This window comes from Pongo pygmaeus, chromosome X (genome assembly GCF_028885625.2).
Source record: "Pongo pygmaeus isolate AG05252 chromosome X, NHGRI_mPonPyg2-v2.0_pri, whole genome shotgun sequence".
NCBI lineage: Eukaryota > Metazoa > Chordata > Mammalia > Primates > Hominidae > Pongo > Pongo pygmaeus.
In genome coordinates this window covers 54071255-54359612 of record NC_072396.2, presented here as the reverse complement: position 1 = coordinate 54359612, position 288358 = coordinate 54071255, and the positions used below count along the sequence as shown (strand labels likewise).

General features: G+C 41.9%; 1 protein-coding gene across 26 annotated transcripts; it reads left to right on the top strand.

The window, feature by feature from the left end:
* Positions 1–112345: 112345 nt before the first annotated feature.
* Positions 112346–263167, top strand: HUWE1 (HECT, UBA and WWE domain containing E3 ubiquitin protein ligase 1). 26 transcript variants are annotated; one of them, XM_063660052.1, is made up of 86 exons: positions 112346–112500; positions 112722–112820; positions 114772–114911; positions 118883–119020; positions 144451–144519; positions 150265–150363; positions 151001–151207; positions 153102–153254; positions 164236–164298; positions 165971–166048; positions 166923–166970; positions 167055–167123; positions 167504–167603; positions 168918–169018; positions 169628–169778; positions 169910–170037; positions 170639–170779; positions 171002–171107; positions 172497–172739; positions 173266–173367; positions 173852–173932; positions 181126–181232; positions 181425–181602; positions 182740–182831; positions 183831–184042; positions 189655–189712; positions 190864–191040; positions 193718–193963; positions 195057–195190; positions 195888–195982; positions 198221–198412; positions 203094–203310; positions 203877–203999; positions 204880–205117; positions 205853–206083; positions 207418–207540; positions 208042–208137; positions 208726–208995; positions 210009–210161; positions 211642–211769; positions 211980–212061; positions 213361–213537; positions 214202–214361; positions 214631–214989; positions 217506–217701; positions 218955–219122; positions 220257–220402; positions 220825–220891; positions 222078–222292; positions 226154–226365; positions 227124–227306; positions 230783–230955; positions 231308–231456; positions 232208–232283; positions 233100–233198; positions 233785–233918; positions 234105–234273; positions 235604–235832; positions 236487–236665; positions 236959–237048; positions 237210–237364; positions 238597–238642; positions 241084–241371; positions 243140–243395; positions 243592–243722; positions 244554–244768; positions 244845–245133; positions 245266–245368; positions 246527–247073; positions 247763–248363; positions 249205–249326; positions 249435–249591; positions 250865–250997; positions 251264–251466; positions 252052–252179; positions 253476–253572; positions 256163–256318; positions 256903–257148; positions 257527–257644; positions 258285–258425; positions 259311–259598; positions 259726–259831; positions 260462–260579; positions 261263–261444; positions 261764–261954; positions 262550–263167. In XM_063660052.1, the coding sequence occupies exons 5-86, from the start codon at positions 144475–144477 to the stop codon at positions 262650–262652; spliced, it is 13368 nt and encodes a 4455-aa protein (XP_063516122.1). In that variant the 5' UTR covers positions 112346–112500; positions 112722–112820; positions 114772–114911; positions 118883–119020; positions 144451–144474; the 3' UTR covers positions 262653–263167. The 26 variants fall into 26 exon arrangements, with proteins under 26 accessions (XP_063516122.1, XP_063516116.1, XP_054328360.1 ...); XM_063660046.1 differs by having other exon boundaries at positions 168897–169018; XM_054472385.2 differs by lacking the exon at positions 114772–114911.
* The last annotated feature ends 25191 nt before the right edge of the window (positions 263168–288358 follow it).

Below are 288358 nucleotides of genomic sequence, written 5' to 3'. Positions count from 1 at the left end.
AATATAGTCGTGCTGTCTAGAGCTGTAACAACCATCTTGTGACCATGTAGGGATTAGCATGAGGATGAAGACAACATGTTAAGGAAGAAAGTCAGAAAGAGCCTGATTTCTTGATAACGTCATTGAGCAGCTGAACCCATGCCGCACTTCCTGTTAACTGAAAAATAAATAAAGCCATATGTGTTTAAGACACTGTCAGTTGGGTGTTTTTTGTTTGTTTGTTTGTTTGTTTTTACTTATGGTTGAAAGGAGTTTTAAGTGATGGACCACCATGAGTCTTCATAATATTCTTCATAATATACTTATATTAGTATTTTTCTAACTTAGCAATTAGAGACATTATCTTTTGACATCTCCTTATGGTAGAAGAGGATTTATCTCTTTTCCATCCGCTATTTTCCCTCCATTTACTCTTTTCATAGGTTTATATCCCAATTCCTAGTAAATCAGTAGTCACTACAAAGTCAAGACATGTACTATAATTACCTTAAAATTTTTTTAATGTTTCTGGTTTTAATAATTGCTTGATTTTTTTCCACTTGAATGTGCCTAGCCTTTGTTTTTCACATTTGCTTCATCAGTTCATTTATAAACCTATTAGCATATTTTTTCATAAATGTGCAAGCATATCAGCCCATTGATTTAAGAACACAATAAAATGCTGACTCGGAGCTCTGTGTAAGGGGAAGGGGCTTGTCAAGTCTACTATTGGACTTTCCTTTAAGGTGACTGGATAGAGACTTGCACAATCTGCCAGAGGACCTCTAATTACAGAAGGTGGAGACCATTGCTCTGGGACTGTTTGATTTCTTTGGTGAACTCTCTGATATTTTGCTGCAGTGTAGATACTTGGCTCTTGTGATTTCTACCCACGAAGTAAGGGGAAGGTGGAGGGAGATCAACTGTTCCAATACACACTTTCAATTATCCCCTGTTTGAGGCTTTATGTCTTGTTCCCACCATCAGGATACCTTTACTGCACCTCTCCAGGATTTGGCAGGGTAGATGAGCTCTCTCCCGGTGGATCCCTTCCCACATGTGGACTCTGCTCATTCCTTCCCCTGCCCTGCTTTCTCAGTTACCACCCCTCCCGCCCCTTTCTGCTTGCCAGAAAGTTATTGAAATCTCTTCACCACTGATGGGAACTCCTCCAGCTTTCTTTGGAGTTGTGAGTTTATACGTTTGATTCCTTTACTCTTATTTTTTAGGATCTCAAGAGTTAGAGGAGACAAATGCATTCAGTCTTCTTGAATGGAAACCCAAATCTGCCACAGACTCTTTGGATATGTCAGGTCTGTAGAGCAACATCTGTGAACCATTGACAATGGAAACAGCGTGTGTTTGGGAATCTTATGGATTTGAGTTTGGATTCTTACTCTCTGACCTCTTTACTCAACTCACTTGTATCCATGGACCTTAATTTTCTCCTTTGTAAAGTGAGAATAATAATGTCTAATAATAATGTCTACTTGTTGGAGTTCTGGGAAGATTTCTGCAGATATTGTACGTATATAAAGCATTCAACAAAGGACATGGTAGGTGTAGGTTTCAAAAAAACAGGAGTGATCATTTTTTAATGGAAGCAAGTGATTGGAAAGATTTAAATCAAGTTTGGTGAGGGGTGGGGGGCTTGGATGCTAGGATTTACTATTCTTGACATTGAGGAGCCTTGGCAGGCTTCTGAGCAAGAGAATGACTTGATCCCAAATAATTTTTTGGATTTTCCCTCATCTGGTCTAAGGAGGAAGCAAGAAGCCCTTGGCCCAGCAGCTCTTGGGTTAAAATCTTCATCTGCATCTGAGTTATTTGTAACTGTTGTCATAGCAACGAGTTTGGCAATTGAGCCAGTGCTGCAAGCTCCTGACAGTCTGGAGCGGAGGGCAGTGAAAAAAGATGGAAGATTCAGAACTGGAGTTATCTGTAACTAGCATCTCACTTTCCTGACTTACCTGAAGCTTCCAGGTTAAGATGAGGGTGAGAGTCTTTCAGGGAATGTCATTGGGTGTTAGAGACTCTCCTGTCCAATCAGGAGATTAGAGATATTTCTGATGTGAAAATAAGCTCTGAGAGGTCCAGCAGCTGACTCAAGGACACAACAAAGTAGGAATGGAGACAGGACTAGACTTTTAAAAAAAGGACTTAGGGCCATGGAACTGAAGCATAACAAACCAGGAGGGGACCTTTGGAAATGTTTCGTCCACCTCCCCACCAACACACACATGCCTTTTTGTGTTGTTCATATGAGGAACCTGGACCCAGAGTGGTTCAGAACAGACTCAGCTTCACACAGCAATTCTGGAGGTGACTTGGGATCAAAACCCAGAGGACTCGGGCCTTGCAGACCTGGGTACTTCCTGGGGAAGTGGCAGTCTAGGAGTCACAGTCCAGAGAAGCCCCTATCTGCTGACTGCCAAGACAGGGCCTCCCAGAGTAGCATTGATTTGACTGCCTTGGCTTCTGACTGCCTTGGCCTTTGAGCTCATCAAATCCAACACGCATGTGCCCAGGTCACATTTCCCCTCCACCATGCCCTCCTTTGTCTGCATGTATGTGTATCCTCCTGCCTGTGGCATCGCTGTTGCCCAAATGGCAGCCCAGCCCCACCCCACCCTGGACCAAGCACACCTGCCACATGCTTCCCATCCATATTGCCTACAGGGCTAGGCATTTCTTGAACATTCTCTTATGTAATTTATTCCTCCCAATTATCATTCTCCATTTCCCAGTTTAGCAGGTGGAAACCTAAAGGACCAGAGAAGGATAGTGACTGGTCCAAAGTCACACAGTGACTTAGCCCGAATCCCTCCTCCTCATAATGATCCTCCTCATTTTACATGTTTCTGCCCATTCTATCCCACACTGATTGCTCAGCCCTCAGAGTTCCTCTGGCATTTATCTTTGTCTTAATCACCCCCTTAAACTTGTGCAATTTCCTCTGTGCCCTCTGCCTTATGTGCAGCCTAAAATCCTCCTGTTTCCTCATAGCTGATCCACCAAGTCTAGTTGACTTTCTCCTTTCTGCCTTTCATATCCACCTTCTTTCCTCATCCTCTGCCACTGTCCTGTTTCAGTCTCAAAACCCCTCAAATGAACAACCTCAAGTCTACTCCCTAGCCCCCTGCTTCCAGAGTGGCCATTCACTGCATGAATTCAGGTGCATAAATGGTTGGATGATGAATGAAATTTGGATTCAGCTCTGTGATTGTGCATTGTTGCTTAAGAGAGCCTGCGTGACATCACTTGTTGCCTGCCAATTTTCCCTCTGCTCTAGGATGTGAATTCTCTAGGAGGGGGTTTGGGTCAGTTAATTCAGGGTAATGTGACCCAACAGTCCAAATTAGATCTAGTTAGATCTTGAGCAATGAGGTGTGGTAGAAGAAAAGGCATGCAGGATGGAAATTGAGAGGGCTTATGAAGTAGGTGCTATTATTTCCCCTCGCCCTTATAGGTAAGGAAACTGAGGCCCAGGGAGACAGTTCTAAGAGGAAAGTTTGTAACAGTGAACACATACATGAAGAAAAAAGAAGCATCTCAAATAAATAACCTAACCTTACACCACAAGGAACTAGAAGAACAAACTAATTCCAAGGTTAGCATAAGGAAGGAAATAACAAAGATCAGAGGATAAAGGAAATAGAGCCTAGAAAAGCAATAGAAAAAAATCAATACAACTAAGAGTTAGTTTTTTGAAAATACAAATAAAATCAAATATTTAGCTAGATGAAGAAAAAACAAAGGAGACTGGGCGTGGTGGATCACGCCTGTAATCCCAGCAATTTGGAAGGCAGAGGCGGGCAGATCACCTGAGGTCAGGAGTTCGAGACCAGCCTAACCAACATGGTGAAACCCCATCTCTACTAAAAATACAAAATTCGCTGGGCATGGTGGTGCATGCTTGTAATCCCAGCTACTCGGGAGGCTGAGGCAGAATCATTTGAACCGGGGAGGCGGAGGTTGTGGTGAGCCGAGGTCTCGCCATTGCACTCCATCCTGAGAAGTAAGAGGGAAACTCTGTCTCAAAAAAAAAAAAAAAAAAAGAAAAAGAAAAAGAAAAAAGAAAGGATATACATATAAAATCAGAAATGAAAGAGGAGATGTTACAACTGATACCAAAGAAATATAATGGATCATAAGAGACTTCTGTGCACAATTATATGCCAACAATTTGGATAACCTAGAAGAAACTGATAAATTTCTACAAACATACAACCTATTAAAACTGGATTGTGAAAAAGTAGAAAATCTGAACAGACCAATAACAAGTAAGGCAATTGAATCAGTAATCAAAAATCTCCCAGTGAAGAAAAACCCAGGATCTGATTGCTTCACTGGTGAATTCAACCAAACATTTAAAGAATAATTAATACCAACTCTTCTCAAACTTTTCCAAAAAATGGAGGAGAAGGAAACACTTCCTAACCCTTTAACAAGACCAGCATTGTCCTGGTACCAAAACCAGACAAAGACACCTTAAGAAAAGAAAACTGACCGGGCCCGGTGGCTCACACCTGTAATCTCAGCACTTTGGGAGGCTGAGGCAGGTGGATCACCAGAAGTCAGGAATTCGAGACCAGCCTGGCCAACATGGTGAAACCCCGTCTCTACTAAAAATACAAAAATTAGCCGGGGGTGGTGGCTACTAGGGAGACTGAGGCAGAAGAATCACTTGAACCCAGGAGGCGGAGGTTGCGGTGAGCCGAGATCGCACAATTGCTCTCCAGCCTGGGCAACAAGAACAAAACTCCATCTCAAAAAAAAAAAAAAAAGAAAGAAAGAAAGAAAAAAAAAAAAAGAAAAGAAAACTGCAGGCCAATATCCCTGATGCACATAGAGACAAAATTCCTCAACAAAATCCTAGCAAACTAAATTTAACAGTATATTAAAAGGATCATTCACCACAATCCACTGGTATTTATCCATGCAATCTTTATCATGCATCACACACAAAAATCAGCTCAAAATGGATTAAAAACTGAGATGTAAGATCTGAAACCATAAAACTCCTAGAAAAAAACATAGGTGAAAAGCCCCATGACATTGTTTTTCTCAATGATTTTTTAATGTGACACCGAGAGCACAGGTAACAAAAGCAAAAATAAATGAGACTACATCAAACTAAAAAGTTTCTGCACAGCAAAGGGAATAATCAACAGAATGAAAAGGTAACCTAAAGAATAGGAGGAAGTATTTGTAAACCATATATCTGATAAAAGGTTAATATGGATGAACCTTGAAAACTTCATGCTAAGTGAAATGAACCTGACACAGAAAGACAAATACTGGCCGGGTGCGGTGGCTCACGCCTGTAATCCCAACACTTTGGGAAGCTGAGGTGGGCAGATCACGAAGTCAAGAGATCGAGACCATCCTGGCCAACATGGTGAAATCCCGTCTCTACTTTTTAGTAGACGGGATTAGCTGAGCATGGTGGTGGGCACCTGTAGTCCCAGCTACTCTGGAGGCTGAGGCAGGAGAATCACTTGAACCCAGGAGGCAGAGGTTGCAGTGAGCCGAGATCGCACCACTGCCCTCCAGCCTGGCTACAGAGCAAGACTCCTTCAAAAGAAAAAAAAAAAAAAAAAGACAAATACTTCATGATCTCATTTATATGTGTAATCTAAAAAAGATGAACTTGTAGAAAAAGAGTGTAGAAGTACAGTACCAGGGACCAGGAGCTAAGGGAACCAGGGAGATGTTGGTGAAAGGATGTAAACTTTCAGTTAAAGATGATTAAGTTCTGGGGACCTAATGCACACAGCCTGATGACTACAGTTAATAATGATGTATCATATACTTGAAATTTTCTAAGAGAGTAAATATTAAGTATTTTTACCACAAAAAATAACTATGTGAGGTCATAGATATATTATTAGCTTGATCACGATAATCATTTCACTTTGTACATGTTAATCAAAACATCACATTGTGCATCTTTATATATATAATAAAAATTAATAAATGGATGAATGAATGAATTGACTTAAAATTTTAAGAAAAAGAAAATTTGGGGCCAGGTGCAGTGGCTCACTCCTGTAATCCCAGCAATTTGGGAGGCCAAGGCGGGCAGGTCACTTGAGGTCAGGAGTTCAAGACCAGCCTGACCAACATGGAGAAACCCCATCTCTACTAAAAATACAAAATTAGCCGGGCATGATGGTGCATGCCTGTAATCCCAGCTACTTGGGAGGCTGAGGCAGGAGAATTGCTTGAACCCAGGAGGTAGAGGATGCAGTGAGCTGCGATTGCGCCACTGCACTCCAGCCTGGGCAATAGAATGAGACTCTGTCTTGAAAAAGAAAAAAAGAAAAAGAAAAAGAAAATTTGGGGAAAACCACATACTATCTACCACCCAAACACAACCAGTGTTAGCACCTTGGTGTATTTAGTCTGTATTCTAGACCTTAACAAATAAACAGAACATAGTTGGAATCAGGCTGTACAGTCAATTTTATGCTGCAATTTGCATGTAAACATTTTCCCATTAGAATTCTTTATAAACATTATTTAAATGGCTCCAAAAATATGTCACTGAATAGATATACTTAAGGAATTCCTTCCTGTGTGGGTTTCAGCATTTCTTTCTTTTCTTTTTTTTTTTTTTTAATTTGTTTGACCATGTTTTAGGTTTGATTTTCTGTGTCTTATTTTGGGAGGTAATGTAAAGAAGGATTGTTGTTTGAAAGAGGTTAGGAAAAATAAGTAGGCTTTTTGGAAATGGTAGTATTTGAGGGGAACTTTGGAGTGTGTAATACATGCACAGGATAAATCCTTCAAACAACACAGGAAAGTATACAGTGAAAATTAAGTTTCTTTTTCACTGCTCATCCTCAGGTCCCCGGTTCTCCACGGGGGATCACCACCGTTATCACTTTGTACGTCCTTTGTGTGGCTACTCTAAGCCCATGCAAGTATGTGTGTGTGTTTTCTTTTATATATGTATTTTGAAAATTTCAGGCTTACTCAAAATTTCTAAGAAAAGCACAAGGAACTCCTGTGTACTCTTCACTCAGATTCCCCAAATGTTAACATTTTCTCACATTTGCTTTATCCTACTCCATTTATCCCTCTCTCTCATATATGTGTCTGTGTTTGTATCTTTACTTCTTTTTTCCCCTCAACAAGTTGAGAATCAGTTGCAGACATAGTACCCTATTACCCTTAAATATTTCTGGGTGTATTTTCTAAATCAAGGGATTATCTTATGTAAACAGAGTAATTATCAAAATCAGAAAACTAAAAAATATATAATACTATTAAACACATAATCTACAGACCTTATTCAGAACTAGCCAATTTCCTCAACAACATTCTTTATAGCAAAAGGAAAAAACAAATCATGCGCATTTAGTTGTCATATCTCTTTAGTCTCCTACAATCTGGAAGAGATCCTTGGTCTTTTTTTTTTTTTTTTTTAGATGGAGTTTTGCTCTTGTTGCCCAGTCTGGAGTGTTAATGGCAAGATCTCGGCTCACTGCAACCTCCGCCTCCCTGGTTCAAGCTATTCTCCTGCTTCAGCCTCCCAAGTAGCTGGGATTTCACAGCCATGCACCAGCACGCCCAGCTAATTTTGTATTTTTAGTGAAGACAGGGTTTCACCACGTGGGTCAGGCTGGTCTTGAACCCCTGACTTCACGTGATACACTCATCTTGGCCTCCCAAAGCACTGGGATTACAGATGTGAGCCACCGCACCCAGCCTCGGTCTTTCTTTATGGTTCATAACATTGTCATTTTTTGAGTTCAGGCCAGTTATTTGTAGGCTGTCCCTTAATGTAAGTTTGTCTGATGTTTCCTCAAGATTACACTCAGGTTATGGATTTTTTTTTTTTTTTTTTTGAGACAGAGTCTCGCTCTGTTGCCCAGGCTGGAGTGCAGTGGGGTGATATTGGCTCACTGCAACCTCCACCTCCCAGGTTCAAGCGATTCTCCGGCCTCAGCCTCCTGAGTAGCTGGGATTACAGGCACCCACGACCACGCCAGGCTAATTTTTGTATTTTTAGTAAAGGCGGGATTTCACCATGTTTGTCAGGCTGATCTCAAACGCCTGACCCTGTGATCTGCCCGCCTCAGCCTCCCAAAGTGCTGGGATTACAGGAGTGAGCCACTGCACCCAGCCAGAGATTTTCAAATGCATTCTTTTTTTTTTTCAGTTATACTTTAAGTTTTGGGGTACATATGCACAACGTGCAGGTTAGTTACATATGAATACATGTGCCATGTTGGTGTGCTACACCCAGTAACTCATCATTTAACATTAGGTACATCTCCAAATGCTATCCCTCCCCTCTCCCCCCACCCCACAACAGGCTCTGATGTGTGATGTTCCCCTTCCTGTGTCCATGTGTTCTCATTGTTCAATTCCCACCTATCAGAGAGAACATGCGGTGTTTGGTTTTTTGTCCTTGCGATAGTTTGCTGAGAATGATGGTTTCCAGCTTCATCCACGTCCCTACAAAGGACACGAACTCATCCTTTTTTATGGCTGCATAGTATTCCGTGGTGTATATGTGCCACATTTTCTTAATCCAGTCTATCATTGTTGGACATTTGGGTTGGTTCCAAGTCTTTGCTATTGTGAATAGTGCCGCAAAAAACATACGTGTGCATGTGTCTTTATAGCAGCATGATTTATAATCCTTTGGGTATATACCCAGTAATGGGATGGCTGGGTCAAATGGTATTTCTAGTTCTAGATCCCTGAGGAATCGCCACACTGACTTCCACAATGGTTGAACTAGTTTACAGTCCCACCAACAGTGTAAAAGTGTTCCTATTTCTCCACATCCTCTCCAGCACCTGTTGTTTCCTGATTTTTTTCATGATCGCCATTCTAACTGGTGTGAGATGGTATCTCATTGTGGTTTTGATTTGCATTTCTCTGATGGCCAGTGATGATGAGCATTTTTTCACGTGTCTTTTGGCTGCATAAATGTCTTCTTTTGAGAAGTGTCTGTTCATATCCTTCGCCCACTTTTTGATGGGGTTGTTTGTTTTTTTCTTGTAAATTTGTTGGAGTTCATTGTAGATTCTGGATATTAGCCCTTTGTCAGATGAGTAGATTGCAAAAATTTTCTCCCATTCTATAGGTTGCCTGTTCACTCTGACGGTAGTTTCTTTTGCTGTGCAGAAGCTCTTGAGTTTAATTAGATCCCATTTGTCAATTTTGGCTTTTGTTGCCATTGCTTTTGCTGTTTTAGACATGAAGTCCTTGCCCATGCCTATGTCCTGAATGGTATTGCCTAGGTTTTCTTCTAGGGTTTTTATGGTTTTAGGTCTAACATGTAAGTCTTTCATCCATATGGAATTAATTTTTGTATAAGGTGTAAGGAAGGGATCCAGTTTCGGCTTTCTACATATGGCTAGCCAGTTTTCCCAGCACCATTTATTAAATAAGGAATCCTTTCCCCATTGCTTGTTTTCATCAGGTTGGTCAAAGATCAGATAGTTGTAGATATGCAGCATTATTTCTGAGGGCTCTGTTCTGTTCCATTGATCTATATCTCTGTTTTGGTACCAGTACCATGCTGTTTTGGTTACTGTAGCCTTGTAGTATAGTTTGAAGTCAGGTAGCATGATGCCTCCAGCTTTGTTCTTTTGGCTTAGGATTGACTTGGCCATGCGGGCTCTTTTTTGGTTCCATATGAACTTTAAAGTAGTTTATTCCAATTCTGTGAAGAAAGTCATTGGTAGCTTGATGGGGATGGCATTGAATCTATAAATTACCTTGGGCAGTATGGCCATTTTCACGATATTGATTCTTCCTACCCATGAGCATGGAATGTTCTTCCATTTGTTTGTATCCTCTTTTATTTCATTGAGCAGTGGTTTGTAGTTGTCCTTGAAGAGGTCTTTCACATCCCTTGTAAGTTGGATTCCTAGGTATTTTATTCTCTTTGAAGCAATTGTGAATGGGAGTTCACTCATGATTTGGCTCTCTGTTTGTCTGTTATTGGTGTATAAGAATGCTTGTGATTTTTGTACGTTGATTTTGTATCCTGAGACTTTGCTGAAGTTGCTTATCAGCTTAAGGAGATTTTGGGCTGAGACAATGGGGTTTTCTAGATATACAATCATGTCGTCTGCAAACAGGGACAATTTGATTTCCTCTTTTCCTAATTGAATACCTTTTATTTCCTTCTCCTGCCTAATTGCCCTGGCCAGAACTTCCAACACTATGTTGAATAGGAGTGGTGAGGGAGGGCATCCCTGTCTTGTGCCAGTTTTCAGAGGGAATGCTTCCAGTTTTTGCCCATTCAGTATGATATTGGCTGTGGGTTTGTCATAGATAGCTCTTATTATTTTGAGATACGTCCCATCAATACCTAATTTATTGACAGTTTTTAGCATAAAGGGTTGTTGAATTTTGTCAAAGGCCTTTTCTGCATCTATTGAGATAATCATGTGGTTTTTGTCGTTGGTTCTGTTTATAAGCTGGATTACGTTTATTGATTTGCATATGTTGAACCAGCCTTGCATCCCAGGGATGAAGCCCACTTGATCATGGTGGATAAGCTTTTTGATGTGCTGCTGGATTCAGTTTGCCAGTATTTTATTGAGGATTTTTGCATCGATGTTCATCAGGGATATTGGTCTAAAATTCTCTTTTTCTGTTGTGTCTCTGCCAGGCTTTGGTATCAGGATGATGCTGGCCTCATAAAATGAGTTAGGGAGGATTCCCTCTTTTTCTATTGATTGCAATAGTTTCAGAAGGAATGGTACCAGCTCCTCCTTGTACCTCTGGTAGAATTCGGCTGTGAATCCATCTGGTCCTGGACTTTTTTGGTTGGTAAGCTATTATTGCCTCAATTTCAGAGCCTGTTATTGGTCTATTCAGAGATTCAACTTCTTCCTGATTTAGTCTTGGGAGGGTGTATGTGTCCAGGAATTTATCCATTTCTTGTAGATTTTCTAGTTTATTTGCCTAGAGGTGTTTGTAGTATTCTCTGATGGTAGTTTGTGTTTCTGTGGGCTTGGTGGTGATATCCCCTTTATCATTTTTTATTGCGTCTATTTGATTCTTCTCTCTTTTCTTCTTTATTATTCTTGCTAGTGATCTATCAATTTTGTTGATCTTTTCAAAAAACCATCTCCTGGATTCATTGATTTTTTGAAGGGTTTTTTGTGTCTCTATTTCCTTCGGTTCTGCTCTGATTTTAGTTATTTCTTGCCTTCTGCTAGCTTTTGAATGTGTTTGCTCTTCCTTCTCTAGTTCTTTTCATTGTGATGTTAGGGTGTCAATTTTAGATCTTTCCTGCTTTCTCTTGTGGGCATTTAGTGCTATAAATTTCCCTCTACACACTGCTTTGAATGTGTCCCAGAGATTCTGGTATGTCGTGTCTTTGTTCTCGTTGGTTTCAAAGAACATCTTTATTTCTGCCTTCATTTCGTTATGTACCCAGTAGTCTTTCAGGAGCCAGTTGTTCTTTTTCCATGTAATTGAGCGGTTTTGAGTGAGTTTCTTAATCCTGAGTTCTAGTTTGATTGCACTGTGGTCTGAGAGACAGTTTGCTATAATTTCTGTTCTTTTACATTTGCTGAGGAGTGCTTTACTTCCAAATATGTGGTCAGTTTTGGAATAGGTGTGATGTGGTGCTGAAAAGAATGTATATTCTGTTGATTTGGGGTGCAGAGTTCTGTAGATGTCTATTAAGTCTACTTGGTGCAGAGCTGAGTTCAGTTACAGGATACCCTTGTTAATGTTCTGTCTCATTGATCTGTCTAATGTTGACAGTGGGGCGTTAAAGTCTCCCATTGTTATTGTGTGGGAGTCTAAGTCTCTTTGTAGGTCTCAAAGGACTTATTTTATGAATCTGGGTGCTCCTGTATTGAGTGCATGTACATTTAGGATAGTTAGCTCTTCTTGTTGAATTGATCCCTTTACCATTATGTAATGGCCTTCTTTGTCTCTTTTGATCTTTGTTGGTTTAAAGTCTGTTTGATCAGAGACTAGGATTGCAACCCCTGCCTTTTTTTGTTTTCCATTTTCTTGGTAGATCTTCCTCCATCCCTTTATTTTGAGCCTATGTGTGTCTCTGCACGTGAGATGGGTTTCCTGAATACAGCACACTGATGGGTCTTGACTCTTTATCCAATTTGCCAGTCTGTGTCTTTTAATTGGAGCATTTAGCCCATTTACATTTAAGTTTAATATTGTTATGTGTGAATTTGATCCTGTCATTATGATGTTAACTAGTTATTTTGCTCATTAATTGATGCAGTTTCTTCCTAGCCTCGATGGTCTTTACACTTTGGCATGATTTTGCAGTGGCTGGTACCGGTTGTTCCTTTCCATGTTTAGTGCTTCCTTCAGGAGCTCTTTTAGGGCAGGCCTGGTGGTGACAAAATCTCTCAGCATTTGCTTGTCTGTAAAGGATTTTATTTCTCCTTCACTTATGAAGTTTAGTTTGGCTGGATATGAAATTCTGGGTTGAAAATTCTTTTCTTTAAGAATGTTGAATATTGGCCCCCACTCTCTTCTGGCTTGTAGAGTTTCTGCGGAGAGATCCGCTGTTAGTCTGATGGGCTTCCCTTTGTGGGTAACCCGACTTTTCTCTCTGGCTGCCCTTAACATTTTTTCCTTCATTTCAACTTTGGTGAATCTCACAATTATGTGTCTTGGAGTTGCTCTTCTCGAGGAGTATCTTTGTGGCATTCTGTGTATTTCCTGAATTTGAATGTTGGCCTGTCTTGCTAGATTGGGGAAGTTCTCCTGGATAATATCCTGCAGAGTGTTTTCCAACTTGTTTCCATTCTCCCCGTCACTTTCAGGTACACCAATCAGACGTAGATTTGGTCTTTTCACATAGTTCCATATTTCTTGGAGGCTTTGTTCAATTGTTTCTATTCTTTTTACTCTAAGCTTCTCTTTTCACTTCATTTCATTCATTTCATCTTCCATCACTGATACCCTTTCTTCCAGTTGATTGAATCGGCTACTGAGGCTTGTGCATTCATCATGTAGTTCTCGTGCCTTGGTTTTCAGCTCCATCAGGTCCTTTAAGGACTTCTCTGCATTGGTTATTCTAGTTAGCCATTCGTCTACTTTTTTTTCAAGGTTTTTAACTTCTTTGCTGTGGGTTCGAGCTTCCTCCTTTAGCTCGGAGTAGTTTGATTGTCTGAAGCCTTCTTCTCTCAACTCATCAAAGTCATTCTCCATCCAGCTTTGTTCCATTGCTGGTGAGGAGCTGCATTCCTTTGGAGGAAGAGTGGCGCTCTGATTTTTAGAGTTTCCAGTTTTTCTGCTCTGTTTTTTCCCCATCTTTGTGGTTTTATCTACCTTTGGTCTTTGATGGTGGTGACATAGAGATGGGGTTTTGGTGTGGATGTCCTTTCTGTTTGTTAGTTTTCCTTCTAACAGTCAGGACCCTCAGCTGCAGGTCTGTTGGAGTTTGCTGGAGGTCCACTCCAGACCCTGTTTGCCTGGGTATCAGCAGCAGAGGCTGCAGAACAGCAGATATTGGTGAACAGCAAATGTTGCTGCCTGATTGTTCCTCTGGAAGTTTTGTCTCAGAGGAATACCTGGCTGTGTGAGGTGTCAGACTGCCCCTGCTGGGGGGTGCCTTCCAGTTAGGCTACTCGGGGGTCAGGGACCCACTTGAGGAGGCAGTCTGTCCATTCTCAGATCTCCAGCTGCGTGCTGGGAGAACCACTACTCTCTTCAAAGCTGTCAGATAAGGACATTTAAGTCTGCAGAGGATTCTGCTGCCTTTTGTTTCGCTATGCCCTGCCCCCAGAGGTGGAGTCTACAAAGGCAGGCAGGCCTCCTTGAGCTGCGGTGGGCTCCACCCAGTTCGAGCTTCCCAGCCACTTTGTATACCTACTCAAGCCTCGGCAATGGCGGGTGCCCCTCCCCCAGCCTCCCTGCCACCTTGCAGTTTGATCTCAGACTGCTGTGCTAGCAATGAGCGAGGCTCCGTGGGTGTGGGACCCTCCGAGCCAGGTGTGGGATATAATCTCCTGGTGTGCCATTTGCTAAGACCATTGGAAAAGCGAAGTATTAGGGTGGGAGTGACCTGATTTTCCAGGTGCCGTCTGTCACCCCTTTCTTTGACTAGGAAAGGGAATTCCCTGACCCCTTGCACTGCCCAGGTGAGGCGATGCCTCACCCTGCTTTGGCTCATGCTTGGTGCGCTGCACCCACTGTCCTGCACCCACTGTCCGACACTCCCCAGTGAAATGAACCTGGTACCTCAGTTGGAAATGCAGAAATCACCCATCTTCTGTGTCACTCACGCTGGGAGCTGTAGACTGGAGCTGTTCCTATTCGGCCATCTTGGCTCCCTCAAATGCATTCTTTTGACATGTATTAGTTAACTTTCCAGTGTACGGGTGCACTTTCCTGTCTACATTTATTTATTTATATCCTCATGAGCTCATGGTTGTTGACTTAGTTCATTTTGTGTTGCTATAACAGAATCCCTGAGCCTGGGTAATTTATAAAGAAAGGAGGTTTACTTAGCTCCTGATTTTGCAGGCTGAATGTTCCGTGGCGTAGCCCTGGCTTCTGATGAGGGCTTTTGTGCTGTGTCATAATGTGGCAGAGAAGATCAAAGAGGAGGTGAACATATGCAAAGAGACACAATCTGAAGGGGTGTCCTGGCTTTATAACAACCCACTGTTGGGGTAATTAATCCATTCCTGTGAGAACTAACCCAGTCTTGCCAGAGTGAGAACTCACTCGCTACCTTCAAAACAGCATGAAGTGATTCATGAGGAATCTGCCCCCATTGGCAAACACCTCCCACTAGGCCTCACCTCCCAACACTGCCACACTGGGGATCAAAATTCAACATGAGTTTTGTTGGGGACAAACAAACCATATCCAAACCACAGCACTTATCTATTTTACACAATGGGTTAAAACACATTAACAAATATCATTCTTTATTCTGATGTTCAGATACCCTGTATTTGACCAGTAGGAAGCCCTCCAAACTCCTGTGTCCTTTGGCATGTCTGCATCTTACTTTGAGCACCTCCTTGATTTCTGGTACCACAAGATGCTCTAGCTCCATCTTGTATTTTAACCACCACATCCCTGGAATCAGCCAGTTTTCCAAAAAGTCCTGATTCTTTTTGGTAGAGAATAGAATTTTTTTAAAAGAGCAGGAGTAGCTATACTTATTTTAGACAAAATAGATTTCAAGGCAAAAACCATAAGAAGAGACAAAAAAGTCACTATATAATGATAAAGGGGTCAATTCATCAAGAGAATATGACAATTTTAAGTATATATGCACCCAGAACTGGAGCACCCAGATATATAAAACAAATATTATTAGACCTAAGAGAGAGATAGGCCCTGATATAACAGCTGGAGACGTCAACACCCCATTTTCAGCATTGGACGGATCTTCCAAACAGAAAATCAACAAAGAAACATCAGACTTAATCTGCACTATAGGCTAAATGAATCTAATAGATATTTACAGAACATTTCATCCAACAGCTACAGAATACGCATTCTTTTCCTCAGCACATGGATCATTCTCAAAGATAGATCATATGTTAGGTCACAAAACAAGTCTTAAAATGTTCAAAATATTGAAATAATATCAAGCATCTTCTGTGACCACAATGGAATAAAACTAGAAATTAATAACAAGAGGAATAACAAGAGAATTGGAACTATAAAAATACATGGAAATTAAACTATGCTCTGAATGACCAGTGGGTCAATGAAGAAATTAAGAAGGAAATGAAAAAAATTATTGAAACAAATGATAATGGAAACACAAAAAACCACCAAAGCCTATGGGATACAGCAAAAGTAGTACTAAGAAGAAAGTTTATAGCTATAAATGCCTACATCAAAAAAAGAGGAAAAACTTCAAATAATCTAATGATGCATCTTAAAGAACTAGAGAAGCAAGAGCAAATCAAACCCCAAATTAGTAGAAGAAAATAAACAATAAAGATCAGAGGAGAAATAAATGAAATTGAAATGAAAAAAACAATGCAAAAGATCAGTGAAACAATGTTGATTTTTTGAAAAGTTAAACACAATTGCCAAACCTTTAGCCAGACTAAGAAAAAAGAGAGAAGATACAATTAATAAAATCAGAAATGAAAAGGAGACATTTCAAGTGACAGTGCAGAAATTCAAAGGATCATCAGTGACTACTATGAGCAGCTCTATGCCAAGAAATTGGAAAATCTAGAAGAAATGGACAAATTCCTAGATACACACCACCTGTCAAGATTGAACCAGGAAAAAACCCCAAATCTGAACAGACCAAAAACAAATAACAAGATTGAAACCATAACAAAAAGTCTCCCAGTAAAGACAAGCCCAGGACCTGATGGCTTCCCTGCTGAGCTCTAGCAAACATTTAAGGAAGAAGTAATACCAGTCCTACTCAAACTATTCCAAAAATTAGAAGAGGAAAGGCTGGGTGCAGTGGCTCACACCTGTAATCCCAGCACTTTGGGAGGCCGAGGTGGGTGGATCACCTGAGGTCGGGAGTTCAAGACCAGCCTGACCAACATGGAGAAACCCCATCTTTACTAAAAATACAAAAATTAGCCGGGCATGGTGGTGCATGCCTATAATCCCAGCTACTCAGGCGGATGAGGCAGGAGAATCACTTGAACCCGGGAGGCGGAGGTTGCAGTGAGCCGAGAGTGCATCATTGCACTCCAGCCTGCACAACAAGAGTGAAACTCTGACTCAAAAAAAAAAAAAAAAAAAAAAGACGAGGAAAGAATACTTTCAAATTCATTCTACAAGGTCAGTATTACCCAGATACCAAAACCAGACAAAGACACATCAAAAAAAGAAAACTACAGGCCAATATCTCTGATGAATATTGATGCAAAAATCCTCAACAAAATACTAGCCAACTGAATTCAACAATACGTTAGAAAGATCATTCATCATGACCAAGTGGGATTTATCCCTGGGATGCAAGGATGGTTCAACATATGCAAATCAATTAATGTGATACATAATGTCAATAGAATGAAGGATCAAAACCATATGATCATTTAAATTGATGCTGAAAAAGTATTTGATAAAATTCAACATCAGTTCATGATTTAAAAAACGCTCAAAGACTGGGTATAGAAGGAATATAACTCAACATAATAAAAGCCATATATGACAGACCCACAGCTAGTATCATACTGAATGGGAAAAAACTGAAAGCTCTTCCTCCAAGATCTGGAAAATGAAAAAGATGCCCACTTTCACCAGTCTTATTTAATAGTACTGGAAGTCCTAGCTAGAGCCATCAGATAAGAGAAAGATATAAAAAAAAAAGACCCAGACCACAGAAGACCCAGACCAGCCAAAGCTATCCTAAGCAAAAATAACAAAACTGGAGGAATCACATTACCTGACTTCAATTTATACTACAGAGTTATAGTAACCAAAACAGCACGACACTGGCATAGCAACAGACACATAAACCAGTGGAACAGAATAGAGAGCCCAGAAACAAATCCACACATCTACAGTGAACTCACTTTTGACAAAGGCGCTGAGAACATATACTGGGGAAAAGACAGTCTCTTCAATAAATGATTCTGGGAAAACTGGATATCCATATGCAAAATAATGAAAGTAGACCCCTATCTCTTGCCATATAAAAAATCAAATCAAAATGGATTAAAGACTTAAAACTAAGACCTCAAACTATGAAACTACTACAAAAAAAATTGGGGGAATATCTCCAGGACATTGAGCTGGGCAAAAAATTCTTGGGCACAACAACCCACAAGCATAGGCAACCAAAGCAAAAATGGGCAAATAGGATCACATCAAGATAAAAGGCTTCTGCACAGCAAAGGATGCAATCAGCAAAGTGAAGAGGCAATCCACAGAATGAGAGAAAATATTTGCAAACTACCCATCTGACAAGGGATTAATAGCCAGAATATAGCCGGGCATGATGGCTCACACTTGTAATCCCAGCACTTTGGGAGGCTGAGGCAGGTGGATCACAAGAGGTCAGGAGTTTGAGACCAGCCTGGCCAACATGGTGAGACCCCCATCTCTACCAAAAATACAAAATTAGCCGGGCGTTGTGGTGCATGCTTGTAATCCCAGCTACTCAGAAGAATCGCTCGAACCTGGGAGGTGGAGGTTGCAGTGAGCTGAGATTGCACCATTGTACTCCAGCCTAGGTGACAAGAGTGAAACTCTGTCTCAAAAAAAAATAAAAACCAGAATACATAAGGAGCTCAAAAAATGGGCAAAAAATTTGCATAGACATTTCTCAAAAGAAGATATACCAATGGCAAACAGGTATATGAAAAGGTGAAGCTCTCCCTCTCCCTCTCCCTCTCCCTCTCCCTCTCCCTCTCCCTCTCCCTCTCCCTCTCCCGCTCCCTCTCCCACTCCCTCTCCCTCTCCCTCTCCCTCTCCCTGCCTCTTTCTTCGGTCTCCCTCTCCTTCTTTCTTCGGTCTCCCTCTGTTGCCGAAGCTGGACTGTACTGCCGTGATCTCAGCTCGCTGCAACCTCCCTGCCTCGGGCTCCTGTGATTCTCCTGCCTCGCCCTGCCGAGTGCCTGGGATTGCAGGTGTGTGCCGCCACGCCTGACTGGTTTTTGTATTTTTGGTGGAGACGGGGTTTCGCCCTGTTGACCGGGCTGGTCTCCAGCTCCTGGCCCGGAGTGATCTGCCCACCTCAGCCTCCCGAGGTGCTGGGATTGCAGAGGGAGTCTCGCTCACTCAATGCTCAATGTTGCTCAGGCTGGAGTGCAGTGGCGTGATCTCGGCTCGCTACAACCTCCACCTCCCAGCCGCCTGCCTTGGCCTCCCAAAGTGCTAAGATTACAGCCTCTGCCCCACCACCACCCCGTCTAGGAAGTGAGGATCGCCTCTGCCCGGTCGCCCCGTCTGGGAAGTGAGGAGTGCCTCTGCCCGGCCGCCACCCCGTCTGGGAGGAAGTGAGGAGCGCCTCTGCCCGGCCACCCCGTCTGGGAAGTGAGGAGTGCCTCTGCCCGGCCGCCACCCCGTCTGGGAGGAAGTGAGGAGCGCCTCTGCCTGGCTGCCCCATCTGGGAATTGAGGAGTGCCTCTACCTGGCTGCCCCGTCTGGGAAGTGAGGAGCGCCTCTGCCTGGCCGCCCTGTCTGGGAGATGAGGAGGGCCTCTGTCTGGCTGCCACCCCGTCTGGGAGCAAGTGAGGAGCGCCTCTGCCCGGCCGCCTGGTCTGGGAAGTGAGGAGTGCCTCTGCCCGGCCGCCCCGTCTGGGAAGTGAGGAGCACCTCTGCCCGGCTGCCCCGTCTGGGAGGTGAGGAGTGCCTCTGCCCGGCCGCCACCCTGTCTGGGAGATGAGGAGGGCCTCTGTCTGGCTGCCACCCCGTCTGGGAGGAAGTGAGGAGCGCCTCTGCCCGGCCGCCCCGTCTGGGAGGTGAGGAGCACCTCTGCCCGGCCGCCCCGTCTGGGAAGTGAGGAGCGCCTCTGCCTGGCTGCCCCGTCTGGGAAGTGAGGAGTGCTCTGCCCGGCCGCCATCCCGTCTGGGAGGAAGTGAGGAGCCCCTCTGTCCAGCCGCCCCATGTGGGAAGTGAGGAGTGCCTCTGCCTGGCCACCCGGTCTGGGAAGTGAGGAGCGCCTCTGCCCGGCCGCCCCGTCTGGGAGGTGAGGAGCGCCTCTGCCCGGCTGCCACCCCGTCTGGGAGGAAGTGAGGAGCCCCTCTGTCCAGCCGCCCCGTGTGGGAAGTGAGGAGTGCCTCTGCCTGGCCGCCCGGTCTGGGAAGTGAGGAGCGCCTCTGCCCGGCCGCCCCGTCTGGGAGGTGAGGAGCACCTCTGCCCGGCTGCCACCCCGTCTGGGAGGAAGTGCGGAGCGCCTGTGCCCGGCCGCCCCCTCTGGGAAGTGAGGAGTGCTTCTGCCCGGCCGCCACCCCGTCTGGGAGGAAGTGAGGAGCGCCTCTGCCCGGCCGCCACCCCGTCTGGGAGGAAGTGAGGAGCGCCTCTGCCCGGCCGCCACCCTGTCTGGGAGGAAGTGAGGAGCACCTCTGCCCGGCCGCCCTGTCTGGGAAGTAAGGAGCGCCTCTACCCGGCTGCCCCGTCTGGGAAGCGAGGAGCGCCTCTCCCCGGCCGCCCCGTCTGGGAAGTGAGGAGTGCCTCCGCCCGACTGCCCCATCTGGGAAGTGAGGAGCGCCTCTGTCTGGCTGCCCCGTCTGGGAGGTGAGGAGCGCCTCTGCCCGGCCGCCACCCCATCTGGGAGGAAGTGAGGAACGCCTCTGCCCGGCCACCCCGTCTGGGAAGTGAGGAGTGCCTCTGCCCAGCCGCCCCGTCTGGGAAGTGAGGAGTGCCTCTGCCCGGCCGCCACCCCCTCTGGGAGGAAGTGAGGAGCGCCTCTGCCTGGCCACCCCATCTGGGAAGTGAGGAGCGCCTCTGCCCCGCCCTGTCTGGGAGATGAGGAGGGCCTCTGTCTGGCTGCCACCCCATCTGGGAGGAAGTGAGGAGAGCCTCTGCCTGGCCACCCGGTCTGGGAAGTTTGGAGCGCCTCTGCCCGGCCGCCCCGTCTGGGAGGAAGTGAGGAGCCCCTCTGTCCGGCCGCCCCATGTGGGAAGTGAGGAGCGCCTCTGCCTGGCCACCCGGTCTGGGAAGTTTGGAGCGCCTCTGCCCGGCCGCCCGGTCTGGGAGGTGAGGAGCGCCTCTGCCCAGCCGCCACCCCATCTGGGAGGAAGTGAGGAGCGCCTCTGCCCGGCCGCCCCCTCTGGGAAGTGAGGAGCGCCTCTGCCCGGCCGCCACCCCGTCTGGGAGGAAGTGAGGAGCGCCTCTGCCCGGCCGCCACCCCGTCTGGGAGGAAGTGAGGAGCGCCTCTGCCCGGCCACCTGGTCTGGGAAGTGAGGAGCGCCTCTGCCCGGCCGCCCCGTCTGGGAAGTGAGGAGCACCTCTGCCTGGCTGCCCCGTCTGGGAGGTGAGGAGTGCCTCTGCCCGGCCGCCACCCTGTCTGGGAGGAAGTGAGGAGCACCTCTGCCCGGCCGCCCTGTCTGGGAAGTGAGGAGCGCCTCTACCCGGCTGCCCCGTCTGGGAAGTGAGGAGCGCCTCTCCCCGGCCGCCCCGTCTGGGAAGTGAGGAGTGCCTCTGCCCGACTGCCCCCTCTGGGAAGTGAGGAGCGCCTCTGCCTGGCTGCCCCGTCTGGGAGGTGAGGAGCGCCTCTGCCCGGCCGCCACCCCGTCTGGGAGGAAGTGAGGAGCGCCTCTGCCCGGCCACCCCGTCTGGGAAGTGAGGAGTGCCTCTGCCCAGCCGCCCCGTCTGGGAAGTGAGGAGTGCCTCTGCCCGGCCGCCACCCCCTCTGGGAGGAAGTGAGGAGCGCCTCTGCCTGGCCACCCCATCTGGGAAGTGAGGAGCGCCTCTGCCCCGCCCTGTCTGGGAGATGAGGAGGGCCTCTGTCTGGCTGCCACCCCATCTGGGAGGAAGTGAGGAGAGCCTCTGCCTGGCCACCCGGTCTGGGAAGTTTGGAGCGCCTCTGCCCGGCCGCCCCATCTGGGAGGAAGTGAGGAGCCCCTCTGTCCGGCCGCCCCATGTGGGAAGTGAGGAGCGCCTCTGCCTGGCCACCCGGTCTGGGAAGTTTGGAGCACCTCTGCCCGGCCGCCCCATCTGGGAGGTGAGGACCGCCTCTGCCCAGCCGCCACCCCGTCTGGGAGGAAGTGAGGAGCGCCTCTGCCCAGCCGCCCCGTGTGGGAAGTGCGGCCGCCCCCGTCTGGGAGGTGAGGAGCGCCTCTGCCCGGCCGCCCTGTCTGGGAGGTGTACCCAACAGCTCCAAAGAGACAGCGACCATCGAGAATGGGCCATGAGGACGATGGCGGTTTTGTTGAAAAGAAAAGGGGGATATGTGGGGAAAAGAAAGAGAGATAAGATTGTTACTGTGTCTGTGTAGAAAGAAGTAGGCATAGGAGACTCCATTTTGTTCTGTACTAGGAGAAATTCTTCTGCCTTGGGATGCTGTTGATCTATGGCCTTTCCCCCAGCCCCCTGCTCTCTGAAACATGTACTGTGTCAACTCAGGGTTAAATGGATTAAGGGTGGTGCAAGATGTGCTTTGTTAAACAGATGCTTGAAGGCAGCATGCTCTTTAAGAGTCATCACCACTCCCTAATCTCAAGTACCCAGGGCCACAAACACTGCAGAAGGCTGCAGGGACCTCTTCCTAGGAAAACCACAGACCTTTGTTCATGTGTTTATCTCCTGACCTTCTCTCCACTATCATCCTATGACCCTCCCATATCCCCCTCTCCGAGAAACACCCAAGAATGATCAATAAATACTTCATAAAAAAAAAAAAAAGAAAAGGTGATCATCAGAGAAATGCAAATCAAAACTACAATGAGATATCATTTCACCCCAGTTAAAAAGGCAGGTGAAAAACAGGCAGCAACAAATGCTAGTGAGGATGTGGAGAAAAGGGAACCCTCATACACAGTTATTAGGAATGTAAATTAGTACAATCACTATGAAGAACAGTTTAGAGTTTCCTTAAAAAAACTAAAAATTGAGCTATAATATGATCCAGCAATCCTACTCTGGGTATATACCCAAAAGAAAAGAAATCATCATATCGAAGAGATATCCGCACTCCTGTGTTTGTTGCAGTACTATTTAAAATAGCTAAGATTTGAAAGTGACCTAAATGTCCATCAACAGATGAGGGGATAAAGACAATGTGGTACATGTACACAATGGAATACTATTCAGCCATAAAACAGAACGAAATTGGCCGGGCGTGGTGGCTCACACCTGTAATCCCAGCACTTTGGGAGGCCGAGGCAGGCGGATCGCAAGGTCAGGAGTGCGAGACCATCCTGGCCAACATGATGAAACCCCGTCTCTACTAAAAATACAAAAATTAGCCAGGTGTGGTGACATGTGCCTATAGTTCCAGCTACTTGGGAGGCTGAGGCCAGAGAATCGCTTGAACCTGGGCAGCAGAGGTTGCAGTGAGCCAAGATGGCGCCACTGAACACCAGCCTGGCGACAGAGCAAGATCCCGTCTTAAAAAAATCTTAAAAAAAAAAAAAAAAGAGATCCTATCATTTGCAACAACATGGATGGAACTAGAGATCATTGTTAGGTGAAATAAGCCAGGCACAGAAAGACAAACAAACATTGCACGTTCTCACTTATTTGTGGGATCTAAAAATCAAAACAATTGAACTCATGACATAGAGAGTAGAAGGATGGTTACCAGAGGCTGGGAAGGGCAGTGACGAGGGAGGAAATGCAGGGAAGATTAATGGGTACAAAAAAAATAGTCAGAAAGCATGAATAAGACCTACTTATTTGATAGCACAACAGGGTGACTATAGTCAATAATAATTGTACATTTTAAAATAACTAAAAGAGTGTAATTGGATTGTTTGTGACTCAAAGGACGAATGCCTGAGGGGATGGATACCCCATTCTCCATAATGTGCTAATTTCTCATTGCATGCCTGTAACAAAACACCATATACGTAAATATACACACCTACTATATACCCACAAAAATTAAAAATAGAAAGAGGAAAGAAAAAGAAAAGCACATAGAAGAAAATGAAGATAAAGTACCAAAAATGTCACCAGAAGAAATCACCATGTGCATCTTTGTATGATTACATCATCTTTGTATATAGTTATAGATATATTTTACAGATATAAATTATGATTTTTGTAACCTGTGTTGTCACTATTAAAACTTTCACAAATGTTAAAAAATAGAGAATTCTGCAAATAAATTAGATTGTATCCATATAATGGAGGAATACTATGCATTCAAATGCATGCTAAAGGCAGACAAAAAAATTTGAATTGGGTTATGGTCTAAAAGAACCTTAGCCTAACCTTAAAGCTTTAAAAAATTTTAAGGAGCCCGGCGCGGTGGCTCACGCCTGTAATCCCAGCACTTTGGGAGGCCGAGGCGGGTGGATCACGAGGTCAGGAGATCAAGACCATCCTGGCTAACACAGTGAAACCCCGTCTGTACTAAAAATACAAAAAATTAGCCAGGTGTGGTGGCGGGCGCCTGTAGTCCCAGCTACTCGGGAGGCTGAGGCAGGAGAATGGTGGGAACCCGGGAGGCAGAGCTTGCAGTGAGCCGAGATCGTGCCACTGCACTCCAGCCTGGGTGACAGAGCAAGACTCCGTCTCAAAAAAAAAAAAAAATTTAAGGCCAGGCGTGGTGACTCATGCCTGTAATCCCAGCACTTTGGGAGGCCAAGGCAGGAGGATCACAAGGTCAAGAGATCTAGGCCATCCTGGCCAATGTAGCAAAATCTCATCTCTACTAAAAATACAAAAAATTAGCTGGGCATGGCATGCGCCTGTAGTTCCAGCTACTTGGGAAGCTGAGGCAGGAGAATAGCTTGAACCTGGGAGGCAGAGGTTGCAGTGAGCTGAGATTGTGCCACTGCACTCCACCCTGGGTGACAGAGCGAGACTCCATCTCAAAAAAAAAAAAAAAAAAAAAAAATTTAAGGAGAGGCTAGTTCTATATTACTTGCATAATTAAAAATTATTTAAAAATAAAAATAAGGATAAAGGAATAAGAAAATTACACATCTACAGGCTGAGTATGGTGGCTCACACCTGTAATCTCAGCACTCTGGGAGGCTGAGGTGGGTGGATCATGAGATCAGGAGTTTGAGACCAGACTGGCGAACATGGTGAAACCCTGTCTCTACTAAAAATGCAAAAATTAGCTGGGCATGGTGGCAGGAGCCTGTAATCCCAGCTACTCGGGAGGCTGAGGCAGGAGAATCATTTGAACCCAGGAGGCAGAGGTTGCAGTGAGCCAAGATCGTGCCATTGCACTCTAGCCTGGGCAACAAGGCGAGACTCTGTCTCAAAAAAAAAAAAAAAAAAAGACAAAGAAAAGAAAATTCCACATCTACATATCTTTGAAAGATATCAAAGTATAGTATTAAGTTAAAAAGGAAATTGCAAAACAATAGCTATAGTGTGATCCTATTTTTGATAAAAATCTATTTCCTATTAGTAGGATATAAAGAAAAAATATACCAAATATATAGTTATATATATAGTATATGTAATGCACATAACTATGTAAGTATATAGTTATATGTAAAAATATATACCAGATATATATCAAATATATAGTTATCTTGTGAGTGTGGGATTATGAGGGATTTTTCACTTTCTACATTGAATATTTATGTAATGTTCAATTTTTTTTTTTTTTTTTTTTTTTTGAGACAGAGTCTCACACTGTTGCCCAGGCTGGAATGCAGTGGTGTGATCTTGGCTCACTGCAAATTTTGCCTTATGGGTTCAAGCGATTTTCCTGCCTCAGCTTCCCGAGTAGCTGGCATTACAGGTGCTCACCACCACGCCTGGCTAATTTTTGTATTTTTAGTAGATACGGGGTTTTGCTATGTTGGCCAGGCTGGTCTCGAACTCCTGACCTCGTGATCCACCCGCCCCGGCCTCCCAAAGTGCTGGGATTACAGGCATGAGCCACTGCACCCGGCCAAGTTCAAATTTTTATAACATGTATGTATCACTTTTGTAAGCAGAAAAAAATTGAAGATATATATCTTTAAATATTCTCACCCCCATATCCTTTACTAGTAAGAGTTCTTGAATGAAAGCAATGCAGTGACTCTGGTTAAATGTAGCAGAAAATACTGTTCTTAAAAGATGTGGTAGAGTCGATTACTGTTTGCTGAATTTCCCAGTCCTCTTAGAGGAAGGCCATGTCACTAGCTCTGACCAACGAGCCAGAGAACTAGTGCTCAACCCTCCTGCACTCTCTTCCTCTGCTATGACATCCATAAAGGCCTTGGGTACTAGAAGAGATAGCCACAAGATGATGGAGCTTCCATCAGCCTGGATACCTTAGTTACCTCTTGGAAGGGAGCTGTTCTGACCCGCAGTACATTTTGCGTAAGCAAGAAATAAACTTGTGTGTGTCAAGTCATTGAGATTGGGGCTTTTAAACTGTTATTGGCCAGGCACAGTGGCTTATGTTTGTAATCCCAGCACTTTGGGAGGCCAAGATGGGCAGATGGCGCAGGAGCTCAAGACCGGCCTGGGCAACATAGCAAAACCCTGTCTCTACAAAAAATACAAAAATTAGCTGGGTGTGTTGTTGTGCACCTGTGGTCCCAGCTACTTACTTGGGAGGCTGAGGTGAAAGGATCACCTGAACCTGGGGAGATCAAGGCTACTGTGAGTTATGATCACACCACTGCACTCCAGCCTGGGAGACAGCATGAAAACCCTGTCTCAAAAAAGTAAAATAAAATAAAATATTATTATTCAAAGCATAAGCCAACCTACGCTGACTAAGAGCAAGCGGTGTCAGGTAATCCAGGGGATCCATGAGAGGCCTGGAGAACCAGACAGGGTCAGAAACCAAGGACGACCTGACATAACACTGCTAAGATTTCCGTCACAGCCCCACCTGCAGATGAAAATACCTTCCATCTTCTCTATGTCAATCCTGGGCCCATAAATTGCTCTGTCGGGAGCCACTAAAAACTCACATTCCCCAACTTTTACCCGGCCCTCTATGCTCTCTGGCAATCTTGTTTCCCGGTCAGTTCTCCAGGTCTTCATGGTCGCTCTGCCAAACTCCCATCCTCCTCAGCATTCCCACAATTCTACTTTACCTTCACCCTCAGCAGATGACCTCATCTCCTACTGAATTGAAAAGAGAAGACTTCAGACAACAATGTCTTCTACTCCTTGACATGGAGTACATACAAACTCCTGAGCATCCCAATCTGACTACTCTTTGCTCTTTCCCTCCTATCCCAGGGGAAGAGGTGCCCCTTTTCTTGTTGACTAATCCTTCCACCTGAATTCTGTGCCCCATTCCCTTCTACTTTCTCAGGAAACTTGATCTCTGAGTTCCCTCTCTCCCTCCCTTCTGTATTTTCAGCCTTTTCCTTTCTCTGACATGGCCTTCAGACATGTTCAAGTCTCTTGAATCTTTTTTTTTTTTTTAGATGGAGTCTCACTCTGTCGCCCAGGCTGGAGTGCAGTGGAGGGATCTCAGCTCACTGCAACCTCCGCCTCCCAGGTTCAAGCAATTCTCTGCCTCAGCCTCCCTAGTAGCTGAGATTACAGGCACCCGCCACCATGCCTGGCTAATTTTTTTGTATTTTTAGTAGAGATGGGGTTTCACCATCTTGGCCAGGTTGGTCTTGAACTCCTGACCTCGTGATCCACCCGCCTCGGCCTCCCAAAGTGCTGGGATTATAGGAGTGAGCCATCACACCCAGCCTAAGTCTCTTGAAACTTAAAAAAAAAATCCTTCGCTATTGTTTCTTAAAAAGTCAAAATTAAATTTACCATGTGACCCGGCAAGAGAAATGGAAATATATGTCCACACAAAGACTTGTACTTGGGTGGTTATAACATTATTTATGATATCCAAAAGGTGGAAACAACCCAAATGTCATTCAACCAGTGAGTACAGTTAAGCAAAATATGGTATATTTATTAAATAAAATACTATTCAGCAATTAAAAATAATAAAGTACTGATATATGATACACCATGACTAAACCTCAACCTCAAAAACATTATGCTTGGTGAAAGAAACAAAGCATAAAAGAACACATATTGTATGATGTCATTTATATGAAACTCTCCTATCTAAAAGGCAAATCCATAGACAGAAAGTAGTTTAATGACTGTCTGGTGTGATAGAGAGGGACTACAAGGGATGTTTGGGAGTGTTAGAGATGTTCCAAAAGTGGATTATAGTGATGATCGTATGACTTTGTAAGCCTGCTAAAATTAATTTAATTGTATACTTAAAGTAGGTGAATTTTATGCATTGCAATTATACCTCAATAGAGATATTTAAAAATAAAAACACTGACTCAATTCCTCATCATTCTTTAGCTTCTGCCCTATTTATCTCCTCCCTGTCATGGGCAAATACAGATGTTCCTTGACTTTGATGGAGTCACGTCTTAATAAACCCATTTGTAAGTTGAAAATATCATAAGTCAAAAATGTATTTAATGCATCAAAACTACCAAACATCATAGTTTAGCCTAGCATACCTTAAATGTGTTCACAACACTTATATTAGCATACAGTCAGGCAAAATCATCCAACACAAAGCCTATTTTATAGTAAAGTGTTGAACATCTCACATAGGAGTATCGTACCACCTATCACTAGCCCAGGAAAAAATAAAATTCAAAGTATAGCTTCTATTGAATGCATATCACTTTTACACATCTTAGTCAAAAAATCATAAGTCAAACCATGGTAAGCCAGGAACTGTCTGTAGCTTAAGAATATTGTTTGCAGCCGGGTGTGGTGGCTCACACCTGTAATCCCAGCACTTTGGGATGCCAAGGTGGGTGGATCACCTGAGGTAAGGAGTTCGAGACCAGCCTGACCAACATAGTGAAACCCCGTCTCTACTAAATGCAAAAAAATTAGCCAGGCATGGTGGTGCATACCTGTAATCCCAGCAACTTGGGAGGCTGAGGCAAGAGAATCACTTGAACCTGGAGGCAGAGGTTGCAGTTAGCCAAGATCACACCATTGCACTCCAGCCTGGGCAATAAAAGTGAAACTCTGTATAAAAAAAAAAAAAAAAAGAATGTTGTTTGCACTATTGTCCATAATTCCTCACCTCTGGTTCGCTTTTTAATCCTTTTTTCGTCTGTCACCTCTTAACCCATTGTATTTTGCCTTCCACTTTTTCCTTCTTAAGCCACTGTCATTTGCCACCCACTCCCACTACTGCATGGAAAGAGCTCGTCACCAGTGGTCTTGTTGCTAAATCTGGTGTATTTAAATCTTGTCTGAGTAATATTTGGCACTGTTGAGCTCTCCCCTCCATTTGGAAGGAGATTTGCCCTTGGTTTCTGTGACACTGCACTCTCCTGGCTTTACACTTTACTTTCTGGCCACTACTTCTCAGTTTTTTTGTGGGCCCCTCTTTCTCGGCCCTTTTGGTAAATGTTTTTGTTTGATAAGGTTATGTCCAGCCCTTTTCTCTTCTCATTCTGTGCGGTCTTGGTAGACGACCTCACCCATTCCTATAGCTTTAATAACCATCTGCATGTTGATGGTTCCCAACTCTATCGCTCCAGCCTACATTTATTTCCTGCACTTCATATCCATATGCCCAACTGTAGCAGGACCAGCCACAGACAAAACCCCTCAGACATCAAGTTAAAGAAGGAAGGGCTTTATTTGGCTGGGAGCATCGACAAGACTCACGTCTCAAAAACCGAGCTCCCCGAGTGAGCAATTCCTGTCCCTCTTAGGAGCTTACAACTCTAAGGGGGTCCGTGTGAGAGGGTCGTGAATGATTGAGCAAGCAGGGGGTATGTGACTGGGGGCTGCATGCACTGGTAATTAGAATGGAACAGAACAGGACAGGGATTTTCACAGTGCTTTTCCATATGGTGTCTGTAATCTATAGATAACATAACTGGTTTAGGTCAGGGGTCAATCTTTAACCATGCCCAGAGTGTGGCATGGGGCTGTCTGCCTGTGGATTTCATTTCTGGCTTTTAGTTTTTACTTCTTCTTTATTTGGAGGCAGAAATTGGGCATAAGACAATATGAGGGGTGGTCTCCTCCCTTACAACTGCCTCCTGGAAATCTCCCCTTGGACATTCCAGACACTTAAAATTTGGCAGGTCCAAAATTGAATTCAGTATCTTCTCCAGAAACCTGTTCCTCTTTGGGTGTTCTCTGTCTCAGTGAATGGTTCCATCACCCACTCAGCTACCTCAGCCATTAAACCCAGGCTTCCTCTCTGACCCACTCTGTCAACCATCACATACAATCCAGCACTAATCATGTTGATTTTTATCTCCTAAATATTCTATAAGTCAGAGATTTGACACACAGGCTTATGGATCCTGGAGGATTCCAAAGCATTCATGAACGTGCTGAATTGTAGACAAAATTTGGTCTACAATATCTAGTGGCATTTTTCTGGGGAGAGTGTGCAGGCCATCGCTTTCATCACATTCTCAGACAGGTCTATGACTGCACAAAATGTTTAGAACCACTTCTCTAAATGCATCCATTCCTCCTCATCCGTCCTCCCACCCTGACCAGATGTAGTCACTACAGAGGACTATGTCTCCCAATAACAGCCTCTTTGCTCTCTTAACAGCTGCAAATAAGGAGGGGGTCTTGCTGTGGCCATGGGCAGAGGCCAACAGTGCTGGATGCTCTGTGCCCCAGGTGTGCCAATGTGGCCTGCTCCCCTCCCCACATGCCCACAGGTCACTTACTCTTTTTTCCTTTTCCTCCCCTCCCCCATCTCTCTTTCTTCATCTTCTTTTCTCTTTCACTCATTCTCTTTCCCTTCCCCAGCTTGTCTCATGCTTCCTTAACACAGATTGTGGGGCATTGGGATCTTTCACACACATAGCTTGAAGCCTCTTAAAACCAAGACTAGAGGCAGCATTCACCCTGCTCATTGGCTCCCACTGGCAGAGCCCTCAACACCCCCTCCATAGAAGATGAAAGAGAAGTGGGAGGGAGGCTGAGCTTGGAGGTGTGGGGCCAGTAATTAGGGAGACCTCAGCCCCAAGAATAGCTGTAGTGTTAGGAGGAAATCGGGGGCAGCTCAAAGAATAATAGACCCAAAAATCCTTGATTAAAACTTAAAGTTGGGAAGACATTTTACATTCTCTAACCTGATCTTTCCCCCATCTCTTACAGATGGTGCTTGATTCCTTGTTTTTCCTCAACTCATATTTCCAACAACAAGTCCTATTGGCTTTACCTCAAAATATATTCCACTCTGTTCTATTGATCTCTGTATGCATTCTTTCTTTAACACCACGGTGATTATTATAAAATGTATATTTGGTCTTCCCCGTTTCCTGACATACAACTCCTAAAATCCTTAAAATCTCCAAAGTGATGTCTTTTTATATGTCAATGAGTTGGCTGATGGCCAACAGCCCCTAGATAGCTTCAGGATTGGGGATTTGTCCCCAAAAAGACCAACGCAGGATTAGAGAGTTGGGACTCTCAGCCCCATTTCCCCACCTCAGGGGAGGGGAGAGGGGCCCGGAAGGTTCAGCTGATCACCAGTGACCAATGATTTAATCAATTATGTCTGCATAATAAAGCCTCCATAACAACCCAAAAGGCCAGAGCTTGGGGAGATTCCAGATAGCAAAACACGTGGAGGCTCCTGGAGGGTGGCACACTCAGAGAAGGCATGAAGCACTGTGCCCCTTCCCACAGGCCTTGCCCCATGCATCTTTTCATCTATATCCCTTGTAATATTCCTTATAATAAGGAATTTCTGCTGCCTGACCGCTGCCATCATGGGTCTCATGCATGCTCCTAGTGGCTGATGTTGACTTCCGATGACGTGAAGGAGCAGATTGACAAACTGGCCAAGGGCCTGACTCCCTCACGAATCAGATAAGGATGCTAAATGTATCTGATTCTGATAGAGAGCCGGATTCATCATTTGGCCCGATATTATAACACCAAGTGAGTCCTCCCTCTTGATTGGAAATATGAGTCATCCACAGCCTCTGCCCTGGTCGCATAAATTGTCTATGTACTCAAGCAATAAAATGATTGTTTAACTAAAAAAAAAAAAACAAAAAATCTAATCAATATAAGTAAGTGTTTCCTTGAATTCTGTGAACTACTCTAACAAATTCATGGAACTCAGTGAGGGGGTTGTGGAAACCCAATATATAGCCAGTTTGTCAAAAACACTGATACAATAACCTGGAACTTCCGAGTCACATCTGAAGGCAGAGGTGGGGATCAGGGAGGGGATGCGACAGTCTTGGAGACAGCTGTCAACCTGTCAGATCTGATGCCATCTCCGGGTAGTTAGTATCAAAATTACATAAAATCCCTCTACCTCTACCTCTCCCTCTACCTCTACCTCTCCCTCTCCCTCTACCTCTCCCTCTACCTCTACCTCTACCTCTCCCTCTCCTTCTCCCTCCTTCGGTCTCCCTCTCCTTCTTTTTTCGGTCTCCCTCTGTTGCCGAAGCTGGATGGTACTGCTGTGATCTCGGCTTGCTGCAACCTCCCTGCCTCGGGCTCCTGTGATTCTCCTGCCTCGGCCTGCCGAGTGCCTGGGATTGCAGGCGCGCGCGGCCACGCCTGACTGGTTTTTGTGTTTTTGGTGGAGACGGGGTTTCGCCCTGTTGACCGGGCTGGTCTCCAGCTCCTGGCCTCGAGTGATCTGCCCGCCTCGGCCTCCCAAGGTGCTGGGATTGCAGACGGAGTCTCCCTCACTCAGTGCTCAATGTTGCTCAGGCTGGAGTGCAGTGGAGTGATCTCGGCTCGCTACAACCACCACCTCCCAACCACCTGCCTTGGCCTCCTAAAGTGCTAAGATTACAGACTCTGCCCCACCGCCACCCCGTCTAGGAAGTGAGGAGTGTCTCTGCCTGGCCGCCCACCGTCTGGGATGTGAGGAGCCCCTCTGCCCGGCCGCCCTGTCTGGGAAGTGAGGAGCGCCTCTGCCCGGCCGCCCCGTCTAGGAAGGGAGGAGCGCCTCTGCCCGGCTGCCCCGTCTGGGAGGTGAGGAGCGCCTCTGCCCAGCCGCCACCCCATCTGGGAGGAAGTGAGGAGCGTCTCTGCCCGACTGCCCCATCTGGGAGATGAGGAGCACCTCTGCCCGGCCGCCCCATCTGGGAAGTGAGGAGCGCCTCTGCCCGGCCGCCACCCCGTCTGGGAGGAAGTGAGGAGCGCCTCTGCCTGGCCGCCCCGTCTGGGAAGTGAGGAGCGCCTCTACCCGGCCGCCCCGTCTGGGAGGTGAGGAGCGCCTCTGCCCGGCCGCCCCCTCTGGGAAGTGAGGAGCGCCTCTGCCCGGCCGCCCTGTCTGGGAGGTGAGGAGCGTCTCTGCCCGGCCGCCCCGTCTGGGAAGTGAGGAGCGCCTCTGCCCGGCCGCCCTGTCTGGGAGGTGAGGAGCGCCTCTGCCCGGCCGCCCCGTCTGGGAGGTGTACCCAACAGCTCCGAAGAGACAGCGACCATCGGGAGTGGGCCATGAGGATGATGGTGGTTTTGTTGAAAAGAAGAGGGGGAAGTGTGGGAAAAAGAAAGGAGAGATCAGATTGTTGCTGTGTCTGTGTAGAAAGAGGTGGGCATAGGAGACTCCATTTTGTTCTGTACTAGGAGAAATTCTTCTGCCTTGGGATGCTGTTGATCTATGGCCTTTCCCCCAGCCCCATGCTCTCTGAAACATGTGCTGTGTCAACTCAGGGTTAAATGGATTAAGGGCGGTGCAAGATGTGCTTTGTTAAACAGATGCTTGAAGGCAGCATGCTCTTTAAGAGTCATCACCACTCCCTAATCTCAAGTACCCAGGGACACAAACACTGCAGAAGGCCGCAGGTACCCCTGCCTAGGAAAACCACAGACCTTTGTTCATGTATTTATCTCCTGACCTTCTCTCCACTATCATCCTATGACCCTCCCCTATCCCCCTCTCCGAGAAACACCCAAGAATCATCAATAAATACTTAATTAAAAAAAAAAAAGAAAGAAAACTAGTAAAGAAGAAAAGGTCCAATATTTGGAAAAACAGCAGGTTTAGAGGAACTACATAGAATCTAAAAACAAATGATGTTTATTTTGTTAGACTCTCATGTAATTATTTTGTACTTCCCTGATTTTGCTTTATCTTTGTTAATGCTATAATTAAAAACACATTTGGGTAAAAAAAAAAAAAAAAAAAGTGAATTTTTTCACTCAGAGATCCATACAAAAAAAAAAAATTACATAAAATTAGAGGACATTCATCTGGTGTCCACTAGAAAACTGATTGCTCATTTAGTGTGTGTACTCCCACACATCTGGTCACAGAAACCTTTGTTGATTGTTCTGTGACAGCAGAGCAAAATCAGTTTGTATTTTTCCACATTCAATCACACTGTCTTCTGTACTGTAGCTTTATAGTACTGTGGGGTCTTGACATTAGATAATGCGAATCCTCCAACTTTGTTTTTCAGTATTGTGTTGGTTTTGCTAGGTCTTTTGCTTTTCCATAAAAACTTGAGAATCATTTTGCCTATGTCTACAATGTAGCTCGCTGAGATTTTGATTGAAATAATATTGAATGTATACATTAAGTTGGAAAGAACTGACATCCTAAAAGCATTGAGTCCTCTTTGTCATGAACATGGAATGACTCTCCCTTTATTTAGATTTCTTTGATTTCTTTAATCTGTGTTTTGTAGTTTTCTAGATTTGGGTCCAGTATATATTTTGTTATATTTATTCCTAAGTATTTCATTGTTTTGTAGCTGTTGAAAATAATATTGCTTTCCTAAAATTTGAAATTCTAATTTTTCATTGCTGGTATATAGGAAATCAATTTTTTTGTGTATCGACTTTGTACCCTGTGACCTTGCTATATATATTCTCATTAGTTCCAGGAGTGGTGCCCACCCCCATAGATTATTTGGGATTTTCTATTATCCCACAAATTTTAATAAATTGCGGTTTTATTTTCATTTAATTTGAAATATTTAAAAATTTATCTTGAGACTTCTTCTTTGACCTACGTGTTATTTAGAAATTTGTTATTTAATTTCCAGATATTTGGGGATTTCCCAGCTGTCTTACTGTTACTGGTTTCTATTTTATTTCTATTGTGGTCTGAGAGCATACTTTGTATGATTTCTATTCTTTTAAATTTGTGGGTTTTTTTTTTTTTTTGAGACAGGGTCTCAATCTGTCCCTCATGCTGGAATGCAGTGAGGCAATCATAGCTCACTACAACCTCGAAATCTTGGGCTCAAGGGATCCTCCTCCCTCAGCCTCCTGAGTAGCTGGGACTACAAGTGTGCACCATCATGCCCACCTAATTTTTTATTTTTTATTTTTTTGTTGAGACAGGGTCTCGCTATATTTCTCAGGCTAGTCTTGAACTCCTGGCCTCAAGTGATCCTCCTACCTCAGCCTCCCCAAAGTGCTGAGATTACCAGTGTGATCACCACACTCGGCCTTTTGAATTTGTTAAGGTGTGTTTTATGGCCCAGAATACGTCTATCTTGGTTCATGTTCCATGTCAGCTTGAGAAGAATGTGTATTCTGCTGTTATTGGATGGAGTCTCTATAAATTTCAATGGGATCAATTTGATTGATAGTGCTGCCCAGGTAAAAATCTATTCCAAAACTGTCCGCATATCTTTCTCCACAATCACTATTCTAGCCCAGGCTATCATGGTCTCTTGCCTGGACTGTCTAACTGGTCTCGTAACTAGCTTCCTAGATGGCCTTCTTGTTTCCAGTTTTGCTCCCACTGAAACCCATTCTCCACACATCAGACAGAGTAAGCTTTAAAAGATTTAAAAGACAAAATTCAGATCTCATCACTCCCAGCTCAAAACCCTCCAATGGCTTTTCATTGTACCTGGAATAAAAGCTAAATCCCTTCCATGGCTGACATGGCCCTAAACTATCTTACTCCAGAACTTCTTTCCTACCTCATCTAGTACCAGTCTTTCCTCTTGCTGCCTCCAGTTGGACTTCTTTCTGGATTCCCTTGAATACACCAAGCTCATCTGTCACCCTGAGATGCCATGCCTCTGGGTCCTCATGAAATGACTGATGACTTCTTGTCATTCAAGCTCACCTCAACTCTCACCTCCATGGAGAATCCTTCCCTAACTAACCTATTTCATCTTGTTCCATCCTCACCCCGTTACACTACCTTTGTCCTTTTTTTTTTGAATTGTTTTCAAAGTATTTTTGACTTTGTGAAATGATTTTTGTTCACGTATTTATTTGGTTGTTTGTGACTGTCATCCTTTCTCTAAAATGTGAGATCTAGGAGAGCAGGGACCTTCTTCACCACTCGGTATCCAGCACCTAGAACAGTGCCTGACACCTCACTCTCCTGATTTAAGGACTGAACATAGGTGAGACAGGGAGAATGAGAGCAAGTCTAGTTCCAGGCAAGTAGAAAGTGGCCAGATCAGGGAAGAAGGAATAGCAGAGAAAATGGGAACACACTCTCATTCATGTTTTTGCCACCATTATCAACCTGTAGGCCATTACTATAATGAATGAACTCCCACAATTTTCAGTCTTTCCTTCAGTATATTATTAATTAAATTCCAAGCAATTCTAGATTGTATCTACCATTTTGCTAGGGCTGGACAGATCCACTAAAGTAGTTCTCCACCTATTTTTCATTATTGCCCCCTAAAATGTTAATATCACAGGTATATTATATATTTAATAACTATTTGCATATTTGCACTTTATACCTAGAAAGAGTAAGTATAAAAGTTACTCTTTTATTCGATACAGGGTTAAAAATAACTAAATAAAAGTTTTACTTAATTTAGAAATATAAAAAACTATTAACATTTAATTTTATAACTGTACCTGCCAAGCAACTTTAAATATAATTTACCTATATAGATTTTAATGTGTCAAATTATATATGTATATGAGCAACTTGTATAACTATATAATAACAATAACTTTGTAAGTTAAATTTTAAAAATTATCCCTAGTTTTATTTTTCCAGAAAATGTGTAATAATTTCAAAATTTATGTCTTAAAAATTATTGTTAGTAAAAGTAACTTTTAACTTTTGCTTGTTAGAAAAAATAACTTTTAAATAAGGCCTACTATTTGATAGTATAGCAGGGTCACTACAGTTGATAATAACCTAATTGTACATTTAAATAACCTAATTGTACATTTTAGTTATTTAAAAATAACTAAAAGAGTGTAATTGGATTGCTTGTAAATCAAAGGATAAATGCTTGAGGGGATGGTTTCCCCATTCTCCCTGATGTGCCTATTTCACATTGCGTGCCTGTATCAAAATATCTCCTGCATCCCATAAATATATACACCTACTATGTACCCACAAAAATTAAAAATTAAAAAAGTTTTTAAAAACAAAATAACTTTTAATATAGCTAGCTGCAGATAGTCATTAACGTATTGTTGACATTCTTTCTGTTCAGTACTTAACACAATTAGTGATGAACTGAATGATTTTTGTACAATTAAATTTACTCTATTTATATTTAATTATCAAAACTTGAGTAACAGATAAAAACACTGAGGATCAAACGTAAATTAGGTAATGGCAGACAATAGGCAGCAGGTCAACTCTTGCAATAGGACTTTAAGAATGAGTACTTGAAAGAAAGTCCTCCCATCAGAATCATTTATTCAACATGGCTCTATATCACTGATCTTCCATACATTTAGCATGTCTTCAGTAAATTCAATGTCAGTGCTGTTCATGTGATACCCAAGAAAACCCAGCAAGACAAACTATATACTAAGGAATAAGATTTTGTCAAGTAAGGCTGAGCTTTAGAGGGCCACAATACATTCCAATAGCAAAGATTTTTTTCTCATGAAGGACAAACTTTCACTTGTTTGGGATGATATCACCTCCATTGAAAATGAATGCCCTAGAGTAGTATTTTGCCTTGACTGAATAAAACAAGATAGAATATGAATAATGGGTAGCCAGAAAACAAAAAGGAAAGAAAACAAGAAGTACTTAGTAGAGACCAGCCCTTTATGAGGGCAAAATAGATAGCAAGCTTTTCCCTAAATTAACACTTCCAAAAGTGCCTTATTCCAACATAATGCTACTAAAGTATATGTAATCACTATTCACTCCTTCTTGAAAAGGATATTATCTCAAATCTTATCCTCTATTATCTCTGGCTCTAAGTCCAAGAATTTAGGTGATATCCTTTCCTCTTCTAGTCACCTTGCAATTTCTTCTAGATATGCTGCAAGCTATAAACTAAATTGTACGTTGAACCACTACTCACACACTATATTCTACAATATATAGTGTGAAGATGAAGAAAGAGAATGGAAGTAAGTGTATGTATATGCATATATACAAACACACACACACACACACACACACACACATACACACAGAGAGAGAGAGACAGAGAGAGCAAAGAAGGAAATAAGGAAACCGCTTGTAGTCCTTATTACATCTTGTCCAGAGACCAGAGCTGGTGTTTCTGACTTCCCTTTCTCTCTATTGAATCCATGGGTTCCGCTTGCTTTAACAAGTACCTTAGCTGGTCATGGTTATTTTCTTGGTAAGGTGAGGCTCTTTGTGGTCCTGTATGTGTAAGGCTACTGTATTCTTTGGCTAACCTTTATCACTGGATGTGGTGGGAATGAAAGCACCCGGGTGATTTCCCGGGACTCATAAAAGGTACATTGAGCCCTTCTCCACAGGCCCAGTAATCTTGAACATGCCTTGTTCAAGTTGTGTATTATGCTTCTAAGGGACCCTAGAAGTTGTCTCCGCAATGATTATGTGGAATCTGAGCTTTCAGAAGTCCCACCTTTATTGAGTCATTAAAATCTGCATGAACTTTTGCCATTGGACATGGCAGAACTAAGGTCACACAGTGAATCTCCTAGGTCCCAGAAAATGCTCTCCCCAATCCCATTGTATAGCAGACTCCCCATTTCCCTTTGATAATTAAGATCACTCATTGCAGCCAACATAGGAACCTCACTCTCCCCATTTTTGCCCATTGATTCCATGGCATGAGGAGCTCCAGATGGCCAGATGGAAGTCTTAACTTCCTATGAATCAAAAGTTTTGCAAGTTTTACTAACCGAATTGGTGTCAGGTGTTACTCCCATTTCTACTCTTTGGTTTCTAGACATACAATATTCTGTTTATGGGAGAAAAAGCAGCATATATGGGTTGTTAATCCGGAGAACATACTGAATTCTATAGAATGGCATTTAGATCTCACAAACTATTTCCTAATTGTCACCATAACCATATAGTCCATAGGCCATTCCACCTTTCTGTAACAGCAATTGTTTATAGGTGATTGTCTATGTCATATGAACAGAGAACCTCATAGTCATGAGACCATTATCTTACGTCTTTCACTGTGAAATGTGTTCCTTGATCAGAAAAAAATATTGCATGGGACATTGCAATGGTATATAAGCTGTATAAAGTAATTAGAAAATTGAAAGATGATGGTGCTGATAGACGCACTGTAGGAATGGAAGGCAAATACATTCCAGAATACGCGATTATTTCAGTGAGGATAAAAATGCCAGTTCCATGATGGAGGGGATCTGATGTAATACTCCTGTCATTCAAAGACTTGTTGGTCTCTCTAGGGAATGGTGACATATTGGGGTTTCTGCTGTTGAGAGATTGGGCACTCAGCAGTGTTGATAGCCAAGGCAACGTAAGTGAAGGTAAATCAATGTTGAACTGGTGCATAACATCCATCCCTTCTACTATGATAATTTTGTTCATTGGCTCATTGAACAAGCACTGGGTGTCTGGAGAAGAGGTTGACAGATTTCCAAGGGCTGGGTAATCATGCTCCTTTTGGTGAGTACTCACGTGGGACACAGATATCCCCACACAACCCATCCTGAGAGATCTGTCCACTTGCTCCTCATATATATGCAGGCAAAGCAATTAGAACTGTGCCTTGCACATAATGAGTACTCTAAGTATTTTATTACATGGTCATTATTGCTATCAATTCTCCAATCTTGTTCCTTCCCAGTCTCTATCTGGCAGACGCAATCTGTATTGATCAGTGTCCCTGGCCAGGTCACTTTCTGGACAGAGATCAACCACATGCACAGCTGTTGAGTTCATATATATATTTATTACACTTTAAATTCTAGGGTACATGTGCACAGCGTGCAGGTTTGTTACATATGTATACATGTGCCATGTTGGTGTGCTGCACCCATTAACTCGTCATTTACATTAGGTATATCTCCTAATGCTATCCCTCCCCCCCTCCCACCCCACAATAGGCCCTGGTGTGTGATGTTCCCTTTCCTGTGTCCAAGTGTTCTCATTGTTCAGTTTCCACCTATGAGTGAGAACATGCGATGTTTGGTTTTTTGTCCTTGCAATAGTTTGCTGAGAACAGGCAACCCACAGAATGGGAGAAAATTTTTGCAATCTACTCATCTGACAGAGGGCTAATATCCAGAATCTACAAAGAACTCAAACAAATTTACAAGAAAAAAACAAACAACCCCATCAAAAAGTGGGCGAAGGATATGAACAGACACTTCTCAAAAGAAGACATTTATGCAGCCAACAGACACATGAAAAAATGCTCATCATCACTGGCCATCAGAGAAATGCAAATCAAAACTACAATGAGATATCATCTCACACCAGTTAGAATGGCGATCATTAAAAAGTCAGGAAACAACAGGTGCTGGAGAGGATATGGAGAAATGGGAACACTTTTACACTGTTGGTGGGACTATAAACTAGTTCAGCCATTGTGGGAGACAGTGTGGCAATTCCTCAAAGATCTAGAACTAGAAATACCATTTGACCCAGCCATCCCACTACTGGGTATATACCCAAAGGAATATAAATCATGCTGCTACAAAGACACATGCACACGTATGTTTATTGCAGCACTACTCACAATAGCAAAGACTTGGAACCAACCCAAATGTCCAACAATGATAGACTGGATTAAGAAAATGTGGCACATATACACCATGGAATACTATGCAGCCATAAAAAATGATGAGTTCATGTCCTTTGTAGGGACATGGATGAGGCTGTTGAGTTTTGACTCTGAAGAGGATTTCCTTTTTTTACTTCCCATCAGGGTCACACCTGAGTGGGGCTGTTGCACCACAGCTCAGCCTCCAGCTAGTTCCTGCTTATCATGTGTGTCATTTGCAAACCATGCTCCTGGGCTTTTTTCCTTCTTTGGGAAGCTGGTTGTTGGGAACTCCTTACAAGGCTCTCAGTGTGAGCTGAGGGAGGGCAAGCAATGTGGCAGAAGAAGGTGTTATGGGGAGGGTGAGCCTCCCGTAACTCACTTGTGCCTGCAGGACCTGCTCCGGTCTGATCTCCTGTGACCACTGCCCTTTGGTGATGAAGCATTGTCATTGCCTGCCTGACTCTATGGTTTGGTGGATAAGATGGCACAGGCCCAGAGTGAGCAGCTCAGGTGCATGGTCACTTGGGGTCCCGTGGTTAAGTGCTCATACTCTACCAGGAGCCAGTAGTTCAATCCTGTTGAATTAATTGTCAGGTGCCAGGTGCCACTTCTCAGAATGTGAGCGGTTATTTGATGAAGAGAGCATGGCTTTTGCTCCAAAATGCTAGAAGCTCGTGCTTTGATTCTCCAGATGGGGCTTGTCACAGGCTCCACACAGCATCCCAGTCTGTCAGACATTTATTTGTTCCTTCAACTGCCATATATAGTGACTGCAGGGTTCCATCTAGTGAGCACCCTGTGCTGGTTGCTGGGGTGTTCCTGTTCTCAAGACGGCCAATACAGTGAGGGAAACACTGGCAGCACCGAGGGGAACCCTAAAGGGCTGTGGGAGCCGAGAGGAGCTGGTGATTCACTCCTCTGTGTATAGGCGTGTTGTTAACCACTGATGGCATGTGTTAGGAACATCTGCACAGGTGCATAGGTCCAGGCACACATTTCTATATGTGGCTATAGGCGTTTCATACATACATTTCATTATGGACATGAGTCAGCAGTCAGCGTGCTCTGGTGGAAGGAGCCCTTGACTGGGAGGAAGGGGCCTTAGGGTAAACTCCCCCAGCTCCCTTACATGGTCCCTTGTGCCCTCGGACACGTCCCTGCCCCTCTCTGGTCTCATATCCAAAGAGCATTGGCTCACCCGGCCTGCTCTCTGGGGGCCGCACTTTAGATAGTGGGTGGGGAGCACCCAGACCGTGGCCTGGTACACGGTGGGTGCTGCGCAGGTGAGAGCTACCTCGACGGGGAGGTGCTTTGTAAACTGGGCCTGGTGCTCTGTGATGAATGTGAAGGTGGCGCCGGCTGTGTGCATGCACACACACACAGGTTTGTGTGCAGGGAGGCATGCCCCGTGGAGACGGCCACATGTCCATCTGGGCTACGAGCTGTGTGGGCAGGGCCAGGCTGGCTCCAACCAAGATGGCCCTGGCTGCAGGGGCTACCGTGGGCCAGGGTCACGCCTCTAGTGGCCTCTGACTCTGCTCTGAGAAGTGGGCCATGAGGGAGTCACAGGTCAGAGTCTACCTAGAGGGGAGGCTGTCAGTCTGGAGGTAACAGAAAGGGAGCCACTAGGACGGGGCCATCAGGGCAGTGCCTTGCCTGGGGCACCCCCACCTCTCCAATGGGGGAACTGAGGGCAGGCGGGTAGGCCCAGCTTTCAGTCTGGGATTTGTCTTGTCCTGGCCACCTGCCCTGGGGCTGCTCTCTGCTCCTCTCTGGGCCTCAGCTCCCTCATACATAAACCGGTGGCAGGAATGCCCACCCCACGGAGCTATGGTGAAAATTAAATGAGCCCCACATGCAGAAGCAGATGGCACCATGACTGTGCATAGGTGTCCAATAAATGACAATCATGACAACAACTGTCCTTCCTGCACTTCATTTCCCACCTGTCCCACCCCCAGGCAGTCCTGCCAACAGGAACAATACCTGTGCTAACAAGTTGAGGCACAAGGCCAAATGCTGTAGAAATGGATCCCTTTATTCAGCCAGCAATCAGAAGGTGCAGGTCACTGTGCTAGGCTGGGGAGAAGAGACTCAGGCCAAGAGAGCCACACATGGGCCAGAACTGGGAGAGCTGGAGCCCAGGGCATGGCAACCTGCCTGGGAGGGAGGAGAAGATGGGGAGGGCTTCCTGGACCACACCATGGAGTGGGTGCTGGGCCTTGGAAGGGAGTTGGGGGGTGGGCAGGAAGGACACAGTCATGGATGGGGACAGGGGCTGCCAGTGTGACACCTGTGTTGGGGTGAGGTGGGAAGGGCAGTATCCACCCTGAGTTGGGGAGAAGAGTGATTCAAGGGTGGGTGTCTAAGGGCAGCTGTCTGTGTGACCAGTGATGGCCACCCGCCAACAGACGGAAGAGAGGAGGGCAGTCTAGGTGGGGAAACTGCACGAGCAAAGGCACAGAGTTGTGAGAAAGATGAGGGGACCAGTCAGGCAGGGCCAAGAGGGTCACTGTCATGGAGCAGCTGACTTTGGGCAGGCCTTGGGTGCCAGGGCCAAGCTCTTAGACCTATAGAGCAGGTGGCATTGGGAGCCATTCGGCAGCTGAGGCAAGACTGAGTGGCTGATGGGTGGAAAAGCAGGAGTGACGAAATCTGCTTCTACCCCATCCCTGGGTCGCCCACCTCAGGATCCAGAATGTGGCCACCCCTACACCTCCAGCCCACCTGGGACAGCCCAGCCAACCCATCTGGGTGTGTGTGGCCCTACCTGCTTGCCTCCAATGTGGCCTCTGAGGTTGAGTTTGCTCTCACCATGCTGGCATAGATATATGGAGTGGGGCGTGATGGGATGTTCATGAGGTAGTAGACTGCATGGCTCTGGATGTGATCCTGCCCTTGGTTACCATGTAGCGTGTGCCCACATTGAAGATCTTGAGATGGGACAGGTGGCTGGGCCAGACCCAAGCAGGAGGAAGGACTGCTCAGGGGCTAATGGTGGGGGGCTCTCTTCATTACTCCCCACTTGCCCCTCTAAATCCACTCCCCATCTATGCCTGTCCCGCTCTGTGCTTCAGGAGACTGACCGTTGCTGATTGTATCATCTGGGCTCCTTGTCCTGCAAGTGAGAGACAATGGCACCCGATGCTCAGAGGTCACAGCAAGAGTTTTCGGGTATTTATCCCTATGCCTCCCTATCTGCTGGGTTGTGCTTTAGCTGTCGCGAGGCTCCCCTAACTCGGGCCATCGGTTCCCATGGGCAGCTCTTCTTCCGTGGCTGTGACTCTTGTCACTTTCTTTTAACTGCCCTTGCACCTTGGCCCTTCAGGGCTTGAGGTAGTAATGGCTTTTGGCAGATACAGTTCCTCCGTCTCTGCCCATCCCTTGTGGGTCCTCTAATGCCACCTACCTTTGTAAATTATGTCTTCATGAGTTTACCATCAGTTTGCCCACGGAGTTTGCCATGTGTTTTGGGACAGCATTCTGCCTGACACAGAGAGTGAATGTGAGTGTAAAAAGGAATGAATAAATGTGAGTGAAGGAAAGAGTGGGTGAAAGTAATGCCAGTAAATGCATGAATGAATGAGAAAATAAGTGTGAATGAGGAATTTTTGTGTGAAACTTTCCCTGTTTATTCTGCTGAGGTTGTAGAAGCCACACTGGCCAAATCATGCTTTTCCCTGGATCCCCACTGAGAATGGCAGGACAGTGAGCGCACAGCAAGTGCAGGCTCTTTGGAGGACACTGTCTCACACCCTGGAGGGAAGAGGAGCTTCCTGCCTCACAGACTTCCTTCAAATTTCACCCAGGGGTTTTGGAAGACCAGACTGGCTACATCAGAATCACAACATGGGCTCCTAGAAATGCAGATTCCTGGAGCCCAACCTTCAGAATCTGGTTCAGTAGCATGGGGGTGGGGCCCAGGAAGCTATGTCGTTAACCAGTCTCAGGCAGCCCTGATGTGCAGCCAGGCTGGAGAATCATGAAGCTGGCCTTCTCACTTCATCTGAGAGATGAGAGGATGAGAGGACAGATGCAGAGAAATCCCCGGTGCATGTGGCAGCCCCTCCAAAGCTGTTTAGCACAGGAGGTCCCAACTCATTCGACCCTGTTGACAGGCACACAGACAGACACACAGACTGGATCCAAATCCCAGCGTTGACACTCCCCTGATGTGGGACCATCAAAGCCAGGGTCGACTTCACTTTTCCCATCTGTAAAATGGACGAAATGCCATCTACAGCTCAGGACCATTATGATACTTTGAGAGAATTCCTCCCTCCCAATTATATGCTGCAGAGAAGATTGCACGATCATTGTACTCGTTAGCATTAGGTGGCACTCACTGAGATGCAGGTATGGCTCCAAACGCTTTACATGAATGGCCTCATTTATTTCCCACAAGCACTGCCCATGAAGTAGGAGCCGTGGTCATGCCTGTGCTGTAGATGAGGAGCCAGAGGCTTAGAGAGAATGAGTCGCTTGTCCAGGGACACACAGCAGCAGCTGGAACCTGGGCCCATAGGTCATCTGAGTCCCTGCAGCCTGCACTCTTCAGCCCTAAGCTATAAATGGCAGGTCCCTCCTCCATTCTCCTTAAAGGTTAAAACAGAGGGTAGAACCAATCCTGTGGGGAAGAAAACAGAACAAAGAGCCCTGAGAGGAAGGAAGCCAAGGGAATGTATGTGAGCAGGTGCCTCAGAGAGTATGGGGCTCAGTGTGCCCCTGAGCTTCCTGACAGCTGTAGCAGGAAGGAGGGGGAGCAGAATTCCCAAGTTTCCATTTTCTGGAAAAAAAAAGGAGGCACAGAGACATTTCTTTGTTTTGTTGTTTTGTTTTGTTTTGTTTTTCTTTCTTTCTTTCTTTCTTTTTTTTTGAGAGAGAGTCTCGCTTTGTCACCAAAGCTGGAGTGCAGTGGCGTGATCTTGGGTCACTGCAACCTCTGCCTCCCAGGTTCAAGAGATTCTCCTGCCTCAGCCTCCCAAGTAGCTGGGACTACAAGCATGCGCCACCATGCCCGGCTAATTTTTGTATTTTTAGTAGAGATGGAGTTTCACTATGTTGGCCAGCCTGGTCTCCAACTCCTGACTTTACATGATCTGCCCGCCTTGGCCTTCCAAAGTGCTGGGATTACAGGCGTGAGCCACCACACCCGGCCAGGAGACATTTCTAAGTGGACATTTGCCTTGGAATAAAATTCCAGGGCAGTTGATCTTGTGGCCAGCTCAACAAACATCCATGACCAGAAATTCATTTGTGATTTCATGAGACATTAAAAGAGGTACTCACACACATAATTCTGAGCATCTCCCATTGAAGGCAGAGAAAATATGAAATTCTAGCCCAAGTCTCCACAGCAGTTTTGCCAAATCCCCATTCTCTTCAGCCTTCCCACACCTCTACCTCACCCTCACACTCACTGTCATCTCACCTTCTCTGTATTGAAAATAGAAGACAACAGACAGGAATGTCCTCAACTCCTTACAACAAGCTACTTACAAACTTGACCATCCCTCGCTCTTTCCCCCTGACACAGTGGAAGAGGTGCTCTTTTTCATGTCGACTACTTTTTCTACCAGTGTTATGTGTCCTATTCCCCACTACCTCATCCGGAATCTTGATAAATCAGTTACCTCTCTCACTTCTCTATCTTCGGTCTCTCCATTTCTCCTGACTCAGCCTTTAAACATGTTCAATTATCTTGCATTATTAAAAAAAAAATATGGCCAAGATGTGAAGTCCACTTCTAGGACAGTATAGTGAGCTCCATGGACCCACACCCTAGCATACAAGCAAAACTGATGAAAATAATGGAAAGAACAGCCATTTTAAATGTCTAGAAATTGAGCAAATGAAGAAGCATTCATTCAAGAAAATTCAGTCAAACTTGATAAGAACAGTAAGAGTCTGTGGCTTTTGAGCTACAACCCGCTCACTCCTTCCTTCCTCATTTTCCCACTCGACTTGATGGAAGCTCCACTCCAGGTGGGTGTGGCCAAGAAAGATGAGCTCCCTTTCTTCTCAGCACCCAACCAACAATTACCATACCTCACCTGGAGGGACAAGCCACTAGAATTTCTCATCCCTTCCAACTTGAAGAGGCTAAATTCCTGGCGAGTGCAGTCAAAAGGCATGGGGGCTCCCTTCCTCCACTTAGCTCCTGCTCGTAGGGCAGAGGCTCTACCCCACGGATGAAAGTCCAGGAATACAGGTGGCCCAATCAACTTCACTCCAGTTCAATCATGGAACAGAGGTTCCACTCTGGAAGAGGCAAGCTGAGAAGACAAGGGTCTACTGCCTTGATCAGTGCCCAAGTAGGGGCTCAGAGATTTTTTCCTAGGGGGAGAGGAAATATATAAGAAAAAGAGCTCCTGGCTCATGCCTGTAATCCCAGCACTTTGGGAGGCCGAGGCAGGCAGATCACCTGAGGTCAGGAGTTCGAGACCAGCCTGGCCAACATGGCAAAACCCTGTCTCTACTAAAAAATACAAAAATTAGCCAAGTGTGGTGGTGTGCGCCTGTAATCCCAGCTACTCAGGAGGCTGAGACAGGAGAATTGCTTGAACCCAGGAGGCAGAGATTGCAGTGAGCCGAGATCGAGCCACTACGCTCCAGCCTGGGCAACAGCACGAGACTCCGTCTGAAAAAAAAAAAAAAAGAAAAGGAGCTCCAAAGCTCTCCCAAAAGAATTGACTTTGTCTGTAATAGAGTGTGAGGAAGTCGAAAACTGAGAACACTTGAAAACAATAGCTCCTCTTAATTAAGAGCAACAAGCAAAATCATAGGCCAGCTAGTTCACCTGACAGAAACAGGGAACTATACAGCTATGAAGAACCCTGCTGGGATTATAACAAACCTCATAGCCTGGCCTTAAAAACTACCCCTGCCTGAAACTCACTGACTCGGACTGTGGAGCAAATTATGCCCCAGAGCATTGTCAAATAGAATAGAGCAATCCACCACGAAGTAGTGGAGACTGACAGCTGTGTGTGATACCAAGTGAAGTAGATACTTTGACAGAGAGATCAGGGAAAGAGACTGTCAAAATGAGCCCTGCTAAAAGCACTGTCATCTCATGGGGACTGTGCACATACCCAAGTCAGAACCCTGAGGAGCAACACCAGATGTTTCATACTGTAGGGAGGTAGCCTTCAATAAAATAGTTTAGTTAAGCTACCAAAAAATATGTAGAAAACAATGACAACAACAACAACAACAACAAAAAAAAAACAACTACATAAACAAACATTGGACAGAGGGGAGGGAAATCAGTATCTAGAGTTGCTACAATATATTACCAAAGAAACAGGAAAGTGTGACCAATGGAAAAAAAAAATCAGGCAACAGAAGCTGCCTAGAGACAGGCCAGATATTGGATTTAACACAACAAGCAAGCTGATCCCTAGGCTCAGAACAAGCCTAACTAATTGGTAAGGATGGCCTCATCAGAGGGCCAGCCTGCAAAGATTAGGAGAGGTGGTTGATCTATCTCTCTTTCTCTCTCCTTGGATTTTTTTTTTGTTTGTTTCTCTGTTTCTACCCCTGGAATTCAGAGGAATTTCTATCAAAATAATAGCTGAACACAAGCTAAAGGAACAGAGATTATAATGAGCACGTGTGACAAGAAATAGTCTTTGAAAAATAGTTTGGAAAGATCAAAAAGCAAACAGACTCCTACAGCCTTCAATTGAAAAAAAAACAAAACAGAAAACCCTAGGGAAATGGGAGAATTTGATTTCCAGAGTTATTACATTGTAATAATAAATGTTCGATTTTGAACAAAAAAAATCACAAGGAATACAAAGAAACAGGAAAACATGGTTCATTCAGATTAAGAAAATGAATTGACAGAAACCGTCCCCTTGTCATTTTTTTCAGAAATAAGAAACCTTATCCAAAAAGTTATATGGCTCTTAAGAGACCCCAAATACCCAAAACAACCTTGAAAAAGATCAGCATTGGAAGACTCACACTTCCTGATTTCAAAACTTACCACAAAGCTACAGTAATCAAAACAGTGTAGTACTGGCATAAAAACAGACATATAGACAAATGGAACGGACTTCAGAGCCCTGATATGAACCCTCATACATATGGTCAAATGATTTTTGAGAAGGACACTGAGACCAGTCAATGGGAAAATCTTTTCAACAGTTCGCGCTAGGAAAACTGGATATTCGTATGCAAAAGAATGAAGATGGATCCTTATCCTACACCATGTACAAAAGTAAAATAAAAATGGATCAAAGACTTAAACATAGGAGCTACACTTGACCTTGGCCAAAAGACTGAAAGGTGATAAACATAGGAGCTAAAACTGCAAATCTCTTAGAAGAAAATAGGAGGAAATCTTCATGACACTGGATTTGGCAATGATTTCTTGGATATGACACCAAAAGCACAGGCAACAAGAGAAAAAATAGATAAATTGGACTTAACTTTTGTTCATGAAAGGACACTAACAAGAAAATGAAAAATGCCTGTAATCCCAGCTACTCAGGAGGCTGAGGCAGGAGAATCACTTGAACCCAGGAGACGGAGGTTGCAGTGAGCCTAGATCACACACCACTGCACTCCAGCCTGGGAGACAGAGTGAGACTCTGTATCAAACAAAAAAAAAAAAAAAAAAAAGAGAGAGAGAGAATGAAAAGTAACCCACAGACTGGGAGAAAACATTGTATCTGCTAAGGAATTGTTATGGGCTGAATTGTGTCCCCTCGATGTAACTATATTTGGAGATAGGGTCTTAAAAGAGGTAATTAAGGTAAAATGAGGTCATTAGGGTGGGCTGTAACCAAATTTGACTGGTGACCTTATAAGAAGAGGAAATTAAGAGACGGATAAACACAGAGGAAAGACCATGTGAAGACAGGAGAAAATGGCCATCTACAAGCCAAGGAAAGAAGCCTCATAATGAAACCACCCTTGATCTTGGATTTCTAGACTCCAGAATAATGAGAAAATAAATTTATGTTATTTATGCCACCTAGTCTGTAGTTTGTTACAGCAGCCCTAGCAAACTAATACAGGGAATACTATCCATAATATGTAAGGAACTCCTACAACTCAACAACAACAAAAAATAACCCAATTAAAAACTGGGCAAAGGACTTTACACATTTCTCCAAATAAGATATACTCATGGCCAATAAGCACATGAAAAGATCTTCAACATCCCTAATCATTAGGCAAATGCAAACCAAAACAAACATACCAAAAAAAGAAACAGAAAATGACAAGTGTTGGTGAAGATTTAGAGAAATTGGAACCCTTGTGCATTATGGTGGGAATGGAAAATGGTGCAGCCACTGTGGAAGATAGCACAGTGGTTTCTCATAAGATTGAACATAGAATTACCATATTATCAAGCAATTCCACTTCTAAGTACATACCCAGAATATTTCAAAGCAGGAACTAGAACAGATATTTGTAACTAATATTCATAGCAGCATTGTTCACAATAGCCAAAAGGTGGAACCAACCCAAATGTCCAGCAAAAAATGAATGGATAAACAAAATGTGGTATATACATACAATGGAATATTATTCAGCCTTAAAAAGGAAGAAATTCTGATAGATTTTGCAACATGGATGAACCTTGAAAATATTATGCTTCAAGGCAATAAGCCAGACACAAAAGGACATACATTGTATAATTCCACTTATATGAGATACCTAGATTAGTCAAATTCATAGAAACAGAAGGTAGGTTAATGGAAACTAGGAGGGAGGGAAGAACAGGAATTTATTGTTTAATAGCTATAGAATTTCAGTTTGAGATGACAAAATAGTTCTGGAGTCAGATATGGTGATATTTGCACAACAGTGTGAATGTACTTAATGCCACTGAATTGTATACTTTAAAATGATTGAAATGGTAAATTTTAGTTTATGTATATTTTACCAAAATAAAAATATTAGCAAAGTATCTGAATACATATTTATCCAGGGAAGATATACAAATGGTCAATAACCACAGGAAAAGGTGCTACACATCATTAGTCATTAGGGGAATACAATGAAAACCACGATGAAATACCATTTCACACCCATTAAGGTGACTATAATTTTTTTTTTTTGAGATGGAGTCTCACTCTGTTGCCCAGGCTGGGGTGCAGTGGCACAATCTCGGCTCACTGCAACCTCCACCTCCTGGGTTCAAGTGATTCTCCTGCCTCAGCCTCGTAAGTAGCTGGGATTAGAGGCGCCCACCACGCCTGGCTAATTTTTCCATTTTTAGTAGAGATGGGGTTTTTACCAGATTGGCCAGGCTGGTCTCGAACTCCTGACCTTGTGATCCTCCCACCTCAGCCTCCCAAAGTGCTGGGAGAACAGGCTATAATTTTTTTTTTAATGGAATATAAGATGTTGTTGAAGACGTGGAGAAATTGGAACCTTCGTACCTTGCTGGCGAGAAAGCAAACTAGTGCAGCCATTGTTGAAAAAGTTGGGTGGTTCTTCAAAAAGTTAAACATAGAATTACTGTATAATCCAGCAAATTCCACTCTTAGGTATATGTCCCCCAAAACTGAAAGCAGGGACTCAACTATTTGTACACTCATGTTTATAGCAGCATTATTCACAGTAGCCAAAAGGTGGAAACAATGTAAATATCTGCTAACAGATGAATGGATAAACAAAAGGTGGTATATACATACAATGGAACATTATTGAGCAGCAAAACAGAATGAAATTTTGACATATGCTACAACATGGATGAACGTCAAAGACATTGTGCTAAGTGAAACAATCCAATCCCAAAAGGACAGATCAGATATTGTGAATGTAATTAATGCTATGGAATTATAAACTTGAAAATGGTTAAAATGGATCATTCTAATTTGCTCATTACATGTTACATGTATCAAAATATCACATGTACCCCATAAATATGTACAATTATTTTGTATCAATAAAAATGGTGAAAATGGCAAATTTTGTTATGCATATTTTATCACAATAAAAAAGTAAATAAAACAAAATAAAATAAAAAGAATAAAGTAACAATCAGTGAAATCCAAATTGTGGGAAAGTCTATAGTGCAAACAACCTGGTTTCTTCAAAGGATAAATTTCAAAGAAAAAAATAGGTGGAGGGGAAACCTATAGATCTAAAGGAATGTGAGAAATATATCAACTAATTACAATGTTCAGGCTTTATTTATATCTGATTCAAGAAAGCAAACTATAAAACAAAATATGGCATCTATGAGACAGTTGGAAATTGGAATACTGATTGGGTATTTGATGATATTAAAAGCTTGACTATTTCATAATGTTTTAAACTTCTTCATTTTTTAGGCATGAAATGGATACTGTAGTTACTTTTATAACAAATGAGTCATCTTTAGAGATTAATACTGAAATATTTACAAATTATGGAAAAAATGAGGTTGAAATAAAGACATTTTCAGTCAAACATAAGTGAATTTGCCATGAATAAACCCTGATGAAAGGACATCTTTTAAAGAATGTATTTCAGGAAGAAGGAAAGTGATCCCAGATGGAAAGACTGAAGATGGAAGACGAACGAAGAATGAGTGTTGGTAAACATTAATGTCTTCAGGAGTTAAAAACAAACAAGATAAACTAAAATACAGGACAACATGGCACCCTTTAAAAGTATAAAAGGTAGGTTTTTTATTTTTATGAAGTCCAATTTATATATATTTTTTCTTTTGTGACCCTTGCCTTGGGTCATATTTAAGAAACCATTGCCTAATTCAAGACCATGAAGATTTATTTCTATATTTTCTTCTAGAGTTTTATAGGTTTAGTTTTTGCATGAGGTCTAAAATCCATTTTGGGTTAACGTTTGAATATGATGAGAAGATGTGGATATATAGTTGTTCCAGTAACATTTGTTGAAAAGATTACTGTTTTCCTCTGAATTGTCTTGGCACCCTTGTCAAAAATCACTTGGCCATAAATGTAAAGGTTTATTTCTGAATTATCAATTCTCTTCCATTGGTCTATATATCTATCTTTTTTCCAGTAGCACACAGCCTTGATTACTGTAATTTTGTAGTAAGTTTTGAAATAGGGAAGTGCAAGCCCAAATTTGTTCTTAATTTGCCAAATTGTTTTGGCTATAATTATGTATATTTAAGGCATACGATATGATGTTTATATACATATATATATATATATATATATATATATATATATATATATATATAAATGGGCCAGGCGCGGTGGCTCACGCCTGTAATCCCAGCACTTTGGGAGGCCGAGACGGGCGGATCACGAGGTCAGGAGATCGAGACCATCCTGGCTAACACGGTGAAACCCCGTCTCTACTAAAAAATACAAAAAAATTAGCCGCGCGTGGTGGTGGGCGCCTGTAGTCCCAGCTACTCAGGAGGCTGAGGCAGGAGAATGGCGTGAACCTGGGAGGTGGAGCGTGCAGTGAGCCGAGATCGGGCCATTGCACTCCAGCCTGGGCGACCGAGCGAGACTCCGTCTCAAAAAAAAAAAAAAGATATATATATACATATATAAAAATGGCCCCCATAGTGGAACAAATTAACATATCCATTATATCACATTGTTACTCACATTTCTCCCCTGTGGCAAGAGCAGCTATAATCTACTCATTTAGCAAAAATTCTGAGTACAATGGACTATCACTAACTATAGTCTTCATATCGAACATTAGATTTTTTGACTTGTTCATCTTAAATATCTGCTACTTTGTATTTTTTGACCTACATTTCCTCCTTCTCCACTCCCCTGCTAGTAACCACTATTTTATTCTCTATGGCCTTTTTAAAAAAGATTCTACATATAAATGAGATCATGCACTATTTTTCTTCCCTTATCTGGCTTATTTCACTTAGCATAATGTTCTCCAGGTTCATTCATGTTCTGGTAGATAGCAAGATCTTTTCCTTTTTAAGACTGAATAATATTCTGTGGTATAGACATGTGTATATATATACACCCCCCCAACATGTATATACGTGTGTGTATATACACACACACATACACACACCAGTTTCTTTTTTCGTTCATCCATTGATGGACACCTACGTTGTTTCCCTATTTTAACTATTGTAAATAATACTGCAATGAACATGGGAGTGCAGATTTCTTTACAACTCGGGGATTTCCTTTCCTTCAGTTATGTACACTGAAAAGGAATTGCTGGTTCATATGGTATTTCTGTTTTTAATTTCTTTCTTTTTTTTTTGAGATGGAGTTTCGATCTTGTTGCCCAGGCTGGAGTGCAATGGCATGATCTCGACTCACTGCAAACTTTACCTCCTGGGTTCAAGTGATTCTCCTGCCTCAGCCTCCCGAGTAGCTGGGATTACAGGTGCCCACCACCACACTTGGTTAATTTTGTATTTTTAGTAGAGATGGGGTTTCACCATGTTGGTCAGGCTGGTCTTGAACTCCTGATCTCAGGTGATCCACCCGCCTCAACTTCCCAAAGTGCTGGGATTAAAGGTGTGAGCCACCACACCCGGCAAAAGCAATACACATTCAGTAGAAACCATAGTTTTTTTTCTTGAGGAAAACTACAAAATAGTGGTGAAATAAATTGAAGAGGACACAAACAAATGGAAAGACATCCCATGCCCATGCATCAGAATTAACATTGTTAAAATAACCATACAACCCAAAGCAATTTACAGATTCCATGCAATTCCTATCAAAATACAAAGATTATTTTTTACAGAAATAGAAAAAACAACTCTAAAATTTATATGGGAACATGAAAGAGCCTGAAGAGCCAAAGCAATCTTGAGCAAAAGGAACGAAGCTGAATGCATCACACTACCTGACTTCAAAATATATTACAAAGTTATTGTAACCAAAACAGTATATGGTATTGGTATAAAAACAGATACATAGACTAATGGAACAGAATAGAGAGCCCAGAAATATACCCACCTATTTACAGCTAACTGATTTTTGATAAATGTGCTAAGAACATACATTGTGGAAAGAACACTGTCCTCTTCAATAAGGGTGCTTGGAAAATTGGATATCCATATGCAGAAAAATGAAACTGCACTCCTATCTTTCACCATATACAAAAATCAACTTCAGATGGATTAAAGACTTCAATGTAAGACTTGAAACTATAAAACTACTAAAGAAAACATAGGTGAACATTTCAGAACATTATCTAGGCAAAGATTTTTATGGCTAAGACCTCAAAAGCACAAGCAACAAAAATAAAAATAGACAAATGAGACTATATTAAACTAAAAAGTTTCTGCATAGCAAAGGAAACAATCAACAGAGTGAAAAGCCAACCTGTTGAATGGGAGAAAATATTTGCAAACTATTCATCCAACAAGGGACTAATATCCAGACAATACAAGGAACTCAAGCAACTCAACAGTAAAACAAGCAAACAACCCCATTAAAACGTGGCCAAAGGACATAAATAGATATTTCTCCATAGGAAACATACAAATGGCCAACAGGTATATGAAATAATGCTCAATGTCACTAATCAGGGAAATGCAAATCAAAACCACAATGAGATATCATCTTATCCTGGTTAGAATGGCTATTATCAAAAAGACAAAAAATAACAGATGCTGGTGAGGATGCAGAAGAAAGGGAACTTTTATACATTGTTGGTGGGAATGTAAATTAGTACAGCCACCATGCAAAACAGCATGGTGATTTCCCAAAGAACTAAAAATAGAACTACCATATGATCCAGAAATCCCACCACTGGGTATTTAGTCTAAGTAAAGATATCAATATATCAAAAAAATTCCTGCACCTCCATGTTTATTGCAGCACTATTCACAATAGCAAAGATACAGAATCAACCTAAGTGTCCACTAATGGAAAAATGAATAAATAAAAATGTGATATATATACATAATGGAATACCATTCAGGTTTAAAAACGAGTGAAATCATGCCATTTGCAGCAACATGGATGGAACTACAGGTCATTATGTTAAGTGAAATCAGCCAGGCACAGAAAAACAAATATTGCATGTTCACACTCATATGTGGGAGTTAGAAACGTTGATCTCATGGAGATAGAGTAGAATGATAGCTCTACAGCCATACCACCCTGAATGCACCTGATTTCATCTGATCTCAAGAGCAGAATGACAGATATCACAGCCTGGGAAGGGTGTGTGGGTAGGGTGGGGGAAGATGAAAAGTTGATTAATGAGGCCGGCTGCGGTGGCTCACGCCTGTAATCCCAGCACTTTGGGAGGCCGAGGTGGGCAGATCACGAGGTCAGGAGTTCGAGACCAGCCTGGCCAACATAGTGAAACCCCATCTCTATTAAAAATACAAAAATTAGCCAGGGATAGTGACGCGTGCCTGTAGTCCCAGCCACTCGGGAGGCTGAGGCAGGAGAATCGCTTGAACCTGGGAGGCAGAGGTTGTGTTGAGCCAAGATCGCACCACTGCACTCCAGCCTGGACAAAAGAGTGAGACTCTGTCTAAAAAAAAAAAAAAAAAAAAGAAAAGAAAAGAAAAGTTGGTTAATGGCTACAAACATACACCTAGATAGAAGAAATAAGTTTTAATGTTCGATAGCAGTGTAGAGTGACTATAGGTAGCAATAATGTATTGTATATTTCAAATAGCTGGAAGAGAGCACTTGAAATGTTCCCAACACATAGAAATGATAAACACTTCAGGTGATGGATGCCCTAAATACCCTGACTTGATCATTACACATTCTACGCACGTCACAAAATATCACATGTACTTTATAACATGTACAAATATTATATATCAAGTAAAAATTACAAAAAAAAAAAAACTAGAATGAAGTAGGAAGGTGACTTTTTTTTACCATACAGCCAAGATTTATTTTAAAGCTGTGGTGATTAAAACCGTGTGAGTCTGGTGTGGGAATAGTCAAATGGATTACTGGAAGAGAACAGAAAACCCAGAATCAGGTTCATGGAACTTAGAATATTATAGAAGTGGCATTTCAAACACTAGGGAAAGGAAAGAATATTCAATAAGTGGTGTTGCAACAACATATTTTTACATGGAAAAAATAAAATTAGATCACTACCTTATATCTTACACAGAAATAAATTCTAAATATATTAAACCTCTAAATGTGAAAAGCAACATTTTAAACCTGTTAAAAGAAAATATATGAGAATTTATGACCTTGGAGCAGGAACAATTTTCTTATCCCAATTATAAAAAGCCCAAACCATAAAGGAAGAGAATCGGTTTGACTTTATTAAAATTAATATTACTGTAAAATAAAAGCACCATAAGTAGATTAATAAGACAAGTGACAGTCTGGGAAAAGATACTCGCAACACATATCTTAGACAAAAAAAAAAAAAAAAACCTCAAGAATGTATTAAGAATTCCCGTAACTCAATAAGAAGAAGACAAATGAAACTCAACAGAGAAAGAAGCCAAGTAAACGAAAAGACTATTACAGAAAAGGAAAACCAAATGAAAAGGTACTAATACTCACTGAATATCAAGAAATGTACATTCAAATAATGAAATATCATTTCACATTTATTGCATTGGCAAAAATTTAAGTCTTTTGACACAGAATATGTAACAACAGAAACCCTCACACACTGCTAGTGGAAGTGTAAATTGAGACAATCACTTTAGAGGACAATTCGACACTATTTAATAATATAAAAAGTATATTTACCATATTACCCAGTAATTTTACTCCCAGTTGTTTTCCATACAGAAACTCTCCAACATGTGTACCAGGAGAATGTACTAAGATATTCATTCGAGAATTGTAATAGTATAATATTGGATAATGTGGCTGGGTGCAGTGGCTCACGTCTGTAATCCCAGCACCTTGGGAGGCTGAGGTGGGCAGATCACGAGGTCAGGAGATCAAGACTATCCTGGCCAACATGGTGAAACCCCGTCTCTACTAAAACACAAAAAATTAGCCGGGCATGGTGGCACGCACCTGTAGTCCCAGCTACTTGGGAGGCTGAGGCAGGGGAATCGCTTGAACCCAGGAAGCCTAGATGGCAGTGAGCCCAGATGGCACCACTGCAAGACTCCATCTCAAAAAAAAAAAAAAAAGGACAATGTGTAAATGTTCTGAATAAGTAAATAGATAAATAAAATGTGGTACACTCCTACAATTAAATACTACATAGCAGTTAAAAGAGATGAACTGGATCTATATATTATCAACATTTGAGTGGAAAAGCAAGTTGTACAACAATATATATTATGTATATGTATAGTCCGAAAGTATTTCTGTAAAATTAAAAAGTACATAATGCAATACTTTATTGCTTACAGAGACATAAATGTGTATAAATAGTATTAAAATATGAAAACCAAATTCACAATAGTATTTGCCTTCAGATGTGAAGAGGGAAGTAGGATTGAAAATGAAGGGATAAAGGATGCTTCAACTTAATTGCTTAATTGTTTTTCATCACTTTTAATAATGCAGATTTGAATGTGTTATGAATGTGTGTAAATGTGATAAAAAGTTAACAATTGAGAACCCTGGGTACTTTTTATTGGTGTTTCTTATATTATTTTTTGCATTTTTCTGTATTTTTAAATTATAAAATAAAATAAGCCATACAAGGCAATATTAGAGGCTCTTCTCAGATGATGCTGACAGAGGGTCACATTTTAGAGCCAATTCCAAGATGTTTGTGCTGAGTAGCAACCAAAAGTGTAAAAGGAACAAAAGGAAAAGAAGATGATATGCATAATCACCACACTGTTCCCATGGACACGCTACTCAAGTATTCTTGTCTATTTGCAAATCATATTAGTCCTCCCAAAGCTTAAAATGATATGATGAGATGACTCATACACCATTAATATTCTTATGTGTTCTATGAGGAGAAGCTTCTAACGCTTTGGGCCGCAACTCTATAAAATGTCAAATTTTATAGGAACATAAAATATAGATGTACAAAATTATTGAAAACCTTGCACATTAAAACAGGATTTCTAAAGGGGGGACTTGGTAGAGTAGAAGCCCTCTTATCTGATGCAGCTAATGGAAAAAGTCAGTAAAGCAGGGAGTAATAGATATGATATATTAATACAGTAAAATGTTGTTAAAATATATAAATGTGCATTATTCACCTTTTTTTTTTTTGAGACAGAGTCTCTCTCTGTCGCCCAGGCTGGAGTGCAGTGGCGTGATCTCGGCTCACTGCAACCTCCACCTCCTGGGTTCAAGTGATTCTCCTGACTCAGCCTCCCGAGTAGCTGGGATTACAGGTGCACACCACCATGCCCGGCTAATTTTTTGTATTTTCAGTAGAGATGGGGTTTCACCATGCTGGCCTGGCTGGTCTTGAATCCCTGATCTCATGATCCGCCCATCTTGGCCTCCCAAAGTACTGGGATTATAGGCGTGAGCCACCATGCCCGGCCTTATTCACCAATCTTTAAGATCAAGGCATTTTCTTTGTGTGTACTTCCACTGATTGGCCTTTGGCCTCCTTTTTCCAGCATAAACCATACCCACAGTGCATTATCTATGAGATATAGTTTTGGTTTCTTTAAAGTGGAGCAACGATTCTGAAGCAATCCAAGAGCAGGATCCTTTCAGAATTTTAAGTTCTCTAAGTGTAATGATATTGAATGTCTTTTCATATGCTTATGTGTCATTCATATATCCCCTTCCATAGAATGTCTCTTCATATCTTTTGCCTATTTTCCAATTGGATTGTCTATTTTTCACTATTTAATTTTGAAATTTCTTTATAAATTCTGCATTTGTGTCAATCGTATTTAATGACTCCGTTTTAAAAAATGGATTTGCTTTTATCAAGTCTTCCCAAAGCACTCAACTTAGTTTTTAAAGAAACTACAACTCTCATTTTTTCTACATTTTTATTTTATCAGTTTATGTACTATTTAGCCAAATTATATTACCATTCCAAGTGCAATGGCATCAATAGGTTTGAGAATAATAGAACTGATTCTTAGTAATCATACAATCCATCTTGTGAAAGCAGAAGTGTGGGCATACTCGAGAGGAGCCTACTAGCTGTTAGAATTCTTTGTATTAGGTGCATCAATTAGTACGCTTTTATGGAAGGGCTGTAGAGATCTAATGGTAATTAAGACAGCTTCTGTTGTAAATGACAAATGAAGTATGACAAGCCAGTTGGGGAGGGAATGGGGTTTTCAACAAATGGTACTGAAAATGTTGCCTAAGTATTTGCAGGAAAATAATAAAGTTCACTTGTTTCCTCTCTACCTGGAAAATATGATCAAGAAACAAATAGGTCTGAAAAGAGCCCAAGCAGACTTTCTAGAAATTAAAAATCTAATAACTGAAATTAAAATGTATTGGCTAAAAAAATGTACAACCTGAATCTAGTTATGAAAACACATTAGACAAGCCCAGAATGAGAGACGTTCTACAAAATATCTGGCTTGTACTCTTTAAAAATGTCAATGTCATTTTTTTCCTGTAAATGACACTATTGGGTGGTAAAATTTGAGTGAGGTCTGTTGATTAGATGATAGTACTGTATCAATATTAACTCTTGATTTCGATAACTGCACTATGGTTATGGACACTGTGGATGCTCTTGTTTAAAGGAAATACACTGAAATATTTATGGATAATGGGGCACTAGGCCACAGTTTACTCTCCAACATCTCAGAAAATATATATATATACTGCGCCCGGCTGACTGATGGCATTTTTAGCACATACTGAGTCCTTGAAAATCAATAAATTCGGCTGGGCGTGGTGGCTCACGCCTGTAATCCCAGCATTTTGGGAGGCCAGGGCGAGTGGATCATCTGAGGTCAGGAGTTCGAGACAAGCCTGGCCAACATGGTGAAACCCCATCTCTACTAAAAATATAGAAAATTAGCCAGGCGTGGTGGTGGGTGCCTGTAACCCCCAGCTACTCTGGAGGCTGAGACTGGAGAATCGTTTGAACCTAGGAGGTGGAGGTTGCAGTGAGCTGAGATCGTGCCACTGCACTCCAGCCTGGGTTACAAGAGCAAGACTCCATCTCGAAAGAAAGAAAGAAAGAAGGAAAGAAAGAAAGAAAGAAAGAAAGAAAGAAAGAAAGAAAGAAAGAAAGAAAGAAAGAAAGAAAGAAAGAAAGAAAGAAAGAAAGAAAGAAAGAAAGAAAGAAAGAAAGAAAGAAAGAAAGAAAGAAGGAAAGAAGGAAAGAAGGAAAGAAAGGAAAGAAAGAAAGAAAGAAAGAAAGAAAGAAAGGAAAGAAATTTAACAAAATAAGTGCAAGACTTCTACACTGAAAGCTACAGAATATCATTGAAATAAATTTTAAGGAGATCTAAGTAAATGGAGAAAATACTGTGAAGAATTCAGCTTAATAAACATAGAAATTTTCCTAAAATTTATATACAGATTTAGTGAAATTCTTATCAAAATCCCAGCAGGATGTTTTGTAGATATAGACAAGATTATTCTAAAATTTACATGGAAAAGCAAAGGAACTATAATAGCTAAAACAATTTTGGAAAAGAATAATAAAGTAGGAGGACTCACTTCACCTAATTTGAAAACATATCATATGGCTACCATAATCAAGATTGTGAGTTATTGGTAGAAGAATAGACACATTTTTTTTTCAATTTTATTATTATTATTATTATTATACTTTAGGTTCTATGGTACATGTGCGCAATGTGCAGGTAAGTTACATATGTATACATGTGCCATGCTGGTGCGCTGCACCCACCAACTCGTCATCTAGCATTAGGTATATCTCCCAATGCCATCCCTCCCCCCTCCCCCCACCCCACAACAGTCCCCGAAGTGTGATGTTCCCCTTCCTGTGTCCATGTGTTCTCATTGTTCAATTCCCACCTATGAGTGAGAATATGCGGTGTTTGGTTTTTTGTTCTTGCGATAGTTTACTGAGAATGATGATTTCCAATTTCATCCATGTCCCTACAAAGGACACGAACTCATCATTTTTTATGGCTGCATAGTAAAGAATAGACACATTGATGAATGGAACAGATAGAGAACCCAGAAGTGGACCCACACAAGTCTCAGCAATTGATTTTTGACAAAGACGCAAACATAACTCAATGGAGGAAACAGCCTTTTCAACAAATGGTGCTGGAGCAATTGGATATACATAAGCAAATAAATAAACCTCAACCTGAACCTCAAACCTTATACAAAAATTAACTTAAAATTAGCTATAGATTGAAACATAAAATGTAAAATTTTAATCATCTTAGAAGAACACATAGAAGAAAATCTTCAAAACCTAGGGCTTGTTGAAGTGGTCTTAGACTTGACACCAAAAGCATGATCTATAAAAGGAAAATATCAACAAATTGCACTTCATCAAAATTTTAAAATTTTTGTCTGCAAAACACCTTGGCAAGAGGATGAAAAGGTAAGCTATGGACTGGGAGAAAACATTTGCAAATCACATATCTGCTAAAGACATATCTAAAATTTATAAAGAAATCTCAAAACTCAATTGTGCAAAATAAACAATTCAATTAGAAGGTAGACAAAATATATCAAAGGAGCGTTTCACTAAAGAGGATATATGGATGGCACATAAGCATATGAAAAGACATTCAACGCCATTAGGGAAATGGAAATGAAGACGACTACACACCTATTACAACAGCTGAAATAAAAAAAATAGTGACAAACCCAATGCTGGCAAGGATATGGAGAAACTGGATCTCTGATGGTGGGAATGCTGGTGGGAATGTAAAATGGTACAGCCACTCTCAAAAAGTATGACAGTTTCTTATAAAACTAATCATGCAATTTTGATATGATCCAGGAACTATACTCTTAAACATTTATCCCAAAGAAATTAAAAATTATGTTCACACAAAAACCTGTACACAAATGTTTACAACAGCTACAACCAGAACATCTTTCAATGAGTGAATGGCTGAACAAACTCTAGTACATCCATACGATAGAATCCTACTCAAGAATAAAAAGGAGTGAACTATTGATGCATGCTACAATTTGGATGGATCTCAAGGGCATTATGCTGAATGAAAAAAGCTAATCACAAAAGGTCACACATGTATGATCCATTTACATAATATTCTTGGAAAGACAAAAGAATAGTGATGTAGAATAGATTAGTGGCTGAAGGCGTTAAGGGTAGTAGGGGATGGGGAAGGGCTGGGTATGACTAAAAAGGCATAGCACCAGGGGATCTTTGTGGTTATGGAATAGTACTGTATGTTGACTGCAGTGGTGGCAACACATATCTACATACTTTATACTAATGTCAATGAAGGAAACAGGGTAAGGATATACTTGATCTCTTTATACTATCTTTTTAACTTCCTGTGAATCTATAATTCTTTCAAAATAAAAAGTTTCTTTAGAAGACAAAACAGGTTGCTTACAAATCAAGCTGACCTTCCCTGTAATACTAAATTCCAAAAGACAAGAGATCTTTGTCTATAGTTTTTAACGGAAATGGTTGTGACCCAAGAATTTTATACTTAGAAAAATTCTTTCATATGTAAAGTAAAAAAAAAAAAGATGTGTTCAGTTTCACTCATTTATTCTGTAAGATATTTGAGCTCCTACTCCATGCTAGACAATGTGCTAGCTATTGGAGATAAAACAGTTCACAATGCAGACATGTTTCCTGATCTTGTGAAGCCCAAAAAAGTCTTGTGGGGTAGACTTATAATTAAAAAGTAGGCCAGGTGCGGTGGCTCACACCTGTAATCCTAGCACTTTGGGAGGCCGAGGTGGGCGGATCACCTGAGGTCAGGAGTTCGAGATCAGCCTGACCAACATGCAGAAATCCTGTCTCTACTAAAAAAAAATACAAAATTAGCCAGGCGTGGTGGTGCATGCCTGTAATCCCAGCTACTCGGGAGCTGAGGCAGGAGAATCGTTTGAACCCGGGAGGCGGAGGTTGCAGTGAGCCAAGATCGTGCCATTGCACTCCAGCCTGGGTAACAAGAGTGAAAGTCTGTCTCAAAAAAAAAAAAAAAGAGCAAAGACATAAATGAATAAGTAACTTAAAACTGAGATAGAGTCCAAGAAGAAAACAAATAGCCATGATTCAGAACAACATGGGACAACCTAATTTAGAAGATATGACAATCACTCACTATTGGTTTCCTGCCCCAATCATTTCAGTTCTTTTCTTTGTTAACAGTCTAGACCACTTTTTTTTTCTTTTTTTTTTTTGTTCCCAGGAGGAAAACACATGCATATTTAATGAACATGCAAGGGGGTAAATCACAGGAGAGCAATGACTCAACAATCCAAGGATGGCCAGATGCCCCCATACCCTTCTTCACAGGAGCCAAGGAGATGGGGGAAGGAAGGTAATATTGAAGGGTAGTCAATATTTTTAGGGTTGGGGGATGGAACTCCCAGGAGGCAGACATTAGCTTATCAATGACTCTTTGGAACTTGAATGAACTGGATCTCTTGTGAAAGTCCTCCAGGTGGGATTGTATTCATATCTTCCCCCTGCCATCCAGAATGAGATATCTGGGAGGGAATGAAAGGCCATTGTGTTTTCCTTGGCAGGTTGGTCTTGAGGCAGATAAGTAAATATCAGAAGAAAGCCTCTTGGGGAACCTGCTGATCTTCAAGGGACTTGAATTGGAAACAATTAATAATCCTGGACTATCCTATGTAGGCTGACACTCTCTGGAATCCTTCAAAGCCAATATATCAAGATACACCAGAAGGTGGTTATTCTGGCTTTTTTAATTCATCCTGAGTATTAAACCACAATAACACTGGATGCTTTCAGACACGTCTTCTTCTTAGGAAGACATAACATAATGTTTAGTAAAGATGAACTGAAAACCAGGTTGAGAACCACTGGAGCCATCTGGTTGAGTGTAAGGATCTTCTTCCCTAGAAAGGGACTCATCTGTTACAGGAAAAACAAGAGTGCATTCTCTGCATGTGTAATTCTTCTGGAAGATACATTCTCCACTTATCCACGACCCATGTGGCCACAACCTCCAGGAACAATTCCCTGGCTGTGTGTTTGATGTGGGAAATCATAGATTCCTTGGAGAACAGCATGAGTGTGCCTATTTGCCTCCTTCCTCATGGTGATTTCAGTTCTGAAGTATCTTCTTTTTATGGAAGTCACCAAAATGCGTCAAATGAGTCCTAGTTGGCCACAGAGAGGATGTAGGAGGCAGATGGGTCCCTCCACCAGTTCTGAAGAGCAGGAAGAGGCATTTGAAGAGCACAGCACTGGACCACAATTAAGTGCACAGGAGAGTGGAAAGGATGTTTTTGTCAAAAGCTTTTGTGTCTGAAGATAGGATCATTGCAGTTCTTTGAACACTGGGGAGCTCATGAGTGGTCCCTACGGACAGTCAGCTTTTCTGATTTTACACAAAGAATTCATGAGAAAGACCCAAAAATTCTTAGACCACTTTTCATCATAGAGGCTGAGAAAGCTAAACACTCACTTTGCAACTAGGCGGTGGACCCAATACTGGCCAATGGGACCCAAGGAGTCCGCTGTGAGATTTCTTGGAAAGATTTCTCTCCCTGATACAAAGGAAAATTTTTTCTTTTCTGTCTTTGAATGTGGTTGCATGGGAGATTGATGTCCAGAACTGGGGCCACCACCTGCAGATAATAGGTTAAGGACAAAAGCCAAAAAGTTTTCTGCAATTAGGCCACCATTTTCCTGGCCTTTTGACTAGATGGGAGAGGTTTTTCTTGGAGCTTTTTTGTGTGTGCTGTTGGCAATTTGGGGTTGGAAGCATCACCAGCACCCTACCAATCAAGAAATATGAGGAGCACTAAGGAAACCCAGGGAACTCACTGCTGTGTCATTCCTCAAGTCATAAGATCCCAGGGCAATGTGCCTTCTTCTTTCTACTTTTCAGAGCCTTCCTATGCTTGTTTGTTGAGTTCTGTCCAAGGTTTGCCAGTTTTAAGAAGGAAGACCAGGAAGGAATGGGATTATTCCACATTGGCAAGAACTGGAAGTCCAGAAATAAGATTAAAATGTTAATTCTGGTTGCTCTGTAGAGCTTGGCCTATATGGAGGCAAGGATGAAGCACAAACACTTGCCGGAAGACTGTTGCATTATTCCAGGACACAGAGGATAGCTTGGACTACAGTGATGGCAGTGGAGTGGGATAGACACAGACAGATCTCAGGTATATGTTAGAAATAGAATTAGATAAATTTACTATTGGATTATGAGGAGTGAGAAAAAGAAAGAAATCAAGAAAAACCATTAAATATCTCTGGCATTTTCTGAGCTGGAGAAGACTAGGGCAAAACTGGGCTTCAAGGAGAGGGGAGAGAAAAATCAGCATTTTCACATGTTAGATTTGAAATGTCTATGAGACATCCTAGCAGAGATGTCACTAGGCAGTTGGATGTATTAATCTAGATCTTGGAGGAGTGCTATGGGCCAGAGAGTTTAAATTAGGAATATATGAGACTGAATGAAATCACTTAGGGGCATACATTTAGAGAGAGAAGAGGGTTCAGGAGCAAGTCTTGAGGAGCTCCAAAGTGTAGAGGAAGGGAAATCATAAAGAAGTACAAGAGGCAAACGTACAAACCTTCTGTGTCTGTAGCGTCACAGTAGCTGAGGAAGAAAACATTTCAAGAAGGAAGGAGTGGTAAACTGCGTCAAATCCTGTTGAAAGTAGGAATTAGAAGGCAGTAAGATGGCCATTGGATTTGGCAATATGGAGTCCATCAGTCATATTGACAAGAGCCATTTCAGTTGAGTTATGAGAGTAGAAACCAAATTTAAAGGGGGTGATAAGGGAAGTCAAGAGGTGGTAGCAATAAAGAAGAGTACAGACAACCATTTTTAGAAGTGTGGCTCATGAAGAACAACAGAGATATTCATTTATTCACTCCACAAATAGTTACTAAATGACTAATAAGGCCTAGGCATTATTCTAGGCTCGGGGATGTATCTGTGAACAAGAAAGGTTGCACATCCCCTAATGTGGAAGTATCTGCAGAAGGACTCAAAGGATGATTGTTAAGGTTGGAGAAGCTAGGGTATGGCAAAAATCTAGTTGAGAGGGAAATACTGATTGTATGACAGAGGGCATAATTCAAGTAGAGACGTTTTAAGAAGGCAAAAGATAATCATAGGCTCAGAAAATATACATCCCCAGTACCTTCTTGTGAAAATTACTTGAAGATGTTCTCCAAACAAATGTGAAGCGAAGTTAAGTTTAAGAATTTATTTCCAGGCCAGGCATGGTGGCTCACGCCTGTAATCCCAGCACTTTGGGAGGCTGAGGCAGGCGGATCACCTGAGGTCAGGAGCTCAAGACCAACCTGGCCAACAATGGTGAAACCCCCTCTCTACTAAAAATACAAAAAAATTAGCCAGGCGTGGTGGCAGGTGCCTGTAGTCCCAGCTACGTAGGAGGCTGAGGCAGGAGAATCACTTGAACCAGGGATGTAGAGGTTGCAGTGGGCCAAGATCATGCCACCGCACTACAGCCTGGGCAACAGAGTGAGACTCCGTATCAAAAAAAAAAAAAAAAAAAGAATTGATTTCCAGTTTAAAGATAATGATGTTTCAACATTGTATTATGATACTTTTCAAATACATAAAAAGTTATAGATACTATATAGTAAACACTCATACTCGTCACCTGGATTCTAGAATTAATATTTAGCTATATTTGTTTTATCACATACATCTATCCATCAACTTATCTTATTCTGATGCATTTCAAAGTCAGTGGGAGACATCAGTATACATCATCCCTAAGTACTTCGGTATGCAGAAAAGATAATAATTTCAACACACATGTTTAAGTCCCTTTCTTTCATAATCTGATTGAAATAACCAAAGAAATGTAAAATGGGAAAAAGTCTTTCTCAGTTAACAACGAATATATCAGAAACTTTATAAAACATCTAAAAGACAGTTTGATAAAAGCAGCAACTAACATACAATTCAACACGGGCAAAGTAGGGCTCAGTTTTTTAAAATTTTATTTATTTATTTTTTTGAGACGGAGTTTCACTCTGTCGCCCAGGCTGGAGTGCAGTGGCGTGATCTCGGCTCACTGCAACCTCTGCCTCCCAGGTTCAAGCAATCCTTCTGCCTCAGCCTCCAGAGTAGCTGGGATTACAGGCATGCGCCACCACGCCTAGCTAATTTTTAAATATTTTTAGTAGAGACAGGGTTTCACCATGTTGGCCAGGCTGGTCTTGAACTCTTGACCTCAGGTGATCCTCCCGCCTTGGCCTCCCAAAGTGCTCAGATTACAGGCATGAGCCACTGCGCCCAGCCAGTAGGGCTCATTTAAAAGGTAAGAGGGCTATTCCGCAGAAGAGATTTGGAAATGTTCAAAGTTAGTAGCATGAACTGGGAGCAGAGAGATGCCACAGAGAGACCCAAAGGATTGTGATAACTGTCCCAGCATTCCACATCGGGACCAACTAGCTGAAGCCTGACCCCAGCCTTCATTTGCTGCAGATGGCATGAAAAGTGGGAGGCATCACCACAGCAAGATCCTAAAGAAGGTCGTTGAACCAGTTAGAGGAGGGGTATTATGCCCCAATTTACTGCAGGCTATCATAATAAACATTGGCACATCAGGAAGGTTCTGGTACCGTGAGCTCCCTATTTGCCATGGGTAATTACACTTATGACCTGACAGAGGAACTCCAAACCTCAGACAGCAGGAGCCTGAGGCAAAAATGGAAGGAAATCTCACTCTAAGGAGAAAATTCAAGTCATGAGAGACATTGGGAACTACACAACATTGCACTGGCCCACAGACTACTTGAGGGGAGAAAGCTCATCATTTCAAAAAACAGTTAAAATCCCTGGCATATAACTACATTTTGGTAGCTCATATCATACTCCTCATGTGGCAGTTGAATCCCCCAACATAGAAAAATAAAACTACAGAAAATATAAACTTTCTCTTTTCTCCTTTGTCTGAAATACCATCTCAGAGAGAACCTGTCTCTAATGTCAGTAATAGACAAACATTAAGACCCCTCTTCAGAATGAGCAGTCAGAGACAAATCGTGAGCTCATGAAAAGACTCAAAAATTTAAGAGAGGGGACAATTCTGAGAAAACATTTCCTTTTTTTTTTTTTTTTGAAACGGAGTTTCAGTCTTGTCACCCAGGCTGGAGTGCAACAACACGATCTCGGCTCACTGCAACCTCCACTTCCTGGGTACATTGCAATTCTGCCTCAGCCTCCCGAGTAGCTGGGATTACAGGTGCCAGCCACCAGGTCTGGCTAATTTTTGTATTTTTAGTAGAGACGGGGTTTCACCATGTTGGCCAGGCTGGTCTCGAACTCCCGACCTCAGGTGATCCGCCCGCCTCGGCCTCCCAAAGTGCTGGGATTACAGGTGTGAGCCACCACATCCAGCCACATTGAAATGGACTTGTTGTAATAAATAGGTGGTAACTTTAGAAAATTGCAAATTACAGTTCACCCTCGGACAATGTAGGGGTTAGAGTACTGACCTCCACACACTCAAAAATCCACATATAACTTTTGACTCCCCAAAAACTTAACTATTGTTGATTAGAAACCTTACTGATAACATAAACAGTTGATTAACACATAGTTTGTATGTTATATGTATTATATACTGTATTCTTACAATAAAATAAGCTACAGGAAAGAAAATGTCATTAAGAAAATCTTAAGGAAGAGAAAACATATTTACTATTCATTCAGAGGAAGTGGATCATCATAAAGGTCTTCATCCTTGTTATCTTCACAACGAGTAGACTGAGGAGGAGGAGGAAGAGGGGGGTTGGTCTTGTTGTCTCATGCGTGACAAAGGCTGAAATGTTGGAGGAGGTGGAAGGGGAGGCAGGAGAGGCAAGTACATTCTGTAACTTTACAGAAATGCATCATAATTTCTGTCTGACTGTTTTGCTTTTTCATTTCTCTAAAAATGTTTCTATTCGATACCAGTCTTTCTTCCACCATTTGCTTTAGTTTCAGTGCCCATGTCATAGAAGGGTCCATGTCATAAAAGAAGTCAAAAGTATCCTTGAATAATCAGAAACCTTCTGCCAGACTGTCTAATGTCAGTTTTCTGGCACTGCTTCTACGTCTTCTTCCTCATCGTCTGGTACTGGTTCAGAAGCACTCATCCCCATCAAGATGTCTTCTGTTACTTCCTTTGGTGTGGTGTCTATCAGCTCTTGAATTTTTCCAAGATCCATATATCGAAACTATTCACCCCCCACCTTTTTGCTGTATTGACAATCTTTTTCATGATTTCCTTGATTGGCTCTGTCATAAATCCTGTTAACTCTTGCACAACATCTAGACAGTTTTTTCCCAGCAGGAATTTATTATTTCAGGTTTGATGGCTTTCATAGCTTTTTCTATAACAACGATGGCATCTTCAATGGTGTAATCCTTCCAGACTTTCATGATGTTCTATCTGGGTTCTCTTCCATAGAGCAACCCTTTCCACAGGGTACTGCATGTAATCCCCTGATCTAGAGGCTGAATTAGAGATGCTGTGTTTGAGGGCAAGTAGACCACTCCAGTGCCTTTGTCGATGAACTCATGGAGTGCTGGGCCACCAGGGGCATTGTCCAATATCAAAAGAACTTTAAAAGGCAATCCCTGATTGGCATGCTACTTCCTGACCTCAGGGACAAAGTTTCAATGGAACCAATTCAGAAAAAGGGTTCTCATTGCTCAGACCTTCTTGTTGTACAAACAAAAGATTGGTAGCTGGTGTTTATCTTTTCCTCTCAAGGCTCAGGGATTAGTAGCTTTATATTAATAGATAAGGGCAGGCCTGGCGTAGTGGCTCACGCCTGTAATCCCAACACTTTGGGAGGCCGAGGCGGACGGATCACCTGAGGTCGGGAGCTCAAGACCAGCCTGACCAACATGGAGAAACCCCGTCTCTACTAAAAATACAAAAAATTAGCTGGGCATAGTGGCGCCTGCCTGTAATCCCAGCTACTCGGGAGGCTGAGGCAGGAGAATCACTTGAACCCGGGAGGCAGAGGTTGCAGTGAGCCGAGATCACACCATTGCACTCCAGCCTGGGCAACAAGAGCTAAACTCAAAAAAAAAAAAAAAAAGATAAGGGCACTTCTGATCATAAACTCAACTGCATTTACACAAAACAGGAGAGTTAGCCTATCCCTTCCTGCCTTAAAAATCCTGGTACTCACTTCTCTTCCTTACTAGTAGATGTGATTTGTGGCTTTTTTTTTTTTCTTCAGAATAGGGCACTTTCACCTTCATTAAAAGCCTGTTCAGGCAGATATGCTTTCTCCTCAATGATTTTCTTTCTTTCTTTCTTTTTTTTTTTTTTTTTTTTTGAGATGGAGCCTCACTCTGTTGCCCAGGCCGGAGTGCAGTGGTGCAATCTCGGCTCACTGCAACCTCTGCCTCCCAGGTTGAAGTGATTCTCTTGCTTCAGCCTCCCGAGTAGCTGGGTTACAGGTGCATGCCACCACACCCTGCTAACTTTTGTATTTTTAGTAGAGGCAGGGTTTCACCATGTTGGTCAGGCTGGTCTCGAACTCCCGACCTCAGGTGATCTGTCTGCCTTGGCCTCCCAAAGTGCTGGGATTACAGGCATGAGCCACCACGCCTGGCCTCCTCAATGATTTTCTAAATGGCATCTGGGAACTCGTCTGCTGCCTCTTGGTCAGCAGAAGCTGCTTCTCCTGTTATCTTAATATTTTTAAAACCAAAACTCTTGCCAGGTGCAGTGGCTCATGCCTGTAATCCCAACATTTTGGGAGGCCGAGGCGGGCAGATCACGAGGTCAGGAGTTTGAGACGAGCCTGGCCAACATGGCGAAACCCCGTCTTTATTAAAAATACAGAAATTAGCCAGGTGTCGTTGCGGGTGCCCGTAATCCCTTCTACTCGGGAGGCTGAGGCAGGAGAATCGCTTGAACCTGGGAGGCAGAGGTTGCAGTGAGCCGAGATCGCGCCACTGCACTCCAGCCTGGGCAACAAGAGCAAGACTCCGTCTCAAACAACAACAACAACAACAACAACAAAAACAAAACTCTTTCCAAAATTATGGTTTCATCCTTTGCTGGCAATGAATTGTTCAGCTTAGATCTTCCACCTTCCTTTTGCTTATGTTGCCATATAATGACTTCACTTTTTCTCACATCATGTTAGAATCTATACATATCACTTTCTTATAGGAATCCTGCACCCACATAAAAGCCGCATTTTGGAGGCCGGGCACAGTGGCTCACGCCTGTAATCCCAGCACTTGGGCAGGCCGAGGCAGGCAGATCATGAGGTCAGGAGATCAAGATCATCCTGGCTAACACGGTGAAACCCCATCTCTACTAAAAATACAAAAAATTAGCCAGGTGTGGTGGCGGGCACCTGTAGTCCCAGCTACTGGGGAGGCTGAGGCAGGAGAATGGCGTGAACCCGGGAGGCGGAGCTTGCAGTGAGCCGAGATGGCGCCACTGCACTCTAGCCTGGGTGACGAAGCGAGATTCTGTCTCAAAAAAAAAAAAAAAAGCTGCATTTTCAATACAAGATAAAAGGGTATTTCACAGAAAGTACAAGATTTTCACAGCTGTTGGTTTTCACTTTTTTCTCTCTCTTTTTTTACACTTATCCTTACACTGGATTTATTTGAAATGACAGGCAATAGCAGCTGAAGTCCTCAATCTACAGAACATATCAAGCAATTCAACTTCTTCTTGTAATGTCATGACTTTTCTCTGCTTCCTGGGGACAGTTCCAGCATCATTAGTGGCACCCCATATGGGTTCCATACTGTTACTCAAGGTTTACAGTATTGCAGTAAATATTATGAAAAATATGCAAGAACTATAAGGGATCACTTTTTACTGGAGATATGAATTACTCACATGGAGCTGATTAGCGTCACACGGCATTTTAAGCAGATACTTGCAATACCTGAGCTCACCTTAATAGTGATTACAAAATTATTACAGCATACACAAATACATTGTATAGCTATACAAAAATATTTTCTCTATATTCTTATTCTATAAGGTCTTTTTATATTTTTAATTTTTTTACTTTCTAAACTGTTTTGTTAAAAACAAAGACACAAACACACACATTAGCCTAGACCAACACAGAGTCAGGATCATCAAGACGTCACTAGGTGATAGGAATTTTTTAGCTCCATTATAATTTTAGGGGACCATCATAGTATATGTGGCCTATTCTTCACCAAAACAACATTACGCTGGCACATGACTGTCTGATTTTCTGTCTTTGGCTGTCTACAGAAGTTGCCTCCGCCTCCCAGGTTAAAGAGATTCTTCTGCCTCAGTCTCCTGAGTAGCTGGGATTACAGGCGCAAGCCACCATGCCCAGCTAATTTTTGTATTTTTAGTAGAGACAGGGTTTCACCATGTTGGTCAGGCTGGTATCAAACTCCTGACCTCAGGTGATCCACCTGCCTCGGCCTCCCAAAACGCTGGGATTACAGGCGTGGGCCACCGCGTCTGGTCTATGATCCCCATTGTTGAAGGTGGGACCTGGTATGAGTTGTTTAGATCTTCAGGGTGGACCCTTCATGAATGGCTTGGTGCAATTCTTGCAGGAGTGACTGAGTTGTCACTCTTAGTTTCCATAAGAACTGCTTGTTGAAACGAGCCTGACACTGGCTGGGCACAGTGACTCATGCCTGTAATCCCAGCACTTTGGGAGACTGAGGTTGGGGGGCTCACCGTGAGGCCAGGAGTTCAAGACCAGCCTGGCCAATATGGAGAAACTCCATCTTTACTAAAAGTTACAAAAATTAGCCAGGCGTGGTGGTGCACGCCTGTAATCCTAGCTACTCGGGAGGCTGAGGCAGGAGAATTGCTTAAATCCAGGAGGCAGAGGTTGCAGTGAGCTGAGATCACGCCACTGCTCTCCAGCCTGGGCAATAGAGCGAGAGTCCGTCTCAAAAAAAAAAAGAAAGAAAGAAAGGGAAAAGCCTGACACCTACTCCTGTCTTTCTTTCTTCCTTTCTTTCTTTCCTTTCTTTCCTTCCTTCCTTCCTTCCTTCCTTCCTTCCTTCCTTCCTTCCTTCCTTCCTTCCTTCTTTCTTTCTTTCTTTCTTTCTTTCTTTCTTTCTTTCTTTCTTTCTTTCTTTCTTTCTTTCTTTCTTTCTTTCTTTCTTTCTTTCTTTCTTTCTTTCTTTCTTATCTTGCCATGTGATCTGCACATGCAGGTTCCCCTTCATTTCTCTGGACCCTGAAATTTGAGTTTCATATAATTTTCACATGTCACAAAATATTATCCTTCACTTAATTATTTTAACCACCTAAAAATATAAAAACCACTGTTATACCATAGGCTGTACAAAAACAGGCAGCAGGCTGGATTTGGCCCACTAGCAGTAGTTTGCCAACCCCTGATATAAGGGGTTTATGCTAGTCTAGTTTGTAGATGGTTATGTGACCCAGTGCTGATCAATGAGGTGTGAGTAAAGCTCTTCTGGGCTTCTTCTAAGAAAAGTTTCCTCACTCTTAATGAGAGACAGATAGAAAAGATGGTCTAGATTCTTCCTTTCTCTGCTGCATGTCTGGATGTGATGAAAGGAACTTCAGCAGCCACCTTGCAACTATGAGGTGACTAGCCTGAAGAGTACCAGGAGCCTGGGGATGGCAGAGCAGAAAGATTGAAAAAAAGAATCTGGGTCCTTGATAATATTGCTGAGAAGCTAAATTAACCAACAGTGGAGTCATCCTACCTCAGAATTTATTACAGGTAGAGTATTCCTAATCCAAAAATTCAAAACCTGAAATGCTCCAAGATCTGAAGCTTTTTGAGCACTGATTTGGCACTCAAAAGAAATGCTCAGTGGAGCACTTCAAATTTTTGGATGTTTGAATTAGGGATGCTCAGCTGGAAAGTATAATGCAAATATTATAAAATCTGAAATCCAAAACACTTCTGGCCCCAAGGACTTCAGATAAAGGATACTCAACCTGTATTATAATAAGTTAGAGATAATAAAATTTTCTTTTTCTTTTCTTTCTTTTTGAGGCAGAGTTTCACTCTTGTTGCCCAGGCTGTAGTATAATGGCACAATCCCGCCTCACTGCAACCTCCACCTCCCAGGCTCAAGCAATTCTCCTGTCTCAGCCTCCTGAGTAGCTGGGATTACAGGCATGTGCCACAACCATGCCCAGCTAATTTTGTATTTTTAGTAGAGACAAGGTTTCTCCATGTTGGTCAGGCTGGTCTTGAACTCCCACTCAGGTGATTCACCCACCTCAGCCTCCCAAAGTGTTGGGATTATAGGCGTGAGCCACCGTGCCTGGCCAATAAAATTTTCTTATAGTTAATTATTGTTTTCTTATTGAGTTATGTTTTCTGTTAGGCATTCTAACTAAAACAATGAGTCAAAAATTCTCACTGCATCAAATAAAGAATTCTACTGTTTGAAAGACACTGTTAAAAGAATGAAAGGACATACAGAGTGGGAATGAATATTTGCAAAATATATATTTGATAAAGAACTTGAATCCGGAACACAGTAGTCCCACCTTATCCACAGGTAATATGTTCTAAGACCCCCAGTGGACACCTGAAACTAGGAATAGTACTGAACCATATGTACACTATGTTTTTTCCATCTGATAACCAAGCTAGCTACTAAATGACTAATGGGGTGGGGAGGTAGCATAGACAGCGTGGATATGCTGGACAAGGGGATGATTCACAGCCAAAGGCAGGACAAAACAGAACAGCATAAGATTTCATCATGCTACTTAGAATGGCGCAAAATTTAAAGCATATGAGTTGTTTATTTCTGGAATTTTCCATTTAATATTTTTGGACTTCAGTTGATCTCAGATAACTGAAACTGCAGAAAGTGAAACTGCAGATAAGTGGGATGTTCTAATCTGTGTTGCTATAAAGGAATGCCTGAGGCTGGGTAATTTATAAGGAAAAGAGGATTATTTGACTCATGGTTCTACAGGCTGTACAAGAAGCATGGCGCACTCAGCTGGGTGTGGCGGCTCATGCCTGTAATCCCAGCACTTTGGGAGGCAGGAGGATTGCTTGAGCCCAGGAGTTCAAGACCAGCCCTGGCAACATAGCAAAAGGCTGTCACTACAAACAAACAAACAAACAAACAAAAAATTTAACCAGGTGTGGTGGCGCATGCCTTGTAGTCCTAACTACTTGGGAGGCTGAGGTAGGAGGATCCTTTGAGCCCAAGGGTTTGAGGCTGTTGTGATCTATGACCATGCCACTGCACTCCAGCATGGGTGACAGAGCGAGACCCTGTCAAACAAAAAAACAAAAAAACAAAAAACAAAAAAAAAAACTATGACGCCAGCACCTGCTTCCAGTGATGGCTTCAGGAAGCTTCCAGGAAGCTCCCAATCATGGAGGAAGGCAAAGAGGGGGCAGCATCACATGATAACAGAGGAGGGAAGAGAGAAACAAGGAGGTGCCAGGATCTTTGTTAACAATCAGTACTCATAGGAACTAATACAGCCAGAACTGACTCCTGACCATGAGGATGGTTCATAAAGAGCCACCCCAGGATCCAAACACCTCCCACCAGGCCTCAACCTCAATATTAGTTATCAAATTTTAACATATCCGAATATATCATTCCGCCCCTGGCTGCCCAAATCTCATTTCGTTCTCACATTGCAAAATACAATAATTCCTTGCTAATAGTTACCAAAGGTTGTTTTTTGTTGTTGTTGTTGTTTGAGACAGGGTCTCACTCTTGTTGCCCAAGCTGGAGTGCAGGGGTATAATCTTGGCTCACTGCAGCCTCAATCTCCCGGGCCCAGATGATTCTCTCACCTCAGCCCAAGTAGCTGGGACTACAGGTGTGCACCACCACGCCCAGCTAAATGTTTTTTGTATTTTTAGTAGTGATGGGGTTTCTCCATGTTGCCCAGGCTGGTCTTGAACTCCTGGACTTGAGCAATCCATTTTCCTCGGACTCCCAAAGTGCTGGGATTACAGGCCTGAGCACCAACCCAAAAGTCCAAAGTGCAAAGTTTCGCCTGAGACTCAAGGCAAGTTCCTACCAGGTAAGATCAAAAACAAGTTATTTACTCCCAAAATACGATGGTGGTACAGGCACTGGGTAAATATTCCCATTCCAAAAGGGAGAAATCAGCCACAAGAAAGGGGTAACAGGCCCCACACAAGTCTGAGACCCAGCAGAACAGACATTAAATCTTAAAGCTCCAAAATAATCCTTGATTCCATGTCCCACATTCAGGGCACACAGGTGCAAAGGGTGGGCCCTCAAAGCCTTGGGTAGTGCGACCCCTGTGGCTTTGCTGAGCACAGCCCATGTGACTGCTCTCAGGGGTTGAAGTTGAATGGCTGTGAGTTTTCCAGGCTGAGACTGCACGCTGCCGGTGGCTCTGCTATTCTGGGGTCTGGAGGGCAGCAGCCCCATTCCCACAGCCCTACTAGGCAGTGCCCTGGTGGGGACACTTTGTGGTGGCTCCAACCCCACATTTCCCCTCAGCACTGGCTTAGTAGAGTCTCTCTGTGGGGGCTCTGCCCCTGTGGCAGGCTTCTGCCTGGACACCCAGGCTTTTCCACACAACCTCTGAAATCCAGGGGGAAGCTGCCAAGCCTCCGTGGCTCTTGCATTCTGTGCACCTGTGGACTTAACGCTGCATGGAAGCCACCAAGGTTCATGGCTTGCATCCTCTGGAGTGGTGGGGGCCGCTCCTGGGGCTGTTTGAGCTGCAGCTGGAGTCTCAGCAGCACAGATGCAGGGAGCAACGTTTGAAAGTGGCACAGGGCAGTGGTGCCCCAGCTTGGCCTCCAAAACCATTCTGCCTCCGTAGCCCTCTGGGCCTGTGATGGGAGGGGTGGACTGTAAGTCTTCTGAAATGGCTTGGAGGCCTTTATCCCACTGTCTTGACTATTAGCACCTGGCTCCCTTTTATCCTCTATCTAGCAAGTGGTTGTTCTCCAGCACCCTTGGATTTCCCTTATGAAGATGCTTTTTCCTTCTCTACCACATGGCCAGGCTGCAATTTTCCAAACTTTTATGCTCTGTTTCCCTTTTAATTATAAGTTCCAACTTTAGGTCATTCTTTTTTTTTTTTTTTTTTTGAGATGGAGTTTAGCTCTTGTCACCCAACCTGGAGTGCAATGGTGCTGTCTCAGCTCACTGCAACCTCTGCCTCCTGGGTTCAAGTGATTCTTCTGCCTGAGCTTCCCAAGTAGCTGGGATTACAGGTGCCCACCACCATGCCCAGCTAATTTTTGTATTTTTAGTAGAGACAACGTTTCACCATGTTGGCAGGCTGGTCTCAAACTCCTGACCTCAGGTGATCCACCTGCCTCAGCTTCCCAAAGTGCTGGGATTACAAGTGTGAGCCAAGGAGCCCAGCCAGTCATTCTTTTACTTCCATATATGATCATCTGCTTTTAGAAACAGCTGCATTACTTTTTGAATGTTTTGCTGCTTAGAAATTTCTTCTGCCATAAGCCCAAGGTCATTGCTCTTTTTTTTTCTGAGATGGAGTCTCACTCTGTCGCCCAGGCTGGAGTGCAGTGGCATGATCTCGGCTCACTGCAACCTCTGCCTCCCAGGATCTAGCGATTCTCCTGCCTCAGCCTCCCGAGTAGCTGGGACTACAGGCGCATGCCATCACACCCGGCTAACTTTTTGTATTTTTAGTAGAGACGGGGTTTCACCGTGTTAGCCAGGATGGTCTCGATCTCCTGACCTTGTGATCTGCCTGCCTTGGCCTCCCAAAGTGCTGGGATTACAGGCGCAAGCCACCATGCCCGGCTGGTCATTGCTCTTAAGTTTGGTCTTCCACAAAGCCCCTGGGCATGGACACAATGCACTCAAGTTCTTTGCTCAGGCATAACAAGTGTGACCTTTGCTCCAGTTCCCAATAACTTCCTCATTTCCATCAGAGACTTCGTCAGCCTGACCTCTCCTGTCCATATATCTACTAGTATTTTGGTTACAACCACTTGACCAGTCCCTAATAATTCCAGACATTCCGTGGACTTCCTGTCTTCTGAGTCCTTCAAATTTTTCCAACTTCTGCTTATTTCCTGACTCCAAAGCTGCTTCTACATCTTCAGGTATCCTTATAGCAACATTCCACTCTTGGTACCAATTTTCTGTCTTAGTCCATTTGTGTTGCTATAAAGGAATACCTGAAGCTGGGTAATTTATTTTTAAAAAGGTTCACCTGGTTCATGGTTCTGCTGGCTACACAAGAAGCACGGTGTCAGCATCTGCTTCTGGTGAAGGCCTTGGGAAGCTTCCACTCATGGCAGATGGCAAAAAGGAGCAGGCATCACATAGTGAAAGATGAGGGAAGAGAGAGAAGAAGAGGTGCCAAGTTCTTTCTAACAATCCGTTCTTGCCAGGCACAGTGGCTCACTCCTGTCATCCCAGCACTTTAGGAGGCCTAGGTGGGAGGATAGCTTAAGCCTGGGAATACAAGACCAGCCTGGGTAACAGAGCGAGACCCCATCTCTACAGAAAACAAAAAAATCAATAAACAATAAAAAAAAATCAGTTTGCATGGGAACTAATACAGTGAGAACTCACTCATTACTGCAAGGATAGTTTATAAGGGATCTGCCCACATGATCCAACCACTTCCCACCAGGCCCCACTGCTAACATTTGGGATCAAATTTCTTTCTTTTTATTTTTATTTATTTATTTTTTTTTGAGACAGAGTCTCACTCTGTTGCCCAGGCTGGAGTGCAGTGGCTCGATCTTGGCTCACTGCAAGCTCCAGCTCCTGGGTTCATGCCTCAGCCTCCCGAGTAGCCGGGACTACAGGCGCCTGCCACCACGCCTGGCTAATTTTTTGTATTTTTTAGTAGAGACAGGGTTTCACCGTGTTAGCCAGGATGGTCTCGATCTCCTGACCTTGTGATCCTCCCACCTCGGCCTCCCAAAGTGCTGGGATTACAGGCGTGAGCCACCGCGCCCGGCCGAGATCAAATTTCAACATGAAATTTGGAGGGGACAAACATCCAAGCAACATCAGGCATCTACGGTATATAAAGAACTTGCAAAACTCAGTAATAGAAAGCAAACAACCCAATTACAATTTTAAAAAACAGGCAAAAGATTTGACCAGACACTTCACCAAGGAAGATATATAGATGGAACTTAAGCACATGAAAAGATACTTCACACCGTTAGTCTTTAGGGAAATGAAAATTAAAAGCACAACTAAATACCAATACCCTCTTATTAGAATGACTAAAATTAAAAAGGCTAACCAAATCAATGGAACTGGAACTCTCATACACTGCTAATGGAGTATAAAATAATACAGGAACTTTGGAAAACAGTTTGACACTTTCTTAAAAACTTACATATATACCTGCCACATGGTTTGACCATTCTATTTTTAAGAATTTACCCAAGAGAAATGAAAGTAGTATGTTTCCATATGAAGACTTGTACAAGAATGTTGATGGCCACTTTATTTTTAATAATCCTGAACTGAAAACAATACAAAGGTCCTTCAGCAGGCAAATTAATAAGCAAATTGTGATACATTCATACAGTGGAATTCTACTCAGTAATAAAATGAATTACTGGCCACGTACAGTGGCTCGTACCTTCAATCCCAGCACTTTGAGAGGCTGAGGCAGGAGGATCACTTGAGGCCAGGAATTAGAGATCAGTCTGGGCAACATAGCGAGATGCCCATCTCTACCAAAAAAAAAAATTTTTTTAATTAGCCAGGCATGGTGGTGTGAGCCTGTAGTCCCACTGCTTGGGAGGCTGAGGTGGGATCCTTGAACCCAGGAGGTCAAGGCTACAGTAAGCCATGATTGCACCACTGCATTCCCAGCTCGGCTGGGCAACAGAGCAGCCAGAGCTGGGCAACCTCGTTTCTAAAAAAAAAAAAAAAAGAAAGGAATAAATAAACCTAATCTCAGAATAATAAAGTATGCTGAATGAAAAAAGCCAAACAAAAAAGACTGCTTATTATACTACATGATTCAATTTATCAAAAAGTCTAGAACATGCAAATTAATCTATAGTGACAGAAAGCAAATCAGTGATTCTCTGTGGATGGGGACAGAGGGACAAAGGTGAGAGGGAGAGATTACAAAAGGACACAAAGGGCTGGATGTGGTGTCTCACGCCTGTAATCCCAGCACTTTGGGAGGCCGACGCAGGCGGATCACCTGAAGTCAGAACTTCGAGACCAGCCTGGCCAATATGGTGAAACCCCATCTCTACTAAAAATACAAAAATTAGCCAGGCGTCGTGGCACACACCTCTAATCCCAGCTACTCGGGAGGCTGAGGCAAGAGAATCACTTGAACCCAGGAGGCGGAGATTGCAGTGAGCTGAGATCATGTCATTGCACTCCAGCCTCGGCAACAAAGTGAGACTCCATCTCAAAAAAAAAAGGTCACAAGGAAATTTTGGATGGTATGATGGTTAATACTGAGTGTCAACTTGACTGGATTGAAGGATGCAAAGTATTGCTCCTGGGTGTGTCTTTGAGGGTGTTGCCAAAGGAAATTAACATTTGAGTCAGCGGCCTGGGAGCGGCAGACCCACCCTCAATCTGGGTGGGCACCATCTAATCAGCTGCCAGGGCAGCTAGACTAAAGCAGGCAGAACATGGAAGGACTTGACTTGCTGAGTCTTCCAGCCTTCACCTTTCTCCCATGCTGGGTGCTTCCTGCCCTCGAACATCAGACTCCAAGTTCTTCAGCTTTGGACTCTTGGACTTACAGCAGTGGTTTGCCAGGGGCTCTCAGGCCTTTGACCACAGACTGAAGGCTGCACAAAAGAAGGCTTCCCTACTTTTAAGGTTTTGGGACTCTGACTGGCATCCTTGCTTCTCAGGTTGCAGACAACCTATTTTAAGACTTCACCTTGTGATCGTGTGAGTCAATACTCCTTAATAAACTCCCTTCAGATATACATCTATCCATAAAATTCTGTCCCTGTAGAGAACCCTGACTAATACAGACGGTGATGGATATATTAATTGATTGTGATATATATATATATCAAATTGGACACCTAAATATGTCCAATTTAAAACATATCAATTCAATCTCAAGAAAACTGTTAAATTAAAAAATATTTGTTTGCTTGTCAGTATTCGTGGGTTTTCTATCACTTTTTTTTTCTTTTTGAGACGGGTTTCACTCTGTCACCCAGGCTGGAGTGCAGTGGCACAATCTCAGCTCACTGCAACCTCTGCCTCCTGGGTTCAAGCGATTCTCCTGCCTCAGCCTCCCGAGTAGCTGGGATTACAGGTGCTCACCACCACGCCCGGCTAATTTTTGTATTTTTAGTAGAGGCAGGGTTTCACCATGTTGGCCAGGCTGGTCTCAAACCGCTGACCTCAGGTGATCCTCTAGCCTCAGCCTCCCAAAGTGCTAGGATTACAGGCATGAGCCACTGCACCCAGCCTTCTATCACTTTTAACTGAAAAAAATCTGAAATGATACAGTCCTCATGGTTGGGCAAACCATATTTAAATTATACTTTTAAGCAAACTCCAATATAGACAGTGCACAACAGTAGAAGGAAAATCAGATAACTGAAATTAAAACTACCATTTGGAGTTGGCAGAGGGATGAGATGGTATATGGAAACTCTCTGTACTTCCTGCTCAATTTTTCTATGAACCTAAAACTGCTCTAGAAATAAAGTTCATTAATTTGAAAACAAACCACCACTACCAACAACAACAACAAAACACCTACCATTCGGAAAAGGGAAGAGGAAACAGCACATAGCAGTCACTACCAGTCCAAAGTCCTGACTACGCTGGGGTAGCAAAGATCCTCTTCCCTGATAGTAGAGTGAGTGCCTTGATCAGTCAATCTCTCTGCTCCCAACTCTGGCTCTGTCTTGGGAGAATTCCTCTGGCCTGTTGTCCCTCTTGGTCCCATGGAAGATGATTATTGGGGAGAATTCTCCTTCTTGGGACTGTATCCAATTTAGTGGCCCATTTCTTGTTGACAGGTTCAGTGTTTCTTAAAGTATGATCTGTGATACACCTGAATCAGAATCACCTGTATAAAATGTACACTTCTGGACCTCATGCCTGAACTACTGAATCAGAATTGCTGGGAGTAGGGCCTAGGAATGTACATCTTACCAAGCATTGTAGGTGATTCTTATGCATACTATATTAAGAAACATTAGATTAAGCCTTTAGTCATCACTCCTCATGTCACACAAAGAAAAGTCCAATTTAGGTTTCAATATTACTTCTTCTCATATTGAGAATCTCTTCTGAGACTGTCCTAACCTAATGTTTCTCAAACTAGGGTCCATGGTCTTCTGGGGATCCAAAAATGTATTCTCAGCTGTTCATAAATTCTCCAAATACATTTTAATTTTGTATTTTTCTTTTGATAATAATCTAAATACAACAATTATAAGCATGTTCTAGATTTAGATGACTGCCTTATAATTAAGTCCAGCCATATAGTTTTAGTACCCACATTGTCATTGTTTTTTTTTTTTTTTTTGGAGATGGAGTCTCACTCTGTCTCCCAGGCTGGAGTGCAGTGCGGGATCTCGGCTCACTGCAATCTCTACCTCCCAGGTTCAAGCAATTCTCATGCCTCTGCCTCCCGAGTAGCTGGGATTACAGGCGCCTGCCACCACATCTGGCTAATTTTTGTGTTTTTGGTAGAGACAGGATTTCACCACGTTGGCCAGGCTGGTCTCAAACTCTTGACCTCAGGTGATCTGCCTGCCTCGGCCTCCCAAAGTGCTGGGATTACAGGTGTGAGCCACCGCACTCAGCCTGCCATTGCTTTTTATAATAAGGTTGGTATCACAGCCTAGTATTTCAGTTTGCAAGGGTATAACAATGTCTATGCCCCCTATCCCTAGCTGGTGATGTACTAAATGTCCCAGTCCATGTCACAAAGTGTAGATATAGGAGCTCCTCTCTGATACCAGTAGATGTCCAGGGTGATCTGAAAGCACTCCTTCAAGTGCTGTGGCTAAAAGTTCTCACACATTGGCTAGATGACTGTGGTACAAGGTCTCAAAGCACAGACAGCATATTGTTTCCATTTATGTGACAAGAGGGTAGTGATAAGGTGGGGCCCTAGAGTGCAGCAAGGACAACAGTTCTCTCATGTATTCACAGAGGCGTGGGTAGCAAGATCTTGAAGCACAAGTAACATAATGTTTCTATTCATGGGATGGATGCCCTTGAAACTTAGCTCCTGGCCATGGGTGTAAGTTTGGTTCTGTGGTCCAAATCAGTGTTTCTCATGGTACTACTCCTTCTGGTCCATTAGCCTGGCCCTTCTCAAGCCACTGACCAGCTACATTACTACACCCAGTGGCTGGTCTTCATTACCTTGAAGGACCAGTAAATGTTTCATTTTGTTCAGGATCTCGGCCTACTCCCAAGGACTCCTTGCCACAAGGTATTTGTCAAAATTTGAGCTTTCATAACCTGCTGCTACACTGTGTTCTCAGTAAAAATCTTTGTGCACACACACACACACACACACACACAATTCACTCTCCATCCCACGACCCTTTCCCAGATAAAATGGGATGGGTCATTTTCTAGAATTAGTACAAAAATTCCTACATGGTGGTTTCAGAGTTGACTGAATCATCAATCAAATGGCATCATCAAAGGCACAGGGGCTTTCATTCTTTTTTCTCTGCCTTCCTCTGCTGACAGCAGATGTTGCTTCCTGGTTGCAAGGTGGCTGTAGCAGTGCCAGCATTGCATGCAGACTACATCCTGTCAAGAAGAGGGGAGTTTCCTCCCATAAATCTCTTTTTATTACAAGGAAACCCTTTCCCAAAAGTCCCCAGAGACTTCCCCTCAGGTCCCAGGACTATGTCACATACCCATACCTAACCCAATCACTGTCAAGGAGCATGAGTCCATCAATTACTGGCATTGACCATTCAAGATTCCACCATCACCGCAACACAAGGCAAGGGTAGAGTCCTTTCCCTAAGCACATGACCACAACAGGACCAAGCCAACAAGGAAGAAGGGGGAGAAATGGATTTGGGCAGCCAGACAGCACTGTCTGCTTTACCTGCCTACCTCCGTGTATGAATTGTTTGGTTCAAAGGGTGCTGCACAGGATTCCTCAGGGCTACACGTGAGTAGGCAGCTTGATAGGTGGCTACTTGAATTCACTACCCATCTTCTTACTTGAATTCACTACCCAACTCCCTCACTTTCTCATGGTTTAGATACAGTTTTCCTCAATTTCATACAAAGCCGTATCCCTCAAGGGATTTGTTCTTGCCTTCTGTTCTGGGTGGGTAGAGGTGGGGAGGGGTTGTTGTCTGTCTACCCTGGAGTATGTGGGGATAATTTTTCTAACCAATTATTTTATAAGCAAGAAGTTATTTTGGTAGATCACTTTATCTGGATTAGCCCCACTTTGTGTCTATACCTTGTACACAGTAGAAAGGCCCAAGTTTCCTTACCACATGCTAGGAAATAGGTGGCTAGTGATGGCTCTCTAGGCAGCCCCAAGTTTTACGGCAGCACTCAGTCTCCTTAGCCTGCTGTTACCCTTGCTTTTGCTTTTTCTTATTCATAATGAGCAGCAGTAATGGCTAAGTGGTAGGACCAAGGGTGGCTGAACACTGAGTGAAGTTTCCTGTAGTCTTGCCACCCTCACCCATTTCAAATCAGAGATCAGTGGGCAGCCAAGTGTAATATCCAAACACCTAGATGCAGCAGCAAAACCTATGGCACTAATTCATCCTTGTGGCATTTCAGGTATGTACCAAGAATGCCTCATATTTGTTCCACTGCTGTTTCTGACCAGATCTGAGCATCCCAAATATGTTTAATAAAAGTCAGTTAAACCCCTCTGGTTGTGGGTCTCTTCAGGGATGGTGGGACTCAATTTTGTGCTTCTGTACTCTCGCTGATCCAAGTACTGTTGTCAGCAAATGTGAATCTAGGTAAGAGTTGATACACTAAGAATTTTAGAGCAGAAGTTCCCTAGAATTGTTTTATCTAGACTTCTTATCTTTGGAACTAAATGACTGCAACCAGAAACTATATTGTGGTGCCTGACTTTGTCCCCAGTTATGTTTAGGTGCAGCCCATCAAGGGATCAAAGGCAATGGCTTGCTGAGAAAAGTACAAGTCACTCTAAAAATCTCTCTCCCCACCCACCACTACCACTCACTCGCCCCCAGACCACCCAAGTCAGGATGCCAGGCTCTCTAGACAAGGAAGTTGTATTCTCAGGACAACACCGATTGCTTTCTCTGAGTTCTACCAAGCACTGAAGCTCCTGGTACAGCTCCCCTCTCCTCTAGTCAGTTCTAATTTCCTCCAATCTTGCAGCAAAATATTAAGGCCCTGGAGGGAAACAGAGCTCTTGTTTCTTTCTTTGATCAGTTTCCTCAGCTCAGGGTCAGCCTACTCTGCCCCCAAATGAGGTAGCAATGACTAACTTGGTGCCACGTGACACCAAGCAGCCTCCAACTGTCAGCCTGTGCTGGGTCATTTGCTATTCTTTTCGGGTGTACGTTTGAACCCACTTCCTCTGGTTGGGGACTTCCCCATCTTGTGATTCTTGGAAGGAGGCAGAGCCTACCTCCCTCTACCTTCACTCTCCCTCACAGCTAGGGGGCTGGCACATACCCTAGCCCAGTCACTCTCAACTTTGTCTTAGGAGTTAAAGACAAAGATTCAACGACCCTGGAAGAGTCTCTCTGTCAAGGCAGTGCTGGCATCTGCAGCAAGATAGAGCTCCCTGCAGGGTGTCCCTGGTGAAAACTGCGGACAAGTGCTCTGAGGTGCTGCTGCAGTGGGCTCCTCACCAGACCAGTTCTGCAGCGTGGTTTGAGTGTTGTTCCTGGCTGCAAACCTGCTTCTCCAGCCCGCCTACTGATTCTGGAAGCTGCCCAAATATCCTTTTAATGAATTCCTTTTCTGCCTAAATCATCTAGAGTCCAATTCTGTTGCTTGCAGTCAAGGTTCTAGACCGATATGCACCTGTAACTCCTTCAGGAATTTGTCCTACTTCTGAGAAGTCCCCAACGGCTTTGTCCCCAAGGACAGTTTCTATGACAAATCTACAAAGGGGATTCTCTGTAAATGCCCATTCTGTTATGAATACTAAAATTAGAGACCGTAAGGCTACCCACCATTTTTCCATAGTATCTAGTTTAGTACCAGCGAGCACATATGTTCTGAGCAATGCTGGAAAGCCCCTTTCAAATAACTTTTGCCTTGGCAAAAGACGTTGTAATGCTTCTTGAAATAGTTTCATGATGTCATTTATGTAGTAGACCTGATTTCTGCGAACACATTACTTTGAAATGAGGATTTAAATTGTGCTTTGGCAGGAACTGAATATTCAAATGTAATGAGTTTAATTGATTATGAGAATGTTTCTTTTGAGATGATGCAATAACTGCCTGGTATTGAGCCTGCTGCTCCAGTGTGCACTAGTAGAAAGGCTTTCAAAGTTGATCTTGGTACATTTGAAATCTGGTGAGCAATTGATTCTCTCTCTAAGCCTCAGTATAGAATCTAGTTCTAAGTGATAAGGCACTAACAATGCCCTGAAACCAGACCAAAATGGGTCTGCCTCTTGCTAGAGCTTTGAATTCCAGCCATGGGAGTATGACTGGGGGGAGGTTCAACCTGTAGGGCCATCTCCTTCTCTCATGACTGCCTGGACCCACTTTCCCCATCTGTCTCTACCTGCTGTGCCCACTTCAGGAAGGCCAAAAGTGTGCTGTATTCGAGGCTGTACCAAAGATGTTACCAGAGCGGCTGAGCATCTGAGACTTAGGAGGTATAGAGGGTGTCTGCATGCCAAAAATATATGTGCTGGCAAAGGAATCTTGGAGGGGCAAGAAACTGATCTATATGTTGATTGTGGTGGTGGTTATGACTCTAGGCATCTGTTTAAACTCATAGACCTGTACACTAATATGAGCACATTTTACTGTATGCAAATTAAATATAAACCAGGCATGTCGATTTGCACGTGTAATCTCAGGTACTCGGGAGGCTAAAGTGGAAGGATCGCTTGGGGCCAGGAGTGCAAGAGCAGCCTGGGCCACATAGCAAGACTGCCTCTAAAAAAAAATTAATTAGGCCAGGCGCAGTGGCTCAAGCCTGTAATCCCAGCACTTTGGGAGGTCGAGACCGGTGGATCATGAGGTCAGGAGATGGAGACCATCCTAGTTAACACGGTGAAACCGCGTCTCTACTAAAAATACAAAAAATTAGCTGGGCGTGGTGGCGGGCGCCTGTAATCCCAGCTACTCGGGAGGCTGAGGCAGGAGAATGGCGTGAACCCAGGAGGCGGAGCTTGCAGTGAGCCGAGATCGCGCCACTGCACTCCAGCCTGGGCGACAGAGCAAGACTCCATCTCAAAAAAACAAATTAATTAATTAAACATAAATTTTAAAACAAGAATATGTGTGCTGGAATATCCACTTTCCACATGTGAATTGCCGTACAGTGGCACAGCATGCAGGCACATGACCACAGTGTCTCCAATCTAATCTGGAAGCATTATGTGGCTCAGTTCACACTTCAATACCCAGCTCAATTATGTAATTCTTTTTTTTTTTTTTTTTAAGACAGCGTCTCATTCTGTCACCCAGTCTGGAGTACAGCGGTGCCATTAAAGCTCACTGCAGCCTCAAACTCCTGGGCTTAAATGATCCTGCTGACTCAATCTCCTGAGTAGCTGGGACTTTGGGTGCATGCCACTGAGCCCAGTTAATTTTTAAAACCTTTTGTAGAGACAAGGTCTCGCTTTGTTGCCCAGGCTGGTCTCAAACTCTTGGGCTCAAGTGATCCTCCCACCTCAACATCCTAAAGTGCTGGATTTGAAGGCATCAGCCACCACGCCCAGCCTCAATTATGTAATTTTTTTTTTAATAGAGACAAGGTCTCCCTATGTTGCCCAGGCTGGTCTTGAACTTCTGGGCTTAAGGGATCCTCCCTCCTCAGCCTCCCAAAATGTTGGGATTACAGTCATGAGCTACCGTGCCTGGCCCCAATTATGTAATTCAAAAATTTGTGAGTGACTGCCCACTTTAGGGCAGAGAATTAACATGTGTAAGGAAGGTACGGGGCTTGGTTTTCTTGTGGGCTCCTACTGAAGACCAAAAGAATCTGCTCCTGGCTGGGCTCGGTGGCTCATGCTTGTAATCCCGGCACTTTGGGAGGCCAAAGCAGGAAGATCGCTTGAGCTCTGGAGTTCAAGATTAGCCTGGGAAACATGGTGAGACCCCCCATCTCCACAAAAAGTAAAACAATTAGCCAGGTGTGGTGGCATGCGCCTGTGGCCCCAGTGACTCGAGAGGCTAAGCTGGAAGGATCACTTGAGCCAGGGAGGTCAAGGCTGCAGTAAGCTGTGATTGTGCCACTGCACTCCAGCCTAGGCAACAGACTGAGACCCTGTCTCAAAAAAAAAAAAAAAAAAAAAAAGCATCTGTTCTATAGTACTATTCCTAGAACCTAAAAACTGACATCTTATGTGTATTGATGAAAAACTTGGTGGGATCACCAAATGCTAAGAAAATGTTGTTTGTAATCAACAGTCCACAAAGACCCAAATTCCCGGTCATAGAACCAACATTTCCCAAAAGTTCTGTGGGGTAGCTGCATTCCTACCATTCTCCTGCTTTGTTGGCAAAGCCCTGGTCTCTGTTCATCTCCAGCTGCTGTGCCATGCAACTCTTGGTTGACCTCTGAGCCCAATAGTTTTCAACCTTGGCTATAGTTTAGAATTGCCTGGGGAGCTTTTAAAAACCTCATAATCTGGCCACCACCCAGACCAATTAGATAAGAATCTCTGGAATGCAGGCCATAAGCATGAGTATTTTTTAAAACCCCTCAGGTGATTTCTATACTTTTGAAAGAGGGCAAGTTTCTATTTCGTGGGCCGGTAGGAACACAGGAAGAGGTATGTATTCGTCTGCTCAGGCTGCTGTATCAAAATACCACAGACTTGGTGGCTTAAACAGCAGAAACTGGGCTGGGCGTGGTGGCTCACACCTGTAATCCCAGCACTTTGGGAGGCCGAAGCGGGCAGATCACAAGGTCAAGAGATCGAGACCATCTTGGCCAACATGGTGAAACCTCATCTCTACTAAAAATACAAAAAAGTAGCTGGGCGTGGTGGCGCCCTGTAGTCCCATCTACTCGGGAGGCTGAGACAGGAGGATCGCTTGAACCCGGGAGGCAGAGGTTGCAGTGAGCCGAGATCATGCCACTGTACTCCAGCCTGGTGACAGAGCGAGACTCTATCTCAAAAAAAAAAACCAAAAGAGAAATTGATATTCTCACAGTTCTGGAGGCTGGACGTCTAAGATCAAGCTGCTGCCAGCCTGGTTGCTTTCCTCTGAAGCCTCTCTCTCTCCTGTGGCTTGCAGGTGGCCAGTCTCTTGCTGCCTCTTCACATGGTTGTCTCTCTGTTGTCTCTCTTTGTAACCTCATCTCCTCTTCTTATAAGGACACCAGTCAGATTGGATGAGGGCCCACTTCAACAGCCTCGTTTTAACTTAATTCCCTCTTTAAAGGCCCTGTTTCCAAATACAGTCACATTCTGAGGTACTAGGGGTTAGAGCTTCCACATATGAATTTTGAGGGGGCACCATTTAGCTCATAACAAGGGAGATCATGGTTCCTCTAATAATCTTCACACTTCTTTTTTTTTTTTGAGACGGAGTTTTGCTCTTGTTTCCCAGTCTGGAGTGCAATGGCGCGATCTCAGCTCACTGCATCCTCTGCCTCCTGGGTTCAAGCGATTCTCCTGCCTCAGTCTCCCGAGTAGCTGGGACTACAGGCGCCCACCGCCACGCCCGGCTACTTTTTGTATTTTTAGTAGAGACGGGGATTCTCCATGTTGGTCAGGCTGATCTCGAACTCCTGACCTCAAGTGATCCACCTGCCTCGGCTTCCCAAAGTGTTGGGATTACAGGCGTGAGCCACCACACCCAGCCAATCTTCACACTTGTGTTATCTTAACCTGTTGTTTTTGATAGCCAAAGCCATGGGCCATTAGAAATGTGGCTGCCTGCATCAGGGATAGAAGACTAGAGTTCAGCAGGCCAGTCCAGGTTCTACTTTCGTGAAACCATTCTCCTAATATCAACTACTGTTTCTCTTAGCACTAACATTGGGACAGTTCTGCTTTGCCTCCAAAAAACTCTGAAGTGGATCAGAGTAGGACATTAATTAAATTAACTCCAAGTTCCCTGCTGCATCCCAGGCTATAAAAGCTATCCCTGTTGTATTTCCCATCCTAAATTACGCCCAGCCACATTTTCCAATGGAGTTCACCAGAAGTTGCGTGTTCAGCCCAAATGATAGCATTAAAATGTTCCAAATAATATATAAATGTCCAAATTTGAACAATACAAAGTCTCTCCACTTCTGAAAATCTTGGGAAAAAGATTAATTCCAAAATGCCAGAGAAATTTAAGTCCAAAACTATTTCCTCCCCAATTTCTGTTTCTGCTCAGTCTCAGCTAGAAGGATCTTGCTCTGAGGTGTGGAGAGAGTGGAGGTTCCTTCGGCTACTGCAACCTGGGCTCTCATCCACTGAAATCGGTGAAGTTCCTGTAGGATCTTCAAGACAAAATTAATCCAGTGTCAAGATTCTCATATGTCCCACTTTCTAAGAGTTCAAAGAGTTAATTGGGCACATAAGATTTTCCCAGCATCAACGACACATGCACAAAATTTAGAAGAAAACAACACAAAAAAGCAATCAGACAAATCTCATAAGTGGAACAGTCTGCAGAACTATTGGCTTGGTATCTTCAGCAAAGCGGTATCATTAAAAACTGGTGTCTGTGCTAGATTAAAAGAGACTTAAGGGACATAAACCAGATGCAATGCATGGTCTGGATTGGGTACTGATTTGGATGAAACAACTGTATAGGACCTTTTTAGGTCATTTGGGAAAATATGAATAGAAGCAGGGTGTTAGAAGGGTTGGAAATGTACTGAAATAGCAAAAGGGAGGTTAATGATTGCAAAAAACGGACTGAAGAACATTATGTGTAGTATGATCTCAGTTTGATAATAAAATAAAAGCATGCATAGACACACACATGCGCAGATCCTGTAGGTTATACACTAAGATCTTACAGTGGTGATCTCTGTGAGGTGGAAATTTTACTTATTTATTTATTATATTTCTGCTTCTCTATATTTTCTAATTTTCTACAATGCATATATTACTGCTTCTGTATTAATAAAAGGTTAATCAAAGAAAAAAATTCTTGGAGGCCGGGTATGGCGGCTGACACCTGTAATCCCAGCACTTTGGAAGGCCAAGGCAAGAGGATCCCTTGAGGCCAGGAGTCCAAGACCAGCCTAGGCAACATAATGAGACCCCATCTCTACAAAAAATTTTAAAAATTAGCCAGACATGGTGGCTCGCACCTGTAGTCCCAGCTACTCAGGAGGCTGAGGCAAGAGGATCGCTTTAACCCAGGAGTTTGAGGCTGCAGTATGATCATGCCACTGCATTCCAGCGTGGGTGACAGAGTGAGACTCCACTTCAAAAAAGAAATTTTTAAATTCTTAGAAGTCACAAGCAGGGCCAGGCGCACCGGATCACACCTGTAATCCCAGCACTTTGGGAGGCCAAGGCAGGGGGATCACTTGAACTCAGGAGTTTGAGACCAGCCTGGGCAACATGGCAAAACCCTGTCTCTACAAAAAAATACAAAATTAGTCTGGCGTGGTGGCACACATCTGTAGTCCCAGCTACTCAGGAGAGGCTGAGGTGGGAGGATTGCTTGAACCCAGGAGGTACAGGCTGCAGTGAGTTGTGATCGCCACTGCACTCCAGCCTGGGCAACAGAGGGGAGACCCTGTCTCAAAAAAAAAAAAAAAAAAAAAAAAAAGTAACAAGCAAACCTCAACCCCAAAGCAGTTATTATAAGTAAAATTATGGTACTAGAAACCAGTACATAAAATACTATACTGGTATATCAGACCCACATTGCTGTCAGAAAGCAAAGCTTATAGCAGAGACAATGATATCTGGGGGACAGAAGAATAAACATAGCAAACGTGAGAGAAAAAAACAAACTGCCTTGCTTTCAGCTTCAACAGGAGACAAGTTAAATTGTGCTAGTTGTCTAGGGTCCACAATCTTTTAAGCTTAAACTCTGCTGAGATTTATCTAGAGACTAATTATGGCACTTGGTTTACCAAACGGGAGTAGGGTGGAGTTCCATGCATGTTTACTATTTCCTCCCTCAGAAGGTGACATTTGCGACATTCCTGTGTTCTTGAAAAGTTAGATTTTCCTGGGGTGACACCCATAGTCCTCAGGCCATCCTCAAGGCTTCCTTCTTCAAAATCCAGGCTATTTGGCCAGGCGTGGTGGCTCACACCTGTAATCCCAGCACTTTGGGAAGCCGAGGCGGGCGGATCATGAGGTCGGGAGTTCGAGACTAGCCTGGCCAATATGGTGAAACCCCCTCTCTACTAAAAATACAAAAATTAGCCGGGTGTGGTGGCAAGTGCCTGTAGTCTCAGCTACTAGGGAGGCTAAGGCAGAAGAATCGCTTGAACCCGGTGGGTGGAGGTTGCAGTGAGCCGAGATTGCACCACTGCACTCCAGCCTGGGTGACACAGCAAGACTCCGTATAAAAAAAAAAATCCAGGCTATTTAAAACCTCTTAAATCCCCATTTTGAACCTGTGCTTCTGGCATCTCAGCATAGCCCTGAGGCTGCACTCAGTTTGGTGACACAGCTTTTCCACACTCTCCTATGAGCAGCCACCTCCTTTTCGAATAGTCATGGCTCCGAGTGTGATTCAGACCCTTGCTGTATTAGTTTACTGTTGCTGCCATAACAAATTACCACAAACTTAGTGGCTTAAAACACACATCTATTATCTTACAGGTCTGTAGGTCAGAAGTCCCACGCAGGTCTCACTGGGCTATAATTAAGATGGACTTGTTCTGTGAACAAAAGTTCTCTGAAAAGGAATTTAGAGGAAAGGGACTTTAGTCCAGTGAACAGTTTGCAAACCTGGGTCACAGCCTCCAGTGTAAAATGAAGGTGCATTCCAGAGAACAAAAGGAAAGCTTATTTTGTTGTTGTTTGCTTGCATGTTTGTTTTTCAGAGACACAGTTGCCCAGGCTAGAGTGCAGTGGTGTCATCATAGCTGACTGTAACCTGGAATCCCCGGGCTCAAGTGATCCTCCCACTTCAGCCTCCCATGTAGCTGGGACTACCAGGGAATGCCACCATGCTCCAGTTTTATAGTAAAAATTCTTGCCCAAGTTCCCAATCAGGCCTGTTTATGCCAATGAAAGATTGAAAGTCAGTTCTCATTGGTTGAGGCAGCTGAGTTCTGATTGGTCAATACAGCCAAGCCCTGATTGGTTGATACAGCTGAGCCCTGATTGGCCAAGGCAGGTGAGCTCTGATTGGCTGGTTCTGATGAGTTCTGAAAGTCCCAAAGTTAAAAGATGTGAGCTTCCGGTCGTGGTGGCTCACGCCTATGATCCCAGAACTTTGGGAGGCCGAGGTGGGTGGATCACCTGAGGTCAGTTTGAGACCAGCCTGGCCAACATGGTGAAACCCCATCTCTACTGAAAATACAAAAATTAGCTGGGCATGGTGGTGCATGCCTTTAATCCCAGCTATTCAGGAGGCTGAGACAGAAGAACTGCTTGAACCCGGGAGGTGGAGGTTGCAGTGAGCCGAGATCACACCACTGCACTCCAGCCTGGGCAACAGAGTGAGCCTCCGTCTCTAAATAAATAAATAAATAAATGTATGACATATTTTACAATGATCCTCTTGGTCTTTCCTTCATAAATCTGTTCAAATTTTATGTACCACTTTATATGATGGTATGTAGTAGTTTCCTATTGTGAAACCCCACCTCTACTAAAAATACAAAAATTAGCCAGTTAGCCAAGCATGGTGGCAGGCGCCTGTAATCCCAGCTACTCGGGAGGCTGAGGCAGAAGACTTGCTTGAACCCAGGAGGCGGAGGTTGCAGTGAGCGGAGATGGTGACACTGGACTCCAGCCTGGGCAACAGAGCAAGACTTTGTCTTGAAAAGAAAAAAAAAAAAAAGATGTGAGCTTTCTGGAAACTCTGAGTATATGTGGGACCTCTAGTCAGCAATGACTGCAATGGCTCTATTTTAAATTTAGGCCCAGTTAGCCACTTGGGTTCCATCTTGAAAAATTGGCTCTTCCAGGTTCACAGTTCATAGCTTCTTTCTGAAGTCACTAGGGGAGAATCCCCTTTGTGTTCATTTGGGGTTTTTGGCAGAATTCAGTTCTTTGTGGATGTTGAACCAAGGTCACCATTTTTTTCCTGCCTATAAACTGAGGTCACCTACATTCCTCGGCTTGTGGCCCCTCCTCCATCTTCAAAGTCAGCAACCATAGAGTCAGTCCTTCTCATGTGATTTTTCAAGTGATCCACTCTTCTTCCATCATCTTCTACTTTTAAGTACTTGTATGATTACACTGGGTTCGCCCAGGATAATCTCCCCATCACAAGGTCCTTAACCTTAATCACATCTGCAGATTCTCTTTGGCTATGTAAAGTAATATATTCACAAGTTCCAGGGATTAGTACATAATCATCTTTGGGGGATTGTTATTGCATTCTGGGCACATCATCTTTTCTTGGTCTGGGATTGGCATTTCCTCACATCTAGTTTTGTGCCTCAGTGGTTACTGCCACTGCCTCTTGCTCTGGAATTCCTTGATTAACATGAAGCCTGCCTCTTAGTGGTGGTTTCCCCTCTACTTCCAATATATTTTATGTGACAAATTGCCTTCAGTGGAGTCCTAAAATGACATTCAGAAGCTTGTGCCCTTTGGTCCTGGGGAGGAAAAATTTATCTGCCTTGGGCTTGCCGCCCTTGCAAAAAGCCTTCGAATTTTCTAGGCCTTAAGTGGAACTTCAACAACAGCAGTAACAGTTCTTTCTGTCCACTCTTGTAGCTCCCTTTCTCCTTTGGAGCAGGCTCAGCTGAGTTTCCTCTTTCTTTTTAATTGTGAGAAATGTGAAAACTACAGAAAATGTACAAGAATATTATAATAAAAACCCATATTCCCATCACCCAGAATTGTAGTCATCTTGTCATATTTGCTTTCTGCAATTAAAAAAATCTTAGAAATCTAGCTAAAATTTTGTTTAGCTACCACCTGCATTGCCATGCTCATCTGAGGCAACTGCTATGGTCTGGAATGTAGTCTCATCCATTTTTATACTTTACAAACATCCATCCATCCATAAACTATGTATGGTATTTTTGTGCATATCCATTTACATAATTGTATCTTTTTTTATTCAACGGCATGCTTTTGAGACCTGTCCATATTGCTATATGTAGATGTAGCACCACTTCAGTGCAGTGTTCCATTGTATGACATCATCAGATTTTATTTTTTCACAACATTTTGACAAACTGCTCTCTAAAGTGGTTGAACCAGTTGATATTTCTACCAGCAGTGTAGGAGTATACTTATTTCCCCACATTCTTCCCAGTGCTTTGGGGAGATTTTTTTTTTTTTTTTTGAGATAGAGTTTTGCTTTTATTGCCCAGGCTGGAGTGCAATGGCGCGATCTCGGCTCACTGCAACCTCTGCCTCCCGAATTCCAGCAATTCTCCCGCCTCAGCCTCCCGAGCAGCTGGGATTGCATGCATGCGCCACCACGTCCGGCTAAGTTTGTATTTTTAGTAGAGACGGGGTTTCTCCATGTTGGTCAGGCTTGTCTTGAACTCCCAGCCTCAGGTGATCTGCCCACCCCAGCCTCCCAAAGTGCTGGGATGACAGGCGTGAGCCACCGCCCCTGGCCGCTTGGGGGAGATTTTAAATATTTGTCTGTCTAATGGGTAAGAAATTACACCTCATTTTTGTTTTAATGTTCATGTGTGAAGTGTTGCTCACTCTAGGTTGATTTCCTGACACATGTAGGGCCTCAGCTCCTCTGTCTAAGCAGGAACTGAAACTCCAGCCCCTACAGCCGGTGTCAGTTCTGGCTTCTTCATCTGCACACATATCTATCTCTCCTTTATAGGTTCTCATTCTGTTTCTGACCCCTGGAGATCTCCTCTTTTTTGTTTTCAAGCACAGCTGTTTATTTTTTAACCTTAAAAATATTTTATAAAAAGATGGGACAAATTCAAACTGTTCCAAAAAACTGTTCCAAATTCAAACAAAAACACATAACGAAATGCACTGCATGAACCTTAACTGCATCCTGGTTTTTTAAAAAAGCTATGAAGACATTGGGGAACAATTAGGGAAATCAAAATATGATCTAGATGATGTTATTAGACTACATTAAAATATTGTTAGAATATTGTTCATATACTTAGCTGTGATAAAGGTTTTATAGTTATACAGGAGAACAACCTTTGAAGATACACACTGAAGTACTTAGGAGTGATGTAGTCAACTCACTTTCAGATGGTTCAAAAAAATAGATAGACAGATAGGTAGAGCTAATAGAGCACAATGTTAACAGTTGTTGAAATTGAGTGATGGGACCAGGTGCTGTGGCTCACGACTGTAATCCCAGCACTTTGGGAGGATCACCTGAGGTGACCCCAGCACTCAGGCGGATCACCTGTGGTTAGGAGTTGAAGACCAGACTGGCCAACATGGTGAAACCCCATCTCTACTAAAAATACAGAAATTGGCCAGGTATGGTGGTGTGCACTTGTAATCTCAGCTACTTGGGAGGCTGAGGCAGGGGAATCGCTTGAACCCAGGAGGTGGAGAGGGCAGTGAGCCAAGATCGCACCACTGCACTCCAGCCTGGGCGACAGAGCGAGACTCCGTCTCAAAGAAAAAAAAAAAGGAGAAATTGAGTGACAGGCATAATGATATTCATTGTACTAGTTTGAACTTTTCCATATATTCCAGATTTTTCACAATAAAAAGTTGGGAACATTTACCCAAGATTTCTAGGTATTTGAAACAGGGCTGATGGCAGGTTTTAGCAAATGCTCAAATCACCATCTTTTTTTTTGAGACAAGGACTGGCTGTGTCAACAAGGCTGGAGTGCAGTGGCGCAATCACGGCTCACTGCAGCCTCAACCTCCCATGCTTAAGTGATCCTCCCACCTCAGCCTCTCCAGTAGCTGGGATTACAGGCATGCTTAGAGACAAGATTTCACCATGTTGCCCAAGCTGGTCTCAAACTCCTGGGCTCAAGCAATCCCCTCGCCTCCACCTCCCAAAGTGCTGGGATTACAGGCATGAGGCACCGTGCCGGCCTCAAATCACCATCTTGAGCCAGATGCTCAGCTAAGGTGTTTGTTTGTTTTAGACAGGATCTTACTCTGTCACCCAGGCTGGAGTGCAGTAGCACAATCACAGCTCATGCAGCCTCTAACTACTCTGGGACTCAAGCCATCCTCCCACCTCAGCCTCTCCCCAAGTAGCTGGGACTACAGGTGTGCACCACCATGCTCGGCTAATTTTTTAATTTTTTATAGAGACGAGGCCTCACTATCTTGCTCTGGCTGGTCTCAAACCCCTGGGCTCAAGTGATCCTCCTGCCTCAGCCTCCCAAAATGCTAGGATTATAGGCATGAGCCACCATGCCTGGCCTCAGCTAAATTTTCAACATTTTAATCTGCTCCTTGGGTTGGTCACCTTTCCTTACCTAACATGTACATGGCTATATTAGTTAGGATATAGGTCCAGCTTCTTGTAACAGTAACGCAAATGAACAGAGGCTTTTCCCTCAGATGTAACAGACCAGAAGACTGTACAAGGCTAGTGTAGTTCCATGAGGCTATCCATTCATTTACTCTTTTCATCATCGCTAGAATGATGCTCCCATCGTATGCTACAAAATAGCTCACAATTTTAGTTAGCAGGATGAAGAAGGGAAGGAAAGAGGATCCACCTTTCACAGTAAGGGCTCAACCCAAAAGATATGAGTACACATCTTTTCCAGTCTCATCTCATTGACTAATATTTAATCACAATTAGCTGCAATGGAGAATGGGAAATGCAATGTTTAGCTAAGGATGCATACACATTTCTAAAATGATAATAACTTTAAAGGAAAGTGAGAACAGATATTAGAAGACAATTAGCAGTGTCTGACATGATGGCCACTCCTTTCTCAATCACAGTGTTTTCTTTCCTTTCTTCTTTAATTTTTCTTTCACATGTAGCCATTTGTTTTCCTAACAAACTCTTTGTGACTTGGAGGTTCATCATTAGTAAAAGGTATGCAGTCAAGAAATTTTGGATCTGGCAAAAGCATTCACTGTTCAACAATTCTTGTCTACTTTCACCTTACTGGAATTGTATAATTCCACCAGGAGGTATTCTCTGACCAAAATCAATATATATTCCAGGTTTAACTCAGTCTGTCATTAGCTTACCTGATTCCCCTGTAGTATGTCTCATCTTCTGTGTTTCCTTCTCGTGGAGTTCTAACTCTACACATGTCCTGAGCATGTACCCACAAGGACATGCCATACCTGCTTCTCGGCCCATAAATGTGTTGCCTTGAAACTCATCTAGAATGCATGACAGGCCAGGAGCGGTGGTTCACGAGTGTGTAATCACAGCACTTTGGGAGGCCGAGGCAGGTGGATCACCTGAGGTCAGGAGTTTGAGACCAGCCTGGCCAACATGGTGAAACCCCATCTCTACTAAAAATACAAAAATTAGCCAGGCGTGGTGGTGGGCGCCTGTAGTCCCAGCTACTTGGGAGGTTGAGGCAGGAGAATTGCTTGAACCTGGGAGGCAGAGGTTGCAGTGAGCCGGGATAGCGCCACCGCACTCCAGCCTGGGCAACAGAGTGAGACTCTGCCTGAAAAGAATAAAATAAAATAATAAATAAAATGCATGATATATTTTACAATGATCCTCTTGGTCTTTCCTTCATAAATTTGTTCAAATTTTATGTACCCACTTTATATGATGGTATGCAGTAGTTTCCTATTGTTGTTAGAATAAACAACCAGAACTTACAGGCTTGAAAATACAAACTTGTTCTCCTACTGTTCTGTAGGTCAGAAGTCTGGATTGGGTCAACTGGTTTCTCTGTTCTGGGTTTCACAAGGCCATAATCAAGGTATCAGCCAGCTAGACTCTCTTATCAGGAGGCTATGGGAAGAATGTTTCCAAGCTCATTCAGGTTGTCAAAATCTAGCTCTTTATGTTGATAGAACTGAGGACACTGTTTACTTGTTGGCTGTCAGCTGGGAGCCATTCTTGGCTCTCAGAGGCCTCTCTCCCATCCTTGCACATGGCCCCTACATCTTACGCTTGGAATTTCTCTGACTTTTCCTTCTGCCATATCGCTTTTGCTGCCAGCCAGGGCTGGTTCTCAGCTTTTAAGAGCTCGTGCCAAAATGAGATTGGGCCTACCTGGGCAATCCAAGATAATCTCCCTGTATTAAAGTTTGTACCTTAATTACATCTGCAAAGTCTGTTTTGTCATATTAATATATCATATTCACAGTTGTAGGGATTAAAGTGTGAGCAGCTTGGGGTCGGGGGCGGGTGTGCAGGGGGGCAGGGATGCATTTTTCTACCATGTGGTTTTTTTCCAATTGCTCTAAATTTATATGGACTCTTTAAGTGCACCTTTAGGAGGACACCACTCAATAGTATTGTAGATCTGGATTCCAACCAGTAGAGTAATTCCAGTGCTTTTTTTTCTTCTCTCCCTGTCTTTCCCTGGTCTCTTTGAGACCTAGATAACCTCTATGACCTAGTAACAAAATATCTCCCTGTTTTCTAGTTACATCTTTAAGAACCTTTAGATCTTGGGTGTATCTTCTTTTTCCTTTCATCTCTGTCTAGCTTGTTCTCCAAGATCACATTTTCATAAGAACTGATTCCTAAGGATGAGAATTCCTAAGGATGAGAATTTTCCTTCTCCATCTTAAACAGTATATCTTCTTGTACTTTTTTTCTTTTATTGTCTGACTGCTCTTGTTCTGACAGTAAGACCAAAGCTTATTCTAATTTTTTCTAGTGATTTACTATGGGAAATTCCAAACATATACAAAATTAGAATACTATAACAAACCCTTATGAATAGCATAATGAATCACTCAGCTTCAATAATTATCAACACTTTACACGTTTTAATTCATCTATTCATGCATTTTTTTGGAATATTTTAAAGTAAATCCCAGGACATCATGTTATTTCACTCACAAATAAATCGATATGAAGCATTAGTTTGAAAGAAATTCAGTACCTCCTCGATTTTAGGGACAAACCATATTCCTGGAGAAGTTAGTCTTTAAAGGTTTTTGCTTGGCCTCTGGAATTTTAATAATTTCATGACTTGTTTCTCCACCTCAATACAAGATGATATATCCTTTGTATGATAAACACTCCCATTCCTCTAGCTGTAACTTGATAAAAATCACCTGCCTTCCTAGGTTAAACGCATTGTCTGGGTCTTTAAAATCCAAAGTCATGGTCATGGCTCCCGTAATTAATAAATCCAGAGCCACCCTGAGGCCATGCAGAGGTGGTGGTAGGGGGGTGAATCTAGGAATCTGTGAATGTGCCCCTTCATAGTTGTGTTTTTGTTGTTGTTGTTGTTTTGTTTGTTTGTTTTTGCTTGCCTCTTGAATGGGATGCAATTCAAAACAAGATAGAGGAACAGCACTGATAGAATGCCACCTACTAAAATGTAGAAGATACAATCTCACTCTAGTACTTTGTGGTTCACATGGAATTTGGCTACTTTTGCAGTTTAAAGTCCTGGCCTGTAATTCTGGCTGAGAAATAGAGGAAAGGGAGCAAATATTTTTCAGCCTTCTGATAGTGAAAAGTCTGATTATTGAAACTTTGTTTTGAGGCAAACCTTAGCCAAGGCTAAAATATTATTTTCCTGATACTCTTATCCATGCCTCAGCCACAAAAGCATGCACAGTCTGTTCTTATTTAGGGTTTGCATGGGCCTATCTGCTTTTGGATACCAGCTACGACTGCAAGGTCAAAAACCTTTGAGGCTTGTGTTTTCTAAGGCCACTCTCTATGAAAAGCAGTTATGTGCCTGCAGACACCAGTTATCATATAAACTTCTGTAAACTCCCAAAGTCAATGATGCACATGGCCAGTACTTTCTAGGGCCTGCCCTTATGAAAAAGAAAAAAACAGCCAGAACACCTTTGCATACCAGCCACCATACTGCTACAAAGAGAACTGCCTCCCTCAAATGCCAGTCATTGCACCCATTTCTCAAGGTTTCCCCATTCATACACCATGGGATCCCTCCAAAGATCATATAATCACACCAGTCTCTCCCTCCACTGAATTCCTAATTGAGAAATAGACACAGGAATTAAAGAGGCATCAGAATATTGAGATGTATTGTTGTTACGACTGATTTGGAGAACAGGTCTGTGGCCTGTAGCCTGAATTAGGTTTCCAACTCGTTCATCCCAAGCCTAGACTGTTGCACCCTCCTGAGGTGACAGATGGGTCCGTACAGCGGACCCTCACCCCACCAGTCACAGAAAGGGTGCTCATCCACCTGCAGGCCTCCCTACCCTCGTAGGCTGACCACATGGAGGGGCAGAGAGGAGAACACAGGTGTGCTGTGGGCAAGGGAACTCTGAAAAAGAGAGAGCAGGGAGCTCAGCAGGGGCTGAGCAACAAGCACTCAGTCCTATCTTGGAACCTCACCAATGAAGCCACTGTGGGGAGGAGGTGCGGAGGGGCTGCGGGAAGCTCTCTTCACAATACTTCTGAAAGAGCAGAAGTTCCTATTTCGTGGACAGGTGGGAATACAAGAATGGGGGATGTCAGCTAATTTATGGCTGCAGTCAAAGGGAAGAGCCCAGGGATGGGCCCCCTCCCCCAGAGGTCAGGGCTTTCTCCAGTGGCCAGCCTTACAGCCTTACATTCTTACTGTATGACTGAAACAAACCGGAACAGAAGAATAGGTAGAATTGGGTGAACACCCAATTCTGGTACTCAGTAGAGAGAGTAGAACTGACTGGTTTTGCTCCATGAACACCTTTTAAGAGCCTTTGCCTAATTGCTGTGGCTATCTGGGAGGGAGAGAACTTTAGAGTTAATTTAAGCCCAGTTATTGTTTTTGTTTTTGTTGGCCTCAGATGGCAGAGGACATCAAGTCCAAATGCAAGACAGAGGATGAAAGAGAGTTTAAAACACAACTTGCAAACTGGTAGCCTGCTGAATAGATCCAACCCACAGATGTGTTGGATTTAGCCCATAAGAATTTTCAAAAATATTTTGTAAATTACTTGTCAGTATATAAAAATTGGTAGAGTTCATATAAAGACCCAGATTTTATGGCTTCTCTGGAACAGTTCAAAGATTCTGGCTATGTGGATGTGCATTTCTATAGGGCAAAATAAGCTGGATGGAATAGCCACTGCTTCATTTAGGAAGGGGTACAGTTTCCATCCAGGCTCTTGTATGACCTGCTTAGCCCCTGCCTACGTTTGAGTTTGTGTTCTCTCAGTTAAATTGGCCAGCACTAGAGGTTGTTTGTGATCTGAAAGAAATGCAAATCATCCATCTCTGTGAGTGTCTAATCATGTCAGAGCGAGTATTTGGCAATGTGGAGAGTGCCAGGGAGGTGTATGCCAAGAATCTGACCATCCATTGGGAGGGGCAGGAATGAAGAGACATCTGTCTATATAATGAGGATGGAGAAATTGTTATGAAAGGCAGGAGAAAAGGGGGCCACAGCCCATAGTGCAGAGAAGCAGGCTAGGCTGGAGCAGGTGACTGCAGGAGTCAATTACAGCCAAGTGTTGCTAGGGCAACTCAGGCTCCGCGCACAGCCTGGAGGGCCTCCGGCCTTCTCACTGCTAAGGCAGCTGATTTAGGAGGCCGGAACTCTGAAGTCTGAGAAGCTGATGAGGAAAAAGACAAGGTTGCAGAAGCATTGTTTTAGGTTGGGGCTAAAATCTTGAAGCAGACACAAAGAGAGCTACAACATCCCACACGGGGCTACTGGTGGTCATTCTAAAGGCCTCTGGAATTGGGAACCATTACATCTCACCCCTTAGGCCAGTTCTTTCCAAACTGCAGGTCTTAAAGCATTGGTGGGCTGTGAAATCAATTTAGTGGAGTGAAATCAACATTTAACAGAATGAATAGAAAAATGAAAAAAAAAAGAAATAGTTTTTTTTTCTTTAAACAAAGTGCATTCACATAATAAAGGTAAATATTGTTTTGTGAAACACTGGCTTCAGATGTGTGCGTGTGTGTGTGTGTGTGTGTTTGCATGCACAGTACATGTACTGAGTTGTGATGTCAAATATGGTATGTTTCTTATTCTGTAAATTGATCTCAAAAACCTTTGAAAGCCACTACCACAGGCCACAGAGTCAGTCACCATGGCTAGCTGACTGGATGGGCCTGATTTGGCATGTCCAGTCGACTTATTTTCTCTTTATTTTTTGTTTTTGCTGTTGTTGTGAGCAAGATGGGCAGATGTAGACCAATCATAGCTTTCTAAGGAGCCACTCTCTGGTATCAGAAAAAACAAACAAAAAAAAAAACCGCAGGTAATGTTGAGCCTGCTGGGAAACAGGTTTTGGGGTGTGGCTTCTCAGACAGACACAAGTGCTTGGGATTCTACACCCTGGGAGTGGTAGCACTACAGAAGAGCGTGCAAGTAAAGCCAAAAGGAGAGCCTGCTCCATGGTGCTGGTCCCAAATTCTGTTCTTGTGTGGAATTTTCCAGGATTTCTAGGAGCAATACCATCCCTACCATTTTCTGCATGGCCCACGCTACTGATGCCCTACCCAACGGCCATCCTTCACTTTCTTCCTCCCTCATAGAGACCCCATTTTTGTTCTCACATAGGGCAACACTGTACATCAAGGGAGCAGGGATTCTCAAATGAAGACCTACAAAATACATGCCCCAAATTTGTATTAGCTTCAAAAGACATAACAATTACTCAATTTGTTATACAAGTTTCTAAATGTGTATTCTCAACTTCTGTATTCAGCTTGTCGCAGTCTGGTAACCAACAGTTTACAGACTAGCACCAGTCCAGGGACCACACAATGAGTGGCACTAGTCTGAGCTAACTAATCATGACAATTCTATTTCCCTTGCCAAATGATTGGTTTAGGCATGGGCATGAGACACGATTTCTGGCCAATAAGAGGGGATATCTACTGGGGGCATAGGGAAAGTTTCTCTTGGTCTTAATAAAGGACACATAACAGTTATGTTCTTTCTTCCAGACTCTTAATGCTATTGTATGGCCTTGGGATACCTGAGTTCCTGTGGATGTCTTGTAATCATAAGGTGAAGGACCGATAGGCTGAAGATAGTGGACCCAGATGGAAGGAAACTAGGTCCTTAGTGACGTTGCTGGGCTGCTGAATTACTTGCCCTGGAATCCCTCTATAGCTGGACTTATGGGAAACAATAAAATACTGTGTGTTTGGCTTTGCTATTATTTGTAACTGAAAGAATTCTAATTGATGCACCTTGTAGAACAAGACAGGGTTAACTGGTTTGAGCACAGAGGCTTACCTGTACTAAGGATATTTTACAGTGAGCTTAGAATTCCCAGAAGAAATTGTAAGGATAAAAACATGGTTAGATAAACCTAAAGTTGTGTACTGACCCACAAGACATAGCAGGTGTCATTCTAATTATAGCATCATTTCTTGTACTTTTATCAATACAGTAAATTTGACATTTTGTGTATAGTTCCAAGAATTTTAACACGTGCATAGATTAATGTAACCACCACCACAATCAGGATACAGAAAAGTTCTATCACCTCCAAAAACTTAATCTTATTATTGCTTTGAATTCATATGCCTCCATGCCTAATCTCTGACCTGTTCTCTATCACTATAGTTCGTCTTCTGAAAACATGTCATATAAATAAAAACATACAGGCCGGGTGTGGTGGTTCATGCCTGTTATCCCAGCACTTTGGGAGGCCAAAGGGGGCAGATTGTTTGAGGTCAGGAGTTTAAGACCAACCTGGCCAACATGGTGAAACCCTGTCTCTACTAACAATACAAAAATTAGCCAGGCATGGTGGCACGTGCCTGAGTCCCATCTACTCGGGAGGCTGAGGCACAAGAATCTCTTGAACCGGTAGGCAGAGGTTCCAGTGAGCCAATACCATGCCACTGCACTCCAGCCTGGGCAACAGAGGGAGACTCCATCTCAAAAAAAAAAAAAAAAATTAGCCTAGCATGGTGGCACGTGCTTGTAAGTCCCAGCTACTGGGGAGGCTGAGGCAGGAGAATCGCTTGAATCCGGGAGGCAGAGGTTGTAGTGAGCCGAGATTGTGCCATTGCACTCCAGCCTGGGCAACAAGAGTGAAAGTCCCTCTCAAAAAAAAAAAAAAAAAAAAGAAAGTTCCAGATTTTTCCCTATGTTTTCTTCTAAAAATCTTGTAGTTTTGTGATTTACATTCAGATCTATGCTCCATTTTGAGTTAATTTCTGTATAAGGTGTGAGGTTTTGATCAAGATTTGTATGAGTCCATTTCTGCATTCTCTATTCTGTTATGTTAGTCTATACGTCTATCTCTTCTCCAAAACCGTACTGTCTTGATTACTGCAGTTATGTGGTAAGTCTTAAAATCAGGTATAGCAGTGTGATTCCTCCAACTTTATTAATCTTTTCAAAATTGCTTTGGCTATTCTTGTTCTTTTGCTTTTCCATGTAAAGTTTAGAGTCGACATATATCCACAAAAAATCTTGCTGGGATTTTAATAGGAATTGCATGAAGCCTATAGATCAACTTAGAGAGAACTGACATCTCTAATATGTTAAGTGTTCTAGTCCCTGAACACGGTCTATCTCTCCATTTATCGAGGACTTTGGAGATTTCTTTCATCAGCATTTTGTAGTTTTCGGCATAAAGGTCCTGTACACATTCTGTTAGATTTTTACCTAAGCATTTTATTTTTGGGGAGCTATTACAAATAGTATTGTTCATTGCTAGGATAAAGAAATGTGATTGATTTCTGTGTGTTGATTTTGTATCCTGCAACCTTGCTAAATTCATGTATTAGTTCTAGGGAGGTGTGTGTGTTTGTGTGTGTGTGTGTGTGTGTGTGTGTGTGTGTGTGTGCATGCGCGCTATTTGGGATTTTCTGTGTAGACAGTCACGCCATCTGTGAATACGGATGGCTTCATTTTCCTTTCCTCTTTTCTCCTCTCCCTTCCTAACTACCTAGATTTAAGATATCTAGTTTGGACAAGATATGAGGATGGGGGATAAGTAGAGTTGTAATAGGTCATCTGTAAATTGTTCAAGTTGATTAACAGTCACTCTACAAGGAGATAAAAATATTATGTGCAGATCATGTGATTGTGTACTACGAAAAATAAAAAACAATACTAAAAATTTAAGAATAATAAATACTACAAAAATACCAAATACTTACTGAAGGCCAGGAACAGTTCTAATCATTGTACGTAAATGAACTTACCCAGTAATCACAACCCTATGAGGTGGGTACTATTATCCCCATTTTACAGAAGAGGAAACTATGAATGGCAGAGCTGGGCTCAAATCCAGCTCCAGTGCTGGCACTCTTAACTATTACACAATGGAACAGAAGATTCTACAAATGCATCCCAAAATGTCAGGGAATTTAGTATTTGATAAAAGGGGCATTTTAAGTTAATGAGTGAAATGTCAACTATTCAATAATTATGAAGAACAATTGGATAGATTTTGAGAAAAAATTAAAGTTGGAACCCTACATTTGTACTACACGCCAAAATAAAACCCACGTGAGGCAAATATTTAAATGTAATATTCAAAACCATAAAGGTGTTAGAAGAAAACATAGATGAAGAGTTTTCTAGTCTTGAAGTGGGCAAAGCCTTTCAGAACACAGCACTTAAACCAGCTACTATAAATAAATGAAATGATAACAAATTTGATTATATAAAGGACGTTAAACTTGTATGTTCTAAGAAACAGCTTTACAAGGTTAAAACACAAACAAAAAACTGAAGAAAATATTTATGACAGGAAGACAAGAGTATTATCCGTGATATAAAAAGAGCTATTCCAACTCAACAACAAAAGACTATTCAACAAAAAACATAGGCAAAATATACAAACAAGCTATACATTTAGAAGAAGAAGAATACAAATGGCCAAGAAACTAATTAAAAGACATTCAACCTCGCCAAAAATCAAAGATATGAAAATGAAAAGAATGACATATCACTCTGTAAGTATCAGATTACCAAAGAAAAAAATTAGTGAAAATGCACAGCTCTGGCAAGGGTATGGGGGGGAAGCACTCTCATACTCGGGTACTACAAATATAAATTCGCATAATCTCTTTTGGAGGGCAATTTGGCAATATCTATCCAATTGTAAAATGTGCATTCCCTTTGCAGGAATTCAATTTCTATTTATTTATCTTATAGGAGTACAAACATGTGTAAAGCTATTTCTACAAGAATGTTTATTTCAGCACTCTCTATAATAATGAAAACTCAGTAACAATCCAAAGGCATATCTACCCTATGTGAATAATTTAAAAATAAGGAAAATATGTTATGTATTGGCACGTTAAGGCACTCATAATCTGTTGTTACCTCTATTTATTTCTGAGTAGCCTCAGGGGATTTCTTATAGGACAACTGTTACTTAATTTGCACAGCTTTCTAACCTGTAAAATGGGCATAATCGCATCAAAAATATTTATTGAACAGATATAATTGCCAGGCACTGTAATAGGTGCTGGTGTATGAGTAGGAAAAAAAACAGGCTTGGTCCCTGCCTCTGAGGAGCTCACTGTTCAGTGTAGAGGTGTGAGGTGTGTGTGTAGGGTGGGGAGGAACAGATATTAATCACACAACTGTACAATTGTTTTGGGTGGTTTGGGAGGAAAATAGCAGAGTACTATGAACGCGTATTACAGTGGACCTTGATCCAGTTTTGCCGGGGCGGCGGGGGTCAAGGAAGGCTTCCCTGAAGCAATATTTAATTTTTTTTAAAAAAAGCAAGTGATGGGCCAGGCACTGTGTAAGTGCCAGCTCCAGAGATCAATTAAAAAGAATAAGGTAAACATATAGACATTGACAGAAAGAATTTCAAGAATGCATTGTCAATAAGGCAAGTTGTAAAACTTAAATATATCTTTATTTCTCCTTTTTTGGTTTAAAAAATCTGCATTGTAATATAGGTGTAAATGTATATATAGAAAAAGATCTGAAAGAATATACATCATGCCATTAACTCTATTCGAATAATTTATGGATTTGTCTGATCTTCTGTAATCAGTAAAAAAAAAGATATTTACATATACAAAAATGACAGCATGAATATTAGAAAAATTGGTATTCAGGCTGGGCACGGTGGCTCACACCTGTAATCCCAGCACTTTGGGAGGCTGAGGTGGGTGGATCACTTGAGGTCAGGAGTTCGAGGTCATTCTGGCCAACATGCTGAAACCCCATCTCTACTAATAATACAAAAATTAGCTGGGTGTGGTGGCACATGGGCCTGTAATCCCAGCTACTAAGGAGGCTGAGGCAGGAGAATCACTTGAACCAGGGAGGCAGAGGTTGCAGGGACCCGAGATTGCACCATTGTACTCCAGCCTGGGTGGCAGAGTGAAACTGTGTCTCAAAAAAAAAAAGAAAGAAAGAAAAATAGTATTCAAGGAAAAAAAAACTTTAAACAGGGTAAAGAGAGATACTGAAGAGTTTGAGGTGACAGTGAGCTATGATTGTGCCACTGCACTCTAGCTCTAGGCACCAGAGTGAGATCCTGTCTCTAAAAAAAGAAAAAAAGAGACTATCTACCAAGACTATCTTCTGTCATAAACATACATAGCAACCAATATTCCATTAAATGTATGAAGAAAACAGTTACAAAAGCACATAAGTTGTACGCTATAAAGTTTTTAAAAATGCCTATGCAACTCTTGCCAAGATTGATCAGGTACTGAATCATAAAAGAAAGCACAATGCATTTCCAATAGTAGAAATAATAAAAGTCACATTAATGGAACACAGTGCAGTACAGCTAACCTCTAACCACAAAAACATCCAGATAAGAAAAAATTTGACTCACCTCACAAATAAAATACTTCTAAATATCTCATGGTCAAAGAAGAAATCAAACCTAAAATTATAAACTAGAAATTAATAAGAATGAGAGCACTTCATATGAAGTAAAACACTGAAAAAAATAAACTTAGAGAAAACTGGAGGAAGATATTAATAAACATTAAAGCTGAAAATAATAACTTAAGTAGAGAATGGGAAAAACGGTAGAACAGAAAAATAAATCTAAGAAATAGTTCTTTGAAAATATCAACAGAATCAACTCTAGAGAGTTTAATTACATGAGAAAGAGAAATGCATACAAATAAGATGGCTTGATTGGTGGATAGATAAATGACATATATGTAGTAAAGTTACAACAAAACATGGTAAAATCAATGTGGTGGGTATACAGATGTAAAATTCTTTCAACGTCGTATGTTTGAAAACTTTCATAATAAAATAGATAAAAATCTCTTGGGGCACAGTGCGGTGGCTCACGCCTGAAACAACACTTTGGGAGGCTGAGGCAGATTGGAGAGGATTGCTTGAGCCCAGGAGTTTGGGACAAGGCTGGGCAACATAGTGAGACCTCATCTTGTTGCCCACTCCCCCGCACCCCCCCCCAAAAAAATTAGCCAGGCATGGTGGCTTGCACTTGTAATCCCAGCTATTCAGGATGCTGAGGCGAGAAGATCCCTTGAGCCCAGGAGATCGAGGCTGCAGTGAGCCATGATCATGCCACTGCACTCCAGCCTGGGAGATAGAGTGAGACTGTCTCAAAAAAAAAGAAAGAAAGAGAAAGAAAGAAAAGAAAGAGAGAGAGAGGAAAGAAAGAAAGAGAGAAAGAAAGAAAGAAAGAAAGAAAGAAAGAAAGAAAGAAAGAAAGAAAGAAAGAAAGAAAGAAAGAAAGAAAATACTCCTTAGCTAATAATCAGGGAAATGTAAATAATGAGACATTTTTCACCCATTATATTGGCAAAATATTAAAATGATTGGTTAATATCGAGTCCGGGTAAGAATTTAGGGAAATGGTAATTCTTACTCACTGCTAGTGGAGGTATAAACTGAAATAGTCGTTCTACGTGGCAATTTGTCATTTGACATTATGTATTAAAATTTCAAAATGTGCTATCTTTGGGCAGAGAACAGTGGCTCACGTCTGTAATCCAAGCACTTTGGTAAGCCGAGGCAGGAGGATCACTTGAGCCGAGGAGTTTGAGACCAGCCTGAGCAACGTAGTGATACCTCATCTCTACAAAATATACAAAAATTAGCCAGGCGTGGTAGCACACGCCTGTAGTCCCAGTTACTCTGGGGAAGACTGAAGTGGGATGATTGCTTGAGGTGGGAGGATCGCTTGAGCCTTGGAGGTCAAGGCTGCAGTAAGCCCTAATCGCACCAGTGCACTCCAGCCTGGGTGACAGTGAGACACTGTCTTAAAAAAAAAAAAGTATGCTACCTTTATCCAACTATTTCATTTCTCCATGTTTATCTCACAGAAATATTTTAGCATCTGCAGAAAAAAGCATGTACAAGGAATTTTATTGCAGCATTGTTAACAGTAAAAAAAAAAAAAACCCACTGTAATAGTCAAAGATTGAAAATAACATGTGTTTATCCATAGGTGAACGATTAGAGTATATTCATTCAATGGAATACTATGCAGTAGGTAAAATAAATGAGGTAGATTTATATATATTGACATGGAAAGATCTTCAAGCTACATTAAGTGAATAAAGCAATTAACATAACAATACATAAAATAGGATGCTATTTATTTTTTAAATGAAAAACAAAAACAAAGCCATGCTTTTCTATTTGTGTATATGAATGTAAGGGGAACTTTAAATTTATCCGTGTTTTACAATAATCATGTGTAATTAGGAAACCAGTTTTAAAATGAAAAAAGAACAAAACCGAAGTTAATTACATGCTGAAGAAAGTATAGCTTCATGTTGCCACTAAATGTTACAGATGGGCCGGGTCTTTCGCCTGTAATCCCAGCGCTTTGGGAGGCCGAGGCGGGTGAACTGCTTGAGCCCAAGAGTTTGAGACCAGCCTGGCAACATAGTGAAACCCCGCCTCTACAAAAAATAAAAAGTTATCCAGGCGTGGTGGCGCATACCTGTAGTCTCAGCTACTTGGGAGACGGAGGCAGGCAGGAGGATCCTTCAGCCCAGGAGGTCGAGGCTGCAGTGAGCCGTGACCGTGTCACTGCACTTCACCCTGGGTGACAGAGTGATACTTTGTCTCAAAAAAAAATTGTAAAAATATTCAATTAAACAACGTATTTTCGAAGGGGCCCTGTACATCTCCTGAGATCATATACAAAATTATATGTGTAAGTATATATTGGGGTGGGGGATCCATTCAGCAGATTCTCAATTCGAGGGATGAACCACTGCTCTGGAGGGCTGGAATTAGAGAAGTGGAGGGTATAATTACACTTTTTATTTCCTCGATGTCTCAGGAGTTCTTTTAATAGTGCTTTTGTCTTTAAATACTAAATTAATACATACTTTTTATTAAAAATTGAAACCTTATCGAAGTAGCTAGAGTTCCAAGTCAAAGTTCTTCGCCCCTCCAATGTCGTCCGCAGCCCACAATAATTAAGTAGGGTTAACAGGGGATCTCCCACCAGGTCCTTTTTATTCCCATGTATTTACAGATGCAGATCCTCTACAGGATCCTTGTCAATCGCACTGCCGTTCCAAATAATTAAAGGAGGAAAAAAGAATGTTTATTGAGGGCTTACTATGTGCCTGAAGTGTTTTAAGGGTTTGCTCGCGTGAACTCTGGGTGGTCGGCTTCCCACGTCGTCTCCCACCCTCCGCTCTGGGTCCAGCCTTGCCCTCTTGCCCCACACACATTCTTCACAAGGCATCTGGCGAGGTCGTTAATTTTTAAAGGTAAATCAGATCGAATCATGTTCCCTTCTGCGGCTTCCACCGTGCCTCGAATCAAATCCTAATTCTTAGCGACCCTATCATCCTCTGTGGTTGCGTTTACTGGGCCTTGGGTAGCTCAGGCGCGGTCCCCTGCAAGGGACCCGACTTCACCGCGGAGGGAGCTCCCTCCCGAGGGGCAGGGGCGGGGCTCCGCGTGCAGTGGGTGGAGCCCCAAATCGAGTTTGAGCAGAGCCGAAGCAAGGAGGCTTTCGACTGAGGGCTAGCGAGGGGAGCAGGGCTGGAGCCGGGCTGAAGCAGGGCCGCGGACCCCGCACGCTCCTGCGGGCCCCGCGGAGCCCTTGCGGCCGAGGTGAGCGTCTATCCCTGGGCTGGAGGGCGAGCTCTGTACGCGCGGCCGTTCTCGGTTTCTCGCGGGTGGCAGTGGCGAGGTTGGGGGGGGGGAGTTCCCACGGGACCCTGCGCGGAGACGCGGAGGTGGCGGCCTTGGGGAGCCTGCGGGAAAGGCTGCTGGAGGGGCAGGGCGGCCTGCCCCAACCCTCCCTGAACCCCGCCTCCTCTCCCCTCCCCCAGGCCTCGGCCGGCGCCAGCGGAGAGCTAGCCGCATCTTCGGGGGCAGCCCGGCAGCTGCCGGCGGCGCGGCGAGAGAGCGGCTGACAGAGGGGATGCGAGGTACCGGCATTAGCCATGGCCAAGTGGCCCTAAAGAGGGAGTAGAGGCCGGGCCTTCAGCGTTTCTCACTGGTTCGAGGAAGGCGGCCTCAGAGGAGAGGGAAGGTGAGGGGCGGGCAGGCAGGCTTCGCGGGTAACTACTAGGCGTTGCATATATATGTTTTGGTATCTAAATGGTACTACACACACTCACACACATTCATTTCGACTAACTGCTTGTTTAAAAATCTAAGAATATGTCTTGTAGAGCTTCTTATATCCGGGAATCCAAATTTATGTCGGGTTTTAAACAGCTGCATTGTATGATTGTACTACAGTTTATTTAACCATTACCCAATTGATATACATTAGCTTGTTTCTCTGTTGGGGGAGGGAGGGGACTATTACAAGCAATGCCATAATGAATGGGTTTGTGTATATGTATCATGCCATGTATGAGTATTTCTGTAGGAGAAATTCTTAGAAGAGTAATCGCTGGGTCAGGGTGTATATGCATTTTGAATTTTGATAGATTTGTCCAAATTGCCTTCCCAAAAGCCTGTACTAATTTACACTCTTTAATGTTGTGCGAGAGTGCCTATTTTTCCACAGTTATGCCAACACGTATTATCAATCTTTGTAATTTTAGCCAATTTAAAAGGCAAAAAAATCGTATGTCATTGTTTTCATTTGCATTTCCCTAATTACTGGTGAAATTGATCATATTTTTGTTTGTAAACAGGCAAATATCAATAGTTTAGATAGGCAGTTTTCCTATCTATAAGCAATAAGCATTTTGAAATTTTAATAATAAAAAAACCTGTTCGCAATAGCAAGAGAAACGAATAAAAATACCTGGAAGTAAACTATAAAACTTTATTGACGAATACCATAAAAGAACATCTGCATGAAAGGAGAAGGAATACTATGCTTCTGAATAAGAAGGCTCAATATTTTAGTGATGTCCATTTTTCCTATATTGGTTTATACAGTTGATGCAATTTAAATAAATATACCAAGTTTTTTTGGAACTTACTATGATTCTAAACTTCATCCGGGGGAAAAAATGGCTAAGAATAACTGAAAAAAAAAATTTTTAAACGTAAGTAAAGATAGGGATATTTGTACTACTGGCTATTAAAATGTACTCTAAAGGAACTGTTTAAATTAGAACGGACAGAACAGTGCATTAGAATGGAAAAGCCCACAAATCAAGCCAGATTGGATCCCAAGATTTATTGGAGAAACACTGTTGGCTAGACGTGGAAAAACTGCCATATTAAAAGCTTCAGGCATTCCCCCCCATCCCCGAAGCTTGAATATTCCTTTGAGGGCAGACTCCTTTGTTTGGAGAAAACCACTTTATTGGATCTTTTTGGTTATGCCAAGGTAAAGCTTCAGTAGTTAAAATTGGTGGCTTTGGAACTAGAACTAATGATACGGCCTTTAGTTAGATTAAGATGGATTCAGGTTAGCCTGCAGTGCGGCGAGGGAAGGAGTCTGGATAATGTAGGTTTAAAAATTCTTTTCCCTATCTAATGGGCAAAAAATGTTATGTCATTGTTTTCATTTGCATCTGTGTGCTTACTGTGAGATTGAACGTCTTTTAAATGTTAGTCCAGGATAATATGTTATTCCTGGAGACAGGTAACAATGGGGGACTCTTTGCTCCGCTTCCAGAATGGAGTTTGGCTAATTGGTATAGCCTTGCCCGGAAGCGTGAGAATAAACAGGTTGACTTTTTAAATTTTCCTCAAGCACTAGGCTCTAGACACCTAGATCGGGGGCGGAGGCAGTTTTCAGGACATGGCCGAGATTTGGCGCTGAGCTGTGTCATCGCGAGGTTTGGCAGCCAGCTCCGCAGTGGGTCGGAAACCTCGTGGTAGGCGAGATCCCTGCAGGACGGGAGGTTCCTCCCTTCCCCCGAAAAACTCCCAGTCATTTTCATGAAGCTCCGCCTTTCTCCTTTTTAGGAGTGTGCACCAGGTCTCGCGATATCTCATGTTTCCTAAAGGCGAGGCGCGGGCGGCATCCTGCGGTGAATTAAGAAGGTCTCGCCGAGGCTAAAGCGTAATATCGCGATAGTTCTCAACGCATGCGGGAGCCGGCCGTGGTAGGTTGGCTCCGCCCCTCACTGCTTCGTTAGGTTGTGCGTCATTTGCTTTTTGCTTCGCGTAGGGTGAAGCTGTAGCTACTTCGGCTTTGGTGGGAGGGAGGAGGGGTCTGGAAAGGGCTGGGCTCAGGCTTTTCCCGTCCGGAAGAGGTTCTCGCGGGATCGCTCGGAGGCGGCGGTGGCTCGGTTACTGACTGCAGTAGCGGCGGAGGCGGCGGCAAGGTCTTCGGCTCGTGCCGTTTTAAGCCGGAGAATTCTCGCGGGAGCGGGGTTACGTCCTCGTGGGATTCGTTGGCGGTGGCTGAGGTAGCTCGGGGGTGGGGGTGGGGGGCAGTGACTAGGGTCGGTCCGCCTGCTGTTAAGATGGCGGCGGAGGCTGATGTCTGTCCGGCCAGGACCCAGCACAGAGGTGTTGGCTATCTGCCTTTATGACGCCTCTGAGGTACCCAACGTTAGGGAGGTGACGATTGGCGAAACGCCGGGGTGCCGGTAAACTAGACCTGAGGCGAAGACCACCTCGTTTCTAGTCCGTTGAGGCGACACCATTTCCTGGGCCTCGGCCGCGTGTGGGCCTGCCTTTGCCCCACCGATCGGTCAACGCCTCCGTTGTCGCCGCCGCAGTGGGCGGATTGGGAAGGGTGGGAGGGGAGTCTGGAGTTCGCTGGGGAGTGGGGTTGGGGGTTAAATTGAACGGTGGGAAAGAGAGGAGCAACCAATGAAGAGTGGCCCCTTTCCCCTACCTTTTCTGCCGGCCAACCTCCGTTCTCGGCATCTCCGACGACCCGGTTGAATACCCTGGTTTTTCTCGAGGTGGGGTCATCTTCGCCAACTCCCGCGGTTTTATAGCTAAGGCTTAGGGGTCAAGCAGTAGTGTCACTGGTGTACTCCTCCTCCTCTCCCCACATCCTTCCTAATTCTGTCGTCCCATCTAATCTTCATCTACGTGGATAGTAGAGGCTTGTATTTAAGGGAGGGGGGAGTCAAAGCTTTTCCCTCTGACTCCTTCCCCAGTTCTAAATTCGAGTTTAGCCTGAGTCCCCTAGCCCGCCCCGTCTCCCCCTTCCATTGGTCCCCTTGGCGCAGGCATTGAATAGAGCTTATCCTGTTGCCTGCATTTACTCCATCTTTGTGGATGGAGCCATAGTAGCCTTCCATTTCCTCAAGTGTTCATGTTTGTATGACTCTGATCCGGATTTCTTAGCTCTGCGTGCTGCTAAACTACTGTTAAGCGAAACTATGAACGGGTCGGTGTTTGGATATTGCAGTTTAAGTGGCCTTTTCGTTTACGGCCGTTAGCCTTCCCTTCCTCATTCCTCCCTCTCAGAAGGCTGTAGAGGATAACTCTCCAGTAAACCCGCTTTCTGTCTTCCCTGCCTCTTCCATTTCCCCTGCAAGCCTGGGAACCGCCCCTTTTCCCTGCCTTGCTCTGAGTTTCTGGAGCCTCTTGGTCTGTGGACATCTATTTTTGCTGCTGAGCACCTCTTACCTGCTTCTCACTTCTTAATCTTTCTATCCCCCGCTCCCCATACTCCTTTTCCAGGAGCTGAATCCCTTAGAAGGAAGATAACCCTCCTCTCAGGCTCCACTACATTTTACCCCTTCCATTTACTAGAAAACAGCATTGATTGTCCTGCCCCCGCCCCCCAGTCTGCCCTGTTCTTCTTTATTTCCTCTTCCCCCATGCCACCGTTACTATAGGCAGTTAATTCCCTATCATTTGTTTCTTCTTTGTAGATTACATGTTCAGCATTGTTTTCTTTTAGCCCCAGTGTTGCTTAGATTGAGGAGATACCAACATTCCCCAGTCATAGGCGGCGGCCTGGTATGGTGGAATTAATAGTGTGTGTTTTGGGTTCACACTGAACCTTGTGACCTTGGGCAAATTTTCAGATTCTCAGTTCATCTATATAATGGGGATAGTTGTGCTTACATTAGAGGATTGTTGCTACAATTAGTTTAAAAAAAATAAAATAAAATGTCTAGCTCATGGTAGGCGCATAATAAATTAGAATTACTTTTTGGTGTAAGAATACATTGGTAGATGTACCTGTGTCATATGCTACTTTTATGACCTGGGAAACAATAAGAGATTTTTGTTTCTGTAACTGTACATTCTTGCTGTATTTCTAGGCCAGATCTATAACTTTTATATTTTTTTCCTCATAGGCCAAACTTTTTATCTCCAGTGGTTCATGATGTTTGAACGTGATTCCCACTCTTTGTTTCCTTCTAATGGTCTAGGAATTTCAGTGCATAATCACTATCCTGGAGTGACCACCAGCCATAATGTTCCTGTCAAGAACCACACCTAAGTGTTCTACCTTTTGGAAGGGGTGCCTCATGCCCTGCCTACTCATTTCTTCCACTCCTTCAAAGGCAGTCTGTCCTGTCATTCACTCTACAAAAGTAATTTGGTGCCATGCATTTCACAGTGGTAAAAGGAACTTCTGTTAGCTAGTTTTCAAGTATTCATACTACTTTTCCCCTCCCTCATTTGTTTGGTTCCTCAGATCAGTGTGGGGATCTGCTATTTGGCGTCTTCTTACCTGAGCAAGATAATTCCTATCAGAGAGAGAAAGATCATTTGGAATACCAAGCTTCTTTTCCATAGCAAATTACTGCTGGCTCTTTAATACACTACTTCCTTTTGTGTTATTGCCATTTTATATTTTCTAACGTACTTAAACAGATGTGACTATATTTGACTTGGAGAAAGTTTTCCTTACTGTCTTTTTTTTTTTTTTTAAGATGGAGTCTTGCTCTCGCCAGGCTGGAGTGCAGTGGCGCGATCTCGGCTCACTGCAGTCTCTGCCTCCTGGGTTCAAGCGATTCTCCTGCCTCAGCCTCCAGAGTAGCTGGGACTACAGGCGCGCGCCACCATGCCCAGCTAATTTTTGTATTTTTAGTAAAGACGGAGTTTCACCACGTTGGCCAGGATGGTCTCGATCTCCTGACCTCGTGATCCGCCCACCTCGGCCTCCCAAAGTGCTGAGATTACAGGCTTCCTTACTGTTAATATATTGATTAGACCAATATTAAAGTGTAGCATTTTACAATTTTTTTTTAACCGATTCTAGCAACAACCCTTTAATACAAGCACAACTATCCCCATTATTTTACTTTGGCTGGGTGATGGGAATTGAAGTAGAAACATGGTGGTGAAAAGTTTACTAGGATTTAAAATTTACAGGAGGTAACCATCCCACAATTAGCTGTATGTGGACTCTAGTTTTGAACTTCAGGGTCTGCTTTATTTTGAAGTGCTTTGTAGGTAATAAAATTTTCTTCCATTTTCATTGGAGGGCAGGAGATCACTTTCTGTTTTGAGATTTTGCATTGGTGCATTTTACAGTGGGTTAAGCAGTGATCACAAATTTATTAAACCTCAATTTCAATTTGACCCTTATTGAGCATTAGAATAAATCTGGGAATGATAATCTAGGTGTGACCTAAAAGTTTAATTTATTCTAGGTAGATCTCTGAGAAGAGAGGAAGGAGTGACAATACCAAATAAAAACTTTGTCTAAGGTTCAATGGCAAAGTTCAACCTGAGTTGCCAGGATGTTTATCGTTTGTCTCCCAGTATGGCCAAAAAGCATGTGTGAAGGTGAAGAATAATTTTTATATGTACAGTTTTTTTTTTCACAGAAACAATAAAACAAATATATCCTTAGTGTTTATATTGAGGGTATAAACTTGTCTAAAAAACTGTCTTCTGTAATTTCATTTGGGTTGAGAACTGAGTTTTCAGGAATGTTGTCTAAGCATTAGAAGTATTACAGTTGTTGGTTCTGAATTCTTCAGTTACTTCTCAAAGCAGGTCCTAAAAAATGCAAATAGATATGTAAGGACTATTGCTTTAGGAATAATAACTAGGTATATTTGAACATAATAGAATGGTTAACCCTCCTCACACACCCTAATAAATGTGTTGTGTATCTCACTCTTCTCCCCCAACTTTTTTTTTGTAGGTCCTCCAGTAGCCTGACCTGAGTGAGTTAGTGATCCAGAGAAACCAGCAGGCCAACTTGGTCAGGAAGGTTCGGGAAGCTGTTGGAGCAGTGTGGGGAATTTCCCACCAGGATGAGTATGATTGGCTGTGATTTTAGGTTAGTTTTTGTAAATCTTGTGGGAAGTATTTGTATTTTACTTCCTGGAATGGAGATAGTAGGGGTGGATGTATTCCCATTCTGTAATTGAGCTACTTTGGTTTCTTCCATTCTCTGGATCTGATGTGGTACTGGTTGCTTCTTTTGTTAAAGTGGAGCTCATTACTGAATTAAAGGGAATTGTTTAAATGAATGATGTCTGTACATGATTTTTTAAATCACCCTAGGCATCGTTCAAAAAATAAAATTGCAAGGCATTATGTCTAACCAGTTCTTATTAGAGTTACGAAAAATTTCAAACATGCAAAAATTGAATAGTATAATAATCCCCCCACTTACCCATCACCAGCTTTAATAGTATCAACTTGCACATTCTATTTCATCTATACTTCTGTTTTTTTTTTTTTTTTTTAATTTTTTAAAATTGAGATGGGGTTTCGTTGTGTTGCCCAGGCTGGTCACAAACTCCTGGGCTCAAGCCATCCTCCCTTCTTGGCCTCCCAAAGTGTTGGGATTACAGGCGTGAGCCACCATGCCGAGCCTGTTTCATCTATACTTCTAACCACTGCCCCCCTCAATGGATTACATTGGAATAAATTCCTGTCATATTTATTTGTAAAATATTTGTTTGTATTTCTAAAAGGCAAGGGCTCTTTAAATATAAGATCAAAACTATTATCACAACTGAAAAAATTAACAGATATTTAAAAATATCAAATATAAAATGTTCAGATTTCTCTGATTTTTTTTTTAGCTTTGTTTTTTTTCTTTTACAGTTTGTTTGAATCAGGATCCTGAGAAAGCACATTTATTGCAAAGCATTGATACAGCCGTTAAATCTATTTTAATCTGCGGGTTCTGTCTTTTGTTTTTTTTTTCTTCCAATTTATTTGTTGAAGAAATTGTTCTATATATAGTTTCCTGCCCCCCATATTTGGGGATTACAGCCCAGTAGTGGTGTCTAACCCATTCTTGCTCAATTAAAGACCCTGGAGGACCCATTATAATGGAACAATGGCTATAATCTCCTGTATCCTAGTTGGAGTTGATAGTGCTGTCATAGGCACTATCCTAAAATAACTAGTCATGGATTCCTTTTTCTGTGGCAAGTCTGATTTGATACCTGACTTCAGTTCCGTGTCTTGGCCTTGCTCATTGCTCCACATGAAAAGTAGGCCTCCTGGTGGAAGAAGCTAGTGTTTCCTAATGACCTGATTGTGCCTTTGGGATTTTTCATGTATGGTTTCAATTTCCTTAGGTGATTTAGTAATTTTTATACTACTTTATAATGTTGCTTTTTATTCTTTTGATGTTAGTATCTCAGCTGTTCTGACCCGTAACTTCTAAGCTGTTAAGACCTAATAATGAGTTCCTGGCTGTCATACAGTTCTTGAAATGGCAATACTAAAACAATTTTTGAGAGCTTCTACTTACATCTTGTTTTTCAGCTATTATACACAACCTTAGTTTTCCTACTGTGATTTTTCATTTCATTTCATCTGAAATTTATGTTTCCTTAGCATAAAGTCCTTTAAGGACTTTTAGGCTGCTTTATAATGATCTCACTATCTATAAGGTTTATATTCATAAGTACTTGGGCGTTTGGTGTTTTGCTGTATTATTCTTTGTTTCCTCAATGACTGGTTACTAGATATTTATATATGTTAATGTCAGGAATAATTCAACTTTTAAGTCGTTTGATGTTTCATAGGTGGTGGTGTTAAAACTTGATGTACTTGTTGACCAGCTTGGTCTTCTGGATATAGAAATCCTTTCAGGTAGTGAAGAAATGGCTCTATGAGTAAAACAACTGTAGGTTTTGTTTGGGCTGTTAACCTGAGCATTTTCAACTTTTAAGTTCTCTTCAAAAGTTTTTAGTCATTTGGCTTTAAAAATTACAGTTGGTGGCATAGAATGATCTCATTATGTGATTTTACAGAAAGTTGGAATGTTTTAATTTATTATGAAGGTACCATTACGTGGAGATTGGGATTGTAGATCTGATTCAGTCTGGATTGCTGATTGAACTAGATGAATGTTAAAATTCTTCAACTCTGAGATTCTGATGGTATAATCTTAGGTATTGAAAGACAGCAGTTTTTCCTTTCAGTAGTCATTAAGTAAATGGTGACTAAAAGTAGGGAGATGAATTATTCTGGAATGACCTTTCACTATAACCATTTAGATTTAAAAGATTGGTGAGTCTGAAGATACTGTCTTGAATTTATGTACCACCTTTAGCGCAACCCAGGTTTTAGGTCCTTGTGATTAGAGATCAGAGATAATTGCCCCAGAAGTGCGTGGGTATATTACATTTGGTGGCTGTTTATGTTTTGGAATGATTTTGGAAGATTACTTTGGGTACATTATTTGCTATGATTATTTTCTTATATTCCTGTCTATTTTATAGTGAGGCATGTTTCTCCTGGTCTTTGCTTTTTTTTTTTTTTTTTTTTTTAAAAACTACCAGTATTCTTTATTACGGCATTCTGACAATTGAGTTCTTACAGGTGGAAAGACCTTTCAGCACAGCGATTAAGAACATGGACTCTGGAGCTAGATTCACAGAGTTCAAGTTCTGACTCCCATTTCTTACCAGGTGTGTCATGTTGTGAAAATTACTTAACTGCTTTGTGCCACATGGTCCTTCATCTGTAAAATGATGATAATACTGCCTGCCTTATAGAGTTCTGAAGAAGTTTAGCTGAGTTAATGCATATAAAGTGCTTAGAACAATGGTTCTGAAACTTCAGGGAACATCAGAATCACCTAGAGGGCTTCCTAAAAGATGGCTGGTCCCCACTCTCAGAGTTTCTGATTCTGTAGATCTAGGAGGGGCCCCAGATTTTGCATTTCTGATAAGTTCCCAGGTGATACTTCTCTATTTCCTGCAAATTGGCAGCTGGATCTAGAGGCTTGATAAATTTCAGGTTCATTGTCTTTGGCAAATATATTGGGGGGTGGTGGTGAGTGTTCATTCACAACATTGATTATATTATGATGACATGAATTTTTTGGATCCATTAATTTGTTGGGGGGGGGGGCTACAAAATGGTGACGTTCTGATGCTATCATTTTGTTTTCATCTGTTAGCTGGAATAATTTTCTTTCCCCTCATCTTTTATTTGGTTACTCAGCAATATAGTTTATATAGGAAGAGCAGGATAAATACTCAGTTTTTTAAAACATTGCTTTCAAGATGATGAATTGGTTTCCTGTCATCTTCAAAAGGTTACACATATAAATGTATATATAACTATGCATCCATAGATGTAAACATTTGATGGGTTTCAATACATTGCAGTTCTGATCCTTAGCGAAGTTCAAATTGTCCCACTTGGGGCTAGTGGGACTCTCTTAAAGTTGGCTCCTGATTCTTACTGACATGCTCTCTAGTAGTCTTTGATAGATTCCTTGCTATCTGGCATGTCAAGATGTTTCCAGGCTCATTCTTGTGCATTTCTGCCCCAGACCTGGAATCAGCTAATGGGATTAAGATAAAAGGTGAAGTCAGAAGAAATTCTGTTTTTGCCAAGGGTAGCTTGGAACTTTCTATCAAGTTCCACTTTTCTCTTTCCACTTAACCTCCCTAGCCTGCGTCTTCATTCTTCTCTACCTTTTTATTAGAGTTTAGGTGGAAAGGTTTGAGAAGCCTTGATAATCATAGGAAGATCATGGAGCCCAGGCAGTTCCGGATTTGGGGCCTGGCCACTTACTAAGTCTGTCAGTTTGGGCAAGTTAACCTATATCAGTTACGATGTGGGGAAATACCTTATTCATATGGTTATTGGAATTAAAGAGAAACTGTAAGGTGTTAGTACATGGTAGGTGATCAGTAGATGGTAATTTATTTAATGTACTATTTCACTTAACTCCTTCAACAGCTCAGAGGTGGGCAGTCAAGGTGGTGAAAATAATGGCCATTTAACAAAATGTGTCTGGACCCTTTAGGTCTGTGTGGGATCATCAGTGGTGAGGCGGGATAGGGTTTGTTCTTGAATTATTTTGGGTCTGAGACTTTGGCCAGTGATAACTGAATGTTCCATAGAGTAGTTTTTCACTTTGGAGCTCCTTAGGAGTCACATTGATACCCTCTGAAGGGTCTTAGCCAGTTCTGTAATGTGTATTACATTGGTTACCTTGATCTCTCTCCGTCTATACAGGCCCCTCCTATTCAAGGTGTTCAAGGTTCTGTTGTAACCTTAGTAACCTATAATGAGTCTTCCTAATAGTCATCAGTATCACCACTGTTAACACACTTGAGCAGCACCATACGTGGCAGGTCAGCAAACAGGTAAATCTTATTTTTTTAAACATTACACATAATATCTAAAGTATAGTATGTGGTATGTAGTAAGTGCTGCTCAATAAATGGAAGTCATTGTTCAGTTTTTAGCTTAATATATCTTTTTTTCTTATAACATTTACTGAATGTTGCTAAATATAAGGAGTAAGGGACATAAAATGAATGAGACTTGGTCTCTGTCCTTGAGAAACTCACAGTCGAGTTAAGGACTGTGAAATCATGTTTAAAGTTCCTTAGTCTTTTCCTTTGTGTCATCATTTCTTCCCCTGCACTGTCTATGCATGATATAGCCTGTCCATTGTTTCTCACAGCTTTCCTAATTCTGTGTGCCTCCCCAGCCTTTGAGACTGCTGATATGTGAGAAAGCCAACAGTTGTCTTCTATTAATACAGGGTAATATCAAGAAAAACCTTTGGGCCAATATTGGATTTCAGAGTGGCACGTGCAGTTGACATTACAATACCAGTTCATGGTCTTTAGATGGGCCTATACACCTGGGCTCCAGCCTCTTTCCTGTGCCTTTAAACTGCCTTACTTCCATCTTTCCTCCCCTATACCCTACCCTTAATGTACTTGGTACATAAAAATAGAGGCTCCCATACCCAGGTAGTGGTCAAGTATGTAAAGAGACAGCTGTACTTCATATAAACTAGGATTCGAGTGGGCCTAGGGTATATCACTAAATTTCCATTCTTATCTATAAAACAGTAATCGGAAAGCCTATTTCATAGGTTGCTGTGAGCATTAAAGCGAGATGATGTATTTTTAAATGCTTGTAAAGTATGAAGATAAGGTCATTATAATTTATATAAAATACTTAGTAGCTATGTTACTTGGGGCAAATTACCTCATCACTGAGCCAGTTTCCTCATCCTTTAAATGAAGATGGTAAAATTCATTTAACAAATATTTATTGAGGACGTAGTCGTTGTAGCTACATCCTGGGAATACAGAAGATAAGTGACTGGAGAATGTAGGACAGTGTGGTCTAGGGGAAGGAGACTTGCAAATCACACAAAAGGGTCAGTATGGTAATATGAGGAATGAACAAAATGTGTTATAGCAGTTTACAAGAAGGCATCAGAGAATGTCACAGTTTTGTTAGGGTTAAGCAAGATAAATGAAAAGTACTTCATGAATTCAAAAATGCTATACAAATAAGTTAGTTAAACGTATCCCAAATGAATCAATAGTCTCAACCATTGTTTCATTTCTTCACAAGACTTAGTCTTTAGATGCATTTATTTCTTTGAGCTAGATTTTATGACCTCCTTAAGGGTAACCTGTAGTAGAGTATCCTGAAAGTAATACTTTTGTCTAAAAGGATTTTTTTCATCCATTTTATCATTTTCTAGTTTTTAATCACTGAATTCAGGAAAAACTAGAAAATGTGTGCATATTTGGGGAGGGGATATACATAATTCCACCACAATGTTTGGTCACTGTTAACATTTTGGTGTATTCACATCTTAATGATAAGGGTAGTATTTAAAGAATAAGAAAAGAAATCTAGTAGGAAATTTTAAGGAGAGGCATTTCCCGGAATAGGAAACTAAAAACGTCCACTAACAAGAAAGGGTACTCAAAGTAATAATCAGAAATGCAAATTTAAATAAGGTTATTTTTAGTCATTGATTGGTAAAAAAATAATTTGATAATATCAAGCCATTGTAAAAGGTATAAGGAAGAGTCTGGCCTTATAATACTGCCTACAAGTGGCGTAAATTGATACAGCTATTTTGGAGGTAATTTTGGCAAGTTGTAAGAGAGTACATACTATGTGATGCTATTTATGTTTTAAAAAAAACCATGGCAAACCGACAATTTTATTTGGGAGGAAGGATCATGGGGAACTTTACCTTTTTCTGTAATGTGTGCATTTCTACTTCTGAAAAATATACTGAGAAGTACAGAGAATAATACAACAATCCGTATCCCTACCCCCACTCCAGAATTGACCATTTTTTAACATTTATTTTTGCCTTACATTTTTTTGTGGAGTTGGAAGTAACACAAGTTGAGTGGACTAATCCAAAATTCAAAATGCCCCAAAATGAGTTTCAACACGATGCCACAAGTAGAAAATTGTACGCCTAAATACTTAACACTTTGTTTCATGAGCAGTATTATTAAAAATATTGTATGGGGTACAACGAACATTATTTGGGTGATGGTTACACTAAATGTCTAGACTTCACTACTACGCAGTATACCCATGTAACAAAACTGCACTTGTGCCACCTAAATTTATACAAGAAATTGTGTAAAATTACCTTCAGGCTGTGTGTATAAGGTGTGTATGGAACATGAATGGATTTCGTGTTTAAACTTGAGTCCCATCCTCAAGATGTCTCATAATGTATAGGCAGATATTCAGAATCTGAAATCTGAAATCCTGCTGGTCCCAAGCACTGGATAGGAGATACTTAACCAGTATAGGTAAACAGGAGATACTTTTTTAATACCTAGCATTCCCTTCCCCCCTTACCATCAGTACAATGAATTGCTTGAATTTTTCTACTGTGAGAATGGTATAAATTACGAATGTAAGTAAAAGTTCAAAACCGATGTGGTGGCCACACAAAAACCTATTATTAAATAATATTAAATTTGTATAGTATTTTAGAGTTTGTAAGAAGCATTCTGATTTTAGTAAGAATGCTTTGGGAATAGAACTTTTTTTCGTTTGTTCATTTTCTTGTTAAATCTTGTTTGAAAACATTTTCCTGAATTTGTTTTTAAGTAATCTTCATGACTGTAGAATTATACATGGCTTATTGTTGAAAAATACAGATAAACAGACAAATTTCCGCAAACCCCAAACTCACAGATAAAATACTCTTAACATTTTGGTATGCAGTATCTTCGAAGGCTTTTCTTAACTGTTCTGTAGCCATCTTATATATTTTTTCAGAAATGCTCTTTTTAAAATGTAATTCATTACCTCCCTTCCAGCTTTCAATTTTGTATGAAAAATTTCAAACAAAAATGGTGAAAACATAGCACAATGAACATCTGTATACCATCAGTTGGATCCAACAATTAAGTATTTGCCATATTAGATTTATATGTACAGATGTGTGTTTAATTTTTCTCAACATTAGAAGTAAGGATGACACTTTATCCTTAAATCTTTCAGCTGCATGTCTTAAGAATAAGGACATCTGGGCCGGGCGCAGTGGCTCACACCTGTAATCCGAGCACTTTGGGAGGCCAAGGTGGGTGGATCATTTGAGGTCAGGAGTTCGAGACCAGCCTGGCCAACATGGTGAAACCCTGCCTCTACTAAAAATACAAAAATTAGCTGGGTGTGGTGGCACCTGTAGTCCCAGCTACTTGGGAGGCTGAGGCAGGAGAATCACTTGAACCCGGGAGGCGGAGGTTGCAGTGAGCTGAGATCACGCTACTGCATTCCAGCCTGGGCGACAGAGCAAGACTCCATCTCAAAAAAAAAAAAAAAAAAAGTAAGGACATCTACAAAACCACAATACCATTATCACGCCTAGGGAGTTTATTTTTTCTTAATATTATCTAATATCCAGTTCATATTCACATTTTCTCAGTTGTCCCCAAACTGTCTTGTTTTCCAAGCTGTTTTCTCCAAACTAGTGTAGAAATGGTATTTTTAAATTTGCTCTTCCCACATATTGACCCCTATTCCATGTCTTTGTCATTATGTATACTTCTGTAGCATTTTTAATGGCTACATTGTATTCTATTGTATGCAGAATTTATTTAACCAGTTTGCTTTGTTCACACTTTTCCCGTCCCAGTTTCTCATGATTTTAAGTAATGCCTCCTAACATACAGGTAATTCAGGATTCAGTAAATAAGTGTCGAATGAAAGAAAGAAGCATAGGTACATCCTAATAGATAAATATTTATGAGATCCATATTTAATATTTTTAATTTTTTATTTCCATAGGTTTTTGGGGAACAGGTGATATTTGGTTACATGAGTAAGTTCCTTAGTGGTGATTTGTGAGATTTTGGTGCACCCATCACTGGAGCAGTATACACTGAACCCAATTTATAGTCTTTTATCCCTCACCCCTTTCCCATCCTTTCCCCGAGTCCCCAAAGTCCTTTGCGTAACATCCATATTTATATCCTTAAGAAATGTCTACAACCGGAATGCAAAAATGTAAGGCTTTTAATACTCATTGCTAAATTGGCCTTTAGAAAGGCTAACCTTGCATTTTTCACTGTGATATGTTTAGTATATGATCCATCATGATTTACAATATTGTAACACATCAGTATAAGCCTTGATAAATCAGAAGAGTATAAATCTGGATATAGCCAGTATCATTGTTATAGATGGCTCACTGCATATATACACGTATATATACATATACGTACATAGACATATACATACACGTATGTACGTATATATACGTATACGTACGTACGTATACGTACGTGTATGTATATGCATACATATCTGCTGCCATATTTTTCCAGGGGCTAGTTTGACTCTTCTACCTTGGAGGGCTTTGCAGTTTGTTAACCCAATCTGGAGTCCAGGTCCCTGCTCCTTACATTTCTTTAAATATCTTGGTGAGACCAGCCTTAAAAGGAAGTGTAGTCTGGAGAGATGCAGACATCACTAGAAGATATCCTTTTACATAGAGAATTTTAGATTTTTGCTTTTAAAAAGTAAAGACAGGCTGCTTTTAGGGTGAATTCAGATCTCTCCCTCTAGCAAATTACCAACAGCTTTAAAAGGGTAGTCTTCATGTCCAACAGAAAAGCTGGATGATACCCTATATTTCCTATTGTCCATATCAAACTCCTTATTTTATAGGCCCAGTTGTAGGAGTAATGACATATCCATGGTAACATGGCTGGATAGTGGTGAAATTGAGCATCAAACCCAGGTTACCTAGTCCAGTATTGTTTTCACTATGTTTTATCTCTCCTTAAAACTGAACTTTATTTGTAAATGTGCCATCTGGTGTCATCTGTAGAAATACAAAGTAAGTGGTCCTCTTCCTATGAGAAAGTTACTCCCCAAATAGGGGAATTTTAAAGTAGAAAGTTAACATGAGAAAGGCAAAAATCCAAAGAAAGCTCAGTTTCTTTGCCCTTTTAACCGTAGTTACTACTTTCTGACATGAGATCAACTTGGAGCTCTTTCATGGAACAGTTCGATTTGGCCATGTGTTTTCATGCATGTATGGATGCTATAAGAGACTGAATTTCCTGCCTGTAAAACTTTTTCAAATTAAAGGGATGCTTTCTAAGTCCATCTTATTTTCCCTTCCTTTTTTCAACTGTTTTAAACTATAACATGTTTGCTATTTTTAAAAGGATTGAAACAAATAATAGTTTACACCTTTTAGCATTATAGTTAAGTATTACTGTGTTAAGTATATACTACGTTAAGTATTTATATACTATGTTGAGCTTTTTATGCTGAAGTAATGGTGTGAAGTAGGTGTGTACTTTTATTTTCATCCAAATGGTTAGCCAGTAGCTCCTGTTTTTCTTCCTGGCAAAGTCTATTTGATCTTTAAAAATATTCTCAGCTTAAAAGTGAATTATTTGCAGAAGTGTAGTTTTATTTTTTAAAAACCTAGGAATTTGTGGCAAGTAGAAAACTAGCATGGTTACTTTTAGCTGTTTAGTTTTTGAAAATAATCCAGATTGTTCATGTTTGCTATTTAACATTTGTCTTAGACTGAAGGCAAAGTACTACAGATAGTGCTTTAAGGGATCTTAGTTATTGTACTTCCATTTTACATTATGTTGGAAGCCCAGAATGTCATAAGGTCTTAAAGCCAGTTGGTGGCTGAGAACTAGAGTACCTTTACATACTTCACTTTCATTTCTAGCAAGCATCTTTCGTGTAATAGATATGTTTTAAAGCAGTAGATTGTTCAGAATTGTCTGGTTTATTTAAGAACATTTGAAATAACTATGTGCCAGGCTGTGTGGAGTGCTATTAAATTTACTCAGACAGCCATTTTTTTTTTCTATATGTTGGGATTCCTTTGTTTTTAAAGGCTTTGTTTTACAACTTTCTTATCAGTGAACTAATTTGATCCTCATAACAAACCTGTGAAGTTGGAATTCTTTTCAACATCCTGGGAAGAGTTTGCTGCCAGGTTGATAATTGCTATAAATAACTTGCTCTTTTAAACCATGCAAAAGAATCTTTGTCTCCATTCCTTCCAAATTCATTTGAACCAGCTCAAAACAGTTGAGACCCAGTTAAAATTTTTGATTAAGTGGCATGGCCTGCACATTATTTAGTAGACTATTTACCTTTTGCAGAACTGTATAATTTGAGAATGAGAGCCTCCCGATCTCATTGTCATCAAAGTAGAGTTTAAGTTGTTGGTTGTCTGCAGTTATGGCTAACAGTATGGAGATTAGTATATACTGTATGTTCTCCTTCATATGCAGGTAACGTGTAGAAAGAGTGAGAAGGCCAGCTCTTTTGCATATGATCAGATTTATATATCTGTGTTTCTATCTTATCAATCTGTAGAATACCTAGCGTAAGGTTGCTGCCTTTAGATTAGTCTGGAGCCAAAAGAAATAGAACAAATAACAATACGGCTTACTCTTTGCTGCGCACAATCCTATGAGATAGACTTGTTTATTTTACAGAGGTGACTGGACTCAGAGATGTATGGCAACTTGTCTAAGATCACACACCTAGTAAATGGAATTTAGGCCCAGGTCTGTCTGTTTCCCAGGCTTTTCCATTATGTTGTTGTCCTTTACTTCATTTTTACTTTTCTTCCAGTGGTAGTCTTCAGCCTCTACTTTTTTTTTTTTTTTTGGAGATGGAGTCTTGCTTTGTCGCTCAGGCTGGAGGGCAGTGGCATGATCTCGACTCACTGCAACCTCCGCCTCCCGAGTTCAAGCGATTCTTCTGCCTCAGCCTCCCGAGTAGCTGGGACTACAGGCGTGTGCCACCAGGCCCAGCTAATTTTTGTATTTTAGTAGAGACGGGGTTTCACCATGTTGGCCAGGCTGGTCTTGAACTCCTGACCTCGTGATCCACCCACCTCAGCCTCCCAAAGTGCTAGGATTATAGGGGTGAGCCACCGCGCCCGGCCGGGGAGGTTTGATCTTTAGAGATGCTGCTTGTTTCTCTGTAAACCCAAGGACATGAGAGAATTGGAGCTGAATAATGCAAAAGGGGTGGAATTCTGTTTCTTTGGTATCTGGTACCATCTTGTATTTGACAGTAGTCTATCATGTGGCTTTGGGAAAAAATACCATATACCTGTGTTTCATGAATGAAAGGGAAATACAAGGGAAAACATTGTCATGGCTAAGCAGACAGTGTCTTCACTTTCTTTAGGGCATTGTTTCCTAATGTTCTTCAGGTCATAGATCCTTTTAAGAAGCCAATGAAAGCTGTTGACCGTCTTCCGGGAAAAAGACCAACATATGTAAAATTTCCCACAGAATTTCAGGGTTTTTGTAGTGGTCATCCTTCAGTATAGGATGAGGAATTCTAAAGATTCCTCTACACTTGCTTTTCTCTATATGTCATTAAGATGTCTAAATTGCTATGTTGTTTGTTCTTGTATTTCTTAGTACAGGCGTCCCCGACTTAACGATGGTTCAACTTAGGATTTTTTGACTTTACGATGGTGTGAAAGCAAAACACATTTAGTAGAAAGCGTACTTGAGTACCCACATAACCATTTTGTTTTCCACTTTCAGTACAATATTCATTAAGTTACATGAGACATTGAACATTTATTATAAAACGGGCTTTGTGTTAGATGATTTTGCCCAACTGTAGGCTGTAATGTAAATATTGCAAGCATGTTTAAGGTAGGCTAGGCTATGATGTTTGGTAGGTTAGGTACAGTAAGTGCATTTTTGACTTAGATATTTCCAGTTTACAATGGGTTTATTGGGATATAATCCCATCATATGTTGAAGAGCAACTGTATATATTTTTCTAGACTTATTTTTCTACACCGTGGTCAAAGGGGTAAGCTTGGCTAACTGTGTCACTTTTGCTTAAAGATATACTCTGTATTATGCAAATCTAATAATTTATCTTCTGTGTTGATCTTATAATTGGTTGTGTTTTCAGCCTTTGGGCATGAGGAAGTTGTAATTCTCTTTTTTTGTGTGTATTGACTTCGTTGCCTTTATATTACGATTGCTTCTAATCTATTTTATTTCTGATTTTTTTCCTTATTTTCTGCATTTCTGTACACCTGGCTATCTGAGTATTCATCTCAATGCCCTGCATATAGTAGGTTTATAATTGTTGAATGGAAAGATGAAGGTTAAATGAATCTAAATTGTTCTTTTCAGTTCACCAAGAGTTTAATATGACTTAGATTTTTTTTAGTTTTGTTAAGCATTTACTGGATAGTTATTCATTTATTAATCTGCATTAATAAATGACAGTTCATATGCTGGTACAGGAACGCAAAGATAAATATGATACAGTCCCACTCTTGCAGAACTCAGCATAGTGGGGAGACTGTCAGGTAAGTAAAGAGGTGTGCTGATTGAGGATCAATATGCAGGATATAGTTGGGGCTAAATAAAACATGTGAGGAGCTGAGGGAAATATTATGTAATATCATAGCACTGGTAAGAGAGGTAAGCAGGGACCAGGTCCTAGAGGTCTTGGATGCTGGTTTAAATAAGGAGTTTGTACTTGATGTAGGTAGGTTTTGAGTTTTAGGGAGATTGCTCTGGCAACAATGTGGAGGATAGAATGGATGGATCCCGCAGGAAAAAGTCTCACTTTAAAATAACTTCAATTTATGAGACTTTTCAAAACATATACAAAAATAGAAAAAAGCATAATGAACACCCATGTAACTGTCACCCAGCTTGAACAGTTATCAACACAGGGCTATTGTTTTATTTGTACCCCACTCCTCCCCTCTATTTTTATTAAAGCAAGTTCCTAAGTCACAGAATGGCAAAGCATATATTGAATAATAATCTAATGCCACAGCTCTCAAGGCCGGCCTGTGCTGCCAAATCACCTATACAGCTTGAAAAAAATAATCCCCACTTCAGACCTGCTGAATTAGATAGCTCTGAAATGCCTGTGTGGTCAGGCATTTTTAGTTTTCAAAATAAGTCTCGGGTGAAGTAAGTTATTTTTAAGATAATTTTAAAATAACTTCTGACAAATGAAAATATTTTCCTGAACTCATTGAATGCTGCCTGTGGCCCTTCTGGGTGAAATTCACCTATTCGATAAGGGCAGGCTTTTCTTTTAAATTTTTATTTATTTTTTGTAGAGACGGAGGTCTCACTCTGTGGCCCAGGCTGGTCTCAGGAAAACTCCTGGCCTTAAGTGATCCTCCCACCTCAGGCTTCCAAAGTGCTGGGATTACAGGCATGCAGCCAGAAACTGACAATTCTTAAGGTGTAGACTAGGAATATTCCAGAGCACCAATTTAAAATGTGTAGACAAGGAGTCTGTTCCTCTCTTGCTTAATTTGCTTAACTTACACTTAGGCATTGCTGTTTTTAGTTTTTGTTGAGAATACCAAGAAGGGCTCCTTAGCATGCTGCCATTTCCTCTCTATTGGTAAAATTGATAATCTGCAACTTTGGTGAGCCATGTTTGGTTGCCTAGTTCTTCTGATGCCAGTTTCTCTCCAAGTAATTGGGAGTATCCGAGAAGGATAACTCCCAGATCTGCAGCTTCCCCGGACTGTTTGAGTAGAGGATGCGGCAAGAGATGTGTTCTCAGATACCATTCTCAAGTCCAAAGTCAATGTTGGAGGTTTCAGATTCGTCTTTCTTAGTGTCCCTCCCTGCCCATATTTTCTTTGCTTAAGCATAACTGCAGTGCAGAGAAACACCCAGAGCCAGCATAAACTCTTAATCTGAGGTATAGTGTGTTTTCAGATTTTAAATGAGAGACTCCTTCAAGGTATTTCTGCAAATAATTTCCAGATTTTTCTTGGGTGAGTAAAGGCTATTTTTCAGTTGCTTTATTATGACATTTTACTGTCAGTGCCCAGTAAAACCTAGGTCAGCAGTTCTTAGGGCACTTGAGAGTCATGTTTTATGTGGCTAAGGATAGGGAGACTGGTGTATCTGTAGGAGAGGGGCATAGCAAGGTGGGCTGTGCATATAGACATTATGTGCAATGTAGAGTTGTGGAACAGATTTGGGTTTGAATCCAGGTTTTACCACTTACTAGGTATGTGGCCACTTTCAGTAAACTGGGCACAGTCTTCATCTCCAAGGATTAAAGATAATGCACAATAGGTATAGAGTAAGTGTTAGATTTTTTTTTATGATCATTAATGTTTTTCACAATATTTGTTGAGTGGATATTAATGTATTAATAGATAATCAGAAACTAGATAGGATGGAAAGGCCTGACAATTATGTGGTGTCCCCTTTAACAAATCATAATCAGTGACACCTATGCCTCTATAATCAAATAGTGAATAGCAGGCTGGATTTCAAGATGCATCTTACTGCTTCTTGACATGAAGAATGCTCAGGGCAGCTCTCACCTGAATTTACTTTCAGAGACTGTAAGAGGCAAAAGGAAATCGTTGCAAGGCAAAAAATAAAGTATTTTGCTTTGTGGTACTTTGGAGTTTAGTTTTCTCCAAGCATTTTTTGTTTAAGAACTGTCATAATGCTTCCATGATTTCTATGGGGATTTTAGGCTCATTTTGATTCATCCCCACCTCCATACTTACGTGCAACATCTCTTACCTGCTAATAATCAACCAAAGTGCCTCCTGTGTGCCAAGCTTCAAACACCAGAAGATGTAGGGAAGAAGCTCCTAGAGTAGGCAGCAGCTAATCTAAGGCATTTGTTTAGATGATGTTCTTAATTTGGTGCATGTCCTTTGGCTCAAGGGCCAGTGTTTTCTTCCTTAAGGAAAATTTTAGGCCTGGCACAGTGGCTAACGCCTGTAATCTCAGCACTTTGGGAGGCTGAGCCCAGGAGGATTGTTTTAACTCAGGACTTCGAGACCAGCCTGGACAACATGGTGAAAACCCTGTCTCTACAAGAAATATAAAAATTAGCCAGGCGTAGTAGAGTGTGCCTGTGGTCCCAGCTACTCTGGAGGCTGAGGTGAGAGGATTGCTTGAGCCCGGGGGGTTGAGGCTGTAGTGAGCCAAGATTGTGCTGCTGCACTCCAGCCTAGGTGACAAAACGAGACCCTGTTTCTTTAAAAAAACAAATTACAAAAGGAAATCTGATTATAAATGGATCCATGATTTATAGGAAATTTGGAAGGATTAGAAGAGCATGAAGCATAAATAAAACTGTGTTACCCTGCCACCTAGAGGCAACCATTAGAGGCCAACTACTAATAATGTGTATTTCTTCCCTTCCCAGGTTTTTTTTTTTACTTTCCCACCCTGTGGCAGACATTTTCTCATTGATAGGGAAGTGATAGGTACAGAGTGCAATGTAATCACATATGGTGGGATATCCAGTCAAGATTTGAGGGGTTCGGGAGAGGATTGTCCAAATTCTGGATAGTATTCTGTTCAAACCTGCATAAGTGCTTATTATATTACAGTGAAATAGAGGCTAAATGGTCCCCTACCCCCAATTTTCAAAGGGATTCCTACAGTTATTCCCTCTTTTCAAGACAATTTGCAGCCACTTGAGAACATAAGCTAGTGTCTTTATTTACCTCTTCCTCTACATTTCAGTGACCCCATAATTCTCTGCTTCCATTTACAGCCAGTATATATATTTTTTCCCCCGAGACGGAGTTTCACTCTTGTTACCCAGACTGGAGTGCAACGGTGCAATCTCGGCTCACTGCAACCTCCGCCTCCCAGGGTTAAGCGATTCTCCTGCCTCAGCCTCCGAAGTAGCTGGGATTACAGACATGCGCCACCACACCCAGCTAATTTTTTTGTATTTAGTAGAGACGGGGTTTTCACCATGTTGGTCAGGCTGGTCTCAAACTCCTAACCTTGGGTGATCCACCCGCCTTGGCCTCCCAAAGTGCTGGGATTACAGGCGTGAGCTACCGCCCCTGGCCCAACATTTTCAGAAGAGGTTTTTACACATACCATCTATGCTTTCTCACTTTCCATTGATTCCCTGACTCTAGTCTGGCTTCCATTCCCTCCATCCCACTGAAACAATTGCTTGTCAAATTGTCTCTGTTACCAATTTCAGTGGACATACCTCATTTTGACATTTGATGCAGTTGATCACTCTTGCCATCTTTCGTGTCCCGTGATAGCATAATTAGCTAGTTTTGCTCTTTCCTCACTAGCCTCTCCATTGCTGGGTTTTCCTTCTTTCCTTACCTTTACACTTTTATTGTATTGTATTTTTTTTGGTAGAGACGGGGTTTCACCATGTTGCCCAGGCTGGTCTCGTTCAAGGGATCTGCCCTCAGCCTCCCAAAGTGCTGAAATTATAGGTTTGAGCCATTGTACCCGGCCCCTTCTTTGCCTTACCTTTAAATGCTAGAGCAAATAACTCAGTTGCGGGCCTCCTCCTTTCCTTCTTTGTAAGCAATCATCTCCAGACCCATGGCTTCAAGTAATATATGTGTGCTGACAATCACAGATTTTATTCTTAATGCATACATCTTTCCTGAACTCCATTCTACAAATATTTGCATACCTATCATGTGGAAGATACTGTGCTAGGTGCTAAGAGCTTAACATCGTAGAAAATCAAACCAGTAATTACAATTGATACTTGTTATGAAGGAAATTGGAAATAAACTGGGTGCTATAATAGAAAAATTACAGTGGGACCAACTTTAGGTGGGTTGTCATGGAAAGCCTCTCTGGGTCTTAGTTTAAATGTCAGTTCCTCAAATGGAACTAGTTGTGGGAAAGGAGGGGTGGCAAAAACATTCCAGCGGCGAACTTAGAAATTAGAGTGTTCCAGGAACTAAATGGAAAGACTAATTACACAGTTGAGGAAACAAGCATAGAGAGGTGGATTTGTCCGCGGTTATGCAGTGAGTAAGTGATATAGTAGGGATTCTAGCCCAGGTTTTCTCTGAGTCTGTATTCTGATCTAATGCTTCTCAAGCTTTATTATATGGATCACCTAAGGATCTTGTTAAAATGCGGGTTCTGACTCCTCACATCTAGGTGGGGCCTGAAATTCTGTAACTTTTAATAACTCCCAGGTGATGTCAGTGCTGCTGATCCTTGGACCACACTTGATTAGTAAGGCTAGTCTTCCACTACATCCAACTGCTCTTGAGCCAGATTTGGGAACTACAGGTGTCCTGTGCCCTTAAACTGATTCAGTATTGAAAGTCATTATTTTTAAATATTATCAATTGGAGGTGATTACTATAGAATATGAGTCACGCTTTGAGTGGCTTCCCTTAGGATATTTTAGTTGTATACACTTGTTCTGCAGGTAAACTCTACAAAACCAAGATTCAAACCTCAGGGGTGTAAGGAAAGGTTGGGGGAATAAGGAAGTGAAAAAAAATATTAGATAAAAGTATTGAAGTAATGGTAATAGATACGGATGGTGATTCATAGTAATTCACTTGTTTTCTTGAAGTTGGCTATCTTTCTAACCTAAGTTTAGGAAGAAATATTTATTATATATAGAGATTGCTTGGTGCCCTGAGTTCTGGTTCTGACCCAACAAAGGCAGTAGGCCACTTCTAGGGATTTGTTTCAAACTAACTTATTTTTGTTGAAGGATTTTTTTTTTTTTTAATATAATAGGGTTTTCACCTGATTAACTTCTAAGAGGTAGAACTCATTCCCCAGTTACTGTTCCTTTCATTAGTGAAATTACAGCATCTCAGCTTCTCATCTTGGGCCCTAGTTTCCTCTCTTGGAGTAATTTTTTCAAACAGGATTCAGCAGTCTAGAAGAATCTGTCACAAATTTTTATTCTTATCTGCCAATATTTTGTAGTAATAAAACTGGTTTAAAAAAAGGTGAGGCTGGGCACTGTGGTTCACGCCTGTAATCCCAGCACTTTGGGAGGCCGAGGCCGGCGGATCACAAGGTCAGGAGATCGAGACCATCCTGGCTAACACAGTGAAACTCTGTCTCTACTAAAAATACAAAAAATTAGCTGGGTGTGGTGGCGGGCGCCTGTAGTCCCAGCTACTCGGGAGGCTGAGGCAGGAGAATAGCGTGAACCCGGGAGGCGGAGCTTGCAGTGAGCCGAGATGGCGCCACTGCACTCCAGCCTGGGTGACAGAGCAAGACTCCATCTCAAAAAAAAAAAAGGTGAATAGCATGTTGTTAAAGCATGGACTTGGTAGTCAGACCTGGATTTAGATCTTGGTGCTAACATTTACTGACCAAGAAAGGTACTTTTTTTCTCTCTTACTTCAGTTTTCTATCTGTAAATAGAGGCAAAACTTGACTTGAGTGGTGAGGACTGTATGAAAAAATATCGTATGAATTCCCTAGGTATCATGTCTCAAACTGTATTCTTTGGAATACTTCAATTGGACTTTGAGTAGATGCCACTTGAGAAAATGGTTCTGTGCGCTAATAAGCTTCCTTTACCTAAGATGTCTTAGAGCCATTAATAATGTCAGTTAGCTATGTGACTGCCCTGGTGGAAGAGAAATTCTGTCTATAACATTTCCCAAATTACAGAATTCTTGTCTCCCTTTATAGAGCAAGACATTCTAACACACTTCGGGGAACTCCAGTCTCAGTATTATCTGGCTTGTAATGGACACTCAGTAAACGTTCCCCCCTCCCACCGTTGAAACCAGTTTTAGAAATATGAGAACACAACAACTTCTAAATTTTTAAAGTTGATGTCTCATGGACAGTGATGTCTTGGTTTTTTAAACTACAAATGTTTCTTGCAGTAGAATTATAGACACCAAGGTAGGATTGCACTTGTTATGGGAACATTTGTATGTGTTCATTCATATTGGCTGTGTTATTTTATTGGGTGCATCAAATGCTTACACTTGGGACTTAGAGTCTAGCGCCACTCATGCAAATAACCTGAGATGATTTAGAATTATTATGCCACCAGCATAGTTTCTAGGCATCCAGAGTCTTGTGTTGGCAGCAGAAGTACCCCAAGCTAAGCTGTTTCCGTGGGGGGTCCTTGGCTGTAGTTCCAGGCTCCCTAGCTTCCTTGGTTCCTCTTAGTTTTCTGCACGTGGAGCTCTAGCCTTCTGTCAGTTCTGTGAGCTATCAGATACTCCCCAGTAAATTACTTGGCTGCATTAATTATCCAGTCTTTCTGTAGTTACAGACACTTGACTAGTATAGTACATTAGGTCAAAACAGCATTAGTTAGAGCAAGTTGCTTATTTGAAGATTCATCAGTGACTCATCTGCATTAAAAAAGTAAAATGGTTGTGATTTGCTTATTTCAGTGCATAAGTTACTCTGTGCTCTTGTTTTGGAGGATTGTTTTTTTAAAATAGACTTTATTTTTAGAGTAGTTTTACATTCCCAGCAAAATCGAGCAGAAGGTACAGAAATTTCCCATATACTGCCTGCCTCCACATATGCATAACCTCACTTGTTATCAACATCTCCCACTAGAGTGGTACACTTGTTACAATTTATTAATCTACACTGATACATCATTATCACTAAAGGCCATAGTTAACATTAGGGTTTACCCTGGTGTATGCTTTTGGGGTTTAGACACATAATAACATGTGTCCACCGTTATAGTATCATACAGAGTAGTTTCACTGGCCAAAAAATCCTCTGTGCTCCGCCTCTTCATTCTTCCCTCCCCACTAACCCTCCTCAACTACTGATCTTTTTACTGTCTCTGTAGTTTTTTCTTTTCCAGAATGTCATGTGGTTGGAATCATACAGTATGTAGCCTTTTTGGACTGATTTCTTTCACTTACTAATACGCATTTAGGTTTCCTCCATGTTTGTTCATGGCTTGATAGCTCGTTTCTTTTTAGTACTGAGTAATACTCCATTGTCTGGATGTACCACAGTTTATCCATTCACCTACCAAAGGACATTGTGGTTTCTTCCAAGTTTTGACAATAGTGAATGAAGGTACTATAAACATCCATGTGCAGGTTTTTATGTGGACATAAGTTTTCAACTCCTTTGGGTAAATACCAGGGAGTATTGATTGCTGGGTCATGTGGTAAGAGTAGTTTTGTAAGAAACCACTGAACTGACTTCCTAAGTGGCTGTACTATTTTGCATTCCCACCAGCAATGAATGAATGTTCCACTTGCTCCACATCCTCACAAGCATTTGGTGTTGTCAGTGTTCTGGGTTTTGGCCGTAGTGATATCTCATCATGGTTTTAATTTGCATTTCCGTGATGCCGTATGATGTGGAGTATCTTTTGATATGTTTATTTGCCATCTGTCTGTCTTTGGTGAGGTGTATGTTAAGGTCTTTGGCCCATTTTTAAATCAGCTTGTTTTCTTACTGTTGAGTTTTAAGAGTTCTTTGTGTATTTTGGGTAACAGTCCTTTGTATGTCTTTTGCAAATATTTTCTGTCAGTCTGGCTTGTCCACTTATTCTTTTGACAGTGTCTTTTACAGAGCAGAATATTTTACATTTAGGTTTGTGATCCATTTTGACTTAATTTTTGTGAAACGTGTAATTTCGGCTTAGATTTTTTTTTTTTTGCATGTATGTATCGAGTTGTTCCTGCACCATTTGTTGAAAAGACTATCTTTTGTCCATTATATATTGACTTTGCTTCTTTGTCAAAGATCATCAGTTGACTATATTTATGTGGGTCTACTTCTGGGCTTCCTAATTCTGTTCCATTCATTTGTTCATTCTTTTACCAGAACAGTACTCTTGCTTACTGTTGTCTTATGATAAGACTTGATTTTGGGTAATGTAGGTCTTCTGACTTTGTTCTTCTTCTTTGATATTGTGTTGGCTATCGTGGATCTTTTGCCTCTTCATATAAATTTTAGAATGTTTGTCAATATTCATATAACTTGTTGAAATTTTAATTGGAGTTGCATTGAATCTGTAGAGTTGGAAATGACTTAACATTTTGGCAGTATTGAGTCTTCCTATCCATGGACTTGGAATATCTCTCCATTTAATTGTTCTTTGATTTCTTTCATCAGAATTTTATAGTTTTCCTTGTATAGACCTTATACACATTTTGTTAGATTTATATCTAAGTTTTTCAGTTTTGGGGTGCTAATATAAATAATATGTTTTTTATTTCAAATTCTACTTGTTCATTGCTGGTATATAGGAAAGCAATTGACTTTTTTTTTTTTTTTTTGAGACGGAGTCTTGCTTTGTCGCCCCAGGCTGGAGTGCATTGGCGCCATCTCGGCTCACTGCAAGCTCAGCCTCCCAGGCTCATGCCATTCTCCTGCCTCAGCCTCCCGAGTAGCTGGGACTACAGCTGCCCGCCACCACGCCTGGCTAATTTTTTTGTGTTTTTAGTAGAGACGGGGTTTCACCATGTTAGCCAGGATGGTCTCGATCTCCTGACCTTGTGATCTGCCCGCCTCAGCCTCCCAAAGTGCTGGGATTGCAGGCGAGCCACCGCGCCCGGCCAGCAATTGACTTTTGTATATTAACCTCATATCCTGCAAACTTGGTGTAATTGCTTGTTAGCTCCAGGGTTTTTTCCTTATTCTTTCAGATTTTCTGCGTGTATGATCATGTCATCTCTGACAAAAAGACAGTTCTGTATCTTCCTTCCCAATCTTTATAATTTTTATTTCCTTTACTGCTTTAGCTAGGACTTTCAATACAGTGTTGAAAAGCAGTGGTAAGAGAGGACATCTTTTTCTTTTTTTTTTTTTTTTTTCTTTTGAGATGGAGTCTCACTCTGTCGCCCAGGCTGGAATGCGGTGGCACGATCTCAGCTCACTGCAATCTCTGCCTCGTGGATTCAAGCAATTCTCCTGCCTCAGCCTCCTGAGTAGCTGGGATTAAGGGATTTTGCCATGTTGGCCAGGCTGGTCTCAAACTCCTTACCTCAAATGATCTGCCCACCTAGGCCTCCCAAACTGTTGGGATTACAGGCATTAGCCACTGCGCCTGGCCTTTTTTGTTTGTGATTATTTAAGGGGGAATGCTCCTAGTTCCTGACCATTAAGATATTAGTTGTAGCTTTTTTTGTAGATATTTTAATCAATTTGAAGAAGTTCTCTATTCCTAGTTTACTGAGATTGTTTGACTTTTCACTGTTGAATTTTGAGAGTTCTTTATGTATTTTAGATACTATATATGGTTTGCAAATATTTTCTCCTAGTAAATTTTATTGTTCTATATTTGAGTGATCCATTTTGAGTTAATTTTTTATATAAAGTGTGAGGCTTAGGTCGAAGTTCATCTTTTTTGCCTGTACGTGTCTGCTTTCACTGGCACCATTTGTTGATAAAACTATCTTTCCTTGACTGAATTGTTTTTTTTTAACCTTTGTCAAAAATCAGTTGGGCATATTTGTATGAGTCTATTTCTGGGTTTTCTATTCTGCTCTATTGATATTTGTATATGTATCAGTACTACTTGATGTCTGTAGCTATTTATATAATAAGTCTTAAAAGTGGGTAGGGTAATTCAATTCCTCCCTCTTTTATTTTTTTCCAAAATTGTTTCAGCCATTGTTCTTATACAACATATACACTTTAGAATATACACTTTAGAATAATCTCAGCTTATTTACAAAAAAAAAATCTTGCTGGGATTTGAATAGGAATTATATTAAACCTATATAACAGTTTTAGGAGATTTGACATCTTTACTAGAGTCTCAGATCTCTCCATGTATTTAGATCTTTTTTTTTTTTTTTTTTTGAGACGGGAGTCTCGCTCTGTCGCCCAGGCTGGGGTGCAGTTGTACTATCTCGGCTCACTGCAAGCTCTGCCTCCCGGGTTCACGCCATTCTCCTGCCTCAGCCTCCTGAGTAGCTGGGACTACAGGCGCTCGCCACCACGCCCGGCTAATTTTTTTTATTTTTTTATTTTTATTTTGAGACGGAGTCTCGCTCTGTCACCAGGCTGGAGTGCAACGGTGCAATCTCGGCTCACTGCAACCTCCGCCTCCTAGTTTCAAGCAATTCTTCTGCCTCAGCCTCCCAAGTAGCTGGGATTACAGGCGTGTCCTACCACGCCCGGCTACTTTTTTTGTATTTTTAGTAGAGACAGGGTTTTACCGTGTTAGCCAGGATGGTCTCCATCTCCTGACCTCATGATCTGCCTGCCTCAGCCTCCCAAAGTGCTGGGATTACAGGTGTGAGCCACCGTGCCTGCCTGGCCTTTGTTTTTTTAAGATGGAGTCTCGCTCTGTTGCCCAGGCTGGAGTGCAGTGAGCCACTGCGCCCATCCTCTGGGAGGCTTATAAAATAGATTTCTTGGGTTTTCTATGTGGATGATCCTTTGACATCTGCAAATAGGGACCGTTTTATTTTTTCTTTTCTGATCTGTGTGCCTGTTACTTCTTTTTCTTACTGTATTATATTGGCTAGAACTTTCAGCAGTATGTTGAATAAAAGTCATGATAACAGACATCTTTGCCTTGTTCCTAGTCTTAGAGGGAAAGCCTCAGTTATTTGAGTTGTATGGTATTGAGGCTGGCTGCTACGTCTTGCAGCAGGGGCAGTTTAATAGCCTCCCTGCAAATGACTGAAGCGACAATAGTGTGACAGCCACTTGGGTAAGACGTTTGTGAGAAAAGGGGAGGAAAAAAGTAAGCCTTGAGAGTAAGCGTACAAATAGCTCGGCTTATAGTTTCCACCACATGGACAGGATTGTTGCCAGAATCCTGTTGGCTTCATTTGAGATATTTTGAGGTTGTTGGCACCAGGCATTTTGTTCATTTTGTATTGATACTGAGATAACTTTTTAAAAAGTAATCTGGAATTACATACCCTAAATATCAACCATAGAAAACATTTTTTCTTCTTAAGGAATGGTCTCTGCAGAAATGTTTTAGAACGTATTCTGAATTTTTCACAAACTCTTCCTTGAATGCCTGCTGATTGAATGGATGCAGGTCATACAGGCAAATACATGCTATTTCCATAGTACTGAGTATATTGGACTAAATCTAGGCAAAAAGCTGCCTAAAATTTATACTGTAATTGGTCAGCTTTATATTATGGCAGCTTTCTTGGGGGAGGGACATTGATTTCTAGTGACTGCCACTGAGTTAAATACATTGTTAGTAGCAGAATCTTTTGTGTGTAAAGAGCCTACAACCCACTTCTACCTCTGTGCATATGTCTTAGTTGCTAACAGGAGAAACTTATTTCTTCTTGTGCTTTGGAGGACTTGTCTGCCATCAAAGATCTAGGGATTATACAGTGGATCTGATCAGGCTGTTGTCTGCTTTTGAGCCTTCCAAATTACATGGCTTAATAAAATGATTGTTTTCTGTGCTCAGAATATTTCTGTTGTGATCCTTATACTTCATTTTCTGGTTGAAAAAAGTGTTGTTTTGCCTTTGCTCTTATGTTACAACTAATACATTTTTATTGGTAGGAACAGTAAAAGGTGCATAGGTAAAACAGTCATACATAATCCTTTTGGTTAACAATGAATTAATATTCTGATGCCTAGCACCTCTAAGCTGTTTCTTTAGACATAAGTTTATACCGTGTGTTCTGTGTTGTAACTTTTTTATTTCATCATGAACATCTTTGTGTATTACATAGTTGTCTGCAATATTTTTAACAGTTGTGTGATATTCCATTTTAAACCAATCGTATTTTGGACATTTGATCTTTTTTTTTAGCCTTGTGATGGAACAGTAGGTCTTCTTCAGTCTTTTACTATTATACATGGTCATGCAGTGTGGATTCTTGTGGTTAAATATTTGTGTACATCTTTACGACTTTCTTTGGATTAATTCCTAGAAATGGAAGTTATCAGGAAACTGCAGGGCTATGGTGAGTTTTTCCATCCTGAGATGTGTTGCAAACATTGTACACTCTTATTTTCAATCAAGAGTTTGAGATGCTTGTAAAAGAAAAAAAAAAAATTTCATTTTGGCTTGATTTGGTTTCAGTCTTGTGCAACATAGAGATGTGGGCCAGTTTGATCTGGAGAGATTCTTTACCTCTCTCTACCCGATAGCTGTGCCTCTGAGTTGGCATAGCATCATAACTCCAGTGTTTTTACTTTAAGCATTTTGCATTGCTCTTTATTCTGTATTGTCCATGTCCAGGCTTGTAGAGCTCAAGATTGTAGCTTTAAGTTCTCACTTCTTTTGGGATTTTCTTTTCAGATCGTAAAGCTGAAAATTGAAATCATGAAAGTAGACAGGACTAAACTGAAGAAGACACCTACTGAGGCTGTAAGTATCCAAAAGTTTACTTTGCTTATTTTTTCTTCATTAAAAAGTAAAAAAAATTTGTGAACAGTTCATCCATGCTCTTCAAATCTCATCACCCGTATATACAAAAGGCAGTAAAACAACAACTTGTCTAGAAACAGTAAGATTTTCTTTTGAACTTCCCTGGATCAAAAAAATGGATAGCCAAGAGGCCAGTGGAAAGTGAACACTGATCAGTTAGTTCTTCGTAGCTGTGTGTGCCTGAAGTCCGCTCTCAGGCTGCTGTGCAGTTCCTTCCTATGCAGAAAGGAAGTGTGGTATAATGGGAAGAGCAGATGTGGATTCAGATTTTTAATGTACTTCTGGGATCTTGCAATTTTGTTTTTTAGAAAATGAAAGTGGTAACATCTTTCTTACTAGTTTTTTTGTTAAGGCCAGTGTTTTAGCTGTCTTTATTACTGATTCTTAATCACACAATTCAGCTTAACTTGTGTATTGGGTGGTCATATCAATTAACCCTTTGTCGACAGTAGAAATCCCAGCTTTAATCTAGTAATATTCCACCAGCTAACTTGAACTGCTTTCTAAGGTTAAGGAAGTGGTATTGCATTGTGATAGTCCTGTTGACCCCTTGTGCTTAGTTCAAAGAGCACAAGCTTTAGAATTAGACCTGGGTTTGAATCTTACTAGACTTTTGTGGCTGAGAGGTTATTAACTTGCCTGGTTTCCACAGCTACAAAATGGGGCTGAAAATTTTTTCCTTCTTGATGTGAGGCAATTGCTTAGCATAGTATCTGGCACATAAGTTAGTTCATATCGTAAATACAAGCCACTTGGTTTTCAAAAAATGTAAAAGTACCTGGCAAGTGTCACCAAAAGATAACAATAACATTTTGCTGCATTTCTTCCAGTTTTTTTTTTTTTTTTTGAGACAGGGTTTTGCTCTGTCACACAGGCTGGAGTGCAGTGGCACGATCACAGCTCACTGCAGCCTTTACCTCCCAGCTCAAGCGATGCTCCCACCTCAGCTTCCTGAGTAGCTGGGACCATAGGTGCATGCCACCATGCCTGGCTAATTTTTTATTTTTTGTAGAGACAGGATCTTGCCTTGTTGCCCAGGCTTCTTCCAGTCTTTTAAAAAATTATTACATGTGCACACACAATTATCCTGCCCTTTTCATTTAGCATTGTACTAATGAGTATGAGCAGCACTTTCTTCACATACCCTTGTCAGTATTACAGATTGTCTTTTAAATTTTTGTTAATTTCATAGGTGGGGAAGAAAGTATTTCACTGTTCTATATCAGTTATCGTCTTGTGCCATTCATTTTGTATCTGACATTGGAATATCAGTGTTTCTCTTACTGAATGCCATATATATTGAACATACTCATTTTCATATCTGTTGGAAATATCTTCATTTGCTTTTGATTTTGTTTTTGATGTGTTTTGGCATCTAGAAGTTTTGACAACTGTATACTTGAATGTCTTTTACTGAAGGACAAAAAGAAAACTTGCTTAAGAAACTATAATTAAAAATTTAAAGTGGAACCAGTGTAAAGAATCTACTGCTACGAGAATAGAAGACCTAGAAAAATGATCCTAGTGTGTATAAGAACTAGATATATGGTAATAGAGGGATTATAAATTGAAAAGAAGGGACAGTATTAGGAAACCATGCTAGAATGATTATCTTGTAGAGCATGTGGGACTATTATATAGCGATAAATTTTAGATAAACCAAAAGTCAAGTGTTTTTAAAAGAAATAAGCTATAGGAGAAGTAGAACATGTAGGTGAATGTTTACTTTGTCTTAAGTGGGCATGGTCTTTCCAAGCTTTAAAACAAAGGAAAAAAAACCATAATGGAAATGTTAAACACTGTATCCAAAGTTAAAAAGACATGACAATAGCCATCCTAATAGGTGTGAAGTAATATCTCATTGTGGTTTTGATTTGCATTCCCTTGATTTCCTTGATAGGGAGCACCTTTTTATATACTAAAACTATTTGTATGTAAATAGACATCTGGATAAATGTCTATTCAAGACCCTTGCCCGTTTTTAAATTGTGTTATTTGGGATTTTTTGCTATTGAGTTGCAGGAGTTCCTTATATATTTTGGAAATTAATCCCTGGAAGACATTAGGCAAAGTGAAATAAGTCAGCCACAGAGGGACAAATAGTGCATGAATCCTCTTATATGAGGCATCTAAAATAGTCAAAGGTATAAAAGTAGACAGTAGAATGATAGTTACCAGGAAATGGTGGGGAGAGAGAAGGGGGAGTTGTTGGCTCAGTGGATATAAAATTATACAAGGTAAGTTCGTTCCAGAGATCTGCTGTAGAACAACATAGTCCCTATAGTTAACAGTCAGGTATTGAGTATAGCCTGCCCTCCGTGTGTGGGTTCCACATTTGCATATTGAACCAACTGGATAGTAAATATTTGGGGGAAGAAACAATAAAAAAGAACAATACAAAAGTAAAAATAGAAATTTTGAAGCAATGCAGTGTAACAACTATTTACATTAAATTCAGTATTGTAATACTAGAGATGGTTTAAAGTATGTAGGAGGATGTGTATAGGTTATATACAAATACCATGCCATTTCATACAAAGGATGAGCAGCATAGATTTTGGTATTCATGGGGGTCCTAGAACCAATCCCCAGCGGATACAGAGGGACTACTCTACTTAAAAATTTGTTACGAGGGTAGATCTCATGGTAAGTATTCTTATCACACACAATCATGCACACACACGTAGGGTTACAAGGAAACTTGGAGGTGATGGATATGTTTGTTACCTGGATTGTGGTGATGGCAACGTGAGTGTATACATACATCCAAACTCACCCAGTTGTATGCATGAATTACGTGCAGTTTTTGTATACCATTTACCCCTTAATAAGCTTAGGTGGGGCGGGGGAGGGGGAAGACACATGACAAGCTGGGGAAAATATTTGTAACCCAGTGTAGTTAATATTTTCAGTAGCTAAATCAGGAGAAATGAATATCCCAATGACAAAATGGGCATAGGGCATTTAAGAAAAGAACAAACCCAGTAAACATCCAGCAAGATTCAACTTTGTGGGTAATTGGAGAAATGCAAATTAAAAAACAATTTTTAACCTAGTGGATTGTAAGGGGTTGCTCTTGGAGTCATACTTATATACTGATTTCTGGCTCTTATTTCCTAGTTACTAGCAAGTTACTTAGCATAAACTCCTAGAAGTGGAATTTTTATGTCACTGGTTATGGACATTTTTAAGACTTGAGTTGTCTATTTTCCTTGAGCAGCATGCAAGATTGCCCCCATTTCCCATACTGTGGTCAATGCTAGGTACTATTTTTATGAAAGGCTTTTATTGATCACTTTGTGTATCAGTAGCTGTGCAAAGGATTTTTTCCCCAGATTTGGTATCTATTGAAATAAATCACTGTAAACCCTGGCAGTTGTAATTCAGCTTTCGAACTGGCAAATGCTTTCTTATATCTTAACGTTGTGCTTGCTGCTTTCTCCTGCAAAATGCAGGGGACCTTGATAGTCTGATAAAACAGAGACCATAGTACTGGTACATTAAATTGATGCCATTATGCTAACTGGATCTTGTGAGCAGAAAACACATGCACACCTTAGATGCTTCAGACATATTTGTGCCAGAGAGTCAGAAACAAACCTTGTGGAAGCTTGAGGGCCTTTTCACATTAGGAAAGTTTCTAGTGGCCCCAGTGTTTGGGAAATATTGGGATATCCCTTCTAAAGTGAGAGGGAAGTTGCTGTACCTTGTACCACACACTGTGAAGAAAGAGGAACAATGTGTAATGTGTTTGGATTTTGGAGCCAACATGTTGGTTGGTCACATTTAGGCATGCTATTTTGACCTATTTACTGGATAACCTCTAACACATTTAGTGGGGAACCACTAAAGTGTTAGTAAGGTTTGGATCTAGAAAAGACTCTGCAAAAGGTCCAGGCTATGATACAAGTTGCCCTATCACTTGGACATTATGACCTAGTAGACCCAGGTGACTGACTTAGGTGTCAGCTAAAGATGCCATGTTGTGCTTTTGGCAAGCCCCAATAGAATTACAAGTAAGACCCTTAGACTTTTGGCTGTGCTGTCCTCTGCCACCAGCTATTCTACATTCACAAAAGCAGCTTGCGGCTTGCTACTGGGCCTTGGTAAAGACTGAATGCCTGGTTATGGGACATACCGAATTATTACAGGATCCAAATAAATGTTCATCATGAACTGCGTCTTACCTACACATCGTAAAATTGGATTTGTATAGCTGCATTCCATTAGAAATAGAAGTAACACGTTTGATGCTGGACCCAAGTAGGTCCAGCAGGCACAAGTGAACTGCATAAGCAGGTGGTTCAGATTTCCGTGTTATCTATTTCTGCTGCTTCACTGCCTCTCCCTCAACTTACATCTTAGAGGAGAAGAGGAAAAAGTGCAGGCCTGGTTTATGGAAGGATTTTGTGCCAAGGATTTTACATACATTTAATTACCAGGAACATTTGAGGTAGATCTTAATAATGCTTAGAGGGAGAAAAGGTTTGGACTTAGCTTAAAGAAACCCCTGTTAGGTTCCTTGTTGTTTCAGATGCCGAAAATACGTTTCTCCCAGTTTGAATCTCACGACAGCATTGCTGGATATATAGGTACGTGTTAGTTTATTTTGCAGAAGAGGATGCTGAGATTCAGAGGTAGCTTACCAACTACCTGATTCCAAGGGTCATACTCTTTTTAATAGTATGCTGTCTCTGAATATTTAAGCTCCCGTTATGGGAGATAAGTATTTTATGTATGTGGCAGACGTTTGAGTTTCATATTTGTGAGGTAGTTATTAGGTCTGTTTTTCTGATAAGAGAGCTGTGGCTTAGAGGTTAGACTTGCTCATGATCAAACAGCTTAGTAAACATGAAGTTAAAAAGTGAATCCAGACTTGTTTGGTTCCAGACTTCTGGTCCATTCCCAGGATGCTGTACTGCCTTTATGGAGTTAAAGGATACAAGTGTAATAATCACTTCTCCAAGCTGCCATTCATTAACGGAAGGCTTCTCTCTCCCAGCCCCTATCCCTTTCCCTCCTTCCACTTTCAGAAACTTGACTGTAAATGCTCAATCCACTCCTTGTTACCTGACAAATGGGCCCATTCATCAGTAGAAGAGAGCAGAAATGTATGGAAATAGGAACCCCAAGAAAGAATGGAGTCCTAGTTTTACGAAGTTCGGAAGCTCTTTACCATCTTACAAGTGAAGGATTTTATGTTACAGAAAAATACAGCTAATGCTAATCTTCACCTTTAATTGTGAATTCACTAGGACTTTTCAGTCTCTGATTCAATATAACCTACCAGGCATTCTGGTTAACTTTCAGACCATGGTATAGATTCCTTAATTGTTTTTTTTTTTTTAGATGTTTAACTTACTATTATTATTGTTTTTGTTGTCAGTACCTTTCCAAATAGTTTGTCTGCATCTACCTTTATCCAAGGTGGGTTTTTGTTTTGTTTTTTTGTTTTTTGTTTTTTTTTTTTTTTGAAGCCCAGGTGGATTGTTGGGGAATAAAAGCATTTTCTCATGAGGTTTCCATTTTAATCCCAAGAGATTGTCTGGCACATCTGTTTTCTTAAGTAGTAAATCCTAGCAAAAGGAAAATTACTGTGTGAGCTTAAGGGTTCCTTTTCTGATTCTCCTTATTTGCAACTCCCTCATTCCAAAACATCTTTTGTGAATACTTTTTTTTTCTTAGCCTGCAGACTGCAGAGCCTTAATAGACAAACTCAAAGTTTGTAATGATGAGCAACTTCTCTTGGAACTGCAGCAGATCAAAACATGGAACATTGGAAAGGTATGTGAAGTCAAGCTCCCAAAAGACAGGACTCACTATACTAATACATCATTTTGTATGCTCTGATATGGAATAAGAAACCACAATGGGATAGCCTCATTCAGCAATTAATAAGCATCTAGCATGTGCCATGTGCCTAACACAGCTTTAAACCAGTGGCAAGGAAAATTTTGCTGGCTGAGGATGAGGAATTGATTTCACAGGTGATGCTTAAGAATCTCAATCACAGAATTCCTGTAGTTTGACAATATAAGTTTGAGATAATTTCTGGATTTTTAGTTTAGAAGAATTTTTATTAGATAACTCTAAAAATGAATTTTTCTGATAAAATGGATTCTGGCAAGGATAGTTCTCTTGTCTTCGTAGATCTTAGAATGTAACCGGAGTTCTCCATCTAAAGACCTAGCTCTAGGGGTTTTATGGTGTCTATTGGTGTTAGCACATATATCTAGATGGGTATGACAATGAACTACAGCACTTTTAGCTCAGAGTATGATCTTTCTCATATGGGCAAGGGTGGGACGTGAACTTGTCTAGGTGTCATGCTCAGCAATCTCTTGTAACAAAGCTCAGTTAGAAAGCACCCATGTGGCGCTTCTACCTTATTCTTACATCCTCTTTTTCCTCCCCTCTCCAGTGCGAGTTATATCACTGGGTGGACCTGTTGGACCGCTTCGATGGAATACTGGCAGATGCTGGACAGACAGTGGAGAATATGTCATGGATGCTCGTATGTGATAGGCCAGAAAGAGAGCAACTGAAAATGCTTCTCTTGGCTGTGTTGAATTTCACAGCCTTGCTCATTGAGTACAGCTTTTCCCGGCATCTGTACAGTTCCATAGAGGTAGGGGAGGTTAAAGCCTGTGTACTCTGTTCTTAACTAGAATTGTGTACATCCAGAAATAAGGAAATTGCTATTTCTATTGCTTCTTTCCTTTTCATTATGGAGCTCTGGGTTTTTCATTGTCAAAGATAATAGTAGAATGTTTCTTGGATATAGATATTATCCTTCATAGGGTTGATGGGAAGATTCTGTACTATCACCTTTGCTTTGCCTTTTCAAGATTCAAGAAATGAATGAGAAATGTTATATATGTATTAAAGTATTTAGGGAAATTTGCATGAATTGATTTTTGCCCTAGGTTGTTAGAGCAGCCCCACATTACTTTTAAATTCCTAGAAATAGTTTGATTTTCTCATCACATTAATGTACTTACTACTCCTCTAAGTTTTAGTGTGCTGCTTTAAAGTCTCTCTGTACTCTGCCACACCCATCCCAAAATATATATTCATAGCATCCTTTGTGTCCTTGAAGAGTAAGGTGGGTGCAGCAATCAGTGAGGTTTTCAATTGGTTAAAAGTGACTGTAAGAAGAAATTATTTTCTTTTTATAGAAGCCCAACTTTAGACTTTCTATCATCATTAGTTAGGTGCCCTGTTAATTTTAGGTGTGTTTTCCTACGTCTTCAGTAGAGAAACAGAATCAGAACAAACAACTTAAAAGAAAATGGCTTAGGAAAAGAAGTGGGATAACTGAACTAAAGGCCTAACTTACAGAGCTTTAAGTGGGAGGTAAATAGGCAGCCTGTTGAAGATGAAATAGATATGCTGCCCATGGAAGTCCATGGCCTTCGGTATAATTGGCAACTGGAAATGCCTTGGTTCATTTCTAGCTATATTACATACTGATTTTAATTCTGACCAAGTGCTTCAATGTATTGGTGAATTTTAATTGTATTTAAAAGCCAAAGTAAGGCCAGGTGCAGTGGCTCATGTCTGTAATCCTGACACTTTGGGAGGTTGGGGCAGGAGGATCACTTGAGCCCAGGGGTTCAAGACCAGCCTGGGCAACATAGTGAGACCCTATCGCTACAAAAAATACAAAAATTAGCGGGGCGTGGTGGTGCATGCCTGTAGTCCTAGCTACTCGAGAGACTTCGGTGAGAGGATTGCTTGAACCCAGGAGGTCAAGGCTGCAGGGAGCTATGATCATGCCTTTGCACTCCAGCCTGGGCAACAGAGAGAACCCGTCTCCAAAAAAACAACAAAAAAATCCAGAGTAGTCACTCAGGTTCCTTATGAGCATATACTGTACTGTAACAGTTATATGTTATATAATTGCCACGAGCTGTTGTCGATATCTTTAGCTTCTATATGAAGGACCCTGTTTTAATTAATTTCAATTTTATGTTTGTCATAAAGGATACAGAAGAGAACATAAAATATCTTTCTTTCACAATACTTTTAGTCCAGTTAGAGACTTAATGTTCTTCTTGAGTCCCACATGTGTATTATATCACATTTGTCTCTTTTCCTTCCTGTGGGAAAACCTGCGCAATTTTGAACCACCATTCACATTTTTTACTTTTATTGCACTTTATAGCTAACTGCCAGATTTTAAGCTCCTTGGGGATAAGGTTGCATGTTGTAGATTATCAAATACACACATATATATATATATATATATATTTTTTTTTTTCTTTTTTTTTGAGACAGAGTCTCCCTCTGTTGCCCAGGCTGGAGTGCAGTGGCGTGATCTCGGCTCACTGCAAGCTCCACCTCCCGGGTTCACGCCGTTCTCCTGCCTCAGCCTCCCGAGTACAAATACTTATGTATTTTTTGTATTGTTGTGACTAAACTTCTTGATAGCTTTGTAAATGTTGACAAGTACATTTTGTTTTGTTTTCAAGGCCAGTTGTGCCTGATACCTTGAGCTTTGCCCTTTTTTGTCCCTTTAGCATTTGACAACTTTATTGGCTTCCTCTGATATGCAAGTGGTGCTGGCAGTCCTTAATCTCCTATATGTATTTAGCAAAAGATCAAACTACATCACTCGTCTGGGATCTGACAAGAGGACCCCGCTGCTAACTCGGCTACAACATTTGGCAGAGGTGAGTCTTGGGTAAAGAGTTGGAGGGGTGCAAAAATTGGAGCATATGGTTCCTTTCAACAGGTGTTTCTCGGAGTGTTAAAATATATTAGAATCCCAACTATTGGTGCCCTCTTTTAAAACCTAAGTATTCTCAGTTATTAAGTAATTTTGAAGGAATTCTTTAATCTCTGCTCACGAAACAAAATCTCTCTGTTTAAAAGTGGCAATTTCACTTCTGAAAGGAGAGTTCAAAATTAGATTCAATTCTGTGTGAGAAGGAAGTATAATGCAATAATAAGATCTAGATTTGGGTCCTGGCCCCGCTTACTAGGGCTAATACTGGTTTCCTCTTCTGGGAATTTAACATACCTACTTTAGGGTTGATTTAGAATAAAATGAATTGTGGGGTACTCAGTGCTGTGATCAGTAAGTCGTAGTGATTGTAATTGAAGCCAGAAGCTCTCATATAAAAGTTCAGCTCTACCAAACTATTGTCTAGTGTTCCCAGAGGCAACTTCTTAATACATACTTAGGTTTGAAAGGTAACCCACTGTTGGAAAGCTTTCTTAGGAGAAAAGTGTTATGGCTGGCTTTTTAAAAGCGTATTTATTGGTTACCTCAAAGTAATTCAAGTTTTCAGGCTAATTTAGGTGCCATGATTACTTATAAATTAGTTTTGTATAATTATAAATATAACATGTATTCTGAAAATTCTAGGAAAATGTAGACAAAATGTCAATCACCTATAATTCATCCCTATGAGACCTCCCTTAAAGTTGGAGCATGTTTTTCTTGCATTTGGAAACACGTGTATACATGCATGCAACCTGTTTTCTTAAGATACTGTAAACATTTCCTCTTATTATTAAAAACCACAAGGAGGTTTAACATTGGATTCCCAAGTCCACAGTTAAAAGGAAAAAGGAACTATTACTCAATAGATGCTTCCAAAGCACTTGATAAAATTTATCTCATTAACAAAAGCTTCATATAAACTTTAAGAAAACTAGAGTTACCTACCAGAAGTCATAATGGGGGAGCTGAGGCATTTCCATTGAATTCAAAAGTCACACAAAAATGTCAGACATTAACTTCTGTCATTTACATTTGTAGTACAGATGCTAACCAACAGAAAAGAAAGAAGCGAAGAATACATATTAAAAGAGAAAATTTGGGCTGAGCATGATGGCTCATGCCTGTTATTACTGGCACTTGGGGAGGCTGAGGCAGGCAAATCGCTTGAGCCCAGGAATTTGAGACCAGCCTGGGCAACATGGCGAAATCCCGTCTCTGCAAAAAGTACAAAAATCCACCAGGTGTTGTGGCACACCCCTGTGGTCCCAGTTACTTGGGAGGCTGAGGTAAGAGGATCACTTGAGCCTGGGAGGTGAAGGCTGCAATGAGCCAAGATCGTGCTACTGCATTCTAGCCTGAGCGACAGAGTGAGACCGAGACTCTGTCTCTAAAAAAGAAAAGAGAATATTTGTTACTATTTGTATGTAGGTGACGAGTCTCTTTGTTTCTTGGGGAGATAATATAAAATTATTATAACTAGTAAAAGCACAGTGAGGTAGCCAAGAGATCAATATACAGGAACAGATAACTCCTCTATGTATTAATAGCAACCAGTTAGAAAATGATTGGTGAGGCCAGGCGTGGTGGCTCACGCCTATAATCCCAGCACTTCGGGAGGCCGAGGCGGGCGGATCACCTGAGGTCAGGAGTTCGAGACCAGCCCGGCCAACATGGTGAAACCCCATCTCTACTAAAAAAATATAAAAATTAGCTGGACGTGGTGGTGGGCACTTGTAATCCTAGCTACTCAGGAGGGTAAGGCAGGAGAATCGCTTGAACCCAGGAGGCGGAAGCTGCAGTGAGCCTAGATCGTGCCACTGCATTCCAGGCTGTGTGACAAGAGCAAGACTCTATCTCAAAAAAAAAAAAAAAAAGAAAATGATTGGTGAAAAGACCCCATTCACAGTATGAGCAAATATTCTGTCTGTAAAATAAGTCATATTGGCTAAAACTGTAAATTTAAGAGAAGTTAATGTAGGAGGTTATGTTGTAATAACAATGGTGGGGAAAGAATTCTTAAAATCCCCATGGCATAAACCTAAAAGTAAAATTTTGAATATTGTATTTAAAAATATACTTCCCAACAAAAAACACATAGCTCCAGGCTACTCTTTAGGCCCTTACACTAGAATATAAATCAACACACTGCTTCCTTCATCAAGAAAAATGTCAGTTGTACTAAATAGTATAGTTACCAATGTAGTTAAATAACATTCTGGTACAACCTCATTTTGTCATGGACCAATAAAACTTGCAAACAATTGGTGTAATAGCAAGCAGCTGGTCTGCAGACAAAATTAGGCAGCACTTTGTACAACAGAAGTTAACAGACCCATGGTAGGTTAAAAATGTTTAACAATGTTTTAAAACTGAAAAGGGACTGCTAATGTAGAATATCCAAGGAGCTCTTCCAGATCAACAAGGATGAGCAAAGGATATGGATAGGCAATTTATAGAACAGGAAATTCATGTGAGTAGATGCCCATGCTCAGTAATTAGAGAAATAAAAATAAAACAAGGTACAGCTTTGTAAGCATCAGATTTGCAGAAATTAGAAAACTATATAATGGTAAGTGCTGGCAGGTATGTGAAGCTATGGGAACCCTCATGCATTGTTCATAGGAGTGTAGACTGGTTCTCCTGGGTATATATTTCAAAGATGAGATCACATCATTTCCATAAACGTGATCTCTGTCAGAGTATTGCATCATCATTTGTGGTAGTGAGGAGTTGGAAGCAACCTTGGTATCCATCATTAGTAGATACTCGAATAAGTAAAATGTGGCACATGCACGCTGTGGAGTATGTAGCAGTTAGAAACAGTGGACCAAATAATACAGCAACATTGATGGCTTCTAAACATAGTGGTTAGTGCATAAAAAAGTAAAAGCAACAATTTTCATTGCTCAGTACCATTTCTGAAACTTAAAAAGATGTACACAATGCAAATATAGTTTCAAGAAAGAAAAATTAACAGACATCAGAAGTTATACCTTTGATAGAAGGGAATCTGAATGGGCAATAATGGGACAGATATATGAACAAGTACAGTAGTCTCCCCTTATGCGAGGTTTCGATTTCCATGGTTTCAGTTACTTGCAGTACAATACAATAAGATATATTGAGAGAGAAGCCACATTCACATAACTTGTATTATAGTATATATTAAACTTTATCATCAGCATGTATGTATAGGAAAAAAATGTGTGTATGTGGGGGTGTATTATGTAGGGTTTGCCACTACCTGTATATTCGGGTATCCACTAGGGGTCTTGGAATGTATCCCTATGGATAAGGGAAAATAAATCTTAGCAGCAGTGTTTAAGAGCTGTTAGACCAACACTAAACCTTTACTTACAGATTTAAAAGATGGTCTAAATAGAGACAAGTAACATTTTTTAAATGAGAAGACTTAATGTAGTAGAAGCAATGAAATTAGGACCAATGATTGGTAGTTTAATTATTTTAAAAATCTTGTTAAAGCAGGAAATGTTTAAAAAGTGATTGATACATACGATTTTTTAAAAACTAAAATAATTCCCTTTCCCATCTTATGTGGGGCCATAGACTGTGTTCTGACATAAACACAGAAGCAGTCTGTGTTCTGACATAAACTACAACTATAATCTGTGATTACTTTATGGTGTTGCACCGATTGAAGAAAAGGAACCTGCATACAGGATTTTAAATTTTTAGAGTTTACCCCTGTATCTCTTCATAATTTGACACTTTTTATTTTAGCATCTTGCCTTTTAGATGAATATTTTGCAAAATATTCGACTTAGTTTTTGTGAAATAATTCCCTTTCTCATTTAAATCAGTCAGTCAAATTGATTAAGTGGAAGTCTGTTAATAGCATCAACTGAGACACAGAAATAAATGAGAAAACACTGATAATGAATCAGGGTGAGTTGCTGTATCAGATAATATCATAAAGCTATAGTGGTTTTATTATAAAGCCAAGTTTTTATCATAAGGCTTTTTATCATTAAGCCAAGTCTTGCAATTGGCACAGGAATAGACAATACATCTGCAGAATGAAAGAGTATGCCTTATGTTGCTTGTATCAGAACAGTGGGACAGTAGGCTGTTTTGAGGGGAAAATGTGTTTAGAACTTTTATTCACACTTGACATAAATCCTAGGAACATATTTAGGGGTAAATACAGGTGACTTTTAAGATCTTTGATAAAGAAGAGTTTGCTAAGAAAGTTAACAGACCTAGAAGTCATTAAAAATACAGCTTTGATCATGTTAATTTGGTTATTTGTATAGGACCACAATAGCATCTGACAGAATTCACATCACCCTACTTTTAGGCTGATGTGAACACACTAATATTTCATACTTTAATTAAATGTTCTGACAATTTAAGTAGAAGTTAAAATGCAAACTGTTTTTGGTATAAATGGCTCACATATATAAAGTATCAGGGGTGTGTTTCTTTGTTTTGTTTTTTAGGTAATTCAGATCCAGTTGTTTTCTTCCTTTGGATGATTTTACCACAGAAAGGACTGTTTAAATGATTGCTTTTTTGTCCCTTTGCATTTTTGACACTTTTTACCTTTGACAGGCTTGCTACTTTTTGCTCTGAATTGATCTAAAGAGATTGTAGATTGAAGATTAATTTCTAGTCCTAGAGAATTTGGAATCTTGACAGGTGCAGTACATTGCAGCCTTTGGTAACAGATTTATATGTTTGCTTTGCAATAAAAGATTTTTACAGGTTTTTGAGGTTTAGAGATAATTAGGTATTTAGTAATGGTAGCTCCAATACTAATACCCCTCATTAAAATTTAAAAATTTCATGTTTCTCTAAAATGTAAAATTTCTCTAAAAACTTGACTTGTTCATGTGGGCTTCTTTTATTTATGTATTTATTTTTTTTGAGACAGTCTCACTCCAATACCCAGGCTGGAGTGCAGTTGCACGATATTAGCTCACTGCATCCTCCGCCTCCTGGGCTCAATTGATCCTCCCACCTCAGTCTCCCTAGTAGCTGAGACTACAGGCATGCACCACCACGCCCAGCTAATTTTTTATATTTTTTGTAGAGATGGGGTTTCGCCATGTTGCCCACGCTGGTCTCCAACTCCTGAGCTCAGGCAGTCCACTCGCCTTGGCCTCCCAAAGTGCTGGGATTACAGGCGTGAGCCACTGTGCCTGGCCTTGTGGGCTTCTTTAACAATGCTCGTAGAAATCTTGGTTCATCTCTCTTCAGTCTTTTCAGGCAACTTCCTTTTCAACAGACATTCACTTGCATGTGTTTAAGAACCTGGATTTGGATGTGAAACCTACTTTTGCCAACAAATATTAACCTGTTTCTGTGTCTGTAAATTGGGGATTACGATATCTACCTCATAGTTTTTTTAGGATCAGAGTAAAGGAAGTCATAAATAAAACCTGTAGGGTTAATGCCATCATGTTGGAAGTACTTAATAAACAGCTGTCATTTATAGATGAATGTCAACCAGAGAAACTACATGCCATTCTTTTGTATTTGCTTTCTTTTAAAATGTTACACACGCATTATTTTATAAGTGCATGCATATTGTCACATGATTATTTTCAGTACAGCCTTTTCCCTCTTGGTTCACCTCCCCGTAACCTCAAATGTATTCTTCTGTATATATTATCTTCATATTATATTGACTGTTGAGGGTGTTTTTGTCCTTCAGTTACAAATGCAGGATACCTTACATCCTTGTTTTCTTATTTTGGACTTTCTTCAAAAATCACTTCAAAGTTACCTGTATAACTATAGGGTTCTTTTGATGGCTGCATAGTATTCCATGCTTTGGATGTACCATATTTTACTCAAGTTCCCTATTGATGCATACTCATATTTGTTATGAATGATGCTACATTAAGCAATCTTATATATGCATTTAGTTACTGATACATTTAATATGATATTATAAGAGATGATATGGAGATCATAAGATAGAGTCCCAGAAATCTCAATGTGACTTTATTGGCACTTCACTGATCAGTAATGATTTTGAGCATCTTTATGCTTGGCCATTAGGATTTGTTCTTGTGAAAGGTTTTATCTTTTGTCCATTTTTCCATTTGGTTACTTTTTCCTACTCTGTAAAACCATATTGGAGATATTAATCCTTTGCCATCTTAAAAGTATTTTTTCCCCTAATCTTCATGTATATTGTCTTTGTTTATTGTGTTTTGTATGTGATGTTTTCAAAAATGGTTCAGTCAATGCTTTTATATAAAAGATTGAATATCGTGTTTTGGTCTTTATGAAAAGTGACTTTGGATGTGGTGTCTTTCCTCATAGTAGCTTTTAATGACTAAGTCAACCCAGTGATGTGGGCTAATTGTGAATATGAACAGTGATTAGTTAACTACAGATGTAGGGAGAATTCTCCAGAAAGACTTGTTGAATCAGTTGAAAGCCAGTTGGCTGGCTTTTGTGAAGGTCTGGTATACTCTAGGTCTAGTAAACTTGAGCATGCATCAGAATCACTTTATTAAAAAATATATTAGTCTTCCTCACCTCTATCCCACCTAACTCCTGAGTTGCTCTTTCATTAGGCTTGGAGTGGGCCTCAGAATTTGCATTGCTAAAAAGTTCCCAGGTAATATTAATACTAACCTGCTGGTCCAGGGAGAACCACTGGCCTAGTCTATTTTATTGAGTAAAGTTATAAACTTTTATCAAATTCTTATAATTCCATCTTAGAGAGCATCAAGCCTTTTTCCTGATGTCTGAATATTTAGCAAATCCTGTCTAGTGTGAGGTAGTGTTGTATATGCCCCTGTGGCATAATGAATATAGTTATTTATGGGATATCTACTTAAGGGCTAGGATGTTATGGTAACACTACCAGGTAGGTGAATACCATGAGGCTCAGAAGTTAGTTACGTGTTTTTTTGTTTTTTTTTGAGACGGAGTCTCGCTCTGTCCCCCAGGCTGGAGTGCAGTGACGCGATCTTGGCTCACTGCCAGCTCCACCTCCTGGGTTCATGCCATTCTCCTGCCTCAGCTTCCCAAGTAGCTGGGACTACAGGCGCCCGTTACCATGCCTGGCTAATTTTTTTGTATTTTTAGTAGAGATGGGGTTTCACCGTTATTTTTGGACAAAGGCCCTAGGCTCTTTGCTCCTGCTAAAATGTGAAGAATAATATCTGTTCTTCCTGTCTTAGGCATTTGGGGATTCTTTGAGCATGGTCATGTTCGTTTTTTTAAATAAAAACAAGCTTAGTACTTGAGAAAGCAAGATAAATAGATAATAAATTAATAATAATAAGGGCAAAGAACTAGTGTTATTCTGAATAGTACTGATTAAAAAGTACCCTAGAATCTTAACATTTAATATGTTGATTTTGTTGGCAGCGAAACAAACTTGTCTTCCCGATAAAAATAGGTGCTTGGTGTTTTAAATTGGGAAGTGTATGCAACAAAATTTATCATAATTGTGTATCTACTCATTTTCGTATATTTTCTTAGTCTTTATCTGATGAATATTTCTTCACAAGAAACATTTCTTTATATTTCATATAATGTTACTAGTTCATAAATATAACAACACCACAGACTTTCATGAGTCACGTTTGAGTTGGCAGGATTTTTTAAGGATCTCAGCTTACCAAAACTTTCTAATTAAAGGTGCTTGTTTTTTATCAGGTTGCAAAAGTTGGCAAGAAAGATTTTGTGGTGACACTAATAAAAGTATTCTGAAACAATGAGTTGGAATAACAGAAGAAACAAAAGGAAAATAACTGTGTAGATACACAGCCTTTTAAGCTTATTCTGCCTTGCAGATTCAGACTTTTGGTTTGACTTACCTGTCTGTTCTCTGTAGCATCAAGCCTTTATACCTTCATCCTTACTTTATGGTTTTCAGCAAATTGCATGTGTCTTCGTCTTCACTAGATGTCCTGGGAAGAGCCAAGAAAATATTGAAAATGTAATGAAGTACTTATTAGGTATTAAACCATTTTATAAAGCTATAGTAATTTAAATAGTGTGGTAATTAAGAGTGGAATTGACCAATCAATAGGTTCCAGAAGCAGATCAAATGTGTAAGAATCGAATTTATGGTTAAGATGGCATTTCAGATTAGCAGAAAAAGAATGGATTATTCAAATAAGATGGTGTTGTAAAAACTGGCTCACTCTTTGGGAGGCAATTAAGGTAGATTCTACCTCATCAAAGTAAAATTAAGATGTAATAAAAAGCTGAAATGTTAGAAACATGAAGTTATACAAGCATTGAAAGAAAGTATAACTGCATGGTTGTGTGCTGCTTGAAGTAGCAAGGTATTTTCAAGAATGAGACTAATGCCATGAAAGAAGAAATTGATTCCATTACAGTATGATTTTATACCTTCTGTATGTGAATATTTTAGGTACTGTCAATTGTGCCATCTATGGTTATCTCAATTTACTTCACAGTTTTCTTCTTACTTAGGTAATTTCCAGTATCTTTCTGTGGTAAATAATGCTACAGTGAATATCTTTAATACATGAATATTTGGCCATATTTAGCACCAGGTGTTTGTTACCTTTTTTGGGATCTCACTCTGTTGCCCAGGCTGGAGTGCAGTGGTACAATTTCAGCTCACTGCAACCTCTGCCTCCCGAGTTCAAGCCATCCTCCCACCTCAGCCTCCCTAGTAGCTGGGACTACAGGCATGCACCACACGCCTGGCTAATTTTGTATTTTTAGTAGAGACGGGGTTTCACCATGTTGGGCAGGCTGGTGTTGAACTCCTGACCTCAGGTGATCCGCCTGCCTCGAGCTCCCACTGGCTGACTGCTGGGATTACAGGCGTGAGCCACCACACCTGGCCGTCTGTTAACATCTTAATGTATGTTGAACCTTGTGCTTTACAGATTCTTGTCTCATTGCCTTAAACTTGCCTAGTTGTTTTAAACTTCTGATTATTTTTTAGAGTTCTGATAGACTTGAATTCCGACAGTCAGTTTATTCACTGTTTTTGTGAAGGTGTGGGCTTATGGGGTTCCCCATTCTGCCATTTTCACTGACAGCATTCCTAGTAGAACAGTCTGTTTTTAACCAGCTGGGAGTGGGGGATATACATATCTGTGTCCAGGCAGACTTTCTCACTTAGGTTTTCACTAGAGAAGTAAGCCCTAATGCCCTAAGGTATCCATTATTAATGTAGCAAAGTGACTTCTCTCTTGGGCATCTAAGGTGGTGCTAGTTATGTACCATTATTTGGAGAATAAAATAATCATTGACCATGTTCTGTGTTTCATATATGATACCTGGATTGAGAAATGCTGCCAGTAGATCAAGTGTAGTTTGAGAAAGCTTATTTCTCATAGGATAGTCAGATGATGTTTTATTTATTTATTTATTTACAGGTTTAGAAATAGCATTCTGTAGTATGTACCTTTGTGAATGGCATCTTCAGTGGTTTACACTGTTTGTTTTTGAGACTTCTTTGGCAAGTAGTGATATAATAGCATTTAACAAAGAGGAAACACTTAGATGTAGAGAGAGAGCCATGTTAGTTCATGGTGGCAGCCCAGATCCGAGGTGATTGGGACCCACACTAGACAGGAATAAAATGAAGACATAGAATATAAGTAGTATTTTGTGCTTCAATCATGCCAGACTTAAAAATATGATAATGCTTGGCTGGGCAAGGTGGCTCACAGCTGTAATCCCAGTACTTTGGGAGGCCAAGGCAGAAGGATCACTTGAGGCCAGGAGTTTGAGACCAGCCTGGGCAACATGGCAAGGCTCCTACAAACATTTCTAAAATGCAGCCTGGTGTGGTGGCAGCACGTGCCTATAGTTGTAGCTATGTGGCAGGCTGAGGCAGGAGGATCCTTTGAGCCCAGGAATTTGAGGCTGTGATGAGTTGTGATTGTGCCACTGCACTCCACTCCAGCCTAGGCAACGGAGGGAGACCTTGTCTATCTCTCACACTCTCTTCATATATAGCTACATATATATAATTTTTATTTTTATAAATTATATAAAATTTATATAATTTATATATTTATAATTTTTAAAAATTATACAAAATGTCTTTTTATATGAAATAAGTTTTAGATTTGTAATATAAAAATATCTCTTCAGTTTGACATAATAAATTAATAAATTTGTTTCATATGATATCTCATTTCTTTCACTTTGTCACTTGTTTGCCTGAACTATATGCCTTGCTCCATGGGGCAGGGAGATATATATATTTTACATATATAAATACATATTTTATGTAATGTATGTAAAATAATTATATATGATTTAAAAATAAAAATACGTTAATGCTCTTAAAGTGATATTTTAAAGGCTGTTAAGATGCAGGCTAGTTAGTAAGTGAGACTATATGGCTGGAGTTTTGTATTTAGAAGCCAGTTGAGCCATTCCTCCCATTATCTCAGGAGCTTGTTGATGAGGTTTTAGATTTGAGTGGCAAAGTACAGTAGTAATAAATAAGGCAGAATCTGCTTTGTAACTCAGCTCATGTCAAAAAGAGAGGAACTGGAAAGTGTGATTTCCTCCCTAGTGCGGAAGGTGAGTAGACAGAGCCTCAGGCAAGGCCTGATAGGACAGGACCGACCTGTCAGCACACGTGACTACAGGGGTGTGGAATACAATGGCTGGCAGTTGCTGCTTGAGGTCTTCCTAGGAGCATCCTCACTGAACAGTGAAATTGGTCTCATTGAAGAAATCACCTTTAGGCAGACGATCTTGCCTTGATTCTTAAGTTCTTATTTCTGTTGATTTTTTCCTCTTGTTTGACTTTCACATTGGATGTCTTCTCAACATTATGTTCCAAGCAGCCACACACTCTTAAATAGATACATGTATGTATATATACATAGAGAGAAAGAGAGATAAGGTCTCACTCTGTTGCCTAGGCTGGAGTGCAGTGGTGCAAAGTCACCATAAGCACTGTCTTAACACTATCTTTTTCCTTTTTCAAGAGCTGGGGTGGAAAGGAGAATGGCTTTGGACTTGCAGAATGTTGCAGAGACTTGCATATGATGGTAAGTAACTCTTTGGGATATGAGTGTCTTTTGACAGAGCTGTGGCCTCTCTATGAACCTTAGTTTACAACTAATTGTGGTATATGAAGTGACCCATTCACATCGAGACCTTTGAGGAACCTAAGATCAGTTCAGACATAGCTGAACCACGTCTATAGGAAGCAGTCTAGCAGTGCTTGGGCTCTTGATGTGCTGGCGGTAGATAAAAAATCTGAGAAATAGAGTGTGTGTTCATACCCAGTTCTTGAGTAGGTAGCTGTATTTGTTGAATTGATTTTAATGTGATTTTTTTTAAATCCCAGAAAGTATGTTTCCTTGCATTCTCACACTGGAACTATTGTATCAGAACTCTGGACAGTGTGGTGTGATTTAGGAATGGCTGCTTGGAGAGCAGTTCTACCATTAGGTTTATTGAGAACTTATAATGTTTTATGTGCTTTCCTTGTTTATCTCTCTGCCTTTCACCCATGTTTAAGTTATGAGCTCAGGCCATCCTCCTTTCTGCTTTGATATGTTGCTGTGGAGCTACAAAACACAATTTGGTTTTCAATAATTATTTTGCATCTGGAAGCAACTATATTTTCCACGTGGGATTTGTCTTGTCAGTTTGTCATGTTTAGCACAAATGGCTGCAGTGAAATTTAGTGTGTTTATCTTAGCAAGCCTTTTTTTCCTAAAGAGAATGGCTCTTTTCTGGTCTCAGAAAACCACAGATTAGATCAAGTTACTTTCCCACGTTAGCTGGCATACTTTTCTTTAGTGATTATTTTATGAAGAGATATTGGGTAATATAGTAGGTGAGTGTTTGTTTAATAATCAAAACTACATAAATCTTGAAGTATATTCAGAGTTTGGAATTCTAATTATGACAACATAAAGGTTGACGTGTACTTTAAAAGGAAGTAATACATATACATGTTAAAAAATTCAGAGTATAAAGAAGTATGCAGTGGTAACATCTTAATTTTCCAGAGGCAACCACTGCTAGTGGTGTCTTTCAGTGAGACATTTTAGTGGGCATTCTGCTGTTATCTTAATTTCGTTCATCATGTTGCTTTTCTAGAGTTAAAGAGAATGTTTTGTCAGGGTCTGATTTATATTGTCTTGGTATCTACCTGTGCAGAAAAACATACCATGAGAAATGGTGTAGAATGGTATAGAAGGAAAGTGTTTGAAGAATTATGAAGATATGCCTATGAGGCATACTTTGAGTAAAATATTTCAGAAGGCTGATGATAGGTACAAGGTTTTCATAAGAATGTTCTTTTCCATTCTTTAGCTGGTTTCTGGGCCCTGGTATTTGTTCTCCATCCTTTCTTGGATTCTTATTCATTACTGCTTGGCAGTCTTGCCCCTCTTTTCCCCCTTGGGAATAGCCACAGTCAAAATTGATCTCTTGAAAGAAAGGGAAACTGGAAATCTATAAGTATGAAATGCAGAAGGTTTGGGAGCCCTGGGCTCTATCCTTTTGATTCTGTTTGAAAAGTCTTATCCTATCTGAGCTCTGCTCTAAGACCAACAGTTAAAGGCACTGTAGGTACTGAATGTACTGCTTATTCTTCTGCCACAATAAGTTGAACAAGTGGCTAGGACTTTGAGGGAAGATGTGGGGGATAATGTTTATAATCAGTTGAAACTCAGTGTCTGATTCTTTGATGTGCTTTATACACAGAAATATCCACCCAGTGCAACTACACTACACTTTGAATTCTATGCAGATCCTGGGGCCGAGGTCAAAATTGAGAAAAGGGTGAGTCTGATTCAGATTTGTTCTGACAAAGTCTACAATTTACTGTAACTGGGATTGCCTCTTCTAGAACTCCTCAGTTAAATGAATAAATGGTTTTGAGCTACACTGCTGCCCTCGCAAACTATAAATATACCTAGCAGCTCCTCAGGAGTGGTAATTGCATCTCCAACTCTGATAGGGTTGGGTCTTATGTTGGGAGCTGCCGAAAGATGGAAGTCCCATCCATTATGAGGCACTGCTATGACCTATGTGCTTTTCCCACAGTCTCTGAGAATTCCAACACGTAGTATAGTAGTTTGAATGGTGATGGCTCAGGTTTCTCTACTTAGGAAGCCTGCAAAAGTCTTCATGTATTGTGGATAGTGTCCTGCTTAAATTATCTGGTCATTTTATATTGTTTGAGGAGGTACTAAAGAGTTTGGTTTAGAAGTAGCTTAGTGAAAATACAATTTCTCTTCTACCTATACTATTAAATAAATAAATAATCTTTCTAGATTAATTGCCTTGAAAGCAACTCTAATACATATTCAGAGAGAAACCATTTTCATGAATTTGATCTTTGCTATGAATACTGAAGCTGTGGAGATTAAGTCAGTGGAGGGTTAAAAAAGGACAAAGAAGAATATGAAATGTGCCTGGCTATGTGCATTATAGTTTGATACTACTGGTTTTAAAGGAGCTTTCCTAAGAATATTCTATATATAAGATGGATGTTTTGGAGGACTCTCAATTTACCTTGATTTTAAGAGCATTCACTTAGGCTTCAACCTATCAGGTGACATCTTGGTTTTCAGACAGCCCTTGGAGCTCTATGGCAGGGGAAGCTAGAGTGTTTGGTGACTCCTTACCGCTCTCTTGTCTTTTTTAATTTTAGACAACTAGTAACACACTACATTATATTCACATAGAGCAACTTGACAAGGTAAGAGGAATCTTTGACTCTTGGCTGGTTTCTTAATGTTTGGTTCACTTTTTGTTCCTAACTATATCTTTTTTTTTAATATAGATTTCAGAAAGCCCTTCTGAAATCATGGAATCTCTTACCAAAATGTACAGCATTCCTAAGGATAAGCAGGTATGATGTGGCTTTAAAACATCCACAGGATGTGGTTGTTATCTAAATAGATTAATGATATGTACTGGGGTGGGAGATTGCATAGCAGAAAGAATGTCAGCTTTGGAGTCAGACCATGGGCAAATTGTTAGCTTCTCTGAGCCTTAGTTTCCTTGTCTTTTATGAGGTTAACACTTAATAACTTCCTAGGTCCTTATGAGAGTTTGAGGAAAACATAAACTACCTCACTGTGAGCAGGTAATAAGTGGTGGTAGCTTTCTGAACACTTTGGATACCAAAGGAGAAAATGTTTAGTTGTGTTGTTTTTTGAGTTAGCCCTCATAAAGAATATTCACCTTTTTCATTGATGTTTTTAAAATGTAGGTCTTATCTCTCTACAGATGCTGTTATTTACACACATACGACTGGCCCATGGCTTTTCTAATCACAGGAAGCGATTGCAGGCAGTTCAGGCCAGACTGCATGCAATATCTATATTAGGTAAGAGAAGAATACTTTAATTACCAGGCCATGTTAGGCAGTTTGGGCCTGATTTCCTTTGAACTTCATTCATCTTTGTTGCTATGAGTCCTATTATAGTTACCTAGGTAGCAACTTAAATACTTCCACCCCTCCCAGTGTTCACTGTATTTGTTCATTATCCTTGAGCTCCTTAATGTTGGACCAGAAAGAGGGTATGATGATGTTCATTGACATGTCACCTGGGTTTATTCTTGGTATTCGTCTCTCTTTTTTTTAAATAGGTATGCATGTAGCTATCGTTCACCGTCCCCCTACTCTTTCTCTTGCCATTGTGTCTTCCTCCTCTCTCATCCTTTCAGGGGTATCATTTTGAATTAAGTCACAAAATATTCAGTAGTCAATACTGTGCATTTAACTTCTTTTACTGTGGCACAGTAGAATGGAAAACACGTGGTTTTGGAATCAGTCCTGTACTCTGGCCCTGATTCTGTAGATTATTAGCCACATTTATCCTCTCAGCCTCAGCTTATTCGTTTAATATTGAGATACTCACCGTAGAGGCTGGTCTAAAGATTAAATGAAAACCTAGAAAGCAATCTAGCACAGAACAAGCACATAGAAGATATAAAATGGTAACCATTGCTGTTATTATTGATGTTCATTATGTTATGACTTGCCTTCTCTTTTAAACTATGAGTTCCTTGGCGTGAAATTCTTGCTGTTTATGTGTACTCATATCTAGCGTGATTTCTGGCATGTTAGTGGGTGCTCAAGAAATCTTTGTTGAAAACTAAATGAATATGCCTAAATCCCATTAGTTTATGCTTCAGGGTACTGTGTCCAGTATTACCTCATTGTGGAATTCATTAAATGTGAATTACACACATTCTGAAGTTTTACTACAGTGTCACACAAATTTCTGACGTACTCTGCAATGGTCCATAAATTCTGTTCTTTACAAGTGTTTACAGTAAAAGCAGAAACACAGGAAGAGGCTAAAATGGAAATCTTATATCCAAGGCATAGTGGAGTTATATCAAGTAGTAATGTTATGAAAAATTAACTCAGAACTTTTCCTATTTCCATCCCAAAATTGTTTCTCAAGACTAATAATACCTTTAGTAGTGGAATCTGTCAATTCAGTGTCTATTTAGAGATTATCACTTGTATTTGATCCAATCCTTCAGAATTTAATTTGGTGATGATTCTGCCCTCCATTGCTGGTTGGGAATGGAATTCTTCCCCAGAACCTATAGATACCAAAAAGTTTGTCATTGGGCAGTGGCTTGACCACTGCCTTCTTGCCTAAAGTGTTTGTTTCTCCTTTTGCAGTGTATTCCAATGCCTTGCAGGAATCAGCAAACAGTATCTTGTATAATGGCTTGATAGAGGAGTTGGTAGATGTCCTTCAGATAACGGATAAGCAGCTTATGGTAAGTATTTACAGGTTGAGTAACACTTAGCTGTAACACTTGGGACCAGAAGTATTTTGGATTTGAGACTTTATTTTTTGGGGGGGGGATATTTGCATATACATAATGAGATATCTTGGGCATGGGACCCAAGTTTAAACACGAAATTCATTGATGTTTCGTATACACATTATATACGTAGTCTTAAGGCAATTGTATACAATATTTCAAATAATTTTGTGCATTTTAACTGTGACCTGTCACATGAGATCAGGTGTGGAATTTTCCACTTCTGGCATGCAGGTATTCCCAAAGTTTTGGATTTGGGAATATTTCAGATTTTTGAATCAGGGATCCTGCATTAATGTTCTCTGCATATCAGGCTTATACTTGTTTGCCTTTTGGTTTTTCCCAGAGGGTTAGAAAGAACTCCCAGTACTTCCCTCTTTGGGTATTAAACTGCAAAACTAACAAATACTAGATTTTCATTGTTGCTCTCAACAGACTTCCATCCCCTCAAGCAGTTACCAGTAGAATGACTTATATTTTAAAGTTTGGATATTAGCGACTGGAACTTGGTTCAGTCATCTTATTATATTTGACACATGTGTTTACCTTCTAATTTAATAGGAGATTAAAGCAGCTTCTTTACGAACATTAACATCAATTGTCCACTTGGAGAGAACTCCCAAACTCAGCAGTATTATTGACTGTACTGGAACTGCCTCCTACCATGGATTTTTGCCAGTCCTTGTAAGGAACTGTATCCAGGCCATGATTGGTAAGTTTTGATGGTGATTATCTTAGGCAAGAAGAAACATTTGCCCTCTGCCTTTGTCTTTTTAACATCCTGCCTGCTTAACAGCAATTTTGAGCTTGTTTTTGTTCTCCCTCTCCCCACCTCCTTTGTAGATCCTTCCATGGATCCATACCCTCACCAGTTTGCCACTGCTCTCTTCTCTTTTTTATACCATCTGGCCAGCTATGATGCTGGTGGTGAAGCCTTGGTCTCCTGTGGAATGATGGAAGCCTTATTGAAGGTGCTGTACTTTTTTTTTTTTACATGGGGAAATCTACTAAGGGTGTAGAGATGCAAGTTTGGGGTGTTTCACAGTGAGGGCAAATAATATAAGAAAGCTTATCCAGAAAAAGTATACTTAAGTAGAAGGCCAGTTTGGCTTTCTAGTTATCTCATTAACAACGTTTAAGAGCAGCTACTTCCATTATTGAGACTTTTATCATAGTATAGAATGGTCAGGAGGTCATGGGTTCTGGTTAAAACATTGCTACATGTTATCATGCCTTTACACAACCATAGGGAAAATATATGTCAGGGTACTTTGTAAATTGTGTTGTAGTAGTAATAGCCTTTACTATGTGCAGGGCAATGAGCACCAGCTTTTTTCTCCCTAAATATCTTACTTAATCCTGCAAAGTAATTGATGTCCCCATTACCTCAGAGGTTGAGTCGCAGAAGTCATAGAACTGTCATTTGGCAGGCACCAAAAATAAAACACATGTTTTCCGCCTATACTGTGCTGCCTTACTGAGGCCCCAGACTACATGTACACAAAAGAATGCAATTTTTACAACTTTGTGTCTTTATAGTTCATTGTTTTTGCCTCTTTTTCTCCCTGATAGGTCATAAAGTTTCTTGGCGATGAACAGGACCAGATAACATTTGTCACCAGAGCCGTCAGAGTGGTTGACCTTATCACCAACCTGGATATGGCAGCTTTTCAATCCCATAGTGGACTTTCTATCTTCATTTATAGACTTGAGGTATTATTATACAAGGAATACTTTCCATAGAATTTAATACTCAGAGCTGAACCTAAGGATTGTCCTGATAACCCTAAAGAGCTATCTTACAGTCTCTTCTGTTTCTAGAAATCAACTGTGTATCTGCTTGCAGTATTTTTCCATTATAATAGTTTTTAATCCCTGAAATAAATAAATACATATATATACTTGATTTTCTTATAACCTTTCTCTTGATTGTAGCATGAAGTAGATTTGTGCCGAAAAGAATGTCCATTTGTGATCAAGCCAAAGATCCAGAGACCCAATACTACACAAGAAGGAGAGGAAATGGAAACTGATATGGATGGTAATGAACAGTTATTAAGTCAGTATTTTTGTGCTTGAGATTTTTTGTCATCCCACCCCAGTTTTCATTCTTCCTCATAAATTCCAAAGTACACAATTAACTTGAGTATATACTTTCAGCAACAAAATTTTTTTTTCTATGTAAGTGATTTGCAAATTTGTTTTTCACAAGGATAATAAGAAAAGAAAGGTACGAGTTCTTTGGAGTAGAGATGGCAGGTAAAGCAGATGCTATAGCTGTGGTGTTAATCTGTTTTATTTCATCACATAATTTTCTTATGTATTTCTTATTGTCTTATTTCTACTAAAATTCAAGCTCCGTGGGATCAGGATATTGTCTTTTTCACTGCTGCAGTGTCTGATAACATCCTAGGTGTTAGAAATATGCTTGGTAGAGAGAGAGAGACTAAAATGGGACCTTTTAAAACTTTACCTATTTTGAGAAGAGAAAGGAGAGGTATAAAGGTTGTTGGGTAGGCAACAACATCCCTTAGGCTGGCACATCACTTGAGCCCAGGGGTTCGAGGCCAGCCTGGGCAACATGGCAAAAATCTTGTCTTTACAAAAAATACAAAACTTAGCCGGGTGGGGTGACATGCACCTGTGGTCCCAGCTACTTGGGAGGCTGAGGTGAGAGGATCATCTGAGCCTGGGAGTTTGAGGCTGCAGTGATTTCAAAATGTAAATAGTATTTTATCACTAATGGAGCCTTAATACATTTTATAAACTGTAGTAAATGATTGTGTATCTTATACTCAGTTATTCAAGTATATAAAGTAAAAATGAATGCTCACTTACCTACCATAGCTACTAGTTTCGGTGTGGTTCATTCCAGGCTTTTTTATGCATATTCAAATACATGTTGATGTTAAGTATGTATGTAGTATTTTAGAATGGGAAGATGAGATCATAAACATACTATTCATCTTGCATTGCTCATTCAGTGTTTCATAGACATTCTTCCAGATCGGAATATTGAGTATTAATCTTTTCATGCTTTTTATATTTATTAATTACTCTTTTGAAAAGCTGTACCTATTTGTATACTACCAACTAGTAGTATATGAAATTGCACATTTTACTTACCACTCTCCCCCTCTTCCCCAATTTGGTAGGTGAGAAATATTGAAGGACTTCTGTAGGATTGTTAATATACACACACACACACACACACACACACACACACACACACACACACACACACATATGTGTATGTATGTATGTATTAATACATGCAACTAGTGATATATTTTCATTTCGGGGTTCAGTATTCCTGATCTTCATTTTTATATTCATTTCACATTAATGGAAGAAATTTTCTCAAACAAAATTTTTCTTTTTGTGGTACCTTTTATTCTAGTAAGTTTCTTTATCATAATTTGTACTTTAGTTGCAGATGTGGCTATGGAAAGCAGTCCAGGCTCATCCATCTCTATGGAGCACAGGCTGGATGTTGAATTAAGGGCATCAGGTTCCAGCAGCAGCACTAACATCTCTTCTGGCCCCAGCCCCGGTCCCAGTCCTGGCCCCGGCCCCGGCCCCGGCCCCGGCCCCGGCCCTGGCCCCGGCCCCGGCCCCGGCCCCGGTCCTGGTCCCGGCCCTGGCCCCGGCCCTGGCCCCGGCCCCCGTCCTGGTGCGTACACACATAGATGTGCAGTCTTTCACAGTGGTAGAGTTATTAAACTATTGAAGAAGGCGGCTTTAGGCAGAACTTAAATGGTACATTTGGAGGTTAGCATCCCATGACTATTCATGCTTCTTCACCATTCTGGTGTTCCATTTTCTTATATTAACATGTCTTTCATAGCATTTTATACTTTTCCAACAATTTGCACCTTGATTATCAAAACAGCCATGTTGGAGGGCAGATAATATCCAAAATGGGAACTGAGTGAGGTAAAAAAAAAGTTGAACCTTTTTACTTGTAATTTTTCTTTTTTACTTTAGACTTTTAGTATTGGTAAAATTAAAAGTATTAGTAATTTTTCCAATTTCAAAGCTTAATTAAGTATTCTTCCTAACATTCAGAGACCTCACTTCGAATGTCTTCTAATTTTATTATAGTGTATTTGGATCTATTAAAATTTTGTTTGATGTGCTTGATCATTGTGGTTTAATGGCGAACTCAGCATAATTCTTTTGTCTTTCTTCATTGCCAGGAGTCCAGTGTATTCCACAACGAGCAGCACTTCTGAAATCCATGTTGAATTTCCTCAAGAAGGCCATCCAAGACCCTGCTTTCTCAGATGGCATACGGCATGGTATTTGATTCCGGATAACTTTTTTTGGAGGATATTTTACTCTCTCAAAGATTGGTTCTTTTCTTACTATTCTGGCACCTGTTGTTTTACAAGGCAGTCTTTGGTAAAGGCCATGCCATTTTCAATAGCTTTTAGTTGTTTTGTGTCACTTTTCCTAGACGTAAGGGTTGCTTAGCTATTTTCATAATGATTTACCCTTTTTTTCCCCTTCTCCAGCTTTTGACTCTGTGCTTAATTCCATCTTATTACCCCTCTCTGACTAAGTGTTTGTGTTCTTTCTTTTTTAACCCATGTTAGAAAGCCTATTGCATGGACAAATAACAAATAATAAAATAGGAGGAGACAACTGGGGGCCATTAGATTAGAATTAACACAGGCTTTGAGGACCACAGTGTGATAATACATAACATACCACTCAATTATCCCCACTCCTCACACCTTTCCAGACTAATCATATTCTCCATAATGTTCACTTTTCTTTTAGTGATGGATGGTTCTCTGCCTACCTCCCTGAAACACATCATCAGCAATGCAGAATACTATGGCCCATCACTCTTCCTCCTAGGTATGTGGAGTTGACAGTTGGTTATAACAATTTGGGATAACCTGGCAGAGCTCTCTCTCTGTGTATTTACTTACTTACTTATTTACTATTTATTTTTGAGACAGAGTCTCACTCTGTTTCCCAGGCTGGAGTGTAGTGGCGCAATCTCGGCTCACTACAACCTCTGCCTCCCGGGTTAAAGCGAGTCTCCTGCCTCAGCCTCCCGAGTAGCTGGGATTAGAGGTGCCTGCCACCATGCCTGGTTAATTTTTGTATTTTTAGTAGACAAATATGAATAGTAAAATTCTGCAAGGATATAAAACACAGAGAGGCCGGGCATGGAAGCTCCTGCCTGTAATCCCAGCACTTTGGGAGGCTGAGGCGGGTAGATCACCTGAGGTAATGAGTTTGAGACCAGCCTGGCCAACATGGCAAAACCCCGTCTCTACTGTCTACCTGGACAGTAGACAAATGTCAATAGTAAAATCCTGCAAGGATATAAAACACAGAGAGGCCAGGTAGATATCTGTCTTATTGGTGATGAAATAAAGGTCAGAATTCAGTTTTAAGTAAATACCTATTTTCTGGGTGCTAAATATACCTTCTATAAGTAGTACATTTGTAGTAAGTAACATTATCGTACATTTGGCTTATCTGTGCTAGAATTCTTAAAACACTAAAGGAATTTAGTAGGAGACGTGGAAATAGGGAAAGTCTCCTTGTAGTAGCAAGCATTATGTTTTACAGTTTGGGGTGTTGGGAAGACTAGTTTTGGCTACTACAACTTAGATACTTCCTTGCCCCCTTGCTGAAGAAATTTAGGATTTTTGTATATTAACCTTGTATCTTTTAATCTTGCACAGTTCACTTATTAGTACGTATTTGTTTTGTTTTCTTAGAATATTCTACGTAATCTTGTCATCTGCAAATGCATTTTTACTTTGTTTATGGTCTTTGTGCCTTTTTTTTTTTGTCTTACTACATTAGCAAAGATTTCTGATACAGTGCTGGATAGAAATAAGAATGGGCCTCTTTGCTTTGTTCCTGAATTTAGAGGGAAAAGCATTTAATATTAAGAATGAGGTTAGCAGAGGTTTTGTGTTGAAGGTTTTGTCAATTTTGTCAGGTTGAAGAAGTTTTCTTGTGGTGTAGCAACTCTACCATGCTATGGAAAAGCTCTCTGCTAAGGTTATGTTCAGATGGCAAAATTCAGACAATAGTTCTTTGGGTTTTATTTTTTATTTTTATTTTTTTGTTTTGTTTTGTTTTTTGTTTTTTTTTTTTTAAGATTTGTTCTACGGTGGGGATGTCTCAAGGCCAGGGGCAGGGAGAATGCCTCTCTTCTGGGAGAAAGTCCAGAGCAGAGAGAAAGAGAAAAGGATACACAGGCATTTTTCAATAAATGGGAAGCTTAGAAAAAGCAGCAATTGCCATCGACAGGGATATTGTTTAAAAGAAGGAGGCAGCAAGAGGATATAGTGCTTAGGTGCTGGGGTAGTGGTGAGGAGCACGTGAGCCCTGTGAGGATGATGCCAGAAGTGAGGGACACAGGCAGGAAATGAGACTTAGAGCACTAAATCAAAGGTCAGTGAAGGTCCAACTTCCTTCCCTATGGTTTTCTTAATTCATCCCTGACATTTAAATTAGCATAGCAACCTCCCAGTTTTCCTATAAAATACACTTGTACTTGAGAGAGAACAAATTTGCGAAGTGAAACCTAAATAATTAGACTAGCCATTGTTATTTTAGCTCCCTAAACGATAGTACAGAGCCTTTCACTCCAGGTGGAAGGAGATGGCCCAGGAAGGACATCAGGGAGTTCTGAGAACCTCTTGGAGTATTTTAATAATATAATTGGCTGTTTGGGTTTATTTTTGTTGAACTATTCTGGATACCTTTTCTTTATTAATGATCATGCAACAGGAAGTCCCTTTAAGGCACAAGCACTATCTTGAAATGCCAGTAGGTAGTTTCATGCCAGTCTGTTATCAACTATCATAGTAACTAAACTGCTTTGTCCCTCATTGAGGGCTTCTAACGCCTGAACTGTTTGGTTAATGTGGTCTGCCAGGAGTTACAACATGTCTGGGTAACCTCTATGAGTTGAGTCTGTGTTACAGAATTGGAAATACCTAAACTTGTGCCCGTTACACCAAAGATTCTGATGAGGCCCAGAATAGGTAAAAAGTGCTCCTTTTTGTGGCAAGACTTGATAAAACAGCTAGACTTTCTAGTTGAATTTGAGGTGCCCTGGGCACTAAATGTCCATAGTACATAGGTCAGCTTGTATGGGCAGAAGGGAACAGGATCGCTGAATAGAATGTAAAACCCTGCTGAGCAGGAGTTGTAACACAGAAGAATCAGTAGCCCAAGAGGTTGGAAGGTGGAGTTTCTAGGGGGCAAACTTATATCAGGGTGGACATTCTCCACAGGTGAGCATCATTGTATGTACTATCAGTTGGTGGCAGAGGCTGGGAAAGACATGAGATCCTTAAGGGGGAAGTTTAATATGGAAGCACCCAGTGAGGTCATGATGTCCTGCTTATAATTTCACACTCAAACCCACTATATATTCTGACTCCTTCTCCCTCACGTGTCTGACCTCTGGCTCTTCTATGCCACTTTTAGGCACCTGTATTTCATTTGTAGTAGCCCATTTAACTTCCCCAACTCCCCTCTCTTCTTTCTCACCTCCTGCCTTACCCCTCATGTTATCTGTTCGGGTCTGTTTGTAGCCTATGCTAACGTCATCATGCTTATGATTGACCACTTAACCAGAGAGTGTAGCAAGTAGTCAATATGAGTATTGAAATCCTCCAAGGGAGCAAGATATAGTTGTATAAGTAGTTGCCTGGGCTAGGGTGTCTGTTAATATTGCTGGAGGTTTAGTATGTAGGTGGCATTCTCTGTTACTAATACATAGATACAATCTATCAGGTTGAGTGAGGGGAAGCAGGAAATGTAGGTAGTGACTGGAATAGTGAAATTAGAGTGTAAATAGTGAAAGTGGAGTGTGGGCTGGCTGTCAAAGAGTCGATGGGGCAGTGGAGTTATGATGAGTCATATGGGGGCAGTTACAAGGGCAGTTACCATCTTGAGGGTGTTAGCATCAAGGCTGGGACTGTCAGTTGTACTGAAATCATCATCTAGGATGCTTTGGTATGCTGGTTGGATAGAAGCCCTAGGCTCGCACTTGAGAAATTATTATAAAAGTAACTCAGTATCCCTTTGCCTACAAGAGTTTTAGGATAATTTCAGATAGGGAAGCTATGCACTGATTACCCCCAAACAAGTGGGATCACAGCATGGGCAAAAAGGAGCCCAAGAAGTTTGGCATTGAGCTGGAGTAGTAGTATCCCAGACCCAGACCATGAGCCAAATGAGGTATAGACAGGCCAACTAGAGCCAGAATATTCCACAAAGATATTTTCAGGCCTGTGGTGCATAGACTTTTGGCATGCCGAAGTGCCAGTTTATTATGGAAATCACAGGCATTGCCATCCCATATCCTGCACTAGTCTCCCATTCAATACCTCTGTAATAAGGTGGATCCAGAACTACCTTCCTAAGAATGTTGGTACTAGGAAATAACTTAAGATTTTTCTTTCCTCTTTGGAAGAACCGTACAGTTGTGTATGTCGACCCAGGCAGAGAGACCAAGACCTTCATTTCCTATGAAGAGGGATCTCCAGTTAGGAGATCATCATATTAGGAAAGGACTTTGGCAGAGACCTTCTGCATAGTCTTAGAGGGTGAGGGCCCTCAATTTTCTGTGGGTCCCATCCTGTTACCAATTTTCAACCTAGACTCCTGTCCACCGTGGATCGCACCAATATCAAATGAGAAGGTGTCGTTAAGTGAGGGGGATTCTGTTTGGGTATTATAGACTCATAGATGGAAAGTATCTCATTTTGAGGCTAGAAAGGGGACAAAGGAAGCACTAATTGTGTTTTTTCAGATGTCATACAACTAAGGCAATCGGCAAAAGAGAGATCCATTTAAGAGACCATTGTCCATTTGTAAGTTTAAGAGAGCATTGAACAAGCCATTATGCCTCTGTTAGGCCTGCTTTCTGTGAACAGTACAACAAATGGGCCAGGCACTGGCTCACACCTGTAATCCCAGCACTTTGGGATGCTGAGACAGGCAGATTGCTTGAGCCTTGAGCCCAGGAGTTTGAGACCAGCCTGGGCAACATGGTGAAATCCTGTCTCTGCAACAAATAACAATGTTTGCAGGGCATGCTGGTACGCTACTCAGGAAGCTGAGGTGGGAGGATCACTTAAGTACTGGAGGTTGAAGCTGTAGTGAGCTATAATTGCACCCCTGCACTCTAGCCTGGGGAACAGAGTGAGACCTTGTCTCAAAAAAAAAAAAAAAAGACAAATGGAAGCTCCAAGGTGATGCCTTGTTTTAAAAGGCCCATGCCCAGACTGAATGAGCGGTAATGTATGTACCCTGGTCAGAGTCGGTGTTACCAGAAGCCCAAAGGGAACTAACTGAGGCCTATAATAGTGGTGGTGTTGGCAGTAGTTTGGCAGGAAGGATAAGCCAAGAATAGGTCTGTATAACAGTTGTGAGGGCATAGCGATTTGTGCCAGCAGATTGGGGCAGTGGCCCAATAAAATTGATTTGCCAGTGAGAAAAGGAGTGTTTACCACTGGTATGGTGAGCCCGCATTGGTGATGATGCCAATGGTAAGACAGGGCACAAAGAACATATTGGGAGGCTAGGGTTTGAGTAGGGCTAGTGGCATGGGGATGCAATGGCATTTGGGCCCAGGGACTGTGTTGACCTTCTGCCTGCCTTTACTCTCTTCTCTGTAACCTTGACTTTCCAAACTCTTATTGGATTCATTTTCAGTTCTATTGAAGTACATCTGTGGGTAATTTTTAAGGTGTCAGACTTCTTTCAGAAGTTGGTGGCTGTTTTCTTCATTGTATTCTAATGCTACATTATTGTAGATAACCGTGGTGTCACACTGGTTCTTGTTCTTATCTGTATATAGTTCCTGCTTCTGCTTTGCTTTTTTTTTTTTTTTTTTTTCTATTTCTCTGATTCCTTTTAACTTTGTCCTGGAAACCCTAATTACCTTTTTTCCATTTCTTAGTTGCTTGGTTCCACACACAGCTGATTGCTCTGTGCGTGTATATACTCTTTAATTCTAATTCTTGGTTATCAGTGTTTTTGTATAGGGGTCCCAGTGCATAGTGTCGTTGCAACCTCTTGATGAAATAACAGGTTTGATGTCTTAGTAATTGCTTGTAGAACACTAATTTTAGTTTCTAAATACTCAATTTTAGTAACTCTATAGAATTCATATATTTCTACAAATGTAAGTTAATCGAGGGGAGTGTCATACCAATAGGAACCCCAAAAAGGACTTAAATTTTTCAGAAGTTTATAGCCCATGAGGAATCCCAAAGGCCATTGAAAACTGTTGGTCCCCGGTAATTGCTATATATCTGCCATTCCCTTAGCATTTGGGATAAAGGAGAGATGCTGTATTCACCATCTTGAATAGAAAATCCTCTGGTTTCTTTTAGATCTTAGGCATCACCATAAACAAGTTTGTTCTGTATACATGGTTTATGGGTGTTGTATGTATATTCCTCTTCGTCAGGTTTTTAAATTAAAGTTACTGTAGTTATTGTAGTCTTATGAGTTGGGAAGCCTTGTCTTAATTATTCCTAGAAGGTTTAATAAAACTATTGGCTTGGTGCCTCTCTATTACCTGGATTTTTTTTTTTTTTTTTTTTTTTTTTTTACTTTTAAAAATTCTAGAACGGGCACGGTGGCTCACGCCTGTAATCCCAGTACTTTGGGAGACCAAGGCGAGCAGATCACCTGAGGTTAGGAGTTCGAGACCAGCCTGGCCAATCTGGTAAAAACCCCATCTCTACTAAAAATGGAAAAATCAGCCAGGTGTGTTGGGTGCCTGTAATCCCAACTACTCGGGAGGCTGAGGCAGGAGAATCGCTTGAACCCAGGAGGTGGAGGCTGCAGTGAGCCGAGATTGCGCCACTGTACTCTGGCCTGGGCGACAGAGTGAGACTCCGTCTAAAAAAAAAAAAAAAGAAAGAAAGAAAAAAAATTCTTGTTATTGGTCTAGTCTGCTTTTCTGTCACTTCCTGAGATTTGATTTTTATGACATTTTCTTATTAAACTATACATTTCACTTGTTGGCATACAGTTTGTAGAATATATTTTTCTGTATCTAGTTAAATCTGCTTTCTCATTCATAACGTATATTACTGCTCTTTTTTCTAATTTATATTATTTCACTTGTTGGCATACACTTTGTAGAATAAATTTTTTTTTTCTGTATCTAGTTAAATCTCCTTTCTCATTCCTAATGTATATTACTGCTCTTTTTTCTAATTTATATTATTACTCTATTTTCTATAGGTTTATAAGCTTTTCCAGTGTCTTCACAAAGCTAGATATTGGCTTTGTTTATTGTTTTTGCTTTCGGTTTCACTGAATTCTTTTTACTGTTAATTCTTCATAGCTTGTTTGGTTACTTTTTAATAAATGCCTTAATGCTGTACTATTTCCTCTTGAGTAGAGTTTTTCCCATGTTCCAGAAGCTTTGGTAGTTATTACTGCACATTTCTAAATATTATTATAATGTCAAAAACTGGTCAGATTAATACTCAAGGACTCTTGCATTGCTGGTGATAGTGTAAAATTGTTGAATAACCTTTGTATGAGGCAGTTTATCTATTTTCATCAGTTAAGCTTGCATTTGCTTTAACCCAGCAAGCCTACATCATAGATTTTTTTTCCTTTTAAAAGCAGACAAAAACGGATATATGTTTAGGTTTATCATTTTCACAATTGAGGACTGGTTTCTATACATGTGGTACATGCATTTAGTGGAATAGTAGGCAGCCATTCAAAATGAATGGGTTGATGTGTCGGGAGAGGATATTATACAGTATGACAATTGTGGGGGAAAAGCAAAATATATAAAACAGTGTAACCTCATTTATGTAAAAATATGCCCATAAAAATCCTGTAAGTGTAGTCACTAGATTCTTTATAGTACTGAATCTCTGATGGAGCAGTATTAGGATCTTTAATTTCATAGTAAGCACAAGGGTTTAAATTGCTAGACATAGATTATGTATTTTTTTTAAAGCTTTTGGTGTTTTGTTTTCAGTTTCTGTGAGGAATCTCTCAGTTTTCCATATTTTCTCATCTTTTTTTAGCTACTGAAGTGGTGACTGTGTTTGTATTTCAAGAACCATCACTGCTCTCCTCACTCCAGGACAATGGATTGACAGATGTCATGCTGCATGCACTGCTTATCAAAGATGTAAGTCTTTTCTGCTACTCTGTAAAGAATGTCTTAGGGCGTGAAAATCCTATCTCTTCTGTGTGTAGTGTTGAATCTAATTGGGACCTGGTTGTCAAAATTCCTTCTATCTCAGCTTGATACCCATGGCTGGATTTTGCTAGCATCTACACTCTTTTAGATGCATTCAAGCTCACTTTGTTTTCTCTCTAGGTTCCTGCTACCCGTGAAGTCCTTGGCTCCCTCCCAAATGTATTCAGTGCACTCTGCTTGAATGCCCGAGGTCTTCAGTCTTTTGTTCAGTGTCAGCCTTTTGAACGCCTCTTCAAAGTTCTTCTGTCTCCAGATTACCTCCCAGCCATGCGGAGGAGGAGAAGTTCTGATCCCCTTGGTAAGTTGTTAAGATTTATTTTATAGTAAAAAATTGATTTAGTTTGCAAGGAAACTCTTCCTTGATCTCTCTTATCGTTTTACTGGTTAGGTGTGCTAAGTTTAATGGGAATTATCATCATACATTCTATTATACTTCGGAAGGAATACTTCAGCTTCTCTGCTCATAATATTTCCATGCTTCTCAACAGTTCACCATTGTACTTTCATGGTACTGGTAGAAAATAGGTATTAAGAAGCAGTGGTAGATTTCCAGGGTTCACCATCTAGTCTGTAGCAATGAGAAATATGGAGTCCTGAGGTGTTCATCTGGTAATCTAGTGTTCTAGTGTCCAACTCTCTAAGATAACGACACATGGATAGTTTTTTTTTACTCAGTATACTTGAGACCAGATCATTGAGAGATTATTAGCAAAAAGGTAGGGCTCCAGAAAGATTACAGGTTTCAAAAATGTGCTTTGTACTTTTCAGCCACCACTGTAGCATTTAGACACTATCATTCTTAACTGGAGCAGCCAGAGGGTTAATGGTTTATACATCTTTCTTCTCTCTCACTTTGTAATACTAGTTTAGATCTTGACAGCAAAGATTGCCAGAGTAGAGTGCAGCACACATAGTTACTTTAAAATAGTTTACTGAACTGATTCCTTCCTTTTCCCTAGTGATTTGGGGGGATAGGGGCTGCATGTAAATTCATTAAAGAAGTTGTGGCATTAGAAAATCACAACCAAAAAAACAAAAATAGGAAAAAAATATCACAATAGCCTGGCCTGGCACAGTGGCACACACCTAGCACTTTGGGAGGCCAAGGTGGGCAGATCACTTGAGCTCAGGAGTTTGAGACCAGCCTGGGCAACATGGCCAAACCCCATCTCTACCAAAAAAAAAAAAAATTTCTCCAGTCATGGAGGCGCACACCTGTAGTCCCAGCTACTTGGAGGGCTGAGGTAGGAGGATCGCTTGAGTCCAGGAGTTCGTGACACTGCACTCCAGTCTGGGTGACATAAAGTCTTTAAAGGAAAGGAAATCATAACCAGGCTCAGTTTCTTCTTTCCACCTTATATGTTGGTACAGAAAAGAGCCCAAGCTCTATTTTCTTCAGTCTTTCTAATTCTAACAGTTCATTTTTTGCCTTAAGGGGATACTGCATCCAACCTGGGGAGTGCTGTCGATGAGCTCATGAGACATCAGCCCACCCTTAAAACAGATGCAACGACTGCCATCATCAAGGTAGAAAGTCATAAGGATGTGACCATGAGCATGAGAGAGCAGAGAAGGGGAAGGTTTTAGAAGATTTGGCCTACTAGAGGTCATTAGGATTCTTGGGCTATAGCTATAAGAGCATTATGTCTGCCTCATTGTTTCCATGTCCTTAGATTGGTCCTTTATAAAAAGATGTTGTCATTTTAGTTCATCTTAGAAAGAAGTCTCTGTTAAAATTTTTTTAGCCTGGGTACAGTGGCTCACGCCTGTAATCCTGGCACTTTGGGAGGCTGAGGCTGGTGGATCGCTTGAGGCCAGGAGTTTGAGACCAGCCTGGACAACATGGTGAAACCCCGTTTCTACGAAAAATACAAAAGTTAGCCGGGTGTGGTGGCGTGTGCCTGTAGTCCCAGCTACTCTGGAGGCTGAGGCAGGAGAATTGCTTGAACTCGGGAGGCGGAGGTTGTAGTGAGCCGAGATCATGCCACTGCAAGACTCTGTCTCCAAAAAAAAAAAAAGTTTTTAGATTGAGAATTGTTTTCCTTAAAATTTTTTTTCCATTTAATGTAAACCTGTGTGTAATGATTTCTTTTATATATTATATGGACAAGCAGACATGGCTTAGATTAAGTTTGTAAAGCATATTGCCTTTTCTAGTCTCCGTTTGTTGATCCCTGTGGCTGCCCCCCACCCCGCCTTATTAGCTCTGCCAGTTTCCTTTTAGAATTGTTGTTGAAATTGGTGTATAAGTTCCTGGTGCTTGGTGAATTGGGACAGGGAGTCAGGTTCGTCAGTCACTTATACAGCCGTGTGACGCTCAACAAATTATTTAAGTTTGCAGCACTTCTGTTCCCTTGTTTATAAAATGGAATTAATGACCATATTCTGGGAATTATGTATATAACATGTATACAAAGTGTTTGGGCAAATACACAACACTTAGAAAATGCTCTAGATAATGTTAGCTGTCTCCTCCTCCCCATTCCATGATTACTAATAAGCAATCTTATTTCCTGTGCCTTTCAGTTACTTGAAGAAATCTGTAATCTTGGAAGGGACCCCAAATACATCTGTCAGAAGCCATCAATCCAGAAGGCAGATGGCACTGCCACTGCTCCTCCCCCAAGGTCTAATCATGCCGCAGAAGAAGCCTCTAGTGAGGATGAGGAGGAAGAGGAAGTACAGGCCATGCAGAGCTTTAATTCTACCCAGCAAAATGAAACTGAGCCTAATCAGCAGTAAGTGTTTACAAAACAGATCATGTAGCCATATAATCTTGGGCGTGTTATCACCTCTCTAAGCCTTAGTGAACACTTTCATCTATAAAAAGCAAGAGAGTTGTATTAGATCATTTTAAAGTTCTAACCATTTCTAAGAGTGTATTAGTTTTTCCTTTTTTGACCCTTGTGTGTCATTTGTGCTTTGGTATTTAATTGTATTGGTTGCCTTTGGAAGTGATCTTTTTTAAAAAAAAAAATTAATTAATTTTTAATTTTTATTGATTTATTTTTTTGAGAGAGAGTTTTGCTCTTGTTGCCCAGGCTGGAGTGCAAATGATGTGGTCTCGGCTCATTGCACCCTCCACCTCCCGGGCTCAAGCAATTCTCCTGCCTCAGCCTCTCAAGTAGCTGGGATTACAGACACCTACCACCACACTTGGCTAATTTTTGTATTTTTAGTAGAGATGGAGTTTCACCATGTTGACCAGGCTGATCTCGAACTCCCGACATCAGGTGATCTGCCCACCTCGGCTTCCCAAAGTGTTAGGATTACAGGCGTGAGCTACCGCATCCGGTCAGGAAGTGCTCATTCTTAAAAGCTGTTGATGAAATTGAATCAGAATTTGGTCCATCAAGTTAATGGACTTTGCACAGAGACCTTATTTTCCCTTTGTTGATTTGATATTCCACATCATTGACTGCTTGATTTTTTTCAGGCACGTGTGAAAAACAATGTACTTTTGAAGCCTGTCTCCTAAGAAGTCCTTAAGGGGTGTGTGAGGATTCGTTGTTGCTTGTTGTTTTTTTATTTTTATTCATTTTGTTACTATCTGTTCATTCCAAATTAATTAGAAGGCTTTGGAATTTACTATATGACTGTAAACAGTCAAGAATTGACTGCTTAGATGGAAGCAGGGAGTTTGCTTAAAGGCTACTGATTGGTAGGGGGTAGTCCACCAGGCTCTTTGAGCAGTATTCACCTACCAGGGATGAACTGTAACTCTATACCTGTAACTTTTAATCACCTGCATGCTGAAAATGGGATTGATCTTTCTGGACAGTCGTGCACTCGCTTATATAAGAAGTGGTCTTTTAGTGTGTAGGTAAGTCATTCTGAGAAAAGCTTGAGCATTTTAGGCACAGATACGAATGCATTTGAGCTGGTCCTGAATGGTACCTTGGGACTTAAAATTTAAGGTGGAGTAGACAACAGGAGCAAAGGCCTAGAATCCGAAACTGGTATGTCCTCTTGGAACTCTAAATAGTAATGAGCCTGTAGGTGTGAAGTGTTTTAAGGAGAGGCATTAACTACTAAGCATATTGCTTTGTTGAACAGATACCTTACCCTGTCTGAGAAGGCAAACCTATCTTCATTCTAGCAGTATCTTTTGTTCTGTTTTAAATGTTCTTTTTCTAGAAGAGGAGGACACCCTGGAAAAAAGCACGACATGTTTTTTGTAGACGAGTCTTAGTGCTTCCTTTGTCACACCCTTGAATATCAGTGACCCTACTGGAGTGGAGTTCCTTTTCCTGACTACAAATAAGGGAAAATTTTAAGGTGTAGGTGGTGGTGGTTTTAATTCAAGCTCATATATATTCATCTGCATGTGACTTCCCTACCTGGATATTTTCCAGATGCCTTACATCTGATGTGCCCAGATTTCAAGCTGTCACAGTTAATTAGCACACTACCCTCATTTGTTTACCCTCCTTTCCTTTCTTGGGCTATCATGTATCACTGTGTTCTATCCACAGCCATCCCCATTCCCACATCACCTCCTTTTACATCCACCAGATATCTGTAAGGCCAGTTCAAATGTCTTATTCTTGAAGAAGGTTGGTTGGTTGGTTGGTTTTTTTACCTCCAAATGAGAAGTCAGTCTTGTGTTCTCCCAACAGTTTTGTTAAAATTGTTCATACATGTTAATGGTTTTCCTCACTCATCTATAAGCTCCTCAAGAGCAAGACATTGCCTCATTCACCAGTGTATCCCTATCACTTTGTATATAGTAGGTAGTCAGTAAGTTTGTTTATTGAAATGAATAAAGAGCCTTAAATTAAGGATTCCTGAAGTCTTAAATGCTTAGAGAGCTAGGCCTCATGAGACATGAATGAAAATGAAGAGAAATTAGAAATATAAACCCAGTAGCATTAATATTCTACCATAGTGATAGTTATATGTAACTTTTAAGATGCAGAGGACTCTAGTAGTTACTGTACCCTAGTATCAGTAGTTTTCTACATTCTGGATGCTCATCACTGCCTCATTTGCATAATCCAGGAGTCTCACAGATGTTGACACATACATTTTTTCACTTCTGCCATCTTCAGAGGCCTAGATTGGGTCACTAAGTAAATTATTAGGGAAGGAAGAAAAAGCAAGAGACTGTCTAAACTTAGCTTCATTTTGAAAACCACAATATATTAACAGCAAAAGTTCTTTTTATCTTCTATCCCAGGCAATTGTTATAGGGGAATTGTGTACTTTCTCACAATATGGTGAAAGGGCTTAGAAAGATTTGGAATATATGTCACCCTTCTCCCCAGAAGTCTTGTCCATCCCTTCCCCCACATCCATAGTTCTTCAGTGGAACTTCCGAATTTCTGTTTCCCATGCTCTCATCTGTTTTCCAATGCCTTATACACACATAAAATGATTAACTTTTATCTTTATTTTATTTATTATTATTATTTTTTGAGACAGAGTCTCACTACATCACCCAGGCTGGAGTGCAGAGGCACGAGCTCAGCTCACTGCAACCTCCGCCTCCCAAGTTCAAGCAGTTCTCGGTCTTTAGCCTCCTGAGTAGCTGGGATTACAGACACGTGCCACCATGCCTTGCTAATTTTTGTATTTTTAGTAGAGATGGGGTTTTGCCATGTTGGCCTCAAACTCCTGGCCTCATGTGATCCACCCACTTCGGCCTCCCAAAGTGTTGGGATTACAGGTGTGCACCGCCGCACCTGGCCAATTTATCAGCAGTTTAAATTCAGGTATGATTTCCATACAGATTTTACATTTCCAGTTTCCCTGCCCAAAATTGAGGCTGTTACTCATCTTACTTCTGTCATCATATTATTATGTCTATTCCAGAATATTTTTAAATAAAATGATCATATAAAGTCTTATGTGTATATTATATCTGATGTATATACCTTCTTGTATCTAGCTTCTTTGTTTGATGTGTTTTGGAGGTTCATCCATGTTATTGCATCTGTCAGCAACTTGTTACTTTTCATTGCTGAGTAGTATTCTGTTATGTGATAATTGTATAGTGATTATCCATTTTCCTGTTGATGGACTTGAGTTTCTGAGTTTTTTCCAGGCTTAGACAGTACCCTTTCCTTATTTATTTATTTATTTATTTTACAAAATCAGCAGCTAGTGTTTGCAAATGGTGTTTGTATTTACTCCTGAAATACATGGTTTTGTGCTCGAGATTTGGAGTAAGGAAACTTAGGCACTATAGTCTACGCCAAATACGTGGGGTGCCTTTCTACATTCAGACTCACCACAAGTAGTTCTAAATACCTGTCTTTTGCCCCCTTTCTTCTGCCTTCTGAATTGTTTGATCTCAGAAAATCTGATATTGCTGGGGATGATTATACTTGCCAGTAAGTAACCAGGGTTTGTAGTTGGTGCATCATGGTTCACTTTGTGGTTGATTCCATTAGTGTGCCTAGCTTACCACCCACCACTCATGAGCAGCTTGAAAGAAATGGACTATATAAAGTCTTTGTGATCTTTAGAACTTGAATAGCAATTGTCTGGAATTTAAAGGCAATGAGTGCAGAGACACAGTTGTTCCCTGAAATGTGGCCCACTGGGAGAGCTCCTTTGTCAGAGTCAGCTGTCTCCTCAAAAGCTGGAGGAAGCACCTGACCATCCCCCCACCCCGAAAAACCCCATATACATCATACTATGACACTAAATTGAAATCCTCCTTTACTTTTGATGGGGGCATGGGCTGGGGCTCCACCATGGTAAATACAGAAAATTGACCAGAGTTTGGGAACGTGTGTATGTTTGGAGAAAGGGAGAGAGACAAGAAGTTTAGAAGGACTTTTCTTGAAATCAGTTGGTAAGTTGAGTCCCGTTGGAAAGAGTTGATCATTTTGATTATTCCTGTACGGCTTCTTGGGCCTGAGAGCCAAAAGATAAGGGTAAGGAGAAAAGTGGTTACTGAACAAATTTATTCCTGAAATTATATTAAGAACCACTATTGGTTTTCTTTCCTCTCTGTTCTTCTCCCCAGTTTCCATGTAGCAAATGAAGGGGGCATATAGGTCTCATTTAATTTTACTACTTAGGCTCTTTGCCATCATATCTGGCTTCTTCAAAGGGTTGGGTGTCTCTGGGCGGGATCCACACCTGCACTCCTTATCGATAGAGGTGGATCTATAGGTAATTGATATAAGTAACATGGAATGCTGCAGTGGTTCTGAGGAGGAACTTAAAGAAAGGTTTGTGGTCTTCTCATGGAATCATTTCAGTCTTGCCTTATAGGTATACTCTCTTTCTACAAAGTTCTTCCCCACATTTTTCATTGAGGAGGTTCACAACATCCTACCCAAACCTGGTTCTGGGTATTTTTGTCACTGAAGTCATTCATAATGCCTCTCCACTCTCTTTTCCTGTTCTGTATTCTGCTGCCAAATGTTCTTGTGCCTGGCAAATCTTTGTTTACATTTTGTCTTGCTCAAAGATGAGAACTACTAGCTTCTTGCCAACTTTCTTGTCTTCTTCCTCTACCTCTCCCTCTGTCTCTGCCCCATCCCACTCTCCTGCACCCTGTGCCCAAATCTGTTTCAAGGGCCTGTGTCCAAAATGCTCCATTTTCTAAAGTATTTGTTCCTGGGGTTTATCTTAGAGGTATGTTTTGTTTCATCACAATATACTATATGTGTAGTTTTTTGCATTGAGCTGCATTTTCTGCAGCTGTGGCATGTTGTAGCCTTCTCATCTGCCGTGCAATATTGAAGCAACTGAAAAGACAAAAGACCTGATCAGTTTTTTGATAGTTCAGGAACTGTCATGCTGCAAATACCAATTGTTAGGGAAGGGAGGCCTCAGGTGTATGAATCTTTGAACTAAATTAAATTCTGTTTCCTACTCTCCATAACTTTAAACGTGATGCAGAAACATCGTATGATGTTTAAGTGTTTTTTTATCTAGCCTCTTTCTTCAAGCAAATGTTGAGTCTTTTAATTGAACTTATTTTTAATGTTTTCATATGGGTAAATTTCCCCAACAGTAGTTTGCCAAAGATAGGATAGCTTCTCTTGTGATGTATACAAATGTTGAGTTTTTAAAGGCTTGGTTTTCCCCTTTATGCTTTCAACCTTAGTCACGCTTGGAAAGGTAGATTCAGGATTGATTTCAGCTGTTTTTTTCCTGCGGTATATGAGTCTAAAGGCTCATCTCTACCACATAAGCCTGGGAAGTAAAGGCTGCAGTGAGCCATGATTGTGCCACTGCACTCCAGCCTGGGTGACAGCAAGACCCTGTCTCAAAAAAATAAATTAATGAATAGAAAAAGGCCTAGAATTTTATACAGTGCCTCTTCCTCTGTTCTCTTAATATTGGTATTGTGAATTTCTGTGTAACTCACTGTTTTCTCCCCTAACAGGGTTGTTGGTACAGAGGAACGTATTCCTATTCCCCTCATGGATTACATCCTTAATGTGGTAAGATTGAACACAGGGCAAACTGAGTAAAGATGTATATGTGCTTTTCTGGAAAATGTGTTGCATTATCAGAGTCCAGTAATTACTGTATTCATTTTAATTGGAATCCTATTAAGAGGGGAAAGATGTGCCACTCTTTTGTTTTTGTTCTAGACTGGTTTGCCAGAAATTAGCCAACACGATCCCCATTATTTTTCATTCCAGATTTTTTTGTTCACTGTTACCATTCTCCATTAGAATCCAGACAGGAATCTGTAACAGGTTTTGTTTTGCCAGTCTAGTACAGGCTGATCATCCCAAATCCAAAATGCTCCAAAATTTGAACCTTTTTGAGTACCAACATAACACTGAAGGGAAATGCTCACTGGAGCATTTTCAGCCTGTACTGTATAATGCAAATATTGAAAAATAAAAATCTGAAACACTCATGGTGCCCAAGCATTTCGAATATGAAATATACAATCTGTGATATGTTTTCCAAATGTGTCCAACATATATTTTCCCCCTTTTTTCCCATTGCTTCCTGAGTGTCTCACCAAAAAAGTGAAGAGTTTGAATTTTCCCAGAATTGTTTACCAATAAGGCAGAGACCTCTTAGCATTTGTTTTAGCCTACTAATCACTTCCAAGACTTCCAGAGATAGTTTGTCTTGTGCCTGTGTGTTTATTGCCCACATTTTACTTTTTTACTCTTAAAAAAATTCTTTGTTTGAAACAAACTCTTCCAACAGTTCAGCGTTTCATTTGCATTATGTGTTTCATTTGCATTATAAGCACATTTGGGGGAAATTTTCCATGATGTTTGCGTGCAGGAGAGAGGTAGGCAAGGAGCACTAAATAGCAAATTAAGAGATTAGACATGATTGTACCACTAATTCATAATGTGGCCCTGAGCAAGTCACTTAACTTCTCTGTTATCTCGAATTATCTGACTCTTGGTGTGCTTGAAAATGTAGATTGGACAGAAATCGTAGATATTCTTTACTTCCTGGATGTTTTAGAATCCGTATCATACATCTGGTTTATCTGAGGTTTTGATACTCTAGAAAACACTGATATCATGACTAGAAGGCTACCCTATCCTTATTCCAGGCTGGCCTTTTAGTTCCACCTGTCAGGCTCTAACTTCTTTAAAAATTTTTTATTACCTAGATGAAATTTGTGGAATCTATTCTGAGCAACAATACAACAGATGACCACTGCCAGGAATTTGTGAATCAGAAAGGACTGTTGCCTTTGGTTACCATTTTGGGTCTTCCCAATCTGCCCATTGACTTTCCCACATCTGCTGCCTGTCAGGCTGTTGCAGGTGTCTGCAAATCCATATTGGTAAGAAGCATCTGGCCAAATGTTTTCATTTCTTTCTGGAAATCAATTTTGCAATACTTCTGTATATATGTTTTTACTATGGTCTCCCTTCAACTAAAAAATAATGAATAAATTTGTGTTATGTTGTATAAGTGAATTTTGTGACTAATATATAGTGTGCCATGTTATTTCTCATTGAACAAAGTATTTTTTCTTTGTTCATCAGTTGGGTATGTAGTTCTACATCATTAGAGTTTATTGGAGGGAAAAGTGTATCTCCAAGAAAGCTTTTCTAGTTGGGTTTTATTAGTACCTCACCCTTCTTTGTTATAGGTGCTTTTTAAACACATTTTATGTTTATGGTTATGTTTAACCATGTGTTTTCCTCCCCTTTCAAGCTTGGTAGTCATGTATTTTAAGCATAATTGACATGTAGTTCATTGCCGATATTTAATTCCCCCCTTTTCAAGCCCGATAGTCATGTATTTTAAGCATAATTGACATGGTAGTTCATTGCTCATATTTTGCCAAAAATGAAGCTTCTTTATTTTTTCATAGTGGTAAACTACACATAACATGAAATGTACCATCTTAACCATTTTGAAGTGTAGAGTTCAGGAGTGTTCCGTGTATTCATATTGATGTGCAGCCAATCTCCAGAACTCTTTTCATCTTGCAAAAATGAAATTCTGCCATTGAACTTCTCATCCTCCCCTCTCCCCAGACCTTGGCAACTACCATTCTACTTTTTGTCTCTAAATTTGATTACTCTAGGTACCTTATGTAAGTGGGATCATAAAATATTTTGTGTGTGTGACCGGCTTTTTTCACTTAGCATAATGCCCTCAAGGTTCAACCATTATGTAGCATGTGTCATAATTTCCTTCCCTTGTAAGGCCTAATAATATTCCATTGTGTGTATATACCACATTTTGTTTATCCATTCATCTGTTGATTGACACTTGGGTTGCTTTCACCTTTTGGCTGTTGTGAATGATAATGATGCTGTGAACATGGATGTACATATAACTCTTTGAGACTCTACTTTTAATTCTAATTTTCCCACATCCTAGCCAATACTTATTTTCTGTTTTTTTGATAATAGCCATTCTGGTGGGTAGGAAGTGTATCTCATTTTGGTTTTCACTGGCATTCCCTAATGCTTAGTGATAATGAACATCTTTTCATGTGCTTGTTGTCCATGTATATATCTTCTTTGGAGAAATGTCTATTCAAATTCATTTTTCTTTTTTAATCGTGTTATTTGTTTTGTTGAGTTGTAAGAGTTGTGTATTCTTATACACGTATTAATACCTGATACTAATTTCTTCTCAGGTATATGATTTGCATATATTTTTCCTGTTCTGTCAGTTGCCTTTTCATGGTTGTCTTTTGATTCACAAACATTTTTAATCTTGATAAAGTCCAGCTTCTCTTTTTTTGTTTTTGTTGCCTGTGTAAACACCTGTGTTTTTGGTGTCGTGTCCACAAAACCATTGCCAAATCCAATGTTTTGCAGCTTTCCCACTGTGGCTTCTTCTAGGAGTTTTATAACTTAGCTCTTATATTCAGGTCTTTAATCCATTTTGATTAGATTTTTTATATGGTAAAAGTCTGTCTTTTCCTATTGCATGGTCTTGGTACCTTTGTCAAAAACATTTGACCATATATATGTGAAGATTTAATTCTGGGCTCTCTATTCTATTCCATTGGTCTTTATGTCTGTCTTTATGCCAGTATCACAGTTTTGATCACTGTAACTTTGTAATAGAAATCAAAAAGAGTGAGACCTCCGAAAATTTTTCCCCAACTTGTTTTGGCTATTTGGGGTCCCTTAAGATTTCATATAAATTTTAGAAGGGATTTTTCTATTTCTGCAAAACAAAAAAAACAGCATTGGAATTTTGATAGTGATTGCATTAAATCTGTGAAACTCCTTTGTTAGCTGGGCTGCAGAGTGATAAGTAATTCCTGCTGAATGAGAAATCCATTTGCTTACAGACTTGGAAAGATCCATAATTGTGACGTGACTTCATTTAGTTTATTTTGTTTTACTCTTTGAAATATTGAATTAAATGCTCTTCATCACAGAGAGGGGGAAATATCCTATAAGATGCTGTGGAAGGATAGATAGATTTATTTAAAGCCATAGGAGGGCACATGATTTCTCCTATCTTTGCATGGCAAGTGATGGTGTTTTATTGTCAGATTTTTCTCCAGACTTGAGAGGAAATCACAAGGGTCGTATAATCCTTGGGTTGTCTGATAAAAACAAATTGCCTACCTGATTCCTATCTCAGAATAATCTCTCGTTTTAAGAAGAAAAGAACAGTGTAATAGTGACTCACTTCCATGCTTTGGAACTTTGCCTAGCATTGTTTCCTATCGAGCAAAATTTGGAATTAATCCTATAGTGTAGAATCCTTGCTGTAACAGTATTCAGTTTGACCATCATAAGCTTTTAAGTGTTACTGGCTCACCAAGTTTGAAAGTAGTGTGTTGCTCTAGAAAGAGATGTTAAGGTATGTTGTACCTGACTTCATACTTGGGTTCCACCATTTACCAGGTGAGAGACCATGGCCATATCTAAAATCTGGGAGACTTCCATTTAATTGTCACTTCCATTGTGACTATTAAAAGACGTGATGAATTTGAAGTTCATTGTATATTAACACTTTAATTATTCTTCCTGTTTCAGACACTGTCACATGAACCCAAAGTCCTTCAAGAGGGTCTCCTTCAGTTGGACTCCATCCTCTCCTCCCTGGAGCCCTTACACCGCCCCATTGAATCCCCTGGGGGCTCAGTGTTGTTGCGAGAACTGGCTTGCGCAGGCAATGTTGCTGATGCTACCCTCTCGGCCCAGGCCACACCTCTGCTGCATGCACTCACTGCTGCCCATGCCTACATCATGATGTTTGTTCATACTTGCAGAGTTGGACAGGTAAAAATAACCTTAGGGGTGAACATATTAATTTAAAGGCAGTGAAATATCTAGGGCATACACCTAGCAGGGTTACTGTGCTTGAAAGGAGGTCTGCCTGAGGTAGCAGCTAAAAGAACAGTCCAATTTAGGATGAGATTTTTTTGACTGTCAAAAAGTTGAGTGACTGTATAATTTATTATGTGATGAAGTGGACTTTCTTGAGAGCGAAACATGTTATTACAGACAAACATCAATTGGGTATTCATTTGGCCTTAGTACTTTCTAATCTTTCCACGAGTCCTTATAGGTCTGATAATGGGATGGCATAGGTAGGACATTTTACCAAAGAACATTTAAATCAATAGTAATTAACAAATTACTAAAAATTTTCTACATATCAAATGTTTGGCCTGTAATCCATAATCCATAGTTCCAGAAAGAAGGCATTTTGTGTATGTCCTCGCAGTTTTACTACATTTATTCCTCAGATAATTGATTCTAAAGATTAATGGTATCAACGTTAAACAAAACAGGGTTCAACAGCCCTGTTTTATGCTATTGAGCAGGAGTGTGTTCTCTGTTCATTGTGAATCGATCAAATCTGAAGTTTAAAACACAATTATAAAGGATTTAGAAAATTAAATTACTTAACAAAGCTTAGGGATTGATTTTTATGACTTTTCTTTATTAAATGAAATAAAATGAAAATGAAACATTCAAGGAATTAAATAAATCTAGGTATTTACTGAAGTAAAGAAATTGAATGGAAATAATAACACCCCTACCAAATAATTTAGAAAGTAAGTAGTTAGTGAACCTGTAAAACCATTTCTTTGATTCAGAAAAAAAGAATAGCCTCTGATGCCTTTCTTTCACTTTATAAAAAACAATGAGAAGGGATGTTGTGGAAATAGTTTGTAAATATTGTAAGAGGATACCTTGTGGAACTGTCGTCTTGAATGTGGACATTTTGATGAGATGGATAACTCTGAGAATAAGCAATGAAGAAAAATCCCTTATCCTTATAAAACTATTGAAGGTCGATTTTTTTTTTTTTAAGTATAATTGTTCAGAGAACATCCCAAAGGTGAAATTCTTGTTATGATTGCAGAGTGAAATTCGTTCCATCTCCGTAAACCAGTGGGGCTCTCAATTGGGTCTGAGTGTTTTGAGCAAGCTGAGCCAGTTATACTGTTCCCTGGTGTGGGAAAGCACTGTCCTCCTCTCTCTCTGTACCCCAAACAGGTAAGAGAATGGCTCTCTCTTATTACTTTGTTATCTAAGTTCGGTGAGCCTGGAGGATTGCTTTGGTTGGGGATAGGAGGGTATGGAAGAGTTCAGAGGCCTCCTTGTCCTTCCCTCTTCCCAGCCTAGGAACTTGATGACAAATGCTTTGTCATCATGGTAGATGTTTAAAATGTGTTCCTGTTATTAGCCAGATACAAAAAATTGAGTTGTGGCTGGACACCGGTGGCTCACGCCTATAATCTCAGCACTTTGGGAGGCCAAGGTAGGCAAATCAAGAGGTCAGGTGTTCGAGACCAGCCTGGCCAACATGGTGAAACCCCATCTCTACTAAAAATACAAAAAATTAGCTGGGCGTAATGGCAGGCGCCTGTAATCCCAGCTATTTGGGAGGCTGAGGCAGGAGAATCGCTTGAACCCTGGAGGTGGAGGTTGCAGTGAGCCCAAGATCATGCCCCACTGCACTCCAGCCCAGGTGAAAGAGTGAGACTGGGTCTCCAAAAAAAAAAAAAAAGAATTGGAAAGCTTGTGGGGTGCTACCTCAGCAATTATAGATGCTTTATTACATTCAGTTTAACCTACCTGCTATAGGAGGGATAGTGTCAGCCAAGCAAATTAGAGACCATTTACAATATAAGAGGTGAACTATAAGTATATATATATGTATTTCTTTTGCTCAGCATTTCTCTTTTTGCAGCCTACCATCTGGGTGTGAATTTGGCCAGGCAGATATGCAGAAACTGGTTCCAAAGGATGAGAAGGCAGGTACGACCCAGGGCGGAAAAAGATCAGGTAACTCTAAGAAACTAAAATGTTAGTCATTACTTCTGAGTTTTGTTCCTATGTCTTTATAGCTTTATTTAGTTCTGTCATCCATAGTCTAGTTTTCATCCTCTCACTAATTTTTAGTCATTTCTTCCATGAAAACATATGTACATAATGGTAAAATTTAGAAAATGTAGTTGAAAGAATTACCCGTATTTCTGCCACGAAAAAAAGAAACATTTTGGAAGTGCCTGCCCATCTTTTTTTTCTGAATATATTTGTCAGTGTCTTAGATAAAAACATTTCGTAGATCTCTTTCTTCACTTAATGTTAGGTACCATATAAAGGTACACAAATTAACTATTCCCTGTTAAGTTTCTAATATGCTATTTTTTAAAAATGAACATTTTTGTATCTACTTTTCTGCAAATGTAAAATTGATTCCTAGAAATTACTGTATCAGAGGGTACAGTATACTTTTTAATGTGGCTACTACAAAATTTAAATTATATATGTGTTTCATGTTATATTTCTATCGACAGTGCTATTTCATAAAGAAGATTGCTTTTATATTATCTCACGATAAAAATTCCAAATTTTGGCCGGGCTCGGTGGCTCACGCCTGTAATCCTAGCACTTTGGGAGGCCGAGGCGGGCGGATCACCTGAGGTTGGGAGTTCAGACCAGCCTGACAAACATGGAGAAACCCCGTCTCTACTGAAAATACAAAAAATTAGCCGGGCATGGTGGCACATACCTATAATCCCAGCTACTCGCGAGGCTGAGGCAGGAGAATCGCTTGAATCTGGGAGGTGGAGGTTGCAGTGAGCCGAAATTGCGCCATTGCACTCCAGCCTGGGCAACAAGCACGAAACACCATCTCAGGGGAAAAAAAAAAAAAAAATTCCAAATTTCAGTAAGTAGAAATCATACACAATTTTCTGACTCTAATGCTACAAACCTAAAATGAATACAAGCAACTTTTCCAGAATGTTTTTTCTCCTGTGTTCAGTATCAATGAGGAAATAAAAAAGGATAAACTATTAAGAAAGCAATGAAGATAATTCTGTGTATAAAAATGCATCAGGCCAGGCACGGTGGCTCACGTCTCTAATCCCAACACTTTGGGAGACTGAGGCAGGTAAATCGTTTGAGCCCAGGAGTTCGAGACCCGCCTGGGCAACATGATGAAACCCCACCTCTACAAAAAAAATACAAAAATTAGCCGGCCATGGTGGTACGTGCCTGTAGTCCCAGCTACTAGGGAGGCTGAGGTGGGAGGATCGCTTGAGCCCAGGAAGTTGAGGCTATGGTGAGCCATGAGTATACCCCTGCACTCAAGCCTAGATGACAGAGCGAGACCCTGTCTCCAAAAAAAAAAAGTATCAGATAGGCTTAAAACTTGTACAGAAATTACTAGAAAGGGAAATTTCTAAGGAACTAATAAAGCTGACATAGGCTTAGAACCAACAAACAAGGACTTACATATGACAGCTGGCTATTGTGAGGGATGGGATAACATTAATAAACTATAAAGAAACCTGACAAAATGAGAATCTCAAATTTAGTCAAAACATAACAAATTTAACTCAGGGAAAGAATAAATTGACTAAGAACTGAGAATGAAATTAGATTCACTGTCAAAGAATTGCCTCTCTAACAGATATATTTTTTCTAGCAATTTATTTAACACATTTAACAAAAACGACTCAGCTTCTCCACAGTTTTTCTGGAATGTTAAAAGAAAAACTTGGTGACTTGTTTTATAAGTTTGCATAAACCTCATTCTTAGATCTAAGAGCATGCATATACCAAAGAAAAAGACACATGTCACATTCATATACATAATTCTTAAATGCTAGGAAATAAATCGTCCAGTGGTAATCTGTGATGTCTAGTTTGAACTTAACAAGCTATAACATTCTAATAGGGCATCCACATTGACAGCATTGGGTACTGTGCACACTGTAGTCCATGTGAATGGTACCCCCTGGGTTGGGCTGTGCCTACAACAGTCTTCCAAGGTAGCCCTGGGTTAATACTATTCATATGCTGTCATTTGAAGATGTCAGCATTAGGTACGTAGAACTCCAGAGGAGCATATCAGTACAATATTTGGGTTGTGTTTTTGTTTTTCAAATTTAGGAAGCCATGGGAATTGAAAGAGTAACAAAAACCATAGGTAATCTTTGTCAGTACTTCTCAAGGAACCAGGTAAATGTTGGCTCTACATCGTCCTATTGCTCCCCTCTTATACATCTGTAGATGGGGAACAGGATGGAGCAGCTGGAAGTATGGATGCTTCTACCCAGGGCTTATTAGAAGGCATTGGGCTAGATGGTGACACATTGGCTCCCATGGAGACAGATGAACCTACTGCTTCAGACTCTAAGGGCAAATCTAAAATCACACCAGCAATGGCTGCCAGAATTAAGCAAATCAAGCCTTTGTTATCAGGTGAGTCATTCTCCTTTCTCCTACCTTTTCTGGCTTTCAGTCCCTTAGTCTTGAAACAGATTGAGTTGGAAAGGCTATGTTGTTTCACCTAAGGAAGTTTAAAACTTCTGTGACTCATTTTTAAGTGTCCTTTGTTGAGTGGCTGCTATGTGACAGGCTTTGTACTAGCTGCTACGGATACAGAGATGACAGAATCCCTTCCTGAGAGCCATATCTACTACCCTCCCTTCTTTAAATTTCTTCCTCCTACTTAATCTTCAACTATTGCATATTGTTTCTGCTCCTTCCATTTCACTGAGATGTCTCAGCAAGGCATCTACAACGTCCTTGTCCTAAGTCCCTTCTCACTTGTCTGCAGCATGGTAGTTGACCCACCATCTCCATCTAGAAATATTCTTCCTTTGGTGTTTGTGTTATTAAGCTATCTTGATTCCCTGATAACTATCTGGCTCTTCCACCTAGTCTTCTCTTTTTGTGTTCTTGAACATAACTGGCAAGAGACATAGTCTGATAGGTGTTTTATATTAAAGTCACTTTGGCAGCTTTATTGAGACTGTATTGGCAGCATACAAAACTGCATTAATGATTTGCACTGGTCTGTCTTTGCCCTTTTTTTCCCCTTTAATGTAATACCAATGTTTCGGAACCTATTTGTGTGTTTGTAAGTTGTCGTCACTTTCTGGCACCTTAATATAGAGGAAAATGGAGACCTAACTTATAGGAATCTGGGGCCCTTCGTAAAAGCAAACAGAAAATGGCCTCTGGTGTTTCCATTTGTTACCTCAAATTCCCATTGCATTTTACATTTTACTTTTAATTAGTTTAATTCTCCATTTATTTTAATTTGAAAGTCTACCAACATTACCTTCAAAGGAAAATTGACCATGCAAGAAGATGTTCATATTTCTCTCTCCTTGCTTTGTCATATTTCTTTGATCTTGGAGCATTCAGAGGTTTCTGTGTGGACCTGGTCCATATACTGTTTCTTTTTGGTTACTGGCCTTTTGCCATCCTCTTGTCTTTGGACTACCTTTAAGCACTTTGCTATCTGTTCACCTGAAAGCAGTGGTGAGAAAGTGTAAACCCAATGATTGGATTCATTAGGTTTTCAAAGTCTGGGTATACCCATATCTGTAGCCTATTCCCTAATTAGGATAAAGAAATCTTAATTTGGATGTAATAGGAAGAAGAAAGGACTGTTTCCTTGTTCCTATACTGTATACATTTGAGCTTATTACTAAATTTTAGCAGAATATGTAACCTAGGCTCAAGTAGAGCCTATTTTTACACAATGAGTTTATACGTGCATGTATATCCTGAAAAGACATAGATTTAACCCTTGAACAACATGGGAGTTGAGGCAACTCCTCCACGCAGTCAGAAATCATGTATAACGTTTGACTCCCCAAAAACTTAACCACTAATAGCTATCTATTGGCCAGAAGCCTTACCAATAACATAAACAGTCGATGGACACACATTTTGTATGTTGTATGTATTATATCCTGTATTCTTAAAGTAAGCTAGATAAAGGAAAATGTTAAGAAAATCTTAAGAGAAAAATATATTTACTATTCATTAAGTGGATCATCATAAAGGTCTTCATCTGGGTGGTCTTCACATTGAGTAGCTGAGGAGGAGGAAGGAAGTGGGGGATGTTGGTCTTGCTGTCTCTGAGATAGCAGAGGCAGAACAGGTAAAGGAGGTAGAAGGAAAGGCTTGGTGTAACTTTGTGGAAACACACAGTACTTTCTTTCTGACTGGGTTGCTTTTTCATTTCTCTAAAAATGTGTCTGTACAATACCAATTTTTCTTCCACCGTTTGCTTTAGTTTCAGTGCCCGTATCATAGTAAGGTCCACATCATAAAAGAAGTCAAAAGTATTCTTTAGTAATCAGAACCCTCTGCCAGATTGTCTTATGTCACTTTGGTTCCTGGCACTGCTTCTACGTCTTCTTCTTCATCATCTGGTATTGGTTCAGAAGCACTCATCTCTATCAAGACGTCTTCTGTTACTTGCTCTGGTGTGGTGTTTATTAGCTCTTGAATTTCACTAAGATCCATATCCTGAAATTCTTCACCCATCATCTTTTTTTGCCATATCCACAAACTCGTGATTTCCTTGATTGGCGCTGTCATAAATCCTGTTAAGTTCTGCACAATATCAGGACAGTTTTCTCCAACAGGAATTTATTTCAGGCTTGATGGCTTTTTCTGTGGCAATGATGGCATCTTCACTGGTGTAATCCTTCCAGACTTTCGTGATGTTCCCTCTGTCGGGGTTCTCTTCCACAGCATTAACAATCCTTTCCTTAGAGTACTGTGTGTAATAGCCTTAAAGCCCCTTATGACTCTCTGATCTAGAGGCTGAATTAGAGATGTGGTTTTGGGGGGCAAGTAGACCACTTCAGTGCCTTTTGTGTTGAATTCATGGGGCTCTGGGTCACCAGAGGCATTGTCTAATGTCAAAAGAACTTTAAAAGGCACTCCCTTACTAGCAAGGTACTTCTGACTTCAGAGACAAAACATCCAATGGAACCAATCCAGAAAAGGGGTCTTGTTGCCCAGGCCTTCTTGTACAACCAAAAGACCAGCAGCTGGTAGTTTATCTTTCTCCTTCAAGGCTCGGAAGTTAGGAGCTATATACGTAAGGGCAGTCCTGATTATAAACCCAGTAGCATTTGCACAAAATAGTGGAGTGAGTCTGTCCCTTCCTGCCTTAAATCCTTCTGCTCACTTCTATTCCTTACTAATAAATGTCCTTTGTGGCCTTTTTTTTTTTTCCTTCAAAATAGGGCACTTTTGTCTGTATGAAAAACCCTTTCAGGCAGATACCCTTTCTCAATGATGTTCTTAGTGGTGTCTGGGAACTTATCTGTTGCCTGTTGGTTGTCAGAAGCTGCTTCTCCTGTTATCTTGACATTCTTTAAGCCAAACCTCTTTCTAAGATTATCAAATTATCCTTTACTGGCTTTACATACTCCAGCTTTAGATCCTTCACTTTCCTTTTGCTTTAAGTTTTCATATAGTGATTTCATTATTTTCTTGAATTGCATTAGAATCTATAGATTTGTCTTTATTATGGCAATCCTGTACCCACGTAAACGTGCATTTTCAATATGAAATAAAAAGATTTCACAAAAATGCAAGGTTTTCAAGCCTGCTGGTGTAGCTGCAGCAACAGCTTCACTAATTTCCTTTTCTTTGTTTTACAGTGGTCTTTACACTGAATTCATTTTTCCTGAAGTGGTGGGCAATCTGCAATCCATATCAAATAATTCAACTTTTTCTTGAAGTGTCATGACTTTTCCCTGCTTCTTGGGAGCACTTCCAACATCACTAGTGACACTTCATATGGGGTCATAGAGTGACCCAGGTTTATTCCAGGTTTACAGTATTGCGGTAAACATGAAAAAACAATGTGAGAACCATGGGAGATCACTACACAATTTCCTGGAGAGATGAACTGTTCATGTAGAAGTGCTTAGCCTCACACAGTGTTTTAAGCAGATTGTGGCAACACTTGAGCTCACCACAGTATCAGCAGGTCATGGCTACAAAATTATTACAGAGTATAATATGTACTAAATTTTATCCAGTTATTCAATACTGCTCATTTACTGCAAATGGCACCGTGTATAAGTGTATGTGCATAAGTGTGATAAATATTAAATTTTTATAATTTGTGTATATTTTATGGTAGTAAATGATAAAATAGACTAGTATCTACATATATTTTATGCATTTATGACATACCTAACTTTTTGTTAATTTTTCAGTATTTTGAGGCTACATGTTTCATCTGGGAGTTTTTTCAAATTGTCACCAATCTCCAAATTTTCAGTATATTTATTGGAAAAAAATTCACACATAAGTAGACATCTATAGTTCAAAACCTGTGTTGATCAAGCGTCAACTGTACTTTGATTCAGACCTACTAGCCCTTCTTGTCTCTGAATCATGGTGAAATAACGTTTATTTTTAAAATGCTATGGCAACATTTTCATTTATGATTTTAAAAGTATATTTCATTGTAGAAGTATAAAAACATGAAATATTTGAAGAGGAGCTGGAAAGCACTCAGTTTTTTATGTGTTTTCTTTTACATATGTTTATATTTGTATGCTGCCTTTTCTTTGTTCAATTATATATTGAAAAGCATCCTATGAAATGGAAAATTTGAGATGTCATAATCTGCCTAATTCCTTAAGAAGCTAGTTGTAAAAATTTTCGTGCTTTTCCTAGTTTTTTTTTCTTCTGGGACTACATATTTTTTGTTGTGATCAGACTATGTATATTGTCAGTGATCTTTTATCTAAGTGGCTAATCGTTTTTGGCATTTTTAAAGTTTTCTGTAGGCATTTTAAGTGACTTTATCATCCACTAGATATCATTTAACTTAAATATGGTTTCAATTTATGTTCCTCTAGCAGTAGGAGTGCTTGTCTTTTACATTTGATATCTGTTGAGTGCCACATATCTGTCTCCTACCGTCAAAAGTGGCATTTGTTCCTTGTGGGACTTCCTTTTTGGATTATTGAATGTAGAACAAATCCAAGTGTTAACTAGGGGTTGTAGGAGGAAGTGGTGAGTCATAAAAATATGTTAATGGTAATATGTCTGTTGTAATTAAACCATGCTGAGAATACCGTACAGTCTTATTCTGACTTCTGGGTTTCAGCTTCCTCCAGATTAGGCCGAGCACTTGCTGAGCTATTTGGACTTCTTGTTAAACTTTGTGTGGGATCTCCTGTCCGCCAGAGAAGGAGCCATCATGCTGCCAGCACCACTACAGCACCGACACCTGCCGCGCGATCAACAGCCTCAGCTCTCACTAAGCTCTTGACTAAGGGGTTATCTTGGCAGCCCCCACCATATACACCTACTCCCCGATTCAGGTGAAGTTCAGCTTGAGATTCAGGGACTAGAAAGTTACAATAAAAAATATGTAATTTGTTCCTATACTACTTAAAATGGAGAGTGAGCCACTGAATTTGAGAACTTGGAGGTCCCTTGTTTACTCTAGAAAACAAAGTGTAAGTTACTTGTTTTGGTTGTACCTAGTACAGAACATGGGTAATATTTTAAGTATTTACAGTCAAACTGCATTTCAGTAGTCTTATATAGGTAGTATCCCTTATCCAAAATGCTTGGGGCCAGAATGTGTTTTGAATTTTGGAATTTTTTGGGTTTTGGAATATTTGCAGAATACTTATCAGTTGAGCATCTCTAATCTGAAATGCTCCCATGAACATGTACTTTGAGCGTCACGTCAGCAATCAAAAAGTTTCAGATTTTGGAACATTTTGAATTTTCTGATAGGGATACTCATCCTGTATTCTTTAGTAGGTGGGAGGCGTCACTTCAGTGTGTAAATTTTACTCTTGCCTTTTACATGAATTTCCTTTTGCTTCTGTCTCTGCTTTACAGAAGGTTAAAGTTTTGCCTTTTTTTCCACTTTCAGGCTGACATTCTTCATCTGTTCAGTTGGTTTCACATCCCCAATGCTGTTTGATGAGAGGAAGTATCCCTACCACCTCATGCTGCAAAAATTTCTCTGCTCCGGAGGCCACAATGCTCTTTTTGAGTAAGAATCTAGTTGCTTCACAGAGGAGCATTTCTTGGAGTTTGGTCTTTGCTGTGTGCCTTCCCAGCCCACTGCCTTTAAGTACCCTATCTTGTAACAGTGGGATATATAGAAATAGCTATTGGTTGTATCCTTCAGTGTTCTGGGAAGTAGCCATGTTTGTCTCAATTTACCTTGGAGGGTAGGATTTAGCCTCCCCTAGAGTTGTGTTTGTAAGGGTCTCTGCTTTTTCTCATGTGGCTTCCAGTTCCAAGTACGGGTTTTTAAAATAGGTTTGTCTTTTTCTGTTATTTCTCTGAATATAATTTTTCTGCTTTTCTTGGTCAGATGATTTCAAGGTGAGTTTCACTGGTTTAGGGTTTTTTGTTTTTGTTTTTGTTTTTTTGAGATGGAGTCTGGCTTTGTTGCCCAGGCTGGAGTGCAGTGGCGCAAACTCAGCTCACTGCAAGCTCCGCCTCCCGGGTTCATGCCATTCTCCTGTCTCAGCCTCCCGAGTAGCTGGGACTACAGGCACCCGCCACCACGTCCAGCTAATTTTTGTATATTTAGTAGAGACGGGGTTTCACTGTGTTAGCCAGGATGGTCTCGATCTCCTGACCTCGTGATCCACCCACCTCAGCCTCCCAAAGTGCTGGGATTACAGGCGTGAGCCACCGCGCCCAGCTGGTTTAGGTTTTTAAGACTCTAAAAAGTAAAGGAGGAGAGGCGGAACAAAAGAAAAAAATAGTATAGCTGAAAACTATTGGACAGATTAGACGTAATAGCTCTAAGAAGAGGGACGTGTAGTGCCAATATAGAGATTGGGAACCTTTTAGATGTAAACCCCCCTTGCCAGGGTAAAATACTAATATTCTGTCTACTTTTCCTTATTTGAATTTAGAACTTTCAACTGGGCTCTGTCCATGGGAGGTAAAGTTCCTGTTTCTGAGGGATTGGAACACTCGGACTTGCCTGATGGCACAGGAGAATTCCTGGATGCTTGGCTTATGCTGGTGGAGAAGATGGTGAATCCCACCACGGTGCTTGAATCTCCACATTCACTGCCTGCCAAATTGCCTGGAGGTGTCCAGAACTTTCCCCAATTCAGTGCACTGCGCTTCCTTGTGGTAACTCAGAAAGTGAGTATTCAGTATTCTAAAATCAAAAGGAATTTCTCATGCTGAGTAGTTCCCACTCTATTTTGTCCTGCTTAATGAAATAACATGCTTATTTAAGAACCACTGGATCCAACTCCCAGATAGGGCTGCCTTACGTAAGGGAATATAGACCATTTGAGAATTTTCTGTGATAAACATTTGAGCTGTAAATTTCAGATTGGTACTTTCATTAGGCTGTTCTTGCATTGCTATGAAGAAATACCTGAGACTGGGTAATTTATAAAGAAAAGATACTTAAGTGGCCCACAGTTCTGCCAGCTTTGGAAGCATGGTGCTAGCATCTGCTGGGCTTCTAGGGAGGCCTCAGGAAGTTCACAGTCATGGCGGAAGGTTAAGTGGGAGCTTGCATGTCACATGGCAGGAGCCAGGAGGTGGAGGGGGTGCTACACACTAACTCACTATCATAAAGACAACACTAAACAATGAGGGATCCACCCCCATGACCCAAACACCTCCAGCATTGGGGATTACAATTCAGCATGAGATTTGGGCAGAGCAAATATTCCAAACTATATCACTACTTCAGGTTGAGTAAAATGCCTCTTCTCTGTGCCTCCTTAGACCTCCTCATGTTGGCCAGTTATTTTGTTGTTGGTACTAGTTGTGGAAGGACTGTTCCATAGGTCTTTAACTTAATCCTTCTGAGGTTTGAATTGAGGCAAAATGATTATCACACACTTTTCAAATTACTTACAGGCAGCCTTTACTTGCATCAAAAACCTGTGGAACCGGAAACCCCTGAAGGTATATGGTGGACGAATGGCTGAATCCATGCTGGCCATTCTATGCCACATCCTCCGAGGAGAACCTGTGATTCGAGAGAGACTAAGCAAGGAGAAGGAGGGGTCTCGAGGAGAAGAGGATACAGGGCAAGAGGAAGGTGGCTCCCGCCGGGAACCTCAAGTCAACCAGCAACAACTGCAACAGGTAGGGTGCTGGCCTCACACTCCAGGGTCCAGAGTTTGCACCCAGTGGAGTGTGATGCTTATGGATTTTCTAAGCTCACATACCACTGAGTCCCTGGTCACATTAACCAGGAGACAGTTTAAATTTCCTTCTTCTCTTAGTATTTATTTTTTTTCTCCTGAGGGAAACTGGAGTATGGTCCTGATGCTCTACACAGGTAATACTCCTTTCAAGCATGTTGATGAGTATTCTCAGTAGCCTCCTGCTGCCTCAGTGGAGGCAAACTGTCCTCAGTTACTTTCTGGTTAACCTGTAAAGAGAATGGATATTGTGAACCAGATTTATTCTCCAACAAGAGCTTTCTGAAACCTTAGTCACCTACAAAACTTTTGTTTTCACTTGCAAATAAAATGTATAAGGGGCATTTTAAAAATTGGGAGGCCAGAAAGAGGGGAGGGGAAAGGCATGTGAAGTCCTGCCACTTCCATCTCATAGAGCATTTTAAGATTTTCTTCCTGGAGTTTGTGTGTATGTGTATTAGCTTTATGTCTAGAGTCCTGTTCAAATCTGTCTACTATATACACTTGTCCCGTTTTTTATCATTAAAGTAATAAATACTCTCATTACCAAATTTGGAAAATACAAGACTTTTAAAAGGCATTCGTAATTTTATCACACAAGATAGTCATTGTCTCCTTTTTCAGTCAGTCTTGTGCCTAATTTTTACATCGTTAACATCAAATAATACGTATGCTTGTATTGCTGTTATCAAGAACTTTTTTTTACTAATTGGTCATTCTTTTATTGTTGGATGCTGATTTTCTTACAATTTGGTGTTTTAACACTGTGTTGTATAGTTTCCTTACGTACCAATCCTTACATACATCTCATGATTGTTGCCTGGTAGTAGAATAACTAGGTCAGTTTTTCAGGCACTTGCTCTGTTACCAGTTTGTTTTCCAGAAAGTTGGGACCAATTTATACTTCTTTGTATGAGTCTCAATCTTTTAATTATAATAACCCTGTTAATCAAAATAACCATGCATCCCCCCCAACTTTCTTAGAGGATGAAATTGAGAATCTTCTTGGCTCCTTACCCAATGTGTAGCTTAGAATGCTATAGAGGCACCAAACAGAAAGGATTGTTCATTTTACCTAATTGCCCTAGCTCATGAATGCTATAGAGGCACCAAACAGAAAGGATTGTTCATTTTACCTAATTGCCCTAGCTCATAAATGCTCTCAGCTCGGATGAAGTTAGAAAAAGTTATTTCCATCTTGAAAATGTTCCTTCCTTTTAAAAATGTATTTGGATTTCCCTTATGTGATTCTGAGCCCTTGCATTCTTTATGTAGCTCATGGACATGGGCTTCACAAGGGAACATGCAATGGAGGCACTGTTGAACACCAGCACCATGGAGCAGGCCACAGAGTACCTTCTAACCCACCCTCCTCCAATCATGGGAGGAGTTGTTCGGGTAAGTTGGCTCAGGAGCAGTGATTTTCCAGGATGTTGGTTTGACTGCTGAAGTCCTTTTTCCCCTTATTATTCTGTCATTGGTCTTCCTTTCTATAAACTGCTTCTCATTTTCAGACATGTCCATGCCAGTATTTTCTTTTCATAATAACAGAAGTTTTCTATCCCCCAGCAATACGAATTACTATACTTTGTTTGCAGAAGAACCCCCAGTCACAAAACAATAGAAGAGGCACACTTTTCTAAGATGTAGAATAGATGGTCACATTGAAGCCCCCTTCCTATACTTAGTTTTACATGTGATTTTCCTCATCTGTTCTTGTTTGTAGTAACCACATAAGCCTAATAGGGTTTGACTTATACAAGAGCAGCATTTTGAGCCCCTTCCTCTCTCTTTAGCTTGAGCACAAGATGTCTGATTCCCTGTGAGTTGCGGTGGTCTTGTTGGGTTTCTTTGTTTTGAGTGTGTATCCTTACTGGATATTCTCTTAACACTCTGTAGGATCTCAGCATGTCTGAAGAGGACCAGATGATGAGAGCAATTGCTATGTCTCTGGGACAGGATATTCCAATGGATCAAAGGGCAGAGTCACCTGAGGTAACTATAGGACACTGCATCCTAAAGGGCTTGGCACATGAATCTTAGTATTCTGTGAACATTCTGCTAGTATTGCAAACAAATTGATAGAATTCAAATCTAAAGGAAGACATGAGAAGAGTACTAATTCATCCCAGCTTTGCCATCCGTCATTGAGCTACCTTGTATTGACCTGAAGCTTTAAGGGAGGCATATGAAGCATTAATCTTTATTGTCAAATAAGAGACCCAAAGTGTACTCAGTAGTGCCATTAGGCCGAACTTGGCTGTATATTCCTAGGTGGCAGTTACTTTAATTTTCCCTGCTGGCACAGAATATAGAACAATGTCTAGAAATGATTTTGCGGGAGCTAGTATAGAATTGCTACAAGTGACTTGACAGTGAAAGTTGTTTGAAGCGTCCCTCCCTTCTACCTTCCCTGTCTTGCCTTAAACTTTGTGGCTGCCACGTCCTGGATGAAAGTATCAACTGCTTGAGGAGAAGGTTGAGGGTAATCATATGGTAGAGCAAAAACATTCTCAGAGTCTCTCTTATCTTTCCTCCTTCACCTCTCCTGTGTATTATTCACACTTCCTTCCCTGCTTCCAGGAAGTTGCTTGCCGGAAGGAGGAAGAGGAACGGAAAGCTCGGGAAAAGCAGGAAGAGGAAGAGGCTAAATGTCTAGAGAAGTTCCAGGATGCTGACCCGTTGGAACAAGATGAGCTCCACACTTTCACAGATACTATGTTGCCAGGCTGCTTCCACCTTCTTGATGAGCTGCCAGACACAGTATACCGTGTGTGTGACCTGATCATGACAGCAATCAAACGTAATGGAGCAGATTATCGTGACATGATTCTGAAGCAAGTAGTCAATCAGGTGAGCTCTCAAGGGGTCAGAAGAGGGGAGTATGTGAAGTGGTTTGCCTGCCTGTGTCAAAACCTGATTTCTGAAAAAGCATATTTTCATTCTACCTGATATGGGTATATTCTCTATTTGGATTCTTTCGATCTGGTAATCCTGAAACAGTGTATTAACTACATTGCACACACAAAAATGTCTTTAGAAGGGAAAAACAAAGCTCTCCTTTTCTACTTTTCTCTTAAAATGTCCAAAATGTGCCTCACCCTTGAGTCAGGTTCGTCCCCTGGACTAATACTGAATAAATGTTTTTTCCTGTGTAACAGCCACTTGAACAACTGAGTCCCCATCCTGATGAATACTTGTGAACCTGATATTTGTCCTCTTTTTCTTTTCTCTCATTATGAAATTACTGTATGCTAATTATAGAAGTGGGATAAGAAAGAAATTACCTTAAATCCCCACACCCAGATAGCCAGTTAACATTTCGATTGTATTTAAGTTACTGGAATCTTGTTTTATATAATGTTTCATTCTAGAAGCAGGGAAAGAAATTAAAAAAGGGAAAACTTTTTTCTGGGCTTTGTAAAATAGAACTTTAACGCACAACAACACAAGTAAAGGAAAACTGGATAAAACATTTTTTCACAGAAAGTTTTAGTGTCTATTTTTTAACAATAATTCTGAGAGAGAGATACAATGAAAGATTGCTGATGGAAGTGTAAGTTGATAGAACCTTTTTGGGGTTGACTGTATGCACCAGGAAGTTTTAAAATATTCATTTCCTTTAACTTAGATTTTAGGCTTCTTATTGTCCAGCCTAATAAAATAATTGTTTAGTGGTGATCCTTTAGTAGCATACATCTTTTGATATAGATTCTAAATCCGTATGGTAAATATGTTAGATTTACCTACCTTTCTTCAGTGAATGTGTTGGAGGCAGAGGGAGTATTTTAAAAGGTTGAGAATATTTTCAGAAACCTCATCTTGCTCTGCGGTTCTGTGACTTAACCCTTTTTTTGCTTTTCTAGGTGTGGGAAGCTGCTGATGTATTGATCAAAGCTGCTCTTCCCCTGACAACAAGTGACACAAAAACCGTGTCAGAGTGGATAAGTCAGATGGCCACACTGCCCCAGGCCTCCAATTTGGCTACTAGAATCTTGCTTTTAACACTACTTTTTGAGGTAAGATTTAGATCTTTGGGGCGAAAGAATTATCAAACACCATATATATGAGGCATTGAAGACGATAAAGCGAAGAATAAGGCATGAGTCCTGCATTTCATGAGCCCAGTTTCTGATAGGCTAAAATGCATATAATTACGTATAAAATACAGCATTCTGTGTTAGAATGATATCAACAGTTTTATCTGGGTTTAGGAAAGTCGTATGCATCACTTTGGATTCATGTGAGAAGGGCTTCTGAGAACAAGCATTAATTGAATTGAGTCAGAATTGTGAGGTGGTAGTTTAAAAGAAAAGTATTTAAATTACTAACAGAGCTTGGTCATAGAATATTTTTGCTCTTCTGAGGAAACCTAACTGGCAGCCACATAGTAGAGTAGGGTATGCAAATTGGATGTGGTCAATATTGAGGTAATAGACATTAGATGGAATCAGATTCCTCTCTCTTTTCCTTGCCTATTTAGTCAGCAGATTATTTGAGGCAAGAGAGTGGTTTGGGCAAGACCTGATCCAACCAACATAGGAACTAGGAGGCAATTGACCTTGGACAAATGACTTCATTTGTGGCTCATTATTTTTAAAACCTGAACTTAATGAACTGAACCCTTTACATACAGCAGCTCAGGAGATAAGTCTAATATAAGAGTCAAATTGTATTACAGCTGTCTTGGGGGTTTCCTTTACCATGGAAGTGATAACTCTTACTGTAGCACTTTGTAAATAGATACTTGTGGGAAAGGTTTCAGAGTACTAAAGAGAGAATCATCAGAGTACTAAAGAGAGAATCATTCATGGACCCCCATCTAAAACAAATCGCAAGTAACAGTCTTGTATTTTCTTTTAGTGTTTTTTCCTGTTCATTTAAGCAATTGGGATAAGACTGTATAGAAAGTTTTATATTCTTTTTGTTAAGTATTATGACTATTTTCCCATTTGCTGTATACATTACTCCATCTTTTGAATGTTCTCTAATTTATTTAAATAATTACCTATCCTTGGACATATACTTCCAGTGATTTCCTGTTAAAAGTAACACTTTGGTGTAGCCCCAGTAAGACGAACCATTAACTGTGTTTAATTATTCCATTTTCCTTGAAAAATTATAAAATTTCTCTGTAAATCTAAAGCTTTAGAACTTCAACATAGTTAGACTGCACAACCTTGGTGATAAACCATTTCCATATTAAGCATATGCTAATATGCCAGGCATTGGGTACTTTATATTAATATATATAAAACCTCAATCATCACAGTTATTCTGAAGGTAAAAATTATTTCCTCTGACCTATGAGGAAACCAAAGCCTAGAAAATTTAACACATCTTAGATTACACAACTGGTAAATAAATGGTAAGAGGTAAAATTTGAACTCAACCAATTCTATTATTATTTACCCTTATGTTCCCCTATCCCATGCTAATCTTTGTTACTGAGTAGAAATTGGTATCTGGTTGTTGTTTTTTTTCCCTTTGATCTATCAGGAGTTGAAGCTACCTTGTGCTTGGGTGGTTGAATCGAGTGGCATCCTTAATGTCCTAATCAAACTCTTGGAAGTGGTTCAGCCCTGCCTCCAGGCAGCCAAGGAGCAGAAGGAAGTCCAGACCCCAAAGTGAGTAACCCTGTATCTACCCTAGTTTCGTTTCTATTTCCCTGGGACATGGGCCTGAATCAGGCACTCTTCTGGGGCATGTATGGGGCAAATTTGTGGTACTTCTGTAGTTTTAAAATTATAAAGGAAGCACCTGATGAAATTAAGATATATTTTCCCAATTCGTGCAGGTTTCTTGCTTTCCCAAAACAGATCATTTTTCTTTTTTAGGTGGATCACACCAGTGTTGCTCCTGATTGATTTCTATGAAAAGACAGCCATCTCCTCAAAAAGGAGAGCCCAGATGACTAAGGTGTGTAGTGTAGTATGTATGATTGCAGGACGTTTTAGCTTCCTGAGGCAAGAGTAGACCAGAAGAGAATATGAGAGGGTAGTGAAGAATATAGAAGTCTCTGACCAACGTATAAATCTCTTAAAGGATTTTCATAGCTAGGTTTCTCTTCTGAATAATTTACTCTGGAAGTAAATTTTGAAGGAGTGTGCTATCTCCAGAGGAGGAGCAGCTTTTCTGTTATGTAAGGGACTGAGTATACAGCAATCCTTCCAAAAAGCAAACACTCCTTAGATGAAGATTATTGTGCCATGTCATCTTACTACCTTCTTGGAAACAGAATTTTTGTTTCAGTACATCTCAGGTGAACATTCCCCTTTTAGGGAAAATCAGTGGAAACAAAAGGAAAGTTAGAAGATGGCAAGATTAAGGGACTGTAGATAGTTTTTTTGTCTAGGAAAAGTATCTTAGTCCGTTTTGCTGTTGCTATAACGTAGTACCACGGACTAATTTATAAACTATAGGCTGGGCACTGTAGGCTCACGTCTGTAATCCCAGCACTTTGGGAGGCTGAGACAGGTAGATTACTTGAGTTCAGGAGTTCAAGACCAGCTTGGGCAACACATAGTGAAACCCCATCTCTCCAAAAAATACAAAATTTACCAGGCATAGTGGCACGCGCCTATGATCCCAGCTACTCAGGAGGCTGAGATGGGGAGATCACTTGAGCCCGGGAGGCAGAGGTTGCAGTGAACAGAGCCGGCATCACGTCACTGCACTCCAGCCTAGGTGACAGAGTCAGACCCTGTCTCCAAAAAAATATTTAATATAAACTGTACAAGTTTATTTGGCTCATAGTTCTAGAGGCTGATCTAAGGGACCACATCTGGTGACAGCCTTAGTGCTGCATCCTTCTATTGCAGAAGGTGGAAGAGCAAGAGGTGTCCAAACTCGCTTTTGTAACCAATCCAGTCACAATAACTAACCCAGTCCGTGGATAATGACATTAATCCATTCATGAGGGGCAGAGTCCCCATGACCTAATTATCTTTTATTAGGCCCCGCCTCCCAGCACTGTTAAATTAGGGATTAAGTTTTCAACACCTGAACTTTAGAAGACATGTTTTTAAACGTGTAGGAGAGAGACTAAGGAATGTGAGAGTAAATGCATATGAAAAATTTTATCTTGGTTTTTAAAATTTATTGTCCAGTAGATTTCTTTTTCCTGGGTGAGTTTTAGCAGTGAACACTGATGAAGTTACTATTTCTTCTAATCAACCTTGAAAGAAATACAAAGAAACTTTGTACTTTTATATTTAGTACCTGCAATCCAACAGCAACAACTGGCGCTGGTTTGATGATCGCTCTGGGCGTTGGTGTAGTTACAGTGCAAGCAACAATAGCACTATTGATTCTGCCTGGAAATCTGGAGAGACAAGCGTGCGATTCACTGCAGGCCGAAGAAGATACACGGTCCAATTCACTACAATGGTGCAGGTACATGCTCACTCACCAAGCTTATCTAACCAGTGGACCACAGGCCACATATGGCTCAGGATGTCTTTGAATGCAGCCCAACACCACACATTGAGGTTTTTTTTTGTGTTGTTCTTTTTAGCTTATCAAATATCGTTAGTGTAGTTTTTGTGTGGCCCAAGACAATTCTTCCAGTGTGGTCCAGGGAAGCCAAAAGATTGGACACCCCTACTGTAAACTTTATCAAAAAGAGGGGTATGTGTTTTGGTTTTCTTCTTTCTGAACCAGCATTCCTAACGTGTTAGGAGGAGGAGAGTTACCATTACCTAATTAAGTATAGATTTCAAAAAATCGAGTCTTCCTAAGCTCATTGATTAGACCTTGGGTCTGTGGCAATTTGATACTATCCCTCTTAGAAATGATTTTAAGTGTTTAGTCAAGGGCTAGGGAGTGGTTAGGGATGGTATTTGCTCTGTTGGAAGGTTTACAGTTCATTATAAGGCCTTGTATATGCCACTTGCCTTCTGGAGACTTTCAGGTTTTTCCTCTGTAAATGATAAACGTGGGATAAATTGCCAGAGTTCCTTCCTGTTGTAGCATTTTACCTGGGAGATGTCCCTCCCCTCCCCCACCTTTATAATTCCTTTTTGGTAGAGGTTTTTTTAATGTCTGTTTGAATTCCTAGGTTAATGAGGAAACAGGGAACCGACGCCCTGTGATGCTGACTCTCCTCAGGGTACCTCGGCTGAATAAAAATTCAAAAAACAGCAATGGACAGGAACTAGAGAAGACGCTGGAAGAAAGCAAAGAAATGGATATCAAACGTAAAGAAAATAAAGGCAATGGTATGTACCAAGAGTGTTTTACCTAAAGCTAATGTGCCATTGTGGCTTAAGGTCTGGCCAATTTCATTGCGAGTTATTTTCATCAGCTTGATGAACAGATTAAAGATACATAGGCCTCCCTTATGCTTTTTCATCTGGTCTTAAAATTGGTATTTGGCATGCTTCTCTTAATAGGACCCAAGTGTTTGGCCAGTTACTTAGGAGGGAGGTGTGGAAGGAAATAAACATCAAGTTAAACTGTCTAAAACTGTAATTTTCCCATTTTATAGATACCCCTTTGGCCCTAGAGAGTACAAACACTGAAAAGGAGACAAGCCTGGAGGAAACAAAAATCGGGGAGATCCTGATCCAGGGCTTGACAGAAGATATGGTGACTGTTTTAATCCGGGCCTGCGTGAGCATGCTGGGAGTCCCTGTGGACCCAGATACTTTGCATGCCACCCTTCGTCTCTGTCTGAGGCTCACCCGGGACCACAAATATGCCATGATGTTTGCAGAACTGAAGAGTACCCGCATGATCTTGAATTTGACCCAGAGCTCAGGTTTCAATGGGTTTACTCCCCTGGTCACCCTTCTCTTAAGACACATCATTGAGGACCCCTGTACCCTTCGTCATACCATGGAAAAGGTGAGTGTGTTTTGTATCAGATTCTGGTTTAGCTTTACATCATACCTTTGTTCTCCTTGGTCTGAGAACAAATAGACTTCTGGTTCTTAGGGTGTATAGCTAGATATGTATACTGTATACTCCGCCCAACAGAATTTTCCAACTCTATGCTTGGGAGCTTGCTTAGGTATGGTAGGATGATCCTATTGCTAGAAAGTCCTCTCCAGCAATCTGGTTTTCTTTTTTTTCTTTTTTTTTTTTTAATCTAGGTTTCATTAACCAAGCCAAAAACCGTTAGTAAAGAACTGGGATACCTTCCCCCAAGTTTATACCTTCAGAATCATCCCTTTGTAGGAGTACCTCTCAGGGGTTCAGCCAGGAGCCTATTCTCAAAACACTGTATTTTGGAATATAAAAGTATAGTTAAAGCTTTTTGAATGTTTGTAATCTGCCAGGCACTGTGATAGACACTTAACAAATACCTATTGTGCAGATCAGAAAACAGGTTATTATATTTTAGGAAACTTAAAAAGCAGTGGAAGAAATAGCAATGTACTTATAAAAAATAAAAACATTTGTAAAGTTAAGACAATAGTCCGGGTGTGGTGGCTCATGCCTCTAATCCCAGCACTTTGAGAAGCAGGTAGATCACCTGAGGTCAGAAGTTCAAGACTAGCTGGGTGTGGTGGCACGCACCTGTAATCCCAGCTACTTGGGAGGCGGAGGTTGCAGTGAGCCGAGATGGCGCCACTGCTCCCCAGCCTGGGTGACAGAGCGAGACTCTGCTCAAAAGAAAAAAAAGGACAACAGTGGAGGGTTGAGGGGCAAATGTCCTACTAGTGAGGCTTTTCCTCCTCAGTACTTTTACAAAATCCTTTCTTCTACTGATTCTTTGTCATCAATAATGACTGTTAATAGACTTTGCTTCTGTTTTCCTCTCTTGGGACATTGTTTCCCGCATTTATAAGCAGTGTTGCAATATGCGTTTTTGTGCCTAACTTTGTTCATGTTTAAGATTGTTACTTAGAGATTTTTAGTAATTGAATCAAAAGGCATTACAAGTATTTTTTAACTTGCTTGCCAGAAAAGTGGTATCAGTTTTTGTATATCTGAGTATACATTTTAGATTCTTCAGACAGTTCTTTACACAGCCTGCTTGATTTCACCTCACATGTGCCAAATCAAGAGAAAGAGAGCTGTTAAAGGTAGCTTGTATGGTGATCCACAGTCCAGGAGATAACCCAGCAGGGAAGGAACTACTATATACAACTAAATTCTGATTTTAGAAACTTGAAATGCTTGAAACGCTTTCTATAAAGAAATGTTTAAAAGTTACAAGTTCAAAGTGCTAGGAGAAAGTGTAGGTCCTCATTGGATGAGGGAAAACTTTTAAAGTTTTAACTTTAGGTAAATTATAGTTGGGGTGTGGGAAACAAAGGAACATCAGTGACAGTCTTAACGTATCAAGATGGCAAAGTGTAAACTCTTGGTACTATTCATTGCTAGTACAGGTGTGGAAAACCAGGCATACTCTTAACTTCCGGTAGGAGTGGAAATTCATGTAGCCACATCGGAGGGCAATTTGGTACTCTTGGTCTAAGATATCCTTTGACCTAGAAATTCTGTGGCTAAGAATTTATCTGATAACTAACATCAAGTATGCCAAGATGCATATATGAGAGTGTTCACTGTGGAATTGCTTGTAATATCAAGAAACTAGAGGTCTAATGTCCAGCAGTAGGGGGCTGGATAAATTATGGCTTATCGTTTATATTGAAATTAAACTTTTCTGTGTTTATTAAATGGAAATTATTTTATAATTACACCCAGACAGGCAAGATACAGAGGGTATAATATGCTAAAGGGCATGATTAATTTGGTTAAAAAAAAAACATTAAGATACCAAAAGATGTTTTTCCTTGTGAGCATGTAGTTTGTGAAATAACAGATAATGGAAAATAATACAATTGAGTTATTTTCTTCGTGCTTTCATGGATTTTTCCATTATTAACAAGCAATTTTATGAGAAGAGCAGAAGCATAGCTATATGTAAGCCCTGTGTTATCAAGGCAAACAATATATAAATAGTTGAGTATCTCCAGTGGCTGTCATTATCTCAGACTGATGGTTGACTTTGAGACGTAGAGAAAATATTTAATTGTGTTCCTATACACTAAGTGGATTACAGTGTTACATGTTTTTGAACCATTCTGGTTTAAAATTGTGACAGCGTTTGGAGAGGCTCAGGAGCTGACACTTTAATGTGGAAGTTATGTGGGGTCTATAGTCTTGACACATCTCCCAGTTTCTATAAAGATCACATGCAATCTGGTCTAATATTTGATAGTTTTGAGACATGCTACAACTTTTTTATAAGCCAGGTTTTTTTGAATCAAGAAGGGATGGGACAGAACTTAAAAATGAAATGTCATTCTCCCAGAAATCAAAAGCTTTTAGTCTTGGTAACTCTTCTTGAGTGCAGTTGTATTTTTAGAAAGTAGTGTTTAATTGACAGTGTTTCTGTCTCTCTTTACTAGGTTGTTCGCTCAGCGGCTACAAGTGGAGCTGGTAGCACTACCTCTGGTGTTGTGTCTGGCAGCCTCGGCTCTCGGGAGATCAACTACATCCTTCGTGTCCTTGGGCCAGCCGCATGCCGCAATCCAGACATATTCACAGAAGTGGCCAACTGCTGTATCCGCATCGCCCTTCCTGCCCCTCGAGGCTCAGGAACTGGTAAGTTTCGCTTGCTCCTGGCCTTTGAGATTAAGTTTGTGGCCTGGTATAAATCCAGAAATTTATTTATGAGGAGGTCTGTAACTTGGAGAGCCTCCTTAGGCAAGTATTAGGACATTTGCTGGCTAGTTGATCGTTTGGGTCAATTCAGTAGGTACTTCAGTAGCTTCTCTGGGCCTTACCCTGTTGTAATCCCTGCCAGAGACACTGAGGACTCATTCATTCTAGTCCTTCGCTTCAAAGAGCTCATTTTGGTGGGGCAGTAGGCTTTACATATAGTTAATGGTTTACAAATCAAGTGATAATTAAGGGTTAAATGGATGTATGTCTCGTGTAACACAGTGGGAAATAGACGTCATCTGTGTATTCCTGCCAAGAAATGTTTGACCTGTATTTAATTGTGAGGAAACAATTAGATAAATACAAATTGTGGGATGTTCTATATAAGACAACTGGCCTAGACTCTTCAAAAATATTAATGTTATGAAAGAAAAAATACAGGATCATTTCTTCTAGAGAAAAGTAGACTAGAGAGATAATCACCACCAGCCTTGGTTGGGCTGTGGATCCAGATAAAAGATTTGGAGAAATTTGAGTGCTATGTATTAGGTAATGTAATTGTATCTGTTAAATTTGGGGGGTATTATAATGGTATTGCAGTTTTATAGAAAAATACCCTTGATCTCCCCTCTGCTGACTTTTTTGGTAATAAAAAAGAAAAAATATATATGTCCTTGATCTTAGGAGCTACATGTAGATGTATTTAGGAGTAGTCACTTGGTAATTCTGGATGAAAAGTATATAGATGTTTATTATACTATTTGAACTTTTCTGTAGGTTTGTTGGATTTGTTTTGTTTTTTTAATAAAACGTTGGGAAGGGGACAAAATTATTTTGGAAGTTCCAGCTATGTGCCTGCCCCTGTGCTGGGCATTTCTCAATTATATCCTCATTTAATCCTCAAAATAAATTTGAAGAGTGAGAAAATTGAGGTTTGTTGAAGTAACAACTAGATTTCAAAACCAGTTTTCTCTAACTCAAGCCTTTACTATTTGGTACTGCTATATTAAATCCTGTGGAATTTAAGGAAAGTATAAACCAGGTTTTATAGTAGAGTACTTGAACATTAATTGAAAATGGTCTCCTATCTCAAGCCTTGTATATTACACATGCCCCCTTCTGAGTCTTTATTAGTAACCTAGTTTAGGTACTGCTTCATGATTGACTGGTTTTTCTCTCTCATTTTGGCTTAGCTTCAGATGATGAATTTGAGAATCTTAGAATTAAAGGCCCTAATGCTGTACAACTGGTGAAGACCACCCCTTTGAAGCCCTCACCTCTGCCTGTCATCCCTGATACTATCAAGGAAGTAATCTATGATATGCTGAATGCTCTGGCTGCATACCATGCTCCAGAGGAAGGTATGTGGCTAGCCTACCTCAGGAGACTGGGCACTAGAGGATATGTTACTTTGCCTGGGTCATTTCAGCCAACTCATGGCTTAGTGAGCACTTACTATGTGCCCATACTCTGGGGCTCAAGATGAATAAGATACCCATTGCATGTCTGTGAAGAAGCTAATAGTCATATAGTATGACATACCAGGATGGTGGTAAGTCCTTAGGGTGAGGCACCTTACCTAGTGAGGGTGCACAGGTAAGAAAATTTCTTTGTGTACATGATTTCCAAAATGAACCTTGAATGGATGAAATGAACCTTGAATGGATGAGGAGATTGCCAGAGTTCTGTTATATGAGAATACACACCATACAGGGGGAAGAATGAACAAAGATTTAAAAGGAGATAATAGCATTCTGTGAGAGGTTGAAAATAAGACACCAGGAAGTCTCTAATGTTTTCATACTCAAGCAAAACCTTTTTATTGTCTGAAGAGCTGGAGACAATATTAGAAGGTGTGTCTGAGCTTCCTAACTGTTGAGACCACCACACCCACCCACCTTTATTCCTAGTTAAGATGCATCTTATAAGCACTGGGAAAGTCATGACTGATTTGCTTGGAACATAGGTTTCCATTATAGTAAGGTCCTTCTGGATTTTATTCAGGACATATTTGATAGGTCCACAGAATTGCCAAAAATTGATGAATGCTGCATTTAATAAGCAAAAGAAATCTGAGTCTTGACCTTGGTACTTTTCATCTGTACAGAACCCTGATCCATATAGAATTCTTCGGTTCTCCTACCACCCCAGAATCTTTACCCTATCCCTTATCACCTCCTCCCCGAAATAGTTTAGCTATATAGCTGTGGCAACCATTTATTGACCTACCACTGCATGAGCAATAGTGCCAGGTGTGTTCACTTAAGGTTTGTAGTTGCAGCTTAGGAAAGTGAGACTAAGTTAATTGCCTGTGGTCACAAGACTAGTTTTTGTAATATTAGGGTGAGGCACTCTAACATTATCTGTAATAGCACCATGTAAACAGCCATAGCCACTTGATGTGAAATTGACCAAGACTGACTAGATAGGCATTAACATTGTCCAATTGTAGAAGAGGTTTATTTTGTTTTTGATGGTTGTTACTGTTTTTCTAGCAGATAAATCTGATCCTAAACCTGGGGGTATGACCCAAGAGGTTGGCCAGCTCCTGCAAGACATGGGTGATGATGTATACCAGCAGTACCGGTCACTTACACGTCAGAGCAGTGACTTTGATACGCAGTCAGGTTTTTCCATTAATGTAAGTCAATTCCAACAGCGTTTTATCTTTCTTCTCATTTTTCAATGTCTGTGTGGTCTCAGTATTTAGGGCTATCCCTGGGGAATTTCAAAGATATTAATTTTGATGTATCTGTAAATTATCTGTTGCCTGTAAAGACAAAATTGGGGTGTCCCTGGAGATTTTTTTTTTCTCTCCTAGGATTAGAACTGTTCTTTAATTGTTTTTCTTTTCCCTTTCCTTCCCCGCCTCCCCCCCAGTCTCCCAGTCACTGTATTTATAATAGCTTCCTACAGATTATAGTATAAAGGTGTAAGGTGGTTAAAAGGTTGGCCAAAGAGAATCTGTGGCATTCCCAGCCAGTGCCCTGGGAAGGAGTTCTGCCATTTGCAGACGGGTGTTTTTGAAATTCATAATAGCTCAGGAGTTTTCTTCTTCTACAGAGTCAGGTCTTTGCTGCAGATGGTGCCTCCACTGAGACTTCCGCATCTGGGACCTCCCAAGGAGAGGGTAATGATTTGCTTTTCTTACTACCGTGTTCTTATTCCTTAGGAAAACAACTTGAAAAAACTGTAGGTGTCCTGTGCAGGGGGTAGGAGAATACAGACTTAATTATTACGTTTACTTGTCTAAGTGAACTTTCTCAGGTAAGCTCAGTGTTCTGTAAATAAAGGGTCTCTATATGCTAAAGTTAATGGAACTGTAAGTTAACCAACCTAGTAATGGTTGCTGTGGTAACATTTTAGTTTTACTTTTTAAATCACGCCATAATTATTTGGGGGGTTTCTAAAAACTGGCTTATAGAGATTTTATGCCAGTGATACTACTCTAGCTACATGCTTTACGTGGTGGATGCCTGCCTTCCAGCAGTGTTAACAGAGCCCATTGACTACTCACCATGAACTAGAAAAATGTCCCTGGGAGTAAGTCTAATGAGACCTTTAAAGAGCTGCTTCTCCTTAGATAGGAAAGGTCTTTGAGATCCAATTTAGGAGACATTTTGTTTAAAATCATACTAGTTCCTGGAGATAAATTTAAAAGGCTAATATTAGTGAAATAATTGGTTAACTCATTTTACTGTATTTACTGGCCATATGTAGTGTATAGTGTGGATGATGGTGCTGATTCAAGGGAAGTATTACCAACTATGTGGCAGACTATATTGGGCACCAAAATGGATCAGATTTGTTCCCTGTACTTAAAGAACTTTGTCTAGTGACTGAGACCTGCAAGAGTTATAATGCAGGATAACTGCCAGAATGAAGGCATACTTGGATAAGATATAATGGACACGTAAAGTATCTCACAGTATGTCTAGATGAGACAGGAAAGCATTTATGGAGGAGGTCAGCATTTGAGCTGAACTAGATAAAAGTGTGCCAGGCAGATGGAAGAAAGAAGTAAGGGTGCAAGACGTGTTTGAAGAACTGTTAGAGTATTTCTGGAGTATGTAAAAGGAGGGAAATGGAGGGAGATGCACAAATAGTTGGGCAAAGCATCCCTGTTGTACTGTAACCACATACATCTGAGACCTGAGTTATCCTGGTTCTCTGCTCTTCCACTGCAGTGTCACGAGAGCATTCAGTTTGTACAGGTGGCTTAAAGTGGAGGAGAAATAGCATTCTTTTCCACCTAAGACTTGATTTTGCCACTGTTCCAGTGTGGAATTGAACCAGTGTTTGACTTTTCTCAACAGCTTCAACTCCAGAGGAGTCTCGAGATGGGAAGAAAGATAAAGAAGGGGACCGGGCCTCTGAGGAAGGCAAACAGAAAGGCAAGGGCAGCAAACCTTTAATGCCTACCTCCACTATCCTTCGTCTTCTGGCAGAGTTGGTGAGGTCCTATGTTGGTATTGCTACCCTGATTGCCAACTACAGCTACACTGTGGGCCAGTCTGAACTGATCAAAGAGGTAATATTTCCAACTTCTGTTTAAGATGTTATACTGTAGTTCCATCATTTGGGTACCGCCTGTGTCAGACACTGCTGGGAAGCTGTGTATGCTAAGTGCTAACCCAAGTAATGAGTGAGAAGAGGCATCTTCAGACAAGCAAGGCCGGGTGCGGTGGCTCACGCCTATAATCCCAGCACTTTGGGCGGCCGAAGCAGGCAGATCACCTGAGGTCAGGAGTTCGAGATCAGCCTGGCCAACATGGCAAAACCCCATCTCTACTCAAAATACAAAAAAAAATTAGCTGGGCGTGCTGGCGGGCGCCTGTAATTCCAGCTATTCGGGAGGCTCAGGCAGGGGAATCACTTGAACCCAGGAGGCAGAGATTGCAGTGAGCCACGATCACACCATCGTACACCTGCCTGGGTGATAAGAGCGAAACTCCGTCTCAGAAAAAACTTGAAAGAGCTAGGCCTTTTTTCATTAGGTTCACTGAGAGAGAGAGTTAATGAGATTTGTTCTATTGAAAGTCCCTTGTTCTGCATTGTGGAGATTGAAGAGGGAAGACTGGAGTCAGAGAGAACAGTTAGGAATCTGATAGAGTAATCTAGTAACGTACGATCTTGGTGAAGTTGGAGGAAAATGGGTGAGTTGAAGAAACATTTTTAAGGTACAAATGGACAAGAATTGGGTTTGGAAGATGAAAAAGGAAATTAAGACTCAAGGATGTTTCTTGATTTGTGGGGTTTTTTAAAATTGCTTTTATGGGTTAGCATCTAACAAGAAAATAGAATGGGGTGGGGAAGGTTTGAAGAGAAAATGAGGAGTTTTGAGAAGTATCTGTGGGGCATCTAAGTAAAAGTGTCTAAAGGACAGTTGAATAAACCATATAAATAAGAATATAGGTGTTTATCTTGCAGATGTACTCACACATGTGCAAAGACACCAGATGTGGTAGCAGTATTGGTAATAAAAATAAAGGAAAAGCCTTAAATGTTCATTAGTAGAGCTGTGGAAAAGAATGAAGTGTCCTGATGCGGGATTATCCTCAGGTTAGATTTTTTAAGTGAGTGGGGCATTTTGAGAAACTATATCACATGTTCCCACATATGTAAAATGGGTGCCCAAATATTTTTTCCCGTAAGGGTGCCTTGTTTTGTGGATCACATTGTAATTTTATGGTTAGTAAGTGGCAAAAGGGTCTGAGAGTGAGTAGGGGCACTAGTGTTGCAGTCTTTGAAAGCAACTGCCATTTTTAAAGCTATTTTTATTAAAGTAAGAATCCAAGTTTAATATACATAGAAAAATACACAAATCTTAAATAGTCTATTTTTCCTAGGTAACCACTAACCAAGTTAAATAAAGCATTACAAGCTCCCCAGAAGCTGCCCTCCTTGTTCTTTAGTGCATCTCCTCCCAACCATTTCACCTTCACTCAAGATAACCATTATCTTGAGTTCTAGTGCCATAACTTGGTTTTGTAGTTCATGTAAATGGAATCTTATAGAATGTACTCTCTTTTTTGCCTGGCTTCTTTTGCTTAACATACTTGCAGGATTCATTTTGTGTGCAGGTGAAGTTTATTTTCATTGTATAAAATTCCACTGTGGAATGTACCATGTACCAAAACAAATACATCTTTTACCCATTCTACTGCTAATAAACATTTGGGTAATTTTGCCTTTGGAGGTATCACAAATAGTGCTGCTATGAGCATTCTTATGAATATGTATAAGTTCGTGAACTACCCAATTTCTGTTGGGTAGTATATGCCTTAAGAGTAAGAATTGCTGAGCTCTAGAGTATGATAGTTGTTCTGCTAATGCTAAAAGTTTTCCAGAGTGGCCAGGTCAGTTTATATTATTACCAACAGCATATGGGAGATCAACAGTTGGTGTTTTTTCATTTTACCAATTTTAATGGGTTTGTAGTGGTATTGCATTATAGTTAAAATTTGCATTTCCCTGTTGACCATTTTTTTCATGTCTTTATTGGCCATTTGTTCATTCTCTTCTGGGAAATGTCTGTTCAGCTCTTTTATTCTATTTTCCGATTGAGTTTTTTAAAATATATTCTGGACATAAGTCCTATAAATACATAAATAGGCTTCCTTTTTTTAAGAGTCTCACTTTGTCTCCCAGGCTAGAATGCAGTGGTACAATCATAGCTCACTGCAGCTTTGAACTCCTAGGCTCAAGTGATCCTCCCACCTTAGCCTCTCAAGTAGCTGGGACCTATAGGCACATGCTACCACGCCCAGCTAATTTTATATTTTGAGGTCTTGCTATATTGCCCAGGCTGGTCTCAAACTTCTGGCCTCAAGTGATCCTCCCGCCTCAGCCTCCCAAAGTGCTAGGATTACAGGCATGAGCCATCACACCTAGCCAGGCTTTATTTCAAAGCTTTAACTCATTTATGCCAGTTGCATTCATAATTTATAATAGCATTACCTGTGGATTAAGATATTTAATTACAAATTTATTAAGTATCTGCCTCATATGTGTCCAGTGACCTACCAGTACTGGGTACTGGTAAGTGCTTTATAAATACTATTGTTAATCCTCACCTCCACACTGCAAGGTTGTTGATAGTGATCTCTTTAATAGAGGAGAGAAGGCTCAAAGAGGTAAGTAACTTGCCTGGGACCATACTACAGAGTAGCAGAGCTAAAATTGGAAGCTAGGGCTGTGATTCCAAAGCTCAGTCCTTTTTACGTGGTTATTGAGAAAATAGTTTAAACTTTGTATGTATTCACTACTGGGAAATTGTTATTTCTAATTGTTTTGTTTTGACAAGGTCACTTTATTCAGTTTCTCAGACTCTCAAATTATTCAATGCATTTTCTTTATTGAGGTAAAATTTACATAAAGTCAACCATTTTAAAGTGTACTGTTGAGTGGCATTTAGTACATTCGCAGTGTTGTGCAACTGTCACCTATGTAGTTCCAAAAATGTTCAGTGTATTTTCATCCAAAATTTGCTTGAATGACAACAGAATTTGTTTCTAAGATAAGGAATTGTCTAGGCAGGAATTATAGTTAGAGAAAAAAGAAGAGTCTGACTTAATTTCCTTCCTCTATTGAGCCTTTTTCGTTATTTTAAATAACCTTGCATTAAATATTTTTGCATATTAGTTTCTGTGACTCTGCTGTCTCTTGCTCAGCTCTTACCAGCTTCTGTTGTAGCACAGGGTCCTGGGCACATTGTAGGTGTCAGTAAATAATTTCAATTTAATTGAACACTGAAGGGTTTATAGCACTTAATTAGGAATCAAGGTTTGAATCCTCAGCCCTTGATTAAATTCTTTTGTGCAAGCCACTTTTTTAGGGGGCTTCAGATTACCGCTTATCAAATGAGAAAATACTTATCTATTTATAGATTTGCTGTAAGTAGTTCTATTAAATATCACATGTAAAAATATTTTAAGATAGGTGCAATAGCACATGCCTGTAGTCTCAGCTACTTGGGAGGCTGAGGTGTGAGAACAAACGCACAGGAGTTTGAGGCTGTGGTGTGCGATGATCATGCCTGTGATAGCTACTGTACTCTGGCCTGGGCAATATAGCAAGACCTCATCTCCTTAAAAACATTTTAATAAAAATAAAGTTTTAAAAAAAGTTTTTAAAAATACATGACATCTACATAACAGTGTATAAGCTGTACAGTGGGAAATGGGTGGCATTTGGAAGTTTTCTAAAATCTGGGTTTGCTCCTTGCTTGCTTGTATCTTTGAGCCTTGGCTTCTTCATCTATAAAGTGGACCTAATAATCACTCATTGGGTGACTTAAGGAAATACTATGTGTGTGTGTATCTTTGATCCTGTGCAAATGATATGGCATAATTGTGCTTGTAAGTAAATGTCGTGACTCATGACTTTTCAGGACTGCAGTGTGCTAGCTTTTGTTCTGGACCACCTGCTCCCACATACCCAGAATGCAGAAGACAAGGACACCCCTGCCCTGGCCCGCCTGTTCCTCGCAAGCCTGGCTGCTGCAGGGAGTGGCACAGATGCCCAGGTGGCCCTAGTGAATGAAGTAAAAGCAGCCCTGGGACGGGCACTGGCTATGGCTGAGAGTACAGAGAAACATGCCAGGTAAGATTCATACCTGTCCCAGGGCTAATAGCCAAGAACATCCCCTTATTCTTTTTCTTAGTCCTTGGGTGGTTTTGCACTTGAACAAAACTTCTTGTCATACTGGCATCATATACTCTCTGGTCCGCTCAAATAGTTGTGGCGGTTGAAAATACCCAGAACACTGATTACCATTAGAGTAAGTGGGTAAACCTAGAGAAAACAAAGGGAAATGTTAAGTGTATTTTTAGGGTCTTCAGGGAAGTTGAGCAGGTTATTTGATCTTATATTTTAAATTTTATTTAAAGTAGGGGCTGAGCACGGTGGCTCACGTCTGTAATCCCAGCACTTTGGGAGGCCAAGGCCGGTGGATTGCCTGAGCCCAGGAGTAGGAGTTGAAGACCAGCCTGGGCAACATGGCAAAACCCCGTCTCTACAAAAAATTAGCTGGGTGTAGTGGCACGTGCCCGTAGTCCCAGCTACTCGTAGTCCCACCTCCCGAGTAGACACTGAAGTGGGAGTGTCACTTCAGCCCAGGAAGGTTGCAGTGAGCCAAGATTGCGCCACTGTACTCCACCCTGCTACAGAGTGAGACCTTGTCTAAGAAAGAGAAAATGAATGCTATCACCTTAGGGGGTGTGTTCTCACCTGTTTGTTTGGATGTTATTTCCAGAAGGAAATACAAAAGTTACAGGAGGGTTATCTGAGGCTATTTTGTGAAGACTTGGCCTGAGAAATGGCTATATTCATATGATAGAGATGTCAAACTTCTCTCCCAGGCTTCAGGCAGTGATGTGTATCATCAGTACTATCATGGAGTCCTGCCCCTCCACCTCCAGCTTCTACAGCAGTGCCACAGCGAAGACCCAGCACAATGGCATGAACAACATCATTCGGCTTTTCCTGAAGAAGGGACTGGTTAATGACCTGGCCAGAGTACCTCACAGCTTAGACCTGTCCAGGTAAAATCATGCCCCAGCCCCAGGCTTTTCCTTCTCTTCAGCCTCACTACATGAATGATGTGGAGGTAGCTGGTGTAGTGGGAAAACTTTGGGTACAAGTGGGAGACCCAAGTCTTTCTTATTGTGGCTTTTAGCACTTGTCTTTCTTGAAGCCTTGGTTCTTACTTGCTATAAACTCAAGAGTTGAACTATAATAGTGATTTTTTTTTTCAAGCCTCCCCCCACTTTAAAAATTACCACTTATTAGAAGATTATATGTATATTATAAGAAATACAGATGACTAAAAATAAGAAGTAGACACTGTATTCCTACCACCCAGATACCATGATTACCTTATTGGTTTATTATTCAGTGTTTTTCTTTGCATGCATAAATAATGTATTTTTTACTAACATGATACTATATGATACATGCTATTGTGTTGGGGGAAATTTGGGGCATTTTCGTTTTTATTTTCAGTTACTGGTCACTTCCTTGCTATGAAAATAAATTTCATCCTACCTAATGCCCAAATCCATAATTAAGCGTTTTTCTCCAAACCAGAATCCAATTAAGGACTTGTATTACGTCTGGCTATGTTTTCTGAACCTCTCTTATTCTAATACAATTTTTTTTTTAATTATTTTGATCTTTATTTTGTTCTTGTTGTTCATGATTCTAGCTTGTTGAAGTGACCATGTTTTTGCCTTCTAAAATTGGTGCAGTTGCTTCCTTGCAGTGTAGTTTAACTTAATCCTTTACTTCCTGATATTTTCTGTAAACTTCTGGTTAGATCTAGAGGCTTTAGAGGCTTATTGAAGTAGTTTAAACATTTTGGGCTGAAATGTGTAGCCTAGGTGATGTATAGCTCATATTGTATCATGGGAGACACATCTCCCATGATAATTGTCACTTTTTCTTCTTACTAGAAAGTCATCTCTGTTGTTATTTTGGCACTTTACAAATGTCTACACTATCAATCATATACCTAAATAATAGCCTTAACATCAGTTGATAATTCTTGCCTGGGTCAATTAATTTCTTTGAGGCTTATGAATAAAAGCTTTCTAATTTCTCATTTCGAATACATTATTAACTGGCATTTTTCTGTGTTAGCCTCACAGGGAATGTCTGGTTGTGCTAAAATATTTCTATTAGAAAGGCAGTATAAAAACTTAATTTTCTATTTACATTTGAGATTCAAATGTAGGGTTTTTTTCTGGCTTTCTATTTTTTAAGTCGTATTATGGACTCGACTTTTCATGTTTGTTTTGTTTTGTTTTTAAACTAGTGATTGAATTTATTTGGATCACTGCAGTCACTTTTTCATGCTCAAATTATTATACCTTTGACCTATGTGGCCCCTTCAAGATGACTAAATTGTCCTTTTGCTACAAACCTATCAGTTTTTTGAAACATTTATAAATGTCAGACTCACAGTACTGTAATGAATACCATGTGTCTACCTAGATTAACCACTGCTGAACATTTTGCTTTATTTCTTCCCTTCCTGCCCTTTCAGGAGCTGAATCATTTGAAATTGGTTGCAAACACTGTAAAACTTTACCTCTAAGTACTTGATCATCTGTCTCCTAAGAATAAATATTCCCTTATATGGCTACAGTTCCATTGTCATATCCAAGAAATTTACCAATAATATAATAATACTAAATTTATACAGTTTTATATACACATACTCCCAGTTATTTCAATTATGTCTTTATACTCTGAGGGAGAGTGTTTTGATCCAGGATTCAGTGAGTATCACATGTTGCATTTGGTTGTCATATTTTTCTTTTATTTCTTTTTTTTTTTTTTTAATGACATTTTCCTGTTTTGATGAATCCAGGCTTGATGTCTTATAGAACATCTCACAGTCTACATTGATGTAATTGCTCCCTTAATGGTTAGGGTCAGGTTAAACATTTTTGGCAAAAATACTACATGGGTGATATTTGCCCTTCTCACATCATGTCAGGAGACAGGTGAATACCACTTGGTCCCAATACTTGTGATGCTAAATTTGATCACAGCTGAGGCTGGTGGATCACTTGAGCCTAGGAGTTCGAGGCCAACCTGGGCAACATAGTGGGACCCTGTCTCTGCAAAAAAAAAAAAAAATACAATAATTAGCTGGGCATGTACACCTGTAGTCCCAGCTTCTTGGGAGGCTGAGGTGGGAGGGTGGTTTCTGTTAGATTTCCACTTTGTAATGAATAATTCCATTACTATCATTATTCTTTTTGATACTCAGCTGGGCCTGTGGTAATGATCCCATTAATTTTTTCTCCCCATTTTTGTTGTTATTGTTTTTCCTCTTTATAGAAACAGGGTCTCACTATGTTGCTCAGGCTAGGCTCAAGTAATCCTCCCATCTCAGCCTCCCACAGTGCTGGGGTTACAGGCGTGAGCCATCACGCCCAGCTGTCTCATTAATTTTTGAAAGCTCTTTGGCACAATGAGATATCCCAGGCTTACCTTATCCCTTCCTTGCCCTATTCCTGGGATCACTTGTTCTGACGAGTCTTGGTTACTTTTAGTGTGATGTGATATCAGAGACTGCCATCTTGGTACTACTAGTGAGCATATATATGTATGTATATATATACACACACACACACACACACACACATATACATACATACATACATAGACTCACACATAAATACACACATAAAGCAGATAAAAGCAGAGCTACTCTGGTGTTAGTGGGCACCTGGTTGGTCTCACACACCTTATTACACTTAGAAATCACACCACACCTCCAACTGCAGCCCCTGCTGTACTTTTATTGAACTCTAGGAAGCCCTACAGAGTATAATTTGAAATTCACAGGACTTCAAACTGTTTTCAGCCGGGCAAGGAGGGCAGGTTGCCTGAGCTCACGAGTTCGAGATCAGCATGAGCAACATGGCGAAACCCCATCTCTACAAAAAATAGAAAAATTAGCTGGGCATGGTGGCTCACGCCTGTAGTCCCAGCGACTTGGAAACCTGAGGTGGGAGGATCACTTGAGCCTGGGAGGTGGAGGTTGCAGTGAGCCGAGATCGTGCCAATGCACTCCAGCCTGGGTGACACAGCGAGACCCTGTCTCCAAAAAAAAAAAGAAAGAACTTTTATCGTGTTCCTTCCTTTGAGCTCTTAGGGTTTGGGGACTAAATGCTGGTGGTTTAAAAAAAAAAAAATCCTGAGTACATCTGAGAAGTGGATTGCTTGCATGTGGTCATCCAGAATACATTCTGATTTCCAGTCAAGAATTTGTTACTCATGTGCTTTCCATGGCCCCATGAAATATGGCATTGATTTAACTCTTGCTTTTAGGGTGGGTTCCTTGAAGACATTTAAGTCAAATTTTTTTTTTCTAAACAAAAGTAGAGTGTATGACCTTATGCCCCTTTTCTCTTGGTAGATTCCATTGTAAGAAGCTTAGTGTCACTTAGAAGATAGACACCTAGTATTTCTGTGCTCAGTCCATCTCTTTCTTCCCTTATCTCAGTCCCAACATGGCCAACACAGTCAATGCTGCTCTGAAGCCTCTGGAAACACTTTCCCGGATTGTGAACCAGCCCAGTAGCCTTTTTGGCAGCAAGAGTGCTTCTAGCAAGAACAAGTCTGAGCAGGATGCCCAAGGAGCCTCTCAAGATTCCAGTAGCAACCAGCAGGATCCAGGTAGGGAATCAGAGCCAATGGACTGGAGAGCTGGAGGGGTGGGAGTAGTTGCTTTATGGGCCTGGGATCACAACTGTTCTGGCTTGGTGGTGTTTCCCTGGGAACTTGCTGGCCTTCCAGAGATCTGTCATAGTGGCGTGGGAATCTGCCCCACAAAGAATTCCTTCAAAATGCAGCCTTGTTTGGCTATCCTCACACGTAGCCTTGTCTTTTCCTTTGTCACCCATTCGTTTATTCTCTGAGAACTTACAAACTTGCCCAAGGAAGGGACCTTATTGTCTTTGCGCTTGCCTCATGGTGCCCAGCACATAGGCACTCTTTGATTATTTTGCTGGTTGGTTGATTGTTTCAGGCGAGCCTGGGGAAGCAGAAGTGCAGGAGGAGGATCATGATGTCACTCAGACAGAGGTGGCAGATGGGGATATCATGGATGGGGAGGCTGAAACCGACTCAGTGGTGATTGCTGGGCAGCCTGAGGTGCTCAGTTCACAAGAGATGCAGGTAGGGAGGCAGATCACCCAGCATTTCCCTGTTGCGGCGCTGAACCAAACCCTTGCCAGGTGGTGTGGGTGGGTGAGTACTTTAGATCCTTGCCTCAATGCTGGCTGCTTTGCAGAGGAGCATGGGTGATATGCTTAGTAGATGCTCAGTAAATGTGTTTGTACTGTATTAAAAGAGGGGTGGGGGCAGGGCCAGGATGCCATGTACTATGAAATGATATAGATCCCAACCAGAAAACTTAGGCACAGGTGAAATGTTGAAGTAGAAAGCTGGCCTGAGACTGTTGGGCCCCGGGTCTTTGATTTACTTTGGCTCTGGTCATTATTGGAAGCTCCTTAACACCACCTTATGCCTATAGCACCAGCTCTTGCTGGGGCATTAAAACAGAGTCTTCCAAAGACCCTAAAGGAAAGCATTGTAATTTCTGGAGCTGGTAGCATTGGGTAAGAAATTGGGCCTGTGGTCCTAAGCTGCTGGCTTTAAAGAGATCTATTATGTCTTCCTGGACAGTATAAAGACAACCCAGTATCAGATAACTGGGATGGACCCATTTGAAGGATAGTCTGATTGTGGATTGGTAGCACGTGGTAGTTTCTGTGCTAATTAGCACCGAATGTGTGGTTTCACGTAACATCCTCTGTCACATGTTATCCTAGAAATGTATGCTCCTTTGCTGGCCTTTTTTAGGGTTTCGGTGCTAGCACAATGATAGACTTGTGTGCATCCATATATATGTTCTATTTCTCTCCAGGTTGAGAATGAGCTGGAGGACCTGATAGATGAGTTGCTTGAGAGGGATGGCGGATCTGGGAACAGTACAATTATAGGTGAGAGCCCCAGAACTGAGTATAGCCTCTTCCTTTGCCTCAGTCTCTCTTGGGAGGACCCTTTTTCTCATCATCTGCTTGCTCAGCTCTGCCTAAGGGCTCATAGCCAGCCTAGATCGCTGCTTGTCTTGATGTTGACGGTCTTACAGATGAGAAATTCACAAGACGTCTACAGGCCTGTGGCAGTCTGAAGTGTTGCCTGTGTGGGGGAGGTGGTGGGAGTGGCCATTGATACAGATGATATATCAAGCACATCAAAAGAGTGTTTATTCATGGAGGCCTAGAGGAGGCTGTAGGGTGAGAAAGCGCTTCCTTTCAGTTCTTCAATGAAGTCCAGGGGCTTTCTGCCCCTGAGTCTCAGTAGTGTAAAAAGAATGATCATTCCCTGAGGGTGGCCCTTTATAAATTTCAGAGGGAAAATGGCAAAGGTACCCTACTGTCACCTGGCTCTGAGGGTGTATGTGTTACTTGTTTTTACTTTGTTGATCAAGGAAATCAAAGGATAAATGGAAGTAGACATGTATTCTTAAGTTTTACAAAGCTTTTTTATACCCAGTATCCTCTGTGGTTTCACAATTAGTGGGATTGGCAGGGCAGATGTGATCATCCTGTTTTACAGATGAGGAAACTGAGACTCAGACAGGTAAAGTGACTGGCCAAGCTCACCTAGCTAGCTGACAGCAGACAATCCAGGTCTTCTCCCTCATCCAAAAAAAAGTGGATATCTGCTAGGTGTATGTAGCTACTTTAGACGCACCCAGTCTGGAAAGGGAAGTCCTCTGTTGTTCAGTGAAGGCTCTGCTCTGTAACCTTCAGTGAGCAGAAGTGGAGAGGATGAATCACAAGAGGACGTGCTGATGGATGAAGCTCCTTCCAACCTCAGCCAAGCTTCCACCTTGCAGGCCAACCGAGAAGGTGAGAGTGCCGAGGCCAGAAAGGCCTCCCTTCTTGCCCTGCACGTCTGACAGACACTACACTAGGGTTTTCCTGGAGGCAGCTGCCCACATGTGCAGAATAAGGAAGCATCTGTCTGCATGCGCTGACATACACCATCCACTTTATCCGCAGCCAGTTTTTCAAATAACATGTTACTACTGCTTGCCCAAAGTTTGTCACTTCTTACTTGGTTCGCTTTCTTCTCACCCGCCTGCTATCATCGCTCCAGGTTCCCTCTTGCCAACAGGATATAGTCAATAGCAAAGTAGGGCTGAAAAGGCAAGGGGGCACCAGCAGACTTGGCCAAGTCCTAGACCATGGCTCCTCAAGCACCACCCTCTAGCCAGCCTCCACATTCAGCCACCCTGCTCAGTGTGTTGATGCATTGATTGGCACTCTCAGGAAATCGGGTCTGGCTCACTAAGTCTGTACATCACCCCAGATCTGGTTCTTCCTCTCATAGAGTCAGATATCCCATCACCTTCCCACTCAGCCTGCTGGCCTGCACAGTAGCCTGTTTTCTAGCTACTCAGTTTAGTCCGCCAATGTGCTCCCTTTGTTTTAGATTCCATGAATATCCTGGACCCTGAGGATGAGGAGGAGCACACTCAGGAAGAGGACAGCAGTGGCAGTAACGAGGATGAGGATGATAGTCAGGATGAAGAGGAGGAGGAGGAGGAAGATGAGGAAGATGATCAGGTGAGGGGGGACTGCGTTTGGGTTGGTTCAGATGACCTCTTCCATGGGAACATAGAGCTGCAGAAAACCAACAGTCTGGGTTGCTAGCCTCAGCGTCTCCCTCCCTCATGTGCACATGTGGCCATGGCACCAGGCTTCAGAAAACCCTTACCTCCAGCAATTCTCCATCTCCTATTTTCCCTTAAGGAGGATGATGAAGGTGAAGAGGGAGATGAAGACGATGACGACGATGGCTCTGAGATGGAATTGGATGAGGATTATCCTGATATGAACGCTTCTCCCTTGGTCCGATTTGAGCGCTTTGACCGGGAGGATGATCTCATCATTGAGTTTGACAACATGTTCTCCAGTGCTAGTAAGATACAGGGGCTCAGCTGGGTTTTTCTCTCTTGATTCTTATACCCTTCTCTAGGGTAAGCCAAGCAGTGGACCAAACCGATCTGATACAGACAGCACTTCTTTTCCTATGCTGACTTCTGGGGCAAGGGATATCTGAATCCATCTGTCTCATTAGTGTATACTTAGGAGAAGGAATAGTGAGAGGCTGCTTTTGTTCCCTTCACCTCAGTAAATAGGCAGCCATTTTAGAGCCTGGACAACTTGATGATTTGCTTGATTAAAAAAAAAGAAAGAGACCAAGGCTGACTGCATCAGGCACCCATGTGCACACCACAGTGGCAGGGCAATCAATAATCCTTATGTCCGTAACACAAGATCTTGAGGGTTTGAATGGTCACCTTTGAGCCTGGCTTTAGGGAGCAGATTTGAACATACTCACTCTATTCATCCAGGATGCATCTTTTCGGGAGAACGAGTGAATCTCTTCCTCCCCCATCAGCGTCAAACTTCCCTTTTAGCGTCAAGTTAGAATCGAGTTCTTAGAATCAAGCTGTCTTGATAGGGCAGGTCTTGACAACTTAAATCACAAGCATGATGTAGCAGAAAACACTGAACTGTTCTGGTCTGTTTTCTTGGCCAATTAATCTCTTACCTCTTTGAGCCTCAGTTTGTCACCTGTAAATGAAAAGTTCGAGAAAAAAATGGGTTGGATTAGATAACTTTCAAGATAACGTCTATGATTATTTTGCATTTTTGTGATTTTCATCAGTTTCCCTTAGAGTTGAGCCTCTGTCCATTCAGCAAATTGAACAATATTTGAGGAGTGCCTACTGTACTAGGGATACAGCAGTAAAGAAGAAAACAGTCCTCGTTCCTCATAGGAGTGGTTTATTAGGAATTATAACTAAGCAGGCATTACATTGCAGTATAGTAAGAGAGCACAGAGGTAAAGAGTTATCTAACCCAATCTGTAGAAGTCAGGGTTCACAGAGAAAGTGACATCTTAGGCCAAGAACAGAAGAGCAGGTAAAGAAGCAGGAGAGGAGTCTTCAAGGTGAAGGGAGCAGCATGTATCTGAGGGGCCTAGAAGCATCACTGTGACTGTAGTGTGGAAAATGGATTGGGAGAAGGTATTATTTAGGAGGCTGTTGCAGTATCTAAGTGAGAGATGATGGCATAAGCTATGGTAGTGTCAGTGATTGTAGATGAGTTGTGGGAATGAGGGAGAAAGGACAAAGCTCAGGTTTCCGTGTGAGGAAGTAAGGCCCAGGAGACATGATTCTGCTTGAACAAACATGGAAGAAATTTCTTTTTGACACTGACCCTTTTACATATTATCCTTGCAGCAGACATCCCCCCATCCCCAGGAAATATCCCTACCACCCATCCACTGATGGTGCGCCACGCAGACCACAGTTCTCTGACACTGGGCAGTGGCTCTTCAACAACTCGTCTCACCCAGGGCATCGGGCGCAGTCAGAGGACCCTAAGGCAGCTGACGGCCAATACTGGCCACACCATTCATGTTCACTACCCTGGGAATCGCCAGCCCAACCCTCCTCTTATACTGCAGAGGTGAGTTACAGAGATCTGTTGGATTCATCGGAGCTCTTGTAAGAATTTTCACTGTGCTTTAGCATTGTCTTAACCTTGGGGGAAATATTCCATCACTTAATGTTCTTGTCACACACACAAATAAGGTATTTGTTCCATTTCTTTGTGGATTACATGTGCAGCCTTTGGGGAGTGCAGCCTTTTGGGGAATACCAAATTATGTCAATAGTTCTGCGCATGTATTTAGCGATTATTAAGTGTCTCATGCCAAGCACTTAACACTTTAGATATAGACGGGACAAGATCCCTGCCCTCAGGCTTAGAGTTTAGTGAGACAAACAATCTTAAGAAATAAAAGAAAGGCATATAAATGTTGTAATGGTTGGTGTACAGACAACAGAGAGGGTGTAGTGGAGGCAATGTGACCTGACGCAGTGTCTGGCACGTGGGAGCTTATTGACACCCACTTGGTGCCAGGAACTATGGAGTAATATACAACTTAAGTACAAAACCAGGGTGGTATTCAGAAAAATAACGTAGACTTGTGTGTACATCATCAGGTTTATAATCATGTTCTGCATTTAAGAGAGGATGCATGAAGAGGATCTCATGGTAACAGGTTGCAGGGCACCTCTGGACTTAACAGTGATCATGGTACCCACCATTACCCTACAGGTTGCTTGGTCCCTCAGCTGCTGCTGACATCCTTCAGCTGAGCAGCAGCCTTCCCCTACAAAGCCGGGGTCGGGCCCGCCTCCTGGTAGGCAACGATGACGTCCACATCATCGCCCGTTCTGATGATGAGCTGCTGGATGACTTTTTCCATGATCAGAGCACAGCTACCAGCCAAGCAGGCAAGTTTGTGTGGTGAAAGGGAGGGTAGAATTTGTCAGATTCTACTTTTTCCCTGTTGAGGAAAAGCAAGACAGTGTCTGCCCTATAGAAAACCCCCATTTTATAGGAGCCAGAACCACTCAGTGACTTAGCCATGGGCAACAAAAACTTCATTGTCTCTAGGTACTTGTTATGTTCTAAACATTGTGATAGACCTTGGGTCCTTTTAGGGAAATACTGCAATTTTTGGATCGGTGGATCAGTTAATGCTTGACAAGGTCAAGAATCTCATTCCCCTTTGCTTTCCCTACAGGAACCCTGTCCAGCATCCCCACAGCCCTGACCCGCTGGACAGAAGAATGCAAAGTTCTTGATGCTGAGAGCATGCATGACTGTGTTTCAGGTGCGTGGCAGCTTGGTTATCAGGGCAGTAGTGAGCCTTCCAGGGCTAGGGCAAACATGTGGAGAGTTGTTTCCCTGGTTCTCTGTGGCCACAAGCTCTGCCTCTTGGCTTCCTCCCTGACCCCACCAGAGCAGCCTTTGATTTTTGCCTCTTTGAAACAGTGGTTAAAGTGTCCATTGTCAATCACCTGGAATTCCTGAGGGATGAGGAGCTGGAAGAAAGGCGCGAAAAGCGCAGGAAACAACTGGCTGAGGAAGAAACAAAGATAACTGATAAAGGCAAAGAAGATAAGGAGAACAGGGATCAGAGTGCACAGGTGATTCCCAAGGGCTGGGAGGATTCATCTTTGACTATGTCTGCCGTAATGTGGTTTTGGCATACACATGGCACCAAGAATCACTGAAGAATCCTAGAACGTTCACGTTGAACCTGGGAAATTTTTTATTTCAAATTCACCATACGTTCACCTGGTTTGTAGGGGAAAGAATTCAAACCTAGAGGGGAGATTTCTCCAGTGTCATGGGAAAAACTGGAGCCAGAAGCAGAATGGCTTCTCACTCAACAGTCACACTGCATAGTCTCTACCACCAAGGACAGCATCAAGACAAGGAGAATAACCTTGTCTAAGTCCATGCTCTTAGTTGCCCACTTCCATTTCTGTCGGTGAACTGCCAGTGTGGGGAATCTTACCGAGATGACCCCATTCCATCATTTGAGTAAGATCAGCCTAGGTGTCAGATCAGAGAAAATGTTTGTACTCTGAACCCCATCACCACATGTCATTTTTTTCTAGGGCTCACATGTATAAAATCACTAATATAATTTTGGTTTAGAAGGAAGTTACCTACTTTTTTCTGAAACTTCTGGGACCTCAGACAGAAGTCTTAAATGTCTGAGCAAATGTTGATAGAATTATACATTACAGTGTATCACTTGATATAAAAGGGGGAAAAAACTGATAGAAATACAAAGAAATAAGACTTGAGAGTGAAAGACTTTAGTATACCGTACTCAGCAGTTAAGGAATCAGGTAGATTAAAAATAAGGGTAGTGAAGTGTTCAGTTAAAATAACAAGGTTGATCTAACAGATATCTTTATATAGAACTTTTTACCTAATACACAGTTACATTGTTTCAAACATGATACAGGATGAAAAATAAGTGAACCTAGCATATGACTGAAAAGGCTAGAGTGGACAAAATAAAAAATAAGCCCCATGAAGGGAAAAAATACATAGATGAAACCAAGAAATTCTTGCTAAAATGATCATGATCATGCCCATTCCTAAGGGGGTTTTTATTATCCTTTCCTTCCATGTTTATTTCCCCCTCAGCCCCAAACCATTCTTGAACCTGAGTATGTATAGAGAAATTGGACATATATTTGCACAGTGAAATGATCACCTTCCTTTGGTCACATGGCCAAAGCATTCTCCATTAGATCACTGAACTCCTAGATGGTCTGGGTGGAGGATGGTGACTATTACAGTTGACCTCTATCTTAAGTGCTTGCAAAGTCCCACATTGGTCTATCCCTTCTTTTTGCAGTGTACTGCATCTAAGACAAATGACTCCACTGAACAGAATCTCTCAGGTAACTCTTCTTCCCTTTCTCCCTTCTTACGAATTAATTGGTTGCTTCTTTATCCTGATAGTTCCGAGTGGCTGGCCCACATAGGCTGAAGATGGACACTGGTGCTCTGTGGGATGAGGTAGTAGATTGTATAGTTTTAGGGTCATACCCCATCTTGGAGATAACTATACAGTCTACTGTCTTTCCCACGGTGGTACACTACTTCTCCGACTGGCTCTGTTCAGGTTCTTGTTCTGGTCATTATCTACTTCGTTCTGGCATGGGTAATGAGGTCATGTGTCTTGTTCATTTCCTGACTGCAACTCTGTCCTCTGAAACAGTATGTTCATGTACGTCTTTGAAGTGGCTGGTCCTTTGATGACCACCATGGTGTGGCACTTCATGAGAATAACTGATGACAGTGGTTCTCAAATGCCAGTCCTCTGTGGAAACGAACAAAATCAAGGAGCTTTAATGCCTTTTTCATAAAGCTGAATTTATTCCATTTAAAAGGCTGTTATTGTATTTAGAGATCATATTCCTAATTCTGTGGTACCAAAATATTTTTATTAAATGATGTTGATTGGATGTTTTTTTCTTACATGGCTAAACTAAAAGTTGGCAACCCCTACATTAGTCTCTACTTTTTGTTCTTTTTTTTAATTAAATTTTATTGGTCCGTGGAATCTAAAAGTCTAGGAACATTGTCTTGGATAGTGTGCTGTTCATGAAGGTAGCTCTCTGGGCTTAGTGGTATGACTGCCGTATGTTTCCTATTCCCTCTGATCTTCTTAACAATGGTCAGTAGCCATTTTGTGATCTATCAGTTGGTTCATGTGATATCATATGTCTCCCCCACCCATATTTCCTCAGAACATTCTTCTGCCTCCCTACACCTGTCTCCTTTCGCACTTAGTTGGAAAATGATTGTACCAAAGCCTGCACAATATTTTTTAAAGCAGTGAAGTGGGGTAGATGCCTTGGTACCCTTAATCTAGCAAAAGATCTTTAAAAGAGTCTGTCACCACGTAAAATGGCCTTTTGCCTGCTGCCCTTATTAGAGGATTCTGCTCATGCCAGGGTGAGGTAGTAAGTTGTATTGTTGTGGGGTAGGGATATTAGGCCCCAATTAGAAGATAACTATACAACTTACTACTTTCCCTGGTGTGTGGCATATTCACACTTAGTCTTAGCAGTGTTGCCTCCATCAGACAAAGTTGTAGATGTTCCTTGGATAATTTGGACTGGAAGAAAAGAGACATGGAAGGGGACAGATGGTGTTTAGGGTGAGGCAGATGTCATTATAGAGTGACTTGTCTTTCATTAATTGGAGCATATAATTATTTTACCTTTGGGCATGAACTCATTTTGCTATTCTTCAACTGTAATGATTGCATTTTTTAGTAATAGAACAGGAATGTGCGCAAGGGAATGGAAAGCATACTTTAAGAATTTTGGGCCAGGCACAGTGGTTCATGCCTGTAATCCCAGCACTTTTGGGAGGCTGAGGCGGGTAGATCACCTGAGGTCAGGAGTTCGAGACCAACCTGGCCAACATGGCGAAACCCTGCCTCTACTCAAAATACAAAAATTAGCCAGGCTTGGTGACACTCGCCTGTAGTCCCAGCTACTCAGGAGGCTGAGGCAGGAGAATTGCTTGAACCCAGGAAGTGGAGGCTTCAGTGAGCTGAGAACACGGCACTGCACTCCATCCTGGGCAACAGAGCAAGACTCTGTCTCAGAAAAAAAAAAAAAGATTTTGAAGGGCTGGACACAGTGGCTCACGCCTGTAATCCCAGCACTTTGGGAGGCCGAGGCGGGTGGATTGCTAGAGCTTAGGAGTTTGAGACCAGCCCGGGCAACATGGCAAGACCCTGTCTCTACTAAATATACAAAAAATTAGTCAGATGTGGTGGCACATGCCTATAGTCTCAGCTACTTGGGAGGCTGAGGTGGGAGGATCACCTGAGCCCGGGAGGTGAAGGCTGCAGTGAGCCATGATTGTGCCACTACACTCCAGCCTGGGCAACAGTGAGACCCTGTCTCCATAAAAAACAGAGTTTTGAACGAAATTCTGACCATTTCTTGCTCCAAATAGATGAAGTGGGAGGATCAATAGGATTTTGGTAGTTAGATTTTCTGTGTACCTACAGAGACATTTAGCCTCACCCTATATGGCCTGAAATCTTCCCCCTTCCACCTGCAGGGCACAGAAAGGATTTTATTCTTAGAATCCACAGAGTCAGAGCTCCAGTTCTTGCATTCTTGGGACAGAGATAGCACTGTGCCTTAACCTTCATCCTTAGTATACCAGACCAGAGATGTTCCTTGGAGCATTTTCATTGTGGGGATGATCACTGGCTGGGTGGGATACTTATCAGGCCACATTTGCTGATTGGGGTGGCTCCCCTCATCATTGGCTGGTTGCCCCTTAACCACTATTATTGTTCTTTCCGAGAAAGATGGGACGCCTATGCCTGACAGCTACCCAACAACCCCATCTTCAACTGATGCAGCTACATCTGAGTCCAAGGAGACCCTTGGCACTCTGCAGTCCTCACAACAGCAACCAACACTCCCAACCCCACCAGCTTTGGGAGAGGTTCCTCAGGAGCTGCAGTCTCCAGCTGGAGAAGGGGGCAGCTCTACACAGCTATTGATGCCTGTAGAGCCAGAGGAATTGGGTCCCGCAAGGCCAAGTGGGGAAGCAGAAACAACTCAGATGGAGTTATCCCCAGCTCCCACTATAAGTGAGTAGAATTTCAACATTTGGGGAGGATGAAACGAGGGAAGAAAGGATGTCCTTGTAGCTTCTCTTTGCTCTCTTGCTTGAGAGAAATAGTAGGAGTTCAACTTCTCGAATAATAAGATCTCGTCTTGCACATTCACTTTCTTAAGTGAAGTTGAGGTCCTGAACTGGTGATAGTTGAATGTCTAATGATATTGGTGATGATACCAGCAGTTCATTGAGGCAATTACTCTGTTTCTGGGCTATCACCCCAGGCTTATTATTGAAAAACAACTCTCCAGCTAGGCATGGTGGCTCATAATCCCAGCACTTTGGGAGGCCGAGGCAGGGGGATCATTTGAGCTCAGGAGTTTGAGACCAGCCTGGGCAACGTAGTGAGACCCCATTTCTATTGGGGGGAAAAAAAAACTCTCCAAAATCGATGGTGTTATTTACATGAGTAAACTGAAACTCAGAAATGAAATAATTAGCCCAAGTCACTCTATAAGTGGTTGAACTAGAATTAAAATCCAGATCTGTCTGACTTTAAAGTCTCTCTCCTTCCACAGTTTCCAGGATGGCAAGCATGTCACCCCACACTTAGAGCTCTCCCATGCTCCTGGCAGACACTGTTTATCTCATGACACTATTTCTCACTGGTTTGAAATGGGGCCTCAAAAGTCTTCTCAGCAGTATTTCAACAGGATAAATTGATACCTGCTTGCCATCCCTGCTCTATACCATCTTGCTTGTGAAGTTCTCTGGAGAGACCTTAAGGTGTCAGTTTTCTCTTTCAAGGAACCTTGTTTTATTTTAGTTTAGTTTAGTTTAGTTTAGTTTTATTTATTTATTTCTTGAGAAAAAGTCTCGCTCTGTCACTCAGGCTAGAGTGCAGTGGTGTGGTCTTGGCTCACTGCAACCTCCGCCACCCGGGTTCAAGTGATTGTCCTGCCTCAGCCTCCCAAGTAACTGGGACTACAGGTGCACGCCACCATGCCCAGCTGATTTTTGTATTTTTAGTAAAGACGAGGTTTTGCCATGTTGGCCAGGCTGATCTGGAACTCCTGACCTCAGGTGATCCACCCGCCTCGGCCTCCCAAAGTGCTTGGATTACAGGCATGAGCCACTGCACCCTACCGAAACCTTGTTTATTTAGAGAGAACTACAGGGATATGCACGTGCAAGTGGTGCCTGCAGTGAATCAAAGTGAAAAAATCCCTTATCCGGGCTGGGCGCAGTGGCTCACACCTGTAATCCAAGCACTTTGGGAGGCCGAGGCAGGTGGATCATGAGGTCAGGAATTCAAGATCAGCCTGGGCAAGATGGTGAGTGAAACCCCATCTCTACTAAAAATACAAAAAAATAGCCAGACGTGGTAGCAGGTGCCTGTAATCCCAGCTCCTCGGGAGGCTGAGGCAGAGAATTGCTTGAACCCGGGAGGCGGAGGTTGCAGTGAGCCAAGACCACACCACTGCACTCCAGCCTGGGTGACAGAGTGAGACTCCATCTCCGCCCCCCCCCCCCCCCAAAAAAAAAAATCCCTTACCTGGTTTGCCTAGGGAAGATGTTTCACAGGCATGCCTGGACACAGTAAATGTTCAAGAATTGATAGAAAGGGCTTCAGGTGAACCTTAGAAATCTCAAAGTGAGATTGAGAGGGGGACAGCAAGGGAGAAGTGAGAAGTCTGAGCTGAGATGCCCCTAAGGAAGCAGCCCTATCAAAGACCTTGTCTGTCATTTTGCCCCGGTTCCAGATAGAAACCTAACCTCTCCCTGTGACTTCTTCCTAGCCTCTCTTTCCCCAGAGAGAGCTGAGGATTCTGATGCACTGACAGCTGTCAGCAGTCAGCTAGAAGGCTCTCCTATGGATACAAGCAGCCTGGCTTCCTGTACCCTGGAGGAGGCTGTGGGTGACACTTCAGCAGCTGGCAGTTCTGAGCAGCCCAGAGCAGGCAGCTCCACTCCTGGGGATGCCCCACCAGCTGTGGCGGAAGTGCAAGGCAGAAGTGATGGGTCAGGGGAATCTGCCCAGCCACCTGAGGACAGGTAAGCATGTGTGGGCAAAAGAAGGGTAGGATATATTGGAGGGTCTTTCAAAGCACATTTCATACTTGTCAACTAATAGACATGCTTGTTATGCTGGGGAGATAAACCTGGTTTCTGTGAGAAAGGGGTATTGTAGCAGTGTTTTATAAACGAGAAGACATAATACAGACAACAACCTGAGCGTGATTTCCCTCAGCTCCCCACCTGCATCCTCTGAGAGCTCTTCCACCAGAGATTCTGCCGTGGCCATTTCTGGAGCAGATTCCCGAGGAATCCTAGAAGAGCCGTTGCCTTCAACAAGCAGTGAAGAAGAAGATCCCCTTGCAGGTGAGTTCCATGTATGCCCAGGTTGTCCTGGGATTGTTTTGGCTTCTAGCAGCCCTTGGCATGGAAATGCCCACCAGCCAAACAGTTCCATTCAGATGGAGGGCATGTATGTGGGAGGACTGACAATAAGGGGGGTGCTGGTATGGCATAATGAAACGGGTCCAGCCTTAGGAGTCAAACTGATCTTGGCTCACTCAAATTCCCCCACTCTGCCACTTCTACCTTTTACAACCTAGGGTCATTATTTAATTTCTGTGATCATGAATGATACCGAGGGGGTGATGATATCTGCGTGGTAGGTTATTTATAAAGGGTAAGTAACAGTGCATGCAGTCTAGCAAATAACAAAAGCTATTCTGAGCCCAGGGAAGGTGGGGTGGGCCTTCTCTGTGTCCCATGTCTTGCAAGCAGTGAAGACATATACACTAGTTTCCCTCAAGGAGTGACATGGGTTTATTTTCTCCAAGTACATATTAGGCACCAATAGAGGTGTGAGAGGCTGGGCGCAGTGGCTCATGCCTGTAATCCTGAAAATTTGGGAAGCAGAGGTCAGAGGATCACTTGAAGCCAAGAGTTTAAGACCAGCCTGGGCAACATAGGGAGACCCCATCTCTACAAAAACATATATATGTAAATTAGCCAGGCATTTTGGTGCATGCCTGTAGTCCCAGCCACTCAAGATGCTGAGGCAGGAAGACTTGAGCCCAGGAGCTCAACGCTGCAGTGAGTCAAGGGTTGCACCACTACACTCCAGCCTGGGCAACAGACCAAGACCCCGTCTCAAACAATTAATAAGGCGTGAATCCCTTTACATGTTATATCTCCCTTCAGGTATCAGTCTCCCTGAAGGTGTGGACCCCTCTTTTCTGGCTGCCCTGCCTGATGACATCCGTCGGGAAGTTCTACAGAACCAGCTAGGCATTCGTCCACCAACCCGGACGGCCCCCTCCACAAATAGCTCAGCGCCTGCAGTGGTGGGGAATCCTGGTGTGACTGAAGTGAGCCCTGAGTTTCTGGCTGCCCTGCCTCCAGCCATTCAGGAGGAAGTATGTGAGCGGGAAGGTGGTGGGGCCAGGCTGCCTGGCAGGAGAAATGCCCTCATTGACTTTTTCTGCTCCATAGGTACTGGCACAGCAGAGAGCTGAGCAGCAGCGACGAGAACTGGCACAGAATGCCAGCTCAGACACCCCTATGGACCCTGTGACCTTCATCCAGACTCTGCCCTCAGACCTGCGCCGTAGTGTCCTAGAGGATATGGAGGACAGCGTGTTAGCTGTGATGCCACCTGACATTGCAGCTGAGGCTCAAGCCCTGAGACGAGAGCAGGAAGCCCGGCAGCGACAGCTCATGCATGAGCGTCTGTTTGGGCACAGTAGCACCTCCGCACTCTCTGCTATTCTCCGAAGCCCGGGTACAGAGGGAGGCAAGCGGGAGGGCTCTGGAAAGCTTTAGCCAGATGAGGCTATGTTTTCTTACCTTTGTATTACCTATATCCAGTTTACACTCTCTCCACAATCTCAGTTTTCTTTTCCTTTCCTTCCAGCTTTCACCAGTCGCTTAAGTGGCAACCGTGGGGTCCAATATACTCGCCTTGCTGTGCAGAGAGGTGGCACCTTCCAGATGGGGGGTAGCAGCAGCCATAACAGGTACCTTTGTCTATTTTTACCTTACCATATCACCACTCAAGTCTATTAGCCCAGCTCCCTTAGTTTTATAGGTGGAGAAGCTGAAATCCTGACAGGCAAGATGGATGGTCTCTCTAAGCCATTTCCTTGAATAAGTGAGAGAGCGAGATCTTTGGACTCCCCGTTCAGAAAACTACACCTTTTGGTTAGTTTTGCTACCAAAGACCACAATCTCAAAAGCAGGCCGGCAGCAGGTGCTAACTATGGTTTTAACAAGAAGGAACACCACTTGTCTCCCATGCAAGTAGTAAAACAACTAACCACCTGCCTTGAGTTTGTAACACCTAGGCTAGGGAAGTATAGAGGAGTGAGTTAGCCAGGCTAAAACAGAGTGGACCTGACATGCCACAGTGTGAAAGGAGTGATTGGTTCCTATAAGGCCACAAACTCCTGGTAGTCTAGAGAAGGCAGAAACTAGCATTGTCTCCTAGACTTAGGTATGGTCAGATTTTACCAGTCGATGGATGATACCTGGGCTGGAATCTCTGCTGTCTTCTCAGTCACCTTGTGATGTAGGGCAAGTCACTTAACCTGTTTGAGCCTCTTGTTTATCATCTCAAAAATGGGTGGTTCTCGGCCAGGCGTCGTGGCTCACGCCTATAATCCCAGCACTTTGGGAGGCTGAGGCAGGTGGATCACTTGAGTCCAGGAGTTCAAGACCAGCCTAGGCAACATGGCAAACCCGATCTCTACTAAAAATACAAAAAGTAGTCGGGCGTGGTGGCGCGCACTAGTAATCCCAGCTACTTGGGAGGCTGAGGCATGAGAATCACTTGAATCCTGGGGAGTGGAGGTTGCAGTGAGCCGATATCGCGCCACTGCACTCCAGCCTGGGTGACAGAGCGAGACTCCATCTCAACAAAAAGCTGGTGGGGGTGGGGGTTGATTCTCTAAGCTGTACAGCAGCCCTGAAAGGATGATGTACAGTCATTGTAAAGTGCCTGGTACATAGTAGACACCCAAGAGGGCAGCTGTTACTATGAAGAGCCCTTGGACTGGACACCCTCCTTTCTCAAGCCTCCTTGGAGATACCCAGCTCGTTCCCCTCCCCCATTCTTATGCCTAATCCCAGAGCTCTAGCCACTGAAGTGTTACCCAAAAACCATGTTCTGTTTCCAGGCCTTCTGGCAGTAATGTAGATACTCTCCTCCGCCTCCGAGGACGGCTCCTTCTGGACCACGAAGCCCTTTCTTGTCTCCTGGTCCTACTTTTTGTGGATGAGCCAAAGCTCAATACTAGCCGTCTACACCGAGTACTGAGAAATCTCTGCTACCATGCCCAGACCCGCCACTGGGTCATCCGCAGTCTGCTCTCCATCTTGCAGCGCAGCAGTGAGAGTGAGCTATGCATTGAAACACCCAAACTCACTACAAGTGAGGAAAAGGGCAAAAAGTCGAGCAAGAGCTGTGGGTCAAGTAGCCATGAGAACCGTCCCCTGGACCTGCTACACAAGATGGAGTCGAAGAGCTCCAACCAGCTTTCCTGGCTCTCAGTATCCATGGATGCAGCCCTAGGCTGCAGGACTAATATATTTCAGATCCAGCGTTCAGGGGGGCGTAAACATACCGAGAAGCATGCAAGCGGTGGCTCCACCGTCCACATCCATCCCCAAGCTGCTCCTGTTGTCTGCAGACACGTTTTGGATACACTCATTCAATTGGCCAAGGTGAGGGTTTCGAACCCAACTCCTGGGGATGGAAGAAGGGTGGCAGCAAGAGTCTGGGTGAAAGTTGAACACTAAGCAGGCTAGCGTGTCTTTTTGCTCTTATTTTAAGTGTTGAGCCCTGTATTGTTTCTAGGGGATTGTCCTATGTATTTCTGGGGTTTTTTCTTCATTCTTTTCCATTTTTATGTATTGTCTTATTCAGTCATCAAAACAACTGGGCTATATGATTCCTGTTTTACAGATAAAGAACCTGGGATTCAGAACATTTTATTCATTTTGTCTTATGATTAGAAAGTGATGGAGCTGGACCTAGAATTTAGTGTTCTTTGAATAATAAGCATTGCTGCCATCTATCAAAGGCCTGCCTTGTGTCAGGCACTGTGCAAAATACATCATGTCGTTTAATCTCCAACAACTTTGCAAGGAAGTGTAGTTATCCTCTCCATTTTATAAGTGCAGAGACTAAAGCTCAGGAAAAGTTTGCTCGTGAGTCTGTATTGCTACAAAGCCCTCATTCATTTCTCTAGGCTGCTTTACTGTCTGTTGGATAAAACTCTTATATGACGTATCCCCCAATATTTACCAAAATTGTTTGAAGGAGTCTGGGAACCAGTTGTCTTTTCCCTATCAGGAAGGCTCATCCTCTGTGAAGACGTCCTAGACCAAGCCTGTCCTCCTTTTCCCGGCAGGTATTTCCCAGCCACTTCACACAGCAGCGGACCAAAGAAACAAACTGTGAGAGTGATCGGGAAAGGGGCAGTAAGGCCTGTAGCCCATGCTCCTCACAGTCCTCCAGCAGTGGCATTTGCACAGACTTCTGGGACTTATTGGTAAAACTGGACAACATGAATGTCAGCCGGAAAGGCAAGAACTCCGTGAAGTCAGTGCCAGTGAGCGCTGGCGGGGAGGGGGAAACCTCTCCATACAGCCTCGAGGCCTCTCCACTGGGGCAGCTCATGAACATGTTATCACACCCAGTTATCCGCCGGAGCTCTCTCTTAACTGAGAAACTCCTCAGACTCCTTTCTCTCATCTCAATTGCTCTCCCAGAAAACAAGGTGTCAGAAGCACAGGCTAATTCTGGCAGCGGTGCTTCCTCCACCACTACTGCCACCTCAACCACATCTACCACCACCACTACTGCCGCCTCCACCACGTCCACACCCCCTACTGCACCCACCCCTGTCACTTCTGCTCCAGCCCTGGTTGCTGCCACGGCTATTTCCACCATTGCCGTAGCTGCTTCGACCACAGTGACTACCCCCACGACTACTACCGCTACTGTTTCAAGTAAGTGTGGATGTAGACTGGGAGCTGTGGGGTGTATACTGTGGCACCCACTTCACCCCCTTTTCCATCCAGATAGTTCTCCCTCAATGATAGCAATCAGTTTGGTTTGTGTTTGTGAGAACAGAATGTGTTCATTCTCACCCTCATCTGTCCCAGTTCTCTCGCTCTGTCTCCCTTCCTCCATCCCCGTCTCTCTGTGTCTCTCTCTTTCTCTCTCTCCCCTGCCTCACACACACACACTCCTTTGAAGGTCAGCAGGCATTCACTGAATGTGGCTTCCCTAGGCTAGGCACCAGAAGGAGGAAAGAAAGTAAGTTCCATCCTCTGGGAATTCCCAGCCTTTCCAGCCGTGTTGAGGGAGCCAGTTCTCATGGGAAATAGTTCAAGGGCAGGCAGGATACAGTGTGATTCAGAGTAACCAGATCATCCCAGGAAATAAAGGGAATGAATCCTGCCGCAGATTAGTAAGAATTATCTGAAGAAGTAGGTTTTAAAGAATAGAGGGGGCCATGATGGTGGGGGAATAGTTGGAAGAAATGCCTGGGGTTCTTGATCAGCTTAGAAGTTACAGTCATAAGAGTCCTCTTTGAGTTTATGGTGAGACGTGATTGCGCCACTGCATTCTAGCTTGGGCAACAGAGCGAGACCGTGTCTCTAATAAAAAATGAAAAGGCTTTATCATCCCAAGTCATTTAGATTTGCCTTTGTTGGGTGGGTTTTCTTTTTCAGTACTTTCCCATTTTGAAGCCCTGGGCAATTCAGCGATTCCTTAATTTTGTCACTTAGTGCCTGGCTTGTGAGTTTCAGAGAGGCTTACAGTGTTCTGTCTGTTTCCTCAAAGTTTCTGCCACTACTAAGGGCAGCAAATCTCCAGCGAAGGTGGGTGATGGGGGCAGCAGCAGTACAGACTTTAAGATGGTGTCCTCTGGCCTCACTGAAAACCAGCTACAGCTGTCTGTAGAGGTGAGTCCAAGCTCTTCTGATCTGCTAAGACTTGGGGAGAAAGGATAAACAGGGTAGATAATGATTTTGTTCTCAGGCTGGGGCTTACTCCTGTCTTCTTTTTCTCAGGTGTTGACATCCCACTCTTGTTCTGAGGAAGGCTTAGAGGATGCAGCCAACGTACTACTGCAGCTCTCCCGGGGGGACTCTGGGACCCGGGACACTGTTCTCAAGCTGCTACTGAATGGAGCCCGCCATCTGGGTTATACCCTTTGTAAACAAATAGGTAATAGCAGGAGTAAAGCATTTTCTCTTTCTGAAGGTTTCCACTTAGGTGCTTCCTCTTTCTGGAATCATTTCCTGAATCCCCAAGCTGAATCAGATACCTCCATGTCCCTATAACACAGCCTCCATGCTCCCTCTGTCATAACACAGATTACCCTGGGTTATCTGTTTTCCTCTGCTCAGTTGTTTGAAAGTAAGGCTGGGTTTGTCTCCTCTTCCCTGCTGCCCGGCACACAGTGGTGCTTAATGAAGGGAAAAGAGAACACATGGGAACAGCAGTGCCTCCTTTCTTCTCCATGCTGGGCACTCGTAAGAGCCCCATGATAAGACAGTTGAGGCAGCTTCACCCCTTCAAAGTATATGCCTACACTGCATTCGGCCTCAGAAATTATAGCATCAGAATAGTACTCTCTGCTTTTGTGTAATTTTGAGGGTACAAAAATTCTAAGAACAGTTACAAATTACCTAGTTTTGTCATCTTCCTCCCTGTTTTACTGAGAAGAAAGCCAAAACCCAGGGTGATAAAGTGATTGGACCAAGGAGTACAGCCAGGTTTTCTTTCAACATAGAGTCTGTCTACCCTGTCCCACCCTCATCCCAATCATGAGTCTCCCTAGATCTTGGCTACATACTTAGTTCTCTCCCTCCTTCACCCCCATGTCCCTAAGTCTGGGGTGATAGGAGAGTTGGTTGGCCTGTATAACTCAGGGTGTTCTTTGCTGCATGAAAATTACAACGTTCTTCCAGAAAGAATTTGGCCTCTGACCTTTCTCTCTTGGCTGCCACCATCTATTCCACACCTATGGTCCAGGCACTGTCTAGGCACTCTACCATATAATTATCTCTTAATTCTCACAGCAACCTTGTGAGGTTAGGCAGTAATATTCCCATCCCAGTATTAATATTGGTTAGCAAATTGGGCAAGGGGTCAAGAAATTTGCCTGAAACCACCACAGAACCTCAGTAATTTTGAGAGAGATATGGGATTTCAACCATGGTCTGTTTAGCTCCAGAGGAGATACTGTTTCTCTTCTACATGAAACTCATTTCGTGCAGATTTAGCAGATCCCTGTGGCCATAGGTAAATTGGTAGTCCCAGGTGACGGTCCGTGGACGCGCATAATAAGCTGAACAGAGCATGATTCCAGCTCACTCTAGGTTCTCTGCAGCTGAGCAATGAAGAGTGGCCTAAGCAGGTGTCTTAGAGAGATTTGGCTTTTAGCCACTTTAACAGGGGAGTCTCTGAACACTTGCTGACTCCTCTGCCTGCTCAGGTACCCTGCTGGCCGAGCTGCGGGAATACAACCTCGAGCAGCAGCGGCGAGCCCAATGTGAAACCCTCTCTCCTGATGGCCTGCCTGAGGAGCAGCCACAGACCACCAAGCTGAAGGGCAAAATGCAGAGCAGGTGGGTGGTAGCCACCCTTTGGCTGGGGGCTTGAATCTGGGATATTCTGGAAGATGGCTCTTGCTGGTTTCCTGGTCTTTTTTATTTCTCTGGGTGATTTTCGTATCTTTCCTATACACACTTGACCCATTTTTTTCTACTTCCTACTTGGAAGATTTCCTTCTGAGTTTCCTTAACCCTCTGGTTGACACCAGGAAGCCTTGCTTGCTTTGGGTGTTTATACTTTGATGCTGTCAATATACGCAAGCCACCTCTACACTATCCAGGTTTGACATGGCTGAGAATGTGGTAATTGTGGCATCTCAGAAGCGACCTTTGGGTGGCCGGGAGCTCCAGCTGCCTTCTATGTCCATGTTGACATCCAAGACATCTACCCAGAAGTTCTTCTTGAGGGTACTACAGGTCATCATCCAGCTCCGGGACGACACGCGCCGGGCTAACAAGAAAGCCAAGCAGACAGGCAGGCTAGGTATGGAACTAGAGTGTCCAGTTGAGGGGAAGGGTTGGTGGCGGTAAAGCCAGATTCCTTGGAGGTGCAGGACTTAACGGCCTGTCTCCTTCCTGTTTGACCTTTCCAAAAGGAAAATGATTATCCTTTTTTCAGAATGTTGATGGCTGCATTCTACATCTCATTCAAGCTATCTGCGTAGGAAATTCATTAGGGGGAGTGGGAATTAAGGGGGAGTGGAAATCTGGCAGGGAAGTTGGGGGCCAGCCTTTTGCTGAACAAGACAACTCACTAGGTGCATCTCCTTTCTGCTTCCTTGGTCATTTCTAACTAAGCCGTGGCTTGACAAATCATTTTCCCTACCTCTTTCCTCCTGTCCCACAGAACCCTCTCGCACAAAACCATCCGTCTAGCATCATGCCCCCTGCCCTTATCTGTAATGGTAAATCTTAGCGCCTGATGATGAGCACTCTGAAGCTTCCTGAGCTAAAGCTCAAAAGACCTCAGCAAGATGCCCTGTGGCAGCCCAGGAGATAGGAGAGAGAATATTGGGCTTTCCCTCTTCCTATATTTTATATCTTGCCTTCCTCTTTCTCTTTCTCCCAGGTTCCTCCGGTTTAGGCTCAGCTAGCAGCATCCAGGCAGCTGTTCGGCAGCTGGAGGCTGAGGCTGATGCCATTATACAAATGGTACGTGAGGGTCAAAGGGCGCGGAGACAGCAACAAGCAGCAACGGTTAGCATGATGCCTGTGGCCCCTCATTCATTTGTCTCTCCACTCATCCCCCCACCATGTCATCAGTGGGGTTTCATTGCCTTTACCTTGTATGCTTTTGCATTAAGTTTGCTATATGAATGCTTCTGGACAAAAGGGTTACTTTCTGTTGGTGTTTTCCTGTTTGTTGATTGGTTTGTTGGTTTGATTTGATTTAAAGCTTGGCCATCATACCCCACTCCCAGCTATCCAGTCAACAGTGGCGCTTTTGCAAACTGCCTGATGCTAAGTGTTGTCTGGGTTCTGAGGGGATATGGGGTGAAGTTTTTTTTCAGTCCCATGGAACAATGCAGGTACATCAGAAACATCTCAGGAATCCTACCACTGAAAGTCCCCCAAGCTTGGTACATATCCCACACAGCCACTTCTGTCTGTGGCTGCTCCCTCCACCCTGCCCTCTGCCTTTATTCTCCATAATCCCGTGGCACCTAGGCACTCAGGCACTTTTAGGAGGAAACCTTCAGGTACTTAAGTAGCCAGCTCAGTGTTGGGGTCCCGGCATTGAGTGGCTGCAGTAAAAGCCTGGCATCACATGTGTATGCTGTGGCACTCCCTCATTGTTTTCCTGTCCTTGCAACATGTAAGTTACCTTTCCAAGATCCAAGAAAGGTATCCTAAGACCTGATATTTCTTTGCATATAATTACTATTATACAGTATGGTTTTATTGAGTAGGCAAGGGAAAGCCTTGAACTTAGGGGCAGTGACTCCAGGAAGGTAGAAAGGGAAAATAAAGCTGTTATTCTGGAGTATTTTTTCTGCCGAGTCTCTTTCCCATTACCCGAAAAGATGTCGGCTTTTTAAATAATCCCACTCATGAGAGGTTGCTCTAATTCTCCTATTATTTCCCCTTTTGTGAGCAAACAGAAACAAAGAGCAGACCTACCTTCCACCCATCTGAATTTTTTATACACACACACACACACACACACACACACACACACACACACAACAGAAGAAGACTTGAAGTCTATATACAGGAGGCTAGTTCTGACTGGTCACAGATCTGGATTGTAGACTGTAGGAAATGTAGGCATCCAAGGAGCTGTTGGGAAAAGCTTGGCAAAACACAGTGGAGAAAAGCAGAAGAGTTGGGAAAGGCATCCTTTTGTCCTGGATAGCTACAGTTTTCCCCACCCAAATATGGGAAGCTTCTTTGTAAGCTCAATGTATGAGAAGTGGAAGGGCCAACCTCTAGCCTGTCTCCAAGGAAAGCAGAGTTGCACCCTCATGTGATTTTTGTCTCCCTTTTATCCAGTCGGAGTCTAGCCAGTCAGAGGCGTCTGTCCGGAGGGAGGAATCACCCATGGATGTGGACCAGCCATCTCCCAGTGCTCAAGATACTCAATCCATTGGTCAGTACTACTTCCTGTTTCCAGCCGAGCAAAAGGGATAGCCAGTCTTCCGGAATGTCTGCTGAATCCCCTGCTCCCAGCATATATAAGCCCAGTGTTTTCCCATTTGTTCCAGTAAACCCTGGTTTCTGTAAATGATGACAGGTGTTTGACAACCAAGGCACACTTTTCTTTCCTGTAGTAAAGGAAAGAAAATGGTGGGATATTATGCATTCAGACAGCATGTTTTTGTGGGGTTTTCTCTTGTTGTGGTGGTGGTTTTTGAGACAGTCTCCCTCTGTCGTCAGGCTGGAATGCAGTGGCACGATGTCTGCTCACTGCAACCTCTGCCTCCTGGGTTCAAGCAATTCTCCTGTCTCAGCCTCCCGAGTAGCTGGGATTACAGGCGCCTGCCACCACACCTGGCTAGTTTTTGTATTTTTTTTAGTAGAGACGAGTTTCACCATGTTGGCCAGGCTGGTCTTGAACTCCTGACCTCAGGTGATCCACCTGCCTTGGCCTCTCAGATTGTTAGAATTACAGGCGTGAGCCACCGCACCCAGCCCAGCATGTGTTTTAAATCTTTTGTTTTATTATTGAGGCAGGGTCTTTCTCCGTCACCTAAGCTAAGATGCAGTAACATAGTCATAGCTCACTGCAACCTCAAACTTCTGAGCTCAATCGATCCTCCTGCCTTGGCTATCTGAGTAGCTGGGACTGTAAGGAACAGGCCACCATGCCCAGCCAATTTTTTTTGTCTTTGTAGAAATGGAGTCTCACTATGTTGCCCAGGCTGGTCTTGAACTCCTGGCCTCAAGCCATCCTCTCACTTCAGTCTCCCATGTTTTATTTCTTTCTTTTTTGTTTTTTGAGACAGAGTCTGACTCTGTCGCCCAGGGTGGAGTGCAGTGGTGTAATCTCGGCTCACTGCAACCTCCGCCTCCTGGGTTCAAGTGATTCTCCTGCGTCAGCCTCCCAAGTAGCTGGGATTACAGGCACCTGCCACCATGCCTGGCTAATTTTTTTTTGTATTTTTAGTAGAGACAGGGTTTCGCCATATTGGCCAGGCTGGTTTCAAACTCCTGACCTCAGGTGATCCACCTGCCTCGGCCTCCCAAAGTGCTGGGATTACAGGCATGAGCCACGGCCGACCAGCCTTAGTCTCCCGTGTTTTAAATCTTGGCTCCCCCATTTAATGCTTCTGGGACCTGAGGCAAACCTCTTTGTTAGGTTTCCTTGTTTAAAATAGGAATGTTCAGTTGTTAGGATTAAATGAGTTAACACATGTATAGTGGTTAGAGAAGCACACGATGAATGCTATTGTTAGCAGCATTTCTCAAAGTCAGTCATACATAGAATACGTTTTGGCACCCTCGTAACACATTCCCATGGAATAGTATTCTTGTAGGACGGCCATTGTTATCCTACTTTTCATCGGGATTTGGAGAGATAGATATTATTCCCGTGTTCTGTATTCACCTTCTTTTACCTAAGGTCATATGATTTGCAAGTACCGGAGCCAGGATTCAAACCTAAGGCTGTCAGAACCTTGAAGAATAGTCAGGATTTGGGTAAAGGATGAACAGCAAAGGTCAGGAAGAAACCTAAGCAGGGCAGGTGTGTAGGGGTCGGGGGTTGATGAGAAAAGAGTCACTTACTCCCCACCCAGAAGATGGGGCTGTGTCTTGCTGCTTAGCTACTGAGCAGAGGTTAGAATAAGCCCCCAGTGAGTATCAGGAAAAGTGCCAGCCATGGGGTTCCATCTGTCATACCATGGCTTCTCAGGGTTTTAAACTGCCCCAGGACATGATGACTAATTCAGAAGGCATTAGACGGCCGGGCGTGGTGGCTCATGCCTCTAATCCCAGCACTTTGGGAGGCCAAGGCAGGTGGATCACGAGGTCAGGAGTTCAAGACCAGCCTGACCAACATGGTGAAACCAAGTCTCTACTAAAAATACAAAAATTAGCCGGGCATGGTGGCGGGCACCTGTAATTCCAGCTACTCAGGAGGCTGAGGCTGGAGAATTGCTTGAACCTGGGAGGCGGAGGTTGGGCGACAGAACGAGACTGTCTCAGAAAAAAAAAAAAAAAGGGCATTAGACTTAAGGTTAGAAAGATTTAGTTTGATGTCCTGGTGCTGTCTTCCTCGGAAACCAAAATGAGGAAAAGACAGCCTACTTTCCAAGGCCAGCTCTCAGAATTCAATGACGATAGTGTCCTAAAACGTCCTGTGTAAACTGGAAGGCAACCATCCAAAGCTCCACTATTGTTACATTACCCTGAGGTAATCCAGAGATTCTCTTGAAACTAGTGAGGTGGTGACTAGACTAGCACTGTCTGGATCTGCAGTAGCACCTGTGGCTTTTGAGCACCTTAAATGTGGCTAGTACAACTGAGGAACCAGATTCATTATTTTATTTATTCTGTTTAATGTAAATGCCATCCAGTGCAGGTCCTAGACCTTGTTTCAGATGTTGCTCGGTGAGTACCACTCAGTGGCCAATGGTCCCCTCTACTTGTTCTGTATATTAGTTGGTGCGTTTGGTCTAGAAAGATCTAAGCAGAAGGGAAATTTTGAAGACTTTCTGACTCTTCTGTGTGCCCTCCAGCCTCCGATGGAACCCCACAGGGGGAGAAGGAAAAGGAAGAAAGACCACCTGAGTTACCCCTGCTCAGCGAGCAGCTGAGTTTGGACGAGCTGTGGGACATGCTTGGGGAGTGTCTAAAGGAACTAGAGGAATCCCATGACCAGCATGCGGTGCTAGGTGAGTTGTGGCCTAAAGGCCCATGTCCCAACCCACTGGTCTGCTCTGGGGCCCTTCCTGCCAGCTTGTTTTTCTTCCTTCCAGGGTTACTCCTCTCCCTCAGTGTCTCTGTAATGAGAATTCAAAAGAGAAGTGTTTTTTTCTCTCACCTCAGTATAAAAAAGATTGACCTTCTCTTTTAATAGTTGGTTGTCTTTCACTTTGTAGACAAGGGGAATCTTTATAACTGGTTAGCTATCCCATTTTTTCTTTGGCTTCAAGGCAGTTCCTCTGTGACTTGATTCTACCATCATAGTTCCCTACAAGTTCTCATTGTTTCTACTTTTCTTTTCTTTTTTTTTTTTGAATCAGAAATGACGTCTCACTATGTTGCCTAGGCTGATCTCAAACTGCTGGGCTCAAGCAATTTTCCCACCTTGGCCTCCCAAAGTGCTGGGATCATAGGTGTGAGCCACCACACCTAGCCTAGTTTTCATTATTTCTTCTTCCTTATTTATTTTTATAATTTGTTTATGATGGCAAAGAGGTTTGCATGTTGAAGTTTGCAGAGTAAAATGTTACTTCTCCATCATTCCTACCCCTAGTGCTACAGCCTGCTGTCGAGGCCTTCTTTCTGGTCCATGCCACAGAGCGGGAGAGCAAGCCTCCTGTCCGAGACACCCGTGAGAGCCAGCTGGCACACATCAAGGACGAGCCTCCTCCACTCTCCCCTGCCCCCTTAACCCCAGCCACGCCTTCCTCCCTTGACCCATTCTTCTCCCGGGAGCCCTCATCTATGCACATCTCCTCAAGCCTGCCCCCTGACACACAGAAGTTCCTTCGCTTTGCAGGTACAGGGAACTTTTAGGCTGCCAGGTGTAGAAGGCTTCATTTTAAACAGGATTGTTTCATACAGTTAATCCTTAGCTGATTCGAGAGAGAGAGAGTGTGTGTGTATGTGTGTGTGTGTGTATGTGTGTGTGTGTGTACACGTATACACACCCGTGCACGTAAACCCTGCATGGTTTCCCATGGCCTCAGGATACTCAGATTTAGAATAGAAATGCTCAGATTCACGTTCACATCTCAAGGGTTGGCCCTTGGTTTTGACTAGTCCTTTTAGAGCCCTGAAATAAGGAAGAGGAAGGGAGAGTTGCTAGCTGGTTGGCTGTCTTACAGCTTCTGGGGCCCATGATGTGCTTAATTCCTGCTGTCACTTCTTCCCTCAGAGACTCACCGCACTGTGTTAAACCAGATCCTACGGCAGTCCACAACCCACCTTGCTGATGGGCCTTTTGCTGTCCTGGTAGACTACATTCGTGTCCTCGACTTTGATGTCAAGCGCAAGTATGTGTCCTGGATATTGGAGGGTAGAGGGGTGGTGAGAACTCCCCAAATGGTAACTCGCCTCTGAAGTTACACTTGAGGCCACAAGTTTCCTTTGGTGGCAGCACTAGGAATGGTGGTGGTGGGGAGGGAAGAGACAGCTGTACCATTGATGGCCATCATACCTAAATACTCTTGGGCTTCTCCACCCCATCTGCATTTTTCATCAGCAAAACAGAGTCACATGATTTTTGAACCACACGATTTCTAAAGTTGTGTTCCATCTGTTGGGGGTAGTACAGGAGGCACAGGTGGCCATAGTACACACACAGCAGGGTTCCAGGGGCTTCCACAACAGTCCTGGAGTCATCCCTATGCCTCTCCTTCTCCTCGTGCATGTATACATGCTTACCTGCGTGTGGCAGAAATCATATGTCACAATCTTTGTGGGCCCTTACTCAGTGGAGGTAAGAAAAATTTAGAGTTGGTAATGAGTGATCTACCTCTCCCAACTACTGGGTATTTCCCAAATAGGTGTGGAGCAGAGATCAAAGTGTTTGGAGGATAGAAGGAGCATCATTGTGGGTCTTCTTCCTAATCATACAAACAAATTTGTTCTGCCACCCTTAATCCTATCTTCCTTCCTTTTCTACCTCCCAAGATATTTCCGCCAAGAGCTGGAGCGTTTAGATGAGGGGCTCCGGAAAGAAGACATGGCTGTGCATGTCCGTCGTGACCATGTGTTTGAAGACTCCTATCGTGAGCTGCATCGCAAATCCCCCGAAGAAATGAAGAATCGATTGTAAGGGCCCAGGAACAGAGAAAAGATGGCGGGTGGGAGGTGGGGCCTCCTGCACAGTAGTGATGGCTTGCTCTAGCCTCAAATTTAGGGAGGTGCTACCCTCCCTAATAGGAATTCCCCATAGGAATCTGGTTTTAGATAATCTTACTGAGTTGTCTCCTATCTTCTGGGCCTGCCCTGCTGGCTGGCCCTTTAGCTAAGCTACCCAGCAATTCCCAGACAGACAGGAAAGTCTTTGGTGTTTATAAGGATATACCTGCTGGCTTTGCAATGAGAGCTTTAACATTGCTATACTAGGAATGCCCATGTATGAGTGGCCTCCACCAAACTGGTAACTGCTCAGTGGTGATTCTGAAGCCACCTAGAGATCAGCAGTTTGTAATACTGAGCGTAGGAGCTGATGAGATGAAAGACCTATTGGAGTTGTTTAATGATTCCTCTCCATCTCTTGCGGTGTGGGCTCTCCATCTGTGTAATCACAAGAAGTCAGGGAGTCTCCCTAGACAGACTGTATGCCATGTTCTTCTACCACCAAATACCTTTAGAGAATTTGGACTCTGGGCTTATCCCTCTCTAATACCACTTTTCTCCCCTCCCCACTTCACCTAAGCAAGGCCTCATTTATTTCTCTGATACCTTTCCTATTGGTGTTTTCTGGAATATCTGTTAACCTTGGCTATTTTGGGACATCTCCTCTGTCCGTGGTGCTTATGTTGGGTCCCAGATCTCCACCCCACTTCTGGGCTGTCCTGGCACTCTCTGTTTACCTCTTCATCTGACACTGCACTCCCCAGACACTGCCTCACAGTCTCGCACTCACACAAATGACTGGATGTATCCTGGGTTTTCTGCACAGCCCTTTTCTGCTTCTGCTTTCTTATGCAGGTATATAGTATTTGAAGGAGAAGAAGGGCAGGATGCTGGCGGGCTCCTGCGGGAGTGGTATATGATCATCTCTCGAGAGATGTTTAACCCTATGTATGCCTTGTTCCGTACCTCACCTGGTGATCGAGTCACCTACACCATCAATCCATCTTCCCACTGCAACCCCAACCACCTCAGCTACTTCAAGTTTGTCGGACGCATTGTGGCCAAAGCTGTATATGACAACCGTCTTCTGGAGTGCTACTTTACTCGATCCTTTTACAAACACATCTTGGGCAAGTCAGTCAGGTGAGGATGAGGCATAGTCCTGGGACTGTCCTCAGTCCTGGGGGTCTGGTCTTTTTGTGTCCCATCCTTGAGCTCCTTCTTCCCCCCCACTCGCAAACCATGACCCTGTATAATTGTGTTTTTCTAGATACACAGATATGGAGAGTGAAGATTACCACTTCTACCAAGGTCTGGTTTATCTGCTGGAAAATGATGTCTCCACACTAGGCTATGACCTCACCTTCAGCACTGAGGTAGGTCAGGAAATCCTAATCACAGCACATCCCAGCCAGTCTGGAAGATCCATTCCAGGTTCACCTTAGAACTAGCACTGCGTGACCTTCTCATAGTTCTAAGGAAGCATCTTGACTTCTTAAAGCTGCAGCAGGTGTTTGTGAGTGACATCACAAACAGGAAAACCAGAATTTGCAGGCCGTTTCCTAGTTTCACCTTTATATAAAAAAAAAAAAATGCTCCAGTACATAATTCTTCATTCCCAATGGTAGGTCTTTATAGAAAAATTGTACAAATGTAAGTGGGGGCAAGTGAAGGTAATTAAGGTTACTCTTCTCCTAAATTCTTTTCCTAAGAGATTACATTCCATTACATATGTGAGCCATTCCCTTTTCTCTTTTACCACTGATAGTTGCCTTACTCTCTTCTGCCTTCTTTGTGGGTCTTAGAGCCAAAGAGTATTTTCCTCTTTCCTACCCAAAGCCTTTCCCTATAAGGGGAGTTGCGAGCTGTGAGTAGTAGGAAAAGTCACTGTTTTGTGTGGACTTGCTTCATCTCTCTGCCCAGGGGTTTAGGGTGTGTTCCTAGGTATCTAATCCCATCCTAGACGAAGTCTAGGATATGTAAGATTGGTGTTTTGGTTGTTCTAGGTCCAAGAGTTTGGAGTTTGTGAAGTTCGTGACCTCAAACCCAATGGGGCCAACATCTTGGTAACAGAGGAGAATAAGAAGGAGTATGTACACCTGGTATGCCAGATGAGAATGACAGGTAGGGGAAATGTTCCTAGACCTCTAGTTGCTCAATGTGAGACGAGGTCGAACTTCATTCATTTGATAGGCATGTTTTGTTTTCCTCCACTATGACAGAGCCACAAATGCTTTGCACAAAAGACAAAACACTTGATCAAAAATACTTAACTTTGGGCACGGTGGCTCACGCCTATAATGCCAGCACTTTTGGAGGCCGAGGTGGGCGGATCAGTTGAGGTCAGGAGTTTGAGACCAGCCTGGCCAACATGGTGAAACCCCATCTCTACTAAAATAAAAAATTAGCCAAGTGTGGCAGCGTGCGCCTGTAGTCCCAGCTACTCGGGAGGCTGAGGCAGAAGAATTGCTTGAACCCGGGAGGTGGAGTTTGCAGTGAGCTGAGATCGCACCACTCTACCCTAGCCTAGGCAAGAGAGTGAGACTCCATCTCAAAAAAAAAAAAACAAAAAACAACTTCACTGGGCACAGTGGCTCACACTTGTAATCCTAGCACTTTGGGAGGCTGAGGCAGGAGGATAGCTTGAGCCCAGGGGGTTGAGACTAGCCTGGGCAGAATTAACCAGTCGTGATGGTGCATGCCTGTAGTCCCAGCTAACAGTGGTAGATGGAAGCCAGATGGGGGATCTCTGACCTCTACGGTTGTGTGAGTTTAGAAGTCATTTGGCTTTTTGGTTATCTCACCAGGAGCCATCCGCAAGCAGTTGGCGGCTTTCTTAGAAGGCTTCTATGAGATCATTCCAAAGCGCCTCATTTCCATCTTCACTGAGCAGGAGTTAGAGCTGCTTATATCAGGACTGCCCACCATTGACATCGATGATCTGAAATCCAACACTGAATACCACAAGTACCAGTCCAACTCTATTCAGGTGAGCTGCTGCTGGCATCCCTCCTCATATGGTCCTCTTAACCTAGGCAACACTAGTTTGTGTGATACCAAATAAACCAGTAGTACTCTTAGAGGAAGTTGCATGTAGAAGACAGTCTACCTATATCTAACTTTTTGTTCTCCTGGAGCATAGCAGACTTCTCTTGGCCATCTTATGAATGAAAGGAACTAAAGTTCATCCCACAGAAGGGACTTGCCTCAGATACCAAGTCCAGTCCTGTTTCCTAGATTCCATCCCCCCCCACCCTGCTTCTAGGAGCTTTCTACCTAACACTGGCTTCATGGGTCCCTTCCTACAGATCCAGTGGTTCTGGAGAGCATTGCGTTCTTTCGACCAAGCTGACCGTGCCAAGTTCCTCCAGTTTGTCACGGGTACTTCCAAGGTACCCCTGCAAGGCTTTGCTGCCCTCGAAGGCATGAATGGCATTCAGAAGTTTCAGATCCATCGAGATGACAGGTCCACAGATCGCCTGCCTTCAGCTCACACATGGTAAAAGGAAGGGTTTGTTTCTCCTTTTCCGCGCTTAGATTGAGCTTGCATACTTGATGTTTTCAGGACCCTACCCAAGATTGGGAACGCAAATGTGGCTGAGTCCTGGACCTTGGGTAACTCACAATTTGGTGTTTCTACGGAGGTGATGTTTGAGATGAGATGTGCTAGACATAGTGGGGGCTGGGGAGACACTGGCAGGTAAACAGCACCACAAGAGAGCATGGTGTATTCCAGGGCCAGCGTGACTGGAGCAAGGAGGAGTTGCAGGGAGCAGAAGTCTAAAGAGCTCAGCAGAGGTCCGATTACCAGTGACTCTGAAAACCTCCTTCAAGTTTGCACTTTAGCCTGTGGGCGAGTGAGGCCAGGGTATTTAAGGAGGAGTGACAGGGTCAGATTTTTGGTTTTGGTGCCTGATGGCCAGTTTGGGAGCCAGATAAAGGGGGGCAGACTGGGCTGAGACAAGATGGGGAGTCATCAAGAAGCAGGGAGTTGGTTTCTTTAGGGAGGGGAGGGGCTGGTGGGCACCATGGGAACACACAGATTTGGTTATCTGTCATCCCTCACCACGAACTGATCTTTCTTCTTTCCTTAGTTTTAATCAGCTGGATCTGCCTGCCTATGAGAGCTTTGAGAAGCTCCGCCACATGCTACTATTGGCTATCCAGGAGTGCTCTGAAGGCTTTGGGCTGGCCTAATAAGGCCCTGCCCAACTCTGTGGGTTTTTTTTTACCATTGTTGGACCTGGGGAGGGGGGAGTTAAAAAAAGAACCAGAAAGAAATTGTCAAAAACCAATAAATGAGATCCACCAACTCACCGTGTGTGTCCCAGCTGCCCCATCTTCCCCAGCGCATACCTGTTCCTCTTCTCATTCTCTTCCCGCCGCCTGTTTCCTCACCTTCTCTCCCCTTTCCATGCCGTCCATGATCCCCACCCTATGTGTTTTAAAAAGGCAGTAGCCTTTGCAGGGACCTGTCTGTCCCAACTGTTTGAACAGTGTGCTCCTCAGATTCTGTGTTCAGAAGGATTTGCTGCATTGAGACTTGAAACCTTTGGATAGGGGAAAAAATTATATATATATATATTTTTTTGTTCTGTTTGCATTTCTTAATTTGTGCTTGGAATGTGTTGATGTGCACAGCTAATGATTCAATGCGAGACAAGATTGGCGTCTGTGTTGTGGAGGTTTCAAATAAAGAGCACTCTTCATAACTCACTTTTCACAATGGAGTTTTTTTCAAACTTAAAAAAAAAAAAAAAAAAACTCTTAAGCACATGCTAGGCATCTGGAGAAAAGATCCGAATGGATTCTCCAGGAAACCATCCCTGCCCTACCCGCTTGCCCACCTGCCTCCACCACTGGTGCAACTTCCTCCTTCAGAGTCAGTTTCTGCAGTCAGGAGAGATTGGCAGTTCACCAGGAATTGGGGGTGGGGACATCTGTTTTTTTTTTTGGAATGGGAGCTGCACTTGGGGATGGTGATGGTGTTAGAGATTGCAGCCCAGGACAAAGTATCACCTTGCTCAAGGGGAACAAACTGCAGCAGGTTGTACAAAACATTCAGAGAGCTCACTTGACCCAACCGAGGGTTATACTTGGTGAGCCTTTCTAGTAGTCTTGAGTCTGGGGCTCAGTTTTAGATTTTTTATTTCATTAATGTTTGTTTATTTCTAATAAATTTTAATAAGCGAATAATTTAACTAGGTCACCAGAAGACCATTCTTTTTGTTTGTCTATTTTTGTTGTCGTCACTCCCTCTCTTGTCATCTGTCTGCCAGTCTGTTCACAGATCACCTTGTAGTCCCTTGTGGTTTTTACTCCATCCAGTGCTTAAAGCTGATCTAAGGACTTCGATGGTTCCAGCCTTCAAAGAAAAAAATAATTTAATAAAAATTTAGTTAGAAAAAATAACCCCAAGTGGTGCTTGCCTTGTGTGGTTTTTCTCATTCCCTGAGGTGCTACCTCTGAACAGATTGTCCCCTTGACCTTGTCCCAAAGTGTGGGTCTAGGAAAGCAAGGGTGTGTCTTTAACCTGATCCCCTGGTCCTGGAGCCAAGGCTGCTAGCCATTTTCCCCTTTTTTATAGTGTTCCCACTCTTGTGCCTGGCCCTGCTTTGACGACTGAGAAGGCAGAGGAATTGCTCCATCCCTGTTACTGAGCTTCTAGTAGGGAGGTGAAGACAGTGATTAGTTTTGTGACAGATGAAGAAAGGGGTCTCAATGCACATAGAAGTACCTGACCTAGCCTGGAGAGTCAGGGAAAGCTTTCCATCGTCGGTGCACTTGGATTGCAGCCTAAAGCTGAGCAGGAGTTGAGGTTAAGCAGAGAGGGGTCATATAATCAAGGCAGCAGGAGTTTAGTTGCTTGGAGTCCAGCGGGACTTTAAAATGGAAGAGATACACCAGGTGCGGTGGCTCACACCTGTAATCACAGCACCTTGGGAGGCTGAGGCGGGTGGGTCACCTGAGATAAGGAGTTCGAGACCAGCCTGGCCAAAATGGCAAAACCCCGTCTCTACTGAAAACAAAAATTAGCTGGGCGTGCTGGCGGGCGCCTGCAGTCCCAGCTACTGGCGGTCCTAGCCACCGCGCCAGTCCCAGCCAGGCGCCGTGACTCAGGCCTGTAATCCCAGCACTTTGGGAGGCTGAAGCAGGAGAATCGCTTGAACCCGTGAGGCGAAGGTTGCAGTGAGCTGAGATCACGCCATTGCACTCCAGCCTGGGTGACCGAGTGAGACTCAGTCTCAAAAAAAAAAAAAAAAAAAAAAAATAAGCAGAAAGTAGAATTTGTCAATAAGCAGTAAGATTAACTGGTTCTTTGAAATAAAGGTCTGGCAGGTAATTTAAATTTGAAAGTAAAGGGGGGGGTTCCTGGGTTGGAGGTTGGGGGTTGGATGTGGAAGCTGGGAGTACAGATGGAATAATCCTATGGGAAATGGAAGCAAATCTCATTCAGTGGGATACTACAAAAATAGAGCATGATCAAGTATGATTTGCCCCTGGGATATGTGTAGTGTAATATTAATCGCCTCATTGTCAGATGAGAAATCTGTCCGTAGATGGCAAGGCATTTGTTCACATTCAAGAACCATTCCTGGCAACCTTTAAAGGTAAAGCTCCTAGCTTGATAAGGTAGTTTCAGACCAACAGCCAACATCACACTTGAAAGATTTGGTGGCTCATTATCACTATTAGTGCTGTTCTGCTATTCTGCAGTTTTCTATTTCAGTAAAACAGGAAACAAAAGGTATAACTGTTAAAGAGAAACCATTTGCTAACGGAGTCAAAAGTTACTGGAGTGGGGCATGGTGGCTCATGCTTGGAATCCCAAGGCTTTCAGAGGCCAAGGTGGGAGGATTGCTTGAGCTCAGGAATTCAAGATCAGCCTGGGCAACATAGCAAGACCTCTCTACTAAAATTTTTTAAATCTAGGCATGGTGGCACACACCTGTAGTCCCAGCTACTCAGGAAGCTGAGGTGGGATGATCGCTTGAGCCCTAAAAATCGAGGCTGCAATGAGCTATGATCACGCCATTGCACTCCGGCCTGGGAGACAGCGAGTCCCCGTCTGAAAAAAAAAAAAAGTATTGGAACTTAAAACAGTCTAGCAAGAAACTTGGCTATAATGAACAAACTATTCACATAAACTTATTATCTAACATAAATATGAATTGTGACAAATTCCTACAATGGAATCCTACACAGTAGTAAAAATATCAATTGCATACATCACATGCACAATCTCAATGATAAAGTTTCAGGCTGGGCGTGGTGGTGCTTGCCTGTAGTCCCAGCTACTTGGGAAGCTGAGGCGGGAGTATCACTTGATCCTAGGAGAGAGGTCAAGGCTGCAGTGAGCTGAGATCATACCGCTGCACTCTAGCCTGGGTAGCAAGTGAGACCCTATCTCAAAAAAAGAAAAAGTTTCAGGAAGGTACATACATATAAGACCTGCTTAAAAGTTGCAAAATCGTGCAACATGTATGAAGAGTATGAAAAACCATGAAGATGATAAAATCTTGCACAATGTTGAGGATAAGTTATGGGACAATGCAGGGGTAGACAGAAGGGGATGTGGCTGGGAAGAGGCACATTACACAGGGCTTCAACTACATTTCTCTTTTTTTGTTGTTGTTGTTGTTTTGAGTCAGAGTCTCGCTTTGTCACCCAGGCTGGAGTGTGGTGGCGCATGATCGGCTCACTGCAACCTCCACCTCCCAGGTTCAAAAGATTCTCCTGCCTCAGCCTCCCAAGTAGCTGGGACTTCGGGTGTGCACCACCACGCCTGGTTAATTTTTTTAATTTTTAGTAGAGTCAGAGTTTCTTCATGTTGGCCAGGCTGGTCTCCAACTCCTGGCCTCATGTGATCTGCCCACCTCAGCCTCCAGAAGTGCTGGGATTACAGATGTGAGCCACTGCTCCTGGCCTTTTTCTTTTCTTTTAAAGTAATATTTTGTCTTTGTTGAGTCCGAGTCTCAACTCTGTTGCCCAGGCTGGAGTGCAGTGGTGCGATCCCGGCTCACTGCAACCTCTACCATCAGGGCTCAAGCCATCCTCCCACCTTAGTCTCCCAAGTAGCTGGGGCTACAGGCACATGCCACCACGCCTGGCTGATTTTTGTATTTTTTGTAGAGACAGGGTTTCACCATGTTGGCCAGGCTGGTCTCGAACTCCTGGGCTCAAGTGATCCACCCACCTTGATCTCCCAGAGTGCTGGGATTAGAAGCGTGAGCCACTGCGCCCAGTGATGTTTTGTTTCTTAAGCTGGGTTGTGCTGGGTACGTGAGTGAATTTTCCTTGTAATACTATGTACTATGAAACTTCATAACTTTTATACATCTGAAATGTTTCATAACACCCTTTTTGAGATATATAATTTATTAAATTTTAAAATGCATTTGAGGTAGGTAGCAGGGAGATATCAGTCCTGTTAAATAAAAATTATAGGAGGCCATTGGTTTGAACTAAGCTCCTGCACTAGGCTCCAACAGACCAAACAAAATAAAAATGGAGTCACCCATACTAAAGTTCCACTTCATCAAATCTAAACTAAGTTATTACCTGACCTTCCAACAAATCAGGAGAGAGAGATAACATCCAATTTCCCCAACAAGTCAGTTTAAATCTTCAATCAGCAGGATAATAAAGCTCCCTCTGCTTTAATCCTTATACAAAAAAGCCTGAAGTTACCTGATGTTAACTACAATTGACCCTTGAACAACGTGGGGGATGGGGGACTGACCATCCATCTGTGCCACTGAAAGTCCACATATGACTGGACTCCCCAAAAACTCAAATACTAGCCAGGCACAGTTGGCTCACACCTGTCATCCCAACATTTTGGGAGGCCAAGGCAGGAGGATCACTTGAGTCCAGGAGTTCAAGACCAGCCTGGGCAATACAGTGAGATCATGTCTCTACAAAAAATATAATAATTAAAAAAAAAAGATGGCCAGGCTTGGTGGCTCACCCCTGTAATTCCAGTACTTTAGGAGGCTGAGGTGGGCAAATCTTTTGAGTCCAGGAGTTTGAGACCAGCCTGGGCAACATGGTGAAACCCCGTTTCTACAAAAAATACAAAAAAATTAGCTGGGTGTGGTGGTGCACACCTGTAGTCCCAGCTACTCAAGAGGCTGAAGTGGGAGGATTGCTTGTGCAGGGAGTTGGAGGTTGCAGTGAGCCAAGATCATGCCACTGCACTCCAGCCTGGGTGACAGAGTGAAACACCATTTAAAAAAAAAAAACCTTAAATAACTAATAGCCTACTCTTGACCAGAAGCCTTACTAATAACATAAACAGTCTGTATTAGTCTGTTTTCACACTGCTATAAAGAACTGTCCGAAACTGGGTAATTTCTAAAGGAAAGAGGTTTGATTGACTCACAGTTCTGCATGGCTGGGGAGGCCACAGGATACTTACAATCGTGGCAGAAAGCAAAGGCGAAGCAAGGCACCTTCTTTGCAAGATGGCAGGAGAGAGCACAGGGGAAACTGCCACTTTTAAGCCATCGGATATCATGAGAACTTCCTCACTTCCTCACTATCATGATAACAGCATGGAGGAACCACTCCCATCATCCCATCACCTCCCACCAGGTCCCTCCCTTGACACATGGGATTACAATTCAAGATGGGATTTGGGTGGGGACATGGGGCCAAACCATATCATTCCACCCCTGACCCCTCCAAATCTCATGTCCTTTTCACATTTCAAAACAAATTATGCCTTCCCAACAGTCCCCCAAAGTCTTTAATTCCAGCATTAACTCAAAAGTCTGAGTTTAAAGTCTCATCTGAGACAAGGAAAGTCCCTTCCACTTATGAGCCTGTAAAATCAAAAGCAAGTTAGTTACTTCCAAGATACAATGGGGGTATAGGCATTGGGTAAATGTTCCCATTTCAAATGGGAGAAATTGGCCAAAACAAAGGGCCCCAGGTCCCACGCAAGTCTGAAACCCAGTGGGGCAGTCATTAAATCTTAAAGCTCTGAAATAATCTCCTTTGACTCCATGTCTCGCATCCAGGCAACACTGATGCAAGGGGTGGGCTCCCAAGGCCTTGGGCAGCTCTTCCCTTGTGGCTTTGCAGGGTACAGCCCCCATGGCTGCTTTCACAGGCTGGCATTGTGTGTCTGCGGCTTTTCCAGGTGCATGGTGCAAGCTATCAGAGGATCTACCATTCTGGGACCTGGAGGACAGTGACCCTCTTCTCACAGCTCCACCAGGCAGTGTCCCAGTGGGGGGACTCTGCATGGGGGCTCCAACCCCTCATTTCCCCTCTGCATTGCCCTAGTAGAGGTTCTCCATGAGGGCTTCACCCCTGGATCAAACTTATGCCTGGACATCCAGGTGTCTCCATACATCCTCTGAAATCTAGGTGGAGGTTCTGAAACCTCATCTGGTTTTTTTTTGTTTTTTTGTTTTTTGAGACTGAGTGTCACTCTGTCACCCAGGTTAGAGTGCAATGGTATGATCTCAGCTCACTGCAACTTTTGCCCCCCGGGTTCAAGCAATTCTCATGCCTAAGCCTCCAGAGTATCTGGGATTATAGGCATATGCCACCATGTCTGGCTAATTTTTTGTATTTTTAGTAGAGACGAGGTTTCACCATGTTGGTCAGACTGGTCTTGACCTCCTGACCTCAAATGATCCACCTGCCTCAGCCTCCTAAAGTGCTAGGATTACAGGCATGAGCCACCACGCCTGGCCCCAAACCTCAACTCTTGTCTTCTGCACATCTGCAGGCCCAACCCCACATGGAAGCTGCCAAGTCTTGGGGCTTGCACCCTCTAAAGCAAAGGCTGGAGCAATACCTTGGCCCTTTTAGCCACAGCTGGAGCTGGAGAGGCTGGGATGCAGGGCACCAAGCCCCAAGGCTGCAAAGAGCAAGGGGTGGGGTGGGGGGGTGCCTGGGTCTGGCCCACAAAACCATTTTTCCCTAAAAGGCCTCTGGGCCTGTGATGGGAGGGGTTGCTTTGAAGACATGCCCTGGAGATATTTTCCCCATTGGCTTGGTGATTAACATTAGGCTCCTCTTCACTTTTGTAAATTTCTGGAGTCAGTTTGAATTTCTCCCCAGAAAATGGGTTTTTCTTTTCTACTTCATGGTCAGGCTGCAAATTTTCCAAACTTGTATGCTCTGTTTCCCTTTTAAATAAAAGTTCCAGTTTCAGATAATCTCTTTGTGAACATTGACTGAATGCATTCAGAATCAGCCAGGTCACATCTTGAATGCTTTACTGCTTAGAAATTTCTTCCACTAGATACCCTAAATCATCTCTCTCAAGTGCAAAGTTCCACAGATCTTTAGGGCAGAGGCAAAATGCCACCAATCTCTTTGCTAAAGCATAGCAAGAGTGACCTTTGCTCCAGTTCCCAATAAGTTCATCATCTCCATCTGAGACCACCTCAGCCTGGACTTCACTGTCCATATCACTATTAGCATTTTGGTCAAAACCATTCAACAAGTCTCTAAGACATTCCAAACGTTTTCACATCTTCGTGTCTTCTTCTGAGCCCTCCAAACTGTTCCAACCTCTGCCTGTTACCCATTTCCAAAATCACTTCCACATTTTCAGATTATTTTTATAGCAGTACCTGAGTCTTCCAGTACCAGTTTTCCGTATTAGTCCATTTTCTCGCTGTTATAAAGAGCTGCCTGAGACTGGGTAATTTATACAGGAAAGAGGTTTAATTGACTCTCAGTTCCGCATGGCTGAGGAGGCCTCAGGAAACTTACAATCATGGCAGAAGACGAAGGGGAAGCAGGCACCTTCTTCACAAGGTGGTAGGAGAGAGAGAGGGATAGCTCAGGGGAAACTGCCACTTTTAAACCATCAGATATCCTGAGAACTCCCTCATTATCACGAGAACAGCATGGGGGAAACCACCCCCATGATCCAATCACCTCCCATCAGGTCCCTCCCTCGACATAGTCAATTCACACATTTAGTATGTTATATGTAACATATACTGTAGTCATGCAGTAAAGTAAGCTAAAGAAAATAAAACATTAAGAAAATCATAAGGAAAAGAGATTTACTGTTCATTAAGTGGAAGTGGACCATCATAAGAGTCTTCATCCTCAATCTTTGTTGTTGAGTAGGCTGAAGAGGAAGAGGAGGGGTTGGTCTTGCTGTCTCAGGGGTGGCAGAGGAAGAAGAGGTGGAGAGGGTGAAAGAGGAAGCAGAAGAGGCAGGCACACTGGTGTAATTATGGAAATACATTGTAATTTCTGTCTGACTTTTGCTTTTTCATGCCTCTAAAAATGTTTCTATATGGTACCAATCTTTCTTCCACTGTTTGCTTTAGTTTCAGTGCCCGTATCATAGTAAGGTCCACATCATAAAAGAAGTCAAAAGTATTCTTTAGTAATCAGAACCCTCTGCCAGATTGTCTTATGTCACTTTGGTTCCTGGCACTGCTTCTACGTCTTCTTCTTCATCATCTGGTATTGGTTCAGAAGCACTCATCTCTATCAAGACGTCTTCTGTTACTTGCTCTGGTGTGGTGTTTATTAGCTCTTGAATTTCACTAAGATCCATATCCTGAAATTCTTCACCCATCATCTTTTTTTGCCATATCCACAAACTCGTGATTTCCTTGATTGGCGCTGTCATAAATCCTGTTAAGTTCTGCACAATATCAGGACAGTTTTCTCCAACAGGAATTTATTTCAGGCTTGATGGCTTTTTCTGTGGCAATGATGGCATCTTCACTGGTGTAATCCTTCCAGACTTTCGTGATGTTCCCTCTGTCGGGGTTCTCTTCCACAGCATTAACAATCCTTTCCTTAGAGTACTGTGTGTAATAGCCTTAAAGCCCCTTATGACTCTCTGATCTAGAGGCTGAATTAGAGATGTGGTTTTGGGGGGCAAGTAGACCACTTCAGTGCCTTTTGTGTTGAATTCATGGGGCTCTGGGTCACCAGAGGCATTGTCTAATGTCAAAAGAACTTTAAAAGGCACTCCCTTACTAGCAAGGTACTTCTGACTTCAGAGACAAAACATCCAATGGAACCAATCCAGAAAAGGGGTCTTGTTGCCCAGGCCTTCTTGTACAACCAAAAGACCAGCAGCTGGTAGTTTATCTTTCTCCTTCAAGGCTCGGAAGTTAGGAGCTATATACGTAAGGGCAGTCCTGATTATAAACCCAGTAGCATTTGCACAAAATAGTGGAGTGAGTCTGTCCCTTCCTGCCTTAAATCCTTCTGCTCACTTCTATTCCTTACTAATAAATGTCATTTGTGGCATCTTTTTTTCCAAAATAGGGCACTTTCATCTGCATTTGAAACCTGTTCAGGCAGATATCCTTTCTCCTCAGTGATTTTCTTTATTATTATTATTTTTTTTTTGAGACAGGGTCTCACTCTGTTGGCCCAGGCCGGAGTGCAGTGGCACAATCATGGCTCACTGCAGCCTTGACCCCCTGGGCTCAAGTCATCCTTCCACCTCAGCCTCCTGAGTAGCTGGGACTACAGGCATGTACCACCATACCCAGCTAATTTTTTATTTTTTGTAGGGAAGGGGTCTTGCTATGTTGCCGAGGGTGGTCTCAAACTCCTGGGCTTAAGCAGTCCTCCCACCTCAGCCTCCCAAAGTGTTGGGATTACAGGCTTGTTACCACACCTGGCCTCAATGATTTTCTTAATGGCATCTGGGAACTTGTCTCTTAGTTGGCAGAAGCTGCTTCTCCTGTTAGCTTGACTTTTTATTTATTTGTTTGTCTGTTTGTTTATTATTTGTTTATTTATAGAGATAGTGTCTCACTATGTTGCCCAGGCTGGCCTCAAACTCCTGGTCTCCTGGGCTCAATTGATCCTCATGCCTCAGCCTCTCAAGTAGATGGGACTACAGGCTTGCGCATGCCTGGATTATCTTGACATTCTTTAAACCAAACCTCTTTCTTATTTTTATTTTTATTTTTATTTTTATTTTTCGAGACCAGGTCTCACTCTGTCACCCAGGCTAGAGTGCAGTAGCATTATCAGGGCTCACTGCAGCCTTGACCTGCTGGGCTCAAGCACATTTTTTTGAACTTTTAGTAGAGACAAGGTCTCACTATGTTGCCCAAGCTGGTCTCAAACTCCTGGGCTCAAGCGTTCCTCCCACTTCAGCCTCCCAAAGTGCTGGGAAAGTACAAGAGTGAGCCACCATGCCCGGCCGCCAACCCTCTTTCTAAAATTATCAAACCATCCTTGCTAGCATTAAATTATCCAGCTTTAGATCCTTCACCTTTCTTTAAGTTGTCATATAATGACTTCACTTTTTCTAGAATTAGAATCTATAGGTATGCCTTTCTTATGGCAATCCTACACCCACATAAAAGCTCCACTTTAAATACAAGATAAAAAGGTATTTCACAGAAAGCACAAGGTTTTCACACCTGCTGCCAAAGCTGCAGCAATGGCTTCAAAATTTTCCTTTTCCTTTTTACAATGGTCCTTATCTTGAAATGGTGGGTAACTCCAGCTGCAGAGCTCAATCTGTGGTACATATCAAGCAATTCAACTTTTTGGAATGTCTTGACTTTTCTTTGCTTCTTGGGAGCACTCCAGCATCACTAGTGGCACTTTTTATGGGTCCTGTGGTAATATTTAAGGCTTACAGTATTGCACTAAACACAGTAAAAATACTTGAGAACTGTGAGATCACTTTTTCTGAGATACACTATTTACTGGAGAGATTAACTGCTCAGAGAGAAGACTGGCATCACACAGCCTTTTAAGCAGATACTTGTAAAACTTGAGCTCATCACAGTAGCAACAGGCTATGAAATAATTACAGTAGTACAGCATGTACTACAGTTTTATGCAGTTATAATCTAATACTGCATCTTTACATTTGTTTAGATTTCTTTCAACTGGGAATGGTATCATGTACAGTCTTTAAGTGTGTGCCTAAGTTTTTTTTGTTTTTTTTTTTCCAGCTTCCCAAGTAGCTGGGAATACTGGTGTGCACCGCCACACCCAGCTTCTGTGCATGTTTTGTTTTGGGTTTTTTTTTTTTTTTTTTTTTTGAGACAGGGTCTTTCTCTGTCGCCCAGGCTGGAGTGCAGTGGTTTGATCACCACTCTCTGCAGCCTTGACCTCCCAGGCTCAAGTGATCCTCTCACCTCAGCCTCCTGAATAGCTGGGACTACAGGCATGCACAACTACACCCAGCTAATTTTTTATTTTTTGTAGAGACAGAGTCTCGCTACATTGTCCAGGCTGGTCTCAAACTCCTGGGCTCAAGCAATCCTCTACCTCAGTCTCCCAAAGTACTGGTTACAGGCATGAACCACTGCACCTGGCCCACAAGTTGTGATAAATTTTAACATTTTATAGTAGATTTGTGTATATTTGATGGTAGTATATGATAAAACAGACTAGCATCTACATGTATTTTATGCATTCATGACACACCTTTTTCTTAATGTCTTCAATATTTCTAGGCTATGTGGTTTTGTTGCAGTAAGGTAGGGTAGCTAGTCAGACATGAGCAGGGCAGGAGAGGGCCCTGCCCCCTCTCCCCTAACCAGGAATGTCAGGTGACCATCAGGTGATGGTCAAGTGGCTGTTAACTATCTCTCTAAAATAATAATTGGTTGCAGCCAGTGCCAGGGAAAGGCAGTCTCCTGATAGATAGAAAAACCTGAAACTGGTGATCGACAGCTTCCCAATATCTCAGGAGTTTGACAAGTAGACTCACACATGTGCACTAAGATGTATATGACTTTCTAGGGACATTTGACTGGTAAGGGAAGAATGCCTCAAGTGAGCATGCGTACAACTCCAGTAAACACACTGTGCATGCTCCTCTCCCAAGCGCCGGCAGGCTGCTATGCATGCTCATGCCCACTCCCAGGGAAGAATCAGGGGAGAGGGAATGCAAGATCCCGGAAGCGTGCCAATGTATAAAACCTCAAGTCAAAGGTCAAACTATGCACACTTGATCTCTCAAGTTGCCCGCTACGTCCTCTTCCAAATGTACTTTACTTTTTTTGATTCCTGCTCTAAAGCTTTTTAATAAACTTTCACTCCTGCTCTAAAACTTTCCTCAGTCTCTCACTTTGCCTTGTACCCCTCAGTCAAATTCTTTCTTCCAAGGAGGCAAGAATTGAGGTTGCTGTTATAAATAAAGTTTCAGTGCTGCAAAAGAAATAGCACTTGAATATAAAATTTTCTTTTTAATTCTCAGCAAGGCAATGTACTTCTATAGAAGGGTGTGCCCTTACAGATGGAGCAATGGTGAGCACACACTTGGACAAGGGTGGGAATGGGGTTCTTATCCCTGACGCATGTGGCCCCTGCTGCTGTGTCTTTTCCCTATTGGCTAGGGTTAGACCACACAGGCTAAACTAATTCAATTGGCTAATTTGAAAAGAGCAATGTGGTGAGTGGTTTGGCAGGAAAAATGGTTATGGCAGAGCAGGAAATCAGAATGAGTCAGGGTGGAGAATGAGCAGGTAATCGGAATGAGTCAGGGTGGAGCAGGTAATCAAAAAAGATTGCTTTACGAGGAAGTTAAGTTTAAAAGTAGAAGGCAAAGAATTGAACATACTGACATATTGATTCTTTGAAGACAAATTTAGAACTCATATCTAACATTGCCACAGACACGTATGGATTTGCTGCCACTAACAGTTTTTTGTTTATTTGTTTTTTTGAGACAGAATCTTGCCCTGTTGCCCAAGCTGGAGTGCAGTGGCATGATCTTGGCTCACTGCAAGCTCCTCCTCCCGGGTTCACGCCATTCTCCTGCCTCAGCATCCTGAGTAGCTGGTGTAGCAGGACAAGCCACAGACAAAACCCCTCAGACACCAAGTTAAAGAAGGAAGGGCTTTATTTGGCCGGGAGCTTTGGCAAGACTCAAGTCTCCAACAACCAAGCTCCTCGAGTGAGCAATTCCTGTCCCTCTTAAGGGCTTACAACTCGAATGGGGTCCCCGTGAGAGGGTCGTGATCAATTGAGCAAGCAGGGGGTACGTGACAGGGGGCTGCATGCCATCAGTAATTAGAACGGAACAGAACAGGACAGAGATTTTCACAGTGCTTTTCCATACAATGTCTGGAATCTGTAGATAACATAACTGGTTAGGTCAGGAGTCGATCTTTAACCAGGCCCAGGGCGCAGCGCTGGGCTGTCTGCCTGTGCATTTCATTTCTGGCTTTTAGTTTTTACTTCTTCTTTCTTTGGAGGCAGAAATTGGTCATAAGACAATATAAGGGGTGGTCTCCTCCCTCATTCCCCCACTTTGAGAACTTCACTCATTAGTGGGAGTTCTCACTTTCATTCTCACTACCCATGTCTTCTTGCAAGACAGATGGATAGTGATTCATATAGAACACTTGTGCTGAAGCATTTTGGTGAACTAAGGTAGCAATGAAGCTTTTTATCGTTTGAAGAAGTACAGGTAGCAAACAAGGGAGCAGTAAGCAGATTTCTGTTACTATTATAACTCCTATTATAAGAGTTTTAAATCTTTCTAGTGCTGGGAACCATTTTCCAAACACGGCCCCAGGGTCAAATCTATGCCACACTTGCATGGGCACATGTGCCACTTTTGTCATATTTCTAACTGTGTCTTTAACTACTTGCCCTCGATCATCTATGCGTAGACAGTAATTAGTAAGGTTAAATTTTCTACAGACCTCTCCTTCAGCTGCTAGCAAGTAGTCAAGAGCCAATCTATTTTGATAGGTAGCATTTCTCATCTGAGTTTCTTGCCAGGCTAGAATAGTCAAGGCTCTGCCGGTCTTATTAGTGATTCTTTCTTTTTTTTTTTTTTTTTGAGACGGAGTCTTGCTCTGTCGCCCAGGCTGGAGTGCAGTGGCACAATCTCGGCTCACTGCAACCTCCGCCTCCCGGGTTCACGCCATTTTCCTGCCTCAGCCTCCTGAGTAGCTGAGACCACAGGCACCCGCCACCACGCCCACCTAATTTTTTGTATTTTTAGTAGAGACAGGGTTTCACCATGTTAGCCACGATGATCTCGATCTCCTGACCTCATGATCCACCCGCCTCGGCCCCAAAGTGCTGGGATTACAGGTGTGAGCCACCGCACCCAGCCTAGTGATTATTTCTAAGACAGCTTGTAACCATATGATTTGGTTGAGCATGTAAATGGGGGTCCAGTATCCCCACGAGCCATCTTGTGCCCAAGTAGCAGGCCCATAATATTGTATGATTTTCTCAGGGAGCCATTTATTATCTTTCTTATTTTTTATAGCTATGCTTCTCTTTTCATGGGAAGCATAGACAGGGAAGCCCAGGAGTTCACCTGTCTTTATGGGCAGTAGGAAGAAAGATGGTTTAATAGTGCCAATAACACAACTACCTGCCCACTGGTAGGGTAATTTGGCATAAGGTCTATGCCCACATATCCAGTATAATCCATTGGGGGCTGTCCAGTCCCGGTGGGACTCTGGGTGGGTCCACACAGTTTGCAACTTTGGGAATTTACTAAATGGATTTTTCTTAGTATTGTTTGAACTCCACTAGGTGGCTGTTTTGTAGTACTATTATACAGTTTTTGCCCAAGGCAGCTGAGTCTTCCCACAGGAAGGGTGAAGTCCTTCCCCACTCTTGCTATACAGTATTGTCTAATGATTGAGGCTTTTAGGACCCAGAAGTTATCAGCATGATGCTTTTGAGCCAGGAATTCATCAGGAACAGGGTCTGTAGGTACTAATTCTCCGGCTTCCCATGGCCGTTGATCTCCCATTACAATTCCTCGACATACATAACATGAAGTGACATTGAGAGACTGGGCTACATGCTCAGCTAATTGCAAAAACAAATTTCTTGTTTTTCCTGGAATTTCTGGTACTGGCACATTCAGTTCATCATAGAAGGTTTGAAATACTGGCTCAGGAGAGCATTTATAAACTTCTCCTCAAACTATGATATTTACTTGAGGATCCAGTCTAGCCCCATCGATTTCCAGGGTTACACGTTCCATTTTTTTCCAGTGAGGATTAAGGGAGCTGGTTATTACTAGTTCTAAGGGGTTACACTGACCACTGGTACAGGAAGGGCCACTTTTCCCTTGCTGAAGGCGACAGGATTTTTTCCATTTTTTATCTAAGTAGCCTAAATGACACAAGACCAGTATCCACATTATTTCCGCACAGTCCTAATTCATGACAAATGTGTTTATTTTCTGCCATATAGCCTCTTTTTTAATTAAGAGAACCACATCTTATTCCTAACTTATTACTATTAATGACAGCACAGGCATCAAATTTCAAGGTGACTTGTTTGGGCACCTCTTTTTTCTTCTGTTTTGGCTAACACTTTACTCTTATCATTTATGAGCCCCCAACAGTCTTCAGTACTTAATCTTATTTTAAAAACTGTGGTCATGGGGGCTCAGATGGGTCATAACACACATCAGGTTGGTCATTTCCTGGGCTACATACCTTATATAGAATAACATTATACAAACAACTTCTTTTTAGAGTTCCAGCACACTTATAATAACCATAAAATAATAGGAGCCTAGCAATCTTTTGTCCTACCTCAGTGACTTGATGTATACACTGGGAACAGTCCTCAGTCTAAGGAAAGTCAGTTGAAGTCCTTACTATAAAAGTCCAAATTTTAAGGAAAATGAGTCCCGTGATGAAGTCTCATGCTTCAGCCGTGCGTGGACCAGTCAGCTTCCGGGTGTGACTGGAGCAGGGCTTGTCATCTTCTTCAGAGTTACTTTGCAGGGGTTGGTGAAGCTGCTCCCGTCCACATACCGCTCCCAGTCTACTGATGTTCAAGGATGGTCTCGGAGGTTGGGCCTACTAGAATAAACTGAGTCCAATACCTCTACACAGTTATGTTCAACCAGGCTCTCTGATACTGGGAGCAAGGTGGTGGGGTTTAGGGTATTGCAAACTTCAATGGTTATGTGGGGATTTTCACAGATCAAGCTTTGGTCCTTGGTTAATCCAGCATTTGCTAACCAATGATGTCCTTTGGTAGTCGCTAAAGTTATCACAGCATGGGGGGCCTTTATATTCAGGTTTTGCCCAAGGGTTAGTTTATCTGCTTCTTGTGCTAAACAGGGCCATTGCTGCCAGAGCCCTTAGACATGGGGGCCAGCCTTTGGAAACCCCGTCTAGTTGTTTTGAGAGATAGGCCACTGGCCTTGGCCAGGGCCTCACAGTCTGGGTTAAAACCCCAACTGCCATTTTTTCTCTTTCTGACACATAGGGTTTAAAGGGTTTTGTCAGGTCAGGTAGCCCCAGGGCTGGGGCTGACATGAGTTTTTCTTTTAACTCATGAAAAGCTTGTTGCTGTTGGTTGTAATAGATGTAGTTTATCTAACCTACATTTTTATTAACTGTCACCCACCGAAATATTGATTCAAATCCTGCAGCTATTTCATTTCAAGCTTTAAATTGATCTGGTATTCCCCGTGGGACTCCAATTGCATCTAAATAGACGTGAGAGTTGAAAGACCCATAAGGGGCTTCTCTTGCTTTACGATGTCTTATTTTTCCTCCCTCTGGTTGATGAAATGCCAGGGTGAAAGGGATAGCCAATTGGACTAAAGTACAAGTGCCACTCCACTTATTCGGCAGAGTGCCCAGTAAAGGTCCACCCCAATACCACCACACATCTGCTCAGGGATGAAAAAGGGATGAGTGATTGATAAGCTCTTGAAAACTCTTAAGCTCACTGCATCCCTTCAGGTCTCCAAGGAGCACTAAGTTTCCTCCCTGTCGTGAGAGACATGAAGTGAACTTAGTGTTGGGAGATGAAGGCTGGATGGCCCTCGGGGGTTGACCCACAGGGTACTGGACTTTGGAATATAGCAGAGAGAGCTTGGCATGACTTATTACTCCAGGCTGTAGAATCCTGGAAGACAGCTACCATGCAGCCTACGCCTGGTCGACTGGAGGACCACCTTAGTGGAAAGGGGACAATCTGGGCCTCTGACCTTCCATGTGCACAAGCATAACAATTGCTTTTGTTTAAGGTGCGAATGGAATATTTGATCCATTCCAACCAGGCATTTGCATCTTGGTATCCTGTTTTAATTGCCAAAGTTTAAGTCTATAACTTCTATGATTCTTTAGTAAAATGAACGTATGATTTTAGGAAATTACAAAAACCAGTTGGGGCAGTCCATCCTTGCTCTTTAGTGGTCCACAGAACGTTGGACCAACTATGGCATAAAAGCTCTACATTGGGGAGCAAGACTCCTGGTTGACACTGGAGTCTTTATTGAACTTTCCTCGGATTAAATGGTCCTAATTTACTAATGCCCAGTCTGAGGAGAGTCAGGAGGGACAGAGGTACTTTTCTGAAGTAGAGAGCTGTCTTTGACTTGGCAAGTCTCCACAGGGTATAACAAGACAAGCATTAAATGCAATAGTTTGAGGCAAAATTGACTTGGTTATGTTAATAACTAGATGGTCAGCAATAGAACAAGGAAAGAAGAGTAATAGAATAGATGAAAGAGTTAAATTTTTCTTAGCTTTAGTTTGATAGGGTTTTCCCCTGGGACTATGGCCCATGACTCTGGAGGGGGTGGCGCTTTCTTCACTCGGGTGTGATGAGTCCATCCTTTTTAAGCTGTACGAAGAGCAGTCTCAGTGGTTAACACAAGGTAGGGGCCTTCCTAGGCTGGCTTGAGTTTCCTTTCTTTTCACCCTTTGATGAGAACGTGATCTTCAGGCTGGTGCTGGTTTACTGGAAATTCTAGGGGTGGTACATGTGCTAAAAGACTTTTAGTTTTGAGGGAAAGGAAAGTGGAAGATAAACCAAGTATATAATTTCTAAGAAACTGACCTTTTGTTTTTAATGTAGGGACATCAGCAGTGGACTTTATAGTCCTTGGTGCCTTTCTACTGAGAAATATCCTTTAGCACCTATTTTTATTAGTTTTTGGACTAAAGAAGCCAAACACCATTTTATATTTGACAATGCTTCCTGTATGATTTTTATACCAGATAAGCTAAACTTCGCCTTTATATTAGTGTGTTATTAATGTTAAACTTAGTTTTAATAAAACTTTGTATACATATTTATTCAATTTTTAATGTTGGACCATAAGGTAAGATTTTTATAGACTTTTTTTAACCTTTTATAATTTTTGGTAAAGAGTAGGTTGGCGCTTTAAGAAAAACTCATTGTGTTTTTTACTTTAACGTCCAGTTCACAGAAAAACTGGATGATACCCCTTTAACTTTAACTAATATGTTTATACACACAATTTTCTTTACAATTAACATTTTAAAACTTGCTTAAACCTTCAAAACAATCATTTTTTTAACCTTTTAATGTAGGTAAAGTTTACTTTCTTATGCCTCCTTATAATCCTTTTACCAAAGGTATATTTTACTTTCCTTATATACCTTGCACATAAACTGTTTTTTTTTCAATAGTTTTACATTCAGGAGGCCTAGTTACTTTTAAATTATACGACATTTCTTGCATAACTTCTTTTTTTGTAACATTTTTCTCTTTCACGACTTTTGCAGACAATTCTTTGACATGCCTCAACTCTCTGACTTATTACAAACATTTCTTTCTTTAAACAACCAGTTAATTTATTTCAGGACAAGAATTTACCATATAACACTCTTTTTACATAAATTCTGGCCCCCCCCCCTTTTTTTCCCTTTTTTTTCGAAGATGATTACTATTCTTTTCCAAAGCGAACTTCCTTTATGTCTGTGCACTAGACTGTCTAAGGCCACAAGATTAGAAGTTACTATAATACATGTTACACTGTTAACTTTTAGCAAACTTTACTTTTGTTGAAAACCTTGTAAGTTTGGGATTTAAATTATTCTTTGCTATTAATAAGACCTTGTTTAGTCCAAATTAACTTAGAATTGGTATAGATGGCTTTTTTTTTTTTTTCTTTAATTACCAGAGAGGAACCATCTATCGTCCTGCCTGAAGGCAGTTCCTCCTAGGTCTGGTGGGACCTTTGTATGGTAATTAAGATTTAGATCCCCTGTTAGGAAACCTGCTGGGTTAAGGGAATTATCAGTGGTTAATGTTAAATCATCCTTTTTTTTTTTTCCTTATGATACTTCTGAACTGGTGAGGTGTGCTCACAATGAGGTTTCCTCTAAAAGTTATTTTTTTACTTTTTTCTGTTAGCAAAGCAGTTGCCACTACAGATTGAATGCACTTGGGCCATCCATGGGTTACTGGGTTAAGGATTTTTGATAGGAAGGCCTCAGTGCTTTTGGGATACGCCCTTGTTCACACTGACAATGAAGTGGTATTGGAGAGTTACAGGGTTATGTGGAATACCTTCAATTATCAATTATAAGTTTTAAATTTACCTTGGCTTTTAAAGGAATAGAGTACACTGTTTTTTTCTTAACTACTTGTATATCTCTTTCTTTCTCTTTGATTTTCTGTCTCTGTTTCTCTTTGAGTTTCCTTTTGCCTCTGTCTCCTTCTCTCTGCCTCCCTCTTTCTCTTTCCTTGACTCCCTCTTTGTCTGTCTCTTCCTATCTGTCTCTTCCTCTCTCTCTTTGCCTCTTTTCCTCTCTGTCTCTTTCCTTTCTCTCTCTCTCTGCTGGTCTTTCCTTGCCTCTGCCAGCCACTTATGCTGCTGTTTTCTCAACCACTGTGGTGGGGGTTGGGGGGGTGGCGTCTAAAACCAGCTGTAATCAAGTGTTTATGTACGGGAACTGGTCTGGGTGCCCTGCCTTACAGGTTACCTTGTGCCATACCTTTGAAACGAGGGACCTGTCCAGGCTTCCTTCTGATGGCCAACCCACCACTAATGCTGGCCAGTCTATCTTACACAAAGTTTTAAGTTTTCCTGGTGTCATCGTACTCCATAGTCTCCCTTAAATCCTTTCTTGAAATGTTTCAACATAGTTCCTAGTGGGGTGGGCTTACTTTGTGCCTGACTCATGCCTCTTTGAGACAAAACACCACACTCACACCACATGCACGCCACAAAACAAAGAACGGGTAAAAAGGGCACACACACACTTTTACAGTTTACACCAAACCAAAATCAAAACCAAAATCAGAGTATCCAGAAATCCAAGCCAGGTCAAAACCAAAACCAAAGTATCAAGCAATCCAAGTCAAGTCAAAAACAAAAACCAAAGTGCCGGTACAGGCACACCATGGGTGCTCAGGCCATGCTTCCACTCAAATGGAGTGTGCAAGTTCCAAAGACTAGGCTTACTAAGTTTCAGATGTCCGGACTCCAAGTGCCAGTTCCTTCCCAGTGTTCAGCCACTGTGTTGATCCTCCACAGGGGCCTGCCATGTGCTGCTCTGGCAAAGCGTTCCACCAGGGCAATTGCCTACCCAGGAGCGCTCTTAGGATCCGCGTTGCTCAAGCTGGCCAGAGTCCCCCACAGGGATGCTCCACAGGGCAGGCCTAAGCCACCTAAGGGACTGCCTCAACCATTCATTAATTACCTCGCTTCCTAGTCAGGGAACCAAGAAATGTAGCAGGACAAGCCGCAGACAAAACCCCTCAGACACCGAGTTAAAGAAGGAAGGACTTTATTTGGCCAGGAGCTTCGGCAAGACTCATGTCTCCAACAACTGAGTTCCCCAAGTGAGAAATTCCTGTCCCTCTTAAGGGCTTACAACTCTAAGGGAGTCCACGTGAGAGGATCGTGATCGATTGAGCAAGCAGGGGGTATGTGACTGGGGGCTGCATGCACCGGTAATTAGAATGGAACAGAACAGGACAGGGATTTTCACAGTGCTTTTCCATACGATGTCTGGAATCTATAGATAACATAACTGATTAGGTCAGGGGTTGATCTTTAACTACCAGGCCCAGGGTGTGGCACCGGGCTGTCTGCCTGTGGATTTCATTTCTGCCTTTTAGTTTTTACTTCTTTCTTTGGAAGCAGAAATTGGGCATAAGACAATATGAGAGGTGGTCTCCTCCCTTACTGGGACTGCAGGTGCCCACCACCACGCCCGGCTAATTTTTTTTTTTTGTATTTTTAGTAGCGATGGGGTTTCACCATGTTAGCCAGGATGGTCTCGATCTCCTGACCTCATGATCTGCCCGCCTCAGCCTCCCAAAGTGCTGGGATTACAGGCCTGAGCCACTGTGCCCAGCCTGTGTTTTGTTTTGTTTTAAGACAGAGTCTCCCTTTGTCACCCAGGCTGGAGTACAATGGCGCGATCTCAGCTCACTGCAACCTCCGCCTCCTGGGTTCAAGCGATTCTCCTGCTTCAGCCTCCCGAGTAGCTGGGATTATAGGCATGTGCCGCCATGCTAAGCTAATTTTTGTGTATTTTTAGTAGAGACAAGGTTTCATCAGTTGGCCAGGCTGGTCTTGAACTCCCAACTTCAAATGATCTGCCAGCCTTGGCCTCTCAAAGTGCTGGTGGTATTACAGGCATGAGCCACCATACCCAGCCTGCTTTTTTTTTTTAATTGTCACAAGTATCCAAAAATGTTTATTATATATTTTTTGAAAAAGATCTGCATATGAGTGGACCCACACAGTTCAAATCTATGTTGTTTAAGAGTCAGCTGTAATCAGCTTTATATTGTTTTGTCTCCCTGTCTCCCCTTTACAAAAAAGCAGCTTTGGAAAGACCAATATGGTCTTCATTCTTTGCTTCCACTTTCTTCAATCTGTCTCTATGAAGCCAACCTCTTCTGCTTAGCTCACTGGAACACTTATTCAGTTTTATGGAATGATATGTGGCCTGGTTCTAGAATCGTGAATAAAGACAACTGAGATCTTTAAACTACATTTGTTGTAATTTGTCTTCTGACAGTCCTATTTACAGATGAGGAAAGCATTTTTCTTTTTCACAAAAGCATTTTTAACCACTGACAAAAAAAATGTATGATTAACTCATTGTAGGGACTGAGGGCAAACTTCCCCTTCACTCTCTGAAGATTCACTGAAAATCAACTGGCAAGAGGCAGATTAATAAGAGAAAAGGCATACAAAATGTACTAATGTGTACACATGTGCATGGGTGATATGGTTTGGTTCTGTGTCCCCACCCAAACCTCATGTCGAATTGTAATCCCCATGAGTCAGGGGAGGGGCCTGGTGGGAGGTGATTGGATCATGGGGGCAGATTTCCCCCTTGCTAGTAAGTGAGTTCTCACAAGATCTGAGTATGGCACTTCCCTCTTTGCTCTTCCTCTCTCTCTCCTGCTTCACCATGGTAAGAAGTGCTTGCTTACCCTTCACCTTCCGCCATCTTTGTAAGTTTCCTGAGGCCTCCCCAGCCATGCGGAACTGTGAGTCCATTAAACCTCTTTTTGGCCAAGTGCGGTGGCTCATGCCTGTAATCCCAGCACTTTGGGAGGCCAAGGTGGGTGGATCACTGGAGGTCAGGAGTTTGAGATCAGCCTGGCCAACATGGTGAAACCCCATCTCTACTAAAAGTACAAAAATTGGCCAGGTGTTGTGCAGGTGCCTGTAATCCCAGCTACCCGGGGAGCTGAGGCAGGAGAGTTGCTTGAACCTGGGAGGCGGAGGTTGCAGTAAAGTTCCAAACAAGAGCAAGACTTTGTCTCAAAATAAATAAATAAATAAACAAAACAAAACAAAAACCCTCTTTTCTTTATAAATTACCCAGTCTCCAGTAGTTCTTTATAGCAGTGTGAGAACAAACTAATACAATGGAAGTCATATGAAATATGAAAACTCAAAGAAAGAACCAGAAGATTGAAGTTTTATACATCCTGAGGTTACAGAAATAATAGGGGAGCAAAGCAAGCCTGGTTATGGGAGGGAGAGGAGAGGAAAGACCTGAGTGACAAAGGTGGTCTTGTTATGCAGAAGAAACCTCACTGGGCTGGGAGTGGTGGTTCACGCCTGTAATCCTAACACTTTGGGAGGCCAAAGTGGGTGGATCATCTGAGGTCAGGATTTTGAGACCAGCCTGGCCAATATGGTGAAACCTCATCTCTACTAAAAATACAAAAAAACTAGCCGGGTGTGGTGGTGGGCGCCTGTAACCCCAGCTACTGAGGAGGCTGAGGCAGGAGACTTGCTTGAACCCAAGAGGCAGAGGCTGCAGTGAGCCGAGATCACGCCATTGCACTTCAGCCTGGGCAACAAGAGCGAAACCCTGTCTCAAAAGAAAAAGAAAAAAGAAAGAAACATCACTGGTAGCAGCTTTCAGAATACGTTTCTGTCAGACCCCCATAGGTGTCAGACTCTCAGTCTCTCTCTCTCACAAGCCAATCCTTGCTAGATCCGGACAAGAGGGCGGGGGTGGAGAAAGCCCGGCTCTTTATTTCATCAATGCAGATTTTGTCTACAGATGCAAATGTCCTCCACAAAAGGCAGTTTGCAGGGCTATTCCGTCTGCAGGCCCTCTGAATAGCCATCTCAAAATATGTCAAAGAAGTATATTTTGGGGTGCAATATTTTTGGTTTTCTTTAGTCCCCCATTTGAAACTTTATTTTCAGAAAGTTTCACATATTAAAGTAGAATTGGTAGCTATGGAGAGATTTGGGTTAGACATTCTGAGATAAGAAATAGGCACGGGGGAGAAAACATAGATTTGAACCAGAAGGAAAAAAAATTGAGGGCGCTGTTCTGTATCTTCTTTTTTATTATTATTTTTTATGTTAAAAAAATTTTTTTGTAGAGACAAGGTCTCACTATGCTGCCAAGGCTGGTCTCGAACTCCTGGTCTCAAGTGATCCTACCACCTCAGGCCTCCCAAAATGCTGGGATTACAGGCGTGAGCCACCACAGCCAGCCCCATATCTTCTTGAATCATGCTTTTAGTCCTGAGAATAGGTTGATTCAGGGTTGGTTGGTTGGTTGGTTGTTTTAGGGACAGAGTCTTGCTCTGTCACCCAGGCTGGAGTACAGTGGCATGATCATAGCTCACTGCAGCCTCAAACTCCTGAATTCAAGGGATCCTCCTGCCTCAGCCTCCCATGTAGCTAGGACTACAGGCATGTGCCACCATGCCATGCTAATTTATTTTTTATTTTTTGTAGAGATGGAGTCTCACTGTGTTGCCGAGGCTGGTTTCAAATTCCTGGCCTCAAGCAATCCTCCTGCCTCTGCCTCCCAAAGTGCTGGGATTACAGATGTGAGCCACTGTGCCCAGCCTGTTCAGTTAAATAGTTGTGTCTCATTTCAGGAGATGGTGTTGCAGATGGGCTCTCAAAGCTAGGTCTCTATATATGAGGCAGGCAAATAGATCTTTTTTTTTTTTTTTTTTTTTTTTTTTTTTCTAAGGTACCAACTCTTTATTCTGAAAACTGACCTATGAAGAGAAACACTCAAGCATTTATCCTGCCTTGAGAAACAAATTCTATTTTAGGATAACCAAATAGTTGATCAGGGAAAGCTCTTCTGGAAGAAAACTTCCAACTACAAATAGAAAGGAAATTACAGAATAAGAATATTATCATTTTGCATCTCTAAAGGATTACTACATGTACACAATAATCGATTGATGTTAAAACTATTAAATAAAAGAGTGATGAGTTTGGCTCACAGATGAGAGTATGAAGAAAAAAAAGAGTGACGGGAATATTTATAATAAGGCCGACAACATTTGACTCCAGTGATCAACTTTAACCCCTCTAATAGAGGCATATAATGTTTAGTTGTCTCACTTTCTATGAAGCAATAGGAAAAATACAGCACCAACTATGAAAAATTCCTATTTCTCCAAGCCATCCCCGCAAAAAAAGCACTGAACCAAGGGTCCACATATAAGCAGCCATGTGCAAGAAAGGAAAGGCAGGTGATAAAGGACTCTGTTAAATAACACCAAAAGGGTGCAATAAAGCTTCTGATGTTCCCATTTGGGCCAAGACAAGGGACAATTTGTAACAAATAAATGACACTAAAAAAAAGAGACCAAGAATTAACAGACTTAAGGATCACATTATCTAAACACAATCCTGGCTCAAAGAAAAATTACAAAATGACATGTATGAAACCATCAAGAAAATCTGAACACTAACTGGGTATTAGATGATATTCAGGGACTACTGTTGAATGTATTGGGAGTGATAATGAAATTGTGGTTATCCATTTTTCTTTTTTTTTTTTTTATTTTATTTATTTTATTTTTTTTAATTTATGAAGTATTTATTGATGATTCTTGGGTGTTTCTCGGAGAGGAGGATATGGGAGGGTCATAGGATAATAGTGGAGAGAAGGTCAGGAGATAAACACATGAACAAAGGTCTCTGGTTTTCCTAGGCAGAGGACCCTGTGGCCTTCTGCAGTGTTTGTGCCCCTGGGTACTGGAGATTAGGGAGTGGTGATGACTCTTAAAGAGCATGCTGCCTTCAAGCATCTGTTTAACAAAGTACATCTTGCACCGCCCTTAATCCATTTAACCCTGAGTTGACACAGCATATGTTTCAGAGAGCATGGGGCTGGGGGAAAGGCCATAGATCAACAGCATCCCAAGGCAGAAGAACTTCTCCTAGTCAGAACAAAATGGAATCTCCTATGCCCACCCCTTTCTACACAGACACAGCAACAATCTGATCTCTCCTTCCTTTCCCCACACTTCCCCCCCTCTTCCTTTCAACAAAACCGCCATCGTCCTCATGGCCCGCTCCCGATGGTCGCTGTCTCTTCGGAGCTGTTGGGTACACCTCCCAGACAGGGCGGCCGGGCAGAGGCGCTCCTCGCTTCCCAGACGGGGCCGCCCGGGCAGAGGCGCTCCTCACTTCCCAGACGGGGCCGCCCGGGCAGAGGCGCTCCTCTCCTCCCAGACGGGGCGGCCGGGCAGAGGCGCTCCTCGCTTCCCAGACCGGGCCGCCCGGGCAGAGGCGCTCCTCACTTCCTCCCAGACCGGGTGGCAGCCGGGCAGAGGCGCTCCTCACCTCCCAGACGGGGCGGCCGGGCAGAGGCGCTCCTCACTTCCCAGAGGGGGCGGCCGGGCAGAGGCGCTCCTCACTTCCCAGATGGGGCGGCCGGGCAGAGACGCTCCTCACTTCCTCCCAGACGGGG

Bases quoted from the DNA above. Each gene is read 5' to 3' on its own strand.
- HUWE1 (XM_063660045.1), top strand. From the start codon at position 144,475: ATGAAAGTAGACAGGACTAAACTGAAGAAGACACCTACTGAGGCT. The intron at 236,666-236,958 runs GCAAGTTTGTGT...CTTTCCCTACAG, and splicing joins CACAGCTACCAGCCAAGCAG to GAACCCTGTCCAGCATCCCC. The intron at 261,955-262,549 runs GTAAAAGGAAGG...TTCTTTCCTTAG, and splicing joins CTGCCTTCAGCTCACACATG to TTTTAATCAGCTGGATCTGC.